Genomic DNA, 237500 nt, shown 5'->3' with positions numbered 1-237500 from the left:
ATTACGCTCATTAAAGATTTTCTTTCTTTATCCTCGCCGTGAACCGTGATTATACGATTACTGCGTGGTTGCCACCCGACCGGATAAGGTCAACACCTGTGTGGCGGATCCCAATTCGTGTTCGAGCACTCGTTGTTTCGCAGTCGGGGTGACCTCATAGCTCCGTCGCGACGGCGTTATGAAACGGGCGCAGAACGTGCGAGGCGCACCGCAACGAGCGGTTGCAGAAACGCCCGCCTTTTTATGATATATTTTTTTCCCTCCATCGCAGCTTTTTCCCCCCCTTCTGTGTACGCTCCTTGCGCAAAGCGCCTTCTTGACCCAGCCAGCCTACACATATTTACATATTTACTGAGTCGCAACTGTGTATAGAATATAATATTTCATAATTCGCTTGTGGAGTGACTTTGTTGAGAGATATTGTCACCCGCGCTCGTGCAGAATGGTGTCTCTGTCGGAGTTGCAGCGATCGCGCCCATTGTGCAAGCCGCGTTTTCCTGCCGCGATCCCGGCGGGGTATCTTTGAGCTCTGTACGTGTCGTGCACGCCGGATTTTTCGAAAGCGAGCTCGCGCCGAGCCACGCGGCCCTGAATCGAAAACTTCCTGCGTGCGCGGCGGTGTCAGGAGGCGCGTCGGTAACACGATGCTCCCCCTTTACATACCGGCGTACCCGGGGTGAAATAGCAGTCCGCAGGAGGACGTCCGAGCGCAGGGTTCTGTGCAGTCGCGGAGGCCGCGAGTGCGCCTCGCTGAACACGATACGGGAGGCACGTGCAGATATTTGTGCTTTGCAGGCGCGCCTGTCCGCAGAGTGCAAGACCCGTCGCACGTTGCTACGCGTCAGCATCGCCACACTTTGTATCAGTGGCAGGCAGTTCGCTGTTTCCGGTTAATGAGCGACTGGGTTCTGTCGACAGGAACTTCGGCTAGGTAGGTGACAGCAATCGCGCAACGCTTCGCTTAAACGGCTCCGAGGATGTTGACTGCCTGTGCGTGTTTGTCGCCAGGCATAGCGCAAGAACTGTTGAGGCATGACTGGTGAAGCACTAGCTCCCGACTTTTTTTTTTCTTTTTTTTATCAATGTAAATCGTTTCGTTAGATTGTTCCTTGCAACCTTGAATTATTTCCCCGACTCCTACTCCGTTTTCTTTTCTCATTTTTGCGTTAGAGGTTCGGCGGTTTCACACCTTGGTGCTTGCGAAGACCAAACCAGGCTAACCTCTCCGGGCATTTCATTAAAGAATCTTATCTCTCTCTCTCTTGTTAAAAATGTTGCTGGCCTCGTAAAGTTCTCCGTGTTTGCTTGCGTTATAAAAGCGGCTTTTGTTCGTCTATCGCGCCACGCAACACTGGCGTGATACACGAACCGTCGCGTGGTTTTCTGCTGTGGGCGATTGATGATTGTAATCCTTGCTGCGCAAAAATGCAGGAAGATAGGCTATGATATTATGTAAACTTTAATGAAATTCTCACCATACGCTGTTTTTCGTCTGTTTTCTATTTGTTTATGAGCATATCGGCTGTCACTCCCCTGTTTCTTTTGACGAGGGTTGGCTGAGTAATTACGCGACTGTAGTCATTGTCGGGGCATTGTAGTGAAATACGGGAAAAAATATGAAAAATAAAAATGTCTAGAAACACCCGCAACAACAACAATAATAAAAAATCGCACATTGAGGGCAGTGGTGAACTGCGTACTTTGAAACGGTGCACGGATGCGCATAGCGTGGAGGCGCATGGCTTCCCCGCTCAGTCTACACTGCCCAACACTGCATGACTTGCATAGCGCTGAAAAGGCGTTTTCAAATGCACGAACCAGGCATGCGTGCCGTAAAGGATTGTGCTGCCGGAAGGTGTCACAAAGAAGCGGCAGCAGTTTTTCTTTTTTCGACGCATTTTCCCGGACCGCGCATAGCCTACCACCAGTCGAGTCGCGCCTGCTCGCTTGCGGGACGAGAGAGGTCGTTCGTTGTGAGAGTTGTTTCCTGTCTCGCCGAGGACAAGCTTGTGTGTTCACTGCGTCTACGTAGATTGTTTCTGGTCGACTTGCCGGCTGCTGCCATCATTCTCGTCTCCAGTGCGTGCGTCTCCGAACATCCGCTCCAGTGTGTGTGCGTCTCTTTTGCCGCATACAGATTGGAGTGAGAGAGGAAAGTTAGCGAGAATAAAAATGGCGAGGAGTGCCGCCTGCAAGCCGGCTGCTGTGCCTTCCTATGTGGCTGCCTTTCCTGCATGACCGGGGCACAGGGTAGGCGTACACAATGTGACGTCCCACCTACTTCACGCTGGCGTTGACTGGTGTCGCGTGACAGACACGTCGGCTTTCGTCTCGCATCGCCCTATGCGTCTTTTTCACGCCTACATCCCGTACCTTTCTCCCTCTCTCTCTTCGTTGTGGCTTAGCGCGGGTTTGATTCCCGGTACGGCAGCCGCATTTTGATGGGCACGAAATGGAAAGGACACCCGTGTGCTTAGATTTAAGCGCACGTTAATGGACCCCAGGTGGTCGAAATTTAATCCGGAGTCCACCTGTACGTCGTGCCTCGTAATCATATCGTGCTTTTGGCACCACGTTGAACCCTATAAATTATTTCTTTCCCTCCGCCGCGAGTAAGGCACTTTGTGGGATTTATTGATCTACTACAATACTTGCGATCAAGTGTCACGAGTAGACGAAAAGGACTGATGGAAAAGATGAACTGGCCAACTTGGCGGGCCTTCGACTTTTTGTTTTGCGATGTATAGAAGACAGGAGAAAGTGCCACCCTGTAGTTAGGGTGGATATATAATTTCGTATTGCACATATTAGAAGAAGAATGACAGCAGACTAGGCGGCCAAAACAAAGCAATAAATAAATAAATGAATGGAATAAAATACTAGGAACAGTGATTAAAAGATAAAAAAAATGTTGCAAGAAACGCTATCAAACTACATATACGCAAAAATAAGTGAAAACGAGCACACGTAGCCATACTGTAAATGCATTAGTGTAGTTTTGCAGGCAACATTTTCTGCATGGCCGTGCCCTTGTGACTATTGCCTTATTAAGTGTAATTGAAAGAATGCCTTTCATTGAATCATTTGTTTCGCTCACAAAATTGCCTTGCAGCAATGTAACGTAATGACCACGAGTATAGCGCCTCGCGTATTCAATGCATTTACGCGGAGAAGCAGTGCTTCGAGAGTGTTCGGTTCCTTTTCTTTTTGCTCAATGTGAAAGTCTTATGCTGAATTTTGGATTTTAATATGAACTAGCGATGCGACCTAGTAGTAAAGGAGAGGTATAAGTGTGCGCCAAAAGAATAGAAAGTAGTAATAATTATATTTAATGAAGCAACCCCTGAATGGTGTAAAAGTTGGAACTGAAGCGTGTCTGGTTTGATATCTATGATATCAGTGAACTGCGTGCGATGTCTTGCTCTAACTACAGCCCTCTTGCTACTGGCATTCTCTTTGGCATTTACGAACCGCCCGCTTTTTTTGCATACGCTCGGTTGTTGTTCAAGAGGGCCTATCGAGTGGTGGTCCGGGAGTGCTGCTAATCTTGAATACAGACACCGTGTTGCGTTTCTCGCCGTATATGCGGGTCAGGCAGACCCATAGGGCGCGCGTATGGCTTGACCTTTGCTCCTGTTTGTTCAACGGCGCGTCGACCAGGGTTCGGTCGTTGCCGGTGGGCACGTTTAGCGGACGCGGTTTTATGGGAGAAGGCGAATATTTGGAGGGAAGAGGGGCAGGGGAGCCGCTGCATGTTTACGTCGGATGTGGCGGATGTTTTGTCTCGGTGGAAGCGGCAGCCGAGAGTTGCCCCGATATCCTGGGGTCTGGTGTGGAACAAAAGAAGAAAACGAGCGTAGGATGCGGAGACTGCGCGGTGAGGTCGGCTGGACCAGGAGGGAAATGGGTTCAAAATAGGGCCCGTGGTTGGGGCTTCCGGCACGCGCCGAGGGTTGCCGGCCTGCGCGGCATCCCGCTGTGTCGTATACGATGCGAGGAGCGCGCTCATCGTGGCGAATTGAAGGGAGCACGCTGGTCTAAGGGTGTGCCGACTATTTACTTCGTCTCCCGCATAAGGAAGCGTCGGCAGGAAGAAAAAGAACGTGACTGATAAAAAAAGCGCACATTAAACGACGTGAGAAATGGATAGAAGCGCGTCTTCATCTTTGCGTTGGCCGTGGCTATCTCTTGTGTGCGTATATATATATATATATATATATATATATATATATATATTGCAACAGGCGGGTTCTTCTGAAGAGGTTCGGCACGGCGCCTGGCACAAGGGTCACGAATGCAAGACAGCGTCAGCACAGAAACAGACCGGGCGCACAACACACGAATGTCGTCTTCACTCTCGCTGGCACAGAGCTGGCGCCGATGCGCACCGCTACAAAGTACAATATATATATATATATATATATATATATATATTGAAGTGTACGAAGACTGTCTACTTCAATGTCAGGGGCGTAGCCAGAAATTTTTTTTCGGGGGGGGGGGGGTTCAACCATACTTTATGTATGTTCGTGCGTGCGTTTGTATGTGTGCGTGTATATATACGCAAGCAAACTGAAATATTTCGGGGGGGGTTTGACCCCCCAACCCCCCCCCCCCCCCCCTCCCCCCCCCCCCTGGCACGCGTCCCACTTGCTATCGCCCCTGTTCAATGTGACTCTCATTCTCTGAACACTAGTTTATAAAAAGAAAAAGTAGACCAGTTCTATTCACGCGATGACGCTCGAAAAGTGACCTGGAAACCGCAAGACGACAGTGGAGAAGTAACAAGGTCCCATTTTGGTAGCTGGAGGCTGGCTTTGTTTGTCGGGCAGGAGGGAAAGAAATACTTTCGAAATAACAAAAAATGAGCGAAAACGGATTCTGCAAAGCGAACTTTACGGCATGTCTGTGGCGGCACGGGCGAAGCCCACCCGTCGCTGTTTGCACAGCCTGTAGCGAGATGTATCGATCTCTCGGTGGAGCGACGGCTGTGAGAAATAATGCCTAACAGCTAAATCATAAAGGGAGACACGCCACGATTACTAATTCATACGCGCGACATGAGAAGGAAAGACTGCAAGAAGAGGAGGGACAGTCGCCGGCGTTGTTTTACGCACGTGGGTGTGTTTCCGTCTTCAACCAGGCCGCTTCTTCGGGATGCTGAAAACTTCCGCGGTCAAGACGCGAAACAGTTTTCAGAGATGTATAGTCGGATATAAGTTCAGAAGTCCGGGGAGGCCCGGCCAGACTACCGAAGCGCTGCAGCCGATCGCCTCCGCGACTAAAGAAATAGTCCGCTTATGCACTCGGTAGTATTCTCCGAAGGCGGACCACCGGCCGTCCGGCTCATGACGTCAGTCCCGAGTGCGCGCCCACTGGCGCAGGCTGTGTGCATCCGCCTTTGAGGAGGAAATGCCGCGAACTTTCTAAAGTTTCCGACTATTGCAGGTCTTGCCGCGGATTATTATCTGAACATTCCCGTTGCTTGAAAAGAATTTCGCTCCTTTCTTCGTATCCATAGGGCATGCGATCAAGAGGAGAAGGAGAATGTCGTAGGTTGCCAGCGGATCGAGCCTTGCGAGATTTGTAGGCGAATGCCCCTCTCGGTTTCCTCCTTTGAGGTTATGTTGAAAATAGGTCAATTTTTTTTTTTAAACGAAGCGCGGCAGGCTACCGAGAACGCACGCAGCGCGGCGCAACAACGCATATGCCAGTGGCCGTTGAGCTATCCCGTATACGGTGCTGTGCCGGGCCCCATATCACCACACCGTACCCGATGGATAAGTGTCACTCATCACCAGTCACATGCGAGGTCTGTAACGTTTGAGAACTTGAAAAGTAGTCGCGACACTTCCTTCCTGAATCTCCAGCGGCACGCGGAAACCCATATCATTCACGCTGTCGTGCGGCTAGCCTGAACGTTGGAGCGCTTCAAAGAAACATTGTCTGCATTTTCGATGGAGGCGAAAATGTTCGAGGCCCGTGTTACTTAGATTTAGGTGCACGTTGAAGAACCCCAGGTGGTTGAAATTTCCGGAGCCCTCCACTACGGCGTCTCTCATAATCAAATCGTGGTTCTGGGACGTTCAGCCCCAGATATTATTATTAAAGAAACATTGTCGAATCTTTGAAGTTCACTGCACTGCACTGCTATCAGAGGCATGCGCGCTATTGATGAAATTCTGTTATCTGGAGCGCACATATCTGTGGGTTCTTGAAGGGACACTAAAGCAAAACGATTTTTCTCATAATGTAAAATACTCTTTCGCGATACCACAAAACGACGCTTGCTGCGAGAAGACGCTTAGTAGAGAGAGAGAGAGAGAGAGAGAGAGAGAGAGAGATGAAAAAATGAAGGCCTGGGTTAACCAGATATAGCATCTGGTTTGCTACCCAGCACTTGGGAGGGGAAATATGGGCAAGAAAGGGGGTCTAGGGGAGAGAGGGAGAGAGAGAAAAAAAGAAACGCACATACACACTCGCAGGATAAAACAACACACGCAGGAAGGGCGTTCTGGTTACAGTCGTTCAAAAGGCCAGTCGATCGCAAGAAGCGCTAGCGCTTGCTCGGCCTTCTTCTGCGACGTTGCGTGTTGTCGATGCGTAGATTCTTTCCTCCACAAGGTCGGCATCCAACTTGTGAGCGCGTAGCAAAGGAATAGTCGTTGTACAATATACTGTTGGGCAACGCAGAAACAATTGGACTAGTAGGCGAGAAAACGCGCAAAAAGAAAATGGGGGTTGCGACGCCACCTTGAAGTTTCCCGATCTTTCGCCGTGACGTCACATGTTTGACGGCGCCTACTAGATACTCGTAGTTCCTAATAGGTAAAATTGAAGTACATTGTCCTCTGAGGGGGTCATGACTTAACATGCCAAGGTTGGGGTAATTTTGTTGCCAGTGGCGTCAAAATGCGATAAATACACTTTGAAATCCTGACGTCCGGGGGGATTCGCGTGAAATTTAAAAAAATTTGGAACTGATTTTCTCCTATATTAACAAACCTATGATGACGAAATTAACGAGATTAGAGTTCTCAGAGCACAATTTATCGATCTAGCCGATTCATTGTTTCTCTTTAGTGTCCCTTTAAAGGGCCCCTCACCAGCCTTTGAAAATGCAACAAACGAGGCAATATAGTCTCTCTGGCGTTCTTGTATTTCTGGCGCATTCGTGACGCAGAACAGTGATTCCCGTGACGTCTATATAGTGCATACTTTCGATTGGTCCATATACGCGAAATATCAGATGTGAATTATCTCCTGCAGTGCAGCCACCCATCCTTGCCTCCAACTATCGTGCGCAATTCAACTGATTTCACTTCATTTTCTGTGTTTGCGACTGCGCAAATGGAGTTAACAGCGTGGAGCCGACAAGCGCGAAATCTTGATAGGATGAACGCTTAGTGTTGAACGGTACACGTATTTAAGAAATAAGGGGCGAGGGGGAGATATGGTCTGTAGGAAGGGTAGCGAAGGCGGGGACGAAACCACTCCTCGTCTTTGAACGCTGGGTGGTGAAAGGCCCTTTAAGCAAATGTTTCGAAAAAATAAACAAGTTGTTAGAAAGCGCTCGTCCTTGTGTTGCTCTTCTCTGTCCCTGTGTTTTCGCGCAAATATTGTCAAGGTCGACTCGCAGTGCTGTACCAATTACCCCTAGTTCGAATCAGCCGTCTCCACCCTATGCCTTTGAATTTTTAATATCACGGCTGTGCCACGTGTCTTTGGCATTCGCAGTATTCGTGTAGTGCTTGAAATGAAACATGTAATCGAACTAAGTGTTGCCGTCGATTCCGGAAATATTTTGCGGACGCCAAGTAAATCTGTATGAGAACACCAGCGCGAAGTTTTAGAAAACATCGACAAACAAGGATACACATAACACATGCGCTGATATGCGCCTGTGTTGTGTGTATCCTTGCTGTCCATGTTTCTAAAATATTGCGCTGGTGTTCTCAAGATCATGTGCAAAACTAGCCGCCAGTGCCACCCAAGTAAATCTGAAATAGCAGTGACCTTTATTAAATTTCATCTTCGTTTCTTGTTGGTCCTACACTACAACAACAAGAACGAAGAATGAAATTATAAAGGTCACTGCTATTTTCAGATTTACTTGGTGGCATGGCGGGCTAGTTTTGCCATGATCTTGAGAACACCAGCGTAAATTTAGAAAATATGTACATCACACGAGGATCCACACAGCACACCCCGTCCCAACGGTGAGTGGCCCACGATCAGGGCGTAGCCAGGGGGGGGGGGAGAGGGGTTGGGGGGGTGGTTCACCCATCCCGAAATTTTCAGTTTTACTTGCGTATATACACGCACATACACAAGCACGCACGAACATACATAAAGTATGGTAACCCCCCCCCCCCCCCCCCCCGAAAAAATTTCTGGCTACGCCCCTGGCCCACGATCTTCCCCTAAAAAACAGGGGTGATCCTTCAGGACCTATAAATAAAGTTATTATCTATCTATCTATTCGTTCTCGTTCACTTTAACTGTTTGCGATGTGGCGTAATGATTGCTGCTGCGGGGAAGTGAATGGGTTGCTTTTCAGCAGCAGTGTCCGAGCATTTGCCAACGTCTCCAGCTTAGTTGTGAAAGCGTGGCAGTTTGGGCGACGCAGTGTTGCATGGCGTTATCGTGAAGTATCGCAACTCAGACTAGTGAAGGAAAACGAGGAGATAATCGATAGTGGGGCCACCACCGTCTTCTGTCTCTTTCTTATCTCCTCTTTCCTTCACTCTTTGAGAGTTGCGTTAATTCGGGAAAAACATAAGTTATCGTTAAAATCTCTTTAGCCAATGTCTAACGCGAACGGTCACGAACCCAAATGAAATGCACTGTACCCCCGTAATACTAGCCCTCTATTTAAGTCCTCGTTGGTGGCGATGTGCTCGAGGCTAAAAGAAGTTGACGCCGAGAGATCGTTCTTCGTGAACGTCTTTTCACTAGTTGGGGCCGGGCCAAAGGCGCGGTAAGTAGTCAGCTACCCGAAGTGACTCGCAGAGAGAAAGATATGAGTCTAGCGCCGTAAGGTGGCGTCATACTCAAGCGGACCATTTAGTAGATGCAGCTGGTGCCGTGTCACCAGGTGAAAGGAGAATGGTTGCGTGCAGCTGAAGTTTTTCTTCCTTTTTCCCCGGCCGGGGGGGGGGGGGGGGGTGTTTGTCGGTTTGTAGTGTTGACTCAAGGTGGCTTCGGAACGTGTTCAGGACAAGAATAGATCCCTTTCTACCATTTGACCCGACAGCCTGTCTCCACTACTTGATATGTAATTAGTTTAATTACATTAATTACTGCCGTAATTGATGCGTCAGTCATTTAAGATGCCCTGCCGCTACAGATGAAAAATTCGTGAGCAGGGTGTCGCGGAGTCGGACGTTTCGACAAGCGGCCCGACTTTGTCTTCAAGGCTGCAAGGTGCAGTTGCAGCCTTGAAGAAGACAAGATCGCTGTCTAAAACTCGTTCCATCGATACCTCGTGTTCACAATTTTCATCTCTTCAAGCTGCCACGTTTCCCGAACTACAGCCCTTTTCGTTTTTCTTTTTTGAACTGTCGCTACTGAAGTCAGTAATTACGAAGGCAGCGATCAATATAGCATTTTTTTTATTATTTTGAGGATTTTCGGAACCACATTTCTCGAATCACCCGTTATATACAGCCGCCTTCTCTGTAATTTCGCTAAACTAGACCACAACCGGCTGGCATTCGTTTGGAAACTTTCGCGTGTACTGGCACCACTGTGAATCCTCGTTTGCAAGAGAGAGAGAGCTAGCAGTACATCAGTGCAGTGCTCGTTTGTAGCGAGTGTCGGCGGTGATGGAACACTATAGTGATCAGTAATTTCTGTGGCTGCCGGACCCATCCGTTGATGTAATCGCTGGTGCAACGTGACTTTTCGGCCATCTTTCGCAAACTCCTGCGCGGCGGCGGCGCGTGCAGACGCGCTGCGGGGCTCTTGGCCGGCGGCGGCCAGTCGATCGTGACCCGCTCCGAGAGCAGTTCGCCGCCGGCGAGAGAAGGAGCGGGTCGCGGCTTTTTGATCACGCCGGCGTCCTACTCGCTCTCCTCTGCTCGCGCTGCTGGTTCCCAATCGCGGACAGCGGGTCGTCGTGCGCAAATTAATTACCACCCCCCATCCGTCGAATAGTTAGGAAAGCCCGCGACGCTGACTGCAGCCGCAATGGCCTGCGGTGCGCGCCGATTACCTCACGAAGGTCCGAGCAAAAAAACGCAATAAACGATGGTCGGCTTTGTTTCTGGGTGCTGTACGGAAACGTTGGGCAGGTACCGAGACCGTTCGTTTCTTTTGCGCGGTAATGGCCTTCGTAGGAAACGCCTCACACACGTAACGAATATTGACGTACATCTGGAATCGGGCCTAAAGTTACCGTATATTAGGCGTGTGTTGAGAGTACGCCGCATGCCCGTTCGTTGTCTGACCTCCTTTCGTATCATTAGGCTAAATCACTGTCCAAGCTACAATAGGTACAACGGGGTGTAACATGAGCGGCACGGTCTCGGAGCCATAGTTGTTCCCGGGGAACGGCAGTACGAAAAAGACGCAACACTGATGATTACGACGTACGTACATTATAGTGCTGCTTCTCTGTTTCGTCGTGCCCGAGAAAAGAGCTCACGAAACGCGAATTTTTGTCTCTGGTAGCTGTGTGCGCCGGGCTCGTCCTGTAGTAGTGGGGGTTAGTGAACTGCGAGCTGCAGCCTTCGGCCTGGAAGGTGGCCAAGAATTTCCGGCTGCCGTGCTCGCCACGCTCAGACAGTGTCATATTTTCCAGATTCTCTTCGTTTTTTCCACCCTCTTTATTGTGTTTTGCGTGGGGGGAATCTCCGGCATTGTTCGGTAGAACGCCGCACAGCAACAGCCTGTGTTCCACAGCACGACCTTGTTAGTTCGGTCCCGCTTTAGGCTATATTAGTGGTCGTTGGGGGTGCGATTTTGTTGTAGTATTTCACCTGTCAAAAAAAAAAGTGTGAGCCCTTGGAATGAGTATTTATATGGGTAGACAAATATATGCAAGGTCTGCCACACTGAGGTCGCCACATTAAATCACATGCTCTGGGACTGTGACAAAACCCGCTAGGTGCTAACTCCGGAACCCTTTCGCCGCGGTGGGCCGCTGGCCTTTCGCAGCCCCAGCCTCGGCGACCAACTTTGGGCTGTCCAGCAGGCCCGCGAGGCGGCGGTGAGGCAAAGCCTCGACGTCCCACGTGGGAGACCTAAAGCCAGTCGGCGAAAGCTCTGCCGGACCATCAATAAAGTTGTTACCAACCAAATCTTGGAATGGGCTGCTTAAGCTTTTAATCTTGGCTTTTTCCAAATATAGCGCTGGTAACTTGTGCGTGAGCTGATGTGTGCGGAAATCGGGATATAGGCATTCGGAGAAGTGCAAGCAGCTTCCTTTACTTACACAAGTGCATCTGGCAATTGTTACGGGGCGATTTTACGTTTATTGCTGTGTCCTTTCATCAGTATAACTTACACTTTTATATTTCGTACTGCTTATGTGTTCTGTTACGTAGATTATTCATCGCGCAAATCGCAGTAACATAGAGGGAGTTTATTTTTTTATATTTAATATAGTAACTATTTACGTGATCCAGTGGCCACTTTCTAGGCCGATCACTTTCGGGTTTACGCACTTTTAACCGGCATTATTGCATGGGTTATAGCGCACAGGACGCCCAGCGCTCGCTCCAATGTGACATTGCGTGTTTGTTACGTCACACGACATTGAAAGTGTCACGGGTAGTGGTCGACGGAAAATACGACCGCTGTAGCTGTTGAGACATCTGTGAATACTTCTGTTTGTATCTATACTGATCGATTCTATGAAATAACGGACACACTTCTACGCTTCTTGGTCCTTCTGCTCCTGGTCACTTACTGTGATTGGTGTGTCAGCACCAATGAACTCGCCCTGTTCTTTATCTTATTGCAGTTGAAACCTTTCATAATTATGGTGGGTCCACAGTATAAAATCGTCACATTGGACGAACAAATATTGAAGAGACAATTAACTTTTTCATACATACTTGGAAGTTCATATATTGTGTGCACGGTTGGCCGAAAACGCATCCCTCATTGAATTCACTCCGGAAGGTTTCACCTTTCGTTTGTAAGCATTCACGCCAAGGACTTAATTCGACTATGCAATCCGCTGCGTGGGTCATACTTTAGGCTGCGAATTTTAGAAGTACTGAAAATTTTGGACTTGCTTTACGTCCGTACTATCCTCATCGAAATGACTCGAGACATAGCTGCACTATGCAATTTACTCGTCATTCGATGACCTAGTGGCTGTGTCGTTCGTACGCGTAGAAGAGAGAATGGCGGCGTAACGTTCTTATATAAAGAAACATGCAGGCCTGCGTCACTTCCGGATGATGTATGGATAATTCAGAGCGAGACCTTGGAGTCGAAGCTCAAGGTGAAGATACGCACAAACCACAGTTGGGATCCTCTATGCGAAATATATGACGTACGCATACTTAGCAGCGCCCTCGTTTTTGCCTAGTTGTTCCCAGGGTTGTCATCGGAGCGCCGATCCCTCGTCTGAAGGTTCTGTCGTGTGGCTACAGCCGCAATTGCGTGCGAGCCTCTCCGAGACGGCGTCGTCATGCAAGCCGGAAGGCAGAGTGACTCTAACCCTCTGCTGGCCGGCGTCCAAAACACGAGCGGCGGTTGACGCGTTCGTTGAACCTCCATCTCTCTGCTCCGCTCGCGTGTTTCGTTTTTGCTCGCTGCCGTCTATAACCGGGCGAGACTGTCTGCCCGTGTGGCCCTCTTTTTCTTCCCCTTGTTTATATTTCGCCATCTATGTGCGTGTGTCGCCTTGCGGGGCGGATCGCTTTGGCCGAATCCTATCTTATTCACGAGAGCAGCCCGTGCCCCATATGACGAGCGCGCGATGACTGGCAGCGGGCGGTGGCCCTGCTCCGTAAACAACGTCCGATTTACGGTCTTCACGGTGAAGCAGCGGTGCAGAAAGAGGATCACTGGGTTGGAATAAAAGCTTACGAAGCGACGAAGACTCGCGGTTTGTGAAGACTGCACGGCGGACGCGTCGCTTTTTATCGGCCCGGTGTACCGCTGATGTTCTCTTTCTGACTCGTATATACGCCACGGGTAATTTGCTTCTCCTGTGCCTTAGATGACCTGAGAAGACACAGGTAGGCGATTTTGTTTGCTTGTATCTTTATTTTGCTGTCTGTTGATGCCAAGCGAATTTCTTTTTTATACATTTGTCCGTTTCTTCTTCTACATTTAACCGGAACATTCTTCCTGGGTAACATTTGCAGCGCTAGCATGTACACACGTGGAGATGGGCTAGATGTACCTTCTGTCTGCTGTGCGAACGCATAGCATATGCAGAAGACAGAAAGATACTTTCATGAATAAACAGCCACTCATAGAACTTGCGCATTCAGTTCATACCGACGCCCGTATTTAGATCTCCTTATGCAAGCTGGGACTGCCGCGAGGATGAAACGATTCTGTGGAAACTTCGCTTCGCTCGTTTTCTTCCAGATGCGCAGCGCCAAAGTTGGCGTTCGCTTCGCGTCGTTGCTCATCCAAAGCCCCTTCGGTAGTTCGGTAGCAGGACGGACGCGGGCATGAACACAACCACCTCTGCTTCACGCACTATTTCTGCACAGTTTGTCTCATCGCCACGCTCGACAGAACAGCGTGTGACTTCGGCTGGCGCGTTTGAGCGGAATGTTCTGCGGCTCTTTCGGGCCGGCTTTGCATCAACCGCAACTTCCACAACGCTAACAGACATATTGTAGCTCTGAAGCACAATCACAAAAAGAAGAAACACAAGACTACAGGATAGCGCCCGTGCTATCGTCCTGTTTTCTTCTTTTTGTGATTGTGCTTCAGCGCTGCAATATATCTGTTAGCAAACACCAATTACCCAGCAACACGTTCTTCCACAACGCTACTTGTTTTAGTGAGGAACCACGCGCTTACAAACCATTCGATTGTCTGGGACCGCCCTTACCAGTCGGCCCAAAAAACTCACGCCGCTGTCAGCGAAATCGTCACGCCGGCGCTTGTTGGCGTTTGGATTAAGTGCCCGCGCGCGCAGACTTTTCGTCGAGGAGCAAGGAGTGCATTGAAGGCAGGAGGGGTGAGCTTGTCGTAAGGACGCTTATTCTCGCCGATCTTCTCTTGTTCTGTAGAAATTTGAGCCAGAACATTTCGCTTTCTCTCCGCAACTATAACACTGGCACTGCTGTGCCAGCTTCCACTTTCAGAGACACCTTTTTATGCTGTTATTTTCTCTTTTCGGGCTTCCGTTCTTCGTGGCACTGCAACTCGGACAAAAAAAGAGCAGAGAATTCCCGACTGGCCTCGCAGCTGTGGCGGCTGCTTACTCCTTTCTCGACCAGTTGCGCCGTGGCTTCGTTGCGAGAGGCCGGTCGTTAAAAGTCCGGGGATATCCGCGTGGAAATGAAAACTCGCTGCGCATCCTTCGCGTTTCTTCTTCTTTTTCGTTAATTGTCTTTCTCTCGTTGGGATTGTTCCCGACTGCACGCGCGTGCTTGGGTGGCCTAAACGGCTTCTTCGTTTATTCGTGCTTCATTTCGGCTGAAAATTTTGTATCGTCTCAGTTCTTGTCCCTCCCTGAAGACCATAGGCCGAGGGCGTCGCCATTCGGCCGTGGCCGCCGGTTTCCCGCCGCGCTCTCTTGATTTGTGTCGCCTCTCCTGCAGGAACGAAGCCTTCTTGGCGCATCTTGGCCGCACTGCCTCTGGCGGCATGGTTGTAGAATACGCATTTGCAACTCGCTCACACCGTATCGTGAGGAGAGGCATACGTAGAACAAAAATGAACGTATTTCATTGCGCGATAAGACGGAAGGCTGATACATTCCTCAGAAGAGCAAAAATGCACTGTAAGAAAAAATTGTTAAATCAAAAGCTTAGAGTGAGCTCTACCTCTAATGACACCGAAGTGTGCGAGTGAGTAGGAGAGAGGGATAGACTACCGACAGACCCCTGAAAAATTCGAAGTACGAAACTATTAACAACGCGCTCGCGCGTACTTATGGTCACTTCATGGCTTCCGTGTTCGCCATAGCGTATATTATTTTGTGTGTGTATATACACGTGTCACAAGAGAAATGCGCGTCCTTAACTATACGTGGGTGTGGTGTTATTTTTCGCATAAGAAGTCGCGGAAAGTGGCAGTCGCTTTTTCAGGTCATTCTAACGCGACCACACCTCCTGTAGTCCTTCTGGCGTCATGAACTTTACAGCTAGAGAAGTTACATGCTAGAGAAGTTTCTCATTTCTTACGCCATGTGTGCTTCGCTTCTTAGTTTAACCCATTTTAGGTTGTTTTTAGTTGTACTCTAATAGCACTGTTACGTGCTCTTCGATTGTCATCGTACTCCGACTTGTCGATTGACCCTGCCCCAATTCCGTTTTCTTCGCAGATGTCCCGAGGCTACTATGTTGCTGACGTCATCCGAACTCTTTTGACGATGGCGTCTGTGAGATTGCTCAATTCTTCGGACCTCTACAGCTCACCGATTCACCTTAACGGCAGCTACCACGGCACCGGCTCCAACGAACGCTCGAGAACGCCCAAGGTAGGAGAGTTGCTCTACCGTGCTTTTCTTTTCCACCATGCGAAGCAAATGCGCCAGCGCCGCTTCTTGAGCAATGAAAACGACGCGATCGAGGCACCGCCTGTTACAGTTGTCGGGTCGCTTTTTGCGAGGAAACACGCTGCTAGTTGAGATGCGCATAAAGGCAATGGTGAAGGTCCTCGTTGTATTTTGTAGTTAGCGGCAAACGAAGTGGACGTCTCGCGCGTGCAAGCTCGCTATAATTATTCCATGCTCTGTAATTCTGCTGCGGTGGAAGGAGAAATGCGAGAGCATCGGGCGCGTTGTCCGACGGTTGCAGGTTCGGTCCTTGCCGGCGGCAAGTACTTTAATTTTTTTTTCACGTTTGTATCATAATTACTGCAATATACAGTTAAATGACTACAAATGATGTCCCCTGTACCTTCCTTGGCTTCATTGTCTGTCGATTTTTCATTAGGTGTTAACAGAGAAAAACGAGCCGTTAAATTTTCTTCTTTGGCTGAGCAAGTTGACACAAGTAGCTTTCAACAGAAAAAAAGAAGAGGCGAGTTGCCTCTCTAATAATTGGATGCATACCGGTAGTTTTCTTGGTGTGCTTTCCCTCGAAGCAGTCTTGAGGACAACGAGAAACCAAGTGCGTGTCTCGACAAGCGGACTGTAAGAGAGATGGATGGGGACACGTAACCGAGCGAAACTAGAAGTGTCGGTTAGCGGTCATTACGAAGTTATAGCGACGCAGACAGGAAGCGATTCTCTCGCTTGCCCGAGTCCGAATTCGCGTGCCGGTCGGCCGCCTTGCCCAACGACGTCTGCTGTGTCGCCGCCCGGTCTTGTGTGTAACCTACGTGTAGCGGCGTAATGATCCTCCCGAGGGGGCCGCGCGGCCGGTCCGCGTCGCTTTTAGGCGTCTGGCTGTGTAGCACTACTGTTGCTGTGCCTCGTGCGGAGAATTTTGCGGCCGTCTGGGGCTTCCACGATGAGCTGCGGTCGACTTCTGCGACGTGCCGTTCTTTTGTTTGCGTTTGCTGCCGCTCTGAGTGCCGAGCTGCGCTGCTCATACATACTTCGAGCCAGGAGCATCGGGCTTATGTGGGACTACGCTAAATTCGGCGTTTTCACTTCCACTGCTCCGTTTAGTTGGGCACCGCCTCTAATCTTCTCAGTTCTGCACTGCGACATAGGCTCACTCTTGCGCTTAGATGCAGGTTTTGTGTTACAACACAGGCTAGCGTGCATGCGAGAAGTACATGGCGGGAACTTCTCCGGCGGAAGAACCCCGAGAGCGCATACCCGAAATAGTGCATAGTCTTTTATCTCGGCTTGACCTGCTAGGCCAGCAGAATAAGACGCGTAAAAGTGAACGACAAGTGGTGGTGCTAGCTTAAGATGCCCCTAGCAAATTCCTGATGGCGCAGCCACCGTGGGGGCAACCTACGGTTGCAACACAATTGTGCTGAGCCTCGTTGGTGCTGGTGTTTAAAAAAAAATTGTGCTTGATTCCTCTTCATAGGAATCGTTCATAACACGAAAGTGAAACGTGTCTTCAAGAAGTAGTTGCGGCTCTGTTGGATGTTAAGAAATACAATTTGCACAGTGTGTATCGCCATTGTTATGAACCCATGTTAACACCGAGTGCCACATTTCCGCCGAGAATTTTGGTCCGGCGCGCTCAGAATCACGAATCCAAGAGGCACAGTTCATAGTGCACGCATCGAACGTGCGAAAGCGTTGTGCTTCCTGCTGGTGTCTCGCTGGACCAACGCTGTTAGCAACGCAGTCGTGACTGCGCCGCACCGAGACGTTCCCGCACTGCTTCTCTTCATCGCTCCTAGATGGCGGCGCTATCCCTGTCAAGAGTGGTAAGCAGATATAACGCGTTCGAGCCACGTGACCGTTTGTAGCTTATAGCGCTTAGCGCGTCTGGCTTCCGTGCTCGTAAACATGTCGCATTCGCTGTGTTGTCTTTCGTTCTTTCGCGCCCATTTCCTATACACATAACTGATCGATTGCGGCTAGTGAATTAAATTGAAGCAATCAACTTCGGCTTCTTCCGTTGTGCCCCTGTAGATTCGCCTGCACGGCGGCGGCACTTCGGTGGGAGTCGAAATGCAAAGTCGCCCGTGTAATTAGGTGTAGGTGTACATACTAAAAAAAAAAAAAAAAACAAAAAAACGAGTTTGTCAAATTTATTCTGGATTCCCCCACGACAATGTGCTTCATAATCATATCGTGGTTTCGGCATGCAATGCCTCTGAATATACGCAATTAATTTCGGCTTTGCTTTATCACTCAACTGTGGCGTACTTCACGAAAGCCGTGGTATCCTCTCAAAGGCTAATGCATAAGGTGCGTACGCTTGTCGCAGAATGGCCTGGAGGTGATCGAGACGAGCCACTCTGTCCGGCTGCAGCAGGAGAAGCCGCACCTGGTGAGCCTTGGCGGGGAAGGCTCAGCACGTCCGTCACCATACACCCGCTGCCCGAGGTTTGTGTATGCCTTCCACTGCTTACGCCACAGGTGCCGCGTCGCTATGGAAACGCTCGGCGAAGTGTTCTCGGTTGATCCTCCTTTCGATGACTCACGCCAGGCCGCGACCTTGACTCCTGTTTCCTGTACCGAAGACTCACGCCCATCAGCAGAGCTGTCGAAGAGTTCTTAAAACACTGGCGAGCAAGGAAATGGCTTACATCCGTCGAACGTTTTTCGGCGAATATACCAGATACCTCTATGTAATTTGGACACCTGATTACATTGTCTAAAAAAAAAAAAGAATTTCGCTTATTTCAGAAAAAAAATTAAGTGGTTTGTAAATGGTGGTCATTGAGCTTTACATTGCTTTATAATTTCTTGTGAAATGTAATAAACGATTCTTTGCTCTCATTTATTTTCAGCCATTAGAGACAACGAAACAAGAAGTGAGACCGAGTGAGATATGGTTGGAAGGACTGAGGTATCGCAGTGAAAATTGAAAATGATCTAGTCATTCTTTGTTGTGCCAGTGCTTGAGGCAGGTGACACTTATTGAGCTGTAAATAACTTGTAAAACGTTCTTGAACAGCCGAGCTTATCCTTGGGTAGGCGACTGCATTTGAAATTCGTGACTCAGTGTTTAAAGCGGGCTTCGTTGCATTACGGGTCTTAGTGCAGAGAAGCATGATTTACAGGTGTGGTACGCGCGGCAAAATTTCCAGATAAAAAGATGAGAAAAGAAAAGAAAGCAGGCCCACTGGCCTAACTTCCAAAGTCACCGTCCCATTTCCACCGAAGCTGTCTGTTCAACTAGACGATGGAAATTTCTTCAATTAGTAGCAGGCTCCTTTTGCACCTATTCACTTTCGCCACGCCAGTGCCACTCCTTACAGTTTTTTCCATGTCGACACCACCTGTACTATCGTCATAATATCATAATATAACCGATATCATATACTCCTTCGTTAAATATATATTTTCATTATTGTTTCAGATTTATTTTATGACCACATAATCTCGCAATGCTCCTTCCTCGTGTAATACCCACTATGGGCCTTAGCGGTTCAAGTGATGACAGGCATCACAACGTGACAGTGAGGGTGACACTGGGGACCATTTTTTGTTTTTTAGGAAAGACAAGAATAGGAAGGAATGATGCTGCCATGCCACAGGACATTGTGGTCCAGGGTCCAGCTGTTGAGGCTGAACACTGTTACATCCAGAACGAGTCTGGGAAGGTTACCCTGCATCCCCTGGGGAACAGATATCCATTGATGGAATGGCCGTTACTGAGCCATCGAGGCTACATCAGGGTACGTTTCTTTTGCTCTGCACATGCCATGTTTTCTTTCATTTATTACTGCTTATCGCATTTAAACGAAACGTCTCAGTTGCGTGGGCGTGATGTCCAATCTTTTTTATTAGAATAGTAACCAGTGTACTAAGTTGACACCTCTTTTAAGGAATGCATAATTTAATATAAAGGCGTTTTTTTAAAGAAAGGCCTTTTTTGTAAAAAAATCCAATCTACAACCAGTGCTGTGGTTCTACTTACGCCTTATTCTTATGTCCGTCATGCAATGCGTGGGTAAAATATGGCCTGCACACTTGCTTTCTAATAATATTTTTTGTTCTATAACAATCTGTGAAGCTACTTCTGTAACAATTAGCTAATGCGTGTACCCAGTGGTCCTAGTTATCTACTCTGCAAGACAGCAACAGCTAGCTTTGGCAAGGGGTTCTAGAAGGGGCAAAGAAAAAGAAAGCTTCAGTCTAAAATAAAATAGAATGTAAGAAAGGGTACTTACTAATTTGAAAAGAGGAACTGCCAGTCTGTCATTGCATAAAACTTTCTGATCATAGCTTTATTATTATTCAACAGCGGTTTCTGAGGCTTCAGCTTTCTTTAGGTCAAAAACTTTCCATAACTGTTGCATATGTCTGTAACAGCCTCTGTCTTTTAGTAGAATAGCCTTAATACTGCATCTTGAGCTATCTTTCTAAACACATATATTAAGTTTCAACACTCAGTGCTGTTTGAAAAAAGAAAAAGACTCAAAGGCTGTCATTCCTTGTGCTTTTGTCATGGCAATTTATGTAAAAAACATGACCCTGAAAGAATTTGAAGCTTTCTGAACAAATGAGAAGTATCCTTGTACTTTCTTGGCCTCTCACTGTACCTTTCTGGTAGTTTCATCTATGAACTGTACTCTTGGAGAAACACAGCCTTTAATATATGTTAATATCACTCTCGTCTGAATTGCATTTCCTTTCTTTTATATAAACAACAAAACAAAGCTAATGTACAGGCTAAGGGGATTTGCCTTATTGTGGTAAGACATAGACATCAGTATATTTGGCTCTTCTAGTGGTGGCAGTTGATACCCTCACATTATTTAACTTGTGAGCCATAGATTTACAGCAATGAGTGACCCATTATGGCTTAACAAATCATTCTACATTGCTAGTTTATTAATGTTTTTTTTATGTTAATATCATTTCTGAACTTCTTATATAGGCTGAGGTGAAATTTTTTATTCATTGCACTTGTCCTTTTATTAAACAATGGCTACACATCTTGTTTATTAAACGTCTAGAAATATTGCATCTAGGCAGTCATGAGATATTTTATGGTAACCTGATCTGGCTGTACCTACTTCTGGGCTTTGTGAATTTTACACATGTGCTGGACTTTATTCGTATGCTTTATGAGAGAGCAGTATTCTAAAGTTACAAAAGTTGTTCCATGTTTCTGTTCCACGTCTCCGAATGAGGAAGACAACTGTGAGTATTGAGTGCAATCGCTTGCTGCAACCAAACTTGTAGTCTGCAAGCATTGCTTTCTTTCTTTATATGTATTTTTATTGCACCACTGTTGGCTTTTCTTTATGCTTTCCCTTCAGTTTGCATATGATGAGCCTAATGAAGTGTTTATACTGTTGCACTTCTGCTTATTTTCACTTAACATTTTGTGTGCACGTCCTTGTTCATACGTAGGTTTCTTTTTGACGTAGACATTACAATGTTTCTGTATGCATTGCGCTTTTCTGATGCTATGGTGTTCCAATGTATGGTGGATTGCAACTTCATCAAACTGTCCTTTGTGGCAGTGCTTTAGGATTACTCCATGTGACATTACCACAATTGCATTTTAATGTGTTTTAATATCCTTACCAATAAGTAACCTCAGCATCTCATATATGAAAAAATGGCTATACTATGTTGTATTGGACAAAGTTCTTATGAGGCCTGCAGGGCTTGCGCTACACTCTGTTCTTGCACTACGTCAAACCAAGGAGTGTGATGTGAGTGGTGCAGGCTAAGTCGTCTGACTGAGAGCAAAAGTAATGTAGTTAAGATTGTGCAGCCTAATCAATGATCACTATTATACATTGTTATTTGCAAGGCTGCCTCATAGAAGAAATGAGTGCAGGGTGTCAACACTGATAGGTTTCTTTTGGGACTTAAAACTTTGTTGCAAGTTGGATCTCTTTACAGCGCTACTAATAAGCAGGAAGTTTGCTTTTGTGGTAGCAGAAGGCAGAATTATGCTTGCAAGTCTTGAGCCGTCCTCTGACATTCATTGAACCTACTCATCATATGAGCTGGAACAATGTGCTGCACCTTTGTAAGATCGGTCGTGCTTCATTGTGTCAGATGGCTATTAGTGTTCTTCGGAGAAGTTCACCATATCAGCTCCTTTTGGATTTTGTGGAACTCAAAGATGGTTTTGCATGAAAAGTGGGCAGTTATAATCAGCTTGCTAAACTTTATCCTGTACAGAAAAGTTATGAGACAGGCTAATTTGACTAATGGCCGTTTTTATCTGCATGTGTTTGTAGCTGTAATGTTTTGAGCTGCTATTGTGTTCAGCTGTGTAGAACAAGATTATATTGTGACTGGCATTGTAAATGTATTGCAGAACCATTGGTATTTGCATTAATGGTTATTTTGGTTGTGTGTTGATCCACTTTGCAGGCTGCATGATTTGCATCGGAAGGTCAAACTTTTTTCGCTTCAACAATCCTGAAGAAGCCGAGAATCTGAAGAAAGACACTCTCCCAAATGCGAGGCTACCACCCATATCTAATAGCTTTCGTCCAGGTTGGTAGTTCCTATGTTATATTAAATTATTCGTGTAGTGGTTCTTAAATATGCACATTTGCCTTCCAATTATTAGGCACAAAGCCTAATGCTTTAAGCAATGCTTTTACTATTGTGTGACCTGAACATTTACTCGAACAACTTTGAAAGTAGCAGTTGCACAAATGACCGCTCTGAACGGTGTGGTGACGCAAGTAGTACACTGTAGATACTGGACTCACTTTAGCTGTGCGGCTTAAGTTTGTGGACCATGCTCACTGTCCTCATTGTCATCAAGTTACTTTTCCTTCTAGGCATAAGTCTGCCCAATAATGTGTTTTGATATTTTAGTTTTATGGGAGAACTGGGTTAGTCAAAATGTGTTGTAGATATAAAAAAAATATTTTACACAAAACAGAGAAAGAAGAATTGACAGGATGAGCACTGACGGGACAGGACAACCTATTCATATTTCTTCTAGTGCATTGTTTTCTCTTGTGTTTCGGCCTTGTCACTGAATTGTTACAGAGACCTTGCAACATTACTGTCTTGCTGGAATGTTGTGCATATGCACATGAAAAGATATTTAGTACAATGTTGAGCAGGTTTTAGTAGTTATAAAATGTGTACTGCCCAATATGCCTCGGTTGGCAAACCTGTGTGTTGAGGGGCAATGTGGCTCCAAGTCTAATCGAGGATTAGATAAATAAGTTATATATTTACCCAGCATGATTTTGTATGAACCTGGAGTGATTTCATAAAAATTTGGGACAAATCCACAATATCTGGCGCAGTTGACAAACCTGGAATCGTAACTAGCATGTGTTTCTGAGAAAGCCAGTGGGCATATTCACCAACATAACAGTAAGGTATGCTCGATTTGGGCTGGTCAATCCACGTTTGTACACGAATTTTGAAATGGTAGTCAAAATTCAGACGTATGTTTGAACTAATCGAGGAAACATTATTATTGCAATGTGCAAGTAATTAACTGCTGTGGCTTTTTCCTTTTGCAGTAACGGAACCCCCTGGCCGTTTTATGAACAATCCTGGTGGGCCTTCCCCAGCTTCCTTCGACATAGACAACAGCGTTGATTTTGTCGAGAAGGTTTCAAAATTTGAATTTCTTGCCCACAACCGTTCGCCGCCAGTTGCCTCGTCCGAGAGTCCTCGCTGGTTTGTTCGGGATGGGATCAGGGTGTCACCATCGCCTCCTTCGCGAGTTTGCGAGCAGGTTTGTTTTAGTGTTGGTTGCTTCTCTTAGTTAATCATCTGATGCGAAAATCACACTTCCTTCCAGGGCCATATTTATTAATCGTGGATGGCACAGTGAACTTTGATCACACTTTTAGGATGACGGGCATTGTAGCTTTTTTGACTGCCCTGTAATGACGGCTGAACCTATAGTGATAGGTTATTATCTATAGACTGATCTGTGGCATGAAAAGGCAGGGAGAAGCATATAGCGCACTGAGCAGTGCTGCCAGATTTCTCGAGTGGCTTAGTCGCAAATAGAATTACTTAGTTCCAAATGTATCGTGTTAATCAACCATCAATTATTGCCGAGGGAGCTACATTCATTGATTGAGAAAGATAAAATGCTTTTTAGTTTCTACAAATTGTGCCTGCACCCAGACAGCACAATTTGCCAGACATACCAGGGATTGTTTTTTTAATGTGCACAAAGCATTAAGAGCTTACAATGTTTTCTTGCTTTTTGTTTGTGTGCTTTTCGCTCTAGAGAGGCAGCATTGTGTATTGTAGATTTTTGTTGGGTGTATAGTACAGTTTATCCTAATATTAAGCTTCTGCTTTTACTCACTCCTTTTTGCATTTCGTTGTAGGGTGCTCATCAGGCTGGAAACAGGGTAGAAAAAACGAAGAAAATTGTGACATTCTAGAGAATGCTGTAAGCTTCGCATTTGCTTTTTGTTAAAATTTTAATGATCATGGAGCTTGTAAAAAACTGAAGATGTTAAATTGTGAATGCATGGTGAGTATTATTGTTTGGTTGCTCAAGTTGGCTATAAGTGGGTCTATTTGATGACTGGCCTTATTCTTGGAAATTCGCGCTTTTTTACGAGGACAGACTGAGTACACACACAGAGCGCTGACTAACAACTGTTTTATTTCAATACATTTTCCTCCCATATATACCCAAAGGAAAGCATCGCAAAAACCCGAAGCAAGATAAATATTCAAATGGCATGCGCATGACAAGAGTAATTTGTTCCTATGAAGTGGATTTCTTTTGAAGAAAGATTAATGGATTGCGCTGGTACATTCGTCGGCATGTGCCTGTGTCATCATATAAGATTCGGTTATAACTCGTTCCATTTTATCGTGAACCTGCAACAAGGTTGTGGTTTTCTCGATTGTGGCTTTCTTGAAATAAAACAGTTGTTAGTCTGCGCTCTGTGTTTGTGTGTACTCAGTCCGTTCTCGTACGATAAAAAGTGCGAATTTCCAAGATGCAACACCACTAGCCCCTGTAGCTGCTCTTTCCTTATTCCACGTTTCATTCGATACATATCGGTAGAATTGATTTCTGGCCTCTTTATTGTTATGGGTAGCCATTGTTGGCTATATTTGCGTAATTGAACCAACATACGGCTTTGCAGTCACCTTCCCTACGGGGCCTTCGAGCAAGCCAGCTCCTCGCTTCACCCAAAACCTCCGTTATCCTCATCACCAAAGTCCAAAGTAGACACGGAGTGAGCGCTCTGTTCTGGACGGGCGAGCCCCTTGGTGGCCGGTGGCGCTGCACCCCCACGTCTCACGCCTGGGCCACCGAGTGGCCAGCCACCGAGGACATCGACGCCCTGCGAGGTGGGTTGGCCTCAACAGCACGCAGGGTAAATAGCACTGATGTGCAGCAGCCAATACTTAGGCACGGTGCAAAACTATGCTTTTCATTTAGCCATTCAGTGGTATCCCACTGTGACTTCGTGTGAAAAACACAGGACAAGAGATGAAGGGGGCTAATGGGTGTGTGCTTTCAACTAAAGTTTGTTAATCAAAGCACATTTGTTGTGCAGGAAAGATGGAAGTTAACTGGTGTGCATGTGGGCAAAACTGCAAACATATGGCAAGCAAGAATGAAAAATTTTTGAACAGTCTCTCTAGTCAAAGCATGACCTTTGCCATCCAAGATTTACAAAGGCCTTGAAACCACCACTTTTTTGAAGTCTCCCAAACACATTGCAAGAGTAATGTGCCTCTTGGAGGTACGTTACAATTTTTGAGAATGACCAAGTACGAATGATGATCCCACAAGCTCTATGTTCCCTTTTCTGGTCTGCCTTCGTGGAAGCATCGTACGACGTTAACTTTGTAGTGAAGTCAAACAGTTTGTCAAAGCCTGAAAGAAGTGAAATGGGGGAACCGAATAACATTACCTAGGTTATACGAGAGATGTGCCAGCATCTGCATAAATGTTATGAACTTCTCTGCATGTTAGGAACTTAAAGGCAGCAATACAGGACATTCATGATTTAATTGTTATATTTATAGTGCAGCAAACTATTCATACTGTTTTGGATGTCATAGCAAGAAGTGCTACTTGGGATGCTGCTCTGCATCCTTGGAAAACCTTGACAGGGATCTTATATCCTTGAATTTTGGCCTTCAAAAAAATCTGTATGAATCCTACAATCAGCTATATACCAGTATGCAACATGACAGACAGAGCACGGATGTACCTGTAAGCTGTTTATATGGTGCAGTCTTTTCATATACTATGTGCTTGATGTGTGCAGTTATCTCCATTGCTTCGATTGTGCTGTATGCGAGTGAATATCATATAGGAACCCTCACCAGCCTCACTTGCTGCTGTCAGGCTAATGTAGCATTGATTATGCAATGGCAGTCATATTTGTAAACCATTTCTTCGATGTATGATGCGAAAATAGCTGAAACATAGAACAAAACCTCGCACTTTTTTTCAGAGAGCAACTCCCTTGTACAGCCAAGATTATATCATGTGTGGACACTTATGTGCAACATGCTTCCACTGCAACATACAAATATCTGCAGCTACACCATATCTGTGTGTTATATATTTGGTTAGAATAGGTTGCACAATGCTCGCAGGGCAAAAGAGTGTAGTAGTAGTAGTGGTAGTGGTAGTAGTATATTTTGCACTTGCTATTGCATGTCGACGAACGAGCAAGTTGTAACTTTAAGGTCTTGAAGGACGAACGCTGCTTGTCTGTCTTTTTAGTGCTGTTTTCTTTGATCGATTCATACCAACAAGCTTTGTTCAAATACTTAAAGGGATTTTGCATGGGTCGACTTATTTAGTAGAGGAGCTTCCTGTGAACAATAATGGTAAATTTCAAATGCTCTGCAGAAAAACGTGAAAAATTTGTCGACACGAGGTGTCACTGGAGCCGACATTTCAAGAAGTGGGCTTGTCTTCTTCAAGGTTGACAAGTCCACTCGTGGAAACGTGCTCCAGCAATACCCCGTGTTGACGAATCTTTCATCTCTTCAAGCTTCCATGCTCCCCCGAACTTCTGCAAAAAACATGTCACTTATAAGTGGATATTCATGACTTAACATTCCTGCCTATTGTGCATCTTTGCTTGTTTGCACCTCCCTTTCCCCAGCTTGTTTAAGATAAGTAGGCGTTCTTTGGGCAGAAAATTGCACTGCTTCCTGTATAACCTCAATTACAGTGCTTTCACCGCAATACCACAACCAATAGCACAACTGCTTATTTTTCACAAAAATTCTTGAATGTTCAGGTATTTGTTTGCTTGTCAAAACGAAAATGTAAAGAGAAAAAATTTATATGGTACTTGCTAACACTACATATCTCACGCTTTTGGCTGAGAGAATGACAACTTTTTGCAGCTGCGTCGCTGCAACCAAATCGAACGCATCTAAATAATTTGCTCATCACTAAACTGTTTTAGGACGCTTCTGTTTTTCCTATTAGTATCTTGTCATGAGTAAAGGGGCACGCGGCGCGCGCCGGACAGCGCAGGCGTCGATGGTGTGTGCGGGAATGGAAAAATACCCGATGGTGTGCACCCCGCCACGTCGACGCAAGCCATTGGCCGAAGGAAGGCGCGTGCCACGCGACCCGAACTGAGGTGCGGAACCCGAGGGATCAAGCAGTGATTGTTCGTTGGAGTCGTCAAGGAGCAAGGTGTTGCAAGCCAGCGTCGCACCCGCGACGAGTGCGGTAGGGCTCCTTCTGGGGGCAGCAGCAAGAGAGGCTCGGGAAGGTGGCCGTCGACCTTGGTGTCATCCAAGTGAGGCTCCCCGGGCTTGCAGCAGCCCGTCACAGCAGTTCGCAGGGCACCTACGGCACTCCCACAGCGCGGCAAGACGACAGCGACCCACGACAATCACGGAGAGCCACGTCGGCAGTTTGACCCAGTGGCACCAAGAGGATAGGCCGAGGGTTAGGCCTAACCGGACGAGACGACGTTCTCGAACGAAGACCGACGGGTCAGCGACGAGGACGACCAGCGAGGCGGCAGCTTCGACGACGGCGACTCCCAGACGTCGAAGAGTAGCATCGACGGGACTCAGCGTCGACTTTGGCGCGGAAGCGAGGCGACGGACTCACGCGAAAGTAAGACCGTTCCATTTGCATCGCTAGACCAAGACGCCATAGTTGCCAGACTTTCGGGCACTCAGGCCGAGCCTAGTTAGAAGTGCTTGTCGTATTCAGTTGTAACGCTTGGCGTTTTCGAATATGTTGCTTCTGTTTGCAAATTTGTAGTGTGTTAACTTTTTGTTTGCAGCGTTGTGTTTTATAAAGTGTGTTTGTCGTGACGCCACGGTCTCCCGCCCGCTCTCTCTCCCAACTCCATCACACATTGCAGCGCTCCCGAGATACGTGACATAATAAGTGGCGAGCCTGTGCCAGGATTTTTCCAGCGTTTGGCCCAGTCACGTACCGTCGGGGGTTGCAAGGAGGATTGGGAGAAATTGGCGGCCGTGGCCAGAGACTGCGAAATGAATAAGGAGGAGACGATGAGGTTTTTCGAGAACGCTCAGAAAGAGCGCGAAAGAGAGTACGAGCGTGAGAAGGAACGCGCGCAGAAAGAACAGGAACGCGAGAAGGAGCGTGCGCGTGAGGCGCGGGAGCAGCATGAGCGCGAGATGCAGATTCTCGAGCTCAAGTTGAAGTTAGCCGAAATAAATGTCGCTCCGCGCAACGACGCTAGTCGCGCGAGTACCCGACGACGGCGTTGGCCAACTCGTCTACTCCCACGCCGAGACAAATTTGCCCAAGAAAGCTAATGGCACCCTTCGATGAGCGAAGGGACGACCTCGATGCCTATTTGCATCGGTTGAGAGAATCGCCGTAGGGCAAGGCTGGGAGAGAAGCGAGTGGGCAAATGCCTTGAGTCTGTGTCTCGTGGGAGAGGCCTTGAGTGTGTTTGGTCGCATGCCAGCCCAAGAGTCTCTAGACTATGACATAGTAAAGAAGACTTTATTGGAGAGGTTTCGGCTAACTGCCGAAGGTTTCCGGGAGAAGTTCCGAACATGTAAGAGAGAATTCAGAAACGGGCAAGCAGTTCGCATGTCGCCTATCCAACTACTTCGATCGTTGGATAGAATTGTCCGAGACGGAAAAAACGTACGAAGGGTGTGCGCGACAGGATGGTTGGCGAACAGTTCCTAAACGGTGCAGCAGTCAATTGGCGGTATTTTTGAAAGAAAGGAACTTGCACACGGTGGAGGAGATGCCAAGCAGGCTGATCAGTTCATGGAGGCACAAGGGATAAGAAATTTGGGAAAAAGGCGACAAGGACAACAGTAAGGAAGAAGAGACCAACAGTGAGGCCCCAAGGGGTAAACAAAGGGCACAGCAGCGGTGTTTCTTGTGCGACAGAATTGGGCACATAGCTATGAACTGCCGCACAAGCACTAGTCGACAAGAATCCCACGGGATATGCCAATTGTGCCAGAAAAGGGGGCACAAAGCGAACGAGTGCAGGAATAGACCGTTAGAGATACTGCATGTGCAGTAAGGTCAGAAGAGAAGGAAGGGTAGTCGGTGCTGTGATAGATAGGTCGGAAGGGGTTAATATGCCAGTGGTGGAAGTAAAGTAAACGGCAAACGGGTAACGGTATTGAGGGATTCAGGAGCAGATACAGTGTTAGTGAGGAGAAGCCTGGTGAATGAACGAGATTTCACGGGGAGGGGAGTAGGAACAGTGGTTTTTGCCAGATGGGTCCAAGGTGAGACTACCAGAGGCCAAGATACGGCTGGATACCCCTTACTTCGTAGGAGAAATTATGGCAAAGTGTATGGAGGATCCAATTTATGACGTGATCTTAGGAAATAGGCCAGGGGTACGAAGGGTGGACGACCCAGCGCAGCCAGGTGGCTATGTCAGGCCAAGAAAACAGTACAGGAGAAAAGAGAAGGCAAACAAAAGCCCTGAAAGCTCAGAGGCTAGAGCGGAAAATGTGGGTGGCGAAGGACAACGCGAGAGTAGATCGAGAATTTTGGAGCAGGTAGGGGTAACCTCAGAGGAGTTCTCGAAAGAACAAAGGGGTGACAGAACCCTGAGGCACGCGAGAGATAGGGTTGGCCGTAAACGTACAAGAGAAGGGTTTAGAGACGGAGTGTTTTACGAAGCGATCAATGATTTGATTTTCCGGAGGTTCTGGAAAAGCGGAACACCCGTCACACAATTGATGGTGCCCACATGTTATAGGCAGGCAACCTTAGAATATTGCTACGCGAGTGGGTTCAGAGATGCCAAGAACCTGCGAAGAGAAGTGACGAGAGAGGCATTTTGGCCAGGGATATCGAGATGTGAAGCAATTTGTGAAAAGTCGCCAATGAAGCTATTGGTTGTGTCAGTGTGAAGTGTGGTACCTTGATACGGATTATAGTGTTTTGGACAATGAACATGTGGTGGGTAGGACCAAGGATAGTGGTGTTGTGAAGTGCAGACAAATTGTGAGTGAAAGCGTGTGACGATGTGGTGAAGGGAAGGTGAGCCTAAGCCAAGCAAGGAAAAAGCACGCATCACAAGCTACGGGACACCACCAGAAGAGCAGAGGGCCGTAACCCCAAGGAGGAGGATGAAAGCAGTTTTTTACGAAAAAACTCTTCAAAAGGGGGCCCAATGTCATGAGTAAAGGGGCACGCGGCGCGCGCCGGACAGCGCAAGGCGTCGATGGTGTGCGGGGAATGGAAAAATACCCGATGGTGTGCGCCCCCGCCACGTCGACGCAAGCCATTGGCCGAAGGAAGGCGCGTGCCACGCGACCCGAACTGAGGTGCGGAACCCGAGAGGATCAAGCAGTCATGTTCGTTGGAGTCGTCAAGGAGCAAGGTGTTGCAAGCCAGCGTCGCACCCGCGACGAGTGCAGTAGGGCTCCGTTCTGGGGGCAGCAGCAAGAGAGGCTCGGGAAGGTGGCCGTCGACCTTGGTGTCATCCAAGTGAGGCTCCCCGGGCTTGCAGCAGCCCCGTCACAGCAGTTCGCAGGGCACCTTCGGCACTCCCACAGCGCGGCAAGACGACAGCGACCCACGACAATCACGGAGAGCCACGTCGGCAGTTTGACCCGGTGGCACCAAGAGGATAGGCCGAGGGTTAGGCCTAACCGGACGAGACGACGTTCTCGAAGGAAGACCGACGGGTCAGCGACGAGGACGACTAGCGAGGCGGCAGCTTCGACGACGGCGACTCCCAGACGTCGAGGAGTAGCATCGACGGGTCTCAGCGTCGACTTTGGCGCGGAAGCGAGGCGACGGACTCACGCGAAGTAAGAACGTTCCATTCGCATCGCTAGACTAAGGCGCCATAGTTGCCAGACTTTCGGGCCACTCAGGCCGAGCCTAGTTAGAAGTGGTTGTTATAGTCAGTTGTCTAATTAGTGTCCCTCTTTTCCAAAACTTACGGAAAATTAACTCCTTGACTGATTCGTAGGACACTCCGTCTAAACCCTTCTCTTGTACGTTTACGGCCAACCCTATCTCTCGCGTGCCTCAGGGTTCTGTCACCCCTTTGTTCTTTCGAGAACTCCTCTGAGGTTACCCCTACCTGCTCCAAAATTCTCGATCTACTCTCGCGTTGTCCTTCGCCACCCACATTTTCCGCTCTAGCCTCTGAGCTTTCAGGGCTTTTGTTTGCCTTCTCTTTTCTCCTGTACTGTTTTCTTGGCCTGACATAGCCACCTGGCTGCGCTGGGTCGTCCACCCTTCGTACCCCTGGCCTATTTCCTAAGATCACGTCGAGGAGCAAGGTGGTGGAAGCCAGCGTCGCGTCCGCGACGGGAACGGCAGGGCTGAGTTCTGGAGGCAGCGTTGTGCATGCCCCGGGAGGGTGGCCGTCGACCTCGGGGTCTACCGAGCGAGGCGTCCTGGGCTTGCGGCAGCCTCAGCACGCAGTTCTCGTGGCACCTGCAGCACTACCACAGCTCGGCAAGACGACGGCGACCCACCAGCAATCACTGGAGAGCCACGTCGACAGTTCGACCCGGTGGCACCAAGGGGAGGCCAGGAGGTAGGCCTAACTGGACGAGACGGATGTTCTCGACGAAGGGCCGGAGGATCGGCGACGAGGAAGACTAGCGACGCAGCGGATCGACGACGACGACCCCAAGACGTCGACAGCAGCGGCGACGACTGGGCAGGGCGTCGATCTTCGCATCGAATCGAGGCGACGGGCAACACGAACCGTAAGAACGTTCGATTCGCGTAGCGAGACTGAGGCGCCATAGTGGCCAGACTTTAGAGTGTGTCGAAGTCAAGCATAGCTTGTAGGCTTTGCGATTTGTTAGAGATTGCGCGCTAGAGCGTCATGTTTTCTAACGTTACTTTTTGATGTAAATTTTTTTTTTGGTGTTAACTTCTTGTTTGCCGTGGTGTGTTATATAAAGTTTGTTTGCAGTGACGCCACGGTCTCCCGCCCCGCTCTCTCTCCCAACTCCATCACACTTGCAAGCGCTCCCGAGATACGTGACATATCTATGATGCTTATATTAATTTACGAGCTGTTTAATTATGACAGCATCGTCTGGACACATCCTGAACATTGTGCTTTGTCCTCCTCACTTGGCTCATTTGTGTTGCAGGCAGTAGCCGAGCGCTTGCGAGACCAGGAGCAGGAGCGCCAGGAGCGCCAGCGCCTCGAGGAGATCCTCTCGCTCTGTGCCGAGTACGAGCGCAAAGTGCACGCCTCGGGAGCCAAGGACAAGAAGCTGCAGAGAAGCCCCCCCTCCTCAGACTCCGGTACCGAGGACGTCACCTCGCCACCGGGCTCTGGAAGTGAGTCTTCTTCAGCTCCCGACGACACCAGCAAAACGTCCGAGTCCTCCAGTGGGAGCGGCGTCTCGGCCGAAGACGACAAGCCGGGGCTACAGCGCAACGACACGGTCATTCGTCGGCCCAGCGGCAAGCAGCTGCCCGAGCGCCCCGATGTCGTCAAGCCAGTCCCGGTTCTGGCCACGAGGCCAGTTCCCGCCCCGCGGTCTCAGAGCAGCTTGTCGGAAGCAATGCCCAAGTCGCCGGAGAGCAAAGCGCCGCCACCACCACCTCCTCCTCCTCCCACGGAAGAAGTGGTAACGGTGGGAGCAGTGGCCATTTCTGGGACGGGCACATCTCCTCCGGTGCCGGCACTGGTCCATCACCAGAACGTATCAAGACCAATGGCTCGCTAGCTCCCACCGAAGTGGACGGCAAGAGGGTCAACCGCATGCTGGTGGATGGGAATGTCTTGTCGGACGGGATGCTTTCCGTTGCCCCCAAGAAAGTGAATGTCACCTCATCGGAGGATGAACTGTCGAACATCCTTGGTGGAGGAGGTAAGCTATTTCAAACGGTGGAATTGCATAAAATATGAACTACAGGGTTTGGGTGTAATCGAAAGTAGAGAAAGCTCCGAACAAGAGCTGTGACATCTTTATTTGTTGATATGTTTTTTTAACATTCTGAAATCATCATGCTGCACTGTAGGCTGCTACTGGGATGGTTTAACTAGGCTTGTGCAAATAGTAAATTTTAGGTCTGAAGCGAATTGGAAGCGAATAGTGATTTGGTCGAAGCGAATGTTGAAGCGAATTCGAATAGTTTTATTACATATAGTAAAGAAAAGTGAGCATATCTGTCAGGACCCAACTAACCAGCGCAATATTTTTAAAGTTGAAAGAAGGCATAGGCATATGTCATTCTTTTTGGTTCAAAGGGAAGTGGAAGCAACTTTGAGTAGTAGCAGGATTTGGCCTTCGGTAGAATGCAAGTGATAGCATGTAAAATATGTTACGTTTTAAAATTTACTATACTCAGAGCATATAAGCCGGTATAACAAGCTTTTAAACTTAAAGATGATTAATCGATGTGAGGGTAATACAGTAAAACCTCATTAATTCGAACTCGTTATTTCGAAATCCCGCATAATTAAAAGGATTTCTGTGGCCCCGTATTTTTCAATGTAAATTTGAATGGATAATTTGAAGCGGCGGTCAGTACCAGCCCGGTTAATTCGAAAACTTTAGGTGCCATGTGCCAATTCCCGATCCCGATTTAGGCGCAAATCTGCAGAAACGATGGCCCTTAGAGCCACAAGGCAATGCAATGTAGCGATACTAATGAGTGACAAGTTGAGCACCCGAGCCTCGCTGCTGCCAGCGCAAGAAAACAACAAGAAGCGGTCTCATGGTCAGCTGAAATGTGCGCCTGCGGAGAAGATCTGCTTCACTGCAACACAGCGGTGACACGCGGGCAGCATGACGAATGCTTCTCTCAACGTCAGTGCGTCATGATTTACCCATTCTTTCTGGGAAAAGAGAAATTTAAAAGGGCGGTCTGGCGGAATTCGCGATGTATGCGAACCTCCGATTGGCGTTGTTCCGGCAATTTGAGCACTTGCACTGCTGGCGGAGTACATGCCTGCAACACCCACTTCGAAAACTCAGTTCGAAAACTTCAGTGATCATCTTTTCCACCTAGAACACATTGCGAATTCCGTCACACTGGTCATTATTAAATTCTTTATTTTACCAGAAAGAATGGGTGAATGGTCGCATCGTGACGCGCTGACGCTGCGAGTAGCAGGTGACATGCTGCCCGCGTGTCACCACTGTGTTGCAGCGAAGCACTTCTTTTCCACAGGCACGCATTTCAGTTGACCACGAGACCGTTTTTTTCCTCTTTTTTTTTTTTTTTTTTTTTTGCGCTGGCAGCAGCGAAGCCCGCCGTTTCTTTGGTTTAGCGGCAAAATTGGGACCAGTATTGCTGGAAAACATAACCCTTATAGCTGCAAACTAGCAGGCACAGCAAACGACCACCTCTGATTACTTTCAGTAATTCAAAGTTCCTGGCATCCCACTTTTTGTATGTTTGGTTAATTCGAAAACCCGCCTAATTAGTTTTTTCACAGTGCCAGTCACTTTGAATTAACGAGGTTTTACTGCATGTTCATTTAACCTTGAAGTGGGGTTTCGCGGCAGTGCGAATTTTTCCTGGAAAGGTGTATTCACCGTATAGCATACCTCCACTATAGTGAAACCACCTTTACAGGGGTTACATGCGGTTTATATTCTATTCGTTCATTCGAATATTCGTTCATTCGAATTCGTGTCTATTCGTTCATTTCGAATACTTCGAAATTTCCTGAAATTTAACTTCGTTTCGAAGCGAATTCAAATACTGTAATATTCGTTCGAATATTCGAAGTGCTCGAATATTCGCACAAGCCTAGTTATAACCAGTATCAGTGAGCCTGTGGTGACAGAAAAGAATATTTTTGTTGTTTGCTACATCTGAAAAAAGAAGGGTAGTTCCTGTACCTTAATGGTAATAGATCAGCTTTTTACTCACGTAACTTAAACCGGTTTGTTGAATTCACTGTGAAAACTCAGCTGGATATTGTTGTTCTGTTGGAAGTAACTTCAGTTTTATGTTGATTAAAGGCTTTTAGTTGCTGTCAACATTGTTACTGCTTTTGTAACAGCACACTGGTTGATTGAAATTTAGCCTGTTTTTTTATACAATGCGTTTCAAGAAAGTGTCATTGCTCTGTGCTCTCTGCTTGCACTCTTTCGGGAGTGCTGCCCTATTTATTCGAATATAGGTTGACCCTTCTTTTTTTGGAAATGTCACCCATAATTGGCTATCCACCTGTATTCGTGATAAAACGTTTGGGGTCAAAGGTCACAAAAGACCAAGCTAATGGAGTTCCACTATCGTGCCAGCCATTCTTCAAGCAGCACAGGCTACACTGTTACATTACATATGTATATATTTTTAGTTAACTGACACACCACAAAAATAAGAAGGAAAAATTTAGAACTAATAAAAATGCTTCGAGGTCACCGTGAATGCTGCCAACTACAATTTTAACTTGGGCACCGTATTTGCACACGCCAGCACACTCATCCAAAATCTTTTGTTAATGGACAAAACCGTGGAATTGGGAACAGCGTCATCCACAGAAACATGATCAATGTATGTGCTTCCATTGTCACCAACAGTTGAAAGTGTTAAAGAACAAAACATACGCTGTGCACTTGCACGGCGACTCGCAAACAGCAGAAAACAAAGACAACATCATCATACTGCGGAAGCATGGAAGCATCTCCAATGATGACGAGACCATGCTAACGCAAAGGCTCCGGATGAGAGACACGGATCTCAACAGCCGTCATATGTACCATCTTCGAATAGAAAATGAAGATCTCAGAGGCCATGCTTTTGCTCGTGGGAATGTGACATGTAGGTGGTCTTGTGCATGCTTACTGTAAATAAGGTTTGTTTATTGTAACTAATCATTGTGTTCCAATTTTTTCTCTTTCTCAAGATATATAAGTTGACTTGCATTCGAATAGTTTTATTTTTATTGCTTGTTGTGGGGCACAGTATAAAGTGGTTGATCTATGTTCGTGTTCGACCTATTTTCGAGTAAATACAGTAAGTGGTCTCTCTCTCACACACAGACACGCACACACCACACTCTCACACTCTCTCTCTCTGTCACAAACGAGTGCCTAATTGGGCACCTGTCACCGATTTAAAACGACGACAAAATGCCGCACGCGCGCCGGTGCTCCTCCTCACCCCTATAAAACAGCCGCAGACAACCAGTAGTCTCGGATCAATGCCGGCAAAGTCTGGAACCATCACAAAAGAAAGCATGATGTGACACCGAGTTAAGCCACCGTGAGTGGAACCGATGAGAAGAATCTCGTCCTTTCCCTAGCTTTGGCTGTGCTGCACGCTGAAGAACACACCATGCTTCTGGAACCCGGGAGTGAGGATATACGTATAAGCGTGCACCGACGACGGAAGGGAGTATCGGTCAGAGATGATGAAGTTATGTTGAGTGTGGTTCCGTTGGCCAAAGAAGACATGTTTTTATGATGTAGTGCGGTCAGTCGATTGTCGATCTGGAAGAATCGGGTGATGACGCCGTGTGAGCAGTGAAAAGTTGTAAGTGTTTCCTGGAAGAGACCATTCGGGACCGACGACGGAAGGGAACAACAAAGATCGGTGCTGTAGTTTGCGTGAGTGTTTCCTGGAAGAGAAGCATTCAAGTTACGTCCAAGAATTGTGGACCGGATACGTTGGTGCATATTCAGGACTTTAACTGTTCTTGAATAGCGTGTAATGCATGAGATTGCATTTGTAGCGCGTGATCTGTTTGTTTTGTTCCTGTTGTTTAAACACCATCTAAGTTATATTGTGAGTTGTATTTTATACCAGCCGAGTGTACATGTTGTGTTTTACTTGTACTGCCTATTTCGAATATTTCGTTTGTGTTATCAACTCTTGGCTCTTCTCGGTCTTTGGACCACAACCGGCGTTCTCTGGCGCACCAAAAGGACCTACTATATATTGTCCGCGGTTTTGGGGTCTGATACGTCAGCCTTTGGAATCTGCCCGGCGATTGCCTCCCCATTAACGGGTCAAGTCACACACCGCACACACCGCACACATTCGGCTAAAGGTTATGACACGCTATGAAAATGTATCTAGTAGATATAATTAGTGCGAACTGGCGTTAACATGACAAACTCGGGTGAAAGTATAGATCGGCCGAACTGGCTTCTTGTGAAGCATCCGCTTGGTTCCTGCTCATTTCCTCTAAACTAACTTGGTTTGGCATGGTCTCAACCGGGATATTCCGAGACCATCTTGGTGGCAAATGAATGCTAATATAATCTGCAAGTTCGTTCATTCACTTTGTTTTTGAGAATGTAAAAGGTAAATGATGTCAGTTATTATTATTATTATGATATGGCAGGAGCCTTCCATGTGCTGATGTGTCATTGTTATGCGCCATTTATTGTCACTTTCAAATGCTTGTGTCTTGATATGCTTCAGGGCCAAGGGTTCTGTCCAACCACGCAGGCTCCGGCTTGTCAAGCCCGCGATCCGACGGCATCACCTTGGCTAGCGAGAAGACGCCAGTGCCTGTGCTGGCCTATCCACAGAGTCCACGCACCCGAATTCGCACCGTGGCGACGCTGGAACGTTCACCCGAAGTCTTTGAGAATCCCCTTGCCTGGAAAGAGCTGGCTTCAGCTCATGGCGGGAAGGCCCTGACGCCTCCCGCTACCATAGGACCTCCGATCCTGGATGACATACCTGTGCTCAAGGACCTGCCACAGCAGCACTCACTTCCAAGGAAGCTGCCTGAGCGGGGGGTTCCCTCAACATCCGCAAGGCTGTGGAGGAGTCCAGAGTTCCACTTCGGAGGTTGTTCACTTAGCAAGGCAGCCATAGGTGATAGATTGCGATATTCATGCAAAGGGCTCAGCTTGTGTCACTCAGGGATGTAGACACGTTTAAGTAGTGGACATAATAAAATACCTTTTATGGGGTATGCAATATTCAAAATTTCGGATGTGACTGAAGTAGTTTTTTTTCTAGAAAAACTTGCTGTTGGGCTAATTGGTAACTTCTCTTATTGAAGTAGTAATAGTAACTGTGCTGTGATTACTTCACAGCAAATAGCTTTTGCTGATTGATTTATATTCTGTTTAAGAATTAAATGCTTGAAATTGTTGAATGTTTCTTTGAGTACTGTAGCAGACGAGAACAGTCCTTGCTGTCTAGTTTACAGTGAGAAATGCTGATGCAAATGGAGACCCCTTTGAATGATTCTAGGACAGGAGAAACGAAGTTCAGTAAACCTCGTTAATTCAAAGTCACTGGGACTGTGGAAAACTTTCGAATTAAGCGGGTTTTCGAATTAACGAAACATACAAAAAAGTCACAGTTTCGCCGCAAGGGCGAAGCAATGAATGCGATAGCAAGGAACTAATGCTATACGAAGTGAGGCTCACCAATGGATACTCTCAGTGTGAACAGCGCTTCTGTTGCAAAGGCGGCCGAAGCAGCGAAGGAAACTAGCGTGCTTCAAGTGTCGAGCTGTGACACTTGATAGTTCGCGCTCTCTTCTGTTTGTTCGTTTAGCGGCGTCCCTGAGCTCGAGTGACATTCGTACGCGCCGTAACATGAGCGCGGACATCACGGTGAAAGCGTGAAACATTCCTCTACCACTCGCCACGAGAAAACCGCGCGAGCAGACAGCGGAAGGGCAAGCTTTCCCATGCGCAAAATAAGAAGAAGCGAGCGAGCTCGCCGACGACTTTTAAATGCCCGTCGGGCTCCTAGCGCCACCTCGCTGGTAATGAAGAACGCTTATTATCGCCTGCTGTCTCTGAGTCCGTTCCAGCGCTAAAGGGTGTATATATAATGCTCGCCGTAGCTACGTGGAGGATCTGCGTTTCGTGGCGTAGTGGATAGCGCCGCTCGCTGCGGTGCAAGAGGTCCCTGGTTCGATTCCGCGTTCGGAAGCATTTTTCTGAATTATTTTTCTTTGGGGCCTTTATATATACACATACTTACATATACGGTGCATGACGGCGGCGACGGCGACGGCAAAATCCAGCGAGACTGTCCATATAATTGCTATCGCAATAAAAGCGGGATGCAAGGAACTTTGAATTACTGAAAGTAATCAGAGGTGGTCGTTTGGTCTTCTAGTTTGTGGCTGCAAGGGTTGTTTTCCAGCAATACCTGGTCCCATTTTTGCCGCGAACTCGGGAAAACGGCAGGCCTCGCTGCTATTAGCGCAAAAAAAAAAAAAAAGGGTCTCGTGGTCAGCTGAAATGCGTGCCTGCGGAAAAGAAGGCGTGCTTCACTGCAGCACAGTGGCGACACGCGGGCAGCATGTCACCTGCTCCTCGCAGCCTCAGCGCGTCATGATGTGACCATTCGCCCATTCTTTCTGGTAAAATAAAGAATATGATAATGGCCAGTGTGACGGAATCCGCAATGTGTTCTGGCAGGAAACATGATCATTGAAGTTTTCACTGATTTTCGAAGTAGGCGTTACAGGCAAGAACTCCGCCATCAGTGCAAGTGCGGAAATTGCCGAAGCAACCGCCATTCGGAGGTTCGCATACATCATGAATTCCGTCAGACCATCCTTTATTTCTTTTCTTTTCCCAAAAGAATTGGTAAATTGGTGCGAGAAGCATGCTACATGCTGCCCGCGTGTCACCGCTGTGTTGCAGTGAAGCACGTCTTATTTTCCGCAGGCGAAGGTTTTTAACTGACCACGAGACCGTGTTTTCTTTTTTTTTTTTTTGTGCTAGCAGCAGCGAGGCTGGGTTGCTTCAAACTGTCACTCATTAATATCGCTGCACTGCATTGCCCTGTGGCTCCTAAGGGCCGTCGCTTCCGCGGATTTGCGGCGAAATCGGGATCGGGAATTGGCACATGCCGCCCAAAGTTTTCGAATTAACCGGGCTGGCTCTGACCGCCGCTTCAAATTATCCACTCAGATTTACATTGCAAAATACGGAACCACAGAAACCCTTCAAATTATGCGTGATTTCGAAATAACCGAGTTCGAATTAACGAGGTTTTACCGTTGTTGTGCACAGTTATTTATTATGTAGATGGATTCAGTTAATTATCGCCACCAAATATGGTAGGAGTGGCTTTGATCCACATTTGAACAGCTAGACGAAAATTGGAGTGGCTTTAAAACTTTATTACTTACTGTTGTAGCTTTCCCGACTACAGATAATTAGAATCCTCATTTTGTTTCCGCTGGGCATGTTCATGATATCTTTTGATTGTGAGAGGGTTGTCCTTCCTACAAGTTTATTTGCTGGTGTGCATGCTATTTAAGTGACTGAAATGAGTAGGAAGTACCGTGGATGTATTGGAGCGAAATTTAAGTTGCCATGTATATTTCCCTTAAGAAAATAAAGTTTAGCAGGCGTGTGTTTTGTTGGGAATAGTAAAGTTTACGTTCTTGATGAACTTGGTCTGCCTTTGTTTTCATATTTTGCAGGTAAGGTCAAGCTCTGACGACATTGGTCTGTTGAAGAGGCAGCGTGAGGACTCGTTCCAGCAAATAGCAAAGCTCAAGAAAGATTTGTTTGCTCTAGAAGCACGGTCTAATGAAGGGATGAGAGAGGTAAATACTTTCGTTTTCTCATGTTCATATCAATATCATGCATCACCTATTTCAATGGGACCACTAAAGTCCAGTCATTGCTACAAAGTATCTTTTCAACACTGCATCGCTTGAGCATTTGAGTGTCACTGAAGGGACCAGGAAAATATGATCCATACTGAGAGATGAACAGAGGTGCAGCATTCAAGTGGGAAACCAATCATATTAGATTCAGTTGGTCCATTTAAGCAGCACTTCCGTTTAAGAAATTTCCATTTACTGAGTGTCTACTGCACCTACACGTTAAAGTCTTCTGAGTTTGACATAGAGCATTATATATGTAACAATAAATGGACTAAGATGCAAGATGGCCCCAAACTCAAGTACAAGTGACATTTTGTACCCCATAAAGACCTCACTGGATATTTAGAAGAGAGGTAGCAAAGGAGTGGTGCTTTGGCTTCCCTTTAAGTTCCTCCGTGATACCAGGTTGGAGTGGGAATGGGTCAGCATAATTTAGGTAATGTGCACCGTGTTGGCACTACATGCAGAGATTTTCAGACTGCACTGCATTTGATATGTTTTGCTTGGCCAGAGCAATTGCTAGCAACATTTACAAGGCTTAGATCCACCTGAAGCAAACACATCTCCTCCTTCGAAATGATGAACCATTTTCTGCTCTTCTGCATTCTTTGTAGTGCAAGTATTATTTGCAAGCTATTTTCCTCATTCTTCATTTGATGCTTGTTGATGTGCTGCATTCACTCAAGTTCCTGCAGTACCATATGGCACCCTATGGTCCTCACAGTGGGGCTGCGGCAGCGTCTGAATAATCAAGCAAATGAAACAAAGAGTGGTCTGAAATATCGGCAGGCTCTTGTAATTCAAAGCAGTGCAATTGTAATAATATTTTTCCCTTTTAGATGCTGTAATACTAGATGCAATTCACCATTTGTTTAATGGCTTCACTTAATTCAAAAGTTTCATTTGTGGACTTCATGCTGTCTTTGTGACTTACAGCTAGTATTCTTATAAAAGAAAACACTATAGCCTGACCTCGAAAAAAAAAGAATGTGCTCCTAACATTTACTACATTTTGCTGTTATTATGAGTGCAACAATTCCCATCAAAGCTTAATCTGTTACTAAGTATATTTTTTTTCTTTATTGTTTTTCCTCATATGTACTTCACGTCATCTGATGCACGAACTGAGCAAGCTGCAACATGTACAGCTTCAACAGCATTTGAGTGAATGCATGTCGGTGATACTTAAACATCAGATTGAAAAATGTGCTAAGCACATTTTTATACTTAGAGTCTAAATCGAAGTATATTTTGAGTGTGGCATGCTGTGAAACGTGAACATATCTACCAGAGAATAGTTATTTGTAGTTGGCAACCTTCGCTAGGGTCAAACGAAGTCAAAAGTGTACTCCTCCATTATGCCTAGATAAATACTACAAACCTTAAGAGAGCACAGGTTCTATAATCTTCTCTCTCACTTTTCATCACCCATGTGTACAAATGTTGGACAAATACGAGAAAGGATCGCTTGTGCACTTAGGCATGTTATTTATCAAGTTTTGCTGCATCTTGCTTGCGGGGGTGCAAGAAGAAGGCATTGCTTCAAGAAATATGCGGGAGGTTTTGAAAGTTTACTTGCAGTTCTCTTTGAGACTGCCGTCAAGAGCTTGAAAGTGATGAAAATGTTAAACAATAATCCCACAATGGGTGAGCACCTACTGCAAAGTACCAATGAGGGGTACCTCTAGAACAATTACAGCACCTGGAACAATGCAGATAGTTGAATAATGCTGTTCACAGCTGACTGCGAGGGGTTGCATTGTGTTGCGCAGCAGTTCAATTGCAGTTGGAGCAATCACAAAGTGTCTGGAAGCATGTCTTTTTTAATTTGGGGAATTCAGAATTCCCTGTGTTAAAATTTTTTGTTGTTCCCACTGTTGCCTAGAAATCACGTGTTTGTTTTTCTTGTGTGCCTGTTCAAGTTCTTGCACATTGCACTTTATAGTTGGAGCTGGAACATGCACTGCTAACGGGTGAGCTGACCGATGCACAAGCTTGTCAGAAGTCAGACTTTGCAATCCTAGAAGAGATCCAGGAGGAAGAGAGACGACTCAGTCAGCAGGCAGACCTGGATCGTGAACAGGTAAGCTTCAGATTTCTCTCCCGAAAACATAGCAGCTATTTTGGCTCATTGCTTGCGGAAGCTGGAAAACAGCTTGCTCGAATATACCTTTACATATCCATTGAAGTTCTTGCAGGTGACCCCTCTTCATGCATCCGCGTGTCGTGTGCCATAAACGAAGAGGTGTGGCATATGGTTTACCTTCTCACTGAACATGTCATGAAATTTTTTTTGGTAGTAAACATGCACATTGCTCACAATTGAAATGCATCGACTTAGGGCTAAGGTACATACTTTCATTTCCACCATCTTCAGATCATCTCCCATCAGTGTAACATTGGCTCATACACTTACATCAGAGCCACCATTACCTTTAGCAGCCAGATTCGTAGCGACATGAGCAATTGCGCATACCATGGTTATGCCTGAGATTTCAATGTCGTGTTTCATTCCGTGAACACTGTACACTTCAGCAAAGCTTTATTGACTTACAGCATTTATAACCAGTTGGCCATGTAAAATTACTCTTTTCTGTCAATGTTCAGGGCCTTTAATAGTAATTGTAGTTATGGATTTTGACTGCATGGAAAGAATTGAGCACGTCTTATGTATTGAAGGGGATATGCATACCTGCCAGTTCTCCCAATTCGTCCGGGAGACTCCTGAATTCTGACCAATCCTCCTGATTGTACGGATGGGACCATAAATCGCCCGAGAAGCAGCCATAACCCCATGGCAAAAAGAAAATAACAACAACATAAGACATTCCGAAGAACTTTAAAAAAAGTTTTTTCCACCCATCATTGGAAAGAATCATCCAAGGTGCCATACCCTAGTGAAAATGTGTAACTGGGAATCCAACTGGTTTCAACTGGTTCCAGTTCAAATGGTTTAAGGAACACATTTCCAGTACCTAACTGGTCCCAGTTGCCAAATGGTCCCAGTTGCCTACTGGTTCCAGTTGCCTACTGGTTCCAGTTGCCTACTGGTTCCAGTTGCCTTCTGGTTCCAGTTGCCTACTGGTTCCAGATGCCATCTGGGACCTGTCTCCACCGATGTAATCATACTCCAGTCAGCTCAAGTACACTTGAACTTGTGGATTATTGTGATAACACCTAAGACATTCGAAAGAAGCATTTAAGGTTTTAATATATATTTATTGAAACCAATAAATTACAGTTCAAAATAAGCTTGCGGAAAAAGAAATGTTCATAATGCCGGACTGCGCACAACCTCCCTTTCTCTTCGGCGCTCAGCCTTCACACTATCCTGGATTTTTCAGACAGCACATTGGTCAAGTTGGTTGCTGCCGCGAGCGCTTCATTTTTTGTTGAGCGGGCCCAATGGGCAAGGGTCGCTGAAAATAAAGAGTTCATACCTTGTTAAACAGATTAAAAGTATTAGTAATAATAATTCACCACAAGGTATATACACAGCAGACCAACCTCCAACGACGTTGACCTTCTCCGGGTCAGTGCGGGTTTGGGGTCTTCGCCGAGGTTCCTTTTGCGTGGGTGCACATTCAGTGCAAAGATTTCCTCCGCTCGGCTTTCATGCAGTGCTGTATTTTCTCAACCAATATACTGGTGAAGTTTTCGGGCTGCGCAGCTGTGAATCTGTGCCATTCACCCGTGACCAATGAAACAGCGTTGCTGCAAAATAAGAGGTAACATGTTTCATGCATGTCTCGAACAGTCATATCAATTTATAGATACTGCCTTATAGGCATACACAGCAGACCTACCTTCTAACAATTCACACGACAAACAGTGTCTACAGAGATCATGCGCTGCATCTATTCCGAATTTTTAGAAGTCGAGTTTATATATCATCAGCAAAAAATATAAAAAAACACATTATTTTCACTCGAATTCATATGCCTACACATGCAACAGGTTCAGAAATATTCATTTAGAGTGCAAATACGGGCCCTTAGCGCTTTCTTTGAACGTCGCGGACAGAGTTACGAGTACACTTCATAGTTATTTAGCATGCCGTTCAAAGCATTTTCTGTGATGCTCCCAAACAAATGGCAGCAAGTTTGCGAGCACTCCGCACAAACCCATAAACAAACTTAGCTAGAGCAGTACAGAAAGCATTTGTTTACAATGCAACGTTCCATCGTCTCAACACTCAAAGCACTCTGCCTGCATTATATCTACATCTTCTCTAGGATACTGAACAACTAGCACTCGAAGCATAAATGGTATAATTACCTTCAAATGGCTGCATCGCTGACAATTGGCAGGCAGCATTCTGCACACAATGGGTCCGTATATCCGTCTTGTCACAGGCGTAAACACTTGTCCGGCGTTTGCCTGAAGTCAAAGTCTTCCACAGATGAAGCTGCCGAACACTAATTCGACAAAGTCTAATTTACGCACGCCATGACTGCACGTTCCTTTGGAAAAACAGCACAACTAAGCAGCGCGACCACGGACCACCGAGCGCTCGGTAGCTAGCCCTCGTCCCATGGGTGTACGAAACTAGCATCGCTGTTTTTCTAAATTTTATGTCTTTGTTATCCAGTTTCTTTTTCCATTAAATATTGCCGAATTGGCACGAAATAATTCATTTCAGTTTATTTTATATGTAATCTTTATGCTTGATTACTTTACTGCTTCGTTCAATGTTTGAGCCTATGAGATACGGGACTAATGTGACGGCAGTCGATGTAGAGAGGCTGCGTTTGTGCAACGGTTTGTGGGTGGGTTTGTGTCGGCAGCATGTCGGCAGTCTCAGCTGTGGTAGCTTTCGGCACTGGCACTACTCCATTTTCGTTCTCGTACGGAAGTAACCGCTGTGCTGCAGACAAGGACTATTAAGCATGGCATGCTCCCAGCGAGACGATGGCATATTAACACCCCCACGTCAATTGGGCCCGCCTCGGTTGCGCGTATTCTCACCGTGATGGACGTAAAAAGATTGACAACAGCTTTTTAATGTTAGTTGAATGTACCGATGCTAAAACAAGCGTACGCTTGTGTGCACTGTGTTGCGCATTTGCGCAACGGAATAATCCACGATAATATGATTTTAAAAAATACATATATATCAGGTGAGGTAAGGCTGTATATATTAATGTAATGGGGTTTAAACAACACGAAGAGGATGACGTCTAAACAAGAAAAGATAATTCTTCGCAAACCATGAGATGCTATTTTCTTATTCTCTCATTGTCCTAGGAATATTACTAGGCCAGTGATGGTACCCTTCTGCGAATAGGACACAAAAGCTCTTAGATAAAACCCATTTACTCAAGTGCAGCAATGCTGCGTATGCGTTCAATTATCTTCTTCTTTCACTTTGAAGAACCGTACAACCAGGACAACTGGTCGCACTTCCAGTTAGGGCGCAACTGGGACCACTTGCTTCCAATTTAACTGGTTATGGTTTCCAACTGGGATCAGCTTCTTCCAGTTCAACTGGTCATGGTTCCCGTTGGTGGCCAGTTGAGCTGTAACTGGAACCAGCTGCTAACTGGGACCAGTTGCAACTGGAATTAACTGGGACCAGTTGAGTTGTAACTGGGACCAGCTGCTAACTGGGACCAGTTGCAACTGGAATCAACTGGGACCAGTTGTTTCCCAACTGGAACCATTTGGTCCCAGTTGATGCCAGTTGAAACCAGTTGGATTCCCAGTTACTCATTTCACCTGGGTATCTTCTCCCACTACAAGCTGCTTTCCTGCATAGAAGACATTTATTTCTTCCAAAAGTGCAGTTTATTGAGATTTAATTTTGCCATTTGCTTCAGCATCCATCACAGCCTTGTTACAGTTATGCTCCTTGCGTTGGACAGTGGAGCTTGGTGCTGGAATAAGAGCCTGATGCCGCCTATTTTTTAAAATGTGCCCCACATCAAAGTACTAGAATCTAATGTGACAACACATTCTAATGGAGTGTGTTATTGTGAGTGTCTAATGCAGTTATGACACTGGTTCCAGGAGCAGTTGCAGCTGGAGGTGTCGCGTGGCCGCATCGAGCAGTGGGAGCAGCTCACTCGGGAGCTGCGCGAGGTGCTCGAGGAGGCCGGGTCCCTGTCCCGTCGGCCTGAGCTGGAGGAGCGCTACCGGCGTGAGCTCGAGGGGCTCGATGGTGAAAGGAGGGCCTTCGAGGACCTCGAGTTCCGCCAGCTCGAGCGGCAGGCGCGCCGTGAGGAAGAGCGCGAGGCCCTTGTGGCGCGCGCCGACCGCGTTCGCCAAAACCTGCGTGACCGGCAGGTAAGACTTGCAGTGCACAGGCCAGCTGCATTATGGCATGGCACTGTTATCTAGGGGTGCAGCTGCATGTGGGAAAGGGCAGCGCACCCAGACCTACCGCGGCGGCCTAGTGACTACAGTGCTTGACTGCTGACCCAAAGGTCGCAGTATCAAATCACAGCCGCGGGGCTGCATTTTGATGGAGGCAAAATGCTAGAGGCTCGTGTGCTTTAGATTTGGGTGCATGTTAGAGGGGCCATGACACCCAATTTCCGATCATAATCCGTGTTATGTGAGTTAATCCTTGTGCGTTCACAAACAAGATGGCGAAATTTTAGCGCTTTTGGTCGAGCACTTAAATTATAATTTAATATTTTTATAATGACGCGAGCGGCCTGAGTGTCTGGCAACATGGGCGCACTTGCAAGGCGTGACGTAACAAGTTGTTTGCTGTGCGAGCGTCTGCATTCCAGCGAACGATCTTGTTTGCTGGTCAGCTGCACGTGCAGTCAAGCCATTTTAGCTTTCTTCAGCTTGAAATTGAAATTGAATGATTTGCAGCTGCTGAAAGTTTGGTAAAAGGCGAAGGCTCTGTTACATGCAGCGTATGACATCACACACCCTATGGCAAAATGCTGGTCGCTGGCGGTGGGTTGAGTTTATCGCCAGTGATTTCTAGGGTTTATACAGTCGAACACGGATATGTATATCGAAGCCGCATATATAGAATTTTCAGCTATATCGAACTCGTAAATTATCCCCTTGAAAATCCTTTGTAAAAGTATACAAAGTCGCACGTCTATATCGAACGGTATTTTTACCCGCCATAGGATATATTGAATGCCGCGCAAGCTGGAAGGTGCGCTTAGACACTCGCTGCGCCCCGCGACCTTCGCGGCACCGCGCCTCAGCCGACACCCGAAACGCTTGAAAAACGTGAGGGCGAAAGGGCTCGGACTGTACTCCTGTTGGGCACGTTCTCCAACTTGTGGAACGGCTTTTTTTCCTTTTTTTCTCTCTATCTCTTTTGCATGCTTTCTCCGTGTTGCCGTCGGCTCGGAGAGCAGGAACAAAGGAGCTGGCGGCCTCCTCCTTTCGCCTTTTCTGTCTTTTTTTTTGGTGCTATTTTGTGAGTTTTGATCAGCCAACCACAGCTCGCGCCTTTCGTACATCGCTGCTTCCCTCGCAGGTAGCCCGGGTAGCCATTGCCGCCATTGCAACTGATTGCGAGCGCTTTGTTGGCGCAGTTCACTTCCATGAGTCGTCGCATACCACCGCATTCCTCTCTTGCGTGCGTGCTCACCTGCGAGCTCAAAAACATCGAGCTGAAGTTTCTGCCGACCAACATGACAGCGAAGCTGCAACCGCTCGACCAAGGCATCATCAAGTCCTTCAAGGTGGGCTACAGGAGGCGACTCCTTGATAGGCTGCTGGTCAACCTCCGCATAGGCACCGAGCTGAAGGTTGACCTGCTTGGTGCCATTCAAATGGTGACAGGCGCCTGGCGAGCGAGACATGAAGACGGACACAGTGGCCAACTGCCTCTGGAAGGCAGGCTTCGTGACGGCGGAACTTGTGGAAACTGGTGAAGACGGCGACGACGCGCATAGACGACGCGTTTCGCGAGTTGTCGTCCCTCTTCCCGGCTGCCGTTCTACCCAAAGTGTCTGTGGATGATTTCGTGGAAGCGGACTGCAATGTTCAGGCTGTTGCGAGCCTTGCTGACAAGGACATTGTAGCTGCGGTGGGGACCCAGGATGGCCAGGCCGAGAGCTCAAGTGGGGATGAAGATCATCCGGACGAGGCGGCGGCTACACGTGTGTACTCTGCCACTGCAGTGGCGGCAGCGTTCGGTTTGATTCGCCGTTGTTGCGGCGACATGGAGGCAACCGGGCTGTCGCACCTTGACAGCCTCGATAAGATCGAGGCCAGCGTCTTCAACGTCATTTCGAAGACGAAGAAGCAGGCCAAGATAAGCGATTTTTTTTCGCGCAAACAAAACTTCATTGCATCGTGTGTGCGGAATTAGTTGTCATTCTTGAATGCGCCGATTGTAGGTGATCGTCCGCCACTATATTTTTTTCAGATCCTGTATTTCGACTGGAGCCCGTATTTCGGAGCCTGTATTTTTTATATAAGATTTTTCATATATCGAACTAATTCGCGATCCCCTTCGAGTTCGATATATCCGTGTTCGACTGTATTCTACTGAAATATTCTTGTACAGTACCTTTTAATATATGCATAACTACAACAGATCCTCTACTTTACTTTTTGCTGAAAACCACGAATTGTTGAGTGACTGTGTCATGGCCCCTTCCAAGAATCCCAGGTGGTGTAAATTTCCAAAGCCTTCCACTACGGTTTCTCATAATATAGTAGTTTTGGGACGTAAAACCCCAACAATTATTATTATTAGACATGGCTTTGAGTTTGCGACGAATTAACCGTGTAAAATTTTCCTGGCCAGAGAGGTGGGGCTCAAGTAGCTGATCCTCGCATGAAGGTGGCAGCCATATTTGGCAGCCTGCTGAACTACCGCATAATGCGACGGCTCTTCACCTGTTTATAATTATGACACTCATTGACAGTTGCTTCCAATGAGTCATAGTCCTTGCAAATGAGTGTGTTGAATGTGTCATCGGTAATACGTTTCAGGATATGGCCAGTCTTGTCCATCTCATTCATGTTGTTGTTGACTTTGCGACAGAGCGCAAACACATTCCGATATACCACGTCAGACTGTGGCAGCATGCATGGGTGGAAAACTTCATTGCTGTCAGCAGTCAACCAAAAAAACTTTTTCCAAACATGTCTGAACACATCTCCATGTACTTACTTCTTGTTTGTGTGCCTCATATTCAACATTTGCTGTGTCTTGGTAAATATAACATTTGGTACTTGGTAGAACATTTGGAACTTGGTAAAATATAACATATAACATAGCTGGTAAAATATAACATTTGTGGCTAACATTAAGACTGTGTCCCACTGCTTCTCATTGCCTTCGCACTTTTTCCATGAAATCATCTTCAGCGGCTCTTGAAGCCATTCAAGATGCCTGGTTCTTGACAAGAGGCTGGGCTGACACAATAAAAGTCAGAGTCTGCTGCGCCGGTGGTGGGCTGTACGCCATTGTGGTGTCTTGGCTGTTGCTCATAGTGGTAGGACTAGTGAGTGCGGAGCTGTGGTTTCCACCCTGCTCCTCCACCAGAATCTTGAGAGGTGCAGACTGGCACGAAAGCTCTCGATGTACACCCACACGAACTGCACAGGTAGCACCACTTGATGCTTAAAGGGACACTAACAAGAAAAATAAATTTTCTCGTATTAGTAAATTACTAATACGAGAATTGTGTATTGCGAGAATTGCTTTTGCATACTATTAACGTAAAAGCCTTCTCCCAAGGCATGAGGGACGATGCAGCTATTACGACTATGAGTGAATATTTTGCCCATTCCGGTGACTATTTGCCTCCCTCAGGACAGTGTACACAAGAAAGGATTACCCTTAGAACGAGACAGCCTAACACAATCACACTAACCCCAGTGACACCTTTGGAGGCACACAGCTCGATAATTAGACTACGTAACAATGTCGTATCAGGCGCTGATAAATTAAACGCTGCACTCTTGAAGCACGTTGTGGACCTTATATCGGAACCCTTGGCTCATATTATTAATTGCATGTTCATTTCTGGTATTTTCCCCTCTGAACTCAAACTTGTGCGTGTATGTCCTGTGCACAAAGGCGGTGCTTTGAATGACATTTCAAATTATAGGCCAATTTCTGTTTTGCCTGTGCTATCGAAGGTATTTGAGTCTGCCATCAATTGCAGACTAAAGAACTTTCTTTCAAATTATCAAATAATAAACAGTGCTCAATATGGATTCCAGAATGGCAAGTGCACTGAATTAGCCCTATTAAATGTAAAGGAGAAGACACTAAATAATTTCGAAAAAAGGCATATACGGTTGGTCTGTTCCTTGGGTTGAGGAAGGCTTTCGATAGCATAAAACATGACATTCTAGAACAAAAATTATTTGACTACGGAATACGTGGCGCTTCCCTAAACTTATTATGAATTACTGATTATCTTTTCAAGTGATCTTTTCGTCTACTTTACTTTCTTCAAATTTATATCTTAATTACTACAATAACATCCCCTATACTTTCTGTGGCATTAGTGTCGGTTAGTTCTCGTTAATATTGTGTCTAACAAAGAAAAACGAACCCTTGAAAGTCATCTGCTTTTCTTCATCTGATAAAAAACAATATGTTAAAGTCGGAAGCTTAACATCAGCAGAAACACAACTTTAAGCAAGGCTTTCCACAAGGACCCTTGTTATTTATACTTCATATTGATGATATATGTAATGTCCCTTACACAGAAAAAATAGTCATGTACGCAGATGACAGGAAATGTCTTTTTTGGTGCTGAATCAATGACCAATCTTCAAGTTACTGTGACAAATTAGTTAAGGCATCTGAAACTGTGGCTCCATGAAAACAAGCTTGAGTTAAATGCAAGTAAAACAAAATATGTTATATTTTGGCCTACTAATAAGCCATGCAATAATCTGAAATTCTCCTTCCAGGCCACCACGTTAGAATGCGTTAAGACGCAGAAATTCCTAGGAGTGTGGTTCGAGGAAACATGTTGTGGAATGCCGATGTATCAAAGCTGGTCTCCGTATTAGGCAAAACTGTAGGCTGCATGTATAAGCTATCAGACCTTGTACCATTATGGCTTAAAAAGGCTATATACCAGTTGTCTTACTGCACACTAGTATGGGCAAAAATGTCTGCTCAGAACCTTAACAGACTGGAGGTATTACAGTAAAAAGTTCTTAGAATATTTGAAAACGTTTATGGGCTTCCCAGCAAACTACGTACTCCTCAGCTCTTTATAAATCACGATATTACTAGAGCAAGTGACGGTTACACATATAAACTAACACTTTATACTCAGAAAAACGAACTTCATCAGCATTCAGTTGACAGCTTCGACCAATACACTCTCCGAAATCAACCCAGACCAGTTCCCTTTTCCCGGACACGTTACAGAGAATGCCTTCTTCAGTACCAGATACCAACAGTACTGAACAAATTTTTAGCTTGTATCAACTTCAAACTGCCTGAATGTAAATCCAAGAAACATGTGCGAAGTATGCTGTTAAACATATAGCAACTACTTAAACACACCACCATCTGTATTTTGTTATCATGTTTTATACACATTTTTTTCTATTGCATAAAAATTTGTTGCCTTTGCGCAAGTGCATGCAAGACTTATGTAATGCATGTACTATATTGTGTGTTTATATTGTTCACTAAAATGGAAATGAACAAATTACTGTTTATTTTGGCACGTGCATGTAAAGTGATTTAAGTGATATTTTTGTAAAATACCTGCTGCTCTTGAACAGGTCTTTGGGCTCTCTCAAGATGTCTGCGACATCTTTTCACCTAAGGACCTCCAACTTTATGTTGGAAATAAACTTGACTTGACTTGTGTCTTTCATGATAACAAAAACACCATGCTTGCTGCGAGAAGACGCTTAGTAAGTGAGAAAATGCACAAAAGGAAAATGCAGGTGGCGACACCACCTTGAAGTTCTCGCACCAGTCACCATGATGTCATCGATTTTGACGCCGTCTGCTAGGGCCTATGCAGTTTCTAATCGGTAGAAATGAAGTACATCATCTTCTGAGGGAGCAAGATACTAACATACCAAGAGCCAGGAAATTTAATTCAGTCTATGTGGCCAAAATAAGAAAAAACACATTGAAATTTGAGACGTCACCCTTGGAGATTTTAGCAGGAAGTTTCAGAGTGATTTTTTTTACATTGCTTTTGTAATCTATTAATAAGCCTATGGTGTGAAATTAACGACACTAGAGCTTTCAGAGCATAATTAATCAGTCTAAACTAATATATTGTTTCACTTTAGCATTCCTTTAAAAAATGGGGCAAGAGAAGTAGCAGCAGCCACTCAATGTGTTCCTTGTTGTCTCTAGTCAAACCAGTGTTGGTCTTCTTCGTCATCGTGACAGTAGTGGGAGTGCGAACAAATGTGGAGGACAGATCTTGCATTGATGACTTTGTCCATGGTGTATTCCACCAATGTAGGCCTTAAAAGTAGCTAAACATTCCAAAAACAGTCCCATGCCCTTCTTCGGAGCCATACTTTCACAGCCACACTGTCCACCAGTAGAAACGACTTAAGAACCGTTGCTTTCAGGTGCAATGTGAATAATTCCAGAAATATTGTCGAAGACACAATACACAGAGTTGCCACCAGAAATATGCCACTCAACAGGAAAATCGGGAAGCAAAAAAAAGAAATACAGGGGACACAGATTCGATGTCAGTTTCACGAAGGCACTTGGCCCCAAAGTAGTGTGAGAACAGGAGGAAAGTTGCTAGCATGCTCTAATCAAAGCTGTGGGCAAGTGCAAGATAGGCTCTGAGGAACAGAATTAGGGACTGCTTTTGTGCACCTGCCCTTGCTTAGTGCATTGTCAGATATGTTCGGTGAGATGTATTAAGAGGATTGTTGCTTCTTGGAAACTTGGTAGTGTTGCTTGCAGCTGTAATATCACCGTGAGGAATTAAATATGGCAGTAGGGAAATGACGTTGATGAATTTAGCAGGGCATTGAAGATTTCATAACCTGTAAGAAGTTATGCAATACGTTATCCAATCAAACCTTGTCCCAACTTGTAGATTTTCAAGCCACGTCAGATGTTACTGACACATCACAGTATGTTAGTAATGCATGTGTTGGTAGCTTTGTGAGAACATGTATTTGTATTGTATCCTAAACTTGTTTGTCTGCTGTTTCTCTTTTTTTTGCCGCAGTTGAGAATTCGGGAGCTCTTGGAGCAGCAGACAGTACAGATGCAAATCGAACAGGAACGGTCCAGTTCTGAGATTGAGAAAAAGCTTGTGCAAACTCAGCTGCAGCAGGTAATTCCTCTGTTAAGATTCTCTCTTTCTAAGGCTCTTGTGGACGTTGCTGAGGACAGATGCAAGAGTGAAATACTGTATTAATGCACACAACGTCCTACAACAAGGAAATAAAGTAATATACCATATTTCCGGGTGCATAAGTCACACCTTTGTATAAGACACACCCCCAGCATTTTGCATGACTTTGTAAGGCAAAAAGGAAGGATCTACAGTCACTGACTGACAATTCGAACATGAAGGGGACTGCCAGGATTGTCTGAAATACCGGAATTACCAGAAAATACGCGACCTTTTTTCCACAAAAAAAAAAAATACGTGGGCCATGTTTTTGGGTTGTCCCTTTTTATCCCTTTTTACAGATTGCAGAACTTGCAGATCACACACTAAACCAGACACATGCCAACATACCACAAGTTCATGGAAGAGCCTTGTGCAATTGCATCAGTGATTAAAGAATGGCTTTTTGTACTTTTGCTTCGTGAACAGAGTACCCTAAGAGGTCCCAAAATGCCAAGTTCTTAAAATTTTCTTTTTCCTGTATCTGGTGAGTGTGCTGTTCTTTCTGACAGCAGTGAAAGATGCTTACAAAAGTAAAATGGCACTACAATCACTATTGATGCGTAATAGCACAGTTTGTACTGTACAGTCGCGCTCAATATGACTTGCAACACGGGAGTGCGTGGCCTCATGAGTTTAATGATTGCGCACGGCTTAAACTTGCTTCATATTTGTAATTAATATTATTTCTTATTTGGGAACTTCCCACAGTAAGAGAACAGCGTTTAGCTGTAGAAATAAGGGCTAGTGGAAGGAATGCGAAATCTTTAAACTCATGAGGCCACACGCTCCTGTGTTGCAAGTCATATTGAGCGCGACTGTACTTCTGCATCAGGAATAGTTAAACAGCATTTATATAGTTCTTCACTATATAAATGGGGCACCATGTGTGACTTGAACTTGTTATACCAATATCATATGTACTATGATGCAATGGGCCTTCAAGATTGCTGAAGTATCAGTATATGTTTTATTCTATGAGAGATGTGGGATGGTGAGCTTTAAACAGAAAGCAAATGTGACAAAGCCTTTTTACTCAGGAACAACGGAGGCTGGAACTCCTGGACCAGCAGCTGAGGAATGCTACTCGCACCCCCCAGCACATCTCTTTGGATTCAAGCGATGACAGCAGCTCTTCTGATACAGAAATTGTAAGCACATTCCTCTCACCAAGTGTGTGTAGTGCAATGCAGGAATTCTAGGAGCCTGGCTATGTTCTTTCTCCCAAAGAACATAATTGTACGAAGTTTCACTTTTGGTGTAAGAGCTCTATGCAGTGGCTTGATTCTTTTTTTCTAAATTTCGGAAGCTTAGGCATAGTACTGTAGTGTCATAAATACACATACAAATTTGCTTCATTTAGGAAGTCTTACAAAGTAGTAGAATGGTCCGTGAATCCAGCGATCAAGGTTGGTTGGCCGGCCAGGCCTGAGGCTTGTTGCGCGGAGGTGGTGAAGACAGTTAAATGCAGGCCTGTACTACCTAGTTCGCAGCAAGTGTGTCACTGTCACATGCACATTGGGACGTCACAAAATCTTCACAGTGCGCCATATGGTCCGCGGTACTGTTGTGCCCAGAGAGTGGTCACAGATGGGGTAAGTGCAACTCCGACGTGAAGCCTTGTCAACGTAACCTCCTCTCAGTGGGTTAAACCACCAGGGAGCTCTGACCCATAGAGTTTCACAGGGTTCGTACAGGTCCTTGAAAACCTTGAAAATCCTTGAATTTGAAAATCACATTTTCAAGGCCCTTGAAGGTCCTGGAATTGTATTCCGTCCTTAAAAACCCTTGAATTTCGGGACCAGTGCATCTAAAGTCTACAGTGCGACCTGCTTTCTGTTGTAGATTAGCGTCGATGCGGCAAACTTTCTATTTCAGAAACTGCACCGTGTGAGTTTGCATAGTATTTTGTTTGCCTTGGCGTAATGTTCGTTTCACTCCACACCCGTCTGCATCTTGTCTCGGTTTCGCTCTCCTTACCTCCTTACGCCTTCACTTTGTATCCTGCATTTATGCTGCTTTTTCCCCGTCAAGGGAGCGGTGCATGTGGTTAGTAAACTGTAATGATGTCAAGGCTTGCTGATATACTAGAGAAGTCTCAGCACCTGTCCTGAACATTTGTTGTATGTTATGAACTACTTTAGATGGAATCAAGGCTAGTATTTTCGACAGTATTAAATACAGTTAAAACTCGATATAACAAAACCCGATTTTATGTAGTTCCCAATCTAAGGAAGAAATTTGCATTCCCCGGCAGGTACTCATAAGCTTCGAACTAACGCAACTTACTTGGAAGTTTTTTCTGAAATAAATTAGTAAAGAACAGTGCTACACACACACCAACACACACACAAACACACACACACACACACACACACACCACACCACACACACACAACACACACACGCACACGCACACGCACACACACACACACACACACACATGCATACTGTTTTACACAGATGGCTTTTTTCTTCAAGTGCGGGCACTGAAGCTATTACGTAAAACATCTGTAACCCATAGTCACGAGCCTGGTTTTATTTTGACAACGATAGCGGAACAGTGGACTCAACAGTCGAGCTGTTCCATACCAGATGGCACTATGGGTGGCGGTGGCTTAGTGTTCCTTTCAATGCTACCACAGGAACACTACTGTATGATTTTGTTGTTTCATGATTTATGCAACGCTAATAATAACTTTCTTGCTTGCCCTGCTCGCATAATGACTGCATTTGTTCTCCCAGTCTTTGCATTCCGCCTGCATATCATGTGACGTGACTGTCTGCCTAACCTTCATCGCCTGGACCACATATGAGGCTCACTGTTCGGTGCACCTGAACAGACTTTGCACATGAACATGCGTGGCTTAGCGGTAAAAACAATGCTGTAGTAGATTTTGGGTGGCTCTGTGTTCGAATTTTAGGTTTCGAAGGACTGAAAAACCCCTTTCTCGATTTTACAAACCTCTCGATTTAACAAAGTAATTTGAGCGTGGCGATGACTTCGTTATATTGAGTTTCAACTGTATATGTATAAGTGCGATAAATTTAGTCAGAACTTGAACATTGTTAGAGTAAAAAAATCCTCGTTTAGTCCTTGAAAAACGTGACAGGCCCTTGAAATTCCTTGAATATCCTTGAATTTTTTCCGTTGAAACCTGTACGAAGCCTGTTTCATATAGATACACTAGAGGGAACTCTGGCGCTAGTGTCTATGGGAGCTGCAACGCATGGTGCTTCAGCCAGCATGGGAATGATGGCTAGTACACGGATTTGTCTAAACTTCGTACTTTCGGCTCCGTTTGGCTGGGTGTCGCCTGCATCTGCTTTCTCGCAAGACGAAGTTCAGCAAACGTTCAACAGTTCCACTTCACCACTTAACTTTTTTAGGCTCCCCAATTCATATCTGGTCATGAAGTTCACACGATCCATTCTTTTATCTGAGAGAAAACCAAAACACAGCAGTAAACAAAGCCACAAGTGCGTTCGAAGCCCGCAAGTAGGAAGACTAGGCAAATCCGTGTACTACCCATCATTCCCATGGTGGCTGAACGATTGCAGCGCCAGAGTCCCCTCTAGGTAATTTTAGGAAACTCTATGCTCTGACCCACACGGACGTGTAAGAGCTCGTGTGGTACATCGGAGGCTTTCTTCAGAGCATCCGTCCCTCGATCATCTTCAGGAAAATGTGGTAGGGGGTGCAATATGACTTTGGGTGGGTTGCCAAATCAGCTTTGACTATGTCTGACAAGGCAGCCCGAGGTACCCAATTAATACATATCCGTACAGTTGTGGAGGCAGCAAGATGGTGAATGCTATCCAAGAGTTATATGTAGGCTGATATACTCTGTGTATATCATGAATTGCTTGCATCGAGCCAATGCAAATGATAAGCTGAGAACATCTAGCATGTTGAAGACCAGCAGCGCGGCCACTCCATCACGTATGGTGACAAGCTCGGCAAAATGGGCCGGTGGTGCGGGATCGGCAACATATGAGCATGTCTGGCCAGCCTCTGGTATCAACAGGCACACAAGAGCAGTATGATTCAGGGCCATTAACACTGGCACCAGTGTACGCTGACACAGTGGCATGGGTCATGTCCGAAACATGTGCGTAACATGTGCACATGTTCATGGGTCATGTCTGAAAGATACAGCTAGACATCTTAAGGTAACTGCAAATCAACTTGTCTTCAGCTTGTCTGGGCTTTTGACCTGGGTTAAAATGCCCTGTGACAGTGAAGCTAAAACCACCTTAAAAGGGGCCCTGCAACACTTTGCCAAGTAATTGTCGAATGGCTTCATTAAAAGCTTACTGCCTCACGAATCAACTGCCGCAAAAAAGTCTGTCAAGTATGAGTGGAGTTACAGGGATTCGTCGCACGCTTCAAGCGCTTTCTCTCTCCTTCTGTACCAGCGCGCGCTCTGAAGGATACGCAGGGGGGGGGTGACAAGAGGGCAAAAAGATGCATCTGCTCATCAGCGCACATCATGATCTTGAGCACTTTCTTTTCTTTTTCTTTTAAAGCGTGGCTTACTTTCAATGTGATCATGAGTGCAGGCATGTCGCGAAGCTCACGAGCTCACTATGGAGCTCAACTAAGGAGCTCACGATACTCAAATCAGTCAATGACTGTGGCCTTTGGGTTTATGGAGCAGTCATTTGGGATTGTGGCATCATTGGTCGAGATCGGAGGGAACAATTTCTAGCTGACTTTGAGAATTAATTGTAAATTCCAGGCCGCATGCTGAGCTATAATGTTTGGCTCGCGTGTTCTCAGGAGCCTCGACTACCGATCGGCAGCGTTTTCTGACCATGCTGAAAAAGTGTTCCAGGGCCCTTTTAAGGGGACACTAAAGGTGATTAATTATTTAAGCTACACTGTTGAATTAACACTTGAAAACCTCCAAAATGTAACATTAGCAACAACAGTGCTTTAGTAATTGAGATATTAAGGTAAAGCTATGGCACTAAACATGGCTCTAACGAGGCTTTCTGGTACATACCAGCTTGATGATGTAGCCCCACCTCAGTATAATTCTGTTGCTGGTGCTCAGCCACTAATAATAAAAAGATAATTGAAGCTCATTGCAAGCCAGAATGAAATGCTAACTATGCATTTCTATTTGATTTTTAGAGTAAATATCTTTTTGTCATTAGCCTAGGTGTTGCATCTCTGTTGATGCAAGTGCCGAAATTGGATTGCAAAAGCTGGAAACACGTCATTGCTGTCATGTTTAAAGCACCCATATTTTGATAACGATGAGGGATGTGAGTGGTTGAAATGTTCGCTGCCTGCCCACTTGCATTTCATTAGTTTTGTTACCATGTACCATAAAATACCGAGCAAGAGCCACCACCTGAGCAAGCGCCCCCTCCAATTTCACTAATAATTTCAAATTGTCACACTGTTCCGAGAAAGCCCCCACCCCTCCTCCGCCGCTTCGCACCTCGATCATTCACTGCATCCATGCAACACTGGCCTGCTTGAATCCATCTGATCTTGCTTAGCAGCCTGACCTCTAAGCGCCTGTGCCTGAAATTTGTCATTAAAATTTGATATTGTTCCCTGTATAATGATCACACCCCGAACTTGGTGCAAGACACCCAGGATGATTTTCAGGGTTCTGCGAGCAAAAACATGGCCTTCGAGATCTGTATTCCGTGATGGTACCTATGATAGCGTAGTCAGCAAAAGTAAGGCCTCTGAGATCTGTGTTGCTAAAAGGGGTGGTGCCATCAAATTTGTTGCTTGTGCATTCTTTGTTGCAAATGTTTCTTATTGGTCTAGGAAGCATGATACAAGCTCTAAGATTCATGTATTCTTGCCAAGTAATTTGATATCGCCTTATTTATATGAACGACTTTCGGTTTCGGTTTCTGGGCGCCGAGTTCGACAGTGATGTCACTGTGTAGGAAGCTTGAACACATGGGCTCACAAAGCTGTGATGCACGCAGAGTTGCATTGGCTGTTCTCGCGCACACGTGCAAGCAACCGTGCGGATGCCTTCAAAACTCGCTAAAATTTTCTAATAGCGAATATTAGCGTGTTCAGAACTCCAGTATACGCAGAGATCTTTGCAGAGTACTGGGTTACCGGACAATGATACCAACATCTTGTGACACTTCATGCAGCGACAATTATAGGTGTGCTTCTTGTTTTTGCTGAGTGACCGTGGCGAAAAAATGTTTAAAAAGGCAACACATTCGGAACTACTCCACTGCCGAGAATTTACAGCAGCAGAGACGTAGAATACATTAGATTTCTGCAACAACAACTGTGTGCTCGCCTGGTTCATCATAGTGCCACCAGGTGGCCCTACCTATCTGGTCTCACGCTTACGGCGACGGTAACCCGTAATGCTAAAGCAAAGAAGTGTGTGAACAAGCTAAAGTTCTCTAAAGTCGTCTTCGCAGGTTCGCGTGACCATGCAAAGCGCATTGCAAAATGCGAGCAAGTTGGGCTACTTTGGCAACATGCCGAGACAAAAATGTGTAGGTTCGCAGCCGATGTTCTCTTGGCTTTCCTGGTCCAGCGGAGCTGTGGGTCACTGCTCATTGTACGTCACTCTAATATGGTCTGACGTCACTAAAACTTTTGTTACACTTCCTACACAGGGATTTTGGTGTCAGTAGTGCTGGCAGTGGGTGGGTCTCGATCGTGAGAATGGGCATTTGGCACACTTTGGAAGCGAATTAAATATATTCTAAACATTTGCTGGTACAACACTTCATGCTCAGTGTCCTCATATACAGAGGAAGCCTACAGCAGGCTTTTCATGGCCTAAAAATTTGGTGGCACCACCCCTTTAAAGCTGTTGCATTGGCTCATTGTCAGAGGGGCTTCCATGTCGTGCTTCCCGTGGTTTGATCGCGTTGCCATTGTGTTTCGTGTGTTTGCGAACAGTTGTTGTAACGTGCCGTGCTACGAATGAGATCGAGAAGACTTCTGAGCATGTCCACATGCACTCCATTTTCTTTTTCTGGCTCGAAAGCTTTGCTGCCGCCATCTTTAATTTTGGTACCATTCTTGGAAAGCCTCCCCCCTCCCCCCACACTTTGCGGTAATTTAGACTTGCTGAAGGGGGGGAAGGGGGTGCTCGCTCGGAATTTTACGGTAGTGCTTTGCTGGCTTTGGTTGATCACAAAATTCACTCTAAGTGAGAGAAAATTCCGCTTCCATGTGATGCTGTCGGGTCGCTCCCTGGTCCCACTTTTGCATTTTAGGCATGTTTTATGCAAGAAACCTTAGTGCCACCTGTTGGGCAGTAAAGGGCAGTGATGATGTATGTGAAGTCATAGGAGGGGCAGGTGAATTGAATTGCACTAGGGATATGCGGACCCTTGAAACGCGATTAGAGAAAAAAAAAATATAAGCATTTTCATGGCGCAAAACCTGCGCTGTGACATTTCTGGAATTATATCTTAACAATATATGTCGACTTCATATTTGTCTTCAGTGTCCCTTTAAGCAAGAATGTTATATCGGTGTGCTGACTTTATTGCTGATATACTATGGTTTCAATAATGTAAGAACTAAGGCTTCTTATTCTAAGGTACTCTTAGATGAAATAAGAAGGGGCACAGAATGCAAACAGGTTGAGCTGATAGCAATTATCACCTTGTGTTTGAACTCCTTTATTTCAGGGCTCTACACTGAAAATGGGGAGCCAGAGCCCGTGGAATCAGAACCTCCTGCTCCAAGTCCCAGATGCCACAGGTGAGTGCTTGTTTATGCTGTCTTTGACTATGACTTGCACTTTCTTTTAGGATAGGAATTTTGTTGAATAAAAATTTTTATCTCATAACGATATGCCTTGCACATCATTGACTGCCAGGATTTATATTCTTATATGTGGAATAAATACAGATACTACATTGACACTGTCTGCTTTACTCTTGCATGTAGTCAGTGCCTTGCTTTAAACAGGCTACAGTTGTGATTCTTCTTCAGGAGACAATAGCATATTAGAGGATTGAGTTCAACCGTGACTATGATATCTCCCACTATGCTTGTAAACCTCATTCGGGTCTGTGTTTTCCTAAGCTTTTGGATGCTACTTGCCATGGAAGTCATATAAACTGGTATTAACTTGCGTATGGAAAATATTACTTGAATAGTGCAAAGTAATGCACGTTTGAACTAAGGGGGTGTTTATGTATGCAGGGGTGATCAATTGAGCTAACATGAACACATTGAATACGGGGATGTTCTTATGGGCAATTATGTGTTGATTGTTTAAATGCACAAGCAAGAAAAAAAGGACTGAGCGTTCGGAAGAGAAAGAAGTTACTGCTGACGTCGGAATTAAGCCTATATAGACCTGCGGGACTTAATGGTAAATGAATAAAAAATGGTATTCTTCTAGGAGACATCCCTTTATTAGCAGACACATTTTATGCACCTTAAGTTGTTCCAGTGCCCCTTCATGGTACATTTCAAGACCTTCAATAGTTTTGACACTTGAATAACAGAATTAAAGGAAGTTGGTCATTTCCACCCTAATGCAGTTTGAGAGAGTGATGATACAGTACATCATTTGTAATTGTGAAGGAATGTGCATGCTGAGGTTAAACTGAGCCATTGAGCTAAAATAGCTACATATTCATTACAGTGAACAGGCTCAGTGGCAATGAGTCAAGCTTCACTGGCATCGAGTCAGAATCTTCGAGCATCATCAGCAGCAGTGATCTTCCCAACGAAAGGTAATTGTGCACTTGAAGGGCTTACTCGTCGTGATGACCTGCAGGTGTTCTTCTTTCTGGGAAAGCTCTTAGTACCTTTTTACAGCGAAACTGTTATGAGATCATTTCAACGGCCGTTTTTGGCGCGTAGTTGTCCGCCGCCGCCGCTGCCGCTGCCGCGGTGTCGGTAACCACTATCGCACGAAATAAGAAAAAGAAAAGGAAATAAGAAAAAATTTCCAGGATGGAACGAGGTTTGAACCTGGGCCTCTGTGTGGGAGCCCAATGTCCTACCTCAGAGCCATGCCGGTGCTGAAACTGCGGTGGAAAAAGACCCTATACAGGCTTCATGTCGGGAAGGAACCACATTAACATATGGTATGTAGTGTGGTAGAAGAGTAAAATAACAACCAGGCGTCAGCAGAAACGCAAATTCTGTAACCGGGCGTCACACAATGCGAATTGCGCAATGAGTGGGTTGCTGAATGCTTCCAACCCATTACAAAGGCCTCTGCGATAATTCTTCATCGTCATCAGCCCAGCATCAACAAAGTGTACATAATGCCTTACAGGGTTCGCGAGTACCACGGTTCTCCGCAGAATGACGAAAAATTGCATAGTGGCTGCTTCCCTTCTTAACAAAAATTATGATAATTTATAGCATAGTGGGTTTCTCGCAAGTGCACTTCTGTTGGTTGCCAAGCAAGCCCATAAGGCTCCCATGATCCATTTCCTCAGGGTCTCACTAAAGTTAATTCCCTCTCTCTCTCTCTTTCTCGCTCTACGTTTCTCCGGTTAACATATGTTAAAAGCGTGGTGGGACAGTTAAATAACGACCGGGCGTCACACAATATGAATTACGTAACTAGTGGGTGTTTAAAGCTTCCAACCCATACAAAGGGCTCAACCATAATTGTTCATCGTCATCAACCGTCGCATCAACAAACTGCACATAATGCCTTACAGATGGTACCTCGCTTCTCCGCAGAATAACGAATAATGTTGTGCTGGGTGCTTCCCAACTTCCAGAAATTATGATTTGTGGCGTAGTGGGTACGTTGCTAATGTAACTGTATTAGTAGCCACAAGAGAGTTTATAACGGGCTCTAGAAATGCCGCTCTTCCAGCTTTCGCTGTCACTCTGCTGCACTTTCCGCGCGGCCTGGCGTTTCTTTTTGTGTTGAATGTGATTTACACAATGCCTCTGCAACCTTAAAGCTTCATGATGCACTTCTGGGTGATGTGCTTTTGAAGGGACACTAAAGTGAAACAGTGAATCGGTTTAGATGAGAAATTGTACTCTGAGAAATTTAATGTAGCTAATTCACCATCACAGTTTTTTTTAATAGAGGAGAAAGTCAGAGTTAAAAAAAGTGTCATTTAAAAATTTGCTCTGAAATCTCTGCACATGATGTCGCAGATTTCAAGTGTACTTTTCATATTTCGGTGACATTAGTTCAGTGAAATTTTCCGAAACTGTCTATGTCTATGGCCCCCTCAGAGGACAGTGTACTTCAATTTTACTCATTGCAAACTATGTAGGACTTAGTAGATGCCATCGAAATCTGTGATGTCATGGTGCCTTTGGTGCCAAAATTTCAAGGTGGGCATCACTGCCCACATTTTATTTTTCTGCGTTTTCTCGCTTACCAAGCGTGTTCTCACGACAAGCATGGTGATTTTGAAATCCGCATTTTACGTTCTCCTCTGCTGCCTTTTCCTATTGGTAGGGTTTTGGTAGGGCCGGGACAACCGATATCAGAAGGAAGGCCTCCGAGATGAAGAGGAGTCTCACGACTTTTCGCTAGGGGAAGGGGCAGGAGCTGGGGCAGTGGAAAAGGCAGATTGTGAAAGAGTAATTTACTAACATGAGAAAAATTGTCCTTCTCTTTAGTGTCCCTTTAAGTGCAAAGCCACCTGTAGTGTGTCATAAAAGCCTAACCCTGATATTCAGAAGTGCACCTTGACTTGAAGCTGCAACTGGACTGGACAAGTCCTGATGGAGTAGCACCCCACATGAACAAGCCCAAGATGCTCATTGGGTTTCCAGTGGTACATTCGCGAGAGGCACTGCGATAACGTCAGGTGTCTTGACTTGACATTATCGTTCAAGTCGTAGCTTGAAGTTGAGTCATATTTCTGAATTGCGGTTAAGGCAACACTCACTGCATAGCTTCCTCCAGTGCAGTAGCAATGTAGAAAGCTGGGCCAGCAATTGCTTGCATGCTTTATTTGAAAATACTAGCAGTAGTGTACATAGTACACTGACCAAAAGTACATGATGTGCAAACTCGAGTTCTTTTCGTCTGTATGATGTGTTCACTGATGTTCTATTATCTTCCTTTTGTGATTTCATCTAGTGTTTTGTTGAAGCTGAACTTAATGGAAGCTTTTCCATTTAGTCAGGCATTTGAACTAGTTATCATTGTGAGTGATTTAGCTGTGACCGTTTGATGGAGCTTATCAGTACTGACAGTTCAATTATATTGTTCCTAAGATCTCGCCAAATTTATGGTTAAGAATAGGATGTAGGGTGTTTTGCTGCCCTGGCATAGGGCCTTGCTTAACGACGGAGAACAAGAGCAGGCCGTTACGGTCATAACGAGAACTAGTAATACGTCACGCCGCCGTGGCCACGAGCTTAGAAAGGAACGTTTCAGACCGGCTCGATCTGCGACGCGAGCTCACGCGGAACCAGCTGCACACGACGGGCCCTGTTGCGTTGCTTCCCCACGATGCGCAACCATTTGTTTCTGCTGGGTCTCTGAAAAGCTGGCTTTTCTGCAAGACTCAGTCGCCTTGCGGTTTGGCTTGCCGGTTGATTAAATCGAGTGTTTGTTGATGTCCACGTCCATCCGCGACGTTCGGATAGCGCGTCCGATGCTACAATTGGGCGTGAATAAACCGCACGTGAATAACATTCCGAAATGTGGTAACAGAAATGACTCGTTTATCTGTGTGCCTCTCAATGCCCAGTTACGGCGCACACGCCCCCCCCCCCCCTCCCCACTCTTCCTGTCTTTAAACCTACGCCTTTGTTCTGGCAATCAGCTTCAATTCATATTGTATACACTTGAAGCAATTGAGGACACGTCACGTGACCCGGGTAGACAGGGTACGCCTCGTGGTTGTCACTGTATCCCCTTTATTACACTTTCTTGTGAATTTTTGGCTCATTGATTTTTTTTTTTTTGTTGTTGACATCGGTGAGCGGGCAGCGTATACGTGCCGTATTGGACCGGGGATTCCTGCCGAAATGAGATCTGTGGTGATGTCGAATCATCCAGCCTCGCGGAAGAGCCACGCGGGGCTCACGTATTGGTCAGCCTATATAGGACTGCCAGCTGCAGGAGCAGAAATGGGAAAGGCAGGAAGGACGGAAGCCAGCACGGGGCAAGATTGTTCGCGGGATTGCCTTTCGCAAAAGGCTCAGCGTTGCGCGCGTTATGAAGTAACGAAAGCAAAGAAAGAACGTTGAAGGAGGGACGTCCAATGCCGGCCGAGATTTGTTCGGGGCTCGTTCGCTCGAGTAGAGCCGCACGGTTTCGTTTCCGGAGCCGAGGTAATAAGCTTCTATTTGATTTGGAGCATGCCTCTGCTTTGGTGGGCTGCATGGGGAATTAAAGTAGTTCCGGCATTCCAGCTCAAGCGAAGGGTTTGTTGCATCGGCAGAAAGCTCTCGCAAAGCGGGCGCAATCTGCGGCAGAACAGAGAAGCGCTATTTGTGTGGCAGAGTCGCGGTGCTTGTGGAGCGGGCGCTGGTTCTTTCTTTTTCTTTCTTTCTTCTTTCCTTCCTTCTTTCTTTCTTTCTTTCTTTTCTTTTTTCTTTCTTCTTTCTTTCTTTCTTCTTTCTTTCTTTTCTTTCTTTCTTTCTTTCTTTCTTTCTTTTTTTTTTTTCTTTGCTGTTGCTGCGTATGTTTCGCGATGGGGTAAAGACGACGGGTGCATCGTGCCGCGTCACTCGCCTCTTTCCTCGAGCGGCCGTCGCCGACGGAATTTGCGGATAGTGGAGGGGAACGCGCATGCGTTAACGGCCGCAAGCGTTGCCTCGGGCTACTCCACGTGCGCAACTAGCCACTCGGAAGCTACGACGAAATCATGCGCCTGTATTATTATTATATTTATATTATTTATTATTATATTATTATTATTAGTATTATTATTATTATTATATTATTATTATTTTGCTCTCGTAACGTCGTGCTTGTTGTTGTTGGCTGGCCTCTCTCGACTTCTACGGAATTTCGGAACGTTTCGAGTGGATTGATATGAGTCCTGGCCATTTTTCTTTTCCTGCCGTAGTGTAGAGCGAACAAATAAACGAAAGAGACGCCTCCCATAATGGCAGACGGCGAGCTGAAGCGGAGCGATTTTATCCAATCACCGTGTTCCGGTATGTCGAGCTTTGCGGAAGTGTGCCTTTGCTCTTCAGGCTTGTTCACTGTATTTGCCAGTTCCTCATCCGCAATCCTTAGCTGCGTCCCCCTAGCTCCCGCACATAGTTTTCATTCCCTTCACTCGTTCGTCCGCATCTTCTCATTCTCTCGAGACGCACGCCGATCTTTCATTAGCTCTCGCTCTGTCACGTTACAATTGCATTAAGTGCACTCGTGTTTACCATAAGTATTTGTTCTTGCGAATATGAGAAAAAAAAGAAGAAAAGGGCAGTACTACAAAAGATAGTCGAAGAAAAGAAGTGGGAGAAGCGAGAGTCGAGACTGTATCGACCAGTCTTATCACCCTGATAAAACTCGCCCGTTTATCCTGTATTTAATACGTTCTTATGAGTTTCTCTGCCTTCGCCGTGACAAACGAGAGACTTCCTGCAAACTCGCGAAGACGAGCCAAGCTTTCATTAACCGGACTTCTTTATTTTTCTCGTTCTCTCTCCCCCACTTTTTTATATGCATTTATCTTGTAGTGAGTCCTGTCCCTCCTCCCAGAATCGCGAGTCATGTGCAATAAGTCATGTGCAATAAGAGTCGTGATGTTCCGTGCCCTTTCGTTGTTCCGTGCACTGCTGTTGAAGTCTCTGCGGGCAGGGCAGATGGCTCCCGGTGCACCACCGTCGTCTTCTAGAGCCCAGAAGTTTCCGTGTGTCAACAATACCGCCCGGCTCCTTACCTCCACACACTCCACATATAGACTAGATCAAAATTTAAAGGTCTGCAGGCTTTCTCTGCAAGCGCTAGCGACGTCGATGTTACGTAACCGCATGCAGGACGTACGATCCGAGGCTGAGGTGGATCCCAGTTTCTCGATACTCGGAGTGCGGACGTCAGCTGGCTTTCACATGCATATGATTGGTGACAGGACTAAGAAGATGTTTTATGGTTAACGGGCTGCATGGAATGGCGCTCGGCCGCCAACTCTTGGGCGCCATTTTTGTTACAAGAGTCGACGAGTGTGATTTCTGGTGAAATTTCTCTGTCCTCACTTTTCCCGCCAGTTTTCGCTCTGTTTCAAGCATAAATCGAATGTTAAGCAACTGTATAGCCGACGTAAAATTCCGTGACAGATTATTACGTGGCGTTGCGCTTGGGTCACACTTACGAGCCTCTGGAACTGCCTTTAAACATAGAAAACGTTGCCGATCTGTATTCAAGGCTCCCCTGAACATGTGAGCCGAATATCGTTGACTGGATGCAGAAGTGAAGTTCCAATTTGCTGTCAAGAACAGCGCGTGATCGCTTGCTCTCTTTTTCGCATGTCGTCTCAGCTACGCAGCGAGCGGGCCGAGATATATGTAGCAACCGGACGCGACAGGTATTGGCATGGTTTCATGAACCGGCGGATGATCTCGGAGATCCCGCGCCGCTTCGTGTGGGCACCGCGGCCTGGGTGCTACGACGCACCGGCACCGCGAAGTCGGGACCTCTCAGCCATAAATAATGGCCAATACCATTAAAGAAAAAGACAGCAATAAAAACATTCTCAAAGCGACGTAATTTTGGCTAGCGCATCGTCCTCCTTGACTTCCCATCCTTCCTCCCAGTGCGCTCGTGGCGACGAAAACGCGCAGCAAGTGCGATAATCTCGTACTTGACGGATTTAAACATGTATTTTTTTCTCTGGCGGGAGACTTGTGAGGCGACGAAGTCCAATCGTAAGGTCATTCTGTGATAATTCAGAGAAGTCGGCATGACCCGTTTCGCAAAAGTCGCGTCCCTTTCTTGCGCACTCTTCCGCCATACCCCGTGAGCAGGAACACACTTTCCGTGGCCGTTTTCAAGTGCTCGTGTTGGTTAGATAGATAAATGGCCTTTGTGTCGATTGAAAGCTGCATGGGTTGCGCTGCAGATGATCCCCAGTGCACTTTGGGGCCTGCCACTAATCCCGTTAATGGGATGGCACTCGCCGGGCGGATTCCAAGGCGGATGTATCGGCTCCCCGAAACGCACCACGAAAGGACGGACGATTTAGAGTTGGTCCTTTTAGTGCGCCAGCGAACGCTGGTGGTCGTATTAAAAAAGCAAAAATTAAAGTAAAACAAAATAACAAGTATTAAAAGACGCCGCGCCGGCGTCTTTTAATACGTGTTTTTTCGTTGTTCACACTTCTTGGGCGAGCGGCTGGCGCGTGCTATCTCGCTGCCGTTTGAAAGCGGCCGCGCGCGCGCTTTATTGACGCGCTCGTTTGTGACAGGGCCAAACGTCATAACACACATTGTCATACCGCAATCGCGCTTGATAACTTGCCGTAGATTGTGCGTTCCCTTCGGACACTGACAGTGGTTGTTTAAGTGGATATATCGTGGAAACCATTACATGCAATGCTTCATATTAATGACGAGTACCACGTTGGTTGCAATCTATAAAAAATGTTCAAGAGAAGATTGTGACGAAACGAGTAAACATTTGGGCCAGCTTGAACTGAGTGTGGTATTTTTACGGGACGCGCAAGAGCACAAAGACAACGCTGCATGGTGTAGCCAGGGGGCGGGAAGTTTATCCCCCCTCCCCCCCTCCCCCCCCCGGCTACACCCCTGAAAGGCAACTTCGTAACTCCGCCCTGAAATGTCACTAGGCAGTTGCGGGGAAGGACAACGTTGTCGCGAAGGTCACCAGGCGCAGTCAGAACATAGGTATTGTGCACTAAGTTGTCGGCTAGCCTCTTTCGAAATCGCAGTGTTTGCACTGCAGTAAGTAAAGAATTGTTGAACACCCTTTGCCCCCTTTTTCGGTCGTATATAGAGGGGTTAATTAACAGTGCGCAACCTGCACACTCAGCCGATCGTTACATGCTGCCTTCATCGATAGCTTCATTGACTAGCGCGCGGCATGAGAGTCACGCCGAGTCCGCACTGGTCTACCGAGCTCCCGTTTTATCGATCTGCTGGCCGGTGACGATAAGCTACACGGAGCCGAGAGCAAACGGAGAAGTGTCCAGAGCTTCGTTCGAAACTACTTCCGCAATTCCGCTTGCGACAACGCCTTTGCTTCCTGCGGACTGCGGAAGTTTCCCGCGCCTGGGGGAAATAGATTGGATGGGACGGAAGGAAATTCAGGCACCGCAGGACGTGTATTTGGTCGAGTAGTCTCTTTGTTCGGAAGGCAGGATCACAATCAAATCGGGTGTGTTACGCGGAATAAAAGGCGGAGCACCGTGTTTACTGCTCGTAACGTCTTCTGCTTATCTCTTCGACAGTGCACACGCGACTTGGCGGCAAAAGTTACGATGCTTTGCCGAACGGTGGCATCGATTGTCTCCGGTATGATTCATTAATGACCGGAAAGGCTACATACCACATTGCTTGGTTTTCACTTAATTATTTCGCGTGGTGTTGGCTTACGGGACGTGGCAGATCTCCTCGTACGATGTCATCTATATGGCAGAAGCGTACTCTCAGAGAAGGTCTCTGCGAATTCCTGCTCTGTTAGTACATGACCCTTCTTTCATTCAACGGGTATCTGTGTAGGTAGCAAGAAAAAAAAAAGAACTACTATAACGGCTTAAACATTTAATTAGAAGCCATAATCTCGAGCTAAGCGACAATTCAGCTTTTTCTTAGACCTTGTGCCCTATAGGCACTTTTGTTCTAGATAGCGCATACGCACTTCTTTTCGTTTGTTCGTTCGCTTTTTGTTCATTACCAAAGCTACAGGCGTCTTGTGCGCCCAAAAATGAACAGCCAGATTGTCAGAAAGCGAAGAGAAAAAGCATTGACCTAAAACCGCGTTATGTGTACACTCTTCGCTGCAATATGTACAGAACTCACGGATGGAAACGCGAAAATTTAGCGATGAGTAATGCACGTACTTCCGTTTCCGGCAACTACAGTTCGTATCGTATCGGCGTAATTTTGACTCTTAACACTTACGTCAGAGCCAACATTTCCTTTAGCGGCCAGACTTGCAGCGACATGACGCGGTTAGCACAATGGGTATGCACGTGACACCGAACATCAGATTATCTTTAATGGACCTCTTGTTTAGACGACGATAACCTTCCTTTCGTTTTGCGTTCGCTTTCGAAACGTCTCCATGTGCTATATATAATGATCGGTATCTGGTTAGATCTTTCTAGACAGTGCTGGATGCCAGGCACTTCTTTTGTGGTGGCGAAGATATGAATATTTCTCAGATGTCATCGCCCTTTCGAGGCCGGACCTTCCTTCGCTTATGCTTTGTCTCGTCATTTTTCTATAGCTAGCTGTATTTCATCGCTCGAGAGTCGGAGTGATGCCAGCTACAAGACTGCGACGGCGCACCGGTCGCGGGCTCTTATGCGGGAGAAGCGCATTAGTTCGGGCGCTGTTCGGCTCGCACGAGGATCAGCCTTTCACGGTGCTGTGCGCGTCCGCTCTCGGACTACGAATTTAATCTCGGCACTCCGGCGTGGACGTCAGCGACGATTTGGGCACCGAGTCGTTCAAAAGGAGTGAAGCCGCCGACGCGAATGAGAGGGACCCGCTCCGTGACGGGCTCCTCATATGCGCGTCACAACTGACAGCGCCAAAGATAATGAAGAGGAGGAGTGCTTCCTCTGTGGAAAAAGGAAGCTAGAAAAAAGCAGGCAGACTTGCGAAATCAAGGGCTTCCGCCGCTTTATGTTGTTTTCCTTTTTCTTCTCTCCATGAAACCCCGAGTTTGAAGGGTAGCGTCACTCGGAGTTGTCTGTGCGTGCGTGTATGTTTGCGAGTGGCTCAGCTCCCGTCCTGCCGAGCATGCCTTGAAATATGGGATCAGGCTGGCGTCGGAGGAGAAAGCTAAAACGGTGCAGCGCCGTGCAAGCTGTAGCTGGCGACTGCCTTCAACAGGACCACGTTTTCTAAACTGTTCTTGTAAGCCTGATTAATCGACGCCTTATATGACTAGTTCAGTAATTCCTTTCCCACGCGTGAACCCGCTCGTGAATTAGACATTTTAATCCTGATAGACTTAGGGCTGCACCGTTTTCACGAGGTGAGGTGAGAACACGCTGGAGACTTCGTCGGCCATCGTGCTGCTTTTACCTGCCGGGGGCAACGTTCTCGGTCGTTGACGTCTTAGCGTTGTATGCGTGGATGCGTGCTGTGTCGGGGGGCAGGAGTCGTGTCAGGTTCGCACTCACGCTTTGGCGTATAGGGAACGAATTCCATGGGAAGTCGCCTGCGAAAGTGCGCCACGTGACGCTTTAGGGGCGTGACGTGTCGGCCGTTGATACGCATCCGCAATCTTGATCGACTTTGTCAAGTGTCTTTAATTGCCGCTCATTAACGCAGATCCCGACTTCAATGCACGAATAGCCTGGATTGGTGTTCTTCGCTCTGTACGCATACGTGGTCTATACGTACTGCCGTGATGCGGTGTTATGATCGTGACCGGCTGTGGTCGTGCGTCAGTGCTGTCTCTATTCTCATGCCGGATATAATGTATTGGCCACTTAGCGGCCACTTTCCCATGAAATTAGCGATTACTGCAGCCGCTTTGTATCGGGAGTCGGTGAGGTCATGCTATCCGATTAGGTGGTGCGGTTATGACGTCACAGGAATGTGTGCGTGTTGGTTTAAGCTGCTGATGTACATTAGAATAACTCGCGGTTGTATTATAAAGTTAAAACGGGAGCATAGAATACTGCGCGACGTTGAGGCCAAGCGAAGTGCCCATGTAAGGTCAATCCGCATAGCGCTCTCCTACCGCCTTCGCTAAAAGCTGTGAGGCGTCGATATTTTGTTACCCCCTCGTTCCTCACAGCCAATAGGCTTTGACGTTTGACAGCGGAGCTGCTTACAGGAGGTTAAATATAACTCTTCGAAGGCTTTGCTTTCTTATGTTCATTCACGCATCTTTTGTCGTATATAAACAGCGGGGGTTACTCTTGCAATGAGCCTAGGGCCTGTGGTCGCTTTCTTCGTTTGCGGAGGCAGAGGTCACGAACTGTTCTTCTCATTTTGTCCTCGCTCGTGGTGGACTTCAGTTTATTCGGAGTCGGCATTTCGAGGTGCAAATAGCGCGCTGACGTTCGAGGAAGCAAGGTGTGTGACCGGGCTAGTTGGTATTCCATATTGACGTGAACAACGCGTGTAATACACAAGGACGAAGAAACGACGAGGACTAGCGCTGACTTCCAACTGAAATTATTAATTTATTATTGAATAATAATAATAATGAATTTATTATTATTTTCGCGGTTTCGTGGTTTTTGTTTATTAATTCTTTTGGTTCTTGGTTCCCTCCCATGCCTGCCGTCATGCGCAATTCAAATGAGCGGTGATCACGTGTGCCTACTTGTTCTCGTTTTTTCTATGTTTGTGTTAATAAATTTCATTTGGAAGTCAGCGCTAGTCCTCGTCGGTTCTTCGTCCTTGTGTATTACACGCGCTGTTCACGTCAATACAGTTCGAGGAAGGTCTCTGAATTAAGAAATCCCGAGCTTGCGGAGATATTATTATTATGTCGTATTTTGTTCGGTACCGGCTAGAGTGATAAAGAAGTGCTACGGAGCGAGCAAGGAAAGAAAATCACTATTAGAAAGATATTTTCCGGCAGATTTATATCTTTCGTTCAACATTATCGACTGATATTATTATATTTTATCTGCGTGGTGCTAAAAACATTTAGCAGTAACTGCAGGTACTTATACCCCAGAGTTAACAAAGCATAACGGTGAAACTGCACTTACGAGAAATGGAAGGGGGTGCTTTTTGTCGGGTCTGCTGCCTACTAATGTGAAAGCAGCTAAACTGCCCATCAAATTGGATGACAATATTACTCAACAGGAGGTACTGTACAGTTAAACAATGTTGAGCTTTCCTCGATACGTTTGGGATAACAAGTTTGTAGTAAATTAAAAGAAAATATTTAACCAATATAAGTGTCAGTTTTCAACTTTCCGTGCTTATTTACCAATGCCGAGAATTTCCATATTGGTGGAGGGTCCGTACGGGTCACAGACCCGCGCGATATATAATAACGTTGCTGCGATTACGCGAAAAATTTTCGATAAGTCGATGAGAGGGGAGGGGGGTACCTATTCACAAGCCTCTCCCCTTATCAAAACTCCCTTATTTTGCAGATTGCTCCGTCTTAAAGGATATGTTATGGCAATGTTCACGCAGCGTTCTCAAACACCGCCGAAATCACCAGGTAGCTCTACCAAGGTTTTTTGGACTTCTCTATTGTTTCAGTCATTAAACGCCGCGAATTAGTAGAACTCCGCAGTAGGGATTGCGATGAAGCGTTAATCTCATTTTAATGTATTGGTAGGTTCTGAACCAGCGCCCGCTAATGGCTTGACAACTGCTGTGATAACTCTATGGAGCTTTCACAGTAGCAGGTCGAGGTCTCCCGAATTTTCAAATTATTTCATTACCTCTTTCGAAAAACCTATTTTACCTGTACCGACCGCCAAGTCTTAGTCCTGTTTGCGTTTTTTCGCTTTTGACTGCCATTTCACGAAATCTTCTTTCACTGCATCACGTAAACTGTTAATCTTTGTCAAAATTGATAGTTATGCCGGCCGGCCGAGTCATTTGGTAGAGTGTGCATTATTTTTAAAATTTTTTTATTGCTCTCCTTCCTATTACGCTCTGCTTATCAATAAAGAATAGTTGATAGTCAGCGCCCTATCCTGTATGTTTACTGTCCCGTTTCTTGCGCTGTTCTGTCACAATGTTCATGAATCAACTAGCCCACCTATGTGACCAGTCTAGAACACATTTTGGCTGCCTAAAAAGCTGCCTTGAAATGTAACGTGACCGTGCTTCTCTTTGGCCATTTGATCTTATTTGCAAACATCCCCTTCAGACGTTGCGTGGAAGCGAGCAGATAGCCTCCGGCTTGAAACTTATGGCTCCCTGCGAAGCTTCCGCGCCTTTTCGAGTTGTCGAGTAATCCGGCCCCGCGGTGCGCCACGTGCGTGCGCCAACCTTCTGCTTATTGCAGGAGTGGCTACAATAGTTCCGGGTCACACTTCCTGCTTGTAGACTAACTTTCGCTTAACTATCAAATTTTGGTGTCGAGGAACTCGTGATGTAATTCCCCTACATCGGCCGCCACACACTCTAAGAAAAAAAAGAGTATGCGTGACTCTTTTCGGAGAGTTCTGACTTGCCACGTATACGACGCTCTTTGAAGAGGCACGGTGACTCTTTTTCTCGCCGAGGGTCAGCACGCCGTAGGGGCGTACATTGACTCTTTGCAAGAGTGCAGGGACTCTGCACTAAAGAATCGCCTGACTACTGCTGCGAGAGTCGGGTGACTTCTGCCGAAAGCGTCACGCAACCCTTGAAAGGGAATCGTTTGACTCTTGACGGTACCGACGCTAAAGGAGTCAGGTGACTCTGGCTGTAGTGTCATGCGACTACTTATGGAAACAGTGAATTATTGATTTTAAATGCGTCTAATGACGCTTGCCGAAGGGCCAAGAGTAATTAGACACTTGGCCCTTGGCACTTACCCTTATCTTGAGAAAACATCGTGAATTAGGTAGCATAACCCTTGCTGCAGAGTAAAGCACTTGTAAAAAGATGATCTCCAGTCTGCAATTCACTATAATAAAAGTATTTTGTGGAATGCACACAACAGTTTGATAGAAGACTTTATTATGCACAAAAATATCACAGCACTGATCACAACTGGTCTCCTTCAAATGACAGAAATAGGAGCAATATTTTGAGTTCCAATCGAACTCACTTCGACGATACATAGGGACTCAATGGGGTCGATACATAGGGATACAATGTCACTTGTATTTTAATGTTAATTCGAATGACTAGAAGAGAAACTTTCTCACTTAAACTGCATAGATATTTTTATGTAAAAATCCGACGGTGCTTACCTACAGCACAGCACCACAGCATCATCGGGAACTTCTTTGTTTACAAATACTAACATACCTTCAGTGCACTGTGAACTAATAAATTAATAGTAGATACAATGCTAAAGATATGCTTCAATCAACTCTACATCAAATATAACTTCAAAGGCACAGAGATATTGTGCAAGGCAATATCTGCATAAAAGGCACATTGTTAAACAAATACCACAATGCTATATGCATGTTACAGAGTGAAAACTCAGCCTTCACTGCAGCTAATTACAAATGACAATGCACCTGTTCTGCAGTAGGATAAGGCATGACACAGGAAAGGAAAAAGAAATGATGTACACTTGGCAAATAAATAAGCACACCTAAAAAGCAAGGCACCTTAAACAGTGCAATAGATGGGATTAGTTGCTTCATGACGATACCAAGTATACAGCAGATATCAAAAAATGCACAGCAAGCATTTGACCCGGACCTCACCATACGAAAGTGACAAGATACCACATACAACAGTTCACTTTGAATGTCCATTAAAGAGATGCGGTAGTGAAATGTAGCTACATTAATACATGTGAAAAAAACAAGAACTGTGGTAAGTAGCACACAGTAAACACCTGATATTGACACATAAAAAATGAAAGTTACAAGAAACATAAAACAGTGCACTTGAGCACCATTACGCAGATGGGGTATTGAAATGTAGCTACATCACATATGACAGAACCAAGAGCTGTGGCAAGGGGCACACTCATTCTTCCTCAGCAATTGCAAAACTTCGAGAGGTTGTTCTATACAGCACAAGAAAAAAAATGTTGCACCTACAAAGAAGCTAGCAGCTGGGCTACGCAATGCTTTCAGCAGCGAGACAGCAGGACGCATAAGTAGCAATTTAGCAATGCCGAACTAGTTTAACCCATGTATGCCCAAACTCAGAAAAAATGACAAAACAAAGATTTCTTTTCACAAAATGTGTACTTCTACCCTCAAAAGAAAGCACAAGTTCTTTATTTGCCAGCTAAACGCAACGTTGTTTTTCAAGCCGTCCTATACATATAAGACACTGGGCATTAGGGGTGCTATGTGCAGGTGTGGTAAGCCTTGAACATTTCACGTGCACACCGACATTGCACTTCTTTCCTCTCCATGACGTCTTTCATACAAAGCATGCGTTGCCCGGAGAAAGCAGTCAGCATTTCCCGTGCACTTCTTCCTCTCCATGACGTCTTTTGCACAAAGCACGCGTTTGCCCGGAGAAAGCGGTCGGCACATGGCAGCAGAAAAGCAAGCAATGTCTAGGCTTGCACATGTGGAGAATGAGGCCTGCTTGATGTGCTCTAGGCCGCGCTAGTCATCAGCTAAAGAAATAGCGATGTTAGAGTGCATCAAACCGAAGGTTGCAGTTGGGGGGTGCGGTTTTACGTGAGAAAATATGGTATGTTCAACAAAAGAAAAAGTGCTCCTTTCACTCCAGTGAAGCCAAGTGCACATGGGCTAAGCTTTACTAAAGAGTTGCGAGGGCCCCTATACCATTGCAATGTTTAGTTATTTTACAAAAGCCATAAGATAGCATTGCTTTGTTTACTCACAAAAAAATGTGTTTACTCACTTGCTGTCTGCACCAATTAATAGAAACCGTGCCCCAGCTATCGTTAGCCATAGTTTACAAATATGTCGACACACTCTAGACGACACGACCAAATGCATGCTGCTTACTACTGCATGGAGTAAGTCATACTATTTTGGTTTTCCGCTCAATTTCCTAATTAGGCAAGCTTAATTAACTAACTCTTGAAGCAACGAAGCTAGCTGAAAATTCTATGAAGAAAAATTGGAGATCGGTTTGCAAAACGTCCAATTAGACAGTTTCTAACTCTATCTGTTAATTATTAGTGTTTTTCTGCGTACTACAGGCGCACGTGAAATACAAAAAAAACCATGTGACATGCCCGCTCGCACACCGTGATTGCAGTGCTCCCTAACATTCCCCATACAAACGATATGCTTCCCTTGCGACAGTTCATGACAGCGATAAGCAGACATAGTAGTTATCGCTTGTGTTGCAGCTAGCAAAACGTGTGTCATCGCACCCCACCACCATCGTCACTGCCCTGTCGAGCCAGCACACCCAGCCAAGTGCTATGGTCATTTGCGTGTGGAACGTTATGGAGCACCGCAATCACGGTGCACAAATGCCCGCAAGCCGGCTTGTCACGTTTTTTTTTGTATTTCACAGGCACTTTTAGCCACAGAAAAACACTAAAAATTAACAGATAGAAAGTTAGAAACTGTTTAATCAGGCATTTGCAACCCAATATACAGCTTTCTCCCAGGTTTTTTGCCCACCTTCATTGCTTCAAAAGTTAGTCTATTAAAAATACCTAATTAGGCAATTAGGAAGAAAACAAAAAATAGTGTGACTTACTCCATGCAATATTCGGCAACATGGATTTGGTCACATCGTCATAGCGGGCGTTTGAATATTTTTAAACTCTGGCTCGAGATAGCTGGGGCACCCTTTATATGCATATTACATGCTTAAGGCCATGCGCCACTGTCTTTTCTTTCTGACACACTGTTCATGATTTGATGGTGCCACTTTAGTCTTTAAAACACTGTATTTCACAGTTTCTATCACTATATTGAAAACGGCTCATGTCCTACCAGTTTTCTTTGCTGTCCTGCTGTCACACTACAAAAATCGGCAAGTGCATTTGCTCTTCTTTTCAGCTGCATCGTAACTGCAAAACATTCATGTGCCACAAGGGACAGCGTCACGGCTGCATCAACCATTTTGATGGCACCTCACCGCTTACTTAAGTCGCAGATGCATTGAGCATTGTGAGAACTCTGATTGCTTTTGTTGAAAGCTTCGTCCTCTTGATGCCGATGAGGTGTTCAAGCAATGCAAAGGTTTTTTTCGCAGATGGCACATACTGAATGTTGTATGCCCAATACATTGAGAACACTAATGCCATACCAGCGGTTACATCAAGGACATCAATCTGAACATTTTCAAATGTTACAGTTAAAGCGTCTGAAGAGAGGATGCTTCTACCAGAGTAAACAAGAGTTGGATACGTGTGGGTCCTTCCGTCAACCTAAGAAGAAAAGAAGAAACAAACAGCTATTATGATAGCGAAATGCAAATAGGTGCTCTTTATAGCTCTTGTACACTACACTTTTGAAGTGAAACTAAAGCTATTTGTTGAGACATGTAAAGCATGGCAATAGTAAACATCCTTTGTGCATACAACTGCAGCATGCCTGCCCACGAAACAATGCCTTACAATATTGAGAGGTATGGCTAATTCCCGTATTTACCCAGTCTAATGCACCATGATTCTAACACGCATACAATTCCTATGACCCCCTCTTCCTAAAAAAGGGAAATATTTCAGCGTGGAAAAACATGTCCATTTATGTGCTGTTGCTATTGGACAGGTCTTTATCACTGTCAGACCACAACAACTCATCTTCTGTTCAGCTACAGCACTACAAATTTCACATCTCTCAAATGCCTTTATTACTATGATCGCTGAAATTTCAAGGCAAGCTTCGACCACCCACTTTCCTTGATATTTCCTTGAAGGATGCACCTTCCAGCCTATTGCTGACTGTGAACACGTGGCATCCGTTCATCAGCCCTCGCAATGTGTCCACATGTGGTCCCTTACAATCTAATTGATGCACAAGTCCAGAGGCTGTAGCCAAGATGTCATGCCACCTGGCACTGCCACTAAGTCCGTGGGGCAGCTGGTCTAGGTTGATTAATGTTGCTGTGTGACAACCACATAATGTACTGCTAAAAAGAAATCCCCTTTTCCTCAAAGCCTTTGGCTGCTTATGGCACATGCCAGTCCACCTACACAGTGAAAATCCCTTGCATTCATGAACTCAGCAATGCAATTCCGGATAGATTTGAATTGGCTTCAACGCCTGAAACATTCAAAGCTTTCACCCCAGGTACCTTGGTAGTCGCAGGCATACAGTCCACTCGGAGCTGCGTCAAGAGATCAGCTAGCTCATTTTTGAGGGTTTGGAAATCTCTCTGTGGCCTGTGACGTTTCCTTGATACTTGCTGTCAAAAATGGACCTTTCCTGTTTTTTTCAGTCGTGTAAACATCTCTGGCAAGATGAAATTGTGGGCTGCCTCTCTGTTGCTGCTCCTTCCACACAGCATAACTTTACAGTTAAACGACTACAGACACAAAATTTTGAAGGCGACGTCACTTGTGTGATATATTGTGCGGACACACGCATCATCTACAATATACAATGGCTAATATGCCTAAAACATATTTAAAATCAACTTTAAAGTGTGCGTCTCACAACCACATGCGATACGCCCCACCTCATGACATCGCGGGTCCGAAGCCATGGAAGGGGGGAGGGGGGCGGCAAATTTTGATTGAGGGGCCGTTTTACTGTAAATAAATAATAAGAATACATGTTTTTTCTCGAACAGTGAAGGCAAGTGGGCCCCCCATCCCACAAAAAAATTCCTGGCTATGGGCCTGCAGCACAGCAACTTGATTTAATATAAACAACCAAAAGCCACCAGCATTACAAGTTTGTGTTCGCTGTCATGATCCTTGCAAGTGCTCTCTGCAAGCAGACCTTTTCAACGGAGAAAGGGGGCACATCTGTTATGGATTTCCACGAGAGTACAAGGGAGTACAAAGACTGAAGTCATTGCCTCAGCAGTGCATTTTTGGGGGAGTCACGCATATTAACAACGTCCCACAGGGGATGAGAGCAGCACCCAGCGACATACGTCGGCAAACTCACTAATGAGTCGACTCACTCAGACTGAGATCAGGCCGTGAATCTGAGTAAGTCCGGGTGAGTAATTTTGGTGAGATTGAGTCCAAGGGAGTCGAGCTGAGGAAAAATTTTAGTGAGTCTGAGACAGAGTGAGTTCGGCTGAGAAACATATTGGCGAGTGTGAGTCCGAGTGAGCCCGAAGCGCAAAATATTTCTTGACTCAGTCTGAGTGAGCTCCACCTCTTATTGCCGACCTGTATGGCCCTATCTACTCATTCTCAACATACTGTCAGCTTTATATAGGCTTACGTTTACACTTAAGTCTATTCACACATATTTGAACTCATCAGCGTTCATGCTCCATATCAATATTTATTGATCAGAGGCGTGAGTTAGGGGCAGGGGGAAGTGCGGGCGGGAGGTGTCATGATCTCTCTTCGCAAACTCTGACATGTTCTTGAGAAATATATCTCAAGTGAGTCGCATATTTCATAAAAATGTCCTTACTGGATTGAAGCCACAGATAACTCGTATTTGAAGGTGGATGATCAAAAGGCGTATAGAGCACCGTTTATGAGCTATATTGGCGTTAAAGAGCATTTGCACCTAGATCGAAAAAACTAATTTCACGCTGGTGGACTCATGAGTCGACTCACTTAGGCTCACTCAGACTCAGGTCAAGCCGTGAGTCCGGCTGAGTAATATGTGGGTGAGTTTGAGTCCAAGTGAGAAAAGGTTTAGTGAGTCCGAGTCTGAGTGACTCCGGTCGAGGAAAAATTTGGTGAGTCTGAGTCTGAGTGAGCCCTCAGAGGAAGATATATTTCTTGAGTGAGTCTGAGTGAGATCCAATTTTTTGGCCGACCAATGCCCAGCGAGCCTTTGTTGAAGAGTCATCGACGCGGTGCTAATTTGAACGCAGTTTTGTGTGGGCACGTAGCCAGCTATGTTTACAATAAAACTACTCTAGGTCTCACCTCTCTCAGCACTCTTTGAAACCGAAATTGCCACTGGCCCAAACTGCCTCCAAATAAGTAACTGTCACACGCTCGAGCAAACAAGGTTTCAAGCCGTGATAAGTGGGTCATTGGCTACTTATTGCAACAGAAAAAACAAGATGTAAAATTTGTGTGTCAGTACTCCTTTAGCTGTTCTCAGAGCGGACACTATTGTTCTTCAAGCCCATTGCTTTCATTTAACATATCCCTTCTGGCAAAATACTGTGTGGGTTGAACTCGACAAGGGTGTTAACAAAGGCAACACAAGACTCAGGACTGCGATACAGAAAACAAGAAAAATGTGGTACCATGGTTGCTAGCAATAAGGTACTGCTACCACTAACGGCAATGCTAATAAGCTGTGGTGGGGCCAGTTTCGATTTGTTCCCAGTTTTTACTAACGTACGACTTTAAGGCCAGTCTCCCCCCCAAAAAGGTGCGTGCTAGAACTGAGTAAATGCAGTAGATATAGGCCTCTAAGGAGGACCGATGGGTTACCAGCATTATGAATGAACTTTTTTTGGTACATAGGAGGTGATTCCACGAGATCGAACATGCATGTCCGGTCAATATTTTTTGTTTTGTCGGGTTTTTTGTATGTTATGTGGGCACATTTAAAGTGCACGGAACCGAAAATTTTATTTTCAAAAAATGCTCCCAGCGCGCCAGAAAATATTTGAAGGCGGCGGCGTGGGTGTCCCGTTTTTGCTCACTGCAATATTTTGGATATCACGGCCGAACTTAACACGAACTATAAATGTTGTGTGAAAATTTTTTTTCTGCTGGTTTTAATACGCATTACTGTGAATTACATCCATGCTTTTATGCCGTCCCCAAAAGGAAAAAAAAATTGGAAAAATGGCAAGCACGGCCCAAATCAAAAAAGTTTGCCAAGTTTGATGCGTTGGCACCTTTCCTATTTCAACACTTCAAAACAGTGCCCAATATAGAATACAGTCACCTCATTAATTCGAAATTTGGATAATTTGAAATGGTCGCCGCAGTCCGGTCCGCAGTGCATAAGAAACCAGGTGTAAAACGACTCGTTAATTCAAAGAGAAATTGCCGCCTCTACGGATAATTCGAAGCGCGCGCTACCGAGCGTCATCGTCGTCAAACACCAGTGGAAGCTTTTACGGCCGACGATAGGTGCACGACCGGTTTTTTCGAGCTTTGATGCTAGGTGCTTCAGGTGGCCTCCGAGCAAAAGGTGAGCAAAGTATGGCCTCCGAAATCACGGGAGCAATTTCGTTCCGTCACCCTCCCGCTATCCCAGCGCCTGGTGCCACTTGTTATACGTGGGACGTTGAGGCAGCGGAGTGGTGGATAGTCCTAGGTTGCACCCGGCGGTGTCACTTTGTTCTTCAAGCCGTCAATGCGTCTTATTCTGCATCAAAGTTGCAAGATGCCGCGGGCAAGCACTGTGCGAAGACTGTCAAAGAGAAGGTGGAGATTTTGCGAGAGGTACACCAAGGGAAGTCGAGCAAATGAAATTGCAAGGAAGCACGGCATACCTCCGAGCACGTTGTCAACCTACATACGCAACAGGACGGCCACTGAAAACGCCTGTGAAGCCGAGGATTTTGGCGCCAGTCGGAAAAGGCTAAGGACAGCGAAATTCCCGGAACTGGAGTCAGCTTTGATTATCTGGGTTAAAGAAATGAGAGCCCAGAGTATCGCATTGAGCGGCCCTATCATCATGGCCAAGGCAGCCGATTTCGCCCTGCGCTTGGACATTGAAGACTTTGTCGCCTCTGAGGGATGGTTTCATCGTTTCAGGGAAGCACAATCTCATATTCCGCACGTTATCAGGCGAGGCAAAGGAAGTGGACACCGAAACATGCGCTACTTGGAGAAGCGACACCCTGCAGTAGTACTTGGAGAGCTACTCGCCACAGGATGTGTTAACGCTGACGAGACAGCGTTATTTTTCAAGTTGCAGCCAGACAAGACGATCACCTACAAGGGAGACAGCTGTGCCAGCGGCAAGCGCAGCAAAGAGCGTGTCACTGTTCTGGTCGCCGCAAATATGACCGATACTGAAAAGGTCCCCCTTTTTGTGATTGGCAAAGCGCACAAGCCACGGTGCTTCAAAAACATTTGGTCACTCCCGACAGAGTACGCCGCAAACAAGAAAGCCTGGATGACAGGTGACCTATTCAGGAAGTGGCTACTGAAATTCGACAGGCGAATGAAACTGGGTGGCAGACGCGTTCTTGTCGTCGACAGGACAGGCATGTTCGATCTCTCGTGGAGTCACCCAGGACTAAATTACTGATGCAATAAGACCCCGACAGCCTTGTGTTTTAGCCCAAAAAGTAGTTTACAAAATGCCGTTTATCAGAACTATTTGGCCCAAAAGACCAACAAACACAGTACCATCTAGACTCGTTTAACCCCAAAACATTATTATCAAAGTATCTCAGTATAACGGCTCTTACCAATGGGGCAAAAATGTCATCTCCTCGTTCACTCAAAAGGAATGGCAGCAGAACGAGGGCACCGATTCCTCTGACATCTACAATAGGGTTCAGAAGAGTGTTTTGAAAGCAGACAAATTGCAACATGGTAAACACACATAAGAAGTCTCGGAACATCTTAATTGCAGATATATTGAAATATAAATGCGTGAAAACATTCAAAGCAAGCACAGATGTTGGAATCTGTGATGAATGAAAGCTTAGTGTATGATTTTATTCAAATCCTAAGGAACTACAGCAACACCCCAAGATTTCGCACAGCTGGGCAAGCTTGTGAGGTGCTTTTGTGGAAAGCAAAGGTCAAGCACAATTTGCTTGCTTTCATGTGGTGGAATATACAATGGAATCCAGTAATTACGCTGATGCAAAATGCCGGTTAATATGTGCAATTTTTACATTAATGTACTACAAGTAGTTGAGCTACGCTGCAGTGTGAACACCTAATCAGGAGGCTGCAAAATGCGAGACTTGTAAGTAATAATGCTGCAAGGATGAAGGAAGTGTACACTTCCCGGCAGAAGAATGGCAACTGCAGATGTATGGACAAGTAAATACGGCCTAAGTCATTCTACACTGAAGGGTTCTGTATCTCTCCTGCCATAGTAGGACACACGCACCCTGTAAGTTAGGCTTAGAATGGCCACACACCGAATGGTACATACTGAATGGCTGAATTGGAAGGAAGGAAATACACTGAGCGTAATGGGCTACTTCAATAAATGGTGGGTATTAAAGACACATATATAATCCATGTGTAATTTGTCTGCGCACTTATTTCAGTAGTATAAGCAGAATAGAGGTGCATTTACTACCATCCCATTTCCTACAAGCTTTAAGGGACTACACAGGCTTGTTTGCTGGCACTTGCAATTCGTGCACACGACAGTTGAATGCATATCGTAAATACCCATACAAATATATCAACGAACCAAGCATTAACCGCGAAGAACCAGTGATGGCTGGCAAGCGAAGCCTTGCTCTAATAACATTGGAACATTATAAACCCCGAAACATTTGACGACATTGACTAAAAAGCACGCTCATTCAGTAAAAACAGTTCGTTAATGTGGACATACTGCAGTTTCAACAGAAGGCAGCACATTCAGTGAGGGTGAACCTAGATTACGGCAGTGCCTAAATGCTATTACTACCAGCATCCTAATGAAACCATACTAATCTGGTACATAAAACATAGGCACAAACAAGAGCAGTAGTTTGTTAACGAAATTTCATTGGAATTTGGTACATTAATAGTAGATTCCAGAAAAGTTAAAACTTGCATTCCAAGCTGAAAAGTACACTTCAATAACTTCAAGTTGCCATGTTACATCAGGTACAGAACACCCATTGATAAAAGAATTGTGGGTGTAGATAGTAGGCAAAACATTCTGTTCTACCAAAACGTACAGTTCTTGGAGATCCCTTGAGCAGACAGGATTGCCGCTGCCACAATGTTGTATGAGGGCAATGCTGGTCGTTTCAGTCTCACTGCTTCAAGGATTGCATCACTATGTCTTCTAAGCGCTTGTGTGAAGGACTCGTCAGGTGAAATTGATGTAAGGCGGCTGCATTCGTTGAGTATCTAGAATACAAGCATGGTTCTTTTATGAAGAAATACTGCCACTTTGCTATAACAGGCCTACTACTAGTGTTTAACAAAAAAAAAATGCATTTATCAAGCCCTAGCTGCAATAGCACAGGCTAAGCTTGAATGGTCAAATACATATTGCACTGCAAGAAAGAAAGCAATTCACTACTTCAGTGACACAGACTGTGCAACAAGACATTTTGTGCTATGTACACTGCCGCGAGAGTTTGGTTTGTGTTGCATTTGCGGTCAGTACTATCAGTAGTTCAAGCATGAAATTGTTTCACAATACAACAAGAAAGCTCTCAAACAACCGTCGAAGCAGTACAGATGTCCTGAAACATAGCAACTAGACCCAATGCACTGCTGACTACACAATATCATGAGACAGATATGTGCAGTGGGGATGGAAAGCACCATCTACATTCTCTGCTGTTTCGCATTTATTTTCAAATAGTTGCAGCCTAGATGGTGTTTTAAAAGCCACTAGAGTCATCCATGATACAAAGAACCGTCTAGCATCTTTTTATCAACCCCAAGGTCACAGCATGATGAAAACAGCGCACTGCTCTCTTTTTCTTTCCATCCCCCCTGTACACAGTAAACAGGACAAAATTACTGAACATAAAAGTGTTCAAAGCCATAACACAGAACTAGAATGACAAGTACAGACAGAATCACACTTGTCTAAAGCGCCCAGCTGGCCACTTTAGCTGCAGTTTTCTGCAAAAATGTGCAAATACCGATGCTGTATTGATACCTAACAGTTATACTGCATGCTAGGTTCTTTTGGTATAATTCAAGCATGAACGGAAGCTTGCAGCTAACGTGAGGTAGCAGCTGTGGACAACAGTGTCCACAGCCACGCACACCGCCACTCTAGACAAGTGTGCTTCCGTCTGTACACATAGCTGTTGGAGTAAGTGGCCCTTGGAATATTTTTCCTATCTAGGATCTGATTATGGCTTTTTACTTAAGCACATATATATATAACAATGACATCGTTGAACAGGCTTTCTAAAGATTTGTAGCAAGAACTCCCAGTATATTTCATGCAAGCTTACATAGTGTAACAGGTTTACTGAAGTCTTCATTTCGCAAACACAACAATACACAAACAGCACTTATTAAATGTGAATAGCATTAAAACTGACAGAGTATAAATAGATGTGACCTACTTCAGTACATTACTATGTAAAACTGTAATAATGCTTCTTAAACTGCAACACTTACTTCTCTTTCAAGCGTCAATGCAGGATATAATGCCACGAATTCCTTTACACTCATTTTATCCCCTTCTAGGCATTTCCTTCTAGCCTTGCACGTTTTGTCCATGGCATCTTTCACCTTTTCCATATTTGGGTTTCTAGTTGAAAGCTCTTTCTTCATGAAATTTATGGCCTCTGTCACAAAAACTTCATCCATTTCAAAGACAGGTGCGACAGCAGTCTGAAAACATTAGGACACATTAGCAGGTGCTTCTGGAATTATGACATGTTATTTTTGACGTTTTTCACAAGCTGTTAGCCACTGCAACATAGATTATCAACAATGGTCTATGAATGCTGCCTAAATACTGGCACAGGCTGCAGGATTGGGCACCCGTTTATGTTTAAGGGCACAGGGTAGGCCCTATACCTCCCATATATTTTAAGGCTTCTTTAACACCCATTTTCTCTGAAACTACTATATGTAAAGTTTCATTTTATTCGACTCTTCTTGCAATGGAACTGGAATTACAATTTTATTTCAAGTGCTGACATTTTTGCAATTTTTTCAGATAAGCAAGTAATTTTTGTCCTTACTTTTAAAAAAAACTGCCAAAAACTGAAAACTTTCTGCATACGTGCACCATTCTAGTTCAGTAGCTTTGTATTGATCTCTCATTTATGCTGGTAAAAAATCAGCCTTCTGCTTTTTCAAGATGTTTTGATAATGGGGCAAATGTAACAAAAAAGTTGATTTCAAGATACTGAGCGTTGAAGAGGAAAACAAGTTTATTCATGTTTTTTTCAAAAAGAAGGTGCACTGAACAATTTAATTAATAGTAACCTGCTATATTGTCATCCCACGAATCAGCTTATCGGTTTTTTTTTTCCTTGATTCCCTGGCTTGTTTTTTTCATGTCATCTGTCTCTCTATTGGCCAAATACTGTCGCTGGCAGACAATCTCACCCAACCATATCACAGTGTTGCACCTCGGTGATTGCCAAATGGCCTCGAGAAGTTTTACTCGGCCCGTGCAGGCCTTTTTGAAAATTCGAACGGTTTCAAAGGTGGCAGTTCTGAGAGTTTCCATTCCAAGGAACACGATCCGTTGTGTTCTCGATGAGAGCCACAGTTCCTCCACATTCTGTGTAGACACAGTTACTCGTAATTTTTTAAAAAAATTAACTTGAGGCAGAAAGTTCAGTTTGTGCACGGTCTCAGAAACGAGCTTGGCTGCTCGTCAATTGGTTTCAAAAACCTGGTCCTTTTGGCTCAATAAAATGTATGGGGCACTGGATATTGTTAAGGAAGGCCTTAACATACAAAAAAAGCAAAAACCTAATTTTTTTTTAGATTTTGCCCCACCGTGTCCTTAATATCTTTTCTCCACCCTAGTCATCAATGCTCCATTATTTGAATAGAAAAAGGTAATCTACCTCCATCTTACATTGATTTCGTAAAGGACAAACACTTCAATGTACAACAAACTCATGCCATACCAAGTAGTTCATACCAATGAAATTTTATCTCACTAACCTGGTTTAACATACACCCGAATTAAAGATGCTCATTAAGAAGCTAAAGGCCTACTAAACAATAGATCTTTTTTAAGCACACGAGCACCACCAACTGGCGTGCAAGCGCCCATGGGAAAAGTGTGTATGCCCCAGCAAGCGCCGCGACGAGCATGTGTGCCTCACGCTTTTACTTTCCGCCTGCACTATGCAATCACTTCTCAGATCAAGTGAATTTGACAAAGTGCAATACATTACTGTGTAATTTAATCGTGAACCTCTGAGTTGAGCTGTGATGGCCTCTCTGCGATCTTCATTTGTCTAACATTTTTGCATGCCACAGTTGGACTAGCTGAGCAGTTCCCAAACGTCGTTTCTCTCTCTTTTTTTTTTTTTCCCGCCAAAGTGCTCAATGGATTAAATGAAAAAGATACAGCTCCGTTTCCTAGATAAAGTCCACGAGCTGTCGATGAAATTCGTGTATCCAATAAAAATCAAGTTACATAGATATTGTTGAGCACAGGGTGAGGTCCTGGGATTTAAAGATTACACAAGACAGTACAGTCGGCATTTAGTAAAATAAGATACATTGATTAGACAGCTTGCGCGCTGTTCGCACCATGGGTAGCAATGGCAACAATCAATAAGCTTCTAACACCCTTCATTGTTACTAACCGCAGGTGCTGCGATTAGTGTCAACAAAGGGTGGTAGAAGCTTATATACGGCCGTTTTGTTTTCGCGTATTAGTTTACAGGTGACCGTATACAGTGATATCCATGGTCGTGAGCGATATGAGATGGAGCACTAAAATTACCTTTTAAAGGACATAGCCACTAAATGCAGCTGGCAAGCACAGAAATATTCGTGACACTAAATACTCAAGCGGAAAGGTACCTTTGGCAATTCAATATGTCACATTGATATCAGAGAATTGCAAGTAACCTTTGAGTAAACATGAATTCAATGTTCCAGCTCATATTGCACACAGCAGTAAGTCTTGCCAGTATCAGTAAGCGATATGGTGTGTGCAACTTTACTGTCACTTGCGATACACATTTTCTCAGAAATATGTATACACCGAATGCGTTGTTCCTTTAACACATCATGCAGAGAGATAGATGCAAATGCGTTCGGATATGTGTAGAATTTACGATGTAAGAATACTCGAGAAGCGGTGACGTGTCTTTTCGTTTCGTGCTCCAACGGCGCCAACAAACAGCGGATCACTGAACCACCACCTCTCTCAACACACACTTTCCCATAGTGCTCCGTGTGCCTGCGGGGCATTCTGGGATTGCTTGTAAAAGGTCTATTGCTTGACAGTCGAAAAGTGACTCTTGGAAGCATGCGAGAAACACGAAGTGATTTATATCGTTCTGAATTATAGGCAAATTTTCCACCAGATTTCACCCATTACATTCTTAACGATTTAGAAAATCTGCGAAAATATGCAAAACAATAGAGTTATATAAAAAAGGCAGCAGAATTGCACATTTCATCAACCAAAAATGTGTAGATATTTCTACAAATATATGAAAACAATCACGTGCTTAGAGAATTAGTACATGCAACATACCAACAGATTATTGTGTGAAGCAGTTAATATCAGCTGGTGTAAAAGGGCTGACACAAGGCATAAAAATACATCTTACCTCATGGCAGAATGGCTGCTGGTTTGCTTGATTACTAACATCAGCCAAAGGCTTCCGTGCCCTTTTTGCCTTTTGTGCATCAACTTCGGGACATCCGGGTGGCATCCGTTTCCGAAGATTCTTAAATTTGTTTTTCAAAGATAGAAACCAGGAAAACTGAAACAAACGTGGTAAATGCTCACGCATGCAACAGAAGTCATCGCAGTTTTAGATTAAATTACTGGAACACTGAATCAATGAGCGTAATCAGCACAGTAAGCCTTGAGGATATTTATGCAACCTTTCCATCTAGTGTACATGATAATGGATGCAACAAAAACACAATGTTATGTTTAACTGTGTACAGAAAAAATTTGCAGACAATTACGACATTCCGTAACGTGAAATTTGAGCACAACTGCTCCGGTGTTTTTATTCTTTGTAGCAAAGAGCAATTAACACTGTAGCGGGTCATCCCTCCAGTGACATCTAGTTGGTCTGTCTCTACTGTGCATTGCTCGAGAATGCCGCTCGCTCGGGGTCCGTGAATTCAGCCGTTTTGATCAAGCTACCAGTCGACTCTACACCAGCGTTTAATAAACGCCTTTACAATTGGTGGAAAATGCTGTGCCCTCACAACAGCTTCGATCCCCCTTCATTGCCCCTGGAACTTCCGTACACTGACATTTTACCATGCCTCAAGACGCCGCTTGGTGACATGCTTTCAATGTACAGTACGGTCCATGTTAAAGGGAACACTCGAATGAGCGCCCTTCATATTGCTGGCCATAACGGCAAGTGGATGGGGAAACTTCGTTGTGCATGGCACTATTCTGTCAAAAGGAGTCGCAACTGTCAACCACCTGTAGTCTGATGCAAATATCAGGCAATATGCTTTTGCAAGAGAGCGAAATCCGAACATGCCCTGCATGCAAGTGTTCCCTCAGTAGACCCGTCTGTACGTCGCCTGGGACCCTGAGAATGGGGATGCCATTCTACCCATCGTAACCTATGCGTACAGCACCGCTACTCAGAGCAACACTGGCTTTTCACCCTATTTTCTACTGTACAGTCAGCACCCATCGCACGCTATCGACATCATCCTACCGTACCGGCCGAATGCTTCTGAGTGTGCACCTATATCTGACACAGTGAGGCATGCTGAAGAGTGCTGCAACCTCACACGCCTTTACCTCCAAGGACCAAGAGCGCCAGAAGAGCATTCGCAACGACATTACTTCAAGTGTTGCTCTCCGTTCCTACCACTGCATCTGGTCTCCCCCCAAGGTTACTCCCCGAGAAAGAAGGCCCCTATCGAGCCATCGAATGCGTATCACCTGTCAACTACGTGATTAAGCCCATTGAACAGTCTTCAGACATGCGCCGTCGTGGATGTGACATTGTCAACATCAAGCATCTCAAGCCATACTATGATCCACTTATAGTGACGAGCTGCTAGGCCTCCGGACGGCTCCTTTTTCGTCCCCAGTGTAATTTTAGTGAAAAGGATTTAACGCTATAGTGGGTCACCCTCTCCAGTGACATCTAGTGGGACTGTCTCTACTGCATATTGCTCGTAAATGGGTCTGTAAATTCAGCCATCGATCAAGCTACCGAATGACTCTTACGCCAGCACTAAATAAATGCCTTTACATCAGCAATATAAAAGGCACAAAATTTGACAGAGACATGCATGCATGTCCCTTTAAACATTGCGAATAGTGTGGCTGACACAGCCAACATATAATGTAGCACATTGCATTGATGTGTGGGTGCATTTCAGAGCAGTTGTGCACACAGACACCACTTTGTTTCAATTGCATAAACTTTCTTTCCAATCCTGGAGTTAAGTTTGGTTTGGTATCGACAGCCTCTCGATGATCCGAGTGCACGCTGGCAACGCGAGGCAAGAGCCAGAGTCTGGCTGAAGGTAGCGTTTACTCACGGCGACCATTCGCATGGGCTGCGCCCAGCGAACTCTCCCAGTTCCCGTCTCCCAACGGGCATTCCTGCTCAGTTGAAAAACAAGCATACAAACACTGTACGTTTCCTCTCTCAGTTGAAAAACCATTATACAAACAGTGTACGTTCCCCCTCTCCTTGCTCTCAGCTAGGAGAAAAGGAATCCGTGCGACGCTCTCCTTCCGCAGAACCACCCGCGTTGACCATTACTGCCAACGGATGTAACCCGATATCCCAATTTGGACATCACTTCTCTTTTTCTGTCGCTGCGGCCACGTGGCCTGGACCGCGGCGACCGCCTGAACGTTTTGAGAATCCTCTACCGCGGTTCGCTTCCCCGACACGAACTCTCCTAGCAATAATTCCGGGAACCTGCCACAGCTTTCGAGTTATGCATCTCTCCCGACGACCCCCTGTGGTGTCGGCGCCACGGATCCGCATCCGCTGCGACCTAACAGCTCGCAAACAACGAGCAGCAGCCCGCTCACATATTCTGAGGCGCTGACACTCTCTGAGACTGACTCCTGGTATTGGTGGAGGCACCCACCGTACACATTACCGATGAAGGCAATCAGGAAATGGACAATGGTGCACTATTGTAGCACCAAATCTCAGGCACATGAGACACATCTCTGCACATGCTCAAGTAGCACTGGGTTTCTTCTGTCGTTGCCCTCCTTAACCTTTTCATGTTTCCTCCATCTCTCTCTGCCTTTTTCCTCGCTCTCTTCACTGTTACTGCCATTTATTGTCTGCTGCACTCTGAGTTCACTCCCTGCCATTGACCTCTGCCCCAAACATTCTTTTGGAGACAGAGACTACATGAAACGCATTAACTGGTGCTTAGGAGTTACGCTGTAAAAAAGCCAGCGCAGGTTAGAAAAAAGATGGTAATGCACTGGCAATAAAGTCACTCATATGTTACACAGCAAAGCACAGCAGAATGAAAAGCAATCAAATCAATTCAGCCATGCTTATAGCACTGTGTGGTAGAGGGTTCCTGTGAGGACATGATAATTTATTCATTAATGTCGTTGTGAAAGAAATATATGCGATAAAGGCTCATATATTATTTTCTTACCCTTTGCCTCTTTATATCAACGTTACAAGTAATAAAACTTCTTACATGGCCACTGTCTGAGCTGTCTTTCAGCTGTGGGTACAATGCCACAAGGCATCTTGCTGCAGTTGCATAGAGCCTTTTTGGGTACCTGAGAACAAAAGTTTGGAGATATTTAACAGACCAAATTTACAGAAAGGTCAGCTGTGTATTGAATTGAGAACTGAAATTTCAAAACTAAATTGGCAAATCATGCTTTTTTGGTTCTTGCACAAATAATATCCCAGCATCTAACCCCTACCCAAAGGCCTTTAACATTTTCAGTTATTTTCAAGCAAAAAGTGTGTTTGCATGTATATAAAATGAAATACTTATGAATGTGTCCCACTTAATGCCCTACACACAACATAAAATCGTCAGGACAAATGAAACAACCAGCCGTAGCTTAATAAATACAACCATTAACTTATAAGCCAAGTGAAGAATAAGAAGTATATAAGTCTGTTTATGTGTGCATGTGCTCACGTTTGATGTCACTAAAGCGTAAAGTGGTTAGTGCGAAAACAAACAAGTGCACAACAACCTTTTCTTTGGCAGCTTTGTTAACTAAAAGATAGGCTGCACAACACATGTAGAGAATTATGCAACTCTACCGAAATGCATGACATGAAATGCCATCATAAATAGGAGCTTTTTATATAATCATTTTACTTACATTCCACGTAATGATAGATCGTAAGTAAGCCAGTCAATTATTCTTCTTCTGAGCATTTCTGGAACATTTCCATTTTTCACAGTCTTGACCTGTGCTGCTATATCAACTGGCACTTGTGGCAACGTATAGTCCTCCATATGTTTTGCTGAATCTGGCACAGTGAAAACTTGTTGCACATCCTCAAGCAGTATGCTCATTTGCCTGGAACATTTGATCAAAGATTAGCCATATGCTCAAGTTGACTGCACTAAAATATCTTTGAAATAATGATTTAAATTAGGCCAAGCAAAAGTTGGGGGTTCTGCTTTCATGGAGGAAACATTTACGAGAAAAAAAAGGTTACCATACTTCAGCAAATCCTTCAGGTCTAAACTTTCTGCAACAGCATTTGCCGCAGTGAAGCCCTGATTACAAGAGTGCTGTGGTTGGTTCCCGGTACTTTTGTGATAACCTTTCTTACAAGTCTCATTGATTCAAGCATTTTGTACCAATCCAGGTGTCGCTTATCGTTCACGTTCATTAAAATGAAAGACTGATGCGTCCGTTCGGTAACAAAATAACTGTTAAATTATGAACAAGAAAAACACGGCACGAATGCACAATGAGTTAGATGCTTCTTGTAAGCACAGAGGGCGATTAGCGACTGGCCCGTCACCGCGTCGTCTTCGTCCTCCCTTCTCCCCCGGTGGTCACAGCGCTGTCCGGTGCCCTCGTTCTCTTCGCCCGCAGCTGCCCTGCGGTGTCAGGTTACAGCCAGGGGGGCGCATTCTGAGCTCGCCCGAAAGGCTACAAAAGGGACCTTTTTCTCCGGGCTGGGGACCGTATACAAACATTCTGCCTCTTCTCGGAATTTCGTTTTCAACAGTCGCTGCTCCCTTAAAAGTACTGCATTATTAAAGGCCTCACACTTCTATCCATTGGGAGTCTTTTTAAAGGTCTCTGCTGGGGGACCTATGTCAAAGGGTAAATGGTCTCTCACCTTAATGAAGTCTAATTTCTCCACTTGGCATGTGCAATGCCCATGCATTGTGACAAAAGCTCTTGCAATAAGAGTACTCAGCATGAATACTTAAAGAGTTTGTCCTTCCCAATAGACATTACAGGCGCACATGGCAAACCCATGTTCAAGCACTCAACTGCTAGTGTAGAAAAAAAATTAAACAGGCACACTCGTTGTGCAAATATACATGCATGTATCAGAGAAAGCAAGGCAAATACTCCGCCCTGCAGCCGTGTTTCCTGTTACAGTTCCAAAATGCTCCTTGGTATTGGCACTAGGAGGCGCTATCTTACAGTTCCTCAAGACAGCAAAACTTTTTCCGCTCTATCTACAAAGAACAGAAAGCCTACAGTGAAGAAGCCACATTCACTAATGGTATGGAATTTTTTTCTGGCTGGAGCCATTGAGGAGAGGAGAAAAACATACAGAGAAATGTAGACAAACACATGCATATACATGCAAAAAGGACCGGAGATCTCTCCCCCATTTCCCATTGAAATAAATTATTCGATATGCCCCGCAAGAGGGAGACATTTGTAAACAGCAGTTGGTGTGTAGTTATGCTGGAATCAATACCAGGTACACATCAATGAGGTTTTACTGTTTTTAGGCATTGACTGTAGAGAAAATGCTTACTCTTCTGCAAGTTGGTGCTCAGCGTTTTTGCAGATGATTAAATTAATCCTTGCACCATCCTCAATTTCTGTTTCATCATCCAGGTCTACAAAACATCCGAACCGTGCATTGTATATCTGAAAGTACACATATTCATTAGAATAGTCCAGTTGGATAACGATGCAGTTGACACATAATATGAGCACATACAAAAATAAAATTGTTTGGGTGTTACAGTGCATTTATTGTTATAATGCAATAAAGCACAGTCACTACTGCCCAGGATTTAAATTTAAATATGTTCTGAATCACAACTGTAAAGGCATATAATGTGACATGAACAGATATGAGCTCATTTATGTGCATCACTATTTTTCTGCCCTCACAATCACACTGCAGCAACAATGAAACAACTCTAGTCTGCTACTGAGCACTTGAACTTTTTAGCCATTCATTTTTTTTAAATAATGACCGTACTTCTCCCACGCACACAACTTCCCAAACTAATAAGCTGCATTGTTTAAGGCAATACGCGGTTTAGAATGGAGCACTCATGTGCCATGGGGCACACATAGTCAATGCACTCAAAAGAATAGTCAGGTAAACTTGCGTAGGAGGCGCACGGAGTGTGGCACCTTTCTAATTTAACAAGGTCATCCCATGGTAGCTGAGCTTCGGAGAATGCGGTTATTCCTTTGTCATGTCCGCTTGCATGTATTTTTTTAGCTAGATCTACCTGGCATAAGGAATGGGGGAAAGGGCGCCAGTGGCGTACTAAGTGCGCCGCTCTGACGTCACGCGCGCACGTAACCCATTGCTCGATGCGAATGGCTGGGACCACTGGCGTAGCCAGAGGGGAGGGGGAGCTTCAAACCCCCGGAATTTTTTCAATTTTGCCTGCGTGTATACACAGGCACACATACAACCGCTCGCACGAACATGCTTAGAGTATGATTGATCCCCCCCCCCAACCCCCTCCGAAAAAATTTCTGGCCACGCTACTGGCTGGAACTAAAACTGCTAACGTATTTAGAAAGCGCGGTGGCACTTCTGCACTCACACGCCTCAGACAATGACCAAAAACACACGCTGTTACAACGCTGTGATGTAAGGAACGTCACAGACATAAGCAGAGCATCGTTGTTCGTCTCTCGCTTCAACACGACTTCAAACTTTAGTCAGCACTTCAAACGTTGCAAATAACTTTAGAACGGTTTCAACCACTTGCTAAGAAAATCCTGTAATTAACTATGTTGCAGCTACTAGTACTGGACTAAATTTATCCAGTTAAGGGAGACAGTGGTGCAGAAGGCACAGTGGTTCACGCTAACTTGAAAATCTCGGTACGCGTAACATAGAACGCGGCCGCCAATTTTACCCAAATATCTATCCCCTGTCGACTCTGGTTATAGCAGGGCAGCAAGAAAATTTGTCAGCATTAAATATAACGACTGAACCTGTAGAAAGCGAGGTTACCATCTTCAGGTCGCCCCTATCAATTCGGGTACTTTGCCCCGAAAGTTCCCTGCTGATCACGCCTGCCATGACCCACATTTTCAATTACTACAAACTCCCGTGACACCATGAAAACATGCACATTAAGCTTTCGGGCCCTTGTTGCACTGACGGCGTCACCGTAAAAACGAAGCAGACTGAGACACTCACCTGAATCAGAAACCTTTCACACGTCAGGTTCGCGAAATGGCCTTGCAGCAGGCTTGTGCGCAGATCGGCCTCCTTCCGTGCGCCTGTGAGTTGGACAACTTTCTTTGACTCGCCAAGCGAAACCAAGCACTCAGCCTTGTCAGTTGCGTTCGTAGCACCTTCACATCCATCGCGCCAGCACACCGACATCGTCGCGAGCTGCTGCAGTCTGCAGTTTCCGCGTTTCCGCCGCCGACGAGTACGATTCTTCCCGCTTTCCGAAAGCCGAATCCATAGTCAAAGCAGTCAAAGTCATGCATGGCATTTTGGTATACGTGTGTTAGTCGCTTTCTTATGTGTAGCTTCATGTTAAATAACTCGTAGCCCAACGTGACACGGTTTCTGTAGAAAAAAGAAAAAGAGTTTGAAGCAGCATTCTGCTTTTGCCATTCCCTTATTATGTGTTGGAATGACGTTTCAGATACGTGCACAGGGCTCGCTCACTGCGGTTACAATTGGGGCCTTTAAATCATTTAAAGTCTAGAATACATTATAGATAGTACGCTTTGCGACTTTGCTTTAGCTCTGTGATGTCATGTTGCATAAGTCGCGGCTGCAGTCTTCGAAATTGATTCGAAGATTACACGGATTACAAGGAAGCTTAAGATTCGAAAGGTAAGCGCCCTGTCAACGCTATCATTATAGCGGATGGTCATTTGCGGTGTGGAGTTGCTAATATGCCTGGCATGCTTTTCGCTGCAGTCGGCACCGTTTGTTGGAGGTGTTGCATCCGTGGTTGCATCCAATCGCTGTTTAGGTGGCAGCCTTAGAATTTGCATTCCAAGACTACAACTACCGAAGGCGCAGGACCTCAAAAGGTAGGTGCTGCTTCAAAGCGAGCTTTATCCTGCAAGCGATCACTTGCAAGGTGTTATTTAATGCGTGTTCTTTTTATTTTTTCAGCAAGCGTGAGGAGGTGGCCATCACCACAGTCGGCACTGTTCTAGGTGTGCTGTCTCCGAGTTCTCTGGCATGCCTGGACTACCTGTTCCTGCGCTTTGTTTCTACGGCTACGAATATTCGTTTATGTGTGTGTGCGTGCTGCGTTCGGGCTGACACGAAATCTAGAAACGTGTGGTTTCTATGGGCAGCCATGGCATCTGTTTCCTGCTTTCGCTGTCCTCGATGCCCATTTTTCGCGTTCAAGTTTATGAGCGTGATTTGGCATCTCGAAGGGGCTCACTCCGAGGAGCCGCGTCTCGAAATTACGTGTGGCATTCAAGGGTGCCAGCAGCGATATGCAGTTGTGTCGAGCCTCCGAAGCCATCTGTATCGCAAGCACCAGTCTTGGATTTCGCACGTTGATGGAGAAGCGCCAAGAGACTCGAACGAAAATGCTGATGCTTCTGACTCCGACACAACAGAGGATTCTCACGCGACAAGTGGAACTGGCCAGTTCCCAGCTCATCATTTGTGTCATCAACAAACTTCTCCAAGTGACACAGTGTTCCATGAAACGTCAGAGCTGCAATCACTAGAAGACTTTGCAAAAGGTTTGAAACAAACACTAGCGAACCTATTCTTTCGTATTTCTGAAGCGCGAAAGGTTCCGAACTCCACCTGTGAGAGCTTGTTTCAAGAAGTAGAGGCTATACTTAAGTCGACTGTGCAGCAGTACGCAGAACAATTAAGGCATGCACTCTCTGCATTTTTTTCTGTTGTGCCTGAAAGCCTGACTAATTTGTTGAACTGCAGCTTCCTCTCGAGCATTTTCGATGATATTCGCTCGAAGTACCAAAGGGTTGAGTATGCAAAATCCAGGTACCCTTTCACCGAGGCGCAGAAGTGCACGTATAATGACAGTGACCGAGCTTCTTTCTACTATGTTCCAGTTGGTAGCGTGTTGCGCAATTTCATGCGGGTAAAGGTATCAGGAACAGATAATGAAACCCAAAGTGTCTGAAACAGATGCGCTGAGCACCTTTCGAGAAGGGGCAATTTATAAAAAGCATGTGAGTGACATACCTCCGAATTCCAATCAGAGGCTGATTCATCTTTTACTGTACACAGATGAACTTGAGATTGCTAACCCACTTGGAGCAGCTAGGGTGTGCACAACTTTTGACAGTATTACAGTGTACTCAATGAAGATGCTGTGTATCGCTCACAGTTGAAAATGCTGCATCTCGCACTCATTGCAAAGTATGCAGATGTTCAAAGACATGGCATGGAGATTGTGCTCAGGCCATTGCTTGCAGAGTTAAACGCACTGCAGGATAAAGGCCTTAGTGTTATGTATGAAGGAAAGGAAGTGTGTGTGAAAGTAGTAGTTTTAGCTTTCTGCGGTGACAACTTGTCCATGCATCGCTTGGGAGGTTTCTCCTGTAACTTTGCTCATGGATCTGTTTGCCGGTTCTGTATGGCACAAATCGGAAACATTTCGTCAATAACAAGAGAAGACATGTGCCAGATAAGGAGTAAAGAGCTTCATCAAAGTCACTTGGAAGCAATTCAAGTCAACCCAGCATTGTATAAACGGCTGTATGGTTTGGGTGGCGAGTCAGTCATGTCTTCTCTGCAAGGCTTTGATGTAACATCACAGTTACCACCTGATATCATGCATGATGTTTTGAGGGAACATTGCCATTGTAATGCAGCATGTGCTAAAAGGGCTGTTTGATAGCAATATTTTGTCCGCATCAGACCTTGATAAGGTAGGAATGATGTCAAAAACAAACCGCTGCCACCAAGTGACAGATTCGTGCAAGGCAGAAGTGCTCTGAAGGGCACTGCATCACAAAAATTGTGCCTGTTTCGCCTTTTGCCCCAAATATTTGGGTCCAGTATTCCAGAAGGAAATGAAGACTGGAAGTATACCTCCTTTTAAGAGAAATTCTGGACATGTTACTATCAGATAAACTTCCCATGCAGTCACTCTCGTACCTGGAAATTAAAATTCAGGAGTTCGTTCCTTCGTCAATCGCTACCCATCTGTGCGTCTCATTCCGAAGATGCACTACCTCATCCATTACCCCCGAATGATATCCCTTTTTGGACCACTAAAGCAGTTATGGTGCATGAGATTCGAAGCAAAACACCAGTATTTTAAGAGCATTGCAATGCGTGTGAAGAATTTCAAGAATGTTTGCCAAACCCTTGCAAATAGGCACCAGCTGCTACAAAGCTTTGAGTTCAGTGAACTAACTTTGGATGCTGCGCTATCCACAAGCAGTTTAAGGTGTGTAGAGAGGTCTCAGCTTCACACGTGCATTCAAGCTGTGATGCCAGTTGGCATCATCTGGCAGGCAAAGTCAGTGTCACTACACCAGGTAACCTACAAAGTAAACGATGTGCTTGTAATGCTCAAAGGGATGACCCGCAGTTTTGCCAGATCATTGGAATCTACATTGCACACAATGAGGTTGCTTTTTTGCTAGAGAGACTTGAGCTACTGGAGTTTGCAAGACACCGGTATGCTTTCCGAGTTGCTAAGTCTGGTACATTGTGTGCGGCAAAACCTGGTGATGAAGCTGTTCCAGAGTGCCTAGACCTTTATTTTGGGGGAGAGCTTGTTCCAAGTTGTGAAGTTGTGTTGTTTGAGTAATGTTGTAGTTCAGTGTGTCAGGTACCATCAAATCGCCGACGCTTTTTGGTGACATCATTAGGACGAGCATGTCAGGGAGATCAATTTAGTACAGCCTGTTTAAGCTCGCCTAGACATTTTGCTTTGATATACCTTGTTAAGTATCTGATAAATTGTATTGTCATCTTCATTATGCGCAATGTTTGTCTATAGCTGTATGTTCCTTCATGTATATAAATGCACTTGTTCAAATTATGTTACTGTCATAATTTGCCAGCTGATGCTTGTGTTACAGTGATCTGTGCAGTTAGTGAAATAAATGTGGTTATTTGCTACATGAATTTTGTTATGCCTTTATTAAGAGAACATGAACACGTAGCTTTGTGAAAACGTGTAAACACCAAACTTGTGTTGCACACATGATGTGCAAATATGAGGACATATGAATAAAAGAACTGCTTGAATTTGTTTCTATGTAAAAACAGAAGAAGCGGAATGGATAGAGGTGCTTGTTTCTTTGTTAGACGCAGCCTAATGAAATGAATCGACAAGCCGGGGAAAGCAAAGTGCACATTATTTCTAGTGTTTTAACTGTAGCACAGTAATTATGACAAATAGAAATGGATTAAAAGTGGCCAAAAACTAACTTCCCATCGATGGTTATGGCACCCATTCCGGTGTTATGGATTTGATCTCCACCGACGGCAAGTTATTTCACCCACTTTAATACATTTTCACTGGTCATAGTTCCAACACTGCAGTTAAACACAGTGTCCACTATTCTTGGCCTGGCTTCATTGTATGGCTGCTACATTAGGAAGTTCCTGTGTGTCATTTTCTTGGTAAAAATTATTTTGGTTATTGTAACCATACCATACTAACACATCTTCTTTTTCTTTGTTCTGTAGTACTGCTTTTCATTATGCAGAATACCCCGTTGCACTGCTAATATATTGGCGTTGTAAACTGACCACCGCGGCGGCACAGTGGTTACGGCGCTCGGTTGCTGAACCGAAACACACGGGTTTCGACAACGGCCGTGGCAGTCGCATTTCAATGGAGGCAAAACGCTAGAGCCGGCCCGTGTACTTACATTTAGGTGTACGATAAAGAAACCCATGTGGCCGAAATTATTCGGAGCCCTCCACTACGGCATGCCTCATGACCGTGTCGTGGATTCGGCACGCGAAACATCAGAAACTATTATCGTAAACGTCGTAAACTTGTACATTAAGTTATAAAACACGTTTAGAAAATTGCCGCATGTGCTTCGCATTCATTTAACTTGTGGTTGAAGTGGTGATTAACTCTTAAACTTACGTTTCCAAACACCTTTGAACATACACGTAGGAGAAAAATCCAAAATCAATAGTACTGCAGCTCTCGCAAACAATGTTCTCTCCCCAAGTCGCACAGGAATCGCAATCTTTCACGAACTCTCTTCGCGAGCCAGTAAGGAGTCATCTGACCATGCGGCAAGCCGTGACTCTTATTTTGTGATGCCTACCACCTAGAAGGGGTCAAAAGGACAGCCAAGGAGAGTCACTGGGCCGTGACCCTCTTTTGACTCTCTTTTTTCTTAGAGTGCAGTGGTCTAGTGGTTATGGTGCTCGACTGCTTATCCGAAGGTCGCGGGATCGAATCCCGGCCTCGGCGGCTGCATTTTCGGTGGCGGCGAAATGCTTGATGCCCGTGTACTTATATTTAAGTGCACAGTAAAGAATCCCAGGTGGTCGAGATTTTCGGAGCCCTTCACTACGACGACTACCCCCTTAATCATATCGTGGTTTTGGGACGTAAATGCCAACAATTAAAAGCAAAATTTATGGCTCTCTTGTATTGCGCTCTATCCGAAGCTTCCGCCTTTTGGAGTTGTCGATTAATCTGGCCCCGCGATGCGCCGCACGCATGCGCCAACCTTCTGCTCATTGCAGAAGTGCCTACGGTAGTTGCGGGTCACACTTCCTGCCTGTAGAACAATTCGGTGTCGAGGAACTCGTGACGTAGTTCCTCTACATCGAACTTTTGAAATAGCGTGGACGCGGGATTTGCTTCTGTTAGATAATTATTTTTCCTACCAATTTAACACTTTCGGGACCTAAGGTTTAAGGAGATTGTTGATGTCGTTGATTGTTAATCTATATTTGCTAAGGCCTTGTATTTGTTTTCACCTTGTTGCCATTTTCTTGAGCATGGTGGTCGAGCACGCACGGTGACATTCAAGCATAGGTCGGCAATAAATGTGGAGCCCAGTCAGACTCACTCACCAAACATATCTTGCCCTTAGGACTCACTCGGACTCAGACTCACCAAGCTTTTCCTCATCCGGACTCACTCGGACTCAGACTCACTATAATTTTTCTCAACAGGGCGCACTCGGACTCAGACTCACCAAAGTATAATTCACTCGGACTCACTCAGACTCACGGCTCAGTCTGAGTCTGAGTGAATTGACTCATGAGTCCGTTAGGATATAAATAGCTTTTCTACCATAGTTTCAATGCTCTTTAACACCAACATCTTGCATAACTAATCTGCTTAGTACCTTTTGATCTCGTACTTCAAACACGAGTTACAAAGGTTGCAGTTCAATAAGAACCTTTTTATTGAAAAGATTGATCACACGAGATATTTTTTATCAATAACTACCCGTGAAAAAGATTGCGGAGGGGGGGGGGGGGGAGGGTCAAGGCACCTCCTCCCCCTCTACCTCCGCAACTCACGCCTCCATAGGTCGGCAAAAAATGTGGAGCTCACTCAGACTCACCCAGGCAATATATTTTGCCCTTAGGGCTCACTCGACTCGGGCTCACAAAAACTTTACTCACCCGGAATCACGTCTCGATATGAGTCTGAGTGAGTCGACTCATGATTGCGTTTGCCGACCTATGGATTCAGGTATGCGTGCAAACGTTGATTGATATATTAAATATGGCTTACGGATACCGACCAAAGTGATTTTAAAAACAAAAGTATTAACGTTTCGGATCCCCCTTGGGAGCCATGTTCACAATGAAAACATCGGCGCAGCTGTCGGCCTTTTTTTGATCTCTGGCAATCACACGGGCGTTTTTCCAGTTGATAGCGTGTGGCATAGTTGCACAGTGCTCGACCACGGCGTACTTGACGATTTAGGTAACTGTCGCTAACCTAACAGTGAAGGCTATCGGAGCTCGGGCACTGTTTTCGTTTACGCCGAATCCGAAGGTCATTCGAAGGTGGGTCGACGACTGTTTCATTGTTTGGCAGCGGAATAACTTGGACTTATTCACGGTTCGCCTGAACAGTATGCATGCAGCGATTAAGTTCGCTGTAGAAGCGGAATGTGAGGGCCAGCTACCGTTCTTGGACGCTTCGATGAAACGTGATGGTCCAGGCTTGTCCTTCAAGCTGTTTAGGAAGCTTATCCACACTGGTCTCTAAACCCTGCTTCGCAAACGAGGTCCGTTGTCGGCTCTCCTCTTCGTCGGGCAGTAAAGGTACGCACAGCAGGGAAAGACCGTGCGTAGGACAGTGCACTGGTGCGGCAAGAGTGTGGGTACTCTGATTACCTAATTGACTCAGTAGGACGTCAGTGGGCTCGCGTAGTACTCGCAGCAGAGACGGGCTGCGATACCGTACGTTCCGGGTGTAAGCGAGCTTCTCTCACGAGTTTTGTGGTCTTTTGACGTACAAGCTGCGCACGTTTCATCCCAGAAGCTCCGGCACGAATTCGTACATATAAAGGCCGAGACAGACAGTACGATTTCCTTCCGATGCGACGTCCGACGCGGCGGTGCGACAGCCAGAATGATGGCCGTCCGATGCTATGAAAGGTCACCACTCCGGCTGCCGCACCGCCGCGTCGGCCGTCGCATCGCATAGAAAATCGTACCGTCTGTCTCGCGCTTAAAGGACCCTCTTGACGAGCCAATGCTCCCTGGTGTTGTGTACGTCATCCCGTGCGCCGACTACCGTTATGGGAGAAACCGGCAAATTTAAGACAAGTCTTCAATAGCACAAGAGCGACGGCAAGAAAAAATCACGTGGCGCTATCAACTGGAAGAGCGCTCGTGTGATTGCCAGAGAGAAAGAAAAATCATGTTGCACGCTTTTATCTCGAGTCCTTGTTCATCCAAAGCACATCACACACTCTTAATCCCAACGAAGGTAATCTTTGGCCCGTGTACGCCAGATGCCTTAGTCACGTCATGTGCCGAACATGAGAAGGCGGACAGCTGTGCCGATTTTCATTGTGAACGTGGCTTCAGTCGGGGAGCCTAATACATCAGTTTTAAAATTGTTTTGGTCGGTGCTCGTATACTTTCTTTTGATGTGTTTCATCCCGGCGGAACGCGATGCCGTCATACGCTCGATTTCAAATGTTGAGTGGTAATGTAGATTGCTGTCCTGGTGTTTGACGTGGCAGCTTTGTGTGGAAATGTGGCACGGTGTTCTTCACTATGAAAAACGCGTGGCTGCTGCATTAAAGATTCGGTTGTGAGTTCAGCGCTTGTCCAGTGTTCTCTTGTCCCCTCCGTCCCTTTCTCTTTGCGCTGCTTGCCTGTTTAACTGGGAACCAACTGGTCCAAATTAAAATCTCTCTAAGCCCAAAGCTGTACAATAATGTTTGCTAGGTCGAAATTGTTAAGCGTCATTCAGCTTCTCCTTTACATTTGCCCAGCATGCGAAGCTGAGCAAAGCTGAAGTAGCTCGATTGCACGCGCAGCTGACTATGGGACAGAATTGTTCGCCGAAATTATAGTGAACTAGAACATGTAGTTGGTTCTAGTTCACTATAGCCGAAATGCAGGCGCTCGCACAACAAGCAGCTCTTTACGTCACTGCTCGCGAGTGCGCCAGTGTTGCCCGACTCTCAAGCCGCTTGCGTCTTTATAAAAATATTCAGTTATAAATTAGGTGCTCGACCGAATGTGCTAAAGTTTTGCTATAGCTTGTTTGTGAACACACACGGATTAACCCACAAAACAGATTGTGGTCGAAAATTGGGTGTCATGGCCGCTCCTTTAAATCGGCGTGTTCCCTTTTGTTTTGCGCAGCGTGAGCAGCAGCAGCGACGACCGGAGCCGACCTACCAGCGAACACGTGACCCAGGGCATCGCACAGGTGAGTCCTGCCTGTGGTGCACGTCTCTGCGTAGGTTGCGTCACGAGTGGGAGGACATCGAAGACGGTCGTGTCGTAACCTCTTCTTCGAACGAAGCGCGGCATTGACCTCTGCTTTCAGCGACGGCCTATACTGGAAGCAAAACCGCCTTGATAGCTTAGCGTTTAGGGTGTTGTGCTGCCCGAGGAGGCCGGTTCGATTCCCGGCTAGCGATTTCTGAGGGGGCGAAATGCAAAAAAAGATAGCTGATCCCTCCGTCATAGGAATCGGTATAACACGAAAGTGAAACGCGTCGTCACTGAAGTAGTTGATTGCTTATAGTGCATTGGTATATGAGAGCTTGTACAATGTCTGTTGTTGTTTGGCAGATATAGCACCGCTTGATGTGCACGCACCCACGTTGATGCCTGGTGGCACTTCTCCGTACCGAGGACTAACGCCCATGATCATGATTTAACCATTGCGGTATCTGAAGTTGTCAAACACCCCAAGCCTCGCTCATGGCATCCATCCATATCGAAAAATGGCTCTCCGACGCTCGCCTGGCTGTCGCACCGCGTTCCCCGCTCGCCATGTTAGAATTAACGGCCAGGCTAGATGGAAGACGCGTTTCACGACGCTTTGAAGGAGTGCATATCGAGTATCAGTGTTTACTATGTGCTTGTTGTTGCCATATTGCGCGGATATGCGGCGTCCAGGTATATCTAGACAACTTCAGCTACCGCAATGGTAGCCGCCACCTCACTGTGTGTTAAAGCGTTGACGACATTACACTCCTCCTATCGGAAACGCGCCGAATGGGGTGGTCGTAGCAACGGCGCGTTGCAGGAGCTAGGTAATGGCGGAGGCAACGAAGGTTTTTTTTTTTTTTGACCCTGTGGTACGCATGTCACCGCCCCGTTATAAAGGGGATGCTCATAACATCCATCCATCCAACCAAGAGCACCGCGAGAGGAAAGTGTGAAAGATCGTCGCGAATCGAAAGGTCGTGGGTTCGACTCCTGTCAATGAATTTTTTCTTACTTTTTTTTTGCCATCTGATGGTGTTCATTTTGCTGACGTATTTATGTGACGGAAATACGTCATGAAAGCCTTGGTGGCCCCGGCATAAAACACTTTCGTGTTAAAACACTAGTGTAGCTAAACGTAGGTGCTTATTAAGGAACCCAGGTAGTCAACATTAATCGGGAGTCCCCCTCTACGGCATGCGTTATGATCATTGGCACGTAGAACCTCAGAATTTAATCCATTATTATTATTTTTTTGAAAGAATACCGCTTATCGCAGAAGAGCACCAAAATTGGTCTACACTCTAAGGGAAAAAAAAGAGAGTCTTTTGACTCTTTTCGGGCTGTCTTGACTTGCCACGTATATAACTCTGTTTAAGGAGGCACGTCAACTTTTATTGGAGATCATTACACACTCTTCGGAGAGTCGTGTGACCCACGAGAGACTTAACGTGTCCCTTTAAAGAGAGTCATATACGTGGCAAGTCAATACTCCCCGAAAGGAGTCACATGTACTTTTTTTTTTTTCTTAGAGTGTAGTTGCTTGACGTTCATTCCGTAATGGTTTTAAGTGCGCTAAGAAGGACAGCAGATGAAGAGAAGACAGCTCGTGTGCAGACTCACAACGTTAGATTCAGCGGATCTTCACGGTGGCTTGTGTTAGCTTCGCGCACGCTATCTCTCCGGCGGCAGGTGGGCTGTTTAAAAAATGAATGAATGAATGAATGAATGAATGAATGAATGAATGAATGAATGAACGAACGAACGAACGAACGAACGAACGAACGAACGAACGAACGAAACGAACGAACGAACGAATGAATCTCTGAGCGATTTGATTCTCAGAGTACATGAGTATGGTATGTGGTGCTGCAGCTGACTCTAAGAGTCGAGAAATGGCATACGTTCACCGAGAAATGGACGTGCCTTGAGTCATCTCGACCACGTTTGTTACGACTTAGGTTAATATGTTTACATGGAGGCAATACAGTCGCATGTATAGGCGCTCCTGGCTCAACGTTGGTCCGTGTGTTGGGCCAAGCGAACATGGAGGCGAGTTCGGCGATCCTTAAGCCCCTCCACAGAAGGGATTCAGGCCAACTCGCCTGCAGGGGGTTCGCTCGCCCAAATCCCTTGGCGAGTTGCATGTGAAGCTTACCGTCCCGAACTAAGTTAGCCGGTTTTTCCTGTTCGACCCATTTGCGTCAAGTTCACGTAAACGTAGTATTTGCATGCAGTAGCTTGCTGTGGCGCAGTGGTATGTAAACGCTATGATTATATTTTCGGCTGTAACATTTCGCGATACACTCTGGGCTCTGGGGCTGCTCGCAAGTAAGGGCTCTACTGATGCCACCCCCGTCGCTTTGCGATGAAAGTTTGAAACGGATGGTGGGTTTATATCATTTTTCGACTATCTCGTCAGATTTTTTAGGGTTTCAGTCGCTGGTCAACTGCGTATAGCCTTACCTACCCTGGCTGTAAGATTGCAATACACAGGGAAGTGTTATGCTGAGAAAAGGCTCTTCATTTGTGTAGTGATGATGAGGCACGCATATTTTAGTTCCCTCTTTCATTTTTCTTGACGCCGCGCTCGTGGTTGTCCGCAGACCTCTCACCGTCGAAATAATGTGCCGTCAGCTTGAAGCGGCAGCCTCTGCAGATTGCGTTTCAAGTTGCTTATACTTGTAGAACTCTGACTGCGGTTTCGGCATTTCGGGTCATGCAGTTATTCTTTCACAGCTGTCAAGAAAGCAGATATTTCGTTTATTTATTTCGCGAAGTCTGCTTCACTCGGCCGTATCTTTACTGACCCATGAGTTTGTGAAATCCCTACCGGCATCGCCGTCGGCGAGTCGTAGTATAGAAGAATGAAGACGAGGCACGTTGCGTTAACGAAAGGTGCGCGACGTCTTCCGAAAAAATCAAGAAGCTCGTCCCAAGTCACCACGGTCGCCATTATTCGCGGTTTAGCGGAACTCGCGGCTAAAGAAATGCACAAATGGAGGAGTGACGTTGCAGGGAGGTGCTGCAGCACTTACGAGTCAGAGCGATTACTGTGGGCCTTCTTTGTGCGGTGCTTTGCGGACCGTCTTGCGTAGCCCTTTCATCTCGAAAGAGGTTCCCCCTTTTTCCCGAAGGGAAGTCCTCCAGGCTATTCGCCCCTGCTCCTCGGCGGCCAGATTCATCCCGGACCCTGAAAAAGACTGCTGCGATTCTTGCGCGCGTGCAGTCCATACACGGAACTAATGCGGGCGGTCCCTTTTCCCCCGTGTTCCTTTTCGTCCCCGGACCGAGCTTTGCTTAGCGCGTGGCTGCGTCGCGACCTTGAGACGCGACGTTGAAGTGGGCCTCGTTTGAGCGTAGGCCGTCGGGACTGCGAGTTGCTTAACGTTCGCCAGGCTCTTCTCCTTGGTGGAGCGCAAGTCTGTTCATTCGCTTGCTAGCCATCTGGTTTCACGAGTGTGGCTTAGAACCTTCTCGTCGTCTTTCTCGGTCTGCACGGGACGATAAATAGCAAAGCAAAGGGAAACAATAAGCTCGAATAACCGCAGAGAGAGAGAGGAGAGAGAGAGAGAGAGAGAGAGAGAGAGAGAGAGAGAGAGAGAATGCGTAGAAAGCGTGGAAGTTAACCGGAAGTAGCTTCGGTTGGCTACCCTGGACGCGGGAGGGTGTGCCGGTACAAAAAGAGGACAGTATACTACCAGCGCGATGACACTAGGACAAGACTGGTGATTCTGTAACGGGCTAGTGAAACAGATCCTACTAGCTGGTAAAATGAATTAGAGACGAGACCAGGGAAACAGGTCATCAACGTTTTTCGATCTAGAAACAGAAGGCCTGTGACGCCCGAAACCGAACTGTCAGCTCTATATGGACAGAGTTTTCGACACGGATTAGTTTCTAGCGTTTCACATTACTTCATGTGGCAATGATAGGGAAGGTTTTGGTTCGAGAAGCAAGAAGGGCGATAACTTGCTTTTCCGGCGTAAATATTCCATGTTGTATAGGTTGTGTGAATTCTCGGCACATTATCTGAGCGATCTCCTTCTATAACAGCGCATTACTTCAGCTTTTCCAGTGACACTGTAACGCATTTCTGCTAAGAAGCATTTGCAAAGGGAACGGGTCTTTTAATATGGCTTGTTTTGGACCACTGCAGCCGCACTCCATAATTTCGGAAACGGGTCTGCTGCAGAACGGTCGTCTTTCATGCCTCTGGGCCTTGATATTACGCCGCCGTTGAGGACCTCCCGCTGCTTCTTGTAATTGTGTGACTGGCGGCGACCTCCTTAATCTCTCACGCGTGTCCCGAGCTGGGAGGTCGTGACAGCGCACCCGCGGCGTTCCCTGGCCACTGTATGCTATATACATCCGCAGGGGCGGTATATGTTACCTCTACACTGATGCTTTTGGGCTGTTGTGGCTTCGCAGGAAAACGGCGCAGCCGCACTGGAATAATGAAAGTTCGTCATTGGGTGGCCATCGCGCGGTTGGCTATCTTCATCGCATTGGACTGACCATGCTTATAGAACGTCGCCGACCTCGCGTACGGCTTCTGAACTTCACCTAACCGTATCAACGACTTTCCTAAAGCTTAAGTTATGTCCAAGGGGAACCGAATAGTGTCAGCGAGCTAACAAACAAAAAGAGAAAACGCGGTAATGTGGTCCCAAGGATTGTAGTTCGTTTCCAGAGTTGCTGAGACTCGTTCACCCACTTGGGCTGTTCTGTAAAATACTCTTATTTTTCCCTGCACTGGTAAGCTGGCACAGTTCACCGGAGAGGTGCTGCGAACGATGAGAAGTGTAGCTGAAAGAGACAACTATGCATTTCATCATTAGATCTCTGTTTGTAACAGACTGCGTGAGAGTGTCATCCTGAGACTAAGAAAAACTTAGCATTATATATAGACAAGCAGCTACGAACACGAACACACGCACACTCACGCACATTTATTTATTTGGGGAGGACGGGGCGGATGGAACACCATCTTTCGCCTGACTGCACGGATTGTTTGTGCGACCTCACTCCTCTCGAGTGCTAAGTTATTGTTGTCGTCCTTTCTGTAAGCGCGATGAGCGGCCAGCATCGCGCCAATACCATGCGTTAATGTAAAATGACTTGTGTGCTATATACCTCTCTAATTGAGTGATGGCGACGGGTCGTTTCTGGCTTACGTAGTGCGGCATGCGTTCAAAGCGTGCCGGAGTTGGATCGAGCTTTCGGCGCATGATAATGAGATGGATGATTGGGTCGGGTCGTCGGCTCCCTCCGCGTCGTCTCATACTCAGGTGTGCGCGTGCTCCTGCAGGGGCGCCTCCTCTCCCGACGACTCCGTGCGCCGACCTCGGCCGAGCGTCCTTGCGCAAGAAAAAAAAAAAAAATCCTTTGTCGGGCTATACGACGAGGGCGCACGTCGAGGGCGGGCGGCTGGAGTTAGTCGTTGCAGTTATTTGATTTAGGTTTTTATAATAATAATTGTTGGGGTTTTGCGTCCCAAAACCACCATGTGATTATGAGGGACGCCGTAGTGGAGGGCTCCGGAAATTTTGATCATGCGGTATTCTTTAACGTGATCCTGAATCAAGGTACACGGGCCTCAAGCATTTTCGCCTCCATCGAAATGCGGCCGCCACGGCCTGGATTCGAGCCCGCGACCTTCGGATCAGCAGTCGAGCACCATAACCACTAGACCACCATGGCGAGTAGTTATGTGATTTAGTTGATGATACCGGAAATGCTGTAAAGATTCGTTGCCGGCTTTTCCAAAGTATAATTTAATTGTCTCATGAACGTTCAAAAAATGAGGTGAGAAAAATAATAAATAAGAACACATGCAGTTTCGACCACTGAGCGTACGCGCGCTTTTATTGATGAGCAATATTGTTGGCGCTAAAAGCATCTGTTACGATGCGCATATATGGAGTTCAGGCGGAGAAAACAGTGGAATGTACTAACGTAGTCACAGTTGTAGGGACGTTTGCGCGACGAATACCGTGACGTTAACCAAATACAAGTTATACATGTGTACTTGAAAATACATCAATATGAATAAAGGAATTGGGAGAGTGAACAAATAATTAGACGTGGTTTAATTTTCTGTCCAAAACATACAGAGACGGATGCAGAGGATATAGCCAGTACTTGTCATGCGTGCCTTTCGTACGTAGCTGTGGTTTTGCGCATTAATTCTATATTCTAAGATGTCAGAAGGTCACATCTGCTCGCATTCCCTGGCTGTAACGAATATGATTTGTAGTGTCCACTGCACTGGTAAGTGCGGTATTCGAGGTTTACTCGCACCGATTTTGGGACTGTCTGGCGAGTATTGATCGTTGTCAATTAGCCTCCAAATTGAGTACGTATATATCAACAACAAAGTTGAAAAAGTTTTCTGGGTCCTACCGTATCACGATTTACGGCGAGAAACGTGCAGTGGTTACCTTGCTATCAGATAGAGGTACACAGTGTCGGCGGCTAGGACATGTTAATGAACCAAGGCCGGACCGAAACCCTTTTGCGTTCATGACAGTGCAAAAGGAGGCAAAAGAGAATAATGTGCAATCGAGCTGCGAGGCATTGTGAAAATGATGTCTGGTATGTTGCGTGTTTGCAGTGAGAGAGAAAAAAAAAATCTAAAGTCGAGAAATTTGGCGTCTCAATTGAGTGAAGTCGTGACTCGGGACTTTTACTGAAAATCCGGGATTGTCTGGTGGATTGGAAACTATATGACGTGTGCGTATACCAGGCAATCAAAGTCATCGAACACGCTGTCTGCAAAAGAGGAAGCCGCAACAGATACACTCTGGACGTAGTTTGTCTCGCGCGCGAGCAATTGCTTTTGGTCCTTTAATTTGTCTCTGACGTCGGCTTACTCTCGTCTCCAACAAAAGTTCGACAAGGTCAACGACACGCCATATTCAGAGCGCGTGGCCGTCAACTACAATGAGACCGCTGTTTGGTTGTTTCTGTCGGCGGAACAAAAACTCTCGGCCATTGTCTGTGCGCGGAGGCCGACTCTCCGGTTTGTAGCGCACTAAAAGATTAATCATGGCGGAGTCAGTGCTCGCCCCTGCGACATTTATTATTAGCTCTTCATTTATCATTACACTCGTTTGTGCTTTAACTTGAGGCGATTTGCTGACAAAGTCGATGTCTGGCTTGCACTCCTGCAATTTTTCCCTCTTGAATAAAACAGAAGAGTATAAGATTACTCCGGTAATATACTGCGCATAATGTAAACGGCGAGTTCTTTGAACCGCGTTCAGCTATGCTTCATTATAAATCTGTTTCTTTTTTGTGCTTATTTCGACGACTGGTCCCGTAAACTTCCCAACGCGTTCACAACGTAGTTCAGCTAGGAATTAATGGTTTGTATATGTAGCCTATTAACGTAGGCCTTTTTAAAAGACTGTGTTAAAGATCTAACACATGCCAACGAAACATAGGACACGTGGACTTGATCTTTTTTTTTTTTGTACATGCAATGCATGTTTGCATATCAGTTGGATTGTTGCCCAGGAATTCGGTACAAGGAGCCATTGCGATGACTTTACTAGAGCCAGATATCGCCAGGCCAGAAGAGCCACGTGATCTATGCTGTAAAAAAAAAAAAGACTTGCTGTCTTATTAAGGCGAAAGCCTTAGATGCATCATCAAACGCGAAAATTGACCGGCGTCCCGCGTCAGCGGCGTCAACACGAATGATGGAAAAAATAATCATTACGTGATCACGTCACTGATCGACAAAATTTGTGATGTCACTGTGACGTCTCACTTGACATCATTGCTGGGCCAAAGCTGGGCCGATCCATGAGGCAGTGCAAAACAAGGGGGTGTGCAGAAAGCTTACAATGTCTCCGATCCTGCAGGCATTGCAGAACCATCTTAGTTGCAGAAAGCTTTGGGAGGATGCGGAGGGGAGATCAATTCATCGACTTTAAAGAAAAATAAGATGGATTTCGCCTTCGGGTCGACTGAGGCGGATGCATAAGGGAGCCTGTGAGATTTTCATTTTTTCGTCGTCTCGCAGCTTACCGCAGCTGTAGCGTAAGTTATTACGTTTTAAAGAAAAAGTTATGTGCCTTCTTCGCATGTTTCTGATTACAGCGCGTGCACCACACAGTTGTTGTTGTTACCAAGTAAGGAAGAACAAAAAGAAGTGTAAGAAACCTCCACACAGATAGAAACCCGTGCCTTGCAACGAAAGGGAGTGTTTAGTTATTCCACTGCACTCTCCTCCCCTCCCCCTCCCCCTCCCCCGCCTTTTGCAGCTTCTCTCTCTCTCTTGCACTTACTTCTTTCTTCCTTTCTTTACTCGGTCCTTGGAACCAGGCGTCGGATTAGGAAGTTCGCTTTCCCGTGCATTTGGTGCGGGGGTGCGCAAGAAGATGACCGCACTAAACCGAAAAAAGAAAGAAAGAAAAAAGTACCTTACGTGCCAAAGTGGCATCACATGCGAAGGATTATGACTGTTGGCGGCGGCGTTCGCTTTTACGGCTGGCGTCATCGGGTCTCCGCGCTTGACCGGCCGACGCTAACGGCTTCCTCGGAAGTCGCCTCGGCGTCGTGGTCGGTCGCCGGAGGGCAGCAACAACTGTGGCGGCGGCCGATTCGTGGAATGCGCGCGCACGACCAGATTAGCGCGCTGCTCGTTGTCCCTGCTCCTTACGCATTGCCGAGTAGTCTCTCGATTTGGACCTTTGCCGCATCGTCTCCCTTCGAAGCGCACTTTCATTTCGCGAAACGGCAGGCATGGATAAACTCATCCGTTCCGGAAACCTGCCCGCGCATGCGGTATGTAGCTGCATTTGCGCGCGCTCTGTAGGCCGGTTAAGTCAAAATAAAGAGAGCATAGCTCTGGTGGACCGTTTCTAAATGCTTGCCCGTGAACTTTGCTGCTTTCTCGATTTCTGCGCTCCGACCATCGAACAACGCTCCGTGTAATTTTTTTTTTCTGTTTTGTTTTCGCGGCCTACAAGTACTAAGGCAGGCAGTGTAAGCTTGAAAATACTTCCAGTGAATCTATGCACACCTCTGGCCAAGTAGATATTGAACTTGCCTACCTTAACTGGCAGATCGTTTCAAATACGGGCGCTGTCGTGAATGGTTAGAGCTCGTGGCGATTTCTATAGGGTGCAGGCTTCGCCGTTTAATCAGAGCTAACGTATTGTGATGTTTGTAAGTGCCGATTACTCTTTAAACACCTTTGCGTGGCAGTTGCTGATACTACGACATGTGTGAAATGACCTCTTGACTCGTCACGAAGACCGAATGTCAGATAAGGGATTCGCAACAACCATTCGTCGAAATTCTCTGCCAGAGTCGTTGAACTCTGCGTAGGTTCTTCGGATGTACCCACTAACGAAGCCTGATGTATATTATTATTGCCGTGTAAGTATTTCCATGAAATGGAGTGGCAACGCGCATGCCACGGTGCTCTTTATTTCAACTTCCATTGTATATATGAACGTTTAAAAACAATTACGTACTCTTGCAGCGGCTGCTTAACGGCGTTATACTGCTTTAAGCACGATGCTGATTATTACGACGACACGACGAATTCCGGCATTGTACTTACGTCATACATAGTCCGGTAACGTTCAGTCAAGTTTAAGTCCTGTAGGAGAAACTAATTTACTTTCATATTTATCGGTGAATGGATAGTCAGTGGGGATAGATACGGATAGTGCGAATGGATGGGTACAAAAAATCACAGCATATCCACGGAGTGAATGATGATGAGTGGGCGAAGCTGCGGAGGTTCATCGGTAAACCGTGAATCTTCCGTGAATTCTGCCCAGTACATCATCACCGACGTGAGATCGGGCGCGTTTATACTAAAGGTTCGATAAGAGTTATGACGACTTGCAGCTCACTTTAATTTTACATGTACGCTGTGAATTTTCATTGTTTAGAAAACCATTGCTTTAGAAAACATCTGGCGTCTTTCGTTAAGCAGCTGGCGTCTTTTCTTTTTGCTTTAGAAACATCTGGCGTTCTTTCGTTTTGCTTTTAGAAAACATCTGGCGTCTTTCGTTGGTTTATTTCATCAATCAACGGCGTGTTTAACAAAATTTTTATTGTTTAATCACGCACAGGAGAATCTCACCAGGCACTACCTTGGAGGTAAACAATGGCTGCTAATGGGAATGAGAGACAGAAGTCGGCTTTTAGTTAACGCGCACGCTGCGAATTTTTTATTGTTCAACAACGCACAGGAAAAATCTCCCACCGGCACCACCTTGGAGGTCAAGATCTGGTACTAGCGTTACGACTGGTTACGCACTACGACTACGAAGGACGAACGGGTTTGCGCTTTAAGGAGCTTCGCCCCTAAAAAAAAAATCACAGCATATCCACGGAGTGAATGATGATGAGTGGGCGAAGCTGCGGAGGTTCATCGGTAAACCGTGAATCTTCCGTGAATTCTGCCCAGTACATCATCACCGACGTGAGATCGGGCGCGTTTATACTAAAGGTTCGATGAGTTATGACGACTTGCAGCTCACTTTAATTTTACATGTACGCTGTGAATTTCATTGTTTAGAAAACCATTGCTTAGAAAACATCTGGCGTCTTTCGTTAAGCAGCTGGGTCTTTTCGTTTTGCTTTAGAAACATCTGGCGTTCTTTCGTTTGCTTTTACAAACATCTGGCGTCTTTTGTTGGTTTATTTCATCAATCAACGGCGTTTTGAACAAAATTTTTATTGTTTAATCACGCACAGGAGAAATCTCACCAGGCACCACCTTGGAGGTAAAGAATGGCTGCTAATGGGAATGAGAGACAGAAGAAGTCGGCTTTTAGCTAACGCTGCGAATTTTTATTGTTCAACAACGCACAGGAAAAATCTCCCACCGACACCACCTTGCAGGTCAAAGCGTAAGACTGGTTACATACTACGCTACGAGGGACGAACGGGTGCCGCTATAAGGCTTCGCCCCTAAAACGCGCCGTTGCTACGACCGTCCCATTCGGCGCGTTTCCAACAAAAGTGTAATTTCGTTTAACACACACCGCGAGCTTGTGGCTTCAGCACCAAGCCTCGCTCATTGCGTCCATCCATATCGAAAAAATCACAGCATATCCACGGAGTGAATGATGATGAGTGGGCGAAGCTGCGGAGGTTCATCGGTAAACCGTGAATCTTCCGTGAATTCTGCCCAGTACATCATCACCGACGTGAGATCGGGCGCGTTTATACTAAAGGTTCGATGAGTTATGACGACTTGCAGCGCACTTTAATTTTACATGTACGCTGTGAATTTTCATTGTTTAGAAAACCATTGCTTAGAAAACATCTGGCGTCTTTCGTTAAGCAGCTGGCGTCTTTTCGTTTTGCATTAGAAACATCTGGCGTTCTTTCGTTTTGCTTTTACAAAATCTGGCGTCTTTTGTTGGTTTATTTCATCAATCAACGGCGTTTTGAACAAAATTTTTATTGTTTAATCACGCACAGGAGAAATCTCACCAGGCACTACCTTGGAGGTAAAGAATGGCTGCTAATGAGAATGAGAGACAGAAGAAGTCGGCTTTTAGCTAACGCTGCGAATTTTTTATTGTTCAACAACGCACAGGAAAAATCTCCCACCGGCACCACCTTGCAGGTCAAAGCGTAAGACTGGTTACATACTACGCTACGAGGGACGAACGGGTGCCGCTATAAGGAGCTTCGCCCCTAAAAAGCAGGCCTTCTTGAGACCACTTCTGAAAGCGCTTCTCGGTTATAAGAGTGTCGGGTGGAGTTCTCGGCGACTGTCGCGCTGGGGAAGATGCGCGCGAAATCGCGACCCCGGATAATCGCCTTCGCGCGCAGGAGTGCGTGAACGCTGGAGAAGTAACCACTGCGCCGCAAGAGTTTCGAGATCTCTCGGCGTCCTTGTGGCGGGCGGTATAGAAGAGTTCTTCGCGTTCATTGCCCGCTGGGCCGTGCACGCACCGCCTTTTCGAGGCGATTGGTTAATTTCTTTTCGCGTCTCTAGGAGATTGCAGCGCCATTCGTTAGCGAAGCGACCGTGCGCGCGTCCCCTAGTGGCGTCGTGTGTCTTTAGGCGTTGCACAGGAGAAAGAGAGAGGGAAGGCTTTTTTCTTGCGTCGAGGGCATTTCGTTCCTCGCGTGTTCCATTTCTTTCTGAAGTGCCGCTGCGCGTTACTTCGTTCCCCTGCAACCGAGCTAATGCGCGAAAGTGCCGAGGTTAGATGAAAAACAAGCCAACTTTCGTCGTTTATGTTCTCCTTTCCGTTTCCCCTAAGCGCCTGTTTTTCAACTCGGCCTTTGCAAATAAGTGTTCTTCTTTCTCGCTCTTTCTTTTTTTTTCTCTGAGACGCACACTCAGCTGTGCATGTTTCACCCGAGCGTGTTGCACCCTTTCGCGCGCGTATATGCTTTTCGCGTTCGGTCGCACGGTTGCATTAATTAAGCTTGTGTGCAACGAAACTGGAAGCTTTTGCGCTAGAGATTCGTACTACGGATGCGTGAGCGCACCCAGAGGCACAGATTCGCTCGAACCTTAATCGGACACGCAATCAGTCTTGTTGTTTACGGAGTTCTGTGCCATTCGGCCGGTTTCATTCGTAATTTTCTGCATGCTCCATCCACGGTTGCGTTTATTGAAATAATAATGAGAAAGATAGAAGTGCTGTGTGGAATTAGTCTTACGAAGACCGTTTCGTGTCATGCCGCGAAGCGCACAAGACTCGCCAGTGGTTTTGTCTTTCTCTTTTCCCTATTTCCCGTCTTCCTATAGTGGTCCCACCAACCTCACATTATGACCATATGCTACTACTACTACTACTACTACTACTACTACTACTACTACTACTACTACTACTACTACTACTACTACTACTACTACTACTACTACTACTACTACTACTACTACTACTACTATATACTACTACTACTACTACTACTACTACTACTACTACTACTACTACTACTATACTACTACTACTACTACACTAAACTGTCACCATTACTTGTATTCCGCTCGTATACTATACGCAGTGCCTGCCGTTACTCGCCAGCAACTCGTTCACGGAAATTCGCGATTGAGCTCTGGAAGCGTACCCTATATCTTCCTGTTCGCGCGACTGCGCCCAAGTGAAAGCGATTCCATTCGCGTATTTTTCTCCTTGCTGCGTCCATTGTCGGAGCAGTTCGCAAGAGAGTGCTGAACGGGCACCGAGGAAACTGGGACGAAGCCCGGCATCGCCGAGCACCGGCCGGACTTCCGCCAGGGCTTCTCCGAGAACGGAAGGAAGGCTCGCCGTGCGGTCAGCGGACGCCAAAGGCAGGCGTGGACGCTCTGCCGTGGCCATGTTTATTTTTGACACGACGACGTGCTGCGTTGGCGGCCCGGGGATCCGCACAGCACCGCGCCGCTTCGGAGGGCCACGGCATTGTCCCCGCGTGCTGAGCCGGCACCTTTCGACGCCTTCTGCGTGTTTTTTTTTTGTTCCCTTAGTTTATTTGCGTCCATCTGCGACGTCGGCCTTTGTCGCGCGAAAGCGTCGCTTGCCCTCCTCGATTTGCAATCTGGTTGCCGCAGTGAGTCTGTCGTTGGTCTCGTCCGACTTCCTCATCACCTTCGGTCTGCGTAATACGAACGCTGCACAAAACGCGCATCTTCGTCGCTTGCCCGGCTTTCTTGGGCGCCCAATCCCGGCTCGACTTGCCTATACGTTAAGCTAAGGAACTACTGCGTTCGTTAAGCTAAGGAACCCACTGGGTTTTGTAATTGGAGGGGGTGTTGCGCTCGATGGTGCGGGGACTCACCTCGAGAAGGCGGCGCCTCTTTTCCGCTTTCTCGCGCTCTTTTTAACACGAACGTGTTTTATGCCGGGGTCCACCAAGACTTTCATGACGTATTTCCGTTACGGAAGTACGTCATCAAAATGAACGCCAGCAGATGGTAAAGAAAAAAAACTATAAGAAAAAGTTCCGTTGACGGGAATCGAACCCATGACCTCTCAGGCCGCGACGATCGCTGACGGGCGTTTAGCCCACTGAGCTACCGCCAAAGACATTACGGAGGCGACATGAACGCGCCTTTTATGTCTGACACTTGCCTGTCGCAGTGCTCTTGGGTGGATGAACGCTATGAGCGTCCCCTTTATAACGGGGCTGTGACATCTGTGCCACCAGGCTCGAAAAAAAAAAAACAAAAAAACGCGTCATTGCAACGACCGTCAAATTCTGCGCGTTTTCAATACAAGTTTAATTTCGTCAACGCTTTAACACACCGAGAGGTGGCGGATTTAGCGCAAGCCTCGCTCATAGCATCCATCCATATCGACAAATAGCGCACCGCGTTCACCGCTCGCCCTGTGAGAAGTAACGGCCAGGCTAGAGGGAAGACACGACGCGCGTAGCGTTTCTCTTCGCACTTCACGACGCTTTTAAGGAGTGCATATCGAGAATTAGTGTTTATGTGTGCTTGTTGATGCCATCTTTGCGCGGGATTCACCATATGCGGTGTCCACGTATGTCTTAAAAACTTCAGTTAATGCAAGGGTTAAATCAGGATCGTGGGCGTTTGTCGTCGTTACGGAGACGTGCCACTAGGCGTCAACGTCAGTGCGATGCGTCCACATCAAGCGATGCTATATCTGCTAAACAACAGTAGACATTGTACAAGCTGTCATATACCAATGCACTATAGGCACCGTACAGTCGAGTTTTCCAGTGCGACTGCAGCGCCAGAACGCAAAACCTAGCGGACAAAAAACGCAATAATGAGACGGGGTTGCTCAAAATGGAACGCGATGTGCGCGTCTCCCTCTCTGAATAAGTGGGCGGACTGCGGCCGGGATACACGGGGGACGCGTTCGTGCGTCTGTTTTCTGCGTGCCCCTAACGGCCAATGCCAGCGAACTTGGGACAGGCCAGTGCGACCAACGCAGCTCCCTCTGGTCAGTGTACGGTGCCTATAAACAATAAACTACTTCTGTGATGACACGTTTCACTTTCGTGTTATTCCGATTCCTATGAAGGAGGGATGAACCATCTTTTTCTGGATTGTGCATGAATTGGCGTCATAAGCTCAAGCTGCTGTCAGGTACTCGGAGGAATCGCTTTGCTCATATGGCTGACTCTAAACCGTTGAAATTTTTTGTCCGTCAAAATAGTGATGACTTTGAGTGAACGAAATTTGAATTTATGAGATTTCTCATTCTGCTAACGTTCTATATAGTTTTGCCGACACACATTTGTGGAGCCTTTTGCGTTGAAAGACCTTGGTTAAAAGAAGTTTGTGTATGCCGGATTGCTGTTCATGTGGCGGACGCATTTAACCGGCTAACTTTATTTGTTCCCAAGGAGAACACAAGACGCGCTTAATGCGCTCGAATTTCAACATAAGTGCGTGTATAAGCAAGATGTACTCACTTTTTCTTACTTTTTAATGGTTTTGTCTGCGTGAAAATATAAAGTGTTTTGAATGTAACAAAATTGTTCCCCGGACGACGGCTCCTGGAGGCCTAGCCCGGGCCAGTGATTCCTCGTTGGACTCTAAATAAAGTTTATTACCTACATACCTATTAGTATAGCTGCCGCCGGATGCCCACCATGGTGGTCTAGTGTTTATGATGCTCGACCGCTGACCCTGAGTCGCGGGATTGAATCCCGGCGGCGGCTGCCGCATTTTGATGGAAGCGAAATGATATAGAGGCCCGTTTACTTATTTTTAGATTTAGGTGCATGTTTTGGAACGTAAAACCACAACAATTTTATTAGGTGCCGCAGAATATATATCTGTGTGTGTGTGTGTGTGCGTGTGCGTGTTTCCGGTGGGCACAGTTTCTTGCATTGTGTAGAGACGGTTGTAGCTTTATTGGAGCGCAGGAAACACCGCAGGAATGCGTTGTGATCACCATGGTAATCATTGGGCGGCTAAAATAGCATGAAACGTCGAATCTCGCAACGCACGAGACAGAAACCGTGTACGTGTGTAATCTGAAGGATTATACGTGCTGCCGGTACAGAGCTTATGAGGCGATCGTGACAGCTGCAGGGCTCCCTTTGCTCGGCTTACCCGTCACATCTTCTGCTCACTGGCATGAGACTTGACTCTGCTGTGCTCGTCCGCGCGTTAGGCTTCATTACGTATGCCGCGCTGCATGTTCGAGCCGATAGGCGACCGTACGTATGGTTTTCTAGCTTCTAGCCCCTCACTCGCCAGATGGGGGCTCGAAGGTATCGCCTCGTTAGCTGGCACTCACCTGGTGCCCCCCAACGCGCAGGGGTCAGGTGAATAGGGCCTAATTGGACGTCACCTGTCGCTTCGCCGTATATCTAGTGTTCCGTCGTACCGCGCGCAGAGGTATATCTGTCTGTGTGCGAGTTCTTCGCTGTTGGCGGCAGTGCGTGGGCTTTCTCGCCCCCGGTTATAGTTCGCACGATGCGGTTCTATTCGCGTTGTTCGCATTCTTTAATGCCACTCATTATTTTCTTGCCAGCGCACCCTGCCCTTGCCCTGGTCGTACTGCTTTTGTTCGGACAATTTTGCGCAATCAGGGGCATTCTTGGCTTCGCCCACCCAGCTCCTAGGGTGCTCTGAAGCTCTTATGAAACGCCATCTCTCATTAGGTTTCGTAATAAAGACTCGAACTGTATTTTCGCAAAAAAAAAAAGATGTAAAAAGAATACAAATAAGGGTGACTACAGGGGCCCTTCATTATGCCTCTTGCTTCGATTCCCGCGAACGGATGAAGTTTCGCGTAAAGTTACAAATGAATTAATGCCGCGGCCGCCGGCGAAGTGTTTTCTTTTATATCCGTACTTTCGCGCGGTTCGCATTCCTGGACTGTTGGTCTTGAGTGTGTCCAGTGGGCTGAGACACATACTTTCATCCTGCTGAAGTGTGCGTCTGTCACTCAAAGTTCTTTAAGTTCGGATGCGTTTGCGTGATTCTCAGCTGCCTTGTTACTCATTCTAAAAAGACAGAGCGTGCAAACCGACACAAGAAAGAAGTCAGGACACCACAAACGCCGGCGTTTGTGGTGTCCTGACTTCTTTCCTTGTGTCCGTGTTTGCACGCCCTTCTTTTTAGAATGATGCTTACCAATTAGCTCAGTCTCTCTGTTATTCTAATGCCTTGTTACTATTGTTCTGTTGCTTTGTTTGTGCCGTGTATATTATCATTGCTCTTTTAATCTACTATCTCTTCATATGGAGAGCTGTCATCTTTTGGTAAAAAATCTGATAATATCGGTCGAGGGGCCCTTTTCCTCCTCGACAGGCGGTTATCATTCGTACTTCACTCGACTTGCCATTGTTCCTGCGTGAGTTGTCCTTTTGCTACTGGACCTGCCTCACCATTCGCGCGGATTTCTTTCAGCGCGACCTTTTAAGGCACGTGGGGTGCACAGGTGCTTTGCGCTGGCGACCGGCACTCTTCGTTGCGTCAACTTGTGTTTGCCTCCTGTCACAGACCGTTCTCAGTTGCGTCGCGTTTCTTTCCGAGGGAGGTGAAAAGCGCCAGTTCGAGTTACGTTTTTTGCTCTCTTTCTCGCTTTGTGCTTGTAGTTTTCATAGCGCCGTGGCGGCGAGGGCAAGGCCATTCGGCCATGCATTGTGTTTCTGATGCTTTCGAAAATGCGCGCTGCGTCGCACAACCGTGGAAATGGGCTGTGCATCCCAGAACCGCTTTGTCAAATTGACAGCTATCGCCTTTTGGCGCTCCGACGACGGGCCGTGGGTCGATGCGGGAAGCGCTAATCGCTTCCTCGCTCGAATGCACGTGTTCTACGCTGCCTATACAATGTTTTTTGTCAGCGTGGGCGGACAGCAAACCGTAACTGGCGCGAAACCGTAACTGGCGCGCAGGCGGTGTCGCTCTTCGCTGACACGAACGGCTGTTGTGCGTGGGCGTCCCTGAGTGTTCCGTGAAGCCACGGCTGAATATCGCGAAAGCCGTGACAGTGACACGAGTCGACCGCAACAAACAGTTTTTCGTTTGGCGATCTCGCATTTATTGCATTGAGCACCTTTTTGTTCGGGGGCTTATCGATGAGCTTGCTCGTTTTATGTTGCTCTGTGACTGCCCGACCACAGCGGCTCGTGACAGTTGTGAGAGCTTGCGGGTTTGGGATCCGCGACAGGGTGCAAAATAGATCGCGGCCGCAGTCGTTGTTTTATGATGAATTGGCAACACCGCGGATGTATTAGTCTCTCGTGAGCGTGGTAGGGTAGCTGCTCGTATGTTTGTCACTAGCCATGCCTGTCGCGGTCGACATGAATGCACTTGTTCACGGCCATTTACTGACAGCACGCGATATATACCTTCGTGCTTTCTCACTGAACGTGCTGTTCCTCCCAGGCTCGCCTAATCGCTGCCTTTCGATTACAACCTTTGTTTTCGTGCCGCGGCTTCCTTTGTCCTTTTTCTCATTAACCGAATTCGCGTTAGCTCGCTATTGTAGCAATGCTGTCTCACGAGCCGTCTCACCATGCAGTGCCCACGCACACCCCCCCCTGGGGTTGTCGTCACTGCCTAACGCTGCATGGTAGTACTGGCCGTAATCAGGCTTTAGCGGTGACGACAGCGGGGTGTGGACGCTGTACCCTCCCGGAAAGCGTCGCTTGTCGCGATAACCCTTCCCACAGCGAATTCGCATCGGTACTGTACGTGACGAGCGCCGGAAAACGGCGCGCGGAACGCGCGTGGGACTGGCCACGTGTGCACGCGACGGCGGGCACTGCGATTCCGGAAATTAGGAATGCGTTCCCTCGTTTTCGTTTATTCCATTCGATGTATATGGTGCCTTTATACGGTGCGCGACGGGCTTCTATCTTCAGAAGACGCGCGGCCTTTTGTACGGGCGCGGATTGTTGGGAACCGCTTAGGGAAGATCACTCGAGTGCTCGGGAGCTCGGCTTAAATGGCTCGCTGAGGCGAGTGCATTTCGGGCTTGAGGGATGCTCTTTTCTCGAGGTTTCCCAGCGCGCAAGTTGGCATGGACTGCACTCACTCACGCGAGCACGCGCATTGCGAGGTGCATTCGTGGGCGATCTGCTCAGTCGCTCTGCGCTAACGACGCTGAGCTGCATGCTTGAGGACGTTGTGGTTGATGCGTTCGATTTACCGCATGCCGAGTACACGCCTTTCCCGCGCGCCGTGCTCGAAGAAAAGCACCGCCGACCTATGCGAGTTCCCTCGATCTGCTTATAGTATTCCTTTGAGAACGGCGCGCAGAGCGAAGTTTTCTTGAGAACGTCGTTATCCTTTGGCCGTACGACCCTGCACTGTGGGTTGAACTAGCGAGTGGAGTGTCGGTATTATTTGCGTTGCGATACAGCGATGTCGCGTTGCTTCGCCTTCTCCCTGCTCTTCCGCCGCCAATATTTAAACCGTCTTTTACTTGTTTCTATCGTTTCGAAACTTCCGGAACCTTCCACAACGGTGTCCCTCTTAATCGTATCGTGGTTTTGGGGCGTAAAACCCCAACAATTAATTTTATTATTTCTATCGGGGACCTGATGACCTTTGCAGCGCTGTCCCTCTTGGTGTGCCAGCGCGCCACCTGTGCACTTGTCAGAGAAAAAAATGAGCCTTCCCAAGAGCGTGAACTGCGCGTGTGTACAGCGACGATTGCCGAGTATAAACGCGAATAGTCGAAAATGAAGCTTTTTGTCGGAAGTTGAGGCTCGTCTTCCGTCTCGTCTCCTTTGTCACTTTGTCTTTCTGCGCTGCAGTTCATCAAGACGTTGTGCCGGTTAGCACAGACAGCCACATTATCAAAGCAGATAGGTCAGATCTCAGACGATGCGTTAACCATGGCACATGTACATATTGTTACGCAAAATGACCCCGCACCTCCACCACGAAGTTGTTACGTAAAACGACACGAAGCGTCACCATTTGCAAGCGTATTTGCGCTGAGGTGCACAGCATCGGCCAAGATGGAGGACAGCATCCACACCGGACAGGCCACTCCTCTTTGTGGTCTCCTGCAGGCAGAATATCCAAGTCAGTGGGATTGTGCTAGCTACGTAGCAATATAATTTGTTTTCTTGTCGCTCCGTGATTTGAATGACCGGCGCTTAAATAGCGGTACTTGAAATAAATAACCCGGGTCTGGGCAACTGAAGCGCCGCCCTGTCGTGACTGTTTGCGGCGGCAGTTCCTCGACGGTGCGAGATTATTCCTCTTCGGGCGCTTTGTTTCTCGCCGCTACCGAGCTAATTCAATTTGTGGAAGCGGCGGCGCCTTCGGGCAGTCTCTATCTATCTATCTCTCCATTTCGCGGCAGGCAACGCTAGTTAGTCTTTCCGCTCATTGTTCGGTGATTTCGGAACGGTTCTTCCGTCTCGCCGGTCGCTCTCCCGAGAGCGAGACTCATTATAAATACAGACAGCCACTGGCCATTCCTACGGCCTATTTTCGCAGGATTTTTCGCTACGCGAGCAAGACGAACTGTGCGTTCCTGCGGCGCTGTACGTTGTCTTTGCTGGAGTGTTTACCTGGCCAGGAGAAATTAGTCGGCTCAGAGCTCCCGTCCTGGAGAGTTGCGGCCTTCGAATTTGTTCACGTGCTTCGATTTGCACAGTGCTTTTGCCGTCGGGCTGGCCGTCCGTGTTTGCGCGGCGGAACGATCATTGGTTCAACCAACGTTAGCGCCTGCCTTGCGTGTTTTGTTCTTGTGCGGGAAGTATACAAGAACAAGACGTGGAGCTCAGCTTTGCTCGTTTGTTGACGTCGACTGATCGCACTGTGTTTGACATGCCAAACGGGATTCGGATGGATAACAGCGTTATGTGGGTATTTTTTTTGTGTGTGCGCGTGTTTAAAACGTTAACAGTGCGTTTCATATAGACGTACTAGCTTTCCTGCGGCTCTTGTCGATTTTCTCCTTTTGAATATTTATTTGAGCGCCTATTTCGGCTCGCCTTACGGTGAAACGCCTCGATGAGCACTTTCTGCCTTCCATGTGCTAGCTACCTTGCTAAAAAAAACGAACGAGCGAAAGAAACAAATACGAAAAATAAATAAATAAATCATGAATGAATGGTTGCGAAATGTTTACAAATGATTTATAGTTGGGTTTATCACAATGAGTTCAGCATGTGATGGGTCAAATATACGGTGCGTAAGAATTTTCTCTCTCCTCTATTACAGATAATTAAAATCTGCTGCACGCCTCATCATGTAACTGTATGTAACAGAGAGAGAGAGAGAGAGCAGAAAAGTTAACTGGACAGAGCCCGATAAGCAGTTGGTACTGTGTAGACGTCGCACACAACAAGGTGAAATTCACAGCGCTGGAATCTTATTAATGAAACGAAGTGCTGCTTTAGGCTATTATTATGTATAATAAATTGACTTGCACTTATATTAGTTTCCTCTCTGACACGCTTCCAGTTTCCTTCAACAAGGATACGGAAATGGAGACATTTATCAATAAAAAAAATCAAAAGGGTGTACAAACATGCCCTAATCATGCTAATCTGATAAATTGCGAGAGGAAGGTCTTCTTCCGAGGCAGACAATTGGGCTAGTTTGTCCCGCGTGACGAGAACTCAGCTTGCAATCACAACTTTTCTCTCGGTGCTATCAAATTATCTGTTACCTGATTACGCGTTCGCATAAAAGAAGCCGTTGCGTGGGTCAGGCATGACAGCAGCGTTGGATGTGTTTACCTCGCATAGAAGTATTCCTAACTGTGTAGAAGAAAGTAGAGCGTACAGTAACGTGCACGAGAAGAAAAATAAAAAGAATTCCACAAACGCCAGACCTTCTTTTCGGTCAATTCCCGTTCATCTTGCTTTCGTCAACGATTAATCCCGGCCACCGAGCTCAGATTTTCGTTGTTATATTTGTAAATGATTTGCTCGTGTTTTTCTTCACGGAAAAAAAATGGAGCAACAAGGGGTTGAGAAATTTTCTTTTCCTCCGCGTGCCCATCGGAGTGCGCCCGCTGAGACCGAGAATTCAATTCGTGGCATCGTTGCCCAATAGCGCAGGGGAGCGTAACCGTCGATCTGCCGCATGATGCGAGGTTGGCGTCGAAACCAGTGCTCTTCCACCGTGGCTTTGAGCGTAGATAGCGAATTTTGTGCGCACGTAGGGGCGGCTCGAAATTTCTCCCAAGTCGCGCTCGGGCGCATCGTGCACGTGCCCGCGTTTTCCAGTAAACCCGCGATGAGGATTGGCATTTCGAGAACGATTTTCGTGATGCCGCCGCTGCTTTCTTCCGATTCCCGGAAAAACCGGTTACGCCGTGGTGCGCGAGAGGAGTGGCGCTCGAGAGCCGCCCCCTCCCGGGTGGCAGCGCGCGCAGCTTCGCCGCGGCGACGGGAATAATCGCGCGCGTTATTCACTCTGGAACTTTCATTTCGTATAACTTCTGGGAAACGCGCGTTTCGGGAGTCGCGCTTTTGTTTCTCTCACCTGGATCCCTCAGGCGGAGTCTCCGGATGGAATTTGAGCAGTGCGAATAAAAAAAAGAATAAGCAAATAAAAAGAAAGGAGGAGAGTCGGAAACAGTCTGCTGCGTGTGTCGCGCTTTCCGCGCTCTTTTGATAAATGACTTTCCAAGTGAACAAAACAGGAAAGAGCAAGACGGGAAAGAGACGTAGTTGTGCGTAACACTTAAGCGTCTTATGGATTCTACGAACGCGCAAGAAAACCGAAGGCAGGTATTTATTGGAAGGCTTCGATTCATAGTGGAATATTGGCTTAGCGCGCTTTTCAACCCTTCTGCTTCGATTCGTGCCGAGTAGCCCAGCATCGTCAGTTTTAGCTCTCGAGTAGGGTCAGCGAAATTGTTTTTGTTTGTTGCCGAGTCTTCGGCCACCTTTCTTTCGCTGTCTAGGGAGGTGTAGGCGCGTGTTTAAAAAAAAGATATCCGAGTTGTCACATCGTTAATCCGGAGTCCCTTAGTACTACGGCGTGCCTCAATATCACCTCTGGGTTTCATAACGAAAAACCACGAAATTGAGTTTTTTTTTCTTTATACATTTACTCCTTACCGACTCTCTCGATCCGAATAGTTGGTGGAAAGTTAGGGTTGTGGCATCTTTATACTTGAACAACGAAATCGTGACGTATAATGTGTGTACCTCACTAATGCTGCGTTTCCAGGTACTCCATGGAATTGTGCTTGAGCGCACGTTCTTGTTTCTCTCTCTCTCTCTTTTTTTGACCCTCTTTGTGGGCAGACTCGCCGACAGCGCTGCGAACCAATCTTTCGCTTTGCACCGAATGCTGCCACTAGCAGGCGTTCACAGTGCACCAGCAGAGTTTGCAGAGAGAGGAACGTCTGTATTCCTTTTTTTTTTTTTTCGTGGAATTCCGCAAGTTCGCTTAACGGCGCAGTTTCAGAAAGCATCGGGGCCCAAGCAGTGAAAAGCAAGATAAGAGATGGTGTTCACAACGGTGCGCTGTAGTCATCCCTTCAGAAGCGCCGCAAGGTGCACGTCCTTATTCTGTTTTCTTTTTTCTTTTCATGAAAGAAGGGACTGTAGAATGAGCGAACGCTGTCCGTTGCTTGCCTCTCTTGAAATCTCTGGGAGCATACTGCGCGTTAAAAGCTTGGAACATCGAATTTAGATCTCTCTCTTTTCATTACTGGTTAGGAATTTCGTTCTCCCTTGCGCATTTCTGACTATGGCGATGGAAGAAAAGAAGAAAATTCCGTGTGATGGGGGTTATGAAATCCTGAGGCATAACAGAAGGGAAATAAGAAGTCGTGCGAGCAGCCTGGAGGAGTTAAACACGATGACTTGGCGACGTTTTGGTGTTCTGTTTTGCTGACCACATGGTCGCGATTACAAGCATGACCGCGGCGGTCAGTTTGCAAACAAAAGAAAAAAAATGATCGTTATCTCACTCTGCTGATCAACCGAGTGACTTTTATATCAGGATTACGTCGTGCCCTGGAAACCCGTCGCATTATTTGTAGACCAGATGCCGTGCTCACGAAAGTCCTGGAACGTTGATATTGGCGGACGCCCGCCTGCTGAATGGCTTATAGATGTGCATGGACGATAAGATTGCACAAATCGAATCAGCCGGTAATGCTTGACAAGTAAACCGATGGACACCAAAAATTAATGAGGATATCGATGGATAAAGGTTTACTTATCTATTTCTATTTTCTTCCTCGCAGGGAATATGATCTATAGATCAGATCACCGTTGATTGTTTGTTGCAACAGAGTGGCTGCGAAATTTCCAATCTGAGTGATAAGATTACAAGACTGGGAAACTCATACGTACCGGTTGGCCACATGGCGTCTTCGTTTCCCCATGCTTTTTTAAATGGGGCATGTAATATTTAATGATTTATTCATTACCAAGGCCAAGTGACTTATAGAGGGGAGTGTATAATCAATTTGAAAAGAAACATTTAAATGGAAGCAACAAACATATATACATAAGGAAACGGTAGGTGTATCAACTCAGCTGAGTATGTGCAATTGAACAAAAAGGTGGAAATAAAGAAAGGAACAGAAATGCACGAAAGTAAAATGAAAGAAATGTTTTGTCAAATAACATTTGATGCGTACTTCTGGAGGAAAGCGCCTATTACTTGAGAACTTATGAAGAAGCCCTTCTCCCGGACGATAGTGCTCATTGTGTCATTGTGCCATGACCACACACACACACACAACACACACACACCAACACACACGCGCGCGCGCACGCACGCGCGCACACACACACACACACACACACACACACACGCACACGCACACGCACACACACACACACACACCCACACACACACACACACGCGCACGCACGCACGCACACACACACACACACACACACACACACACACACACACACACACACACACACACACACACACACACACACACACACACACGCACGCACGCACGCACGCACGCACGCACGCACGCACGCACACGCACACAACACACACACACACACACACACACACACACAACACACAGTACAGGTGATGTCGACTGCAGCTCCTGCGAGGCTGCACTTTTTAAACGCTCGAGCGCAGCTGCTTGCGCCGTATGCGTTAATCGATTAAGGAGTTAGCGTGGACGTTCAGAGAGGTAGTTTTTGTGGATTGCGATGGAAGTAATGGCTGAATTGATTGCCGAGAAGTCATGGTCGGATGGTGGCGGTGGTTTGGTGCCGAACAAAAGCAAGGCGATGTGTCACGTGTGGCTGGATATCTAAGAGCGCCGGTTGCTTGCTGCTCGCTGTGCATCATATTCCGAGAAGTGACACCGTTGATTTTTTTTTTTTTTGGAATGGGAAGGAGGATTCTCTGGGGGAAAGGGAGACCGGCCTGAGGATAAAGGGGCTGTCACTTAATTATCCCGCGCCACGACGCCCTGGCTCGAAGTCGACGCGGCCGGGGCGTTTTCGCAGAAATGCGTGCTTGCTTCACGCTCCAAAACGAATTGAATGCGAGGCACAGGAGAGTGTGAAGAATCGAGAGCGATGTAATGTAAGGTATGCGCTTCTTGGAACAACGCGTGCTTTGATAATGGTTCTCTTACGTCGATGGCCTTCCACGCACCTCGTAATTGTCGGCTGGCGATTCTCGTTTTATATTTCTTCTTTCTTTTGACGGCTGTGGCGAAACGGCTTTCGCCAGCTGCCGTTGTAGGAGGACCTTAAGAAATAAGGGGAATACGAAAGGGAGAAGGGGGAGGTTAACCAGTCCGGTTGGCTACCCTACGCCGGGGGAAAGGGAAGGGGAGTGGAAAGATGGGAGAGAGAGAGGGGGGAGCGAAAAAAAAGGAAATGATCAGTAAATGCACTGACACTGCACTGACACGCATAAGAAAAACGAACACGGGTTAAGAGAAGAATACATGGACGCGCTTGCGTGCGTGTGTCCTTTTCTTCTCGTAGTTTGTGCGGTTCAGTTCTCGTCTCATGACGAGAAAGTCATTCGCGCTTTCAAGCGTGCCTTATGTTTTTACTACCTACCTAATTGTTACCTACCTAATTGTTACTGCCTAATTACCTACCTAATTGTTACCTAAATGCATGATTAAGCAGTTTCTTCGCGAATACAATGACATTCACAGATAACCGAAAAGAATAGACATCAGCACCTCCTCTGGGATTCTGCGAAGACTCTTGTCTGCGTAGATCTCGAGCGGGATGTACTGCACTGAATTGAGGAAGTAGTTTCAAAGCTTTCCAATGTATAAGCCTCAATTGTTACGCTCTACACGTCAATGCTTTACCTCCACTATCTAGTACACTCTACCTCCACCTTGGTTATCGTTACACATTGGTGTACGGTGCGGAGGGTTTGCAACGTGAAGAATAAGAAATAAACTTCTCCGCAGGAGCAGCACACGAGCTTCGACTCCGTATAGCACCGGGCCTCGTGAGGAATTTTGACTGTACATGAGTTTAACGTGCTTTGAAATTTCGGTACGCACAGGGCACCACAGCCGTGCCAATGTGACAGGTACAAATTGTGGCATACACTCTTGCAATTCGTCGAGAATGCCTGCATCGTTGTGAGGATGCAGTTTGAATGCGAAGCTGCCTATTGGGGGTAAAGTAATGCTTCAGTAACGCCTTTTGGGTAAGAAAGAAAAAAAAAATCAAGATTTTCTGAGCTAAAATTGGGAAAAGGTCATATTGTGTATTGTATAGGACATACACGCTATCGTACAAATCTATAATGACTAAATATACAATAACGCTACTAATATTGGAAATTAAGTGTAGAGTTTGTACGAAGGCTATCGTATTTTCTCGCAGAATACCAACGCTGGCCGATGATGGCAAACTGTCGTCTGATGCTGCTTAATGTGGGCTAATCTTTTCGTACGTCGCGATAACAATGTAATAAAATGATACACGTGTGCTACTATGCGCCTGTTTCACTCCATTATGTGCTTCGCGCCTTATATGACAGTTCTGCTTGGGAAGGCAAAACTCCATGGTAATTAAGTGCATCGGGTTGTAATCAGACGATGCCGTCAGCTGCAGTGAGGCGCCGTACTGTTGAGAACTGTGGCAATCTGGCATTCAGTGGTATACGAGTAAGGTTTCGCCGCATAAGAGAGAGAGAGAGAAGGAATGTAGGAAAGGCAGGGAGGTTAACTAGACAATGCGTCCAGTTTGCTACCCTACACATGGGGAGGGGGAATAGGGGAGTAAAAGAGAGAGAGAGAAGGATAGACACATGTCACATCACACACACAGTGCCGAGTTTCACAGGCGGTCGCTCAATAGGGTTCTTTTCAAGTACCGCAGTAGGGCTCGTGTGGCTTTCTGGGCTGATATGCTGCGCGACCAGGCTCCTAAGATCTTTGCTTCATTAAAGGGACGGTCATCCAGTCTATCCAAGGCACACTGGAGAGTCCGGCGATCTTCATCAAATTGGGCACAGTGGCACAAGAGATGTTCAGTAGTCTCTATACAATTGCAGCTTTCGCACATGGATGAATCGGCCATGCCAATGCGATGGCTGAATGAGTTAGTAAACGCTACACCGATCCACAACCGGCACAGCATTGTAGCGTCACGTCGAGAAATCTTGGATGGCAGTTGTAGCTGGAGTAATGATTCAAGGTTCTTAGGGCGAGGATTGGAGTTAAGCGGAGAATTCCAGTGCGCAAGCGTGGTATTATGCGCGATGCGACGAAGTTCTCTAGCTGCATCTACTCTTGACAAGGGTATGAACAGTGTGGGCGCTCCATCGTGGGCACATCGGGCAGCGTCGTCAGCGAGGTGGTTACCACTGATGCCACAGTGACCCGGCAGCCATTGTAAAACAATGTCGTGTCCTTGTCGTGTCGTGTCCGATGACAAATTGCATTGATATCAGACACCAACTGGTGGTAGTTTCCACGTCGTAGACTTCGCACGCATTGAAGGGCTGCCTTGGAGTCGCAGAATATGGCCCATCTACTAGGGGATTCTTGCATAACAAACTCCATAGCGGCTCGAAGAGCGGCGAGCTCGGAGCCCGTAGATGTCGTGACGTGTGATGTCTTGAACTTGACGGTGATTGATCGAGATGGTATCACAAAGGCACCTGTCGAACTTCCCGAGACCGAACCGTCTGTGTAAATATGTATTCGGTTAGCATACGACAAATGCAAAAGGTCCAGTGAGATCTGCTTGAGGGCTGCAGATGACAGGCTTGCCTTTTTAGATATCCCCGGCACTTCAAGGTGCACAGTGGGCCGTTTCATGCACCACTCCGGAGATAGTGGTATTGTTGCGGGCGAGAATCTCCACGAGATGGAATGCTGGTTAGCCGCAACAACCTTGGAAAACGCTGCCTTTGGTCTTTCTAGTGGCAAGCTAGCGAGGTGGTGGTCAGCACTCTGGATACGTAGCGGATATGTGCCCGGAGTGTGTCGACAGTTATATATGTCGTGATCGGGTGGTCTTTAGCAATAGCAATCGTTGCTACTGTGTTAGCACACCGAGGTAGCCCCAAGCATGTGCGCAGTACTTGGCCTTGAATGCTTTGCAGGACCCGGGTGTTAGTTTTTCCGGCGTTGGAAAGCACGGGCGTGCTATACCGCAAATATCCCAAGAAGAGCGCTCTGTACAGCTGAAGCATAGATGACACTGATGTGCCCCACGTTTTCCCCCAGCGAGAAATCTCATTACGTGTGATAGAGGTGAGCCTCTTCTTCAAGTGCGAGATGTGAGCACTCCACGAAAGATCTCTGTCGATAATGACGCCCAAGAATCGGTGACGTCTCGTATACGAAAGCCTCACGTTGTCGATGGAAACGGGATACCAGATCATGGGCTTGCGGGTAAAAGGGACTAAGGCGCACTTCTCGGTGGAAATTCTGAGGCCTCGAGCATGGAGGTACATCGACGTTATTCTCGCTGCTTTTTGGAGCCGTGCGCGTACCTGGGGTCGTGTCACTGCTGAAGCCCAGATACATATATCATCAGCATACACAGAGAGGTTGACTGATCGAGGTAGAATTTGGACAAGGCCAATGATCGTGAGGTTAAACAACGTAGGACTGAGAACCCCGCCTTGTGGAACGCCACGAGTGGTGTAATGGTCAACGGTGCGGCCTTCCGCAGTATGCACGAAGAAGGATCTCCTCAGTAGGTAGCTCCGAATCCATCGAAACATTTCTCCACCGATTCCAACGTTCGCCAAGGCATCGAGGATGGCATCGTGCGTTACGTTGTCGTATGCACCTTTCACATCGAGGAACATTGCAACCGAGATGCGCTTGAGGTATTTCTGTTGTTGCACAGAGGTTACAAGGTCGATGACATTATCAATAGAAGAGCGGCCTCTTCGAAAACCAGCCATAGCCTCTGGATATATATTGTAGCGCTCTAGGTACCACTCGAGACGTGTCAGAACCATTCTTTCCATTACTTTCCCCACGCAGCTGGACAGCGCAATGGGTCGATATGATGCCAGATCAAGCGGCGACTTTCCAGGTTTGAGGAGCGGTACCAAACGGCTGGACTTCCACCTTTCGGGAACGACGCCATCGTTCCATGACTGGTTGTAGCATTTCAGCAGTTGGTCTCGGCCGCGCCTTCCAAGATGGCATAAAGCAGCGTATGTAATGCCGTCCGGCCCAGGTGACGATGAACGCCTGCAGGTGGCTAGAGCCGCATCTAGTTCCTCGAGTGAGAAAAGCACATTCAGTTCAGAGACGCGCGCTACAGGAACATCACCGAGAACTTCGTCACTCATGGCGACCACATTGCCCGCAATCTTCACGCAGAAATCTTCGGCAACGTCAACCTGCAGACGGCCTTGATGGAGAGCCAATGTGCTGAATGGATGTTGTTGTTGTGGAGTCGAGCCAAGGCCACGCACCGTCCTCCATATAAGCGACATAGGCTTGCGAGGATCGAGTGATTCACAAAATTTCTTCCACCGTTGGTCCTCCAGCTTGTCCATTCGACGTTGGATTTTCTTTTGTAGACGTCGAGCATCTCTGAGGTCATGAATCGAATTAGTGCGCCTGTATCTCCTCTCAGCCCGCCTACGAATCGTTCGTAATCGTTCAAGTTCCACATCGAAATCTGTACGTTTTGATACGTACGTAAAGGCGCACTTAACCGTTTCCATCACATTTATAATTACCTCCTCGAGGCCGCACGTGATATCATCGCATGCCTCTTCCACCTTTGTCTTGTACATTGTCCAATAACTCTTCTGTAAGTTGATGAGGAGGAAGTTGTAAAACCTGTGACCTTCAAATACGTTGGAATATGGTCACTGCCGTGAGTCTCAATATCAGTGAACCATCGCACTTGTTGAGTGAATCGCCGTGACACCAATGCAAGATCCAAGCAACTGCTATATTTCGAACCACGTAAATACGTTGGACTGCCGTCATTCATAACGTTAAGTTCGTGGCGTGAGGCGAATTCAGCAAGTTTCCGGCCTCTGGAATCAATTTTGGTGCTACCCCAAAGCAAGTGATGAGCATTGAAATCACCAGTAACAATCCAGGGTCCAGGTGTCGCCATCAAGATGTCATGCAGTCTCTCACCGTCGAACCGACCCGATGGTGAGATGTAGGCGCCGATAAGCGTGAAGGCTACCTTCTTCTGCGCAACGCGGAGGCACACGTACTGATTTCCGTTATGGGGTTGCACCAAATGTGGAATGTAGGTTAAGTCTGTACGGATATACACAATTACTTTGCTGGGCTCACCACAAGTCGATGAAGTGAAGGCTTCGTAGCCAGAGAGCTTTATCGCTTTTGACAAATTTGGTTCACATATTACTAATACAGGAAACCTGTTGCGGAAAACGTACTGGCGAAAACATGAGATCCGTGATTTAAGTCCTCTGGCATTCCACTGGAAAACTGTCGCACTGCGTACTTCATCTCGGAATGAAGGCAGTGAACGAGCCATTGTGTCTATGCAAAGTTGGCAAGCACTGGACTCAGGGCATCCAATACTTGCACTGCGCATCGTGCTGTAGGCGTGTTCGTATTGCCTACAAGCGTGCGAATAGCATTGATGAGAGACTTGATCATCATCAAAATTTCACGGTCACGCTCTGTCACCTCATCTAGGCGAGATGCGGAGCGTGGTGCCCGGTCGCGTTCCAGTTTTTCTGCAGGAGTTATCCTTGGGAGTGATGGCCATGTTTCTTCCACAGCGTCCTTTCCAGAAACAGCATTCTCAGTGCGCGTGTTCCTTCTGTTCGGCGGTGGTGATGAGGCCGATTAACGAAAGGAGGCTTTACAGCAGGCTTGATACCTGCAGACTTTCTAGATGAGCGTCTGCGACGAGAACGATGTCGCCTGACGACAGCAACCGCTTCTCGGTGAGTCGAACGGTCCCTCACCATTTTCTTCAAAACCGAAATTTCCTGCTTTATTTTCGGACATTCTTTTGATGTGGCGTCGTGGGCCCTTGGCAATTCGGACAACTATAGGAATTAGCCTTACAGTTGTCGGCAGAGTGTGGTGCACCACAACGAGAACATGTTGTAGAATTTCCACAGACGGCACTCACATGACCAAATTTCTGACATTTTCGGCACTGAAGCGGCTTAGGAACAAAGGGCCGCACAGCATGTCGGAAATGACCCACCTTAACATGTGACGGCAGGCGATCACTCTTAAAGTCAATCTTCACGCATCTCGACTTTCCTAGACGGCACTGGAGTATTTGGGGCCCATCATTAGCAGGCTTAATGAGAATCGGCAGATCTTCGTTCGAGATGGTCACGTCAATGTCATATATGACGCCTGTAGCTGCCTGTTTTCCTAGCGGAATGATAGTGCGAACATTCATGCCACCGAGGACGGCGACTTTGCTCAGTGAATCTAACGCTGACGCTTGAGCGACGTCCACTGCTACAACATTTTTCCGGGGATTCACTCTGATATCCTCAATACTGTTCGGCAACAGTAACTCGAGCTCTGAAGACACAGCTTGCCTGTTCAGTAGCCTCATGTTGATGGATGGTTGCGTAGGCAAGAAGAGGACGGTGTACTTCGGCGGGCTTTGCGGGGCCTTCACAGCAGATGCGTCCACCGATGCCCGAGCATCCTCCGCTTTGCTTTCTGGCTCATGACGGTCACGTATTCGTCGTCGGAGCTGTCGGCGCTCTCGGCAGTGTCAATAAGGGTAGCCTCACTGTCACTGGAAACGCAGTTCCGCTTCCTTGAGGCTGCCGACGCGGACGCCGGCAAATCGGGTGGGCGTGCAGGTGAGTCCACTTCCATCTCCGCCGAAAAGGGAACTATGCTCCCCGTATAAATGCGAAATTAAGAGAAAACTATGAAGATGAACGGCAAACACTCAGCTACAGCAACACTTCGTCTTCGTCTCCTTCGCCGCATAAGAATTTAGCAAGTGCAGATGTATATCGGCATTGCGCCTGTCGGCGACGGAAGCTGCAGAAAGCCGTGTATCGATCGACATGGCCGACCAACTGTGAAGAGAGAGAGGAACTGAGGGAAAGAAATAAATAGGGGCAAAATACTGCCGCAAAAAGGGGAGGTCGTTGTTCGGCGACTGGACCATCGGTTCCGTTTAGGAGGCGCCGCGACGTTCGCCGCACTCCACGACACCTGTGGTTCCGCAGCGCTGCAGGCGCGTGCTTCTTTGTCGCTTCCCGGAACTCGTAAATTCCTTTTCTGGGAAGGAGCAGCCCGCTTTGCCCCGCGTTATTCTTTCGCGTCTCTCTCTTGCGACACTCCGGACGGCGTGAGGGGCGCCGATCTGTGTGTTCCTTCCTTTCTTTCGGTGAGATTTTGGAGTCTCGTTAAGATGCACCTTTGAGAGCAAAAAGTTATCAGAGGCTCACGGCAAGAGAGAAAGAGGAAAAACGAAAAAGAATATTCCATGACAAGTCGCGCAACGTCGAATTTTGTCAATGCGGCATGGATCGAACACGCAAACTCGGGCCGAGACTTGGACCACCTCAGTTCTATCTCCGTGCTGGGAGAAAAGAACTCTGCTTAACGATGTTGTAACGATGTCTGTGGTCTCCAGACTTTTCCTCTTGACTCCACATAGAAAAGATTTCTTTTACGAATGGCTGCAAACACAACTTCAGAAAGCTTGTGAATGGTAATTTACGCTAATGTAGCTAACTTTCCTTATTGTCTATTCTAGGTAAGCGCTAAGTGTTCGTAATTGGATTGCTTTAAACTGACTCCGGTTCTATCACTCCCTTCTCGTTTTTCTTTTCATCAGTATTCTGAGCGTCTTTTGTTTGCTTAAACCCCTGGCCAGTCACCTAGCACTTATATCACCTTCAAACCGCAGCCCCAGGAAGATGCACGCTTTCCGCGGGTCCCGCTGGTGAATATCCTGGCATTCCTTTACGAACTGCTGTGTAGTTTCCGGATTTTGTTGCAGCAGATGCATGCTCATCTTGTTGTGGATATTTACTGCAGCATTTGTTCACGCGCCCTTAGACCCCCCCCCCCCCACTCTCTCCCTCTCTCTCTATATATATATAGATGTATATATATATATATATATATATATATATTATATATAATATATTATAAGAGGGGGGATCGCTTGAGCTGTCTTGTCGCTCTACTTGGCTGAATGTTAACTTCCGGTTCTGCATATATATAGATATATATATATATATATATATATATATATATATATAATATATATATATATGGCTTTCTCGGGCTCACTCAATCAATCAATCTTGATTTACGATGTTCTTAATGTTTGCAACCCCTGCACAGTGCACTGTAACTTCGGGGAGAACGCCCATATTATGCGCGGCTATCACAGACACGACGAAGTAAGGTTGAACCCTGTCCCGAGACCGGGATTTCTGGCGTGCATTTACCAGGCGCACACAGAGATGGCAGAAGTAAAACAAACAAAAAGACAAGCTTGTTACGCCAATATGCATTCGTTGCTATGCCCGATAAACGGTCTGGCCGTTATAACCGAAAGGATGACACACTATATATATGGGGCACGCGTTGCCCCCAGCTCCTATGTTAGCTTTTCTGCGTCCTCGTTTCTCCTGTCCGGTGCAGTTGGCGTGCTCTGATGAGCAGGCCTGCCTGGCCTCCGCTGGCTGCTGCCCTGCGGTGCACGTAACGCGCATCGACCACCGACGAAGCGCAGCTGCCTTCTCCCTGTCACGCTGCCTTGAGCCACGGCTTGCGTAAAAGGGTGCGTCAGCTTTCCGTCACCAAAGTGATCGGCGACCGTGGCTGCGCTTGCGGCAATTAGAAGACGTTAACCTCGTTTGCGCTGGATCGGCGCCTCGGGATAATTGGCTTTGCTCGGACTCTCGCGAGCAGCTCGACGTTGTGCGATACTGGGGCTCCCCATTCGCGATGGTCATTGTATAGGCTGTCCAATTATTTTTCCCGATGGCCGGCAAGTCCTTGCTCTACCGGAAGGCAACACGGGCCGTTGGCATGGAGCTATGAAAAAAAAAAAGTGTGTCGAGGACAGACGCCGATAACGTTACGAAACGAACCTCGAGGCAACTGTTATGTTACTGAGCTTCCTCTAATTATCACACTATATCTCTCGGAACTTTTACACGAAACATGATGACGCTGATTACTTCTGATCAACGTCTTTGACTGCTTGGTTATCTGCGCACACTTGTCGCGTGAGGCGTGTTTAGAAATTATTTTTCGTCCTCTTGGGGACAGAGACACTCTCTCACTATATATTGGTGTGTAGAGTTGGGAATGAGGTGTCTTTCGACGAGCAATTCGTTGCCCTGTACTCTTTCTCTTCCTAGTAAAGCTTGCTCTCTCTCCCCCCTCTCTCTGTATATATATATGTGTGTGTGTGTGTGTGTGTGTGTGGTGTGTGTGTGTGTGTGTGTGTGTCACGCACACGAGATACACGACGGCCATTGACGTATTTTGTGTTCTTGAAAATCGAGGCGTCATTCCGGCGCGCCTATTGAATCTTTAATATACCATGCTGTCGGCTCTCAAAAGTTTCTGCATGAACTTCGCTTTATGCGTTCAGGGCAGTACTCAGGCGCGTTCGTGGTTTTCTTTCTTTCTTGCGTGCGCCTGTGAGTTCGTGCGTGTAAATTTTTGCTTGCGTGCTCGCAAACCTTCGCCAACGGCAGCCAAGGACGGAAAACCTCCGTTCCGGATGCTTTTTACGAAGCGAGTGCTCGGTATATAGGTACGTGTAATCCGCTATTGCCGGAAGCAAGCCGCTCTGGCGGAGAGGGTGCGCCAGCGCGCTTCCCCATTTGACTAGCAAGCGATATAATTCGCTGAACAAAGGAGCTCGCACGAAGCAAGAAAAATAAAAAAAAAGGTCGCAGTATAGCACTACGCGGAACAAATTCGCTGATGCATGGCTGCAGTTCTTGCACCATACAGAGCGGCGTGCATTAGGTTGATACGCTTTCGTTAATTTTTTTGGGCATATGCCTTGCGGAAGATCGCTCGAGAAAAAATAAAGAAAAACTCGCAAGGTCCCTTATGCATTCGCCTAAGACGACTCGAAGGCAAAAGCCGTCTTCCACTTCTTCTTCTTCTTCGCGGTCGATGTATTGATACTGCCCCGCCGCTCTCTGAAAGCTTTCTGCGCCCAACGTGGTTTTGCACAGCCTCCGGGATCGGAGGCATTGTGAGTTTTCTGCACCTCACCTTTGACCAAGCGACGATATGTCATGTAACGACGTTACAAATTTTGACGATCTGTGACGTCGCGATGAGATTATATCGTGACGTCATCACGTGATAACGATTTTTTGCATCACTCATGTTGACGCCGCGGGACGCCGACGCCGATAGTTAATTTTTCGCGTTTGATGAGGCATCTAAGGCTTTCGCATTATTAATAATGCAAGTGCGGGGAAAGGAACTGGCGGCTCTTGGAACGTTTCCGTCTTATGTCCGCCTCGGTTTCCTACAGGTTCGTGGCTGTCGCCGAACGCGGTCGCTTTTGCTGATGTTTTCAGTCGCACTATCGTACGCGTTACAGCTGCGCCGAAGGCTAAATACTGCAGTGGTCTCCGTTGTCCGCTCAGAACCGATTGGAAGAGTGCGGCATAATGGGGGCTGCGTGGGTGTGCGCACGAACGGCACGCTACCGAGGCGCGGGCTCCATTAGCGAACCTCCGGTTCGTCGTCGCTCCTCGCTAAGCACGACAGCTATACACGAAGTGCTTGCCGACGCACAAGGGAAAAGCTTCACGGCGGCGCGTGTTCGGAATGCGCGCGAACGCCATTCATCTCCCGCTGCTCACTCCTTTGGACCACCTGTTTCTATAGCATCGTTTGCCCGCCGAGGCTCTCTTCCGTTGTAATGCTTTTTGAGGGTTTCTTTCTTTACTGTATTCCCTCAGGGCCGTGTTTACACGGTCCGTGCCTTGTTTTATTTTGTCTGTTTCTTTCTTGGCTAAAAAAAAAGCTTTGAGAGGAGACCGTCCGTTGCAGGTATTTGGATTGTCTTGTTTGGCTCGGCTGCTGCTTTTTTACAGATTGTAGTATCTCCGCGGAGTGCACGACAGCTCGACTGGAACTTTTCACGTTTTGTCGGACATTGATGAACACTGCAGTGCTATCATTGTTTAAGTAAAGGAAGAACTGGTAACTGGAAAGACCAGATAGGGATACAGCCTTTATTCACTCTACATCTGCAGGTGTTCTATTTTGGGAATAGCGCTCTCTGTGTACATCAGCTTGAGGAGCCATGCTAAGACTGAGCCATCGGGAGCGTTCACTTCCGAAAGTATGTTGGGTTCGCAGGAAATCTTTCTTTTTTCTGTCATGTGTTTAGGCCGGACGTGTCTAATTATTCGCTTGTCAGACGGCTGGTCCATGACAAATGTCCTCACGAATCAAAACGTTGGTGAATTAGGCACCAGATATTAAAGGCCCGGTCTTCTTCAATGGAGGACGTTCTCCGCGGCTTCGCTGTATCATAAATGGTCACTGGTATATAGGTCGTCTTTTGGCAAAGATGGTCTGCAGCAACAACGTACGCAGTGGACCCGTGATTCCGAAGCAGGAAACGTGCTCACGAGTGGAAGAAACGATGGTCTGCCTGCTTTTGCTGTGTCAGGGCGTGTCGCCGCCCGATATTGGCCTGGTGCCCTTCTTGTTTCCGTATATGTATTTGTTATAGGACGTTAGTCGGGGTCCAACCTTGCTAGGGGAGGATGCGTGGACACGCCGCGGTGCCGCCTCATAACAAACCGTCCGTGCGTTGGCGACGGTGGATTGCGGAGATGCGCGCGCGGCCGTTGATCGCTAATAAAATGGGCCGGCCGGCCTGTTTGGGACGCCTACGCTGTCTGTGAACGCGCCCACACGCCTTCACGTGCAACGGTCCTCAGACTGCTTGCGCCATCCACGCAGTGGGCAGCAGTGCGCCATCGCGTGCCCTCGTCGGGTCGTGCCGGCGGGCAGGGCGGTGATCTACGGTGGCGTGCGACCCGCGATATCAATGGACCCGAGGTCCATCTGTTCGCGCCCTGGTCTCGCGGCTTTAATAAGGCGACGCCGCGCCACTAACGTGCAGTGCGTGTTTGCCGCGTTGCGATGCTGTGCCTCCTTGCGGCTCTAGCCGGCTTGTTTGTTTGTGTTCTGTGCTGCCGTGGCTACCCACCGCGGAAGTGGTATAGTTTTTCGTTGCCCTCTGGTATAGCGGTTGCGGGCTGTGTAGCGCGCCCACGCTGCATGGTTGACTGGGGGGGGGGGGGGGGGGCAGTCTGGAGAGATTGATGACGGCTGGTGAAGGATTCGAGCTTCCATGCGTCACTCGCGAATAGGCGCTTCAAGCGGCACTCTTTATTTCTGCTGCAGTAGCCGACTCATAACGCCGCCACGGTCGATTAATCACCCGGTCTCGAGTTCGTTTCTAGTTCATTACTTCTTGTCGTGCTCTCGCAGCGTAGAGAGGTTAACGTGTATGAGGGAATGTGACCAGTTTCTCAGAGTCCTTAACGCGTAGTTACTACATCCCTTATTTCAACATTTTCGGTATTTTATGGCCTGGCACACGCTTAAGTGTACCACACCACTGGCGAACAAATAACCGTAATGTTACGGGTTAAGACGTCCGATATAACGGGACTCGTATTGAACGCCTCTCTTCGTCAGCGCGACCTGTTGATTGTGCTAGCAGATCTCATTCTTGGGAGGGATCGCGAAAGAAACGTAACGTAACCATACGGATTTATCTCAGTATTTTTTATAGTGCTCGCTCCATGAGTAAATGTAGAATTAAGAAATGTATTGGCGAGTTGATTTGGTTCGCACACATCCATACTGGCAGATTTGGAACCTTATCAATGAATAAATTAAAACGGTTGGTTCTGCAGCTGTCCGTATCGTTAACCGTTTTGTTTTTCACTTTTCGTGAGTGCATTGGATACCGGTTAACTTAGAGCTGCTTCCAAGGAAAGTGTCCTGGTAACGTAAAGATAATCGTCTCTAATGAACTCTTCTACTTCTTCTTCACTTCTTGTATTTGTTTATATTTTGATACAGGAGAGTGAACGCGCTTGCATGCTGAACATAACACACATGTTACGTCTCACTTTTTTGAGCGCACAAATGAATAAGGACGAAAAGCGACGCGGACACAGTGCTTTTCACATGAATTACCAACATGCTCAAGCATACACTCTTTCAACACATTATATTAATTCGTTCGTTAAAACTCTCGCAAGCTCTGGGGGTTCGTTCACGACATTCTGGCTGAAGTCGTAAGCTGGGGCTAAGTTCTGAAAATATGGCAAATTGACGCTTGGGTGGATTAGCTAGTTGAATGACAAATGAAGTTTTTGCTGCGGGTTAAGGTATCCAGAGAGCTTAAGCGAAAGATCAATCGTCATTAATGGCGGGGACACTTCCGGGAAGTGAAACCGAGTAATAAACAATTATACTCACTCCATCAGTCACATATAGCCATCGTAGGGGCTCCCGAAGCGCGCATGAACAGCGCGGTATCAAGCCGGCGCGCGTTATTGTATCCGAGGCACCCTGCTTGAATTTTTTGTCGTAGTTGATTGTGCGGAATTCTGCGAGTGGTGATCCATCGTCTGAGTTGGCATTTTGCTCCGTGTTTCACTGAGGAAACAGTAAAGAGAAAGAAATGCTTAACACGACAAAGAAAGAGCGGCTCTCCAGTGCGTCTCTCAAAGTTCATCTTCTTCGTAGCATCAAGGCCGGAGTGACGTCCTTGCTCTGGGTTCCAATTATTCGCCCCATTCACGCTGTCCAAGCTGGCGCTTGCCTACCGGGATTGATCCTTAGTCTGGATACGAGATCAAGGGGGGGATCGACAAAAAGCCAAAGATAATTAGCTTCGCGAAATGAAAAAGACCGGCTGTGCGCAATAATTCTTTTTTTCTCTTCGGTGCGTGGCTTTACGAAAGGAAGCGCGCAAAAATCGGAAAGAGCAGTGCCCGTCCGAGTTGCTCTGCTCCGTTCCAATCCGCGGCATCCGGATCCCCCTCGCTCTCCATCCTCCTCCGTTTTCGTCTCTCCCTTCCGCAAGCGCCAACTTTTGTCGCGCTCCTTTGGCGCTTTATTTCTTCGCGCCCTGCGGTGACCGCGCGTTTGATTGGGCGCGCCGTCTGACGTCACCGGCTCACGGAGGCGCCGCCTCTCGGCAACGGGCGCTCTCTCGTGCCTTGTGCGCGTTTTTGGAGCCGCCGGTCGACGAGCGCGCGCCATTTGGTGACCCGTGCGGGGCCGTGGCGACGCGTCGTATCTACTCTCTGACGCCTAGAGCGCCTGAACCACCGCCGGTGCGGGAGCCGTGTCACGCCCTCCTATTCGTTGAGCCCTCTTCCGCGGCTCTTTCGTCGTCATCTCGAGACGTCTATCGTCGTGCACCGCTATTTTCGGTGTAGTGCTCCCCCGACAGAAGCATTCCACGTGAGCCACTTTGGGCCTCGGCGACGACTCTTAGTGCGCGGATCTCCCCTGAGGGCCTCGAACTCCGAGGCAGGAGCCGGCGACTGACAGCTCACAGTCGTGCCGAGACGACCTGGCTTTCTGCTGAATCGGCGGCACGCTGGCTTTGCCGCCTCCGATTTGCTGCAGTTTTGGGAGGGAGGCTTCGTAAAAAGATCGGTGGTGTCTAGGGCAGGAGGAAGGATCAGGAGCGGTTGATTGAAGTATAGTGACAGAAGCAGGGACAGTTCTGAACTGTGTGTCCGCCGACTGCTGCGCCTGCTTCTCAGTGTTTCTCGGGAAGGTGAGAAGAGCGCTGACGTGTTCGCTGGGTTTCGCCGCTCCATCCTGTAGTCTGCCGAGACTGACGCGACTCTCCAGGATCCCAGTATATATCCGTACGCCCCTGCTGACCCTCTGCGGTCTAGCTGCCGTTCCCGTGGAGAAAGAAAGCAAACAGCCAGCAAGATGCGCGCGTGTGGCCCTCTCGCCTGTTTTCTCAGCTGTCGTGCCACGACCATCCTTCTAGCGAACTGACTCAGATCGCGCCTTTTCCCGACAACCGGCAGAGGCGGGCTTCTGCCAGCGACACTTCGCTGCCGCGTGGTCTTGGTACGCGCAGCCCGCTGAGAAGGTGTGTTCGCGATCGCGTTGACTTGATTTTCGTGCGATCGGCCTTGACAGCTGGTGAAGCGAACTGCTGTGACAGTCATGTCGGCCATCCTCATGGGATACGTGACGCGCCTGAAGCGCAACAAGGCCCTCGGCACCACTGTGACAACGAGCAGCGGCAGCTCCTCCTCAGGCGGCGGAAGCGTGCGCAGACAGGTAACAGCGCACTCCTACCCTGAAACTGTTCGTCTACGCGAATGAACTGCACGAGTATCACGGCGGGCCTTTCGTTTCACGAAGGCGCAATGTACCGCGAGAAAGTTATGCCGAGAGCAATAAACGGAACCAGGGACACCCGCGACAATGTCGCGGATAATTGCGGCTTTGGTACATCCCAAGTTAATTCATTAGTAAATTACCTCGCCGGTGTGGATTCGCTGCATTAGAGTCTGTCTGGTCAAACCATTCTATCTAATATAATGGTCCGCGCGGGTTGTTCAAGGTGCAACACGTTTGAGGTAATGGCAGTCTCCGTCATAGGTCGGTAAGAAATGTGGAGCTCATCAGACTCACTCACGAAATATATTTGCGCTTAGCGCTCACTCGGACTCAGACTCACCATAAATTTCCTCAACCTTACTCACTCGGACTCAGACTCACTCAATTTTTTCTCGACCGGACTCACTAGGACTCAAACTCACTGAAATATTACTCACTCAGACTCACTCGCACTCAGACCCACGGGTCGATCAGAGTCTGAGTGAGTCGACTCATGGGTGAGTTTGCCGACCCATGGTCGCCGTACTGCATGAACAGCTGGAATGTGCGCATACGTGCTATGTAACCTCGCCGACGACACTTGTAGGTGGTGCTTGTACATCTTATCTTTCCCGCGGAGGCTCAGTTGAGTGGCCATTGTTGCTAATCTGTGTCTTGTCAACGTGCGCTCATGAACGTGTCTATCAGCCTTTATCGCTGGCGCAGTTGCTCCTGCTTTCGTCGAGTGTAGGTGGTGTCATACCCGAACAAGTGTCAGAGTGCGCATTTTGAAGCAGAAAAACATTTGTTCTTGTGCTTCTCGGTTGCGCAAGTCATGTGCGAGGAATCACTATCTTCGGCATTGTGCGCTTCTGTCAGTGAGCACAATGGATTCGTGGCTTCATAAAGCTCATTTATGGTAGCCTTTTTTTTCTTTTTTCCAGCGTGTCTCCCACATGTTCTGAAATGCTGTCTTGTGACTGAAACTGCAGTTTTCTGCCGTGGTGTTTAGATCTATCGGAAGAAATTATTGGCGACACATGGCTGTGGCGCGAGCATCGCGTTTTAGAATTTTTGCCGCATTACTGTTGAAGTGCCCGGAATGGCCTGAAAGTTCTTCAACACCACGTTGGTCTTAAACTGCTTTTACGAGTACATGGTTAGGCCGTACTAAATCTATTATGCTTAAGGACTTTTATGCACTAACGAACTTCGCTGTCATGTTTGTTGGACGCCAGTTCCTATGAAGCTGTCCACCACGTGGATTGATTTCCAAACATGGATTTATTAAATATGGGAGGGTACTTCGTGTAAGAACGGGCTGTGATCACATGTGATTGCCAACATATTGTTAGTGCGGCATGACGTAAGTTCTTGCGTGTGAAGTGCGCCGTGAATTTGGCTGCTATGTTTGATGACGTTCAGTAGACATCGGTGTAAGTTTAGTGCATGAAATCATGGAGTAGCATGTATAGGACTCGGCTAACCACTACCGACTGTTCAACACCACGCGATCAGAATACTAAGGATATATACCATTACCACTGCTGCCCTATAGGAGAACAGCAGTGGTAAGTGCAAATCAATCCTCATCAGTGGTGCGAGAAGAGAATACGAGTAAATAGGCAGAAGGAGGTCCCAAGGTTACAAACCGCTGGCGGGACCTCCTATGTTGATACCTAGAAAACTGAACAACAAAAAAGAACATATAAAAAGGAAAAACATCCAAATGTTACTCGTAACAAAGGCAGCGTCAATATCTCAGTGATACCTAAAGAGGTCATTATGAACAAACAGGGAGTTAACAAAATTAGCGGAACGCAACAGTTACACTGATTAAAAACATGTTTAGCATATAATGTGAATGTGGTTGATATATAAATTAGTGCATTTAGGGCCCGTTTGTGGAAATGAATCTATATGAGTCTGTGTTGCTGAAAACTCCTTGGGCAGCATTACCGAGTTTGCTGTAGTAGTGTCGACTTCCTCGTTATGTGCAACGGTGAGAGATCGTCAACAGGGAAAGTCGCTGGGTTCAACGATTTCTCATCACTTCAGGCCTCCATATTGCCCTGAACTTACGTCTTGTTTTAATAACAGGGCAGTTCGTTTGCTCGAGAATATATACGCGAATGTATTAGAGAAGCATAACTGGCTCAGACGTATTAGCGCAAGGAGCAAAGCGACAAACACAAGAAAGAAGACAAGTTCTTGTGTTTGTCGTTTTATTCCTCGCGTTACTATGTCTCAGCCCACCAACATAGTCCATCAATCATATTTTAGAGAAGCAGCCTTGTATGCCGGTGCAAGTGGTGATTTGCCTGGCTGTTCTTGAAGCTGCTTTTAATGAGCACGCCATAAAAATAGCTCGCACATTTCGCACTGCCGCCGCGGTGGCACAGTGCTTATGATGCTCGGTTGCTGACCCGAAAGCCGCGGGCTCGACCCCGGCCGCAGTGGTCGCATTTCGACGGAGGCGGAAAGCTAGAGGTCCGTGTACAGTGCGATTTCAGTGCACGTTAAAGAGCCCAGATGGTCGAAATTATCCGCAAGCCTCCATTACAGCATGAGTCGCCTTGGGGCGTTAAACCATTTTAACCTACCAACCACCTACTTTCCAAAGTCTCTTTTCGTCCAGCAAGAATAATCGCCATATGGCATGCTTGCGTTTTTAAAATCTCGGTGCTTCCCACACTTCACTATCAAGAATGCTGTGTCACGTTGGTTTTGAGCACGCCGTTCGTGACCTGGAATTACAGTGCGCGCGGCGTTAAAGAAAGGAAAGACACGCGAGATAGATGACGGTTATCGTTGCGGTAAAAGTAGGCGCCCTGAAACGTACAACCGTTCTTAGAGTTGAAAGCTGCCGTCAGTATGGTAGCATTCGCGCTTTGAAACCAAGATAGCTTTTCTCAGAGCCCCCTTTAACGAGAGAAGTTGTGATCACTACGACAACGTTCACCCTGTGACGCCAAGAGGGCGGGATGCATTCCCGAGATTGTTAATGACTCGGTAAATCGCGAAGTTAACAGCGGCTGAACGAGGCTCGGACGACGGAGCGGTCGTCGTGCTGAGCGACACGACACGGAGGAGACGATCGCGCGACTTTTCGTCTCCTCTTTGTCCCCGCTGCATATCATCTGCATAATAAGCCGCCAGCGGCTGACGTGAACTGATCTGCAATTCAGCACTCTCCCTCAGGCCGCTCACTTCCCGCAGAGGGCCGCGCTCTCACTTAGGTCATCGTCGCTTCACCGCACGGACGTTCTCATTGAATACGCTGATGAGCTCCCTCTGATTACGTTTGACCGCCGTACTGATTGCAGCGTGTTGATGCGGATTTAGTTAGCGTAAAAGGAAACGAAAGACATATAGGCAAGGCGCATTGTAAGGATAACAATAATAGGCTAGCTAGTGTAAAGAATAAGTACATTTAATTAATCTAATTCGAGGAGAGTTCGCAGTTTACTATAGCAGTACTGTTTTCATCACGAAAGCGTTTTCCCACTCACTTTAGTGGTAGTTCTAAAGTTCCTCCTCTCATGTTTATCGCGCAGTTTTTGTTTAGCGGGTGCTGTAAGAGCTTGTGTGTACGCGTAGAATTCATGCGGGACTTTTTCCTCGCACTGAAGGTCTTTCAAGCCATGACTAGCGGGTATAAGCATTAATATGCCACAATTGTTTTTTATAAAGCAGACAAATACAGAGCGGCCAAAGCGCGAGATGACGTCAGAAAGACCAGAAGAGTGAGTCAATGAATCAGTTATCGCTGTAAGTCGTAACGAAAGTCCTCTCTGTGTCTCAGCGCTACGACTTGTGATGTCGAACCAGAAGGCCCAGACTTCTACTCCGTGCTCGGTGTCGCGCTGGCCGGATGGCATTGCGCGCAATGCGCGTTCCACGGTTTCCGATGCGCATCACGATCAAGTACCGCTGACTAAAAAGAAAACAGCGATTGCGTTGGGCGCGAATGTTGGCAGTCACTTTCCCGTCTTAGTGCGCATCACTATAGGTTTCCGGAGCACATGCGCATATGTTGGTCATGCTCTGTGATATTGTAAGTTCCGGAAAATCGGTTCTGCGGAATCCCGCAATCTGGATTCGCCTTCGTCCACTTTCCCCTTTCGCCCCTTGCGTGATTCCGCAGAACTCATTTTTCATATGAAATGTCTATGTGCTTCGAATTGTCGATTAATTCGCCCTCGCGCTGGCAATTACCAGCCTCCTGGTTAGCTCAGTTGGTAGGCCGATCGCCTCGGATAGGCATTCGTCCCGGGTTCGAACCCCTGACTAGGACAGATTTTTCGTAATCTAGGAATCCTTACTTTCTGAGATATCAGTACGGATTTCCTTGTAGCTGTGTGCAGCAAGCGGGTGGATGCCGATTTCGCCTTTCATAAGTTTTGTTACGATTGCTTTAGCCGCATATCTTTGGTACTTTTAAGGCCTTGTAGGACTTCTATGAAATGAAAGGTTCATTACGTCAAGAAGAAAGAAATACCCGCTTTGTTGGTACAGTGAATCAACCTGCTACAGCAGCAGGCCTAAGGATATACCGTACCTGACCACGTGATTCGAGAATTCATGCGATGGTCATGCTCCATTGCTTTTTCGAGCGCTTCCTACCAACAGTGTTCCCTATTATTGGTAGCTGACTTCACGATACAAGCTGGCGAAGCGACGACGATGGTTACGGTCTTGTGCAGATCAGGAAGATGACATCCATATAAAAGCCTACAATTTTCTTCGTTGACGGAAGCGCCTAGCCTGGCCGCAAGTTCAACTGCAGTGGAACGCATATGGAGGAGGACACGAGGCAGGAAATGTGCACTACCTTTGTTTTGCGGCAGCGTAGGTCGGTGGGTGCATCATTCGGCGTAACGCGGCAGTTCACCGGCGAGGTGTGCTCTAAATATGATTTCGTATGGACAGCTGTACCGAGAGTGCGGTTTTTCGCAATGTTACTCTTTTCTCCTTTCAGACGTTGGCGTTAGTAGGGAAGTCGGCGACAAAAGTTCAGAGACCACAATAGGTCTGAGAAAACTGAACTTCCCGGCAATTTGTGAGTGTATTCGGTCGAACTGCACCGTACGTTAGCGCGTTTCAGAAAATGCCGGATTCCAGGCTACCTGCCGAAGCAGCGGGAATATTGAGCTTTTAACACGACAGTGTTTTATGCCGGGGTCCACCAAGTACATCCGTCACGGATATGACGTTGATAAATGGACGCCAACGGGTGAGAAAGAAAAAAACCAAGAAAAAGATACCCCGCTGGGAATCGAACCCACGACGTTGCGGCCGCGACGGCAAGCGCCCGACGCACTACCGACCAAGCTAACTCGGGAGATGCTAGACACGGCGCGAACGCGCCTTATATCTTTCACACATTCTCTTTCGCGGCGGGCGGAGCGGGGCCGCCGTCTGTGAGATGTGAAAAGAAGTAATGCTTCACGCTCGACACTTACTAGCGCTTACTCCGAGATTACACGTGATATCGGAGGTCATGGTTAAAGCGTCTCGATACCAGAGCGGTAGACTGGCCGCGCTGGCGTCGCCGAGGCACCCTTGACGCAGTTACGTTCTTTGCCTTTGGCTTCGTGTTAGCGTGCGTCGGCTCATCGGAGTAGTGCAGCTCCCACGTGCACCAACGGGATTTCTCCGCCGCCGACTGCTTCAATTGCGAGAGCACCGACTAACAAACTGCTGCATATGCGTTGCAGAAAGGAGGCGAGTTCGACGGGCGAATGTCGTGCCTTGGTGGAGCGAGAGCAGCGCCTGCGAAACAGAGGCCAGCGGGACGCACGCGTTTGCGGCTCAGGCTACGAACCTCTACCTCCCGTGTTGCTGAAGCGCAGTGTGTGTTATGATGCGTGAGCACAGGCGTCGGCTACCCATTACTAGAAAGCGCACACCGTGCCGTTTCTCTCCTTAATTGACGACGCTTTGAAGAAGTGCATACCGGGTACCAATGTTGATTATGAGCTTGTTGATATCATCCTTACGCGGGATTCACGATTCGCTGTGTCCAAATATATGTTCACACCTTCAGCTACCATGCGCAACGGTTTAATCATGATCATGGGCGTTAGTCGTCGCGTATAGACATGCTGTCAACATGGGTGCATCCACGTCAAATGGTGCTATAGCTGCCAAACACGAATAGACATTGTACAAGCTCTCATATATCACTACACAATAAGCAGTACTTCTGTGAAGACACGTGTCACTTTCGTGTTATACCGATTCCTATGACAGAGGGATCAGCCATGTTTTTTCTTGGGTCTCGTGGTTTCCAAACTTTGGGCGCTGACTGTTCATGCTAGATATCCTTGCGGCAGTACTCTGACGGTAAACTTGGTAACGTCGTCTTTTCGACCCTTTGAACGGTAAGCATTCGGGCGCCATGTTCAGATGTCGTTTTTTTTTTTTTGATGCTCTTCCAAGATGTCGTTCCACATAATATGAGTCGCCTAAGGAGAGACACGAACGATTTTAGCTTCGTCGTATGAAGAAAAAGTAAATAGAAATAACTCAGACATAAAGGAAATGAAATCTGGCAGAACAGATTTCGCGATCGCTGTCGACAATATAATGTGATTAGCGTTCAAGCAACGTAGCGGCGCGCCTTATTGCCGAAGACACGCTGACTTACAAGGTTTGGTAGAGGAAGTATAGCTAAGAATGCTAATCGCATTAATACGTGCGTGCGCCGCAGCACTGCCACAGACTGCAGCGTGCTGCGGACATCGTAGGATGTGGGTTCATCGTGTAGCTCTTTGAGTCAACTACGAATAACTCTGGATCAACTACGGCGCAGTTTCAGAGGTTTGATTTTCAAGCGTAAAGCGTCGATTTGAATTGTTGCGGTTGTTGCACCTGAAAGGTTTATTAAGGTAAGAAAACGATTCCCCTCCCCCGGGAAGTTGATCCATCAGGGCGAGTTGAGAGTGGTAGAGGAGCGGTCGTTCCCACTTTAGAAGTTGGCTATGTAATCTGCTTTTTGGCCTCTCGAGCTAAGTTGACGTTTCACGGGCCAAACAGCATCGCGCGAAGTTGGCAAGGAGGCCTAGAATACTTGATCACTGGATCAAAAAAAAAAAAAACTGATCAAGGTTGTTGCGGCATGACACATTTTATAACGGCGTGTCGCATTGCGGTGACCACAAGATAATTAGATTGAATATAAAACTTTGGAAATTTTTGATGTTTCGTCCGGCGAATGCGCTAAATTAGGGCGCCGGGCAAACAGATTTCAGTAGTGGTAAGCCTAATTTGCGACTTATGAGTTAGCACTTCTTCGAGTTCATAGCTACTACTGTTGCTGTTTTGTTGTTTAATAATTGCACACATATGGGAAAATGTACGCTGCATCACAGCCAGGTATCGTAATATTTACGCAGGTAAACATATCAGCCACCCGTTCTTCTAAGTAAACATACACATCGCAGAGGCAAACGACAATCTGAGTCGACGTAAAATATGAACAAGAAAAAGTGTGAACAAACCAATCCAGGAGAAGTGACGAAGATACCCAAGCAGTCATGTGAAAGTTCAGTAAGAACAAAGATATGTGGGAAAGACACGAATGTCCTTTGCAAGTTGCCTTTTCCCAAACACACAATACGTTGAATTCATACGATCGCCGAATCAAATCAAGTAATTAAATTACTGTCTTTAAGAAAATTCCGTCAGGCTGTCGAGGTACTTCGCTGTTTAGCTGGGCATGACATTGATCCAAGTATTTTCGCGATAGGGAAAGCACGTCTATCCAGATTACTTAATTTAGTGAGCGAATAATGTCGACCATATTGTGCGCGGTGTGAGTGTTCTACAGAAGCGTTTGGTGGCATCACGGTAGGGGCAGTTGGAAACTGTCTTCTTTTCGCTAGGATGGAGAAAGCGAGGTTTGCAGGCCTCGTCCAATTGTGCATCCTCGATATAGCGATGCTGCTTTTGTTGCTCTCTGAACCGTTTGTCTTTAAATAGCGTTCGACGTGGCTCATGTATTCTTTTGGCGTGAAATTTCATGAATTGCATAGCAGACATCATATACACGGTGTCAGCGACACGCTACGCATATTTATTTCTTTTCTTTATTCAAACGGCCGAATCTCCCCAGAGGCACTGCAAATTCTAAAACTCGTTAATAATCAAGGTAAAAGTGTCCATCTGATATGGACACCCCTCACACACTATCAGAAGGTAGCAATGAGGCGGCCACCGCATGGCTCGAGGGCTTACAGACCGAGCATCGATTAGTGCCGTCTCAGGGAATACCGACGAGTGGGAGTGGGAAGAGAGAATGACCACATTTCTCGAAATTACAGTACACCATAGATTGCAGAGGCGTACATTCCCACCGCCTCACCCGAAATTAAGCAAAAAACAGTCTGTCGAATGGCGGCAGTTACAAACCCGATCCTACCCGAGTCCAGCTATCATGCATATAATATCCCAGATTTATATACGACAGACAAGTGCAGACATTGCGACTCGAGAGCCACCTAGCCGAGGAAGCCGCCAAGGGCCAGCAACCCTTGGCCGAAGCCTAGGCGGGATCCAGGCCCATCCCACCAATTCCCAGAGCAATCAGTAAATTTAATTGATCTGATCTGATCTTTATTCAAGGATGACCCGCATTGTCCTGGGGCGTTACAGCAGCGATGGGGGGGGGGGGGGGGTTATAACATAGATAAAAATATTTCTTCATTTTGACCACCTTCAGATAGCTTGTTCGGTTCCGGTACACACTTCCAAAAAAAGAAAAAAGAATTGGCGAACATGCACGTCCTGTGCTGATATTCACTGGTTTTGAGTTTATGATCGTTACGTTTAGAAACACTAAAATGTGTCTTTAAGCAAGTTTCCTTATTAATCCCAGCCTTGTTGTAATATATCTGAAAAAAAAGGACAGTTTCAGCCTTAACAACTTTCGTCGGCGTGAAGACAACAATTCCCAGTTCAATTCTTGCTTCATCATTGTAACACGGTCTGTTCTACAGTACCTATATTGCAAACTCAGCTGCTTAACAACCGGTGCGGCAACGCTAAGTGAGACTAGTATTTTGTCAGCAATGTGCGATCAGACAATGTCAATAGCTGCTGTCAAGGCTGCTATAGGTTTTCTGAATAGTACAAGACTGGACAACAGACTCTGCGAAACCCCTATGGTACACGCTTATTGTATATACGCATAACTCTTTCCTCTCCCCATCATCACCCCTCGTCAATCCTTTTTTCCCTTTCCATTTTCCCCTGTGCAGAGTAGCACGCTAGAGCGCACTAGCTCAGGCCGACCTCTCTGCCTGCAAATAAATGATCTCTCTCAGCCGCTTAACCATCTTGCTAATGTTCAGTCGCTTGTTGCGTACATCATCCGCATGCAGTTTCCTCCTGCACGTCCCCGTCGAAGGCGTTTGCGGCCTCGTTTGCCGACTTTGTTTCCGCGCAATGGAGCGCTGTTCTTATTGGCGAGTTGTTCCGGTCCTCCCTGCGAACAGTGGCAGATCGAAAATCGATCCGCACCTTTCTTGTTGCACGTACGCTGCTGGCACATTTCGTCTGGTCTGCTCCGCAGTTCTTGAGCCGTTTAGCAATGCTCGCATAGGAGCCATTGCTACATCCGGGCAATTGCCGTTATGCGTCTCATTAGCCGGCTGTGTTCTGAAGCTAACACGTCGTCTCATTTAAGGGCAAACTCGCGAAGCTATCTGGGGCGTGCTTTATTGAAGTTGGTCCTTGCTTTGCAGCCTGCAATAGTAAATTGGCTGGCTACTTACTAATGGTTCTTATTTGCATGTTAAGCGCATTGTGAAGCGCGTTTATGTAATTACGCGCCATCTGCAGCTTCGGCAGTGCTCTACTGTTTTAACTGGGACAACTTAAGTATGACTCGAGATTAATCGTCTCTTTGGCTGTTGTTCCGCGTTTTAGCTTCATTTAGTAGCGCACTCGTTCGACCCACCTCACTCTGATGGCTTTCATCCAACATTTATTCAAAAATTGAAATATTTAAACATGGTTTACCGTGTCGCACTGGCACGTCATGTCAGGCGAGAAGTGTAATATATTTAATTGATAACTCATGGTTTTTCTTGTTTTGTTGATGCGATATGAAAATGAATCTATAGTGCACATATAAGGAGCCGGCTACTTCTTGGTATGTGAAAAATGCAACATGCAGGTGTCAAAGTAACATATCAGGTGACGTTATCAGACTAAGTCCAGGACGTTACAAATAGGAGACTTTTCTCATTAGGAGTACTTAATATACGTGAAATGATCACTGCATTTATTGAATGATGACTTAATCTATTCCAAGCTCGTAATACGTATTGAAACCTGCAACGTCAGCGTCCATAAAGAATACGGCTCTGAAAGGGAAATTTTTCCTGATATGTTTACGCTGCAGCTTGTTAAAAGAAATAAAACATGAAAATAAACGCCTTGATGTAGAGGCAGACATTTATTGTCGCTAAGTTTACCGACACGTAGGTCTCGGAGGTTGCCCTGAACATTTCAACATGGTCGTCTCTACTGCTGGTCTGAAGCTATGTATTTTTAGTGGTGAAGTGAAAAGCTGAAATAAGTGTGCGGGTTTTGTTCTTGTTGAACTGCGTTGAGCCATTTCCTTATGTATTTTTTCATCGGCAAAGAACGAAGGGTCGTGTTTAATGGAACACCGGGGTTCATAAAGAAGTGGCGTCCGTCAGCGCGGCGGTTTTCCTTTTTTTGGCTGTGCTCGATCACTTCCTTTTTTTCTTTTTTGACTTCTTCGATTGCGTTCCTCCTCTTTTGTGCGTTTCCCCGCCGGAAGGGATTAGCCGCGCGGCAAACACAGCTGTGGACGGTTTGCTAAGTCTAAGACGGGGACGTGATCGTGGATGTAGTTGAGTGCAGAGAACATTATATGGAAACAAACGCGAGACAACTTCAGCCAGATCCGCGGGGAACACACTGGTGCTCACGAAATGAAGAACGGTCACGGCGTCTCGAGAGTTGCACAAGAGTAGTATTCTCGGTGTGTTGTCAGAAGGCGCGCCGCACTATTGTGACGCCGTGCTTACTGTACTGCGCTGTATCGCACGTATGTACGTGCCTGCAGCTTGGTCTCCGGCGACTTTTCGTTTCTCGTAATGTGAGCAGACGTAAAGCCTCGCGTTCTGCGTCCAATGGAAAACTTGCTGGCTTTAAGCAACGCATATTCGAGAGAAAAAATTTTTAAATGGGGATGGGTTGGGGTGAGGGCGAAAGTTCGATGAATGACGCATATTTTGAGGCTGAGAAAGCATGGAGTAATAATCTCGATTATTAATTTTGAATAGTGCGGGAATAAACTTATAACAATAGGCGCAATGGAAGAGCCGAAGCGAGAGTTTGGGTCATCAATGCGACATAATGCCTTATGATAGGCTTGATGCTGTCACACACACATGCACACATACCCCCCTCCCCCCCCCCCCCCACACACACGCACGCACACACAACACACACCACACGCACGCACAGACAGACAGACAGACAGACAGACAGACAGACAGACAGACAGACAGACAGGACAGACAGACAGACATACACGCACACACACACACACAAGAAAGAAAGAAAGAAACAGAAAGCGCGTACTCCATGGAGCGCGAGCCACCACGAAAGAAAGGCAGCAAGTTTAATTACGGGCTCGATGTTGATAAACAAGCTCGACCGCTGGTGGGGGATGCGCTCGCTGTTGCCTGTGCCCTTCTCCGTGTTGCTTGGGAGCTTAAACTATTCGCGACTGATAAAAAACTTCTGTTAGTTTTGGTCGTATATAAACGATTAATGATAAAGCAGGTATAATGATATAAGAATATAAGATATAAGGTTTGTCATAATGTGCGAGGGATATTAGTGACGTGTCCGGTATAACGAGAGAGTGCGCTCAAGAAACGTATTAACGGTATCTACATACGGTTGTGCAGCCTGCTAAAAGAAGGTTGTGGAGTTTATTATACGTATTTAATGGCTAAAACGGGAAACGACACCATGGAAATAACTAATGCCGAGTGTCGACTGTTTCGTGGAGGAGTATCACTTTGGCGCAATATGGAATGACAACCTGCTCTTATATGTTCGTTACACTTCAACTACGGCTTGGCCCTTTGTAGAACTTTTATGGTGTTGCCCACTCTTTCTGAAAGCGGTATCTTGCAGGAACCGTACTCGTATTGCATAGCATGCGTATTCACGGAGGTTTTCGTTCGCAAGCGCTCTTATTCCACTCGTGGCCCGCATTCGTTAGTGATACGTTTTGGACGAAGATTGGTTAGATTTGCCTCTTGGTAAACACTGTACGGCGTAAGAGGTTCTCGCGTCGGGCTCAGTTCTGCTCACTTTTTCATGAGACCCTCTCTCAGCTTCCTTTCTCCTTCCGCTTCGCACATGCTTGTTTGAGCTCACAAGGGAATCCATGTTCCGGAAACACGAGAACGTGCGCCAACGTCTGATTAATAGACGACTGCCGCATCTGTTTGCCTAGCTGCCTCGCGATGTTGTGATTGCCCGAGACGTATACATACCTTTCCGTCTCGAATTTCTCGGTTTCTTTGGCTCACCTGAGTGCCTTGATTTGTTGTTGTTTCTTCAGCGGCCTCAAACGCTCGCTGCGTGCCTCAGGTGCGCGCAGGCTTTCGTTATTATCATTTCCCTGGGTTCTGCGAATGCTTGTATTTGCAGTGTAATGCGGTGTAATGGCGTCACGTGGTGCTATCACTAGGAGAACTCCGTTCGTTCAGCTACCCGTTCAGAACTCCGTTCGCCGCCGCCCGTAACCACTATCGCTCGAAATAAGAAAAAAAAACGAAATAAGAAAAAATTCCAGGATGGAACGATGTTCGAACCTGGGCCTCCTGCGTGGGAGCCCAGCGTTCTACCTCAGAGCCATGCCGGTGCTTGAAACTGATTTGCAAAAAGACTATACAGGCTTCATGTCGAGAAGGAACCACATTAACATATGTAATGTAGCGTGGTAGAAGTAAAATAAAGCCAAGCGTCACACAACGCGAATTCTGTAACCAGGCGTCACAGAATGCGAATTGCGCAACGAGTGGGTTGTTGAATGCTTCCAACCCAATACAAGGGCTCTGCCATAATTCTTCATCGTCGTCAGCCACAGCATCAGCAAAGTGCACATAATGCCTTACAGGTGTTTAGCAGAGGGCACGGTTCCGCAGAATAACGAAAAATTGCATAGTGGCTGCTTCTCTACTTCACAAAATGATGATGATTTATGGCGTAGTGGGTTCCTCGCAAGTGTACTTCCACTGGTTGCCAAGGACACCCATAATGCTCCCAAGATCCATTTCCTCAGGGTCTCAACGAGGTTAATTCCCTCTCTCTCTTTTCTCGCGTTAACATATGTTATAAAGCGTGGTGGAAGAGTTAAATAACGACCGGACGTCACACAATGTGAATTACGTAACTAGTGGTCCTTTAAAGCTTCCAACCTATTCCAGAAGGCTCAGTCTTAATTCTTCATCGTCATCAGCTGTCGCATCGAGAAACTGCACAAACCTTACAGATGGTACCTCTCTTCTCCGCAGAATGACGAGTAATGTCGTGTGGGTGCTTCCCAAGTTCACAAAAATAATTTGTGCGTAGTGTGTACGTTGCTAGTGTACTTGTATTAGTAGCCACAAGATAGTTTATAACGGGCTGTAGAAATGCCGCTCTTCGAGCTTTCACTGTGACTGTGCTGCGCTTTCCGCGCAGGCCTGGAGTTTTTTTCTAATCGCAGAACGCAGTAGGACTCCGCGCACATACAGAGCCATAGAGAATACTTGCGTTTATAGCGCAACATTTTGTTAAAGAACACCAGTTTGCGAAGCCAGAAATCTCAAGACGACGGCCATTCGCGCCTACGTTCTTCCGTATGTATGTAATAAGTGCGACACCTGGTTCAAGTTCCATAATGGGAACTAGTTATAGTTTTACAATAATGCATGCTGGTCCTGTCGATGGCGCGGAATCTGAAGTCAGTGCTAAGACTGTTATATGTCCTCTTTCGCAAAGACGAGTAAATGAGCGCTAAAATTACTTCATTTCGCCGTTCAACCAATAGCGTTGCAATTGCACGTTTTCCCCATGGTGCGATCAGTGGATGCCTTCGCTGCAATGGTTAGCCCGCGAATAAGTTTCCTTCCTTCCGAGCTAGCCACTGTCTTGTTTGCTCTCTTGGAAACGGGATCGCGTACAGCTGATTCGTCGCAAAACCTTTTGTGCGACTCACCGAGTGCCACCGTGGTAGTGCAGCTGCATTGTTTCGTAACGCACACTGTAAACACACACTGGTCGTTGCAGCAATAATAATTTTCCCGTGCGCCTAGTGAAGTGGCTTGTGCCATGCAGCCGCGCTGGTTCTTGTGCGCATAATTGAAAATGCGACGCGTGAAATAAAATAAACGAGTGCTTCCCCCCTTCCCCATTTTTTTCTTATTTCTTTCTGGTCTCGCCTTTTCTGCCGAGGCGCCGCCAGCGAATGCATTTGTTCGCGACTGAATGCGCGGACACGCGCACAAAAGGCGTGCTATTAGCATATACATTAATATCGCGCCGTGGGGCGCGCGCGCGCGCGCTGCCTGCGCGCTCCTTGGCTCGAAACGCTATTGCGCTATCGTGCGCTCTTGCTGTGGTGAAGATATACGCATCTTTCGCCGCGATCTCCACGAGGAGCGGCCTCTGACTCTTTATTCCTTCGCGGGGCAAATGACCGGCCACGGTGACTTAACGTACCCCGAGGCCTTTCATTGTGCCAAGATTTCTTCGGGTTCCAACTAGAAGTACTTCTCCGGTTTCTGTCGTACAATTTGGCGGTATTGGTGCCGACTTACTTTTGTTAAATCATTCTACGCTTTGCATTGTTTCTGGGGTTTGCTTATTTGACTCGCTTATTTCGAATGCAGGGGATTGAAGTACCCACTTGATGACTAATTAGTCGATAAATGAACGTCCATTTTGCGTCCCTCTATTATTTCTAATCTACGATACACCTTTCCAGTTTGCTTAGTCTACTGTAGTTGTCCCCTACCTAATAGTTGTTTCTTACTCGCTGTATGTTGACCACAACCATTATTGCGCGTCCTCAACACTGTTGTTACCGTACATATTCTGTACATACATGTTTTACAAGAGTTTTCCTGGCAGCTTTGTCTTTAGTTGGAACGAGCTTCTGTTATAAACATTTTGTATAGTAACAACAAGAATAACATTTCAGAAATGGTGAACTTGAACCACGATTGTCATTTTAGTTTGCCACTCGGGAGCTAGCTGCTACGGTTTCTATCGAATACGCGATGTTAATGATAAGGATAAAAAACGCGTAAGGATCGGTGAAGCGTGTCCGTCACATATTCGGCTATTATGCTCAGAGTTTGGTAGAATGCCATGTATCCAGCTTCGAGTTGTGATTCTTCCACGGTAATTGGTAATTAACATAAGGAAACGGGGGGGGGGGGGAGGGGGGGGGAGGGAGGACTTACCACACACGTGCTCTACTCGCTTATTGTCCAAATCATCAGTCCTTTTTTACTATTTTCTCGGCAGAATGTCGGCCGGCGATTTCCTTCTTTTTTATTGGTCGCAGCGATGCTAAACGTATTACTAGGCTACTATATTAGAGTTCGGGTTAGAGGAGGCGTTCGAGCGCGCATAAGCTCATGGCGAACCAAGTGGTGCGAATGGAGGTCGCGCGCGAAAATGAGCAGCTCGGGCGAGTTCGGTGCATTTGCTTGCTGGCTGTCTTCGCAGTCGGTGTAGCGAGTCTCTCGCATTCCTGTCCACATTCATTCATCCACCGATTCCTTTTTTTTTTTGGTTCTGCACGCGCGGTGCTTGCGTGATTCAGTTTGGCTCCCACATCTTATTTATCGGTTGATTGCGCATACCTTTCACGTGTTTCCGCGCCGCTGGGCCCGTGGTTATCTGCGATGTTCATTCTCTGCGTGCTGTGCGCTTTTCCACAGCCTAAAGTTTGCAAAAACGGAACTTCATGTTGCCGTCGCATGAGCGAAAGTGTCACGTGTGACGTCACTGCTGTCGCGTCGCTGTCGATTTTTGGTTGCCTTCCCTCTTCTCGGTGTTCATCGTATTCGCCCTGTAACCTTCTCAGCGATGCTGCTTCCGCAGGCGCCATCTGACGTTGCAGCCTCTTACGCGATGTGCACATGACATTGGTCCTACTTTTTGACCTGTTAATTCATAGTGAATACCAGTTAGAATATCTACGAAAGGGAGAATTGTTATCAACCCGTTTGTAGAACGACTTTCTGACCTTTAAGCTAAGCTGTCGGTTAATTTCTTCCGGGATGGTCGCGTGATCGAAACCCGGCTGCGGTGGCCTAATTTAGATGGAGACGAAATGCTCGAGCCTGTGTATACTTAGATTTTGGTGCACGTTAATGAACCTCGGGTGGTCGGAATTTCTGGATCCCTCCACTACGGCGTCCCTCATAACCATATCGTGCTTTTGGGACGTAAAAGCCCAACAGGTATTATTAAATGGTTTTTCTCAGTGGCGTACGTGAGTGTACAATTGTGTGCTGTATCTTGTTCGTTGCCTTGTTGGGCGATGGATGGAGGAAAAGGATGGCGTATAGGGAACCGCCTTTGAAATGCGCTTTTCCTCGTCGCATCCACTTGCTGGTTTACTTGTTGTGGATCTGTGAAGCGTGTACGCCACATGTGCGGCTATTATACACAGACAGGACGCCATGTTTGCAGCTTCAAGTCCAGATTTTTCACGGGCCGCACGTTCTATTCCTTATTCATGATTTAAAAAAAAAAAAAAAAAACAAGACAGGTATATAGAAGCGGCAACGTCTGTGCCTGCCAATTGATAATTACCGTACTCCTCGGGTTGTTTTGCTAATGGGTAACGTATACCTTACCGCATTGTCAGAAGGGGGAAAAATACCACTCTTCCGCATTTGAGGCCATTCAAGCTCTGTGAAAACTCTTAGCATGCATGTAGTGAATTGTAAAGTTTTGCGGGAGGCTGCGGGACGATGTGTGTGTATATACATGCGTGTTTATATATATATATAATATATATATATATATATATATATATATATATATATATATATATATATATATATATATTGTCACGTTTAATACAAAGGCGACGTGCACAAGGCGGCGATACAAGGCCCCAAGTCCCGAACGGGCTCGGCACAGCACAGCCAAAACAAAGGCACTGGCGCGAGAGCTACTGCGTCTTCGTCTGCCTCTTTCTCGCTGGCATATTAAGCGCGTGGCATTGCCCCTCCTCCCGCAGGAGCATCGCCTCGATGCTCAACGAAGCATTCACGGTAAACATAAACGAAAACCTAATGTCATCAATGTCACAATGTGTAGTATGGTTTAACCGCACCACGTGCACAATCTCGGGTCGTGGCTGTCGGCGTCGTGGTGATTGGCTTCCGTCCGGAAGGACTTCGTAGTTGACGTCGCTCACTCGTCGTAGCACTTTGTAAGGGCCGAAATACCGACTGAGAAGCTTTTCAGAAAGACCTTTGCGGCGCACGGGGGTCCATACCAACACTTGGTCACCCGGTTGGTAATCGACTTGTCTGTGGCGGAGGTTGTAGCGCCGTGTGTCGACGTCCTGTTGTTTCTTGATGTTCACGCGGGCCAGTTGGCGTGCTTCCTCGGCTCGTTGCACAAAACACTCAGCATCTTCGTCAAGATTGTCGATGTTGTCAATGTCGCAGGGGAGCATTGCATCCAACATCGTCTGAACATCACGACCGTATAGGAGACGAAAACGGCGTGAAGCGTGTGGTCTCTTGCGTAGCGGTATTGTACGCGAATGTTATGTAAGGCAGCACCTCATCCCACGTCTTGTGCTGTACGTCTATGTAAATAGACAGCATATCAGTTATCGTTTTGTTCAGCCTTTCGGTCAATCCGTTTGTCTGTGGGTGATAGGCTGTTGTCTTGCGATGCGTGGTGCAACTTAGCTGAAAAACCTGCTCAAGGAGCCTTGCCGTAAACGCCGTTCCTCGGTCTGTGATGACGCAGGATGGAGCGCCGTGGCGTAGTACAACGCTCTCTGTGAAAAACTGAGCGACTTCGGAAGCTGTGCCTTTGGGAAGAGCCTTCGTTTCAGCGTAGCGGGTTAAATAATCTGTAGCGACGATTATCCACTTGTTTCCCGAAGACGACAAGGGAAACGGGCCCAGGAGGTCCATGCCGACTTGATCGAAGGGTGTTCTGGGTGGCTGGATAGGGTTAAGTAACCCCGCAGGCTTAACAGATGGGGACTTTCGGCGCTGGCATTCGCGGCAGGCTTGAACGTATTGTTTAACGCAAGCGGCAAGTTTCGGCCAGTAGTATGACTTGCGTACCCTAGCGAGGATTCGGGTGATGCCCAGGTGGCCAGATGAAGGTTCGTCGTGGCAGGCAAATAGAATTTCGTCACGAAGCCCTGCTGGAACGACCAATAGATAAGTTTTGTTGCTGGCAGCAGCGTTCTTCTTGTACAACACGCCCTGTCGCAAACAAAAGGATGACAATCCGCGGGCGATATTCGGGGGCAGAGATACGTTGCGGCCTTCTAGATGTTCCATTATAGGTCGCAATCCAGCGTCTGCTCGCTGCCGTGTAGCTAAGTCTGTTATGCTTACGGCTCCAAGAAAAGGGCAGTCATCTTCGAGGTGTTGAGCGGGAGGTTCAACTGGCGCGCGTGATAACGTGTCTGCATCTTCGTGTGCGTGACCTGACTTATACACGATAGTGACGTCGTACTCCTGCAGACGTAAGCTCCACCGTGCTAGTCGTCCGGAAGGGTCTCGTAAGTTCGCGAGCCAGCACAGCGAGTGATGATCCGTCACTATCTTGAATGGGCGGCCATAGAGGTACGGTCGAAATTTAGCAAGTGCCCATACGACGGCAAGGCACTCCTTCTCCGTGGTACTGTAGTTGGACTCCGGGCGTGATAGGGTGCGACTTGCGTAAGCGATGACTCTTTCAACTCCCTCCTGCCGCTGCACGAGTACCGCGCCCAGACCGATGTTACTGGCGTCGGTGTGAATTTCTGTTTCGGCTTCCTCGTCGAAGTGCCCAAGAACAGGAGGTGATGCCAGGCGATGGCGAAGCTCGGTGAATGCAGTTTCTTGTTCAGAGCTCCAAACGAATGGTGTGTCGGCTCTAGTGAGTCGAGTAAGTGGTTCGGCAATTTTCGAAAAATTGCCTATAAAGCGCCGGTAGTATGCACATAGCCCAAGGAACCGCCGAACACCTTTCTTATCGGCAGGAGTCGGGAAGGCTGCTACAGCGGCGGTTTTCTCGGGGTCAGGACGAACGCCTTCCGCGTTCACAAGATGCCCAAGGAACTTCAGTTCTTCGTAGCCAAAGTGGCATTTCTGTGGCTTTAACGTAAGGTTAGCCGACCGGATTGCATCGAGTACTTGTCGTATCGCTTCAGATGTTCGGAGAAGCTGGCTGAAAATACGACCACGTCATCTAAGTAGACAAGGCAGCTTTGCTACTTTAAGTCGGCTAACACAGTGTCCATCATGCGTTGGAAGGTAGCTGGCGCAGAGCAGAGACCAAACGGGAGCACTCGAAATTCATAGAGGCCATCCGGCGTGACAAAGGCTGTTTTTTCACGGTCGCGTTCATCAACCTCGATTTGCCAATAGCCACTCTTCAAATCAAGGGAAGAAAAATACTTCGCTCGCCGTAGCCGGTCCAGAGAGTCATCAATACGCGGCAGCGGATAAACGTCTTTTTTTGTGACGTTTTGAGCTTTCTGTAATCGACACAAAAGCGAAGCGTACCATCCTTCTTCTTGACCAGGACGACGGGTGATGACCACGGACTGTTCGAAGGCTGATAACGCCATCGTCGATCATTTCCTTGACTTGCTCCTTAATGGCTGCGCGTTCTTTCTGCGAGACACGGTATGGCTGTTGGTGGATAGGTCTTGCGTCATCGTAAGTGATTATCCTGTGCTGCGTGATTGGCGTCTGACTCACTTTAGACGATTGAGCAAAGCACGTCCTGAATTCAAGTAACAGCTCTCGCAAGGCCTTCTTGTGCTCTTCTGACAGTGCGTTGTTGATGTCAACATCTGTTACGGCTTGTCCATCGCGGCTACTGTCTTCACACGTAAACACTCAATGACGTCCTCCAAGGCTTCAGCGTAGGCGACGGGCAGTGCCACGGAACAGGTGACGATGCTCATTTGTGAAATTCGTGATCATGACCTCGGCTTGACCGTTCCTAATGTCAACGATGCCTCGTGCCACAGAAATTCCAAGCGCCAGCAACAGGGAGACGTTGCACTCTGCCAGTGTTTTCACCATCACTTGTTCCTTCGGAAGACACCTGAATCATGATACTTGCACGAGGTGGTATTGTCCACACTGTCGTCGGAAACACGAAGGGCGGCTGTACGGCGGCAGGTGTCCTTTGACGTAGCCTTGACTGTAGAAAAGGAAATGCAGCGTCTGCGTAGGTCGATTATGGCACCGTATTCCCGAAGAAAGTCCATTCCGAGAATTAATTCGCGGGAGCATTCGCGTAGCACGAGGGAGCTGACCAAAAACGTGGAACTTCGTATTTGTAGCCTCGCAGTGCACACACCAAGCGGCGTGACAACATGTCCTCCAGCAGTGCGTACGTGGGACCCTGTCCAAGGCATGATAACTTTCTTCAGTAGGCTGGCCAATTTTCCGCTAATAATCGAGTAGTCAGCGCCAGTATCTACTAGAGCAGTTACATTCCGACCGTCGATAAGCACAGGTATGTCCATTGAAATGTCGCCAGGCTGGGATACATGCGTCGTCGAATTTCCGTCGGTCCGATGTCTCGTCGATTGGAGGTCGAGGTCTTCATCACGTCGATAATCAGCGGCCTCGCCTCGAAGGTCGCTGGCGTCAGTTTTCCAGGTGAGGGCTCGGAGATCGTCCTTGCGGCATCCGACTCCTGTTGCCCGAATAGGATGGCGACCGTGGTGATGGTGAACGCGACTGACGCCTGGGTGGTAGACGCTGCCGAGCGATAAAATCTTCAATTTCGGGTGGTCGCTGTCCGAACCGGGGACGGGTGAATTGGCAGGAAAACCCTGAAGGCCAAGTCGCCGGTACTGGCACTCTCGGTACACGTGACCCGCCTCACCACAGTGGTAGCAGAGCGGTCGTCGGTCCGGCATGCGCCAAATGTCGGATTTACGCGCTGCGGGCCGAGTGTCCTCAAAATAAGGAACCGCCTGTGCAGACTGAAGTGTGGCATACGGGGTTGCTGCCGATAGCGGCACTGTTGCGGGTGAGATGTGTCCGAATGTGTCGGCATAACTGGCGTGCTGGAAGCCGCTCACCGGAGGTGGTGTCACCGACGACGGGACGGTGCGTCTCAAAGCGTCGGCGTAACTCACACGTCGAGGTTCACTTGAAGGTGCGAACGCCTGAAGTGGTGCAGGAACCTGAACAGGTGCTTCGCGACGATGCGCTCCGAGCGCATGCTGCACTTCTTCGCGTATGATGCTGGCGATGCAGTTAGTGGTAGGCTGCTGCTGCGCCTGGTGCAACTGTTGCAGTTCGTCGCGGACAACCGAACGTATAAGCTGCCGAAGCGTTTCCACGTCAGTCGGGAATGATCCTAGGCTGGTAGTATAGGTAGCATTCACTTGCCGATCATACTGGTTCCGCTGCTGCAGCGCCTTCTCCATGGCGACGGCTTCAGTGAGAACTTCCGCAACCGTCTTCGGCGGACTACGAATGAGTCCACCAAAGAGCTGCTCTTTCACACCTCGCATCAAGTGTCGCAGCTTCTTGTCTTCCGGCATGTTTGGATTGGCTCGGTTGAACAGATGGACCATATCCTCCACGTACATAGCCACACCTTCATTAGGCATCTGAATGCGGGACTGGAGGGCCCATTCAGCTCGCTCTCGACGATCAGGCTGGAGTACGTCTCGAGGAGCCTGCGACAGAACTCGCGCCATGATGTTAGGAGGCCCTTGCGGTTCTGGAACCATGTACGAGCACCATCCAGAAGACTGAAGTAGACATTCCTGAGTTTCGCGTCTTCGTCCCATCCATTGAAATCCGCTACGTGCTCGAACTCAGCCAGCCAGTCTTCCACGTCTTCAAAAAGACCACCACGGAAGGGACTCGGCACGCGCGGTTTTTGCAGTGTGTAGTAAGCGGGTGCACCTGCAGCTGCAGCAGCAGGGATGGCAGCAGGGGTGAGCGCAGTAGTATCCTCCATACCTGTCGACGTTGAAGTTGTACAGCAGGGCACAATCTCGGGGGCCAGTCCCCGAATTCTCCGGCTAGCACGGTGTACTGGCGTAAGTTCCGGTTTCTGGTTCGCGTTCCTGCTACTGGAAGGGGTCTGTTGCATAGGTGAGATTACCCCGCACCTCCACCAATAAAATGTCACGTTTAATACAAAGGCGACGTGCACAAGGCGGCGATACAAGGCCCAAGTCCCGAACGGGCTCGGCACAGCACAGCCAAAACAAAGGCACTGGCGCGAGAGCTACTGCGTCTTCGTCTGCCTCTTTCTCGCTGGCATATTAAGCGCGTGGCATGGAAGGGGGAAAAATACCACTCTTCCGCATTTTGAGGCCATTCAAGCTCCGTGAAAACTCTTAGCATGCATGTAGTGAATTGTAAAGTTTTGCGGGAGGCTGCGGGACGATGTGTGTGTATATACATGCGTGTTTATATATATATTATATATATATATATATATATATATATATATATATATATATATATATATATATATATATATATATATATATATATATATATATATATATATATATATATATATACTTGCCCGTACTATTTTTTCGCATTAGTGTCCCCTGAAGCAGTGTTGCCACCACTACCCCAGCCGTGCTTCTTTGATATCACAATGTGTTAAGGTGGTCCGTATGTTGGCGAGTTTGAGGTGCGCTTCACGCACCATTAACGTGAAACGATTACGAGCGTTGTGCTGCGAGTACGGGAAGGCGTGATGTGCACGCTCACAAGGGCAAAATCGAACGCTACGCTGTACGCTACGATGAAGTTTCTTCAGGGTATACTTCGCAGGAAATGTAGCGTAAAGTAGGAGCAAAAAAAAAATTTTGAATGGAGACCAGCGAGTACATGTGTATACGCGTAAAAATGGCTTCCCCGCGGTATGTGCAATCTCGTGGTCGCGTCGGCTTAACCGTCCACGCCCGACGCACGGATGAAGTGCAGCGCGATCTATTTGAGTTAGTCTTGGTACGTGCCTGATGTAGCGGCTGGAATGCGGCCGCTGAACGGCTCTGGGTTTTTGTGTGGCGCTGCCACGAAACCTTCTTTCGACCACTCGTCTCCCACCGTGCCATGCCACAAGCTAGCGGTCCTCGTGGGCCCACGCGCCGTGTGGCGTGTACAACGGAAATATAGGAAACCTCATGGCTAGCCGTAAGATGGCGAGGCTTAGCTTTTACACAATGGCGCCTTTCTTTTGTTTTATTCGTGATGTGAAATAACTTCTGTTTTTATCGCTGTTTGTACCGTGCTGGTGCATCAGTCTCTTAGGTCGGGATATAGAGATGCACGCACGCACACGCACGCACGCACGCACGCACGCACGCACGCACGCACGCACGCACGCACGCACACACACACACACAACACACACACACACACACACACACACACACACACACACACACACACAGCACGCACGCACAGTCACACCACACACACACACACACACACACACACACACACACTACACACGCACGCACACTACACGCACGCACGTGCACCCACAGAGAGAGAGAGAGCGAAAGAGAGAGAGTCGCTCATGCAGTTTCGTGTTCGCAAAAACAACTCAGCAGCAGCATCAAGAAGCTAGCACTACGAGCTATCGGGAGGCAGAACACCAAATAACTTGTATCTAATCATTTACATATATTTGCGATTAAGACACACGTTAGGCTGTGATTCTAACAAGCATTTTCTGCGAGGGAGCTTTTTATTTTCTTCAGTGTACCGTGCCACTGACGAAACACGATTTTTCGTCGACATGTTGGTGGTATGCGAGACATATTTTACACCGTTGTCGAATCACAGGGAAGCTTTGCTTCGAAAGGCTACACTGTGGCCATGAGGAGTGCTTCAATAGAATACTCCTGGTAGGGTACTCGACCACCCGGGCAATTAAGGTTACGGAAGTTAATAACTATATTTTTAACAGTTGCATAAACAGTTGCATTTCTCATTCCCAGTTCGTTTTAGCTTCCATTTTATGATTACACCCAAATTTCCATTCCTTTCGCATTTAATGAAGCAAGCGTAGCCTGTCTGTCCGGAAGGATGCTGCTAAGATTGATGATCGGGATTGACCGGTGCTATGGGTTATGGTGACGTTATTCGTGGTTAATGCTCAGCACAGAGGCGGCAACCGATGACGAAACGCTCACTCACTTGTGAAGTCTCTGCGCAGCAGTCGCGATCGCGACCAGTTTTGATCACTTTTGTGGCATCATAAAGCCCTACGTTTTCTTTACCTGTAATACTTCAGGCACGTAATCATTCACGCTGAAGCACGCCGTAGGGCACGTGCTTGTTGAGCGCAATTGAGACCAGTCCGTTAAGCGGGTCGCGCTCACAGTGCAAAGGCTATGACGAATGCGATGGTGCTGTCAGCGCACGGCGCTTAGACGTTTCTGGAAGCCTAGCTTGCACAGGGGCAGTGTCCTTCTTCATTTGACCCTGGCACGAGCTCGTATTTAGAGTTTTTTCTTTAACTTGCGAAGCAGCTTGGTGCCTCGCCCGTTCGAAGGCTGCATATAGGCCTTGGCTGTCAAGTGCCTGTCACGCTGGATATGGAGGAATTACTAGGTGGGGAAATACTGTCGAATCGGCCTCCTTGCGTTTTTTGCGGTCCTCGCGGGGAGAAAAAAAAATATGAAAGAAAGAAAGGCGCTGTCAGAGGAACTTAGGAGCGCAAACCGGGCTCGTTCGTCGTGTTCCTAATGTGGTCTTTTGTTGATGTCGCAAACGTCACCTTCTCGCCGCGCTATTTGTTCCCCTTCGATTCTCTTGTCACATGTCTGCCGTTCCGGGTTTGCGCAGAGCCCCCGTCTGGTGAAATAAAGAACTTGACGGGAACTTCGCGGCGTCTACCTAACTTCCCTAACGCTATCTGACAAAAAAAAAAAAAATCAGTTCCTTGCGTATGCCGTAAAATTTATTTTATGTCTGATCCCGCTCAAGTGTATTTTTCTGTTGGTTCGCCCGGCTTTTTCTGGTTCTTGGACGTCACGAAGGTCAGACGATCTCGTGACGTGTATCTGAAGGCACTTCTGTTCGATCCGATCAAGAAATAACTTTATTGTTCTGAGTGGCGCCCATGTGTCCCTTCATTGTTGTACTCATCTTCACCAGCGCTAAGCTATACTGCCTTTCAAGATGCACCAACAAGCCCACGTCGCGACACGTGTTGTCTACCTCCCCTTCGCTGACATGCCTTTTTTTTATTTCGTTATTTGAGTGGGGTCGTTTCCACGGTCGACTATTGACGCCGGTAACGGCAACAGAAGTACAAAATCCAGTGGAAACAACTGTATTAGATTTGCCCTGAATGCAGGACCGAACGTTTCACTGTTGTCGCACTGTGCGATTTTTCTTTATTTCTTTGTACTTGATCTACGTTTTTGAGAATATCAGTTGGATGTTCTTATTTGTGAAGCAAGTTCTTGCGCCTGGAACTGTTCGTACCAGGAGCCAGTGGATCTTAACTTGGGACTACAGTTATTAGCGATGTTACGGACCGATGGCGACATTCTTTTGTTTAGTTTCAATACTACTGCCACTCTCGGCTGAGAGCCATAGCAGATATATGGTCAAAAACAAGTGATACAGCCCGTTACAGGTGTTACTGGTCATTGGGGCTTTCAAACGCGGCATCCAATATGTAAGCAAACATTAAAACGGGAAGATAACTTGCAAGAACAAAAAAGAACGGGTTTATGAGAGGTAATGAAGGGTTATGAAATGGCTGTTGTGATTTCGACCCCACTTTTTCGTGAGGGCCTTCCTTGATCGAGTGCTGTTGCAGCATTTATCTCATGTGACCGTTGACATGAGCAACGGGGAACGCACTGCCGAGGAATGGAATGCCGTACGTTAGCATGCTTCATGGGCACGTGTGATGATCTCGCATCGGAAATGCTGTCCGTAGGCTGGAGCGGTCCGAACACTGGCTGGGCCGCCTGTTCGTGGTAAGCAGGCATTCTGATAACAAAGGCGGCTAGAATGTTCTTTTCGGGGGAACCGTTCTTCCACGCGACTGGTTCGTAAGAAATGCCGTTGACCACGAGACCGGAGACAACGAGATGATAGCCAGTGCCTGTAATGAACGGCGCTTGCGAACAACGAAACAGCTTCGCGGCGACCGCCGCCCTGGCCCTTACTTGTGACGCTGCGCGCAGTCGAGACAGTGGTTCGTTGAACCTCATCCAGCAGAGTGCAATGGCCGCATGTATCCCAGAATGGGAAAGACAATGCACGCACCCACGCTCATCGTGTTCGTTGATACCCAAGTCTCGCTGTGAGTAGAGGCGCCATTCGGTTGGCTGTTTACTGGCTTGTTTTTTGCGACCGCTGTTTTGCTGTGACTGCCGCTGCTTTCGACTGGGCTCAGTGATTTGTTGCCTATCCAGCGAGGATTTGCTACTGATCGCGGCTAAACGAGCCTCCTAAATCATATTTACAGGCGACAGCAAAAAGCGGATCGTTTCGGAGCTTGTAGAGGGTCGCAAACGGGAATGGCGCGCCATCCATTATATGGAGACACTTTCGCCCACAATTTCGGTTGGCGCTTCCTGAGACGATCTTGTGATTTCTCGCATAAAAAAAGAAAACCTACATAAAACAGCTACGGGGGATTGCACTCGTTTATGCTGCTTGCTATTGTTGTTTTTACTGAACAATCATAGTTTTAATTTATTTTGTTAAAAAAATAAATAAACAAGTTAGTCCGAATGCGTTTTCTCGCTCTCCTGCGCGCCAATATAAGAAAGCATACTCGCGTCTTGTCTACTGTACCAAAAAAAAAAAAATTCGGGTTTTACGTGTAATTGTTCCTCAAGACGGCAGATATAAAAGGATAATGTACGTGACACCCGCTCGAGACATCGTGGACGTAAAAAAGTACGTGTCCACTTCGAAATTTTCATTCTGATGAACCGAGCTTTTTATAATTTTAAATTACTTTTATCTTTCGAAACAGCTGATGACATTGGTTTTCACTACGGGGTTATTCGAGCGTATTTCCTGGTGGGGTCAACTGTTTTCTTGATGATGATGCCTGATGTCGTGTTCTCTCTGTGAATGCACAACTTTGACGCAGCTGCTCTAGTTTGAAAATAATAGATATTGCCGGGTTTTCACGTGCCAAAACCACGATATGATTATGAGGCACGCCGTAGGGGAGGGCTCCGGAAATTTCGGCCACCAACGTGCAGCTAAACCTAAGTGCGGGCCTCTGACATTCTCGCCTACATCGAAAATGCGACCGCCGCTGTCGAGATCGAACCCGCGATCGTTTGGAAAGGTTGGCCAAGAAGATCCGGGACGTTAAAATTTTCGGCATACTATCTCGTCTTTCGGGAAGATTGCACTCAAAACGAAAAAACAAAAAGTTATTTCCTTTCGCGATGCATTCGCGGAGCTCCCTGCTTTCACGATGAAGCGGAAACGGTGAAAATAGCAAAGGCCGATAGCTCAAGGCATGCCAGCGCGAAAAGTGTTTTGATCAGCCGGATGTGAAACGTGCGATATGGAAAGCATTTCTCTGAATAGATGTGGATGCGCAAGACGAAGAGGTCGTACCGGAGAATGGTAGTGAAAAAAAAAAAAAGAAACCTAATCACAAGAACGTGTAACGACTAAAGTAGCCGGATTTCACGCTCGAGATCACAAGAGCCGAGAATCTCGCCGAATCGAGACATAAAAGAGAAAATACATTAATCAGCGTTTCCTGATCGATCCTTTGTGAGACGCTTCGGCGGTAGCAGCCGAACCGCTTTGCAGCAGGGCATCACCTTTCGAAATGCGCCACACGGGCGGGTTCGGTCAGAATGGAGGTCTGCGGCACGTAATTCTGTGTGGCCTATACATAAGGCTGAGAGAGATGTGTTGATTTAAAGTAGGTATAGTACTTGTTCCTCTGGCGTGAGCTAGCCTTTCGAAAACATATACGCTGTCTGAGCGGAGCTGTTGAAAAAAAAAAAGAAGAAACGGGATCGCAAATATTTATACAACTCACGCCATTCACTACGGGGTTTGTTTGTAGAATAGGAACTTGTCGTCTAAAAATATATTGCTGATTACGTTCCGAGGCACTCAGAGGTGCTGGGGGAACCTCCGAACAGGTGTACCTGCTAACATTGCACCTTTTCGTAACGCTGCTGTGCCGTTTTTTTAAAAACAATATGTTTTTGTGAGAGTTTTTTATGTTCTCACACGCTCGAGTATTTTGAAGCTAAGCATTATTAGCTGACTTCGCAGATGTTACTTGTTGGCTTTAGTAAACATGCATTGGAAGAAACTCAATTTCATCGTGTATGTACATGTTCCTAGAATCAAATGGGAGAGGAGCGCATTTCTTGGAATGCATTCTTCTTTTCGAATCTGGAAACGTTACGGTGGTAACATTCACCTGTCAGGCGCTCACACGGTTTCCGCTCTGCCAGTCGCACAGTGTATCTTACCTGCAAGCGGGGAAAATGACCTGCCCCGAGGCGAGCTTTGCTGTATGCTCCTCTTTACTCGAAACTGAAGGAACGCGCGAAGTCCTGTGCACGTTTCTCTGGTGCATCGGTTTTAAATTTCTCGTAGGCGCACTGCCTTCGGGTTTATGTGTGCACGTTGAGTGCATTTTTCTTTACATATCCTAATTTTATTTACGTTCGGCTGAGCGACGAAGGGATAAGGTTTCACTTCGTACGTAAGTGCTGAGACCATGTCGGAATTTTCGCCTGCTGCAAGGCTTTCTTTCTGAGAAATCGTCTAGATTTCCGTGCATGTTACAAACGCGTGTATGACATTTCTTTTCCCTTTCAGAAACGTTGCAGGCTTCTGCATAACTGATTCGCCAAGTACAGAGGAGTGCTGAGTGTTGTGATGAAGTTGGAACTATTTTTTGAATATATGTCGCTTCCTTTCGTTCTTTTTTTTTCCTTCTTCAGGATCGTTTCGCTTAGTTTCTTTGCATTTCTACTTTTGCTGCTAGTGAGCAACGTTGTCCCATTTCTATTGCAAACTGATTCATTTTAAGCATCAGGCTTCCTTACCTCGAGCATGATTTTATGCATCTTTTTTCGAATGAAAGAACCTTCCGGGGGCCACCAGCATTGGGCCCCGAGACCTCTCTTCATTTTGAACGGAGTTTGTCTCCTCCTCCCCTCCTCCTCCTCCTCCTCCTCCTCCGGGAGAGGAGGAGGAGGATCGATGACCATCTTATACTCCGTACTAAGTTTTCGTAGCAATGGCACTCGCAAATAAAACATTAAAAAAATTATTAAATGGGTTGAGGCGGGATTGCTGCCTAGGTACGGCTCCGGCTACTCCCCTTCTCTTACGTAATAATTTGCGCCATGAAGTTGTCAATAAAGTGATGCAAAATTCACGCACGAAAAGGTTCGTTCACAGAAGCAATGTTCACGCGTCATAAACAGGGTTTACGCGTCAACAACAATGTTCACACACAAGATATTTCTTAGACGTGGAACTGTTTGCTAGTTTGGCTTTTATTTATTATTTATTTATTTATTATTATTTATTATTTATTTATTTATTTATTTATTTATTATTATTGTCATATGATTGTTCTTGCAATATATCTCCGAGTTTCATTTTTAATTTTGTTGCCTAAACCTTTTTTTTTTTTGCTTAAAACGGGACGCACTTTTATGTTTTCAAACGTTAGTATTTGGCTGTGGTTACAGAGCTAAGGCGTGGGTCTCAAACACGCGTCCCGCGGCTTCACACGAAATAAAGTGTTGTCGCTTTGATGATACAGTACTCGCGTTATTTTCTCTCCACTTGCAATTAAGAGCGCGTTATTCGTGTAAGGTAGAGAGAGGGGACTGGTCTCGAGTATTTGTATTTTTCGTGAGGCACCCCGTACGGTCACTGTGAGTTGAAACATCGCCGTGAAAGGAAAACTCTATACTTCAGAATCGGCGTCCAGATTTTAGTTATTCTGGAAATCAGTATCGATGTTTTTCTAAACGTGTCGTCAAATCCGCTTTAGAAATACCCATATATGGGATATGGGAAAAGCGTACTTCCAAATGCAATGCTAAGCAACATTTTGCCCCCCCCCCCGCCCCCCGCGCGGCTGTCCCGGACCTTGTAGGGCTAAATTGCGTGACTGCGGCCTTTTAGCGCTGACGTGAGCTTTGAGACCTCCGCTTTAAAGCGTAACATTAAATATATTTCATCGGATAAAAAAAAAAAAAGCTGTTTCACGATATTTTAAAAGCAATTCCGCGAATAGGAAACCAACCTGTTTGGCGATTTCTTGTTAGTCTAGGACGGCCTTTTTTTTTTTTGGCCTATCTGTTTGTACCTGCTGTCAAATATAACCAGCTGTCCTTCCTGTAAAGGGTTGAAATAAAATACTACAGCGCGGTTAGTTTCCTGTAAAGCGTGCTTTGCCTGTAAGGTAGCCTGGGTGAGCGGGGTAGCTGCATTTCGCTTGAGATGTACTTGCTCGACATTGCTCGGCATTGCTCGATATTTTGTGTTCACACTTGTGAGTGCCCATTTACGTGATGTAAAGTTAATGTGACATCTTAGAAGTTTCGTATCGAGATGAACATTGTTAGCTGCTTCAGCGAATAATGAGCGTTATTTCGGGGCGTAGCTTTCGTCGCTCTGGTGCCTAATTTCACGGTATTCTTTGTTTACTGTAGCTTTGCTATTTACATTCTCATACTCGGTTACAGCCGAAGAAAAAAAAAATGTTGCAGTGGCTTAGCTCGGCTATGCCAGGATATACGTAGCGTTAGCAAACGTTCAGATGATTATTCGTAGCTTCCCTGGTTGTTTAGGATTAGCTTGATTATCATGCTTACTGCTGCTCCAATCACACACACACACATGGTATACGTATTATGTTGGCACATGTATATTTATTTGCCAGGCAACTACTTCGGGATCCGATGAGTTGGGCTTCTCCACTCTTCTGCGCCGTTGATCGCATTTGAGCTCTCCTTCTCCATGGCTATACCACACTGGCAAACGCTAAAGTTACTGTATATGCTACCTTTAGGTAACAGAGTTGCGCATAGGTCCGACTAGCAACACAGCTATGCGGTGAAGCGCACTGCGTTTTTGCAGGCGACATGCCTACCGTGTCGCCGATTAACATGTCAGGCGTGTCAATGAGCCGGCGATAAGCATATCTGTCCGATGACAAGTGTTAATTCAGTTCGCTGCCGTGGCGGCGTCGAGAAATACAAAAATTGGCCCGAGCGTCAGCTTCTCCGCAATGCATGGTTGCTAGCGGCGTTGGAAGACAGATGCGCACTCTGCTACCTAAAGGTAGCATATCCAGTAAACTCTAGCAAACGCCATTCAGAGGCGCCATCAAGCGGCTCCAGAGCAGTGTCAGATGACGACTGCAGAGCGAAGGCGAATAGCTTCGCGCGCGCCGGGCCAGTAAGTCTGCCATGGCTACGACGTCACTCCTCTCGAATGCGCAGACCGACGGCGGCGGAGTGCGCGGGAGGTGCCGGCTCCGGTATGCCAGCTGTGTGACATCACTGATCCTCTCGCCCATGCGCAGCACGGCTTTGAAGAGGCACGCGAAACTGCCTCGGCTAGCCAGTGTAGCTAACGCTACAAAATGTCATCTCCGCCTCAGCCATCGCTTCCCCTCCTGTAGAGAACTTGCTCGAAGGCTCCCCCCAAGCGCGTAGTCATTTAGTGACGTCAAGCATGGGCGTGCGCAGTGTTCCCCATCAGGGGCCGGGGGGGGGGGGGGGGGGCGGAAAGTTCATCATCGCAGCGCCCCCCCCTTACTAAGTCAATGTACGAGGCAGATTTTGCGCCCCCCATCCCCTCTTAAGTGACTAGGGGGGTCAATGTATGGTGCAGATTTCGCCCCCCCCCCCCCCTGAGGCGTATGTCTCTTTCTTCTTAAGTTTTATTTTATAGCGCTGCTTGAGAACTTGCTGATGCGTTTATTGTGAAACTTCCTTGGAAAAAGTAGCATAATCCGTCATAATATACCGTCGTAAGCGCAGGCTTAAGGGAAACGAAGCAGTTGTTTATCATCCTTCCTTTTCCACCCGTATCTACAACGTTCTAAGAATAGATTCGACCTTCTCTCAGCATATGCCTTGCAAGGAAATTCTTTCATACGGAGTAATCGAGGAGATGCAGAAGATGTCTTTTTTAGTGCGCGGTTCATGTTTTTATACTTTTTGTTTCTGCGTAGTAAGCGTCGACGGCTTACAAGGGCTTACAACAGCTTCCTCCCTACTTCGGGGTAGCTTATGTGCTAAGGTAAGCTTGCTTAATTAACTCAACTGGTTAGACGGCACCGATGCGGGGCTTTCGTTCGGGCCTTTCATGACGCGTAAATAAAAGTGAAAGATTGTGGCTTGAACAATGTCGACATGTATTGAGTCGAACTTTTTTTTGTTCCTTGCGCACACGCTGAGGCATGTTGGGTGTTGAAAGCGATGGATCTAGATGCTGTTGTATGCGTCGGAAATGCGGCGTAAGTTAGCGGCGCGGTTCTTGCTGCGGCCGCAGTGTCGCTGTCTTTGGGTGCTATGTTTAGTCAGTCCCCAAAAACGAACATTCCGGAAAGAATTCGAAATTGACAGAAGAACTTCGTCAAGAAAAATATCATACATATGAGGGGTCCTAAAACTGATCCTTGAGGAACCCCAATAGTTGCCTCGTAATAATAATAATAATAATAATAATAATAATATAATAATAATAATAATAATAATAATAATAATAATAATAATAATAATAATAATAATAATAATAATCAATCAATCAATCAATCAATGATTTATTTAACGTGCCAGGAACAACCGTAAGGTCTTGTGCTGGCGCACGCAAAAAAAAAACAATAATAATAAACATACAATACAGACAGTTTTCAGAAATAAAAAGAGCAAAAACACGTAGACAAAGAGAAATGAACACAAAAGGGGAGGAGTAAAATAAGACAACACGAGAAATATTGACGGGGCATAAAAAATTAGATTGCATATATACAACTATGTGGAAAGACTGAGAAGGGAAGACTTTGTACATTGTGCCACACTATGTCAAAACAGTGCAAAGCTCGGATAAAAACAATGATTGTGGGCTATGAAAAAACGTCAAGATCAAGAAAATTAACATTATAGAGACTTTGTATTCTGTGAACGTAGAGTGTTGGAAGAAGCAGGCGGGTACATGAAACGGTCTGTTCTCTCTGGTTAACTTACGCGGAATTCGAAAATTACACAATTGAGAAGTACAGGGCAGGATATGATACCGTGGACTAGCTTGTAAAGAAATAAGAGATCAGAGCGATTTCGTCGGCAGTGAAGTGATGGCAGTGATAATAATTCAGCAGTACTTGAACGAGATCCAGAGTCATTTTTAGCAAAGCGATGGTTTATAGATGCTGAGGAATTTTTTCTGGACTCGTTCAATGGTGTTACCGCTGGATTGAGCAATGCCATTCCATATCACGGACGCATACTCAAGTTGCGGAAGACATATTGCCGTGTACAATTTGTGTAGGGCCATGGGAGACCTGAATTCTCGAGATATTCTACAAACACATCCGAGAGAACGAAGGCCCCCTCATAGCAGCACGCTTAACGTGAGAAGAAAAGTTTAACGCGCTGTCAACAACAACACCAAGATCACTGATTTCATAAACCTTGCATAACGGCACAGAATTGACAGAGTATTGAAATGACACGCTAGATGTTTGCGAGTGATAGACATGAATTTTGTCTTCGAGGTATTCAGAGAAAGGTTATTACCGTCGCACCATTCGGAAAAAGAGCGCAAGTCTGACTGCAGCAAGCGACAGTCGTTAACTGAATGAATTTCCTTAAAAATCTTGATGTCATCGGCATACAAGAGGAAAGAAGAATTACGAATGGCAAAAGAAACATCATTAACGTAAATTAAAATAGGAGTGGGCCTAATACCGACCCTTGAGGGACCCCACTAGTCACTTTATACAAAGAAGACGTTTGGCCATTTACGGCAACATAACAATATCTATTGAGCAGATAGCTCTGCAGGAGATTCACAAGTAATAATAATAATAATAATATAATAATAATAATAATAATAATAATAATAATAATAATAATAATAATAATAATAATAATAATAATTTTATGTTAAGGTTGAAGACACAAAGACCACGAAACCATAGAAGTCGCGTCTTGAGGCGGCACAAGTTTGGGACGCTGTTGGTGATGGAACGAAATGCCAGAGAGTCCCTTTAGCGGCAACTCATTAAGCGACCCTTCGCGTAACTAGCGGATGTGAGACCGTATCACCGTCATGTCGCATACGCGCTGTGCCTGCCTATCGTCTGTATAGCTCGTTTGTTTTCTGTTTCGTTCTGCTTGATACCTTCTTCGCTCTGTGATGCTTGCCAGAGGAGGAGCATCGCGGGATACTCGCCGTTAGCCCCGTCTTCCGGGTAAGGACACGGCCGTTGACTTCCGTCGCGGGCTGTTTGTCGTCCCTAATAAAGCACGGGCCATTTGGTCGCTGATGGGAGTAAAAATAATGCACCGACGACACGGGTCTGCGTGCTCCCGTGGTGTACCTCCTATCTCGCTCGCAGTTTTCTCGACATCGTGAGCAACGGCGGCAACCTTGGAAGATTCTTCTGTCGTTGAATTCGCTGTATCTGTTTATTGATATTTCATATAAACCCTTTACGCGGTGTCACTTCTTTTTATCCGTGTCAAGTTGATCGAGTGGCGTTTCTTTCAAGGTGGTCGAGAAGGATTGGACGAGAGGGGCTGGGATAAACACTAACAATGGCCTCTTGTAAATGATGAGGGCGACGTTAGGTCGTAATTTTTTTAGTGCAGTTAAAGTTATTCTATTCACTGATCTTAGCATTCGTGTGGGGAATTTTTAAGACAGCATGTCACAGTAGACCCAAAGTTTGAGTTGCCGCCATTTTTTTGCTCATTGCCACATTGCGTTGAATTTGGGTAATTCAGATCGTTTGCTTAGCTTAATATACCCGTTAAACACCTCGACTTCAGCTTGTCGATGGCGCGCGGTTTTTCGCTGTTTGAAGTCGTTATAAGATCATAACAAATGCGAGTGGTGAACCAAATATCAACGCTTTCAAAAAGTGGGCTTTTCTTTTGAGTTCTCGCAGCCTTCTCTCCTTTCCTCTTCTCAATTGTGCAATGCTTTAGAACAGGGATCTTCTTTCTCCACACCATCATCACTACGCATCACAACGCAGTGCCTGGGATGCAATGCATCGGTGGGCGTGCTCCGTCAATTCCTCATCTCTTACTGGAGCATCCCTCGTGCCACAGTTCCCGGGACGTTGTGTCTCGTCATCATTTCTCGTTGAGTGCGTCTGCGGTCGGGTTCGCTGGAGGAAAATCGCATGTCATCCTTTTGCGTCTTCAGTGCTACTGGGCATAGTCAACGTTGATCGAATGTGATAAAGGCATTTGGAAGCAATATGGTCTGTGAAACGCGGATCTCTGTGTGCATATTTTTTATTCACGTAAATTCATATTTCCAGAATGCCTATTTAACAAGCTGTATTGGGAGCTACGTTTTATTGCGATAGCATTTATATGGACAGTCTCGGCTGGAAAATGTCCGTCCCCGTCGCCGTCATTCACCGTATATGTATAAGTATGTATATATATAGAAAAGCCACAAAGAAAAATAATTAAATTCTTTCCGACGCGCGGAATCGAACGGGCGACCTCTCGCTTTGCAGCCCGCCGCGTTAGACGTTAGGCTACGACAGCACAGTCTCTCAGCCTGCTAACGGCGAGCTATTTATATACACCATGTAATTCAGCATGCTTTCTTAGTGGCCACAGATGGCGCGACGTGCGCGCGTGTTGCGCGCTTTAAAGATCGTCGCCCCGCCCCGGCGAACGCCGTTGCTGTTCGCTCTACAGGGCGTCGTCGCTTTCGTGCGCTTATCTCAAGGAAAGAAGGGGCGGCCGGTGCGGTGCTTCGCTTCGCTCGCTGCAGCGGCCGCGTTTGCGAAAGGAGTGCGCTGCTGAAACAGAAATAAGTAACAACTGTGACAATTAGTTCGCGCTCGTCTTGTGTGTACCTGTTCGTTTGTTTCGTGCGTCCTGCTTTATGTTTGAGCAGTGCGCTTCAAGTGTCGAGCTGTGACGCATTAGTTCGCGCTCGTCCTGTGTGCGTTCTTTTCGTGCGTCCTTTGGGCTCGAGCGATGCGCTGGCAATTTCGAGCTGCTTTCCGTTCTTCGCGTTACATTACAATTTATTGCTATCGCAATCATTGCTTCGCCGTTGCGGCGAAACTGTGACCTTTTTCCATTTTACTGGCTCGTAATGTTTGTAACGTGTTTGTAAGATCCAGTTAAATTTATTCTGATAATTGTTTTGAAAAATTGTAGCTGTTAAAAGGGATGATACCCCATCGGCTCCAGCTTGTCCTTCCAATGTCATTGAGATGATGTGCAGAGAATATGCTCTGAATACGCAGGACAACTGTGTTCCAGCTTCCTTTATACGCTAATTATCAAGACTGGCTGTTGGGAATGGGGCTTATGAAAGCTCTCTTGTGATAATTAGAGTACACTAACAGTAAGCTTAGAACTCGATGTAGGCGTCGCTTGTTCGGCATAGCCGTGGTATGTATGCGCTCAATTAGCGCCAAATGCCATAGCCCAATATTTTTTCATCTTTTTTTCTTTTTTGTGGGCTGTGGACGGCTCGTTCTACAGCACTAATAATGCGCACCTAGCCTGCATGCAGCTTCCCTAGGGACTTCCTTTGTCCAGGCCTGCACAAACTTGTGTGTAGAGGGCTGCCTCGTATCACTGGCTTTGTTAGTTCCGCTCCTGGCGTCAGGTTAATTGGCTAAGTCTCGCTCGAACACTCACGCTAATCGCATTAACGGTACTCGGGCATCGCTTGTCGGTGTTTGTCGCTTGGCATTCGTGGCTTGTCGACATATCGCGCGGCCGAGTTTTTACTGCGGTTCGAAGAATTCTGGGTCTGTCCTTGCGAACCCTTACTCGCAAACAAAAGACGCGTCTGCCGAAGGTGTGCGAGGAATCAATATATGTGAAGCAGGAAGGAAGTAACGGAAATTCTTCATTATACTGATCGCTCGAGCATGGGGATTTGTTTTTGTACAGTTCTTTTAAACCTGTATTTCACAGCGACTGGTGGCACAATAGGTACCGTTATCTCGCGGAAGGCCTCCTCACTCACTCACTCACCACTCACTCACTCACTCACTCACTCACTCACTCACTCACTCACTCACTCACTCACTCCATTCAGTCGTCAGTCACTCACTCACTCAATCACACTCCATCACTCCTACTCACTCACTCCTCACTCTCTCTCTCCCTCTCACTCACTCACTCACTCACTCACCTCACTCACTCTCACCCTCACTCTCACTCGCTCACTCATCTCTCTCTCACTCTCTCTCACTTACTCTCACTCACTCTCACACTCACTCACTCATCACTCTCACACTCACTCACCACTCACTCACTCACTCACTCCCTCACTCACTCACTCACTCCCTCACTCACTCACCACTCACTCACTCACTCACTCACTCACATCACTCACTCACTCACTCACTCACTCACTCACTCACTCACTCCCTCACTCACTCACTCACTCACTCACTCACTCACTCACTCACTCAACTCACTCACTCACTCACTCCTCACTCACTCACTCACTCACCACTCACTCACTCACTCACTCACTCACTCACTCACATCACTCACTCACTCACTCACTCACTCACTCACTCACTCACTCACTCACTCACCACTCACTCACTCACTCACTCATCACTCACATCACTCACTCACTCACTCACTCACTCACTCACTCTCACTCACTCACTCACTCACTCACTCACTCACTCACTCACTCACTCACTACTCACTCACTCACTCACTCACTCACTCACTCACTCACTCACTCACTCACTCACTCACTCACACTCACTCACTCACTCACTCACTCCACTCACTCACTCACTCACTCACTCACTCACTCACTCACTCACTCACACTCACTCACTCACTCACTCACTCACTCACTCACTCACTCACTCACTCACTCACCCTCACTCACTCACTCACTCAGTCACTCACATCACTCCATCACGCACTCACTCACTCCATCACTCAACCACTCACTCACTCACCAGCACAATGGTTATAATAGCATGGTCTTCTGTTTTGCCTCCTCTGTCGTCCTAATTTATAGATATATGAGAAAACCAAAAACAAAAAGGCTTCGCCTTCTACCGGCTTTGACGAGGATGTTGAGGGGAAGCGCATCGGCTTGCTATTCTTCGCTCGTGCTTGTAAACAGCGAAAGGAAAATCGAGAGGTTATCAAAGCGATTGACGTCATCTTTTCACGCGAATGAACAGTGGAGAAAATGTGCAATCTGAGCATGTTTTGAAGTCTGCTTGTTTTGTCCTCTTCTGCTGGTGCAAGAATTGCCGAGAGAAGTCTGATGAGGCGTACCTCGGTCACATCATTCTCTGCGGAGAATTCATGTCAACTGTTCTTCCGCTGCGTTGTTTTGTTATGTTGTGTAAATAAATAAATAAATAAATATGAAAAAAAAAACAATATGTGACACTGGTAAATTATGTGAATGAATGAATGAATGAATGAACGAATGAATGAATGAATGAATGAAGTAAAACAAATAAAAACAACATCGTAAGGCAGAGTTTACTGACGCCCATCAATGAATGTATGCTAGGTCCAAGCGCACACTTCCGTTCAAATCCCGTCCAAAGAGCGTAAGCACGTCATTTCCTATATAAGTTACAGAACATTTAACTTTTCTTTGAGTCTGAGCGCTTCACTTATGATCGCTCTCAATTAATCGTCTTCGCTTTCTCTTTACAGGTACGTGCTCCCTCCGTTTTCTTTTCTGGTGCCTTCGGAACAAGGTAAGAAGGTACCGCTGCAGCTTTTATTTCTGCTAGGTATACTTATTGTTCGCTACAGTTCGGTAAGCTTGCTGTGCGAAGGACAGAGTGACTGCTCGCGTCTTCTCTAGCGCGGTCATGGCTTTGTGTAGATGTCCGTGAGGGTGAGTTCGTACGCTGGCCGCACGCCGTATCGCTGTGGTAATCTTCAGCGGGTGCAAAGGTTAAGGACAGGCCGATATTGCTGGTACCGTGATGCGCTTAATGCTCCCGCTCTGCAAGTGTCGGAGGTTTCGGAGGCGCGTTGAATTGTGAAGCTGCTCAAAACGTTCCCTCCAAGGTGTTTGTGCTCATCATCACGCCAGCGTTGTGACAGCGAGTGTTCGTGGTAATCGAGTAATAGCTGTTGATGTTGCATTTCATTTACGCGCGTGACACCATGCTTTTTATTTTTATTGGTACGCGAATTTGGTGCTACTCATATTGTCGATAAAGCTAGGTGCATTCGTATACTGTTCTAATTCCTTTTTTATTGCCATCGCTGCTTGGTACCATGGGCGGAACGTTTTTCTTTCTTTATCTGTCTCGTTTTTATGCACGAAGGCATGACATCATAATTTCCTGTGCTTGCACTTTGCGTCATTGCTATCTTAATTAGAGCCGTGTCCACCTGGCATGTTGAGACTAGGCACTAGTTGAGATATTTTCCGATGAAGCCATTCAGTCGTTTACGCCTTCCCCTTGGTTCTTTCTATCGTGGCTTCATGTCCCCTTTCTATCTTGCCCCCCCCCCCCCCCCCCCACCTACTCGCCTCCGAAAAAAAAAATTCTGCCTACGCTACTGATTCGCGGCAGTCCTCATTCCTCAGGGACGCTGGTTGATTGTGTGTAAAAAGTTGGTCTTCACGTATACCTCTACGGCGCGTGTCTAACAGCGCCCGCCGAGGGATTGTGCGCGTACGTGCATGCGCGCGCGTGTGCGTGTGTGTGTGTGTGTGTGTGTGTGTGTGTGTGTGTGTGTGTGTGTGTGTGTGTACACGTGTGCGCGCGCGTGTTTTCCCGCGCCACGCTTCTGCTCTAGTTAATGACTGTGGCAGGGTATGCGCGTTCTTTCAGCCGGGGGTACGTCGTAGCTAATTTGGGACAGCATGCCGGTGGATTTGTTAAGCGGGTTGCCTATTGTCTCCTCGTTGCCGTCGTATTCATCAAGCGCCGGTTCGGCTTTCGTCTGACAGTCTGAAAGAATGCGTTCATTTCTCTGCGAAGAGAATGCGGCAGTGACGGCACCGACTCGGACGTGCGAGTAAATGCCATTTATTTTAGTGCCTAAACACTGTCACGCTCTGCGAAGTTACTCGCGTTGACCACGCTACGTAGTGCGGACGGTGTAGTAACGCAACCTGTACGACCAAAATCAACGAGGAAATATAGAAGTAAGAGGAGCCATGGTTCTACACAAGGACGACGAGTTTGCGTGGATTTTCTGCCGGTTCCTCGTGTGGCATCGCGCCTGCGCAGTGGCGAAGTACCGAAATGGACGTCGCGTTAGCTGCCGAGACTTCGGTGAATCTCTTAGCTTATTTGCGAAGTGTGGATCTGGTGTGGATCTTGAGTTACTTCTGCATCATGTACCTCACAACACTCCAAAACTGGACAAGGAGCCTTTTTGTAAAGTAAAGTTTATTCTCTCTCCGTTTCTCGTCGTCGCTTTAGCTTTAGAATAAAACAGAGCTGAGCTATTTGGTTAGTATTCACGTTAAAGCGACAGGGCGTGCAAACACGGACACACGTGAGAGGTCAAGACGCAATTCTGGTGTGTTGACTTCTCTCTTGTGTCCGTGTTTTCACGCCCTGGCTTTAGTTTTGTCATGCTTGCCTCCCGCACGCGTTTGTAAATATTTTCGCACTGAACCACGGGTTATGTATCGCTGTAATCGAACAAATATGCCTTGTTCGAAGAAGGCTTCTGTGTCTGCGGTTGACAACCTCCGGCTTGGGCTAACGGTACGTTGCTTCCTGTTAGAAGCTCTGAGATGCGTGCGCATTTTTGATAAGTGCTTTCAACTTGCAGCATTTCGTGTTGTTATGCCAGAACATGATTGCTTAAGGCCATTGTGATCTAAAATGTGTTCGTTAGCAGCGGGACAATTCAGTCGGCAAACTTTTGTCCTGGGCAGAACTTTTCACGCGTATACGGTGTAGTTACGGGAACAGCAATGAGTGCAGGTGAAGAAAGATAGAAAAGGGTGAGAGTGTGAGCGAGAGTGCAGTAAGAGGACTTGTAGGGAAGGCAAACAGACTAGCCTGTGGTTTTCTGCTCAATACTTTTAGTTGAGGTACGGACTAACGGTGGCAACAAACTGTAAAAAAAGAAAGAAAAAAAAAGAAAAGAGATTTGTGCATTAAACCGAGAAAGTATAAAGTAGGCCTGAAAATGAATATGATGAAGAACAAGATAATGCTGAATAACCTGGCGAAACGAGAGTTCGCAATTGGAGTGTATACAAGAATATGTATACCTGGGACAACTACCAAGAGGATAGCTTTATGACGAAAAGGAAATTTACCGAAGGACAAGAATGGGCTGGAACGCATTCGGCAGGCACTCCCAAATAATGTCGCAAAAGCTGCCACTCTCATTAAAGCGAAAAGTATACAATCACTGCATACTGCCAGTTCTAGCAGATAAGGCAGAAACATGGAGGATAACAAAAAAAAACTCTAGAAAAAGTTGAGGACCACGCAGCGTGCAATGGAAAGTAAATTGTTAGCAGTAATATTAATGAATCGCAGGACGGCACAATGGGTCAGGGAACAGGGGTAGCAGACATCCTAGTCGACATCAAGCGAAAGAAATGGACCTGGGCTGGCCACGAAATGCGTGGCACAGACAACCGGTGGACAGTAAGAGCAACGGAATGGTTACCAAGGGATGGGAAACGTAGTCGAGGAAGATGGAGTGGTGAAATTAAGTTCGCAGGGATAAAATGTAGGGGTGTGCGAATATTCGAAAGTTTGAATATTCGTCGAATGTTACATTCGAAATATTCGTATTCGATTCGAAAATCGTGTATTCGAATAGTTTCGAATATTCGATAACTACGAATATTCGAAAAATTCGAATATGCGATTCGATTATCATGCATGAAATAACATAAAATAACTCGTCTTCCACATTTCTGCTGCGTTCGTATAGCTAAAAACGTTGCCGAGAGGAGCGATAAACATCGTAAGTACACGGAGGCACGATATCTGCCTGCGACGAGCGCCCCAATACGTATGATTTATTGCTGGTGCATCTCCAACGTGCAGCGCTGTTGGCGATCATGTAACCGTACATTTTCAATATTATGCGGCCGTAACATGCCGCACTACCACTAGTTCACTATGCGGGACCACTTCTGAAGAAAGACAGTGACCCATGTGACTGGTGGCGGACTGTAGGCACCTTCAGATACCCCACTCTGCAAAGTTTGCCCCATGCACCTCCCTATACCAGCCACTTCTGTTCCAAGCGAGCGTGCCTTTTCAGTGACAGAGGGGGTTGTCTCTGTTAGAAAGAGCGCCTGCTGCCTGATCATGTGGAGAAACTCATATTTCTTCATGATAACATCTAGTCATTACTTTCATTGTGCCGTGATATTTGCTTGTGTTGTGATGTGCATTGTGCTATCCTGGACATTGTGTTCTGGAGATAGTAGTGTATGTTGTCTTGCCAGTCAGGCTGTTTATTTTATCAAATAGCTACATGCTAAATAAAATATTTTTACTCTGGAGGCATTTTTCCTTTGATGTTCGATATTCGATTCGATATTCGAAGGTGAATATTCGTATTCGATTCGTATTCGAAAAATTTGATATTCGCACACCCCTAATAAAATGGAATCAACTCGCACAGGATAGGTTATGAACTGGACATCAGTGTCTTTCGTCCTTCAATGGACATAAACAGGCTGAGAATGATGATGATGGAGACAAGGTGCAGAACTAAAAAGCACGAGAAACTTACCGCAATAATTAAACCCTGGGACACTTACCTATTGATAGCAACCCGCGACCCTGTCGGAGCGTTCTTATGAGACGGATTTGAGACGGAAATCCTTCTTCCTGCCGTTTCTTTTTTGTTTCATTCGGCGTCGCCCTGCTTCTAACCAAAAATAAGGGAATGTGGCGGTGCATTCGACTATGCTTGGGAGCTTTCTTTTGGACGCGTTTCGCCAGAGAATGTAGATGCTCAGCTGTGATCCCGTCGCGGGAGCCGGCTTCACAGGCGATCGGACCAGATGACAGTGGCCCCCAATGTGTCAGCTTTCTTGGGCCAGATGCTGATCCCAGCTGTCCACATCTGTCACTACCGCGGCGTTCCGTTGATAACTCCCGCACTGCGAAGAAGATGCGGTGGTGTCACACTTGTTACAGCTCCTGTCGTTTTGGCTTCCACATGCCACTCTGCTTTGCTAGCCTTTTTCGCAGGCTTGGAGAATTTATTCGCGCCTTTTATTCTTTCTCTCTCTCTTCATATATATATATATATATATATATATATATATATTATATATATATATATATATATATATATATATATATATATAGATATATATATATATATATATATACCAAGTTTAGGTTTCTGTTGGCGTATCAGTCCTTCCATTAAGCTCAACTATTACTTAACGCTTCGATTTTGAACCTGTAGTTATGGGCCCCTCGTAGAAGTGGTGTTGCTATAAGCGAATCCTCTATGCGAAGCTTTCGCAACTTGCTTTGTGAGACTCAGCCACGCGAGTTGAAGTTTTACTGTGCCAGTTTTACGCTTTCGTTTTTCTCTGAATAAAGGAGTGAAATGTGTTATCCGCCCTATGATGCGATTGGGTTTGTCGGTGGTGTAAAGGTATAAAAAATTTTACTCGAAGTGAGTTTTGCGGCGCCTTTCGCTTTCTGATTGACCTACATTAACTCCAGTGTAAATATAATTTTGCTAAAACTGCAAATGTTTTACTCGCTACCAGCCAATCGCTCGATTTTTTATGTAAAATGTGCAGCATGGTGCTGGATCGAAACATCTCACATGGATTAAATTTGATCATTTGCTGTGAATCTGAATCCAAGACAATTAGGAAAGCTGCAGTCGTAACACTGTACACGAGTGCGTCGATAACCAGCTTGACATCTGTAAATACATAATGATGTCGTTGTCGATCGCAAGCTGATATTCCTTGGCCGTAGTATTCTTCACTTGTGAAATTTTTTCTTGTACAAACTCAAAATGTTATTGCCGTTCTACTGTCCCTGCGCAAGTTGAGAATACTTCTGTTAATAAATCTTGTCGACAGAACGAATGCGTTAAATACTTTCATAGTTTGTAATGAACCCTGAGATGCCCTGTGCATTTGTCAGAAGGAGGAAAACCTCTCTGCCTACTCGTTCTTGCGGTCGTTTTACCGCACGGCATTATAACGTTCAGTGGTGTGGCCTACAAGTGTGGTTGTTCTGTGTCACAAGGCGCTTGCGTGTAACTTATGTAATCTTTATGCCTTAGCTGATCGTGCATGACTAGTCCGAAACATCGTAATTGCATGTTCTGAACGTAGCAATGTCTGTGTGTAAGTTCAGAAGCGCTCGATTTTGCAAGCGTTGCCGAAGAGCAGCCTCTGTGGTGTAGAAGACTGCTGAAGAAACAGCCACGCAATTTGCTAGAAAGCGTAGAGCTGCAGTGCGCTTTGTCGTTACTTAATGCGCGCTAAGTAAATCTCGGGACGCCGCAGGTGATCGCTCGGGCCTAAGTAACTTCTCGCTACCTTTCGTTTCTCTTGTTCGCGCCGCTCTATTTTCCAGGAGTCCTTGCCGTTCATGCTCGCGCTCCGGAACTTAGATTAGGCCTTGGCTCAACGAAACCTTTCTTCACAGTTCTTACTGGCACTCTTCGCGCTTTCTTGCTTCGAGCGAATGTCTCGGGACAGTTAACTTTATGGTTGTTATGGGGACTTTCGTGTAGTTCTGTAAACTCAGTCACCGTGATTCGCTTCTCGCACGAATGCCAGTGCCTCTGTGGCACTGGAGACGTTTCATTTTGCTCGGTCGTATCTGTTGGCCACGAGCCGAGGCTTTCGTACTTGTTCCTGCCACTCTGAGCTTGCGTCCTTTATGCTGTCCCCTGTGTTTTGTTGCCTCCTTGCTGTACACGTACAGGGAGTTAACAGGAGGCCTTTCTTGCTGTACTCTATCCTATAGCACCGAATGGTTCCTCGAGAGGCGCGCGTGAAGACAAGGCTAGGAGAAGAGGCGCTCTGGGCATTCGTTTCTCTGACGGTGCTATGGCGGGGCCTTCTTGCGCAAGCGAGTTATTGCGGCCGCCCTCCGGCGCCGTAACCGCTGATTACCGAAGAACACCACCAACACCACAACGTCTCTCTATTTGCTATCGCTTTGTTCGCCTCTTTTTCTCCCTCTTTCGGCTTTTCGCACGTGGTAGACTTTCTCGGTATTTCGTTTTTCCGTTGTTCCCTCCGGCTGCCCTCTCCGAAACTGTGCGGCTGAACGCCCACGTAGGTGTAGCGAACACGCTCACACACAGTCGCAGGCGCGTTTGCGGGAGGTTTATTGGGACTCATCGCGCCTCGGATTACCAAAATGTTGCTCTTTCTTCGAGTGGTTGTGCTGAAAAGGAGCTTTGTGACTTGTGTCCTTCTCGGCAAAATGTGCCTCTTTTACAGAAAACATCGTCAGGTATTGTCGCGCTCGCTGGGTTTGGACTGATGCTTCTCTTATCGTGCGGTGGCCCAATCCGCCTTTTCCATTTTCATGTGCTGCCCTCTGCCGTTTAGGTATGGCTTTTTGTAGGGGTCGGAACTACTGGAATCGCCAGAACGAAAGCCTCCGAAATCTTGAAGCGTTCGCAACTTTCCGCTAGGGGAAAGGCGCATGCACCGTTGCATCGCGAAAAAAAAAAAATGCGGACAGAGATTCATTCACCAAAACAGTTCATGACGTTGATCTGTCCGCGGGCAGGAAGATCGTAGGTGCTGAATGGCACCACACGTGTCACTCGATCGAGGCATGTTAATACTTTCAGGATACTTTGAAACGTCACGGGTTGTCGCAGTTTGCTTGTATACGGGTCTCCAGCGTCGCTGCGTTTGCTCCGAGTCTGTTCGTTGCCTGACGTTGCTTTCCGTATTGCAGGATGCAAAGCAGCCTCGGCTGATACTTTTTATGGATTATAATCAGCTTTTTCTACTCTATTTATTTGACGAAGGCTCGCGGTCGTTGAAAATGCATTGTTTTTTTGGAAGCGCGAAACGTGGTTACGTGGTTTTTGCGCTTTTGGATCTTCGCTTTAGCATACGCAGGTTACACTGTTTTGTCTCGTCGTAAAAGCTATATAGCGACTAATTAATGGAAATCTTATTCGTTAATTTCGCGTTTTTTTTCCTGTGAGAATTTGCCTATGAAAAATGTTATTATTATTGTTATTACCCTTTTCTGCGGTATATAGTTGACTACGCGTCTTAATTGCTGAGTACATACGCGAATGCCGATGGCAAAAACTGTTTTGCAGTACGGCTTGCAGTTCTGTCTTCTTTTCGGCAAGGCGAATCCCGCGGTTGCGCTAAAAACGAAGCACTGAATTCATCGGCCTGTAATGTTCTCTTTGTGGAAAGTGCCTCCGCATTCCCCGGAGAATTGAATTTAGCTTGATTTTTTCTTTACTTTCTTTGTGTTTGATGACGGTTGAGGACATTCTGCATTCACGGTCCCCACTTGCGCCCGTTTCCTTCCTCCCTCGCCTCCTTTAAAGGGGTACTGACACGAATATTTTCAGTTGTCGTTTTTTTGCGTCAAATGAAAGGCCAAGCCCTCAAGAGCCTAGAAAAGGTAGTGATAAGCGCGAGTGCGCCCTGAAAAAGTAATTACAGTACGTTTTTAAAAGCTAGTTTCAGTTCCTACTGTACCCCTGACGTCACAACACGGTATGAGCTTCTCGTCACGTGCTCGCACAATATATAGTGGACGTTTCCACGCACAAGCGGCCATTTTGGAAGTTTTGATGACGTACAAGCGGCCATCTTGGAAGTTTCGGTACCTAACGTCATCACAACAAGCCAGACTGCTGCGTGAAGTCACCGGAATTTGTACTGTAGCCTGACGTCAAGCTAGTGTCGATGTCAGTAGGTGCGCCATGGAAAAATTGACATTAATATCAAATTAAAATATCTTATTAGCATTTGCTGAGCTTCACACTTGCTCGGAGCTGTCTCTGCATACAGGAGATATGTATGGCAGAGTAAACTCGCCTTCGAAAAAGGTGTCAGTACCCCTTTTAAAGGTCACAGTGCCGTTTCGCTCCTTTGGCAAGCTTGACCTACATTTCGGAGCTTCGCGAGGTTTTCGCTACTTCTTTCTAAGCGGCGAGGAGTAGGGTGTGACCTACTTCCATCGGGCTATCTTTTCGATTTTATCATCGGCCATAATCGGTATATGTCTATCGCGATCTTGCCTTTAGATGTTTTTGTTTTACAGCGAAATATGTTATCAGATCACAACGGCATGGGGTAGTTGTCCGCCGCCGGTGTCTGTAATCACTATCGCGTGAAATAAAAAAATGAAATAATAAAAAAACGCCAGGCCTGCGCGGAAAGCGCAGCACAGTCACAGCGAAGCTGGAAGAGCTGCATTTCTAGAGCCCGGTATAAACTAACTTGTGGGTACTAATACATGTACACTAGCAACGTACCCACTACGCCACAAATCATAATTTTTGTGAAGTTGGAAGCACCCACCACGACATTATTCGTCATTCTGCGGAGAAGCGAGACACCATCTGTGATGCATTATGTGCACTTTGTTGATGCGACGGCTGAAGACGATGAAGAATTCTTGTCAGCACTAAAGTAAAAAAACGTTGGTACGCCGCATCCACGCCCATAACACCATATATATATATATAATATAATATATATATATAATATATATTATATATATATCAGAGCCACAAAGAAAAAAAAATTCAGAAAGACTTCCCGACCGCGGAATCGAACGGGCGACCTCCCGCTTTCCCAGCGCGCGGCGTTAGACGTTTAGGCCACAACAGCACCGTCTTTGAGCCTGCTACGGCGAGCTATTTATATACACCACTTACCTCAGCAATGCTTTCTTAGTTGCCATGTAGATGGGGCGATGTGCACGCGTGGTGCGCTTTAAAGATCGTCGCCCCGGTTCCTGCGAACGCCGTTGCTCTTCGCCCTACAGGGCGGGGTCGCCTTCGTGCGCTTATCTCGAGGAAAGAAGGGGGCGGCTGGCGGGGGGGGGGGGGGGAGCGGGGAGTTGTATGTCTTGTGCTTTCCCCGCGATGTCCGCGCTGAAGTCACAGAGCGTACGAAGGTCGCTTCGCTCTCTGCAGCGGCCGCGTTTGCGAAAGGAGCGCGCTGTTCAAACAGAAATAAGTAACAACTGGGACAGTTAGTTCGTGCTCGTCCTGTGTGTACGTGTTCGTTTCGTGCGTCCTGCTTAATGTTTGAGCAGTGCGCTTCCAGTGTCGAGCTGTGACGCATGATAGTTCGCGTTCGTCCTGTGTGCGTTCTTTTCGTGCGTCCTTTGGGCTCGAGCGACGCGCTGACAATTTCGAGCTGCTTTCCGTTTTTTCGCGTTACATTCCAATTTATTGCTATCGCATTCATTGATTCGCCGTTGCGACGAAACTGTGACTTTTTTTATTTCGAGCGATGGCGGTTACGGACACTGCGGCGCGAAAAACGGCCGTAGTTGTGATCTCATAACAGCTTTCGCTGTAAAAATAACCAGGATCGGACGGGATTTCAAGCCGGGCTGGCCGGGCCCTCTGCGTGGCAGTCGAGTATTCTGCTGTAAAGCCACGCGCGTGTTTGAACCGCCTTTGCAAAAAGACCCTATACAGGCGCCAGGTCGGGCGTCACACAATAGTAATTGGCAACGACTGTGTGGTTTAAAGCTTCCAACCCAATACAAAGTGCTCAACCATAATTCTTCATCGCCATCAGCCACATGCAGCATCAACGAAGTGCACATAATGCCTTACAGATGTGTAGCGGGTACCTCGCTTATCCGCAGAAAGATGAATAATGGCATAATGGGTGCTTCCCAACTTTACAAAAATGATTATTGTGGCGCAGTGGACACCGTGCATGTGTACTTGCATCAGTTTCTGCGAGAGAGTTTAGAAGAGGCTCTAGAAAGGCCGCGCTTCCAGCTTTCGCTGTGACTGTGCTGCGCGCTCTGCGCAGGCCTGGCGCTTTTTTTTTTTTTACTCGCGAGCTTTGGTATTAGCTCTTGATGCTTTCAGCCGCCGCGCTTGCCGTGTGGTTACGGTGCTCGGCTGCTGACCTGAAAGACGCGGGTTCGATCCTCGTCGCGGCGGTCGCATTCGATGGAGGCGAAATGCTAGATGCCCGTGTACTGCCCATTTCAACGCACGCTAAAGGGAGTGCATGTGGTCGCAATTATCTGAAGACCTCCACTACGGCGTCTCTCATAGCCCGAGTCGCTGGGCCGTTAAATCCCATAAACCAAACCAATCTTGATGCTTTCACGTGGTATGAATAGTCGCAGTCGATGGTGTAGGCTTTTGAGCGTTCCGCTAATTGATTATCGTTAGTGAAATTAATCTGTAAGTGATACGTGGTACTGGGCAGTGTCCTTTTTACGAATGCTCATTTAAAATTGTGGCTTACTATTTGTATTATTTCTAATACAAAGTAGCGAAATAGTCGACTTGCGCATTGACATTTTGAAGGCACCGTTACCGTGGGGTATCGGCGAGATCAGGTTGCTTGAAAGCGGAGCTGTTCAGGGAAAGCTTCGTGCTCGTGTGGCGGTCAAGGCCGACGTGCGACGTACGTTTTCCCCTTCAGCCGTAAATATAATGATATGATACCAATTAGCTTCATGAAATCTTTAACGTGAATTTCAATTATAGTGAAGTAAAAAAATAAGCTGGCGTGCCTTCTTTTCTTGACAACAGTTTAAGAATAACTGTTGGCTTTTTACGTCCCAAAACCACGAAATGATTGAGGGACGCCGTAGTGGAGGGCTCAGGAAATTTCGACCACCTGGGGGTTTTTAACATATCCACTTAAATCTAAGTACACGTGCCGCCTCTAGCATTCCCTGCCGGCGGCAAGTTGTCTTTTCGTCAACTTTTCTTTCTTCACATTTATATCCTAATTGCTACAAATAACATCCCCTATACTTTCCTTGACATCATTGTCTGTTAGGTCTCATTAATATTGTGTCTAACAAAGAAAAACGAGCCCTTAAAAGCCATCTCCTTTCCTTCATTCATGGTTAGGGTCTCGTTCTGGCAGATTTGACGCCTTCAGGTAATATGCGAGGGATTATTGGTCAGCTGCCAGCCCGTAAAAAGATCACGTGCTACGTGACGCCAACAGGCAGAAAACGAGTGTTCCACACTCGCCGCTATGGCTGCGACCGGCGCTGACTAACACTCCTAGGTTTCAATGCACATATATACCCCATAAAGTGGACGAGAGGATGACCGCCGCCGTAGCTCAGTGGTAGAGCATCGGACGCGTTATTCGAAGGTCGCAGGTTCGGTCCCTGCCGGCGGCAAGTTATCTTTTCGTCCGCTTTACTTTCTTCACATTTATATCGTAATTGCTACAAATAACACCCCCCTATACCTTCCTTGGCATTATGTCTGTTAGTTCTCATTAATATTTCGCCTCTGTGGAAGTACGGCCGCCTGGCAGGGATTCGATCCCGCGACCTTCGGGTCAGCAATGGATTTCTTTTTTTTTTACTATTTGCGAATGTTCCAGATCAGCTGTGTTTCGCAAACCTAAAACTATGTAAAAAAGAATAAAAAAAAAACCTCGCTGTGAGATGGGTAGCTTGTCTCGTGGAACGTTTGCATCCTCTGGGTCATATAATTTGATACTGTATATAGTGCCTGCCTGTCTTTCTTTAAATTGAAGCGTGCCTGAATAGTAAAAATAAAAATAAAAAGGGAGCCATTACTTTCACGTCAGACAGCGCCTCTTTTCTTGCTGTTGGTGTCGGTCTTGTCGGTTAGCACTCTCTTTGATAATTGGCGGTAATATTTTCTTTGAGCTCGTGTTTTTCACTGTCTGAGCAGTCCTGCGCTTTTTTGAAAAGCGTCTCTTTCATCGTGTTTACGTCGCTTCGGTTGTTCCTCTTTGCTTTATTAACGGGCTGATTCACCGCAAGCTTGGGTGCAAGGAACCATGGAGTGATGTCCGGAGTAACCGCGTACATAAATCCTGCATTGGGTTCCCTTAAGCACATAGCGGCGGCAGCGGTCTGCGTCTGATTGCTTATCCAGCATTAACGATGTTTCTCGAGTGGTCTTTATCGCCACTTACGACGAAGGCTTGCGTCACTGCGCGAGCTCCGCACGATTGGATGTGCTCCATTGGTTCGAACCCTGAGCTGATGTCTCCCGACGGGGTTAGGGAACGTCGCGCGTGCATTGTTCGAGTGCATCGTTTTTTTTTGTTCCTCATTCAGCATAGCTGTGACAATGTCAATGATTTACTTGTCTTTTCTGAACAGTGCATTGATACTTGCCAGGACACATCCGTCGGCCTTATGTATGTATGTATGTATGTATGTATGTATGTATGTACGTATGTATGTATGTATGTATGTATGTATGTATGTATGTATGTATGTATGTATGTATGTATGTATGTATGTATGTATGTATGTATGTATGTATGTATGTATGTATGTATGTATGTGCGTTGTGTGTGTGTGTGTGTGTGTGCGCGCGCACGCGCGCGGGAAGTTTTTAGTGTTTACGTTGAAAAACGTTCTCTTGATCACCTTCCTTCTTGGGGCGGCATGGTGACTTAAAGAACGAACCACGTATGTGTACACTGTGCGCATTTTAAGACCAGAATGTGTTGCTTTATATTCTACAAATATGGCTTTGATGGTGGGAAGTATTCTCGTTTGCCGTTCCCAAGCACCGTCCTTATAACACACGTATACAGGCACGCAGGAGTGCAAACAAACAAACAAACAAACAAACAAACAAACAAACAAACAAACAAACAAACAAACAAACAAACAAACAAACAAACAAACAAACAAATAAATCAAAAACATTTCATTTACGGTGTTTTATACTCGTAAAATTATACTCCCGCTCTTGGCGTAGGTTTAAGTTTTCAGTCACTGCTCAGCTTCTTGCGCAGTGTCATTTCTTGTCTGGTGTTCTCACCAGTCTGTGCTGCAGACTGCGGCTTCAGAAATTTCGGTCTCGTATAAAGCCAACCTCCCCGCGTATGTAAGCTAGGAGCCTTTCTGTGTTTGTCCCACTTCTGTGTTTGTCCCGCTTCTGTGTTTGTCCCGCTTGCTGCTGTTTCTGGTGGCAACTTGAGTGTTTTCTGCCAACTTTTTTTTTTGCTTCTTTCCTTCGTTACAGAAGTTTCAATTGAAGTTGAAAGAGCCGCAACAAAGGGAGAGCACCCGAAACGCTACGGTGTTCCGTTGCTCGGCGGGAATTGCCGTGCAGTAAAGCTTAAGTGGCCGTACTCGGTTCCTTGATTGGGCGCCTGTTTGTGTTGGCTGATACGGGAGACTCCCGAGAGTAAAGTGTCTCGCAGTTGGGCAAATGCTCTTTCTCGCTCAACAACACAAAATCTGAAATTTCCTTTGAAGTTCTCTGGGCTATCCTTTTACCGGCTCTGGGAGATGTTTCCCATTTCGTTATTTTTTTTTTTCTCTTTTTTGTGACATTCTGCGGTTAAAAGCGTTCTGTTCGTTTCGGCAGACTCTTCCTGGCAGAGCAAAGTGGCATCTGCGCTGAGCAGTCCTTGGAGTTCAGTAATGACTTTACGGATGAAAGCTTTTGGCAGCAAATTGATAGCGCGTTGGTCTATTTCTGCGTGTGCATTTATATACCGTCACTATAACAATGGAGTGGCTGTCTCCGTCACTCATTTTGTTTTGTTCTCTCCCGGTAGATTTTCAGTTATTGTGTATTCTTCGTTAGCTCTCTCTACCATTATACGCAATGTTTCTTACACAAATTCGTATCGAAACTTGAGTATTTGAAGGGTCTTGCTTACAGTCGTCGTCCCTTTTACACTCTGTGGTTTGTTTAGGAAGTAGATCGCAGATTTACGTAGGGAATTAGTATAGTCTTATTTGGCAGCGCTTTTGGCGAGAGCCGTATCTTACTTAGAGCAGCATTTTAATGAATGAGACTTGTGCGATTGTCGTTCCGTGACGGTACAGCGATGACAACGAAACTTACGAAGCATTCTGCTGGTTGTGTATTAAAAAAATATATAACTATGTATTTCGACGACAATAGCAGCAGCAGCACAAAAGAAAAGTGATTAATACTGCAGTCAGTGCGGTGTTCTGTCACCAAACTGAAAGTTAACCTCACCGTTTCCCACACAGTTTCTTGCCGCACGCGCGTAGCTTGCGAATAGCCGCCAATGCGCACTGCCACAACTGATCACGGATGAAACGGTATAACACACAGTTTGGAATAAGCGTTTGGAATATAGGCTTGCGCGAATAGTAAATTTTAGGCCCGAAGCGAATAGGGATTTGGTCGAATAATTTCGAATCGAATTCAAATAGCATATATATCGCATATTATAAAGAAAAATTAGCATATTTGTCGTGACCCAACTAACCTGCACAATAGTTTTTTATAAAATTAAAGCAAGGCTTGTGCAAATGTCATTCTTCTTGGTTCAAAAGGAAGTGGAAGCAACTTCGAATAGTAGCAGGATTTGCTTTTCGGTAGAATGCAAGTGACAACCTGTAAAATACGTTACGTTTTAAAATTCGGTATAATTAGAGCATATAAGCCAGTATAACGAGCTTTTAAACTTAAAAAAATGATTAATCGATTTGACGGTAATTTGTTCATTTAACCTTGAAGTGGGGCTTTGCGGCACTGCGCATTTCCCCTCAATAGGTGTATTAATGGTATAGCAGTCCTGCACTGCAGTGAAGCCACCTCTACAGGGGGTTACATGCGGTTTGTATATGTCTATTCGTTCATTTCGAATACTTAGACATTTAGAATAACTTACGTTCGAATCGAAGCGAATTCGAATACTGTATTCGTTCGAATATTCGAACTGCTCGAATATTCGCGCAAGCCTAGCGTGATCGCATCAACTTCGAGCCTCGTGCGAGTTTGCCATGCAGAAGTTCTTATAAACAAGGCCCATTGTGTCCTGTCCTGCGACGACCCCGATATGTACATAAAGCGTTCGATTATAAACTTTGCAGCGGTGGATCGATAGTGGAGAATTGAATTTCTCGCAGCAGGGCTTAGTGCAGGTTCGGGGAATGATTTTGGGGTGATTGGCTGCTTTGGAAGGGCTCACCTCTTCTCGATGTGCCATAACGCGGTTTGCTAGGTCCAATGCACTCGCAGAAATCTGCATGGAGCAGTGCTCACTGCATTTTCATTAGCTGCTGGTACAGGTATTTCGTCCATCTGTCCTGTTTTCTGCCTGTTATTTATTATTTATTTATTTATTTTATTTAGTTATTTATTTATTTATTATTATTTATTATTATTTATTTATTTATTGAAATTCCTTCTGGAACTGTCCAACGGAATTTTCTCAATTAGTGAAGTGTAAGGGACCCAGTGATATTTACAAGGATAGCATTTATGGTTGTCTATCCTTCCATGATAGAGAGGAATAGTGTGGCGGCGAACGTGTGTAGGCAGCACCAGGCATTGAAGGGAGCTTACAAAAGGCTAAGCCGAGAAGTGCCCCCCGTGCGCTTGTCGGTCGACGATCGGTGCATTGGTGCCACTACCAGAGTCTTAAGCCAGAGATTAGGGTCGCCTCCGGAAATTTTTTTCTTCTTCTGGTATCGCTCGAGCCTTTTGTACCGTAAGATATCGAGTGCGCTCTTGTGACGCCGTTGCGTCATGAATGTTGATTTCTTCCGGGGAATCGTGGACCATATGTTCTTCGGTTCTCGCACATAGCATCTCGATAATCACGCCGCTCTCTTTCGCCTTTCTTTCGTAAAAGGCTGGGAGAGCGCGCTCGTAATAGCACGTCGCGGCACATACATTTCGCCAAAGTCGAAATTGAGGGAACTATTCCGTAGCTGAGTGTGCGCAAACGTGCGGGGCAGTTTACGAGCAACAACGAAACCGTCATCGGTGTACAGCGGGCCTACTCCAGTGGCCGCTCATCGGTCTCTGAGGATGCCTTACGGCGTACGGGCGTAGAATATCCCACGCGCTGCCAGTGAAGCGGAGGAGGAAGCACAATGTCTACATGGGTCAATGTGTTGAAAGTTCGGGTACCGTGAAGTGCAGAGCACCCCGCCGGTAGGTGAAGCAACAAAGTAATTTCGATGTGGAAACGTGTCCGAGTGCCGCTTTCGACAATCGTCCGGCCTGTGCTTGCGCCAGCGCACTTTCTATTCCCCGTACTTCCTTGGTTCGGTTCTCGCTGCGCGCATTACGAATTCAGCAGTCTGCCGCCGGAATTCGTTTCTAACGGGTGAGCGGCTTTGCCGTTCTTCTCTTCGTGCCGCTGCGCAGTTGACTGTTCACGCGCGCTTACTGGGCCGTTTGCTATCCTGCATCTCTACGGAGAGTCGGCGATGCCCCGAAGGCATGCGGTGCACGTTTGCCGTGCAACTGGAATTTGGTTAGAGAACTGAAATGCAAACACGGACACCGCGGACTAGCGATTTTCCGCGTGAGTTAGCATTGCGCATCGCTTAGCGTATGTCCCGTGCTGCGTTCAAATCGGAAAACCGATATTCTTCATCGAGTCTAGCCGATGGGGACGCAAACGTGAGCTTCGGCAGGAGCCTTAGAAATTCAACAGGCGGGTGCTGGTGCTCCGTGTGTTCAAAGCACTGTCTCGCATTTCTTCTCTGCTCCAAAAGATGCGGCATGGCTTGTACTTTCGTAACGCCACGTGACTACCTGGTTAAGTTTTGTACATCTGTCCACATCAATCGGTGAATTACGTTTCTAATGGGAGGTTTTGACTTCGTTGCCTTGTACATCTATAGCTTGGAATTTGTGCTAGCGCCATTCGTGTCCTATAGATGCACACCGGCATTCGAGCTAATTTGTATGGCCTGCACACTTGTTAGCAACAAGACAGTTACGTTGCGTTTGGTTTCTTTTGTGTCTGGAAGATTAAGCGATTGTCAATGCGCCAATAATATAAGTGGTCACCAGCCGCGAACTATTCAAATCTGCCTGCGCTTTAGTCTAATAGTTGACTAGTACACTAAGTGTGTATAGGATAAAAGCGACATTGCAAGACGATCTTTCACACCATGTACGTTTCATCCCTTCCACTCACACTAGTATGTAACATCCTCTGCGATGACAATGCGAGCGTTTTCTGTGGAGCGTGTCGGTGGCTCATTCTAGTCAAGCCCGTTCCTATAACGTTAAAAATGTTTTTATCTCCTGGGGCACTTTAAGATCAAGGCTGCGAATTTCGAGCTGAAAATTTTCTTCGTGCCTCGTCGTGACAAAACCTCTTCAGTAGTTTCATGGGAGTGTTAGCGATTTTGTAAACCACGTGCGCTTCAGTTTTTTTTTTTTTTTCGGACAAATTCTTTCTTTGGTTATTACTTGTAAGAGCACCTGGAGCACTTTGCAGGGAGTGCGCACGCATACGCTTGCGTATTATTACGTGTCCTTTAACGACATTTTTTTCTGTCGTCCAATCCATTAGCCGAATACTTAACTCTCAGCTTCCTGTTAAAAGCATTGACAGGAACTCTAACTTGAGTTAAAAGCATTGTCTGCCGCCTGATTTTATCATTCGTGAAACCTCTCAGATGTCGGAGTTTCCTTAGTTAACTTTGTCTTGTCTTTTTCTACGGAGGAGAGAGAGAGAAAGAGAAATGTTTTAATGAAAAGCTGAAGGTGTTTGCCTGGGCTATTCGCCTGACATGCTACTCCAGGTGCTGGGGTGAATGATGATTATGATATATACACTGATAACCACACACGCACATACATAGACTACACTTGTTACAAAAGTTCAGTCAGGCTTGTGACCCGCAAGAAAGTCAGCAGCGCGTTCGTGGCGCGCAACGAACAGGTGCTGCTTGCCATGGCCCGTCCCCTGTGGCATGTAAACGATGTTACCATGCGTGGGAGCCCTTTTAACGCGATAGCGTAGAGAGCTCGTATCGCAGAAAATTCCGCCGTCGGCGTCGGGGCCTTTGGTTGTGAGCGAAAAATCATCATCTTGTCCGTGACCGAAAAATCGGAAAAGCTGCAAATAAAATAAATATAAAAATGTTGGGTCCGAGTGAGAATCGAACCCAGGCCGTCTGCGTGGCAAGCAGGTGTCTACCACAAGCCACGCCACTGCTTGGAGCTGCACTGAAAGTAACTTTCATGCTTCCCAAAAATACGCGCCCTGTATACAGGTGTCAAAGTACGAGATGTAATATCGGAGTAATATTGCGTGGTACAAGCGTACATTGTCATCGGGCGTCACACCATGTCAATATCATAACGACTTGTGGTTTAAAGACAGCCACCCATTACAAAAGGCACACACATTACTGCGCGCATTCCCTTAAGACCACGTAGTGGGTGCATCGCAACTTCGAAAAAGTTTCTCGCGCATAATAGCTCCTGGTTTAAAGCATGCTACCCATTACATAAGGCACACACCTTAGTGTGCGCATTCTGTTAAACACTCGTAGTGTTGAAACTGCGCACTAGGAACAGAATATCGCTATCGCGTTCAACTCTTAAAGGCGAAGCTTAAGCGTCCCCCAATTTTTTCTTGCGTATTGGTTGAGAGAGACACGTCTGAATTTTTTTTTTATCTCGCTACCAGCAGATGTCCTTACTGAGCTCAGCTTACTGACACAGCACTTCGCGGCGTTTACGTGCAGAGGTCGCGATGAGACAGAGTAGCAGGAAGAGTGAGGAAACAAATACAAAATGCGAAGCGATGGAGAATTTCTCGAAAAATCTGTTTCACCCGCTTTCACATAAGTGTTCGAGAAATTTGTTTTAAATCATCGGGGCATTGGCGATTTTTTCTAGTGCGAAAATATTAAACTAGCAGGTGGTGACATGCTTATTTTTTTTTGTCTTGGTTTCGGGAGCGTGGACTCGGAAGTGTAACGCGATTGTACCGGCTGTGAGGCAGGTGGACACACAAACGAAAACTCACAGGGTCCCTTTTGCATTCACCCAAGACGACGGGAACGCGAAAGCCATCTTCTTTTTCTTCTCAGTCTATGTATTGTTCTTGCGCCGCCACCCTCCCAAAAGCTGTCTGCACTTAATGTGGTTTTGCATCGCCTCCAGGATCAGAGGCACCTCACCTCGTTTTGCACTGCCTCCGTGATGGGCTCACCGTTTACCAAGCTAAGGTGCATGTGATGACGTCATCATGTCACGTCGTGTGACGCCACTATGATGTCATAATGATGTCACAAATTTTGGCGATCTGTGACATCATTACTACGTCATACTGTGAAGTCATCACGCGATGAATTTTTTTTTTTCATCACTCGTGTGGACGCCGACGCGAGACGCCGGTCAGTTTTCGCGGAAAATACATTTGCCGTTGTCTGTCTGCTTCGATGCAAACAATGGGCACGTGCGTAAGCGTTTCGCGTAACTGATCATCTTTATCATTACATTAGAGCGAATCGTTCAGACTACTTCCTATATAACCGGCCGTGGTGGTCTAGTGGTTATGGTGCTCGACTGCTGAGCCGCCGGTCGCGCGATCGAATCATGGCTGCGGCGGCCGTGTTTCGATAGAGGCGAAATGATCGAAGCCCGTGTGCTTAGATTTAGGTATTCATTCTAAAAGGCAGGACGCGCAAACATGGACACAAGAAAGAAGTCAAGACACCACACACGCCCTGACTTCTTTTAAGGCGAAAGCCTTAAATGCCTCATGAAACGCGAAATTTGACCGCCGGCGTCGGCGTCCGCGGCACCGCGGACGACTGATGCAAGAAATCGTCATGTGACGACGTCACCATGTCGTAGCGAATCTTGGCGTGACGTCACGCCACGTGACGTCACATGATGCCGTCATCACATGACATCGTAGCTTGGTCAAAAGTGGGCAGATCACGGAGATAATGCAAAACCAGGTGAGGTGCCTCCGATTTTGGAGGCAATGCAAAACCACGCTAGGCGCGCAAAGCTCTCGGAGGATGGCGGGACAGGATCAATACATCAACTGAAAAGAAGATGGCTTTCACCTTCGAAAGGGAACCTGTGAGTTTTCTTGTGTCCATGTTTGCACGCCCTGTTTTTTAGAATGAATACTCACCAGCTAGCTCAGCTCTCTGTTATTCTATATTTAGGTGTGTGTTAAAAAAACGCCAGGTGGTCGAAATTTCCGGACCATCCACTACGGCGTCCCTCATCGTGGGTTTGGGACGTAAAACACCAAAAGTTATTATGAATGCTTCCCATATGGCACTGCGCACGCGCCGAGTACTGTGTGTATCTGTCGAACGCAAGCGTTACCGTCAGGTGCACTGCTCAATGTTTAAATCAGTAACCGTCAATTTAGCTGGACCAACGCAAGAAGGCAATGCGTTCCCATTGCAGCTTCTCCTGTAGTTTTTCTTGTGTCTTCGTGCTAATATCTGCCGTTGTTGATTGCAGCGCGAGATCACATCCTAATACCCTGTCTTTTTCTTTGCGCTACCTACATTTCAAAGTGTCCCTTGCGAAAAAATCTGATGCAGAGGGTCTTTGAGCCTTTGAAGTTTGTGTTTTTGTTCGTCAAATCTCACAGGCCTAGGCAAGTGGCAAAAACTTTCTTTAGGAAGACAGGCATGCTGCCGTTTTTTTTCGTGGCGATAGTGAATATGACCCCGAGTCAGGCGCAGCTCTAGACTCGTAAAGTTGTTTCACCGAGGCCAGCTGAAATTCGTGAGGGTGAACGCCTGGGGACGTGTTCTGTGAACATGGTTGTGGTTATCCTCGTCGCTGACGTGTTCCGGCAATGTTATTCTTGTGTTATAGACCATCGCACTTTGTTTTTCTTTTTTGGGGGGCGGGCTGGGGAGCCAGGGGGGGGGGTGCACGCGGCAGACATACGGCAAGCTTTCCGACCAATAGCAAGGTGGGATACTGCTTTGCCTATCGCTCTTTCGTAAGGTGCTTTTCTTCCTTTCTTTTTCTATATAATGCAACTGATTTCCAGCAACCACCTCATGCCTTAACACCTTCTTTCCCTCGCGAGGTTTACGATGGCTGCGGCAGTGTACGCGTCGGGCGTCTAGCCTCCCTCGTTCTGCTGCTAACAAATGACTTTGCAAACGGTTCCCTCGGGCCTTGGCCTCGCGAAGTGCGCAGTATGTCACTGCGTTTTGCTGTTATCCCCAACGGCATTCTCATCCAGGCTTGCGTTGATCGTCAGTGCGCAAGCGCTGTCACTTTATCTTTGAATAGTTATCGTATTGTACTACTCAGCCTTATCGTTTCTCGTGATCGTGCTGTTTCCCCTCGCTTCCCTTTCCGAGGCGAAACACAAGCGCTGATGCAACTTGTTTTCCTCTGTGAATTTCGAGAGCACCTGAAAGCAGCGATGATGTATCGAGTACGCGTGAGAACTCTCTTTCTCTCACTTTCTCTCTCTCCCTCCCTTAATTAAGTTAGAAACAAGCTTACTCAAAGTGGAATGTCCAGAAGAAGTGAACAGATGCTCAGCGTTGGTTGGCAGAGACGCGTCGCGCCCGGTTTTCCGCCTGCCTTTTTCTTTGTTTTTGTTTCGGCGTTGCGCGACGAGCTTTTCGTACGTATCACTCCCTATTCTTTGTCTTAACGTTACGGTGTGTGTTTGCGTATAATTAATGTCACGTTAAGGTCACGGCAACTTACACCTCGGTGATATCACTGCACTGTCAGCGCGAGCTAGTTAAGCAGGCATGTAGTTACTACAGTGTATTGCAGTAGATATTCGTGGAGCTGTGCGTACGGTGTACAAATTTTTACAATGTGAAAACGCTCGAGCACTTAAGATTTAGGCGCGTGTTAGAGAACTTTACGGGATCAGAATTATCAGTCGCCCCAGTACGCCATGCCTAATAATTGTGATTTTGCCACGTAAAATCGCAGAAAAAAAATTTTTTTGGTGTAATGGCGGATCGTGTGGACGTTTACCTCAGACCTGTTTTCAAGGAACTGTAGGGACCCTTTCTCGATTTCGCTTGCTTTATCTTACAATAGTAGCCCTTACCGTTGTGAGATAAGGGCCGATAAGAGAGTGAAGAATGCTTCTGCGTTACTTGAAGCGCCCTGCACATACAAGTTTGGTTTTGCTGTAAACGTTCTACTACTAAATTTTACAAATCGTAGGTCATCCTAGTCACAGTAACTCTGTGAACGCAAGGCCGAAGGATGGATGGATAGATGGGGCTGTGCCCTTTTGATTGGCTGCTGACGATGGTGATGTTTAGTTGTGACATACCCTTTAGGTACGCATGACTGCGTCCTAGCCGGAGGGAACGAGGGGAAAAAAGAAGGACAAAGGGGGAAAAATGCAAGGTTTGGGATTGGTGTCGACGAGTGTCCACCACATTCGTAGCCGAGCTTTCTTAGCTGATACTGCGTCGTTGCGCTGATGATCCTCCGCCGGCTATCAGCGAGCACGCGCACCGTGGCGCGGCAATGCCAGCTGTTCTCGGGTAGCCCACGAACTGTTTCAACGTCAGAATGTCTACCTGAGACTTTTACGTGTAACCGAGCTAGAAGCTGTTCTAACGCGAGAGCGCTAAAGAGCCCGTGTCGTGGGAAATTCAGTGTACGTGTCGGTGTCGTTGTCCGGGAGCGAAAAAAGAAAACCCCGATTGATGTAGATAACAAAAATTATCAGGCGAGGACTTCGGCCAGTGGGTGCATACTTGGAAGGGGTGCAGCACGCGAAGACGAAAGACGGAGAGAGGCAAACATCAGTGCTGAGTGATGACTGAAGTGTTTGTTAGGAAGGAACTTCTATATATACCTAGAAAAACTGTACCTCACGGCGCATGAGCAGAGAAGCATCAAAAACTATTAGATAGTTGAGATTACGGGGCACCACCTAAAATGTTCTGGATGTTATGATAAGTATTTCAGCACGAGAGACAACGCTGTACGCTGTAGAATATATATATATATATATTATATATATATATATATATATATGACCAGGCCCACTGACCACTGACTGGGTTGGATGCAGACGTCAAACATGGTGCTGTCTATAAAGTAATGGAAAAGGAAATGGGTTGCTTTATAGACAGCACCGTGCTTGACGTCTGCATTCCAGGTCAGTGGGCATGGGCTGAAGATTGCCTTTGTGAGTGCTTCATGCCGCTTGAGTTACGTTGGCGAAAAGCTGGTGGAGATACAGAATTTCAAAAAAATATTTCTCAAGTTAAAAAATTTATACCCTTTTGTAACTTTGTCTATGTTCAGCTAATACATAGAGCTTTCAAATGATGTATCGTGCATATTTTAGTCCGACACCAAGGCAAGTTTTTTTGACGATGAATACAGAGCTTTTCTCAAAAAAAGTGAAATTCGCAATTTTTTTTCAGACTATTTGCTACACCTTCAGCGACTAAATTATTTTTTTTTGTAGTATGTCGAAAAGGCTTCCAGTATATAATTAATTTCTACCCTTTGAGTTTGCCTTGTTCCTGGAAAAAATATCAAACTTTGCAACTTTATTCAATTTTGCTCGTGCGAAAAGCCCTCGAAGAATCGATATACATAAATGTCATTATTTTTACAGTTACATCATTTCGTTAGCTTGCCGGAAATACCATTTTATCGAGTCCATCCCGTAAACGCCCTTTAAAAGCGTGGAAATTGTTTCAGCCATATTTCTGATGGTGAGAGTGAGAGGAGCAGATCTGCTAAACAGATTTTGTGTCGACGCGTACTCGTGTCTCGAGCGTTTCATTGAAGCGCGGCACCACTGATCTGTCCGACGTGAATGTGTGCCTGCGCCGCTCGTGGACCGACGGGACTGGAGTTGTTTTGCGAGGGACTCGATTTTGCCCACTCCGCGTCTGGCTCCTCTCTCTGTTGCTTGGATGATACCTGCGGATCGGCAACCGGAAAAGAGATTGATTTCTACTGGTAGGGACGCTGGAGATGTTTTCTTACGTTGGAGTTTTGCGGACGTCGCGCGTATTTTCTGTCATTTAAATTATTTCTTGCGTTTCTTCCGCTGTGCGCTACGCCATTCGGGTTTTTTTTTTTTGTTCTTCCGAACCCTGTGGGATTCGAGAACACTTGGAGTGACCCACTCGGTCTCCCGGGTCCACTCGACGCAGGGGACGCCACGGCCGCGCACCGCCTGTTCACCGATCCGCCCCTTCTTGAAAGATCGGGCCGCTGTCCAGAGTAGCGGTCGAGTGCTATGCATCGCCAGGGCTAGCGACTGACTGTCAGGCTTCGGGTTGGCGGCTAAACGTGGCACCGTCAATTTCCGTTCTGCTTGCCCAGTCGTCTCAGTCCAGCGGAACGTTAAATTGGGCTGGCTTGTCGCTCTCAGTGTCGCCGCTGGAGACGGCTGTGCCTTATCGCTTTCGTAAGTGGCCGCAGAAGAAGCAAACAGCATGCAGCGACAACCACCGAAGTTACTGCAAGGGTTCCCCGGGAAGGTGCTTGAAGCACACCGTGCTAGATTCCGCCAGGCAGGTTTTTGCGGTCGCTAGGTAACAGATCGTGGGTTTCTTTGCAGGCGGCCGTGATTTTTTGTGGCCTCTAAATATGTCTCATTACTCACGAGGTGAATTTACCACACGGGAGATGAAAGCTGCACACTGCAGGGATGAAGGAAGACAGGTGATACTGAATAATCAACAAAAAAAAAGGGGGAAAAAATGAACACAGTGCCCGATTCGCTCGCTTTGCATGGTATAATAAGCTTGACGAGCGAGTCCTTTTGCAACTTGCATTGTTTGAAAGCGTCATCGAGCTTGCGCTATGTCTGCCCATCTGTATTTAACCTCTTGCTGTCCTACGTTCCTTGGGTAGTTCCGATTTAGTGTTGGAGAACATAGGGAGCTTTGCTGAAAAAAAAACACAGAATTTTTAACTTCTCATTCTGTCGGACCAACTGTTGTCACGGAGTCTGTTACGTGCAGTTTGTTCCGCTCCTTGATCATAAATACTTTTCTTCGAAACTGGGTGGAATTAACCTGCGTCGTATAAATTGAGACAGTCGTGCGAACAGATATCAAGCATACAATGTTACGTAATGTACTAGGATAATCAGCTACTAATGTATTTAATATTTCTTTTCTTGGGATTTCGTTGGTAACGATATAGTTGTTTTCGCGGAACCTATTACGAAATGGAAGTGACGTTTGATTAAAGTGTATCGAGCAGGTGCTGTTGTCTGGAATGTCGCCTCCTAATTGAGAATGGATTGCAATATCGCCCTATATTGCTAGTTTCGGGTCACGTGTTTCGGCAGGAACCCGTATTTTCGTTCGTCCAACACTTTACGCATGGTCAATCAGGTGTAAGGCAACGAAATGTTTTTTTTCCTTTTTATTGGTATGCTCGCTTATGTAACAGATGCAGTAGTTTACTTATGAAGAATGATTATGTAAGCGTTTGTTTAGCACAGTAATCATATTTTTCATGGTTTTTTGACAGGTCACGAGAAGCGCATTTCGATGGGGGCGTAATGCAAGGAACGCTCGTGTACTTAAATATAAGGTCGACGTCGGAGAAGCCGGAATGGTCAAAATTAATCCGGATTCCCCTGCTAAGGCATTCCTCATAATTATATCGTGGTTTTGAGACGTCAAGCCCCAGAATTTTTTAAAATGCGAATGCATTTCTTAGTCGGGCTATGTAAGGCATCCGGCGTTGTCTGCGCGCCTCTCCGCTCTCACTCCCTTTCCCATAGCAACAGCTGCGGGCGCGCGCGCTTATCCTCGCCCCTAGCAACCGGAGCAGGTGGTGCGGGCGGAGTAGCGGAGAGTGAGTGGAGAGGAGGAGCGCGCTCTGGCGTGTGAGGGCGCTCGCATCGCGGGAGCTCGGCCAGCGCAATTTTTTTTCTAGGTGTAGCATTGGCTCGGCGGAGCTCCCGCGTGTGTGGAGAGGGTAGGTGCAGTGCTTCGCCGCTCCTTCGCCGTTCGCTCTCTCTCCTCCCTGCGCCACCGCCTCAATGCAGTGCGTTTGAAACGCGTTTGTAGCGTTTGTGCTGCCTTGGCACAGCCTGAAAACAGCGCGTTCTAAACGCGTTTGTGCTGCATTGAAGGCGGTGGCAACATCCCTGAGGTGATTACGAACGCACGTAGGAAGCGTTCGTTGAAAGAGGCGCCCAAAAGGGAGACACTTGAGCGCGTCGATGTGTCCAGCTTTACGCCATTAAAATTACTACGCCGTGTACTCTCGGCGCAAGAAATGCATTCGCATTTCCTCACGATTCCCTTCGGGGAGGTGGGGGCATTTTTTTTAACAGCAGAGCTGCTCAAGGCGGCCGTTAGTCCATGAACCGCGAACAAAAATTACCATCGTCATGAACCGGCACTCGCTCTTTTCGTCCTCTTCTTCAACGTCGTCGTCGTCTTCTTCTGCTTCGCTGCCAGAACACGTGCGCCGCTTTCTCCGGCGCGGCATGCAATAAATCTGATAGGCGAGGGAACGAGTACAGGCAGATAGAAAGAGAGAGATAAAGAAATAGATATAAAGATAAAGAAAGAGATCAATTCTAGGGCAAAATATTTCTTTGTAAGGCGAGGTTCGAACCCGCGTACCCACGATACAGAGGCGACTGTCTTGACCACTCGGCTATCCAGGCACGCTAGCAAAGCATAGCATAGACTTTTGCAGTATAATATAGTAAGGGGGTGGGAAAGGGAAGTGAGGCTGAGGAGGAATGGTGAGAGTAAATTATAGCATAGGTAGAAAGAGTGAAACAGAGAACGAATGGCGGAAAGAGAAATAAGGAGAGAAGGAGAGAGAGAGGAAGAGTAAGCGAGAAATGCAGAAGAGGTAGAGAAGAAGTCCGAGAAAGAGAAAGAAATAGAGGAAGGAAGAAAAAATATTTACAGAACAGCAACAGCCAGGCCTACCTGGGTGCCCATATGCTCCCCTTTCTCTTTAGCATTGTGGCTTCAGTGCACGTTACGCTAATATTTTTCATTACACGCCAGAAAAGTTATATGCACTGCCTTGTTCCAGAAGCACGTGCGTAACTCGATTTGTAATCACCAATTAACCTAATACATTATAGCCCTTAGACTCAAACGTCATTCGTCGAGAAGAGCAGCGTTTATTGTGGTTACTCAATGTGGACACGGGCCAGCGATCTCAATATTAATAAATCTAGGTGGGTGTGAGTTCTGGTTTTATTGGTCCTTCCGCTTAATATTGCTGTTTGCTGATCGCATCTTGTTCACTGAAGAGCATCATTACGTACGTTTAGTGAATTAGCAAAAGTAATGGGCCTATACAAGTTCCTGCTTGTCTGTCTCTGTCTCGCTCGCTCGCTTAGCCATGACAGAAATCAACGGGAGAAGACATCGATACCAACCTAGAGGCTTTACCGCACAGTGAGCATTTTCGTGGCAGAGCACGCTTTACAGGATTAGAAAAAGAATCGCACGGTTCTTTATGTATTCGCCTAAGCTGACTCGAAGACGAAAGCCATCTTCTTCATCTTTTTCTTCTAAGTATATGTACCGATTCTCCCCCGCGTTCCTCCGAACGTTTTCTGCGCTTACCGTTTTGCACTGCCTCCGTGATCGGCCCACCTTTGACCAAGCGACGACGTCATGTGACGTCACGTTATGGACGTCATAGTAAGGTCATCATGGCGTCACAATGACTACAAATTTGGTGATCTGTGACGTCATGATGACGTTAGAGGTGACGTCTGTCGGATCGGGGGACGTAATGAGGCGCGAGCCGGGAGCGAGATCAGAGACGACCAGCCAACTCGTGACCAGAACGATGACTGACTTTATTAACATAAAGGTGACGTAACCAAAGGGCATATAGTCCAGTAAGTCAGACACCAGTAAGTGTCTGACTTACTGTCTGAACGAATGACCAGTAAGTCAGACACTGGGGCGCACTAGTAGCGACCACGACATCTCCCTCCTTTCAGAGTGATGGGCGGAACACACATACTACAAGTTCAAACGGTCTGGTGGAGCGACCCGACGACCGCTTCTTGTACGAATCACGGGATCGCAACCGTCAGCGCCTCGTTGCTGACCGGCCTGTTCGGCAGTAGGACAGCTAGGGGGCGCAACGCTAGTTTCACTTTCTTGCGTGTAAGGTGTTCAGTCCCACTCGGGGCAGTCGAGCTGTCAAACGGCAAGGTGACGGCGATTACGTTGAAGCACTGTACCTTCATCTGTCTCTACGACGTATGACCTTGGGCGCTGAGCCTGGCTCAGTATTGTTGCCTGTAAAATCTGGGCGTACCCAAACTCTGTTCCCCAGTTCTAGGGGTGGCAAAGGTCGAGCGCAATGACCATCATTGAAATCCTTTTCGTAACGCTTTTTGTTGACTTTATCGCTTTCGGCTACGTGCTCTGGCACCGGCCACACTGGTTGAAGCAATTCTTCTGTCTTTGGTAGCCTTGTCCTCAACTGCCTTCCCATTAATAGTTGGCGGAGAGTGTCCGCTGTTGCTGGCGTATCTCGATAATCCAGGAGAGCGAGATAGGGGTCTCTGGCTTTTGAGAACAAGTTCTTGACTATTTGCACTATTCTCTCCATTTCCCCATTTTACTGAGGGTAGTGGGACTGACTTGTTACGAGTTGAACCCGTAGGACCGTGCGAAAGCACTCGCCCCCCCCCCCCCCCCCCCCCCCCCCCTGTGAGGAATATGGTTGTCCATGTCGGATCTGACGATCCTGGGAATGCCATGTCTAGCAAACAAGCTCTTGAGGATCTCTCTGATCACTCCCGCCGTAGTGCGTCTGAGCCTCACAGCTTCCGGGTATCGCGAGTAGTAGTCCACGACAACTAAGAAAGTCTGTCCGTTGCAATGGCACAGGTCCATGCCCGAGACTACCCATGGAGTTCCGGGTAGGGGAGTCGGAATGAGAGGTTCCGCAGGTTTCCACGAATTCAGGTGCATCGTTCGCACTTATCGCTATCGGATATCGATATCGCTATCGCGTTCAACTCTTGAAGGTGAAGCTTAATCGTCCCCCATTTTTTTTAGCAGAAATATGGTTTGTTGGACTAGCGTTATATAGTGGCAGGGAGAGTTGGGTAATGCTCCGGTTTAATAGAGTATTTTAGTTTGCCGTTTTTACGCTCCGCTCAGCATCTAAGCGGAGCGGGGGCGCGAATAGACAGTTTTAGTTGAGCGTCTGCAACAGCTCTGCGGACGCAGCCTGCCTTTATTAAGGCTCGTTCACACCGGCGACTAGCAACGGTCGCGCGACTACGTTAGTCGCAAAGCGACTGGTCGCAAATGGTCGCAAATGGTCGTTTTGGTCGCAAAGCGACTGCTTTGACTCAGTCGCTCGCTGCTAGATTTTTCAGTCGCGCGACTGCAGTCGCAAAGCTCTGAGCCAATCACATGCGCAGGAACAGGACGTCACCTTATTTTACGGGGCAATGGCAATACGAGCTTATATACGAGCAGACGTGAATTCTATGTGGCGACATATATAGGTCGCACACAGGTGTGAACATCAGTCGCTTTGAGTCGCATTTTTGAATTGCAGTCGCAAATGGTCGCGCGACCAGGGCTAGTCGCCGGTGTGAACGAGCCTTTATTATTTGCTAATGGCTGGCAGCCTGCGTCCGCCGTGCTGCTGCGGACGCCCAACTAAAATTGTGAAATGCACCCTCCGCTGCCGTTCGCGCTAGCTAGGGGTGTCGACGCGCGCCCTCCCTCACGCGTGCGTCGACTCCTGCATATTCCAAGATGGCTGCTTCCAGTGCCCGCCGTGCTTTCCTCGTGCACGGCGGCTTCAGTTTCGTCTGCGCAGCGCATGCCGCAAAAGCGCTTTCGCATAGACCGACACTTGTGATTACTTCGAGTCGCCAAATTAAGAAAGGTGACGCGAAGCAAACAAAATGGCACAGCTGACGAAAAACATTGGCGTCCAAACGGATTGGAGTGTATCTGGAATGCAACCACGCTGGCCATCGCGTGGCTTTCTTCAAGTCGTCGCTTTATTGTTTTTTCCGATAAAATGGACCGTTAACGCATTGTTAGCGCTCGTCGTGAACGAGTGAATGATACATATTGTTTTACTGTGTAAAAGTGACAAAATGATTTTTCATTTTATTTCACGAGAGGCGCTGCAGCTGCGGAAGTTGAACGAGCCTCTGCATAATAAGTTTGCCTTAATAATGGCGGAAAAATAAGGTCATTCTGCCTTAAGAGGCAGAGAGATGGACCGTGAATTTATATTTTTTGGTATAATAAACATAGATTTAATCAATGTAGATAAGGTATTAGGCCAACATGAAACAAGGAAGCTTTTTTTTTTTTTTTTTTTTTCTTCGAGCCTGGTGGCAGACATGTCACCGCCCCGTTTTAAAGGGGACGCTCATAGCATCCATCCATCCCTTCCGCTCGGCAACGGAAAAACAGATAACTAAAACGAAATAATCGCCCGCCGCTCCGCTGTGGTTTAGCAGACCAATTCGGAGCAGAGCGGGCCGTAAAAACGACAAACTAAAACACTTTGTATCGTGTATCGAAGCGTACGCGACTTGGGTACTAATTTAAAGCAGAATGTCGATGTTAAGGTTTTTTTTTTCATGTTTAAAAACAGGCGTATAGTTTAAAAATTATCAACGACAATGTTGAGCAAAAAATTTTAATCTACGCCACTCGAGCAGAAATTGTTTTCCGGGAGGATAAACAGTAGAATTCCGAGCAGCACGGGCCTCGATGCCGGGCCAGCTTGCCTTGTCGTCTGTTGTGCTTTCATTATTTTTGTCGTGCTTACCCCAGCGCAAATATTGCCGTGCCGAAACCCTGCAATCCGACCTTATTGTTTTCTCGTGTTTATTGCGCGCATGGCGCTGTTGTTGACTCGGTGGAATGACCGCTGGCTCTCGTCTCGCCCTCTTTCTGTCGGCGCTCGTTGTTCTGTAAAGGATCGGTGTCTTTAATTAAGGAAGCTGGCTTTCATTTCCTGATCCTGTCGCTGTAGGGCTGGTGCTCGATTGCTGCGACGCATCTGTAAACAATGTGAGCACCGAGCGTTGTGGTCACTCGTGGCAGCGTCGGGCTCTTTATTGCTCGCGCAAAGAGAACGCACACAGTGTCGTTCTTTGTCCGCTGGTAACGTATTCGCGGATCCTGTGATCTCGTCCTGACAGCTGGCACCCGTCAAAAAGTGCGTCGTAACATCACCGCGTCGACTCCGACTTTTCCTCTTGCCCTTGCTGGCCTTCGATTCTCTCTTGCGCTGGAATGGCCGATTTTCATGAAATCTGGGCAAGGTGTGCGTCAGTTGTATTTACGCTCAGAAGTGCACGGAAAAGTGTAACAGAGGTGCCAGAGTGAGCGTTTCGTAGCAGAATTATCCCTTGAGAATCAGTCAAGTAGATGGAAGGCGGTCGCATGCGTGACTGAAATCAATACTGCTCCTTCATGTATTTCTCCCGCCGATGTATTTCGATAACGGCTTCTACACTTGGGGGCGCCAGTGAACTGCAGCAAGAACGACAGGATGCGCAGAAGCACAAGTGGGATAAATTATTATTTTTTTGCCTGAAGTACGCTAATATTTAGTAATGAAAAGTACGATTTGTGTGGTTGCTCTTGCACCAGACGCCCGCTGCACTGCGCATTCTTTACGTGGTCTCGGGGTTCCAGCCGCAATGAAATCCAAGTATCCTGCATGACAGTCAAGTATTCTGCTGCAGTGTCGCAGGGGTGCTTGGAACTGTTTCGGAAAGAGATTCATAAGCAGGCGTCGTATCGGGCCAGGAGTAACGTTATGTGAGATCGCGTGGCAGAAGCGTAGAATCGCGCAAGGGGTCACACCATGGGAATTGCGCAACGAGTGGGTGGTTTAAACCTGCCCATCCATTACGAAGAGCTGAGAAATAATTCATTATGATCATGATCAGCCACATTATAGCAAAGTGCGCAGCTAGGTGGGTGCGCGTATCCTTAGACACTCGTAGTGGGCGCTTCGCTTCTTCACAAATGATGAATTATGGCGTAGTGGATACTTCGCAACGGTATACTTGCAGCAGGCGCCCTCGGGGAGCTTACAACGACCAGTGTCACGCGCGTAGACGTCGCGGCGCGGTGGAGCTGTCCACCGAGAAGCGAAGTATGGCAAGTGAATGAGAAAGCGATGTGAACAGGGCCCGATAACTTTGTCACTTTCCACTTAGAACAGAAAATTGAGCGAGTTGGTATTGATTCATACTTAGGACTGTGCAGCGCTCACAAAAAGGGACAAGGGACAGAAGAAGTACACAGGACAAGCGCTGTCCTGTGTACTTCTGTCCCTTGTCCCTTTTTGTGAGCGCTGCACAGTCCTAAGTATGAATCACTTTCCACTGTTAACCCTTTGAGACGCTATGTACGCGATTACGTACACCACTTGTTTTTGTTATTTGTATCGAGTAAGGACTAAGAAAGAGCAAGATACATTGATCTTTGGATGAACTGAACCTCCTGCATAATAAGTTTGCCTTCATTTAACTTCATTTTGCGGTGTGCTTATGATCACTGTGCTGGAGGCACTACTGTGCTCGACGAGTAGTTGGACGTCCCGCGAGCCGTGACAAAAGTATAATTTTTCTTTGTTCAACTTAACCGGAAAAGAATTTGCACCATATTTTTAGCCTGAGATTTCGTTCTATTTTAGCAAAAACGGCATAAATGACTTCAGAATAAAGAGATTTTTAATCACAATTTAATTAGGAGCAATTACTATAACACACATAAATTAACGTATTGTGACATCATTTTTGTTGCAGTAGACTATTGAGCGCCTTGAAATAACGTTGTATCGATTTGACGTATATACAGGCAGTTGTTCATAGGCGGCGTCTCAAAGAGTTAAAGGTGAAGGTTAAGCGTCCTCCATATAACATAATGCATGGCTGCGCTAAAAAAACAAAAAAAACACGAACAATGAAGAGATGTACACAGGAAGGTCCTCTATGTCTTTGCACCAGACGCCTGATACATACTGCGTTTTTAACATGAACTCAGTCTAGCGAGCACACACCCAAGAGATGACTCATAGACAGGACGGGCGTTACACATAAACAGACTTTACTGCAAGGAAACACACAACACGTTGGACAACTGCGCATGCGCTACGTCACACTACGAGGGGGCTCTTTTTTTCGCACTTCACACGTCACCACTTTGCATGTACAAGATATGAATCCAAATATTCGAGCTCTTTCTGTGACAGAGCAACTGAAGGAACACTGACACAACTGCTTCTACTAACGCTGCGAAACGCTTCTATTATTTCTCGAGTCGCCTGTCCTTGCCTGTTCGTAGCACACGTGTAGCAATCAATTCCGGAGCACAGACGCACCTGCGGCAATGGTTCGTCAAATGTTCCCCCGCTGCCTGCGCGTCCATTGCTGCACGATGCTCTCGCAGTCTGTCACTGGGACTGCGCTCGATGTAGCATCTGCCGCAAGCAAGCGGTATCTTGTAAGCGACACCCATCTCGCAAGGCACAGACGGAGTCACGTGCCGCTTAGTGCACGCACTGTTGCTTTTGCCCATTCACCACCGGGCGGTCCTTCGGAGTCGGTTTTTGCATTTTCCGTTGATGCGGAGGATCTTCTCTATTCTATATTCCTCAACATGAAATTATCAGGATCGTAATGGATACCATTCATGCTCGCAAACAAGAATTGGCCGTAACGAAACAACCTGTGCACATCAAGTGCGATAGGCTATTCTTGTGCGTTCGTTTTCGCAGAAATTTTATATGGACGCCATGCAAAATGACCGGATAATACTATTTTTTTTGCGTACTTGGGCAACGTGTGTTCCTTTCAGTCGGAAAACGACTATAGAGGCGCGAAGATTTTATATAATCTAGTAAGAACGCGCCTTTAATCATTCCGATAGCTTTTACCTTTCCTTAGTGATATCTTAATATTCGTAATTTTTGGCGCTTTTTCTTAAATTTCAGTACTTTAATCTGATTGTCGAGTTCCTTCCATACGCAGAATACTTTTCAGTACCTAAAGTTCCGACGCGAAGTAAGTCAACTCGGAGACCGTTGCTATGTGCTTAAGTCCAATAATAAAGGTGGGTACTCACGAAGGTTTTCATTCAGCACAGGATCTTATTGTATCGTCAGGTTCGTGTATCGTTCAAGGTTCCTTAATGTGCCTGAAGTTTCCCTGCGTTCGTTTTATGATTTAGGCGACGCGCTTCGCGATGTAAGCCGAGCACGCAACGATCTCGAACTTGGCAATCTTGGAAGATCACTTTGGAGTCCTTGAGAGCGTTTTTCAACGCTACTCTTCCAAGACTAGAAATTTTTTTAGATGCCGCGCGGGGAATTTTACGACATCGCTACTGCGCTTGTGTTCTCGGCGAATTGGTTTCGTTCTTTTTATTACTGCCTGGCGCTTTCGCCAACTTGCTGTTGTGCCTTGTTCTCTTAAGCTTTCTTCGAGAACCAGCACGAGTACAAGTTCGAGGAATGTGAAGGTTTGCCTTCTTTTGGCACTAAAAAAAGGTTACGATGACTGCAGTTTCTAGGGCGAGTCGTCGAAATGCGAAGCAACAGCGTGAACCAGCAGCACTTCGTGCGTTTCACTGTTTTTTCTTGTTCTTTCACATGTGACAGCTCTGTGCGGTGGCTGCAATTGCATTGCTTATGAGTTATGTTTATTCTTCTCAGATTTATTTTCCGGCGCCGCTTCACTCATATTTATGGCCTATTCTCAAGTGTGCATCGTCTGTAGGTTAGGGCTTTTTTTTGCTTATGTTTTCTTCATTCGCAAACCCTTTCGTCGACCTGTTTGCGCTTTCGATGTGAATTTGGTTCTTGTAAGAGGGCGAGTACCTTATGGCGGAAATCTTTCTCATCGCAAGTGTTACGCGTTTATCGTTCTGCATTGAACTTGATATGCTCAGGTTTTCGTGATTTGAGTCGGAAGTGTATTAGTACTTTTTTCAACTGTTCTAAAGTACATAAACAAGGATAACGCACTTTGAGCCACGAGAAAGGATGAGACATTCGCGTGTGCCCGTCTTTTTATATTACTCTGCGTTTACGACCAAATACCATTTCGACCGTATTTTCGTATTCCACGTTCGCTTCAGCACGGTGCCAGGCTTTTTGCATGCTATGCGCGTTATTCTTTCGAAAGCTATTTTACTGCGTCCACTTCACGAGATTATATTTACATTTACTCCTTTTTCTTTGACTGCGCTTGTTTCCGACGCTGTCAGTGAACGCGGACCAGGTGGTCTTGTTGGGATTGCATTGGGATTCTTTGGAGTCTTTGCATTTTTGTTAGTGAAAAGCTTTGCTGTACGCAAGACGACTTTTATACGCACTGTATTTTCTGATACGTAGAATGTGAACTTAGTACTTCATAAAAGACGAAAACCCAAACAGTGCATGGTAGTGCGTTGGCGAGTTTCTGACATCGGCAGGAATTCATCTTAACACACGCGTTATTTTGCAAATCTTTTCTACCTTCATCATTATCCTTTGAAACTGTCATATTAGCAGCCGGTATGTTTTCAGCTAGAAAATTATCTCTCTCTCTTTTTCTGTGTTCTGTCTGTGGCAAAGAGATAGTCGCAGTCCAACGATGCTCATGACTGTGCATTCTTGGTGATAGCGCAAGTGAGCGCTGTCCACCATTTACCTGGTTTCTCCTTACGCGGTAATTTTTTAGCGGTAAAAATGCACGTTTCCGGCCTTCAGGTAGCTCTTGAAGGCTGCGACACAATGCATTTTGGTGTTTGCAAGTACTGACTGCTGAAAACAACTTGGCAGCTAGGAATGTGATGCTTGGTTAAGACCTGGAGTTGTGCTGCTTAAACATGAATTTTTGATGTACTTCTGTATGTACGCTTTAAAACTCGTGGTTTATATAGAAGCGTACGTTCAATAAAGAACACGAAATTCCACTCTTGCTCGCCATTTACTTTTCTCAAACGCACCATTTGCTACTACATATAGCTTCTCTACGCACTGCAAACACGTCATCATTCTACTGCATAACTTCTCCAAAACGCTAAAAAGGTGCATCTATCAGTGTATCTAATCCCCACATAATGAACGCTGCGTCGTAACGGTTTGTCCACACGTTGCATCCTGACTTGCAAAAGGACCCACTGGATTGCGGAATCATGCTAAGCTTTTTTGAAGAGATAGTCGGCGATCCTTTAAAAGAGTGGGACATTGTCAAAGCGCTGCTCATATTCACAAGGTTTCTTTTTTCGTTGTTACCTGATAATATTTGTATGTACATTTTTGCCATTGCATGTTCCTTACACGCCATTAACCTCTCCGTCGCTTTCGTTCGCGCACTTGCGAGCAGATTGTAAGTTTCAAATGTACAAAAGCGCTGTTCTTGTCCCGTTGTTATGATGGTCCTCATATCTTTCGCGTTCCATCTGGGGCTCTAACGTGCCCGCCTCATCAGCGTGTCGAAATTAGCCGGCTGAAGCGAAATGCTTGATATGATGAAACGCAAGAGCGCACGTGCGACATTGCTGCCGACTGTAAATGTGAAGGCACAGGCAAATGGAAAGGGCGAGATACACGTTACTGCAGGCTGTACACGTTAATCCTGCTTGCCATTCCGTTTGTGTGCTCTCGCAAAGCTCTTTAAGTATACTTTAATACTCGTTGTATGTAATAATTGGCCAGCTTTGATATTACTTGAATGTTCATCGCTGTAGCCATTAAGACCTCGCTTATTTCTAGGTAGCTCCTCTAACTTGCTCTCATTGGTAACGTGCCGCTGAAACTGCTGACACTTGTAGTGTGCGCGCTGAGCCGTCTTATAAGATGAGAGCGCCGAGCAGAATTTGCGCACGGAACGAACGGGAAAACGCTTATGTGCGTAGTCCTGGGAGGAGTTTATGCGCGATTACGTTGTCATTGAAATGTAGTTATTTGCACACTTCAGTCCAGTGCTCCGCAACTATACGTGAAAAAAAAAATGTATATGCACTTGAGCTGGTGGTCGTTGCATAGTGAATTGATCGCCGGATCCGGCGTGCTCCTCTATGCGTGGTAAGACAGAGATTACGAAAATGTAGGGAGCTAGCCAAATTGCAGCGGGTTTTACACCCTACGTTCTGGAAAGCGGAGGAAAATAGCAAACGAGAGAAAGAGAAAGAAAAAGTGATATGCGCGCAGACTTATAACATCTTCACTGCGCATTCGAGGATGGTCTGAGGCAGGGGAGTAGCCAGACCTTTTTTTCGGGGGGGGGGGGGGGGGGGGACCTCCTTGATCTGAAGTGAGGGTCGGGCAGGCAGATTTGATCGAGTGTCATTTTGAGCTCTGTATGCCATGGCAAAAAAAAATTGTTTTTTTTGGGGGGGGGGGACACGGGCTCGGTGTGCCCCCCCCCCCCTGGCTACGCCACTGGTCTGAGGACCTGTGATAAGATATACAGATGATAAAGCGCTAGAGGCGCTCGATGAAGGAAATAAATCTTCCATGGAATTTTCTTATCGCCTTTGCTGGCAAGATTAATACCTAAAAGCGAGATATTTCGCTAACATAAACAAAAAGCCTAACGCTTGTGTAAGAATGTGTGTGTATATATATATATATATATATATATATATATATATATATATATATATATCAGGACACAGTGGTGAAAACGTTCGGGGAATACCACCACGTAGGAAACAATACGTAATTTAACTGAAGTTTTGGAGCCGAGCCCGGGCTTCGACGAAGGCCGGTGGGGAAGATCGCTTCGGCTCTTTGCCGAAGGGCGCGTTTCTCCCGAGCCCTTAGTGCGTTTAGATCTAATAGAGATATTCGAATAGCGATGGCCTTCATCTGGTAATATATATGACGTCAGCAGTCCCGCGAAAGCTTGAGCTGCTGCACATTGGTAATTTAGTGATTAAAAGAACAACAATTGCCTTTAGCTCTTCCACAGTTTCGTTGTTTTGGGGTTCCCCCGTCGGTACTCATTATTCGAAAACTATTCTAAAAGTATTGGACATTTCGAATATGTACTATTCGATTCGAGTACCGAATCGAATACAGTGACATTCGATTCGTTATTCTAAATTTTCGAATATTCGCACACCCCTCATTATTAAGGCGAAAGCCTTAGATGCCTGATCAAACGCGAAAATTGACCGCTTCCCGCGGCGTGCAGGGACAACGCGAGTGATGGAAAAAAATATCATCACGTGATGAATTCACCATATGACGTCATCATGACGTCGGAGATAGCAAAAATTTATGACGTCATCATGACTTCACTTGACATAACATCGCATGATGTCGTCGTCACACAACATCGCAGCTTGGTCAAAGGTGAGCCGATCACGGAGACAGTGTGACAAGGTTAGGGGCCTCAGATCGTGGAGGCAATGCAAAATCACATTAGGTGCACGAAGCTTTCGGAGTGGCGGGGCAGGATAGCTGGGAAGAAGATGGATTTCGCCTTCGAGTCGTCGTAGGTGAACGCATGAGGGACCTTGTCAGTTCTTGCTTTGTTTAGGTTGTATGAATATTTAGCGGATTGTCCTGCTGAACTGCAGATGCATGGTATCACTAAAGTTCTTTAACACAGCGTCACCGTGTAACTTGCATCGTCTCAACTCCATGCGATATTTCCTGTCTCTCGTGTGCTGTATGATGCGCATGTTTCGTTCGCCGTGTGTATGTGTTTTTAAACACCCTATGTTTAGAATCTATTCAAACGCTATTTTGAGCTGTTTCTGTATCGCTCGAGGTCGCGCCTTCGAGTCCCGGCCACGACGGCCGCGTTTCGTTGAGGGGGAGGGGGGTTAATACAATAACACCCGTGATCTTAGATTTACCGTGCGTTAAAGAACCCGAGGTGGTCAAAGTTAATCCTGAGTCCCGCACTGCAGTGTGCCTCACAATTATATCGTGTCTTTGGCACGTAAACCTCAACAATTGTTATAGTGTTGTTTCTGTATCGCCCAGCTTACTGTTGCAGTGTCGTGAATAAGCAGGAAATCGCTAACTCCTTGTCGTCCTTCTTTTCGTTGCAGGTACGTGACTTTTCTCTATACCGTCCCCCCGGCCAACCGGGCGGCGAAGGTAGGCGTCGCGGCCACCTTGGCGAAACGCGCAATGTGGCTTCGTTCAGGATGGGGAGCGCTGCGGACTTGTCGCGGTTGCTACGGCGTATGAAATGAATGTGTAGTTAGTCGTCGACGATGGAGAACGATACTCGTTTTTGTTGTGCTGTTCTTACGAGTAATTTCTGTTCATCAGTGCCACGCTGCTTTTGGCAGTCGTTTTGATTATGGGATAATGCACTGCGTTGGAGCCGGTGTATATGCACGCGATAGCGTTGAAGAGCTCGTGTCGCAGAAAAGCGGTGTTGGCGTCAGAATCGAATGCAGGTGTTCTGCGTGGCAGTCATGTATTCTGCCATAGAGCCACGCCAGTACATGGGATTGATTCGGAAAGAGACCCTATGAAATAGCCGTGTCGTGCGAGGAGTCACGCTAACAGAGGTAATCGAGCGTAGCAGAAACGTAGAATCGCACCAGCCGGCACACCATGTGATTTGCGTGACGAGCGGGTCGTTTATAGCTGCCAAGCTATTAAAAAGGCTCAGCTATAATTAATCATCAGCTAAAGCGTCTCCAATGTGCAGCTATGCCACAGGTACGCGTATTCGCTTACAGACACGAAGTGGGTACTCCGCAGCTGCAATTGCAATAGGCTCCCAAAGACATTTTACAGCGGGACGTTCCTGCCCTCGCAGCATGGTGGAGGCGTCCTCTAAGAAGCATCGCCAACGAGTGAAGGGCGACGCGAACGGGGTCCGCTATTGCGTTGCGTTTTAGAGGCAAAGCTTACGATTTCCCCTATTTTTCTACTCTACCTGTGTATTTACCATATTGCTTTCGGCGTGTAAGCATGGCAAGCGGTATTACCAAGCTTTGTACTAACGCTCTTGGTATTTATTGACGATCACTTTAAATATAATGAACTGAAACATTAGAAACGCTTGGTTCGCTTTAAAACATGACAAACTGTGATTGCGTTCAGTGGAAGGTTTGTCCTTGGTCGCTTCCAGTTCTCTTCTCACGCGTTCCTTGCTTATTCTGAGAGTCTCTCTTTAACTGAAGCCAGATTGAATGGGCGATGAGGCGTCGAGGTGCGAACGTGCCCACTTGAATCGACGACAGTGTATACGTGCCGGGACTTGCTCGGTGCACTTCGGTTAAAGCAAACCCCTGTCTCGGTGCTCCAATCCGTCTTCTTTCTTTTTGTATTTTTGTGTGTGTCCTCGTGAGACGACGAAGAAGTCCTTCGTGGCAGTTTCAATCGATCAGCAGCTGCGCCAGCTGTTTTCAAAAAAAGAAAAAAAAGAAAGTCAAACCCCTTCGAAGGGTCCGGAATTGGCTTGGCGCTGAAAAGCTCTCGAATGAGGAGAGCTGAGCGGATGTTTTGAGCGTTCGCTTTGTGTGCCCCCGGTGCTCGCCAAAGCGCGAAATTTTCTTCTCGTGGGGCTCGTCGTTTTTTTTTTTTTTTTTTTTTTTGCGCCCCGCGCGCCATCTAGTTTGGTCTGCGTACCAGTCTTTCTTATGCGTCGTCTTCGGGACTTTCAGCAAAGCACGACGGAAGAATGGAATCGTTGGCGCATTCCGACCTTTAATTTTCGGCCGAGCTCCGGGCGCGATATTTCTTTTGCAGACTTCTGATTTTGTCGACATTTCAACCGTCCCACTGCTGTCGCGTGCCGAGTATGACGCTCGTTCTGTTTCGGGAATACCGTTCTAGTGAGGTGAGGATGGCTTAGACAGTGTCTGGGGTTGAGACTCGGGTTTGGCTGCGGCTTGACGATTCAAGGCTTGTCACACGTCGCGCGTTTTGTTGTTTCTTTTATGATATTGGTGTGAGCGCCGTTTCGTCGAAGCCGAAAAAAAATAGAAAAAACAAACTGGTAAAGGTGGCGACCGAACCCACCTCAGAACACGCTAAATCAAGGCGCACTTCTTCATGAGTTTGCACATTGTGTGTGTCGTCGTCTTTGTGCCTTTCGCCTTAGAATACGCTCAGCCCATTCAGCTATATACCACAACGACGCTTAAAAATGTAAGCCAGCGCCACCGGCCGCAATCACTGGCGTACAACATCCTTACAACGTCGGTGTTGCTCGGTTGTTTCGATAACCAGTGGTCGGCCGTGTAGTGTACGCAGCGCTGTCGACAGGGACCACGGCTGAATGCCAAATAGGTATTCGAAGGTAATTTCGCGCACACTGTAATCACAGGCGTAAGGAAGTGGTAATCCAATATAGTTTGTTTATTTTCTTTTAGCCATCGGATTCGGGTGAAGACGGCATGATGACTCTGAACAAAAATGAGCACTGAAAACGTGCTCCTTAGTAAATTTGTTCGCATTTGTGTCGCGGCCGAGACGCACTCCGTATGACTTGGCACTTCGCTTGACTCTCTTGCTCTTCTTGACCACGCCAGCACGCACACTGCGCGTGCTTCTTTTGCCTTATTGGGGCGTGCGTCCGAAGTTCCTTTGCGGCTGTTGCTGAGCTCATTCTGCCTAGTTTGCCCATGGATTTGGGAGAGGCCGGCGCTGATTTCCTTGAGACCGTTGAGCGATGGAAAGCAACGGCTTTACCACGCGGCGTCGGACGTGAGGGCGCGCAGGGTCTTCGGAACGCTTCAGCACTTAGCGAGCTTAGCTTAGAGGAACGTATTGGAGTAGTCGCTCGAGTGTTTTTCCAGGCAATGTGGAACTTGTTTATAAGTGAGGGAACGAGAGGGACATTCGTGATTCCTTGCACCAACAGGGTAAAGTGACGCCGCTGGCATTTCATGTTTCCGTGGCCTCTCGCGGGACCTTTTCTATAAATTCATGACCTCCACGATACCGAATGAGAGCTAACGCGTTTAAGTGGAACGCACAGTAGTGAACAGTGCATTACCGACTAATGTCAACAGCGTACTTGGTCAGTCGCTCGTTGCTGGCTCTGAACCTTTTCACTCGTTCGCCGTGAGTGTTTATCGAGCACTTTACGTAGATTATCAGTACGCGCGCCACGGCTCTTTGCTTGAGCCTTGTGCAAATCGAAATGGTGGTGCATGGGCGACAGCGTCTAATGCGTTTAGAGACGGTGAGAGGTAAGGAAAAGCGTGGAGGTTAAATAGATTTAGCTGACTGTGCTAAACGTAAGAAAGTGGATGGGAGGTGAGGCTGGAGATAAGACGTCAGTCCAGATTATTCACACGCATTAAGCATGGCGCAGCATACTTAAAATTGGTACTAGAATATGTTGTCGACCCTATGTACTGTGAAGAACACGTGTGGCTTTCTGCGCTGATGAATTGCTCAGACCAGCATGGCAGGACTTCTTTTTTTTCTTTAAAGGAAGGCCGATCGCCTCCGTCCACTGAAAGGACATCTGTGAGTCTGGCTTTGGTTGTCGAATCAGGAACCATAGGAAGTAAATATTCGGCGGTCTCTCCTTATCTTCAATGAGCGCCACAGGGACTAGTCAGCCATTTTATGGTATAGCTGTGATTTAGTGAGCTGCTCCGACACCTAGTCAGCTAAGTAGTGTGATATCGGATGTGCTCAACTTGCTTAAGGTCCCGACTTTGGCAGGCGATAATGGAGTAGCAGTGGTTGTAGCCACTGTGATTTGTTTTTATGCAAGATTAGTTTGCTTGTTGTCCCTAGTGACCTCTTGTTTAGAGTAGTGTGTGGACTTTCCCTCAGCTATGTGCAAGTGGGTACAGTGTAGATATTTGCAGGGCTAAGTCGATCCTGCTTTGCTGGCTAGTATAAGTGTGTCTCATTTATTATTTTTTATTTAGTCAGTACTCCGGCTTCTATGCGAAGTCGTAGGTAGGAGTGGGTTGCAGATACATTTGGCAATATGTTTTCCAATACAAGAAAACAACATCTTGAGACCTTAAGAAACAAAAACAATGCGCGCGCGAAACAACGTAAATAATTCAAAACTAATACATGCGCGAGAAAAAAATGGGAATTAGCTCATCATAAAGTAAAAAAAAAACAGTCAGTGCAGCGTTTCCTTTCCCTTTTTTTTTTGTTTTTCACGAAAAGTACAGAATGACCGAGTTTAACGAAGGGGTAGGCGACAACAAGAAATACATTAACACATAGAGCAGGTGTGCACAAATAAACGAGCTGAGCGCGGATCATAGCAGGGACACGCGACTCAGACGCACACAGTAGTGATCACGTGAAATGTCTGAAAAAAAAAAAAAAAAGACGTTCAAGGGATGGCTGGCAGCTTCGCTATCGCATGCATAAATGAAGAAAGAGTTTGGATGACACATCCTCATTGGGCCGGGCATAATAATTCATGGGTGAACAGTTTAGTACCAATGCTATTACTTTTTAATAGTTTTTTACTATATTTACTATACTATAGAACATTTACTATATCTTCTCCTTTTTTTGTATTCGCTATGTAAACTCTTATTTAATTAAAGGAAAGCGGCAATCCTGAGCTTTATGGAATGCAAATACTCCGGTTCCTATTGCCACGAAATAGTAACTCGGGGTAAAAATAATGGCGAGCAGTACAAGGCAAAAAGTGGAGGCGCGACGTACTGCAGGTCCGTACTTAAGATCAACAGCCTCCGGGAGGGAAATAGATCCAATACGGATCCGCCGCAGGATTTATGCGACCCGTACAAGGGAAGCGCATTAGTACCTCGTGTAAACAGGAAGGATGCTCAATTTGACACAGGAGGGTGTACACGTACGAATAAAAGTAAGGCAGGTGATTGGGTGCTTAGAAGTTGGAAGACTTCGCTTCTACGTCAACTGTATTTTTTTAAATTGTATGTTAGCTCTGTTATCTGCGTTTCTATTCTCATTTTAGTTTTCTTATAACTTTCAATGCTTTTGTTTACTCCGTAGATGCAACGATCCGTCCCGCTCTGGGAAATCTGGAAAACAACGAAGGGGGCTAAAGGAACAAATGCTTATGTCATCCCCCCGTTCTGTTATCATCGCAGAAATTGGCGGGATTGCTGGTTAAGCTGCTTGAAAGCAAATTTTGAGACAGGATATCCGCCCTCTTATGACGGCAAGTGGTTTTATCGTGTTCTTGTGCGACACATCCCTGTGTCGAATCCTGATGGAGAATTCTTGTCGTGCGCTTGACATTGCGAGATAGCTATCAGATAATGCTTTTTGGGCCGACAGTTCCATCCAGCGCCAGCGCCATTTTGTGCACGCACCTGCATTTATACGACGCTATATGCTACTTCGCAAAGCGACGGCTAAGCTTCCATGCTACTGAACGATTCCGCCACATTTTGGATTGCTTCGACCTGAAGGGCTTTGATTGGGTTTTGCACTCGCGGAAAGTGTAGTCCTTATGGACCGCCCTCTCGGCCTAAAGAGGAAACGAGGTGTTTGTGGATATTCTTAATGCGCGGTGGTTTGGAGTATGTGAGTGTATATCTCTGGCACTTCATCTCTACATTGGGCACGAAAAGGTTTAGAAGGAATGCTGGCGCAGATCGGCTGGACTAAACATTTTAGAAAGTAATGACTGCACGTTGTTGAAAGACTAGCGGCGGCTACACTGCTTTCTCGGCGTTTTTTTATGTGTGTTTTTTTTCTTACGCTGTAAAGCGCTAGCTGCTATAATCCCTTGAAACCCGTCGTGGTAGCCTAGCCGTTAAATTGTTACGCTGAGAAGCTCGTGGACGCGGGTTTTCGTCCCTGGTCACACCAGCTGCATTTCAGTAGGGCCAAAATGCAAGAAAACCCGTGTGCCTAGATTTGGGTGCACGTTAAAGCATCTGAGGTGGTCAAAGTTGATCCGCTGTCCTCTACTACGGCCTGTTTAATAATCGCATCGTGGTTTTGGCAGATAAAACATTAAAATCGCATTGTTTGATCGCTTGCCTGCCTAGCCAGAGTTGTTTGCCCTTTGACGGCGCCAGCTGCTGGTCGTAGGCGACAACATTGGATCGATTGCAGCCAAGTCAATGGACGCTCGTGTTGGTCGACCCGCCCGCCCGTATTTTGCCCACTAGCACTTGCATGTTCCGTGTATAGCTTCGAATGCCCCTTGGCCTATTCTTTCCCGCCTATTCTCGTGTTGTCTTTATTTTGTCATGCATACTGCCGCTCGACAATTGACGTTTCCTTTCCGCTGAGCTGGAAGGGCCACTTTGTGACGCGGTTCCGCTCGTCTTGCGAAAATTGTCGCGACTGCAGCTCGAGGCGTGGGCAGTTCGCCGTGTTTTCCTTCCGTCGGCATGAATTGGCGAGTTCCTTGCTCTCGGGCTGGCAGTCGCGAGGAGATTAAAAGAAGCGGCGCTTGTTCCGACTCCTTTTCGCGCGGCGCTTACGTAGTCGCTGTTGTGTGTGCTGCATACAGCACTCCTCGAGTTGTTCTGACGGCGTCGTTTCCTTAGTTACGGATTGCCGCAAGCCACCCTTCTTAGTTTCTCGTTTTTCTTCGTGGCAGGGCGCATGCGCCGAGTCGTGGGCTGCTGGGCCCCACTGGGTGTCGCATTTCTTCTTTACGGGTATTCACTATGACGGCATCATCGGCTGAATGTGATCTCCGCCTTTATAAAGGTCCCGCTTTTCATTGCCGTCTCTTCTACACGGGTAACACCGAAAAACGAAAGCCTTTTTTCCTCGCTTTTTTTTTTTTCTAAAGTTTACTAAGAAAGCGGCAAAAATACCAAGGGCCGATTTGCCCATACTGGGAACTTCTGCAAATTATTAGATGGTTTATGTTGTCAGTGTGAGTACAAACATCCAGGCAGCGATTGATGACCCGCGACAATCGCACCCGCGACCTCATGCTTAGAAACGCAGTGACGTACCCGCTAATCCACAATCCTGAATATATATGCGTGCGCGATATGTTGTTTTTATATTGCGTTTTAGCTGGGTGTCTACTAAACGACAGTTCGCTATACTTAAAATCACTAGTAAATCGTTCACGTTGAGCTTATCTGCCCGCTTGCAGACCCGACGCGGAACTTATTAGCAAAAGAGGCCTTCTTTCTGCCTACACATTTTGTGACCAAAACGCCTGGCAACAGTCGAATGCTGAAGGTTGTTTCGGTGGACGTCACGCCAATCCTTCGCCTCCGGAACGCTGTTACGCATCGCACAAAGTCTATCGGCGGCCTTAGGCTCCCTCGAGTGAGCTAGTGACTCGTACCGGTGGTGTGGCTCTGACTTATGCCTCGCAGCAATGGCCCTGATGCTGCGAGCTGCACGTAAGCCTATCAGTGTCGTTATACGCTTTTGACTGCGCTACACGGGATCAAAGATAAGCTTAGAGCGCGACGCAGTTAGGCTGTGTCCTTGAGCGCTCGGGCGCGGAGGGCTTACGGATCCTATTTTTAGAGGAGAGTCCGTTATCGTTCCTTTCGGCCTAGGGCTGGTGCTTCAGCTTTAATGTGCAGCTCCGTTTTTTTTAAAGCATGAAACTTCCATAGGTAGTGACGGCTACGCAACACTGGTATTTTTGAAGTGTATCGCATTTTCGTCCGTAATGACGAGGAATCGGTGGAGCAGTCGGCAGCTCGCCGCTCGGTAATTGACGTGGAATGTGGTAGACGTGGCCACCGTGAAAAGGGCCGGCTAGCCGAAAATTTGAGCTAGGAAGATCCAGACACCAGAACTACTAAAAAGATCATGAATATGCTGAACACTGTGAAGTAAATATCATGAAAAATCAAGATACTCGCAGAGCATGTCTCTGGGTCGCACTAAAAAATAAAAAAAAGGGAAGCGCACGCTCGTGAAACGGGTGCAGAATTAGTCGCTAACTCATCACCAGCGTTGGGCACGGACTTATACCGGTTGGTTACAGATATACACCATTTCAAACACATTGGTTGACATAGTCGTACAAAATTTTGCTCAGATGAATTGTAACTGCCCATGTGGAGAAACTGTAGCTCATTGCAACCGCGCAGTTTCAAAGGCGATAGTCTTTCTTGGGATACTTGAACGCAGAAATTTTGGTCTTTTTGTCTGTCTGTCTCTCTGTCTGTCACACGATTCAGCCACCCCCCCAAAGTTTAAGCACTTGCTGAACGCCCAGCCATCTTGAACTGGTAGCTGCATTCATACTTGTGAACATTTTCGATCAAAAACAAATATTACGCATATCTGAGGCGCAACATCAGTACGTAAGTATTAAGGTGTGTTCGTTCCTTTAATAGAAAATACATAGATACGTAATTCTAAAGACCCTAGTGTTTCTTAGGCCTCGCTGAAAATGCGACGCTATGCACGAAAAAGCCCTCTGCCAACGATATGGTGCTGCAACCCGGCAGTGACCTTGGGTTCTGCACAAGCTCATGTTTCCCGTCGCCACTCCCAGATGGCGTCCATATCTCACGCAGCACCTCCTCTATTTTATCAATTCCAGCCAGACGGGGCCGATTCAACATCGAGGAGGCGCTGTCTGAGGCAAGGCAAACATAAATGGCAGAAAACTATCGTCTTCTGCCATTTGGAGCGACATTTGGAGCGAAGCACGCAGATACGTGGCGAATTTTTTCGACAGGTTGCTTTTCCCGATTGCTGTGGAGAGCATCCTTTGCCGCGTGTTTGTAACTCGGTGCCGACGTCTCAGCAGCGTTCTATTAATGCGACAGCGTTAAATAGCTCGTTTCACAGAAATTCTGGTGTCGGTGGGGTCGGCGGCGCCGGCGTCTTTGGTTGTGAGCGAAAAATGAGTGCTTTCCGTGAGCGAAAATTCGAGGTAGATGCAAATAAAGAAATAATAAAAAAGTTGGTTCAAGTGGGACTGGGGATTCGAACCTGCGACCCCTTGCTCCGTGGCGCGATGCGTTTAGCCGCTCGGCCACCACGCATACATCCTCTAGCATATTAACGGCGAGCTATTTATGTACACCATTTAGCGTTGGTGGGAAGCACATCTCGGAGGTTTTTCAGGGGCTTGACACAACACCCGCGAGATGGCGCAAAAGGCCCACGGCCGCGCTCTTACGTGGCATCGCCGCGCCGTGTGGCCGTGTGGCCGTGTTTCGTCGCGCCACATGAAAGGATATTGAACCCGGAGGGCGTCCGCACTTTGGCTTTCCTTGCGGCGCGCTTTAGGTCTCCACCGAGAAGCGAAACTAGGCTAGCGATTGGGAAAGCGATACGAGCACGGTCCGATTACGCTATTGCGTTCTATCCTTGAAAGCGAAGCTCAAGCGTCCTCCACGTTTTTTTTATATCACTTGCACGCGTGCCACAGGTCACCTGCTCATAAAAACGCAGTGTAGAAAAATATAGGACAGAGGACTCAACTCTCATCAGACACGTCAACGAAGTTCTGATTTTGAATTTAAAGAAGTTTTCTCTTAGTACCTGCTCCGTTTTGTTGCCATAAGGTGCTCGTATCTCTTTAGCATGGTCTTCACCTCGCCTGTAGGAGGTCACTTGCCAGCTTGCCTGGTCATATGTTGGGATAAGTGGCTTAAAGGGGTACTGACACAAAATTTCGCGGCCGAGATAGCCGGCTGGATCGATTCTCGTGTACGTGCGTGTACCATCTGCAAAATATCGACAGCGAATAAAGCTTGGAAGGTATTTTATATGAATTTTGAAGTTCGCGAGCGCGATCCAGCATTGTAGGCCGCACCGGGTGCATTGACACCCTCGGAGGTGACCCGAGGTGACCCCCCTACTTCCCCTACGTAACTAATGCAGGCGGCACAAGTTATGATGACGTCGTAGCCGCCATTTCTGTTTTGACGCGCTTCCTGACGAAGCGCTCCTCGCCAGCGGATCAAACCTGAAGTGATTCGCCACGTCGAAAATTCCTTGCATCCCCACCGCAAGAAAATCGTCGCCATCAGACGACGATGAGCCCGGTGACGACAGACCGTGCGGAAACGCGTCACTGTTCTGTGTGCTCACGTGACCGAGCGTTTCACTCGCTAGGTGGTGATAGTCGCACCCGGCGGCTTGTCGTTTTTGGAGCTCTGTCAAACCGAAACTGAGGCTGTGTCGGTAATGAGGAGCTTGTAATTAATCATCTGTCGCGCGCTGCAGCAAACGATGTGCCGTGTTATGACTAACAGGCCCCCAGCAACACATTTCAGCAAAAAAACGCGGGGCGAAAATTTTTGTGTCAGGACTCCTTTAAGCTGTAACATTTGCATTTATTTGCAGGGAAATTGGCGCCGACTTGTTTTTCCCCTATTCCTGCTATTCCGAGCTGGTTGCGTTATTTCGTGGCTCTTCATTAGCAATGAACCTAAGTTGTGCGCGTATGGCAGTGGGAAAGCTAATTTCCTATTACGCAAGCTTGAAACCAATATGCCGGCCACTGGCGTACGTGAGATGCACTCGAGAAAGTGTGGAAATTTGTGTGACAGCTTGGTTTTTGGCAGCTCGAGCTTACAAGATATCGGTTTCATTTACTCGAACAGTCATGCTTCATTCGCAGAAGCGCTTACTATTTGAGGCTCCTTGAACTGTCAAGCTGCGCCTACATTTATTAGTAATGGGCGTCACTGAGGCTGTTTACCACGCCCTGCTTGAATAAATCAGTCTAAGGTGGCTGAGCGACAGCACGAGGGAGAAAAAAAAAAATGAGATGTGTTGGTGGCGGCGCACATATCCAATGTGTGCGATCGACAGTGTATGACTGGCTTGTATGACTGGCATGTTTTTTTTTTCTTCTACGGGCGCCTGTCAGTGTAGTTGCGTCACCCGCGGAGGCTACTTCGCCTTACGTTTCGTTGTTGCTTCCAGAGTGTGGAGAAGTCGATGACGCTCCGGTGGCGAGCTAGGTTGGGAACAGATGGAAGAAGCGCTTGTAGTGCTTTGATCCATCTATATGCCTTGTGTTTATTCGTCTTAAGCCCCGCCACGGTGGTCTAGTGGTTATGGCGATCGATTGCTGACCCGAAGGTCGCGGGATCGAATCCCGACCGCGGCGGCTGCATTTTCGTTGGAGGCGAAAATACTTGAGGCCCGTGTACTTAGATTTAGGTGCACTTTAAAGAATCCCAGGTGGTCCAAATTACCGGAGCACTCCACAACGGCGTCTCTCATAATCATATCGTGGTTTTGGGACGTTAAACCCCAGAGATTATTATTATTATTATTATTATTAATTATATTATATTATTATTATATATATTATTATTATTATTTTTATTATTATTATTATTCGTCTTAGTCTTCTTGTCTGCATTGTTAGTGGCGGCATGTGAAGATAGTTCTAACTGACACACATGTCCTATGTGCTGAAGGGCTGGAATAAATAATTGCTAAGTGACGGACGTACCTCACTATTCGGTAAGTTTAACAGATGTTTCTTTTTTTCTTGCTGCCCGCGAACTTAACGATGTGAACATTTTTTTTTACCGCCGTGATTGTTTCTGCCTGCTCACGCAAAAAAAAGGACAAAAAAGAAGTTGAAGCTTTACGCGAGAAACGACTGACAAATTCGATAGTGAGGCATTTGCGCAATGCGCTTGTTTCGCGAAATCTTGCTTGCGATATTTAGGGTCCATGGTAAGCTTTCTTGCTCATGATTGCTTCATAATAAATCAGAAGAAAGAGCCAGATTTTCATGCCAGTCATCCAAGGGTTGCGCGAAAGTCCACCAGTGCAAACTTTGCCGTCGATGACAGTAAGTGCAGACTTAGTGTGGAAACAGCGTTCGAGCGCTGTTACCGGCTCAGCCTGGTTGGAAGTGCGTTTGCGACATCTTTCAGAAACGCAATTAGAAATGGCCCTCGGTTGTATAACGTTGCTGATATTGGATCTTGAGTACATGTGGCCCCTTCTAACTGCAGTGTTGAGAGCTGTGTCGCTTTGTACTTTCGTTTTTTATTCCTCTTCGTTGCTTCAGCGCTGCGCTTGCCCGCCTCTCCGGTACTTAATTTATCGATCGTTTAGGCAACACTGCGTATGCGTACTGGGCAGCATATTTCAAAATCGGTAACACCGTGTCGATGCATGTGAAGCTTCTTCTCATTAAAAAGATTATTCATGCGTAACATACGCATTTGCTAGAAAAGTAGGGAGAGGCTGGCGCCCCTTTCGAGGAATACACACTTATATAATGATCGGTTGAGCGCTCTCTGATTCCATTGAATATCTTCGCAAACTTTCTTTTTGTGTGGCAACCCGCGTATGGATCACCAATGTCCTCGAACTTTCGCGTGACAGAACGAGAGCGAGTGATACAGTGAGAAAGAGAGGGAGAGAGACGCAATTAGAATGAACGGTGAGTGGATGGAATGTCGGAGCTTTCAGTCAAGCAGCACGCGTAGAGGGCTTACCTTGAACGAAAAAAAAGCGCGAAAAGACGAAGGAAAACACGGACACTGACTCGCAATTGAGAGTTATTTTTAACGAAAGAGGATAAGTAGAAAACCCCAAAGAAACGGTAACAGAAAATCCATCTCACGTTTACAAGGTAACAAAAACACATAGAAGTGGCAAATGACTGTTACACACGTGGCTGACTACTCAAGAACAGATCCCCCGAACACTCTCGCAGATATCATAACTCGGCCTGTGGCAAGACTATCGAAGGTTGACTGATACACTTGTCGCCTTGCACGTACGCGTGTAGGAGGCGCGTCGATTATTTATCTTGTTTTTTGGGACAGCGTGCCATTGCAGTGTATCCGTTATATTAAATGCAGGTTTGCAACAACTTGCGCTGCAGGGCA

At 46.8% G+C, this 237500-nt stretch overlaps 2 protein-coding genes across 3 annotated transcripts; one reads left to right on the top strand and one right to left on the bottom strand.

Annotated features, from left to right (window-relative positions):
- Positions 1–19119: 19119 nt before the first annotated feature.
- Positions 19120–146459, top strand: LOC125756581 (pleckstrin homology-like domain family B member 1). The gene is made up of 16 exons (XM_049411468.1): positions 19120–19410; positions 22076–22201; positions 23197–23414; positions 24802–25035; positions 32240–32759; positions 32798–32968; positions 37485–37822; positions 40474–40599; positions 42608–42745; positions 46672–46947; positions 53793–53900; positions 55001–55111; positions 61611–61683; positions 62579–62669; positions 105697–105763; positions 146271–146459. The coding sequence occupies exons 1-16, from the start codon at positions 19377–19379 to the stop codon at positions 146457–146459; spliced, it is 2820 nt and encodes a 939-aa protein (XP_049267425.1). The 5' UTR covers positions 19120–19376.
- LOC119376731 (uncharacterized) lies at positions 78703–97333 on the bottom strand. 2 transcript variants are annotated; one of them, XM_037646470.2, is made up of 9 exons: positions 97096–97333; positions 95452–95567; positions 93816–94016; positions 93167–93251; positions 90100–90255; positions 86957–87172; positions 85543–85717; positions 84097–84173; positions 78703–78994 (listed from the first exon to the last, which is right to left on the bottom strand). In XM_037646470.2, exons 1-9 carry the CDS (start codon positions 97282–97284, stop codon positions 78710–78712), a joined length of 1500 nt encoding a protein of 499 aa, XP_037502398.1. In that variant the 5' UTR covers positions 97285–97333; the 3' UTR covers positions 78703–78709. The 2 variants fall into 2 exon arrangements, with proteins under 2 accessions (XP_037502398.1, XP_037502399.1); XM_037646471.2 differs by lacking the exon at positions 85543–85717 and having other exon boundaries at positions 78934–78994.
- Positions 146460–237500: the final 91041 nt, after the last annotated feature.

Source organism: Rhipicephalus sanguineus, unplaced genomic scaffold, assembly GCF_013339695.2.
Source record: "Rhipicephalus sanguineus isolate Rsan-2018 unplaced genomic scaffold, BIME_Rsan_1.4 Seq215, whole genome shotgun sequence".
Lineage (NCBI taxonomy): Eukaryota > Metazoa > Arthropoda > Arachnida > Ixodida > Ixodidae > Rhipicephalus > Rhipicephalus sanguineus.
The sequence above is the reverse complement of the archived record's forward strand: the minus strand, read 5'-3'. Positions and strand labels throughout refer to the sequence as shown.

Coding starts and splice junctions, on each gene's coding strand:
- LOC125756581 (XM_049411468.1), top strand. CDS start 19,377: ATGGCCGTTACTGAGCCATCGAGGCTACATCAGG. Junction 25,036..32,239: donor TGGCCTCAACAGCACGCAGG/GTAAATAGCACT, acceptor TTTGTGTTGCAG/GCAGTAGCCGAGCGCTTGCG. Junction 55,112..61,610: donor GCTCTTCTGATACAGAAATT/GTAAGCACATTC, acceptor CCTTTATTTCAG/GGCTCTACACTGAAAATGGG.
- LOC119376731 (XM_037646470.2), bottom strand. CDS start 97,284: ATGTCGGTGTGCTGGCGCGATGGATGTGAAGGTGCTACGAACGCAACT. Junction 87,173..90,099: donor AGCAGCCATTCTGCCATGAG/GTAAGATGTATT, acceptor TAATGTTTTCAG/ACTGCTGTCGCACCTGTCTT. Junction 84,174..85,542: donor TCAAGGGATCTCCAAGAACT/GTACGTTTTGGT, acceptor ACCCTATTGTAG/ATGTCAGAGGAATCGGTGCC.